The sequence below is a fragment of the Sceloporus occidentalis genome, unplaced genomic scaffold (assembly GCF_023333645.1).
Source record: "Sceloporus occidentalis isolate IW3139 unplaced genomic scaffold, rSceOcc1.0.p SCAF_1, whole genome shotgun sequence".
In the NCBI taxonomy this organism is placed as follows: domain Eukaryota; kingdom Metazoa; phylum Chordata; class Lepidosauria; order Squamata; family Phrynosomatidae; genus Sceloporus; species Sceloporus occidentalis.
The window spans coordinates 49,881,914-50,170,271 of record NW_028316981.1 but is presented as its reverse complement, the minus strand read 5'-3'; the positions used below and the strand labels follow the sequence as shown (position 1 = coordinate 50,170,271).

Genomic DNA, 288,358 nt, shown 5'->3' with positions numbered 1-288,358 from the left:
TAGTCATCATTTCCCTGTGTTAAGCCAACAACAGACTGTTCACTACAATTAAGTGCTAATAGCCTAAACCACCATTTCCAAAGACTTGGAATAGTTCCATTTTTGAACTACAAGTTCCAGGATTCCCTAGGGGAAAACAGAACCAACATCTCTGCAACTGGCCATCATCTTCCATCAACATGTTTCATGTTGGCAGCTTTTGAAAACAAAACAAGTACAATATGTACACCATCTGCTTTACCACCTGATAATGTTCTTGGCCTCTTATTAAGTACAATGTTTTCTCATGTTTATCAGTAATCCATCTGCCAAAATCTTACACTGTATGGCACCTCACAGGGTGTTAACTTTTCCACTGGTGATATCCATTTAATTCCATTACAGCTTTTCTGATCTTGAATTATTTCTTAGGTCTGAATTAACATCAGTGACTGCTGGCAATAATTTCAGGTGTTAATTCCATTGTACAGGTACTTCCAGTTCTTTAGCCTAAAGTCATTTTTCCAGGTGAGGTCTCAGACTAACAATCACTTTTATCACCTCTGGTTCCTTCCATTGGAAACATGAAAAGATATGTTTAGTTTTCATATAAACAACAAACACTTTCTTTCTATCTTCCCTCTACTTTCTGGGTTCTTTTAATTTCGTGCTGCTTTTCCTCACCGCTTCAGGAAATCTCAAACCCTTATAATCTTGCAGATCCTCCTCCCTCCCTCTTTCTACCTCTACCCACATAGTGGAACAAGAGAGAGAGGCAATATAGTATTTATGGCAGATTTAATTCTCCTCATAGATTCCTTTATCACTTGTGGGCTTTGGATTTTTCAAGGGTTTTTCTCTGTAGTTTGGCCTAATACCAAAGCCTCTGTATCTTTAGTTTGTATTACTTCCATGAATGTAAATGCCACCAGCCTTTCTTTCATGGCAACTTTTTTAAAACTTTCATTATTCGCATGAGTGCCATGTCATGGTCCAACGTTAATTGGTGCAACTTCTTGATTATTGAGCTAGCTGCTAAACTACTAGAACTCAGGTTCCACTATTACAGAGAAGTGCTACTCTCAAAAAACCTGTCTATTGATTTTGCTGTTGGGCAGAACCAATTTAATGAGCCCTTAAAACCTCTTGTGCTCAGAACCATGGAGGGCAATCTCTGCACTGAGCAGTATTGCAAATGCTATATAAATGAACACAGGGTCTTTCTGTTTTTTTTATATTCTTTTTGTTTCTTTTGTCTCTTTCTTCCTCTGACTTGCTGACTGAAAAACATGGATATGGCTAAATAGAAAAATACCAGTCTGATAAATCACTACATAAAATTAAAGGCAAAAGCTTGACAGAGGCCTTACAGTGCTGTGCCTTAGAGCAATTAACTTTTTTAATTAAAATTATCTCACATTTCAAGAGAGCCTCTGGAAAGGTCCAGATATGGGCATGTCAATAGAATCTTTTACCTGCCTACTCAATGGTAAGTCCTATTGAGCTTGGTGATGCTTTCTCCAAGGTAAGCAGGTATAAGATAGCAGCCCATGACTGACATTAAGGAAAAAGCTAGGGATCTTTTCAGTAGGGACGTGGTGGCTTAACAGTTAAGACACTGACTCTGACAATTGCAATTCAAAAGCATGTAGAAGTGCAAGTAGATAAATAGGTACCACTTCGATGGGAAGGTAACAATGTTGTGTGTGTTCATGCTGGCCACATAATTGCAGAGTTGTCTTTGACAACGCAGGGTCCCTCAGCTTAGTAATGATGAGCACTGCCCCCTAATGTTGGACACGACTTGACAATGGCTTAAGGAGACTATGTGTGAAAGGGATCTAGGAGTCCTAGTAGAACACAAGTTGAACACGAGTCAACAGTGTGATGCAGCAGCTGAAAAGGCCAATGCACTTTTAGCCTGCATCAATAGAACTATAGTGTCTAGATCAAGGGAAGTAATAGTGCCACTCTATTCTGCCTTGGTCAGGCCTCACCTGGAATATTGTGTCCAGTTCTGGGCACCAAAATTCAAAAAGGATGTTGGCAAATTGGAGCGTGTCCAAAGGAGGACCACCAAAATGGTGAAGGGCCTGGAAACCATGCCTTATGAGGAAAGAATTAGGGAGTTGAATGTGTTTAGCCTGGAGAAGAGACAGTTAGGAGGTGATAGATGGTCCTGTTTAAGTATTTGTAGGGGTGTCACATTGAGGATAGAGCAAACTTATTTTCTGCTGCTCCAGAGACTAGAACACGGAAAAATGGATGCAAGCTAAATGAAAAGAGATTCCACCTCAACCTTAGGAGGAATTTCCTGACAGTAAGAGCTGTTTGACAGTGGAACACACTTGCTCAGAGTGTGGTGGAGTCTCCCTCCTTGGAGGTCTTTAAGCAGAGGCTGGATGGCCATCTGTTGGGGATGCTTTGATTGTGAGTTCCTGCATGGCAGGGTTGGACTGGATGGCCCTTGTGGTCTCTTCCAACTCTATGATTCTATGAATCTTGTCAAAGGAGAAACCTTTACCTCTTTAAGAATCTTTTCTATATGAACTGCACAAAACAATTGTGAAAACAGTTGCCATCAAAATGCAATGTGGTTCCTAGGTTTGTTACTGGAAACAGGAATTAATTGTTGTTGTTGTTAGCTGCCTTCAAGTCAATTTTGACTCATGGTGATCCTGTGTATGAGACATCTCCAAGCCCCCCTAGCCTCCACTTCTCTACATAGGGTTTGTAGATCCAAGCCCATGACCTCCCTAATTGAGTCTATATATCTGGTGTGCGGTCTTCCTCTCTTTCTACATATCTCCACCTTTCCTATAATTATTTTTTCCCAATGATTCACACCTTCTTGTGGTTAAAGAATGACTGCCTCTATTTAATCATCTTGGCTTCTAGGGAGAGTTCAGGCTTGATCTGCTCTAGGACTCATTTGTTTGTCTTTTTGGATGTCCACAGTATCCTCAGCACTCTTCGCCAAATGAGGTGATATTCTTTCTATCTGCTTTCTTCACTGTCCAGTTCTTGCATCCATACATGTGATGGGGGATACAATGGCGTGGGCAATTCTAAGTTTACAATACACAGATCAACATGGAAATCATTCCTCCCAACCCAGGGTCACACGGTATATATATACCCACTCACCTCCATGCCAGCATTCTCTGAAGATGCCCACACAGATGCTGCCAAAATGTCAGAAACAAACTCTTCTAGAACATGACCACATAGCCTGAAAAACTCACAGAAACTATGGATGCTGGCCATGAAAACCTTCAACTTCACAATTCTAAGTTTCGTACTCAGTTACATACCTCTACACTTGTCTAGTTCTTTCATGGCTACCCTTCCCATTCCTAGTCTTCTTATTTCTTGACTGCAGTCTCCTTTCTGATCAATGTTTGAGCCAAGGTATGGGAAATCTTTAGAAGTACAAGTACGGGAATTAATAACAAGTACTTGTTTATTTGTAATGAGTTAATTCCAAGCTCTTCCCCTGACTATATGGAAAACAGCTATTGAAAACCTGCCAAAGTATAACAGCAGTTTATAGGAACACTTTAGTTGATGAAGTAGATGTGTTCCTGAGCATTAAATTTTTAGCAGAAAATTAAACAAGCAGAAATAACTTGGAAAGAATAGAGATAGGTGCCTATGCCACTGAGATTATGGGCCATTATCTGGGCAAAACAGCTGAGGGATAGTCTTCACTCCAGGTAATCAAAGGGTTAATGATATAATGGTGTATGTTGCATTTATTGGCATAAGAGTCACAGAGATGATGACAATGGACAATTGCCTAGGGGAATGAATGGCCAGCTGAGCAGAAGCACAAATCTTCAAGATCCTCCTCAGTAGAGGTTGTAAAAGCCTCAACAGAGGTTGTCACCAGGAGACAGAGAGAGGGACAAAGGGATGCTTTGAAAGTGGGGGCTTCTGTCCCACCTCAAGGGAGCTGTTTGAGACTGGACAAAAGTCTTGGTGGAGCAGTGGTTAAATACCTGTACTGCAGCCTCAAGGTTGTGAACTTCAAGATCCACTCAGCCTTTCATCCTTCTGTAGGTCACTAAAATGACTACCCAGCTTATTGGGGCAATTAGTTTACACAATGTAAACCATGTAGGGAGTGCTTAGTTCACTGATAAGTTATATAGAAATGTACTTGCTATTGCTAAAAGCACCCAGAGTCCTAGATACTAACTACCTTCATGAATATCTAGGACTCCGAATCCCATTGGTATCATGAGTAGATTAGGGAAATGTGTAGCTAGCCACAACATATACTTAGTAAAGGGATTCCACAGGCAGCTGCTTTTACCTTAACTGTGGTAGGCAGACACACACACCTGCATTAGGCCTCCTGCCACCCCACAGCCTTTCTGGATCTGGCACAGCCACTATACATGGAAGACAACCTTTTGTATCAGCACGCTGGGTGACACCCCTCTCTGAGGTGGCACCCAGTATGATCCACTCCCCATATCCCATAGTGATGCTCTTGGTTCCACTCTTTGATCAGCCACATCTCCACCAATCTGTGCATCCTGCATACTCCTCAGCATCCCTCCTCTCCTCTCCTCTCCTCTCCTCTCCTCTCCTCTTCTCTCCTTTTGGAGGCCTCTCCTTCCTTGTGGTTCACCAGCAAGCCAGCACCCTCTCATCTTCATCCCCAGTGAAGCAAAGGAAAATGCTATAAGTGCTGTTTGATCCTGAGCCCTTACGTACTAAAATACATACCTGCCCCTCCCTTAAAACTAGCTAAAACTAGCTGGAAGAAGTTTAAGTAGGGGGTGCCTTTTAGGGCCTGACAATACAGAGCATTGTTACATTTTCAGTCTTTTTACTGAGAGCTTCAGTTTTGTATTCTTATGCTATTATAATGATATTTGTATTCATATGGTATTCACATGGTCACAGTATTATTTCCTCAGTACGGCACAGGTTCTTTATGCTGTTCATTATCCCATTGAATTGCTTGGATGGATTTTTCTTTATATTTTTGTGGAGTCATTTGTGCCTACAGTATTACGTCTCTGCTGCTCCTGTTTTGAGCATTGTGTATCCATAAAGAATTCAATTTGTTTCTTTGACTCCATAGTAATTTTCCACTGTAGACTGAGGTCCTTATTGTTGGTTCAGCTGTACACACAGAGGTGCAATTTCAATCTCAAATTAACAACTGCTGTTTAAAAATAACAATAGACCCATTTAAAACAATCAAACTTCTAAACATAAGCTGTAGGTTGATCCTTGTGGGCCTTACTTATTAGCATATTTCTTGATGGGAAGAATTTTTACCCGGGCTAAAATTCATACTCTAGATCGATCCTTCTTTCCTCCTTCCTTCCTTTTGCTTTGCGCTCCACATCTGTTATTGTGGGACACAATTTGCTAAAAAGTGTGACACATTTCTCAGATGATGGTTTGCAGCCAGGCAACATCAGACTATGGTAAAGAGTGTAAAAGTTACTAATGCAAAAGAATGCATGAACCAGGAAAGACTGAAGCAGTATGCTTTTGCCTCAGTCTACTGGGAAAAGCAAGATTCCAGTTTTTCCTCTCTTCTCTCTCCTGCTGAATTAATGCAGTGCAAGCTACTTTTGCACTTTGAACTCAGCATGCAGCATTTTAAGTAAGTTGAGGCCAAAGGTCAAAGTGGGTGGAGGAGAGAACAAGGACATGACAGATTAATTGCAGTAGTTGGAGAGTACAGTGTGAGATCATCCCTAGAGTGCCAATATGTAACCTTCAAATTTGTGGAGTAAATTTATAGGCTAAATTTGTCTGTTTTGGTACTTTAATGTGATTTACAAAATATCTTGGTTCTTCAGCAACTGACTGGCTGCTAAGGACGGGACCTTTATGGATGAGTGTTATACTTTTAAATTCATTATTAGTTTAATTAGTTGATTATTTTTTTCTGACGCAAAGCATGAAAGCTTCTTCAGAAATTCAGTGTCCTCTGCCTACAAAGTGCCCTGTGGCCTCACAATGGATGGATACATATTGGATTCGAAAGGAAGCATCTTTTTTTGCGTTTATAACTTGTTTAATATGTATTTTATTATTATAACATTAATATTTGTAGCTGCAGTTTAATTATGTTGTGACCTGCCTTGAGTCCTAGTTCTGGGAGAAAGGTGAGAGATATGCCAAATAAGTGTCTTATTTATATTTTTTGTGGGTTTTTCGGGCTATGTGGCCATGTTCTAGCAGAGTTTCTTTCTGACGTCTTATTTGCTTTCTCGTGCATGGACCCCAATAATAGCGCTTTTGAAACAAAATATTAAAGTGCTACCTGGGAAAATGAATAATTTCCTAGGGAAAAAAATGAGCATATTGGAATGAAATAGTGTGTGTGTTGCTGTCGTTGTTATCCATACATAATGTGGAACTGAGTAGAAACCAAAATAATGAGCTACTTCAGGCAATTCACCAAACCATGGTTTAGTAGAGCCATGAGAATAATATGGGTAGTGGGCTACATATAGCTCCAAGTTTATGTTTGCTTCCCTTCAACCCCTTGGAACATCCTGCTGGGCCACTCACCCCAATTTGCTTTTCTAAAAAATGAGAATTGCCACTTCTGGTGTATGTGTGGAGGTGTGTGTGTGTGTGTGTGTGTGTGTTAAATGGAAGTGCATTTCCCCCCAAACCTTTTGATCAGTTCTGGGTTCAAGGGGCCAGCAGGTCCTTGAGCCAGAAAGAATACCCACACTGGAGTTTCAGAGCTTGTCCATCCCTGCTTCAAAAGATCAGAAATTTGCTTAGCTCTTCCCTCTCCTCTTCTTACTGTCCTTAGCATCTGTCCTCCATATCAGACCTGAAAACCTACTTCAAGCTATTTCTTTATCCAAGTAGGCAAATATCTTGTAGCAAGGCCACATCTGCTGATCCTAACACTTTCCCTTCTCTAAACCTTAAGTATGGATGTCTGAAAGCAAGGTTTTGTGTACTACATGCACATCATTGGAACTTCTGATCACATAGAGCTCTTGTTTTCATAAAATGGTGCTCATGCATAAATGCCCCTTTCCAAGAGTCCAGGCTCAAAATGGAATGGGACCAGGAGATATCTGGGCAAAGAAAGGCTGGCATAATCCTGCTCAGCCTCCTGCGTTTGCCCTCATGGAGATCTAAACTGGTGAACAAGTCAAGTGTGGCAAGCACTTCCATGATTCAGAAATCTACAACTCAAAATCCAAAAACTACATGGACACTATTAGTGCTAGCTGTTTGATTGTGAAATGTGTTGATTTTTTTTGGGATTAACAACTGGAAGTGGACTGGGGTGGGAACCATGTAGGCCTTCATATCTTGCTAATCTGCAACTCCCAGCATCCTCCATCATTTGGTATGCTGGCTGGGGATACAGGAAGTTGTAGTCCAATAAAATCTGAGGAGCTGCCATGTTCTCATTCCCAATAAATCATAATTTGACCTAAAAAAAATCATGGGCAGAAACATCCCGTGAGTACATGAAGAAATTTCTCTGACCAGTAGTTTCTTTCTTGGTCATCTTGTGAAGCACAACAATTCCACCATGTAGCTCAGGGATTAATCAAAAAGTAAAGCCAATGTCCAGCCTGGTCTTTTCACCCAGCCTATTTGCACACCTAGCCAGTGCCAGGAACAAATATCAAAGCGAAGCTTGTTCAGAAACAGAGCATTCTTAGAACAACACCTAAAGCACACAGCTCACAGCATGATGATCATTTAATGAGCAATTAACAAATACTGTACACTAAGAAGATGGCATAATGAGCAGAGCAGAATGCAATTAGTACCACATTTCACACCAACCACAGTAGTATCACTGGATGAAGGGGACTAGGTTTGAAATTTGTGGATGCAAGAGAGTTAACTGGTCAGTGTTGTAAAAATGTGTTTTCTGCTCTTGAACTCTCTTTTTGTTGCAGTGCAAAAAAAAAAAGATAACCACAAATAGCCACTATCTGTTCATTCTGTTAGAAGTGGAAGAGAACAGGTCAAGTGCCAAAGGGAAGACACATGTACACCCTGTGATGCAGGAAAGTATCTTTTCTCATAGCATCTGCTGCTTTGAACTGCAGTACCAACTTCTAAATTATTACAAAATGGTTATTTTTAAAATTTGGTTAAATATCAGAAAGTTTTCAGCATAGTTTAGTTACAGTAGTGTGGCTGCCTCAACCAGTACATAGGAGATATTTTGAGGGTGATATGTTGTTTTAAACTGTATGCTTTTAAAGTGATTTTATCTTTTTAAAATTGTATTCTATTTTTAAACATATAATATTTTAATATTGTAATAGTTTAATACAATTTTAATTGACAATTTTGTAAGTTTTTAATTGTACTGTGCTTTTTAGACTGTAAGCCGCTTTGGGTCCTTATCTTGGGACAAAAGCAGGAGGAGGAGGAGGAGGAGGAGAATTTTAGAAGGGTTGCTAAAGGACCTAGCAAGGCGTTAGCTTTTAAAACTTGTTATTGTTGTATTTTTATTGCCAGGGCAGGGGGCAGAGGCACTTGTGGGATTTCCTCCTTCCTGTGCTAGAATGTGAGCTGGGCTAGGGTGCCATGTACTTTCATTTGGATGGGTGGTATAGAGGTGCAGTTTGCTGTTCCCTGCAAGGCAGCAGAATGTCTTGATCTGGCCTGTATTAGGTCTTCACACACACAAATCCAGCCACGAATATATGGGAATTGTAGAACAGAGATGGACAAAAATGTGGCACTCCAGTATTGTTGGGCTACAATTGCCATCAGCCTTGACCAGCCTAGCCAGTGATGAGGAATGCTGGTCATTGCAATACAGCCTTTGCTGTAGAAGATCCCATAGGGTGGTGAAAGAATGATACATCACCTCTCTTCCCAGCAGGTACTCCCTGTGGAGGCATCAGAAATGGTGTTACATGAAATGTAATGTAGTCTGGTCCCCAGCACGTCTTACCAGAAACAATGAGTGCTTCATGAGCACTTAATGACATTCTCACTATCTGTGGATCACAACTGTTATGTGTAAAGCGAGTGATGGATCATTCCCACTGCAGACAGAATAAGTGCATGCAATTTTAACCATTCAGCTTTTAATGGCTGGTAAATAAAAGTTGAATTCATTGATATCAAGGCAAATTCTTCTGAAAGTCCCTACATGGCATAAAAGCAAAATTCAACCAACTGGGTATAAACATGTGATATCTCAATATTATTACAATTTGGTGTTGGCTTTACAGTGACATTATTTACAAATGAAAGGTGGGTCATCGAGGCAATTTCCAGGGCAGGAGAGTATATTTGTTTTTAAGAAGTCAGAAAACAGCGGTTCTAGTTTCCTTTCATGGCATAGGGAAAAACATGTTTTGCCTTGTCTTATAATCTGTAAGCAAATTAGTCTGGGGAAAAATAATTAAGGGACAAGGCTTTATACCCCCACGCTTTCCTATGCCCTATGCAAAATAAAATAAAATAAGGAAGTGCTAGGCTAGAACAGGCTGCAAAACATGTTTTGCTTTTAAAATCCAGCCATAGGAATATTTATAAATTGTTACAAAAACACCTAAACTATCCAGAAAGGAAAAACACGTATGCCCCTTTCTCCCAAAACACCGGATATTTGCCATTTTCATAGCAAAAACATGTTTTTCATTGGCTAGTTTTCCTCAATTTTCTGCTTAAAGATTACAGAAGATATTTTTCCCTGCATTGCAGTTATATTATATAGGCAACTTGGACATTATTAATTCTATAGTATATCAGTTCCTTGTAGGTAGATAAAGTCTTCACAGCCGATGATATGGAAGCTGTTTCTTTTGCCTTGTTGATATTTTCATAGGAGGAAAAGAATTTCTTGGTTGGCATACTGAACACATAGTAAAGCTATAGACACAGTGCCAACAGAGATAGAACTGACTAGTTAAAAATCAATTCAGCTATTAATTAAATTGGAAATTTTCAAACTTTTTTCATTCAATTGTTTAACTTGAGTGGGACAAGCTGAACACGTGTCAACAGTGCGATACAGCAGCTAAAACAACCAACACAAGTCAAGGCTGAATCAATGGGAATATAGTGTCTGTTGTTCCTGACTTATGGCAACTCTAAGGCGACCCTATCGCAGAGTTTTTGTGACAAGTTTCTTCAGAGGTAGTTTCCCACTGTCATCCCCTGAGGCTGAGAGAATGTGACTTGCCCAAGCTCACCTAGTGGGTTTACATGGTTGAACCAGGATTTGAACCCTGGTCTCCAGAACCGTAGTCCAGTGCTCAAACCACTACACCATGCTGGCTCATGTATAGCGTCTCGATCGAGAGAATTAAAAGACATAGTCATGTTAGTGCGGAGAATCAATGATCAAAGGATATTGTAGCATTTTTGAGACTAACTGAAAGAAAACTGGTAGCATGAGCTTTCATAGACTTCAGTCTACTTCCTCAGATAATAATAATAATAATAATAATAATAATAGCTTTATTTATATACCGCCCTTCTGCAAAATCAGGGCGGTGTACAACATTTCACAAACACAATACAATAAAACACACTATAAATTATACATTCAATTAAAATAACAATAAAACAGCTCCAACCAGCTTACCATTGCTGATGAAAAGAAGAGGGTGGGGTTATTCGGGGCGCACATCAGGGGTATGCCTGCTTGAATAAAAAAGTCTTCAGCCCCTTTTTAAACTGGGCCAGGGAGGTGGCCGAGCGGAGCTCAATGGGCAGAGAGTTCCAGAGGTTGGGGGCCGAGGTGGTAAAGGACCTCCTAGAAGTGGAAACTAATCTGGCCCCTGGAACCCTTAACAGTTGCTTCCCAGATGTTCTGAGTGTGCGGGGCGGATTGTATGGAGAGAGGCGGTCCTCAAGGTACCCTGGGCCCAAGCCATTTAGGGCTTTATAGGTAATTACCAACACCTTATCTTCTCAAGACTAAACATACCCACCTGCATGCAGACTGAAGTCTATGAAAGCTTATGCTACTAACTTCTGTTCTTTTTTTCATTTAAATTCAGGGAAGTAATAGAACTACTCTATTCTGCTTTGGTGAGACCTCATTTGGAATATTGTGTCCAGTTCTAGGCACCACAGTTCAAAAATGATGCTGGCAAGCTGAGTGTGTCCAAAATGATGAAAGATCTGGAAACTTGGCCTATGAGTAGCAGCTAAGGGAGGTGGGTATGTTTAATCTTGAGAAGATAAGGTTACGAGGTAATATGACAGTCACGTTTAAATATTAGGAAGTATGTCATATTATTTTAAAAAGAGAGAGAGAGAAATTGACTGTGCTGAGTATGGGCTGAGTGCATTCAAAATTTTTAGAAAATTTGCTAAGATCAAGTGTTATCACACACCTCCATGCTCAGACTGGAGGCATTGCATCCTGATCTTAGCCATCCTGACCCTGACTTGTCCTTCTCCCATCCTTCGCAATGAATGGTTAATGAATGAAGGACGAATTGGGGTTGGGATGGCTAAGATCAGGATATGATGCCTCTGATATGAGCACAGAGATGTGCGATAACACCTGGTGGCGCAGTGGTTAAATGCCTGTACTGCAGCCATTCACTCAAAACCACAAGGTTGCGAGTTCAAGACCAGCAAAAGGGCCCAAGCTCAACTCAGGCTTGCATCCTTCCGAGGTCGCTAAAATGAGTACCCAGACTGTTGGGGGGCAAATTAGCTTACTTGCTAATTAGCTTACTTGCTGTTCACTGCTATGATCTTTGGAATAGCGGTATATAAATAAAACAAATTATTATTATTATTATTATTATTATTATCTTCGCAATTTTTTCAAAAATTTCCTCATGCGCTCACAGGCTGGCTGATTTGCCGGTGTGATAATCTCCATTTGTCAGGAGGTTTTGGTAACTGAAGTATACCTGCATCCATATGATGTACTCCCTGTCCTAGCCTATTCCTCACAAAATTCCAGATCTAGCTGGAGCTTTCAAAACGTAGGGTATTCTCTTCTAGAAGTTTCTGATACAGACAGAGATAAATTCCCACATCTGTATTTATTGTCTTGGGCTGCATCTACGCTGCAGAATTGATGCAGTGTGACACTGGTTTAACTGTTATGGCTTAATGTTATGCAATTCTGGGATTTGTAGTTGAGTGAGATATTTAGCCTTTTCTGTCAAAACTCTCTGATGACACAACAAACTACAAATCTCAGGATTCCATAGGATAGAACCATGACAGTTAAAGTGGTGTCATTCATTCTGCAGTGTGGCAGCAGCCTTGATCCCACAGGTGCTCTGTCAAATGGAGAATGTGACCTTTTTCTTTGACCTTCCTTCCATCATTACATTTCCAGTTACCAAGTTAAACATTTTTTTCTGCACAGTGCCATATTCACAGTATGCCATTTTTTCTTTTCTTTCTTTTCCTTTCCTTATTTTTTATAGTGTTAATGTGATATAACACTTTACCCAGTGGCACTAGGACTCTTAAAATATATGTTTTTAAATAAATAAACATACCAGACCGGGGATGGGGGATATTGGTGAATGAGCACAGGAGGGAGATGTTGAGTTCATGGTAGGGGGTGACCAGAGGGAAAGGAAACCCTGCACATACTCTGGCCCCATTCCCAGTGGCTCATTTGCGCTGGATAGAACTGGGCAGATCCAGTTGCCCCCATACCAAATCTGCTTGAAAAGAAGTTTGTACTACCCTTTACTTCGACTGATGCAATTTGCCCCTCTGAAGTTCACATTTGCAGTACTGCTTTAAAATGAAGCCTCCTTTGTTGTCAATCAAATTCACTTCCGCTTTCGTTAAAGGTGACGTTTCCTACAGCCATTGGCCAACCGAATGGGTGCTTTCCCCCCTTCTTAAAAAAAAAAAAAAACTGGCAGCAGTGTGCGCATATTCTGTCAACTTGTCAAATTTAAAAACGTCCAGATGTGTGTGTGTGTTGTGTGTATTTGGGTCATTATCTGTACTGTTGCTGGCCGACTAGCATTGACTAGTATTGTATTATACTGTATTTTATTGTATATTGTGGTTGTATGATGATGTTTTTAATCTGTTATGTATTTTGTAGACCAGGGGTAGGCAACCTGCGGCCCACGGGACGGATGCGGCCCGGCGAGGCCTTGGGACCGGCCCCAGCCCGGTCCTGCCGCCGATTGGTGCTGGGGCCTTTGGCCTCTCGTGCGCAGGGGCAAGGGAGGCAATTGTCTATAGACGCCTCAGAAACATGCATTTATATTAACATTTTTTTTAAAATCAGCAAAAATTTTTGTGTGTCCTCTACTTTTTTAAAAAAAAGTGTCCACCATTTGAAAATGTTGCCCTACATTTGTCCCGGTTTATTTATTTATTTATTTATTTTTAAAAAATTATTTAATTATTTTTTTTTTGGCTTCGGCCCCCCAGTTGTCTCAGGGACAGCAACCCGGCCCCCGGCTCAAAAAGGTTGCCTACCCCTGTTGTAGACTGTATTGCTGATATCGATGGGATCCTGCCTTGATCCGCAGGAAGAGGCGGCAAATAGAAAAATTATTATTATTAGTAGTAGTAGTAGTAGTACAGATTATGGCAACCCTAAAACAACCCCATCCTGGGGTTTTCTTGGCAAGATTGGTTCTGAGGAGATTTGCCATTGCCTTTCCCCTGAGGTTGAGAGAGTGTGACTCCCCCAAAGTCATGGGTTTCCACAGCCTTCCCTCTGAATGGCAGCCTCTAGCTTCCCCTTTGCTTCCAGCCCAATATTTCCTCCTCTTTGGAACCCCTTCCCTACCCTTCCCTTCAAGCCCAATGCCATCTCCGAAGCCCTTGCCTCCCCACCTCCGATGCCAGCCTCTTCCCATCACAATAATAATAATAATAATAATACCTTACTTCAGAATGCCATCTCTGCATCCTCTTTCTTTGCTTTCCTACCGATTGCCATGCCAGAATGCCTGACATACACATACACATATGTAGCAAAAGTATTCACATATTGTATCAATTTGCCAAATTGGAAACACAAGCATTCACATATTCTGTCTCACACACACACACACAAATAATTTTAAAAAATGCCACTAGCAAAGTGACCTGCTGTGTCGGCAGCAAGCAAACAAAAGGGAAATGTAGCACAAGCAGACACATTCTATCAATATGTATCCACCTGTAGAACAAGCATTCGCATAATCTGTTAAAAATAAAATTACAAAAAGAGAGAGAGAGTAAAAGCTGCCTGCGAGAGGGAACGCATGCTCCGCTTTCTGCCCTCCCTCTGACCTGAATCCCTCCCCTGAACTTGACCCGATCATGACTGGGGCCAAGTTCCCATTTGCCGGCAGCAGGGAAGAAACAGGTTTTCCTAAAAGTCACGGGAAATAATCCACTTTCAGAAAAACCACTCCAAGGGGGATTTGCCCTGGATCGAGTATGAAAGACCCTAATTCTGATGCGTTTAAACCGGTGCCAATGGGAACTTCTGACTTTTGATCCGAGTTACAATTTGGTTCAAAAAGCAGTCTGAATGGCCCCTAAGTTAACCACACCTCATGCAGGACAAAAAGAATGGCTTAAATCTGGTATATTTAAAGCATGATTGTATGCAAGAGCAGAAACAACAGGGAATAAAATCCAGAAATGGAGTAGCCCAATATTTGCTAAAACTAATGGCCTTTCTGGAAGAGCCCAGAATATACAGCTTCATTCTGGTAAGGTTTCCAGTGCAAGTATTTAACTTTTAAGTTTAAAAGTCAATTCAACAGAAACACAATAGTTAGATTTCTCCTCTCTAACAAAAATGTGGTTAAATTGTATTTTTAAGCTTGTCATCTGTTAGCTATGGCCCTGTACAGACTGGCCTGAAAGGCCGGCATGGGGGTAGAGTTGGGGCATCGCATCCTCATGACGCATGCCTGACACAACACCCCATGATGGCGCACCTCTGGCACTGTGTCCATATGGCGCAATGTCAAAGAAGCACCATATAGCTGTGCTGCTGCAGCTATGGCACCCTTCTGAGGGTGCAAAAAGGAGCCTCTTTTTGCGGCTCCTTTTTGCATCCTCAAAAGGCCAGATTGGAGCCACAGCAATCTCACACTATGGCCCCAATCCAGCTAGGAAAGGGGCTGTCTGTACAGCCCCTATGTGCATTAACCCTTTCCTGCTGTCTTTGGGGTCAATGGAAAAATGGTTTGTTACATGCCAACTAAAGATGAAAAGGATAAATTTTCTGAAATGGAAACGGTTAACCAGCCAATGGCTATCTGATTTTTGATTGGATAGTTGATGTTTTTAATTGTTGCCTGCTTATTTGAACCAATTCTATTTTATATTACTGCCTATTGTTTTATACGTATTTTGTAGATTGAATGCCATTGGCAGGTTTTATTTTTATTGCTTTGATCATTTGTATGTATAGCACTGTGTACACTTACAGCGCTATAGAAATAAACTATAATAATAATAATAATAATAATAATAATAATAATAATAAGGTAGTGGGAACTCATGTTTCTTCACATAAATGAAACAAAATGGCTGGTTAATGTAGGCAACTTTAATTAACCTACCAAGAAACCTACTGCTGTGTTGACACAACACAACAAAAACACTTTGAATCCCATTTGGAAGAAAAGTGAGATATATTGTAATTCTTATAAATGAATACATGAGCCAGACACCTTGAATGGAATTAAAACAGGCCACAACATGTAGTCATAACAAATATTATACTATATGTAGGTGAGGAAGAGAGACCCATGTCAGCAGTGTGGACCCAGCTATTTTGGAAGTTTGGTTGATGTGCTTGGCTCCAGGTCTGAGACCGAACCAGTGACTACCAGATTAAGGGAGAATGGACGGGGCAATATCAAAACACTGGTTCTCACTGCCCAAATCTGTAAACCAGCCCTTCCCCAGGACCTTTCCTTCCTCAAATGCCCATATTCTCAACCACCTTTCTGAGCTCTGAGCAACCCTCACTCACCTTATTTCTTGCCAGTCTTGACATAGTACTTACAGCCCCAGTGTTAGCAAATACACAGTGTAGATATATACAAAGGCATTTTACCATTAACCCACCTGACCCCCATCTCACATGAGTAATCCTCAAGGACAGCAAAAAACATGCCACAATGACAAAAAAGGGTTCCTTTGCATCTCCCAAAGGCTGACCAGCAAATGTCCAGGAATGCACAAATAATAGTGATATGTGAGAGGTTACTTGAACACCAGTTACAAAATAAGCCCAACAGAGCAATGCAAGCCAATATATAGCTTTTGAAGATCTCACAAGAGAGGAACCTCTAGCATGATCTCCAAATCTCACCAAACTAATATATCTTTGCAAGTGCAGAGGAAGTCTGAAAATGACTAGACTTTGCAATCACCAGACACCACCATCAACCCATCTAGGCAGAGGAACTAACAGGGCTGGTGTCACTCTAGTGCATTAACTCATGCTGGCACACACCCTGCCAGGCCAATGGTCCCACAGGAATAGATTGGGCCTCTGTAGAAGAGAAAGGCCAGCCTCCTTGCCACCTACAGCTGGTGGACGGGGGGTTCCCAAAAGAACTGTCTATGGCCCAGGCCATTCCTGTCTACCTGCCATGTTTGCAAATCCCAAAGGAGGTTGAGATGCCATTCGAAGAAGGGAGAGGCCTCCAGGAGTTCAGGTGTCCAAGTTTGCAAGAGAGGAGGCTGACTGGGACACGTGTATCTCCATGGGGGATACACACATGTGTGCTTACTCTTTTGATGTCTCAGCTGGCATCTGAAATGCTGGTAGGTAACTGACCCATGTAGGCAAAAGGTCCAGCCATGCAGTGGCAGGGAGTCAGTATAGACTTTTTGAGTGCACTGCTGGAGGCCTTGCTAAGGAAAGCTTGGACACTTGGGCTCTTCTGCAGCTCAGAGGTGCCAGGTCAATAGTCTGTCATGAGCAGTTAATTGAGACGCTGAGGAGGAGAGGCCAGATTCCTTGCCACAAATGGAAATGTGGACTGGGACACCCAAAGGGATCATCCATGTCCCAGGCTATTCCACTCTGCCCATCTTGTTTGCAACACCCAAAGGATTCCTGGAACCATCCAGTGGTGGAAGCAGGCTCCAGGAGTTTGCCATGGTATACTACCTGTCCCAGCCAGCTTCCTTAACCCTCTCGGCTGGTGGACTGGGTCCTTCTCAGGACCTTCAGTTTCTGGGAATCCCAGTCTACCGTCTGAGAGGCATGGCAGTACACACTACAAGGCGGTCCCTTCCCACAAGCGCACCAGGTGATACCTGCTTCTGAAGTGTTACCTGGTGAGATCTGAATCCCTCACACTACTCTAGAAATGCCTCTGCATCTAGGTGAGCAGGCACAGAGTATCAACAAGGCTCACTGAAATGAGACCCAACTTGTTGCCCAGGGGGGCAACCTATCAAGCATTGTTGTTACCTTTAAATATCAAAACAAGAATAGCATCTAGTTCCAAAATCTTTAGAGGGAAGAACAGCTGAATGTAGCCCCAAGTCTGATCAGCTGCAAAAATTCAAGAGTTGAGATATGGATGCAAGAACAACAAAATAAAAGCTTTGAGTTTCAAGCATTGCTCTGTTTACTAGATTAACTACCAACAGATGTTTAGCATTTTTTCCATAAAATTAAATGGATTGAATATAAATATTCTACTGGAGCATGAAGTAAGCTTTTTTAATAACCCAGGTGACTCAGAAAGAGAGAAATTGGGTAGAAGCTAATTAGGTTGGAGCCAGAAGTACTCCTACACTGTTACTCTCAAAGCAAAGATAAATACAGCTGTTGTGATTACAATGATGGAAAGCAGATTTTGATACAGGTACAGTCAACTGTAGAATTACAGAAAAGGAAACAAAAATCTGCAGTCAGTGAGAGACAGTTTCCCATGGCAGAGATTTCAGTGACAGTATTTCAAAAGTCAGTCCTGCTGATACAGCTAGAGCTTGAGAGAGTCACTGTTGAGGAATTAGCCCCCAGGATTCCTCAGCCAGCTGCAAAGGGATTCTGGGAGCTGCAGTAAAAAAAAAAAAAAAAAAAAAGGGGGGGGGGCATTTTTCTTAGTTTTGGATATAATGTGGCCTTTCCCATCTCCAGATGTTTTGGATGAAAGTTCTCACTGTTTCCAGATAGCACCTGGTTGGCACCTGGTTAGAGAAAGGCTGGTGTAGCATTTCCAAATGCACTGTACTGTTGTAATAGAATTGTGAAATCATACAGTCATAGCTTTGAAAGGACCACAGGGCTATCTCATCCAGTCCCCTGCCATGCAAGGGTCCATGATTATAGCACTCCTGCAAGATGATCATTCAAACTTTGTTTAAAGACCCCAAAAGAAGGAGTCTCCACTGTACAATAATGCTGAAAGAAAGTCAGCATTATCAAGCCATGATAATTGGGAGAAGGAAGAAACTGGACCTAAATCCACCATTACGCAAGTGGATTTCTGCCCCACAGAAGAAATTCTGTCTGCAGGACCCCACATGTCCTCTAGTCCTGTTCTGCCAATCCTCTGGACCAGATCTGATGCACATGTAGGGCATAGAGGTATGGGAGATTTTAAACCATCAGCAGTGTCTTTTTCACTAGAAGAAGGGCATCATCACATACAACCCTGAAGTCTATTATGAATTACTTGCCTAATAGGATCAGAGAGTGAATTCATGGGCAATGTAAGATTCATATTGTATTCTTTTAGCTGCTATACCATGCTCTCAGGTTGTGGAAAGTTTAACAGACAATCCCCTTGTATGTTTCCCTACAGCAAATCCGTGCATGCATAAGATTTAAAGTTATCTATTTATTCATTCATATATTCTATACTAGCAACAAAAATTACAAGTCAGAGCTTCCTGCTTTTCCAAGAGAAAGTACAATGAAACCCCACATTGTATCCATGGACATTATATGTTGTATCCTAAACACAGGGTTAGGGTTTCCTGTGGCTCAGAAATTAGGAGAGCAGCCCATATGCCACCCTGCCAGTATGCATGCTGCCAATGGGTGAGGTAGGAGCAAAAAGATGGTTGTGTAATTTCTGAGTCATTCCAGCCCTAAATTTGTCAATGCCTACCTCTGAGGCTGAGATAGTATGACTTGCTCAAGGTCAACCACTCGGTTTTCATGGCTGAAAGGGAATTTGGACCCTTTTTTCTCAGAATCCTAACTTAACAGTCACACCACTACACCAAGCAAAAAGCTAGAACTCATTTTTAAAAAAACTCCTGCAGGTGGTCTGAGGCATAGGGTGGTTATTCTCCATGGTGACTGCCTTTTGGACTGAAATTATCAGTGTATTGTTTTGCCTTACAAAAATAACTGAACATTAACAAATATCACACACCATTTCTGCAATTTGGAATCCAAAAGGGATAAGCAGCACTAGTAGGAATCATGTGGTCTCCCATTTATTATTGAACTACAACTTCCAGCATTATTGATGGGTGCCTATCCTGGCCTGGGCTGATGTAACTTGCAGTCCAACAATATCTGGAGGACCGCAAGATTCCCAGGTCTGCCTTCCAGTTACAAAGGCCCTTATCACACAGAGGGGTTTGCAGCTCTGATCCAAAGCCACTGTGGGTCCAACCATGTGAATTCACATTAAAACGTGATGTATTATCACACGTGATTGCTTTCTATGGGGGGTCGTTTTGAGGCGGATCCACAGTCAATCCAAAGTGACTCCTGATTTTTGTGAATTCGGTAACAAGCGAATTCACAAAAATTGTTTCCAAGCTCACTTTGATTTCAATCTGAATTGGTCTGGTGTGGAATGCAACTTTGCTTCCATCCTGGTATACCCCCCAAACCTCCAAGGTCCCACATTTCCCATGATGCTGCACTGCAATTTTGCTCCATTTGCTTCCAGTATTTTCAAGAATGGAGGCTGCATAATATTTCTATAATAATAATAATAATAATAATAATAATAGTTATTAGTTTGCTGAGGCACCAGAGCTCTCTGGCAGAGAAGGCTCAATGTCTCACGACACTACAGTTCCCAGAATTCCATAGCACTAAGCCAGAACAGTTAAAGTGGAGTCAAACCAGATTATTTCCCCAGTGCAGATGCAACCTGAGAAAAGGCAACTCTTACAAAGGGAAGGAGAGTGGATTGGATTCAGGTAGGTGGTATTTTAGGGAGCATGGTGAATAAGGAAAACCGGATCATTTCTGCACTCCTCCAAAATGGGTCTCCTTCAGATCCAAATGATTTACTTCCAAGTAAACCTGCAGCTTCTACACTGATTATTTTGCAGTGCAAGTAATTTATTATTATTATTATTATTATTATTATTATTATGGAATTATTATTATTATTATTATTATTATTATTTCTTTCACTGAATAATAATAATAATAATAATAATAATAATAATAATAATATTGCCGGTGATACATTCGGATGAAGCTGAGGGCATGTAGGGATAGGTGAGGCTAGCATTCACATGAAACTGGAACCAGGAAGTGGCCCCCTTCTTCACCTCGGAAGTGCAAAGGTTCACAATGCATTCAGACCCCCACTGAGCATGCGCAAGGGTCCCAATTCACATAGGTGAATCTGCATGGTTTGTACTGGTGTGGTAATTTAATGTGCACTTGCTCTGCTTTGATTCAGGAATGACCACAATTTTGTTCTTCATGTGTGATAATTCATCATGTGATTTGACTTGGATTCAAATTGACTCTGCTTCCCCTTCACTTCGAATTGGCTCTGGATTGGAGTTCCAGTTTCACATGTGATAAGGGCCAAAGAGAAAAGGGGCTACATGGAATGATTAGTCCCCACTGAATACATGATATCTGCCTAATTGTTAATTTCTAACATTCCCATTAATTTAATGGGTCTACTCTTGTTGTTGTGTGCCTTCAAGTCATCTCATGTTGTAATGCTGATTTTATGTGTTGTACTCCCGCCTCCATCCATGGGGAGAGGTGGGAAATATAAATAAAGATTTTATTATGTATTTATTATCTATAACTTATGGTGAAAACCTAAGGCAACCCTAGATAGTGGTTTGAGTGTTGGACTAGGACTCTGAAGACCAGGGTTCAATTCCTAATTTGGCCATGAAACCCACTGGGTGACTTTGGGCAATTCACAAACTCTCAGCCTCATAGGATGGCAATGGCAAACCTCCTCTGACTAAATCTTGCCAAGAAAACCTCATGATAGGATCTCAGTAAGTCGGAAATAACTTGAAGGCACACAACAACCACAAATAAATTCAGGAGAAAAACAGGAGAAAAATCTGGGACTGTTCATTCAGTTTGGAGGTACCCCACGTTTCAAATTTTGCACTGGAGGAAAAGCTTATTGAAAGTCTGAGCCCAAGTTGCAAGTCTGTAGCAAAAGGAAGTTGCTTGAGGTTAGGTCCTGTCTATGAAAAGTGTCCTTTGGGCAACTCTGCTGGAGCACCTATGAATAACTGCAACTGTTCCAAACACTATCCAGTAGGTGGCGCTTGTGCACATTAATCATGTTCTGTTCATTCCTTCATGGTATGCTAAACACCAAGGTCCCCAAATCCAGATAAAGAATTTATGCATTTTCAGTAGGAGGCCTAAATGCTCTAAAGGCACAGGATCTTATCTGATCTTGGAAGGTAAGCAGGATCATCCCTGGCCAGTACTTGCATGGGAAGACATCAATGAATGCCAGTGCTGTAGGCTTTATTTCAGAGGAAGGAACTAGCAAGACCACCTCTAGGTATTCCTAGCCCAAGAAAACCCTATGAAATTCATATTGTTATCATAAGTCAACAGGCAACTTGAAGCCACACACACAGAGAAAAGAACCCCATGGTTGATTTTTTTAAACCCTAAATTATTTCTGTCCCGAGTATGAAGAACTTTCTGAACGTTGATCAATTTTCAATTAAACATAACTAAAACAAAAAATTTCACCCAATACTGCCCCAATATAAGGATGGACAAATCTATCAGTTTGAGAGTCCCCCTATTTCATATTTTTCTCTCTCTTAAATTCATTCCATCTCATTTCCCCTTACATCCAGTTTTTTGATGCAAAGACCAGCATTGCTGCTGTTCTTGTTGTGTGCCTTGAAGTCATCTCTGTCTTATGGGCAATGGCCATCCTACAGCCAATTTATCACAGGGTTTTCTTGGCAAGATTTGCTCGGAGGAGATTTGCTTTTACCTTCCTCTGAGGCCGAGAAAGTGTGACTTGCTCAAGGGTACCCAATGGGTTTCTGTGGCTGAGCAGGAATTTGAACCCTGATATCCAGAGTCGTAGTCCAGCTCTTGAACCATACTGTCACATTTTTACTGTGATACCCTCCCACCCTGAACATCCATTCTTTGGCTGATGGAGAGCAGAGGAGAATCAGGGAAGCATCTGGCTATATCCCAGGTGCAGAACAACGGCATCATCTCCTGAGCCCCTGGTGGATTTTGGCAAAAGATGTTATCAGCTTGTGCTGGCTACAGATCATAGCCAAATCCTTCTCCAAGCCTCAGCTATTGGCCATTCAGAGGAATTATTCCTGCAAAACCATGAGTCCTGGGGGTGGCGAGTAGGGAGCCATAGCAGAGCTCCACCTTTGGAACTCTTGGCAATGTGGGCAATGTAAAATCTCAGACATGGTGACCAGGCATCTTTTCCAGATCATGTCCTACATTTCAACCTTCTGTCCCACACAAATTCCAAAATGTCATTTTGAGCATGACTAAGAAGCATGAATTTATAATTATATGAGTGTTTTTATCTTTTGTTTGGTCAAGGTCAAGGTCTACATTTATCTTGAACGCCCCACATTTTGTAGTACCTTTTCCTCCTTTGCAATTAGAACATCTGGTCACCTTGATATCAGATAATCTCTCTTTTCCCATCGCCAATCAAAATATCAATTTAAATTTGTATCTTTATCCTCATCAGACTCTGAAGTTTATCACATGGAAGGCTAAGTGCACAAATCTCATGCAGAAATGGGATTTAAATCCTGCAGGAGCATTTTCAGACACATTGGGGGCACTAAGCATCAATCCGACTTTAACCCACACAGAAAGTGGACAAAATCAGTCACTTTTTACTTTGGGGAAAATCTTGAAAGTAAAAAGCAGCCAATTTTGTCCACTTTCTGTGCGTGTTAATGTCGAATTAATGGTCAGTGCCCCTGACGTTTTCTGAAAACAATACCGCTTTTGTGGGATTTTCCAAATTTAAATCCCATTTTTGCATGGAATAAACTCCATGTGATAAACTCTTCTCGTGCAATGTGACATCTTTAAACATGCCTTCTTAAAAATGTAAGAACAGCATTGGACTGCCAAAGCAGAGATGGAAGAGAATTCATTTAGTCTGCATCTTTAAAATATCACTTCCTAGATTAATTTGTGGACAGAACATAGTCATCCTTCTCACTGCACATGTTTTCTGAATATCATGGCATGTTTTGTGGCACAAAAATCTTCTAAATGGGTTAGGGGAAATTGTATACAAAAAGTATATAATAAGGAACATTGTAAACAAAATGGGTATTTTGGAAAAAAAATTTGTGTGGTTTAAAGAAAGGGAAACTGTGCACAATGGGCTTATGATGGAACCAGGTTTTGAAAAATGTACCTTTTGAGACTCCTGCTTACCAGAATTGATAAACCAGCATACCAATGGCTAGGGGACTCTGGGAATTGTAGTCTAAAGAAGTAGCGATTCCAAATTCTGGCAATGGCATAGACTAATGCATGTGAAACTGATACACATCACAGGATGTTTCATCCATCCTTAACAAGAATACAAAGCCATGTCAAATATTCCCTAAACAGCATAAGGAAAAGTAGAAAGAACTCCCCTTTTGGGAAAGTGGTGGAAGCTAGCAAACTAATCTCTGTGCTTCTTTTCTTGCCTCATTTGTTTCCTGAGTGTCCATTATGCTGAAATTACAGCTGTCCTCAAGACTTGGGAGATAGGTTCACTATGCAGCAGGGAAGAAACTTTTAAAACATGAACAGCTAGAATAGGATAATTTAAATCTCCCAGTCAGGGCTACCCATGCCTAGCATCTTAATGGCTTTAGCAAAAAGGCATGAGCTAAGTGGTAAAACAGATAAAAGGAAAGCACTGTATGCACTAGCCTAAGCTAGCGAGAGAGAGAGCATTAAGAGCGTCTTCCCTTCCTGTTGTGGCTAATCCACAGCTTTTGCTCCATTTGAATTGTGCACAATGAATGAACACTGAAAATGTAATCAACTATTTTGGACCTTTGGAACAAATGATATCACTGAAATCTCAATCTCATTGTACTACTAGCAAGTCCAACCTTTTATAAAAATCTATAAACATTATATTTCTGCAAAACTGAGAATAATAAATGCATGTTTTGCATTTCCCCAAATATGTGGTGGTCCAAACCCTTGGGCTTCTATCACTCATCTTACCCCTTCACCCCTCAAGGGCCTCATTCCCACTATCTTTAAAACTGGATTGCACTTTGGTTTGAATTGGTTCAAACAACCCTGGTTCTCACTTAAATCAGTTCGCTGAAGCGATTCAGCAAGGGGGCCATGCACCAGACCCATTTAACCCGTTTCATTTTGACGCTGATTTTTTTCTGCGTCTTTTTCACCAAATTGATTCAACACAAGTATGAACCACAAGTGGGTCAGAATCAATTCAAATTTGCCCTTTGGCCGGCTGGGACAAAATCATTTTGAATCAATTAATTCTTAAGTGCAAACCACAAGTGGGTTATTTTAATGACAGAAAATGTGATTGGGGCAAATGTAGTAGGAACCACGCTCCAATGTCAAATCGATCCATTGATTCGGATCACACACCGATTTATCTGTAAGTGGGAATGAGGCCAAGATCTCTCCCTGGATCTGGTACTTGGCTCTGATCCCTATCTGGATGAGTGGATGTTGTTCAGTGGGTTCACCATGGTAAATGGAACCATACTCTCTATCAAAACTCAACAGGAACATCCAGGCACAGTTTTAAAAAAGAATAAACAATTAATTAATACACAATTAGATAACACATCCAGAGCTTCAATTGTATATTCCTATATGGCAGAGGGTTGGACTGGTTGGTCCTTGTGGGCTCTTCCAACTCTGTGATTCTATGATTCGATCCAGTGTGGTGCACTGGTTTTAGTGATGGACTAGGAATCTGGAGAACAGGATTCAAATAACTGCTCAGCCATGGAAAGTCACTGGGTGGCCTTGGGCAAGTCACTGTCTCTCAGCCTCAGAGGAAGCTAAGGCGAACTCCTTCTGAACAAATCTTGCCAAGAAAGCCCTGTGATAGATTTGCCTTAGGGTCACCATAAGTTGGACTTGAAGGCACACAATAACAACAACAGTGGCTCTATTCACTCCTGAACTATTTAATCATTCACAATTCCCCCAAACACAATTCATTTCTTCCCTGATAACTGTTCTATCTCTAACTGTTCTATCTCTATTACAGTTTTTTCCATATCTCTGTACCCTGAAGGTGACAGATCCCATCTGATCTTGGAAGCTAAGCAGCTTCAGTCCTCAAAGATGTGACTATATTAGTCTGGAAAACCTGTATGCAAAGGGATCTTGTAGGACCTTTGGGACCAACCAGGTTCAGTCCTCATTGGTACTTGGATGGGAGACTACCAAGGAATATCAAGCGTGGTAGGCTATATTTCAGAAGAAGGTACTGGCAAAAACACTTCTGAGTATTCTTTGTCTAAGAAAACCCTAAGAAATTCATAGTGTCGCCATATGTCTCTCTGCTTAGCTGCCTTCTGTCAGTGACACACCTCCATTCTCCCCTTTAGGTCCCTGCACAGCATTCCCCCAGCTGTGATTGGCTGGCACCAACCAGGTTTGCCCTGCTCCTCCCTTCACTTAAATACATTAGAGTCTGGGCAGCCATTTTGAGTGGAGAGTGTGCTTGTTGCTGAGGGGGTGGAGCTTCTGTGAGTCACATCTGTGAGTCACTAGGGGGAAGAGCTAGCAAACTAGCTCTATATAACTCCTCCCAGAGCCTTCCAGAGCAGTTCCTGCCACAGAGAGGAGAAGGAGAGAAGTAGCTGGGCGGGCATTTTGAGTGGTGAGTGTTTGAATTTTTTAAAAATGCTTAGGAGAGTGTGCTTGTTGCTGAGGGGTGGAGCTTCTGTGAGTCACATCTGTGAGTCATTAGGGGCGGAGCTAGCAGGCTACCTCTATATAACTCCTCCCTGAGCCGCGCACCATTAGGGCGCACAAATTTTTTTTCATCCAAGGAGAACTACAGCAGAGGCTGAGTTGATTGAGCTCACTGCCAAGAGATTGGTGAAAAGACCAGCTCATCAGGGGCTTTAACATTGGTGTTTACTGGAGGATTTTTTTTAGGAGGAAGCCCACACTCCTGTTCCAGTGATTACTTAAGACTTCTCAGTGTGGACACTGACGGAACTGCGGCAGTCACCTGCAACACTTGTGGGATGTTTGCCTTCTTGCCTACAGATGTGGAGAACTTCACATGCACCAAGTGCAAGTTGGTAGCACTCTTGGAGGAGAAAGTCCAGCAGCTGGAGTCTAGAGTAGGTACACTTCAGCACATTAGGGAGCAAGACGATTTCCTGGACACAACAGAACTAATGATCTTGGACGAGTACCACACAGAGGAAATTGCTGGGGCAGAGGAGGTCACTTCTCATACACAGGAGGCAGACAGCTGGAGGAATATCACACAGAGAAGTAGACCAAGAAGGGATTGTTCTGGGAGCTTGCAGCTAGAGAATCGATTTGAAACTCTTTCCCTTATCAAGGAGGACGAGGAAGAGCAGCATGGACAGACTTCAGGAACAGAGCAGAGGAGCCTGAGAGTTCCACCAGAGGGAACAGTCGCTGCTAAGCCTCAGAGGAGGCATATGGTCATAGTGGGGGACTCCTTGCTGAGGGGTACAGAAGCAGTGATTTGTAGGCCTGACAAGATGTCTCGAGAGGTGTGTTGTCTCCCTGGGACAAAGATCCATGATGTGATAGACAGGCTGACAAGACTGGTCAAAACTACTGACCAATACCCCTTCCTTTTGGTCCATGTGGGAACCAATGATATTGCAAGACACAGCCTTCAAAACATCAAAAGGGATTACAAGGCTCTTGGTAGGAAGCTGAAAGAAATGGATGCAAAAGTTGTCATCTTGTCTCTTCTGCCAATTGAAGGGCATGGTCGAGGAAGGGAGAGGAAAATAGCAGATGTAAACAACTGGCTCCGCAGACGGTACCGCCAAGAATGATTTGGGTTCTTTGATCATGGGCTGTGGTTCCATGAGGAGAGACTTCTGGCAACAGATGGGTTGCATCTCACACCAGTTGGAAGAAATGTTTTTGCCAACAGTCTCAAGAATTTGCTCAGGAAGGCTTTAAGCTGAGTTCCGTGGGGGAGGGAGGCAATATTATGGAAGGCAAAAGGGATGGAGAAAACAGTCAAACTGATATAGAGGAAACAAGACAAATAGTGCAAGGACCCAACAGTGGGAGGCAAAAAAAACAAAAAAAAACCTTGCACAGGCAGCAAGTAAATGGAACCCGTGGTCTGCGATGTCTCTACACTAATGCACAGAGCATGGGAAATAAGCAAGATGAACTCGAACTCCTAGTACAACAAAGCAAATATCATATAACAGGCATCACTGAAACCTGGTGGGATGAGTCTCATAACTGGAATGTAGAAATAGAGGGGTATAACCTTTTTAAGAGAAATAGGTCAAACTGGAAAGGAGGAGGAATAGCACTATATGTTAGAGATATTTACACCAGTGAAGAGATCCAGGACATCAATACTGGCAGCCAGGGGGAGTGCATCGGGATAAAAATTAAAGGGGAGGGTAACAACAAGAATGTTATGGGGGGAGTCTACTACAGACCCCCCCTCCCAGTCAGATGGAGGAATTTGATGACGCCTTTCTAGAAGAGATGACTACACACTCAGAAAGGAGAGATCTAGTAGTGATGGGTGACTTCAACTATCCTGATATTTGTTGGAAGTCAAACTCAAGCCAAATCCTCAAGGTCTAGCAAATTCCTCACTTGCCTCAAAGATAATTTCATTGTCCAAAAGGTGGAAGACGCAACAAGGGGATCAGCTATTTTAGATCTGATTCCAACCAACAAGGATGACTTGGTTAATTGGGTGCAAGTGGTGGGATCATTAGATGGAAGTGACCATGTTCTCCTGGAGTTTATTATACAGTGGAAAGGAGAAGCCAGGCATAGTCAGACATGCATTCTAGACTTGAAGAAAGCCGATTTTAGTAAACTTAAAGAAATACTGGGGGTGATCCCATGGTCAGCAATACTAAAAGAGAAGGGAGTTCAGGACGGATGGGAGTTTCTCAAAAGGAAAATACTGAAGGCACAATTTCACACAGTTCCAGTGAGAAAGAAAAATGGGAGGTGTCTCAAGAAACCAGGATGGATGACTAAGGAACTTTCAACTGAGCTAAGTTTTAAATGGAACATGTACAAGAAATGGAAAAATGGGGAAATCACAAAAGGGGAATTCAAACAAACAGCTAGCCTGTGTAGAGGTAAAGTCAGAAAAGCTAAATCACAGAATGAACTCAGGCTTGCTAGAGAGGTTAAGAACAATAAAAAGGGCTTTTTTGGATATGTCCATAGCAAAAGGAAGAAGAAAGAAATGGTAGGGCCACTGCATGGAGAGGATGGCAAACTGCTAACAGAGAAAAGGCAGAATTACTCAACACCTTCTTTGCCTCCTTCTCAGAAAAGGAAAAGGGTGCTCAACCTGAGGATAATGGAGCAGAGGACAGAACAGGGGGATTTCAGAACAGAATAAGCAAAGGGATAGTACAGGGATACTTTGTTAATCTAAATGAATATAAGTCTCCAGGACCAGATTAACTACATCCAAGGGTATTAAAAGATCTGACAAATGTAATATCGGAGCCAGTGGCAATAATCTTTGAGAACTCCTGGAGAACAGGAGAAGTCCCAGGAGACTGGAGGAGGGCAAACGTTGTCCACATCTTCAAAAAGGGGAAAAAGGAGGATCCCGACAATTATCGTCCAGTTAGTCTGACATCTATACCAGGAAAGATTCTAGAGCAGATCATTAAAAAGAGAGTCTGTGAACATCTAGATGGCAATTCCATAATCACAAAAAGTCAACATGGGTTTCAGAGAAAGAAGTCTTGCACAAACCTGATCTCTTTCTTTGATAAAATTACCAGCTTGGTAGATGAAGGGAATGCTGTGGATATAGTATATCTTGATTTCAGTAAGGCCTTTGACAAGGTTTCCCATGACATTCTTGCAAACAAGCTTGTAAAATATGGGCTAGACAAGGTAACTGTTACATGGATTTGTAATTGGTTGACTGGTCAAAACCAAAGGGTGCTCAACAATGGCTCCTTTTCATCCTGGAGAGAAGTGACCAGTGGGGTCCCACAGGGCTCTGTCCTGGGCCCAGTGCTGTTCAACATCTTTATCAATGACTTGGACGACAGAATTGGGAGCATATTTATCAAATTTGCAGATGACACGAAATTAGGAAGAATAGCTAATACCCCTGAGGACAGGATCAAAATTCAAAATTACCTGAATAGATTAGAAAGCTGGGCCAAAGCTAACAAAATGAATTTCATCACGGAGAAATGTAAGGTACTGCACTTAGGGCGGAAAAATAAAATGCACAAATATAGGATTGGGGACACCTGGCTGAATGAAACTACGTGTGAAAGGGATCTAGGAGTCCAAGTAGACCACAAGTTGAACATGAGTCAACAGTGTGATGCGGCAGCTAAAAAGGCCAATGCAATTTTAGGCTGCATCAATAAAAGTATAGTGTCTAGATCAAGAGAAGTAATAGTGCCACTGTATTCTGCTTTGGTCAGGCCCCACCTGGAATATTGTGTCCAGTTCTGGGCGCCACAATTCCAAAAGGACATTGAGAAACGGGAGCATGTCCAAAGGAGGGCGATTAAAATGGTGAAGGGTCTGGACACCATGTCCTGTGAGGAACGACTTAGGGAGCTGGGGATGTTTAGCCTGGAGAAGAGAAGGTTAAGATGTGCAATGACCTTTGGTCAAAAGCAATAAAGTTTTGATTTGATTTGAAGGTTAAGAGGTGATATGATAGCCCTCCTTAAATACTTGAAGGGATGCCATATTGAGGAGGGAGCAAGCTTGTTTTCTGCTGCTCCAGAGGACAGGACCCGGAACAATGGATGCAAGCTACAGGAAAAGAGATTCTACCTCAACATTAGGGGGAACTTCCTGACAGTAAGGGCTGTTCAACAGTGGAACACACTCCCTCGGAGTGTAGTGGAATCTCCCACCTTGGAGGTCTTTAAGCAGAGGCTGGATGGCCATCTGTTGGAGATGCTTTGATGGAGGGTTCCTGCATGGCAGGGGGTTGGACTGGATGGCTCTTGTGGTCTCTTCCAACTCTACAATTCTAGGATTCTATGAGTCTAAACTGAAATTAATATTTTAAAATATAATTTAAAAAAAACATCTTTTCCAGCGAACTGACACCAGTGTGGTGCAAGACATCGTTAGACATGATGCTTGGCTTCTTCAAACTTCTAGCAGTTCCTGGAAGCCACTAACTTTGACCAAGATGTTTTACTTCTAACTCTGGATGTATACAGATGAATTATCCTTCTTCAACAACATGAAATACAACAGACATGTATTCCATGTTGTTGAAAAATGATAATTCCTTCAGTGTGGGTGAATGAGGGTGAATTCAGCCTTCAACTATTTAGCTGTTTTCCTGGATGCACAGCAACAGGCATCTGCAGGGACTTCCAACCACCCTCCAGAGGTCCTTACAGAAGATGTTGTTGTACTGCACCCAACTATAGGAAAATAGTTGGATGCTGATCTGCTTTTCCCCCTGATCTCCATTGACCAGGAAATGGCTGTTTTCATGGGGAGCTGCTGAGAGCATGTGAGTTGCGGAAGGCGGATTTTGGTCATTCCAAATTCAACAGAGAATTCCAAACTCTGCAGTGACCAAAGAAGTGAGTTTCAATGGCATAAGTCCAACTTACTGTACATCATTGTGATTCACCAGTGTGATACTAACCGTTGTGCTGGTCCCTGACTCATGTGGAAGAAGGGTTTGCAGAACAACCACATCAGATAGTTTAAGAAGCAATGATTATGACATAAATGTAAAAAACAGAAAAGGGAGTGGAGAATATTTATTTATTTTATAATGATTGCACATGTTCCAATGCATTTTCCCCAACAAAATACTCTATAGAAGTGTTGGTCTTCAATGCTTCCCATCCCCCGCCATTGTGCTCTAATGGTGGAAATTGTAGTCCAACAGGAAGACTGTTCCATGTTTTAGAAAGAGTTTTCAGCCAAGTCCCTGCCATGCTAGTGAGATCCCTGCATTGTGCAGACTTCCTTCCACTCTTTCACCCAACCTAACCCACCACTCTGCCACAGCCTATCCTAATGAGAACTATGTTGCCAACTTTTCTCACCAAGTGGTGGGGATGAAAGTGTGCCACATGGTGTAGAGCATAATAATAATATAATTCTGTGTGGCAAAGGTTGGACTGGATGGCCTTTGTGGTCTCTTCCAACTCTATGATTCTATGGATACTGAGATGCAAGTTAACCTCACTAAGTATAAATGACCATAATTTATTAGATTCAATTAATTATATAAATTGGTACATGAAAAAGAAGTTGGTGGGGGCACTCTAAGTCTTTCACTCCTTCAAGCCACCAGTAATTACAGATTAGATTTGTCATTTCGTCTTCTGGGAAATGTGAACACTCAAAAAAATTAAATGGCCTTTCTCAACACAGCTTGATTAAATTGCTTCTCCTTCTAGTGTCCACAGTACCTCTGGCTTTCAATAAGAACATCAGAGGTTTTCAAAATAATGGGACAAAGAACAGGTGCAGCCATACAAATGGGGTTCATGAAATGTTCAAGAGGCAAATGTAATCTCAGAGCCACTCACAATAATATTTGAGAACTCCTGGAGAACAGGAGAAGTTCCATCAGACTGGAGAAGGGCAAACATTATCCCCATCTTCAAAAAGGGGGGAAAAGAGGATCCCAACCACTGTCATTCAGTTAGTCTGACATCAGTACTAGGAAAGATTCTAGAGCAGCTCATTAAACAGAAAGTTTGTGAACATTTAGAAGGCAATGTCACAATCATTAAAAGTCAGACTAATCTGATCTCATATATATATATATACACAGTGTGTGTGTGTGTGTGTGTGTGTGTGTGTGTATACACCATCTTGGTAGATGAAGGTGATGTGGTAGATGTAGCATATCTTGATTTCAGTAAGGCTTTTGACCCCCATGGTATTCTTGCAAACAAGATAGTAAAATGTGGGCTAGACAATATAACTGTTAAGTGGATTAGTAATTGGCTGACTGACCAAACCCAAAGTGTGCTCAGCAATGGGTCCTCTTTATCCTGGAGAAAAGTGACCAGTGGAGTGCCACAGAGTTCTGTCCTGGGCCCAGGGCTATTCAACATCTTTATGAATGACTTGGATGAAAGAATAAAGGGCATGCTTATCAAAGTTGCAGTTGACCCCAAATTAGGAGGAATAGCTAATATCCCAGAGGACAGGATCAAAATTCAAAATGACCTTGATATATTAGAAAGCTGGCCCAAGGCTAACAAAATGAATTTCATCACGGAGAAATGTAAGGTACTGCACTTAGGGCGAAAAAATAAAATGCACAAATATAGGATTGGGGACACCTGGCTGAATGAAACTACATGTGAAAGGGATCTAGGAGTCCATGTAGACCACAAGTTGAACATGAGTCAACAGAGTGATGCGGCAGCTGAAAAAGGCCAATAGGATTCTAGGCTGCATCAACGGAAGTATAGTGTCTAGAATGATCAAGGGAAGTAATAGTGCCACTCTACTCTGCTTTGGTCAGGCCCCTCCTGGAATACTGTGTCCAGTTCTGGGCATCCCAATTCAAAAAGGATGTTGACAAGCTGGAGCATGTCCAGAGGAGGGCAACAAAAATGATGAAGAGTCTGGAAAGCATGCCATATGAGGAAAGACTTAAGGAGCTGGGTATGTATAGCCTGGAGAGGAGATAGTTAAGAGGTGATATGATAGTCCTGTTTAAGTATTTGGTGTCATATTTAGGATGGAGCAAGCTTGTTTCTGCTGCTCCTGAAAATAGGACCCAGAGCAATGGATGCAAGCTACAGAAGAAGAGATTCCACCTTAACATTAGGAGGAATGTTCTGACAGTGAGAGCTGCTAGACAGTGGAACACGCTCTCTTGGAGTGTGGTGGAGTCTCCTTCTTTGGAGGTTTTTAAAAAGAAGCTGGATGGCCATCTGTTGGGAATGCTTTGATTTTGAGTTCTTGTATGGCAGGGGATTGGGCTGGATGGCCTTTGGGGTATCTTCCAACTCTATAAGGCTATGATTCTGCCATCAGAACTTAAAAGCCTGAGGCTAAAGATGAGATCTGCTGGATCAGTCCAAGGGTTTGTCTTACCCAGCATCCTGTTTTTGAGCATTTCCAGGAAACTACAAACAAGGGCTGAAGGCTACAGGCCTTGCCTACTCCCCTTCCCCCAAACTAGTTTTCATTTTTCCTGAACACAGAAGTACCATTAAGGAAACAGAGGACCATTCGTCCGCTGATTTGACTTACAGCAGTATCTTTCATCTGTCTTGAATGGATAGTCAGTCATTGGAAGAGGGAAATCTTCACGTTTTATGAGTGAGATAACATCGTCTTTGTGCATTTTCTTGACATGATTGATTCTTCCTCCCTTTTTCTGCACTTTGTTGGAGATCAATAGTATTCTTTTTGAGATACATTGACCACACTAGGATGCAGCATTCCAGTATCAGTTGGCATAAGACATTTTAGGTAACCTCTTTATGCTCCTGGCTATTCTGTCCTTTGCCTAATCATCCTTAGCATAGTATTTTCTTTCTTGTCTGACATACTGTGTTGATATTTCCATTGTATCACAATGCTACTTTGTCTTTCCTAGTGGGTTACACCCATTAAAGTTCCTGAATCAGATCTTGGAAAAGGTTTTTTTTTAACTACAGTTTTCCCCAAAATCCGGCTACCATGGCCAATCATGTTGGTTGGGGGATTCTGGGGTTGCATCTACGGTGCAGAAATAATCCAGTCTGACACCAGTTTAACTGCCATGGTCAATGCTATGGAATTCTGGGAACTGTAGTTAGTTGTGGCACCAGAGCGCTCTAACAGAGAAGGCTAAATAGTTCACCAAACTACAAACCCCAGAATTGAGTAGCATTGAGCCATGGCAGTTAAAGTGGTGTTAAGCTCGCTTATTTCTGCAGTGCGGATGCAGCCTGGGAACTGTAACCTAATAAAGGAACATTTGCGAGATCTGATATGAAGCTGGGATTTGTGCCTCTGTAGTGTAGATAAAGATCTGATTTTTGCCTCTTTTATTAATGGTTTATTGCTGTTAACTGCAGTCAAGTTGACTTATGGTGATTCTATGAATGAGAGACATCCAAGCCCTACTATCAACAGCCCTGCTCAGGTCTTGCAGACTCAGGGTCATGGCTTCCTTGACAGAGTCTATCCATTTATTGATGTAATCTCACCTCAATCTTTGGGAGAGGTGGGAAATATAAATAAACTGTATTATTATTATTATTATTATTATTATTATTATTATTATTATTATCTGGATGGTGTACATCCTCTTTGACAGTCCATGCTATCCATAGAACTCTTCTCTATGACTACATCTTAAATGAGTTGATTCTGTTCCTATCCACTTTCTTCCCTGTCCTGCTTTCACAGACATACATACAAATAGAAAATAATATGGTGTCATCTGCATATCTTCAATTGTTGATGGTCTTTTCTCCAGTTTTCACACCTCCTTCCTCTGAGTCTAATTCTCCGTTACATATGAAATAATCAGATCATCAGCAAAAGCCTATCTGACATAGGAGACCCTACCAGTAGCACTGCTGCCATCAGCATAGCATTTTGCCTCACAGGAGCACACAGTCCCACCACTGCAGAAAGGTAGTGCCATTGGTGCAACCATAAGAACTCAATTCCTTTATTCCTTCCTTTATCTACATGGAAGTCTTAGCACATACACATACTAAAAACTATTCAACATTTTGAAATACATGTACAATGGGCCTACCATATCAGCAGGGTAGCCATCCACAGACTTAAGCATCTGCTTATCACCTTGCCCCCATTATTGTCAATGGTACCATGTGTGCACAGCCATGCCAAGGTGGCTGCAGACAAATTGCCGCCCATTGACAATAATGGGGTTTGAGCATGCAAGTTTTTTTCTCACCTGTGGGAGCCAGAACTGAACCCCCACAGATGGGAAGGGCATTTCCTATCCTTTGTTCAAGTCCTGTAACTTTCCTAGCCATTATTCAAACCCTCAAGAGTACAACTTTGTCACCAAATTCTAGTGCTGCATCACCTGTAATTTTCTTTCTGAAGTTGGAACCCTGGAGCCCTTCAAATGTTGAACTCTGACTCTCAGCATTCCTTTCTCTTTGCTAGCAGTCAGAATTGCTGGAACTTGCAGTCCAACAGCATCTAGAGGGCTCCAGAATATCTATCCTGACTGAAGACACAGCAGATCTAACATTATGAAACTAGGACATTCTGAAATGGGAAAACTTCATGCTGTCCCACTGGCTTCAATATACAAATATTTCCATTTTCAGTGACTCATAGGCCACTTATGAACAGCTCAGTCCCTGAAGGCAAATACATCACTATAGAAAAGAAGAAAAAGTATAAATATGAATAAAATTTGTATCTCTTAATCTGCAGTTATAGAAGCACATTTAAGAAATAATTAGTGTAATTTAAATGACAGTGCAATATATCTTGTTTCACAGTGAGAAAAATGATGTCCTGGTGTCCCTGGTATCTGCTTGGTCTGCTATCCTGGTGCCAACTGTTAGTGGGTAACTTCAATATCTGTTTCAACTGTAGTTCTTATAGTGAGCCTGATTGTGAAGCAAACTGTTTAGATAGGCAAGAGGTTTATATCTGAGGAGTCCATTCAGGGGAGTCAAACCAGAGGTAGGCTAGTGGAGATGGTGAAGTTCTGACTTCTGTTCCAAGGTAGAGGTGACCAGCAGAGGTTGTCCTAAACTGAAAGAACTGCTTCAATTCAGCCAGTAAGTTTCTTCCTTTGTGCAAAGGGATATGTATTCTGACCTATAAAACAGTTGACTGAGATATCACATGACAAGTTTAGAGAATAAGAACAACTCGAATTAAGTTGATATGCAAAAAGAGAACATTTATTTTTGTTGTTGTTGATGTTAATTTATATCCTAGTTCCCCCTCCCCCGTAATCAGTTTCAAAGTGGCTTACAATTTATTAAAAACAGTACAGATTCAGAACTAAAAAAAAACACTTAAGTAAAAAACCATAAATATAGAAGTTATCTTAAAATAATTAATTTGTACAATCAAAACCATTAACATGGTTAATGCAGTTTAAAATATATATAAAAATGAACAAAACAGGACAGCCCATCAGAGTCAATCTGTAAAAGCCCGATAGAATGAGAATGTTTTTACTTGCTGGTAGAAGGAGAGCAGGAATAGGGCCATCCTAGCCTCACTAGGGAGGTTATCACATGGGCTTTTATCTCTTTGTTTTCCTAATGGGATAAACATGTGTTTACCATATATGCTCATCTGTAAGTCAAAAAAATTATGCCCAAAAACTGACCCCAAAATCCCAGGTCAACTTATTTACAGGTAGGTATGGTAATGTGATAGCAGCTCTTTCAGATTTCCCCATGCGGTTGGCAGAGCAGTTTATTTCTCTCATGTGCCAAGCAGAAAGAGTCCTGAGTGATTGGTTGCTTTTAAGCAAACAGAATCCCTCTCCCACCCACTGTCTGAGGAGCAAAGGATGAAATGAAAGCTGAAACATTGAAGCAAAAAAACTCAGAGTCTGTCTTGCCACATGCACACATACACACACTGACGGAGCCTCCAAGTTTTACCCTTGACCTATCCACTGATCATGGCAAAATCCATAATTTTGCCCCCAAAACTTGCCCTCAGTTTATACATGAGGTCAACTTATAGTCAAATATATATGGTAATTTGAAAGATGGGTCTTACCGCATTCTCCCTTCTGCAGCCCATCTGCAGCCCATCTGCAACCCAGGCTTTTCAAGCACAGGAAAAACCATGGGATAAGCCTGGGTTACATACAGGCTGCAGACACACTGCAGATGGGAGAATGCAATAAGACACATCTTTGAAGTTAAACATGTGTTTATCCTATTGGGAAAATGACAGGATAAAGCCCATGTGATAATCTCCTAGGTAATAAGTTTCAAAGTCTGGGAAGAGACACCAAGAAGACACACAGACACACACCCCTTTATCCCCATCAAATGATCTGAGAAGATAGTGGAAAAGAGAAAAGATCCTCTTCTAAAAATTGTAGAGCTTTAAAACGCTCTGATGTGGTGCCAGTGTTTATCGGACAGAGTTGCCCTTCATCCCACACAAAATTTATTAATCTGTTTACCCTGCAACTGCTTATCAATGACTGGGTAATTTAATTAATTAAATGCCCTACACTCCCACTACCGTCAAGAGCAATTAGAAATTAGCTGATATTCTTGGAATACCTCACACCCTTTCTCCCATGCATATATAATGTGATTTAAGCTAATGATTAGCCCAGTGAAGGCCAATAGTTTTGAAGGGCTAGCTGAACCATAACAAAATTTGGCTGAATGATATGATGGCATTAGTATGCTATCAGTGATAGTGATATCAGATTCTAGTGAAAACTATATTCAGTATTCAGGTTGAAAGATATCAAAAACAGTAATTTGAGTAGAAGTGTCATTTCGTGACCATGGTGACACATAACCGTATGATGTTGTAAAATATGATGTTATTTTGAAAGAACAATCAAGTATGACTTATAAAATGACATGAAATGCATTTATGTTTCATATATAGCCTGTATACCCATTTCAGAGTGAGAGAGATGATAAGGTTGGTGTGGCATAAGAGACAGAAAACTAATTCTCATGGCAGATGTTGGTATCCAGCATGAAATATGACTGGCCCAAGGTTTGGTTTGAGGAGTAGGTGGGCAGTATCCTATTTTGAACAAGAATTTGGGGTCACTAATAAAGGTAGATGAAAAAATGAAGCTAAGCCTGCTGGAGATTATACAGAGACAACCTCAAGATCTGAGTCACGTGATTCTGCTAATATGAAATCCCTGTTATTTATTTCATTTGTTTATTTCCCACCTTCCCCCAATATGGAACCAAAGGTAGGTTACAGCCTTATTAAAAGAAGGCCAACAGAATGTTGCTTGCTTCAAGCATGCAGCCACTGATCCTATCTGTGTGCTATGTTGTCTTTTGCACCAATACCTCCCTAGATGAGAGATACTGGGTATCTGAACTTCCAAATGTTTTGGACTACAATTCCCAGAATCCCTGACAATTGATCATACTGACAGAGGTTTCTGGGAGTTGGACTGCAGAACATTTGAAATATTAAAGGTTGAGAAACACTACTTCAGATGATCCAAGTAAACTTTAACTATGACCAGGTAATCCTTTTGGTCTGTCCACATGGACAAAGCAAACTTTACAACCCAATCCTATCAATGTTTATTCAGAAATAAACCCCAAAGAACAGGATATATCATCAAATAAATGTGTCTTGTGCATGGGGTTTCTGCCTCAAAAATTGTTGTGAAATGGGACCAGATTTCCAGAAAGGAGGAATGTCATTACTGGTTCCAGTGACGTCATACGTGCCAAGGGGACACCAACTGCTTTTAAAAAGTCAGAAGCACAAATGGTACATTAAGCAAGCAGATGGAGAGGGAAGAAAGATGGATGTACTGGAACAAATGGCATCACCAGAGCCACTTTGGAAGCAATGTGAGATGTTGGAAAAGCCATTGGTTGGTTTGTCAGAACACAGGAAGGAAAGGGATGGGTGCTGGTACCAATGACATCATCAGCACCAACAGATTGAGCATTGTTGGGAATTTATTTGAGGTGTTAGACAGGTCACTTGGAGGACAAGGAACATATTCTGAGAATACTTTCCCCTCAGAATGGAAACAAAATGTAACTATACCCCAAGGAAAACAAAAGAGCCAAGTAACCATTTTAGCATGTCTGATGTATCTTAAATTGAATTTCGCTTAAAGATTTGCATGCCAACTTAATATCATAATAGGCATTTATTCAATTAATATTATACATTCCACTTAACTGTAAAGGGTTAAATCCAGTGCTCATTTCAAATAGAATAGACCCACTGTAATAAATGGAACTGAAGTAAGTGAAGCAGTCAGTGTGGCGTTGTGGTTTGAGCATTGGACTATGTCTCTGGACATCAGGATTTGAATCTCCCTCAGCCATCAAACCCCACAGGATTATCTTGAGGAAGTCACACTATCTCAGCCTCAGAGGGAAATAAAGGCAAACCTCCTCTGAACAAATCTCACCAAGAAAACCCTGTGGTGGGTTCACCTTAGTGTTGTCCTAAGAAATGACTTGAAGGCAAGTAGAGACTAACAGGTCTCATGTTCTTGCTCATCTCTTTGCTCTCTAGTGACATGGAAATGGCCATGTTGGGGAGGCAGCACTGCTTACAAGGTGATTTTTTAAAGGGGGATTTTAATCATTCTGTGGTTAGAACAGAATTCTAACCACTACAACACCCCATGAAGTGAGTTGTGAGTGCCTAACTTCAAATTATGCCATCACAATTCATTAAAAGAATGCTAGCTTCTATACCAAACTACAGATTACCACAGTTCATGCAAAGCCAAGATCGATAGACAGACAGGGGTGTGTGTTTGTAAGAGACAATGCACAATAACCAAAAGTAACCATTTTCAGCAGCATTTTCAGTATTGTGTCCCTCTTCAGCCACTTTTTATTTGAACTGCCTGAGAACAGTTTTTTCACTGACTTTGTCCTATTTTGCTCAGTCTCTCTCCTCCCCTTCCCTCCTGATTCAGTTTGCCCTCAATGGTTTCAAAATATAGCCAATACTTGATTAGCTATGTAGTATAATTATAAGAGAGCCAGTATGATGTAGTGGTTTGAGTGTTGCACTACGACTCTGGAGAGCAAAGCTCTGGTGCCACAACAAACTCCATTTTCCAGAATTCCATTGCACTGAGTTATAGTGGTGTCACATTGGAATATTTCTGCAGTGCGGATGCAGTCATTGTTTCATTTCATGGGAAGAGGGACATGAACTAAACTAAATCTATCTTCTTCTTTTATTAGCATCCAGATTAACTGCTGGAAAAACAAGTGGAGCATTTATGACAAATGGGGAGTATACAGAAAGACTCATTCGGCCTTTCCAGATAGGAATGCCGTGCAATTTATCGCCTCCCATTCTATCTCTTATGGCACTCCAGTGGTTAACAGGAGCTCTCTTTGTTCAGGGGTTGCCAAGGAAACTGTTCCTGTACTTCAGGAAGCAGGGAGAGCCATTTCCTGTTTTCAAGAAGACTTAAGGACTGTTTTTCTCCAATCAGAAATCAGAATCGTGAACCGGAAATGGAGAACACAGCTGCCAAGGGCATATGTAGGACTGTTGTTGTTGTTGTTTTAAAAAACTTTTGTCATAAGTAAACACAGAGTTTACAACATCTCAGCTGAGATCTACATGATACGTGGGTTGCAGAGTTAAGGAAAGGATGTTTGTGGATGAAGGTGTCTCCAAGAAAGAACAGTAGATAGGACCAGAACAAAACTGAATGTAGTGAGGAAGCAAGGGTCTTGCATCTTCCATAGATGTAACTTACCCACAATGTATCACATCCAGTATCATCAGTATAATAGGTTTGCACATAGACTTTATGATCTAGAACTCAAAACAACATTCTGGTATCTACTTTTCCCTCTTTCTTTCTCCCTTTCTCTTCACTGCTTCTCCAATTATTTCATTATTGCATTCTAATTTTCATCCTATTTTCTTCCCAGCATTTCCAGATTTCAAATCATTCAAATCATTTATCCCTCTTTTGTCATTACTTCTTCCACATTTTCTTAATGACATGATAATAAACCAAGAGACCTGATGGTATTACCTGTTAGAGTTTAAAATTTAGACATAAGAAATAGAAGGGGAGATATCTGCAGCCATTCTATATGTCCCAGAGCTTTTCCTTACATTGCTAATCTATCTCCAGGTAGAAATTTAAGGATGTATATACTATGCTGTAACTGTGGCGAAGTGCAGGGAAAATAGTGGTAATACTGGGCCCATAAATCTGCAAATATTTGAAACACTGCTTTCATTTTTAAACAAAAGCAAGTTTTTAGTTGCAAAAGTATGGGCAACAGCGTGCTAAAATCTTAAAAGGCAAATTAGTAGTTGAATAGACTCCAGTGCCCGACATCCTTCTTGCCCTTCACATGTTCAGCTGTTTCTGAATAAGTTATGCAAAACAGCAAATGCTGAAAAATAAATTATGGACTTCATCCCACGTCATCAGATATAGTGAAATGAGGATAACAGGTGAGTGCAGAAGTTCACTAAAATGGCAAGCAGGTAGAAATGATTAGGTGAGAATGATTAGAAAATCAAATGCCAGTTACGTATGTTAAACGGCAAGACAGCTGAGAAATTTTGAGTTCCCTTGTGCTCAAGTGTGTTCACTTTAAAGTCACTGTTTTCAATAAGACAAATCAGATGCTTAAGACTGAACATCAAGTTACTTGAGAAGTTTTAAGTTCTGGTAGTCATTTATTACAGTTTACATAAATATTTGTATTACCATTCTTTCCAAAGGGCATGTGTCTTTTTTACAGGTATAAAGGAAGAATTTCGTATCTTTAACTCATAATTTTTGTAAATAATTTTAAGATGGAATGATCACCTTTAATATCCATCTATTTAAGAAATTAGAAGCTAGTCTGTTCCAATTCACAGTAATACTTTTCAAAGAAGCAGAATACCTTTAAAATAAGCAAACCTGGTTCCCATCCATATTGCAGAACACACAGATTTAAACTGTGTAATTGTTGCTAATCTCAACTGAGTACTTCCATCTTAAATTGTGTGTGATTCTTATTGCAAGAAAGAAGATTTACAGGTCCCAATTCAGTTTAGTTTTTATTCACTTCTGATTGAAACTAATGGAATAAATTAGATATGGGGCTGTCTCACAGCTTAATGCATTGCATAGGAAACAATCCTATGTTCATTTTCTACCTAGTTGGACAGCTACACAATTTTGTGAAAGCTCCCCCAGACTAGCAGAAAATAGGGTATACCACCAGTGTAACAGCTATGCTGATGGACTACCCAGATATTCTGCCACAACACTGTAACTGTTCTCATATGGCAGAACACCTAAAGCAAGGCAGAGTCAAGGGCAATATGAGGTCCAATACACTTAGGAGTTTATCAGACTCAAAGTTTTGGACCCTCAATTGTGCTAAGGAAGTGCAAAGAACGTTGCGAAATGACTGTTTCGCGTGAAGTCTTACCACATTGCTTGCTTTTCCATCATTCCCCCGTAACGTTATGTTAGCGCTACAATTGCGCAAAAGTTGCAATTTGCGTGATGCGAAACCATGCATAGAGGAACTTTTTACTACACCAGCACCTTCCTTTTGTCTTTCACATTTCGCATCAACATATTTGCGCATGCCCTTTGGAGGCTTTGGTGGCATCGTAACCTTTGTGCTTCCAGGGGAGTGAGAGGTCCCCCCCCCATCTCTAGGGTCCTATTTAGCGGAGGGGAGGGGGAGAAGGAAAGAGCCGAAGGAAAAAGGGGAATCTGGATGCAACAGGTGACAGAAGGCTAAAGGGCAAATCAGGGTGGCTTTTGGACTGCAAATGCAGTATTTTTTCCCCATTATTTTTATTATTAAATATATACACCCTTGTCTTTATTTGTATTTATTTTTTCATTATTTTTATTATTAAATATATACAAAATGAGTGCATGTTTTGTTGTGTTTTTTGCTGAGGAGTGTGTGTGTGTGTGTGTGTGTGTGTGTGTGTGTGTATTTGCCCTTTGCAACAGTATCCCTTTGCTGGAAGTCAGCTAATAAAAGTGAAAGGGAACAATAAAAGGGCACTTTTTTCCTTTGAGAATCCATGCTAAAATGTGAATGTTACAATCGAATGTTACATTTGTTGCTTTTGTCAATTAGGCAATTGGCAAAATGATACATGCTTTTGCAAGGAATTCAGGGACAGCTCTGAATTGCTTTTAAAAGTCATAAAATAATGCATGACAATCGCATCCTTTTCTGGCATTTATGGTGATAAATTTATTATTATTATTATTATTATTATTATTATTATTATTACATGTGCAAGAGGCATTCTGGGGTGGCAAGGAGTGGGGGATACAGGATGCATTATTTTTATTATTAAATATATACACCTCTGTCTTTATTTTTATTTTTCCCATTATTTTTATTATTAAATATATACACCCCTGTCTTGATTTTTATTTATTTTTTCAAATAAATAACCTCGCAGCTTGGAGGTTCCCTTTTTCTCTCAGTGCTGCCGCTCTTTGGATGACCCTTTGGGGTCCCTGACATTTGCAGCCTCCTCGGTGTTCATGCAGGGCAGAGGAATGGGGCTGGAATGGATGATCCTTAGGGGCCCCTTAAATTTGCAGCCTCCTCGGTGTTCATGCAGGGCAGAGGAATGGGGCTGGAATGGATGATCCTTAGGGGCCCCTTAAAATTCTAGCCTCCTTGGTGTTCTTGCAGGGCAGAGGAATGGGGCTGGAATGGATGACCTTTAGGAGAACCCTTAAATTTCTAGCCTCCTTGGTGTTCATGCAAGGCAGATGAATGGGGCTGGAATGGATGATCCTTAGGGGCTTCTTAAATTTGCAGCCTCCTCGGTGTTCATGCAGGAAAGAGCGCCCCCCCCCCCCCCCGGGGTTGTCCTGAAAAAGGAAGGCCACCGGAAGGGAATGGGGTGAAAAAGCAGCCCAGCATCATGGGAACTTTGCAATCAGTAACCTTTGCATTGCATTGCGCTGCTGCCTACCACACCAAACCATTTTGCAACACTTTCGCAAGGATAACGGGAGACAAAGGCCTGACTTCCCTTTTTTCCTGTAATGCCCAAAAAGGGGAGGAATGATGCTAAAACTACGGGAGCATTGCGCAACAGGCTCCCATAGAAATAAATGGCATCTGGAAGAACATCGCGCTTTCACATTATTGCGTAACGTTGGTGGTGCTAACATTGCGTGATAGGCAGGAAGAATCGCCAAAAACTCACATCTGATAAACTCCCTACTCATATTCTGTCTTGCTTCAGACCATGGCATCATCCTTACTAACAGGACAGCTTTGCACTAATCCTGAACCTGGGTTAGAGAATGTTCCTTTTCTGGATTTAAATCAGATGGAGGGGGGATTAAAATAGCACTCCTGCAACAACCAGGCCATCCACATCATCATGAGTTTTGATAACTCATGCATCCACAGAAAGACCAACATTCAGATGATAGGGTACACGGGCATCCCAATGACTAGAACTTGAAAAGGGTACATTTTGGATTTCATTCAGAATTCTCTGAGCTGGGGGATTCTGGAGTTTTACTCCCAAAAGGTGCCTTTTACAAGATCTGATTGTGTACTACAGAAGACAATAAAGGTTTCCCTCTTCCCTTCTAGTCTGAGTGAGTATAGGATACAATGACCATTATACCACTGTAACAGGCCATATCTCTGCCTTTACTATTAATTTGTACAAAACTTACCATGCTTCTCATTACCAACTACAGCTAGATGGGACCATGGAGTTTTCACCATAACTGGCAAAAAGAAATTTGATATACTCGAGTTTAAACTGGAAGACAAATGGTACATTTATAATTCTTTATCATCAAATACAGGATTGGTGAAGGGAGCCAAAGTATCTGTGCAGCTCTGACATTGATTGTTAAGTGGTTTATTGAGAAGTGAATTACACTGATTAAATCTTGAAGCCATGGTTTAAACCCAGTCAAATATATATTCATTTAGTAGAAGCCACACCATAGCTAACATTCAGGTATTAATCTAGGAATAATGTAGACATTCTAAAGGTGTGCTTGGGATTTGAAGAAATCCCAGATCTAGAACTGAATCAGACTGTGTATGACAGAATCAGATTTCTAAATTGAAGTGGAACACCTCTGAAGTAGATTGAATCCAAAGCTAAACAGGCCTGGAAAATTATTCTGGTGATGGGATTGGGAAGCCACATAAGAGTTCAGTTTGATGCAATCCATTTTACCACATTAGACTTCTAATGTTTCATTGCATGGGAGAGATCATACCTCAGTGCGGAATACCACACATTTTACACACCAAAGGTCTTAGATTCAGCGTTTGGCATCCCAGGGATCCAGAAATAAGTAATATAAAAGAACATGCAGTGCAGACCAGCTTTGTCTGTGTACTGAAATTGCTGCTTGGACGTTCCTGCTTCACAGTGCTGGATAACACTTGATCAAGGGTCTGTGGTCTTGCTTACTGAGTGTGAACTCAATAACTGGATGGAATAGAAAGTCAGCTCTTTTCCAGTGAAATCAGTAAATCAAATGTACTTCATTTTTATCTGGACTGTGACTTTTGATTTTAAACAACAATGTGTATTCTGGTGCTTGTTTTTTAATTAAAAACATTTTCCTTTAAATATTTAAAGGAACTGACATCAGACAACTCATATCTACCATAGAGGTGTGTAGGTTTCCAGTTAATGGGCCTACTACTTGGGATGGCCACTCATGCACTGCCAGTAAAAAGAAAACGAATCATCAGAAAAGAGAGAGAGAGATGAGGATGTAAACATGTACATACTTTTTATAGACCAATTTCTGTGTATAGAAGCAAATGTAGAAATAATTAGTACATTTGTAATAATAACACAATTATCTCACCAGTCTTGGGAAACCAGTAAACAGGGAGCCTTGTGGGTCTGTTCAGTCCTTTATCCAAATGGTAGCTGTGGATGAGCTATTGTTAAGCCTCCGTTCTTCCTTCTTCCTGCTTTTTATGTTTAACAGATACATTCCAGCAGTCCTGATCCATAGAATCATAGAACTATCAAGGTCCATCTAATCCAAACCCCTGCCATGCAGGATTACACAGTCAAAGCACCCATGATGAAAGATGGCCATCCAGTCTCTTTTTAAAAACCTCCAAAAAAGGAGACTCTGCCACTCTCTGAAGGAGCATATTCCACTCTCAAACAGTTCTTTCTGTCAGGAAGTTCTTCCTAATGTCAAGGTGGAATCTCTTTTCTTGTAGTTTGAATCCATAGCTGTGGGTCCTATTCTCTGGAGCTGCAGAAAACCAACTTGCTCCATTCGCACTATGACATCTTTTCAAGTATTATACATGTCAATCATATCACCTCTTAACCCTCTCTTCTCCAGGCTAAACATACCCAGCTCCCTAAGTCTCTTCACCATTTTGGTAGCCCTCCTCTAGACACGCTCCAGAACTGGACACAGTATTCCACATGAGGCCTGACCAAAGCAGAATACAGTGGCACTATTTCCCTTGATCTAGACACTATACTTGTAGTGATGCAGCAGCAGGAGAGCTCCAATTAATTCTCTGTCATCCCATGTCTTCAGATGCTTTTATAATGTTCCAGTTTCTCTTTCTTCCTCCCACTTTCCCCCTTTTGTCTTCAACTTACTTCCGTTGCTGGAAACAATTCAAAATGGAGAAGTAGTTTGCACTCAATTGACTCAGCAAGAGGAGAGGTAAGGAGGAGGTGTAATCTTGCCCTTCCTAGTAGGTTCAGGCAAAAGCAAACTTCTAGCTTGTATGTTCTTCTTGAGTAATAACTTTCGCTGTCTTAACCATATTCTGATGTTGCTTGGCCACATGTATCCCTTTTCTTGGCTGCATCTACATACAGTTTCACACCACTTTAACTGCCATGGCTCAATGCTATGGAATTCTGAGACTTGTAGTTTGGTGAACTATTTAGCCTTCGTCACAAAGCTATGGTGCCACAACAAACTACAAATCCCAGGATTCCATAGGCTGGAGCCATGACTGTTAAAGCGATGTCAAACTACATTCTGCAGTGTGGCAGCAGCCTGTGAAATGTTGTAGGCTATGTTAATATGGATTTTAACTTGATACTCCTCCAGTTAGAAATCTTTTTTAAAAAAGGACACATCCCATCCTAAACTCACAGCTAAACTGACCTTTAAAGATCACACTAAACCCCACAATGGATTCATTGCCCCTCTAACATGGAACCAACCAACTATCACTGATAGCAATATTTTAAATAACAGGGCTGCTAGGAAGGTATATTCTCTAAGAACTGTGAATTTAAACTCTGCATAATGTTCAAAACAAGAGCAGTAATGTATAGTGATAATATGAATTTCAGACATTCACAGTCAATAGGAAAGACATGTTAAACTACAGTTTGGAAAGATCCATGCAATAACATCATCATCATCATCATCAACAACAACAACAACAACAACATTATTTATTGTGCCCTTTTTGCCAAAGGGTGGAACACCACACATATATAATAAAAGACAAAACAATAAAACAAACACTTTGTTGTTATGTGAGTTCAGGTTGTTTCCAACTTATGGTGACCCTAAGATCAAGCTATCATGGTGTTTCCTTGGCAAGTTTCTTCAGAAGGGGTTTGCCATTGCCTGTGAGGCTGAAAAAGTGTGACTTGCCTAATGTCTCCCAGTGGGTTTCCATGGCTGAGCCTCAGTTCGAACCCTAGTCTCCCAGAATTGTAGTCCAGCATTCAAACCACTACTCCAGCTGGCTCCCCAAAACAAACACTATCATATATTAAAGGTAAAATCTTCACCATCCTACCAGTTGTGTACTACAATTGTTTCTCTTTGTTAAGTAGAAAATTATAGCCATTCTGTGTATACTATACAAAGCAAGTTACTTGCTTCTGTGGACAAAGATAATAAAATTAAATCAGTGGAGTATTTTATGCAATGAATGTTACAGTGTTGGCTTTCTTAAACAAACGGAGGCTCTTATGATATTTTTGCAGCCTCTGGCTCTAGTTATGATAATCTTTCCTGTATGGGATTTCTTATCCCCAGTCTAACTGCAGCCAAGTTTCTTTTATTGGACACCTGCTATAAAAACAAACCTGGGGATATGAAGAGCCACATTACTATGTAACAACCTATAAAATCCCCTCTGCTCAGGGCATTAACAAATTCCCTTTGCATGGATACTTGAAAAAATAATAACAATAAAAGAGAATATGGCTCCTAAATTAATTAAAAAGCATGGACAAACGAAATCTCATAACCAGCCTAATGAAGTGCTTGAACATCAGCAAAATATTTCAGTGTGACAGAATTGCCCAGGACTAAGCAATGGATGAACAGTTACCCAGTAAATATAGTTGGGCCAGTGGACCAGTTCAGAATTTTATAGTGTTGCTTGTTTTAATTGCTTCATGATAAGATTTAGAAATCTATCAACTGTAATCACTTGTAAAATTCTGCTTCTTGAAACCTCATGAATACAGGGTTCCCACAGCAGGACCAAGTGCAGATTTAAGAGGGCAATATAGGGAGAATTCACACTTAGTTTTTTGTACCAAGATCTGGATCTCTGCAGTGATGCAACACCAGATAGGTGTTCCTACTACATTTTCTGTTTCCCATTCTCTCCATGGTATTTTAACCCTGTTGCCATTCACATTTGCCACCATTTTGGTTTAAAATGGAGGTGCCTCCATTTCCAGGAACAATGCAGTGCGAATCAAATCAATTAGATAGTTTACTCAAAACCAGACTGGAATAACAATGCGGGGGTGGGAAGAGGTTTAATTTTCTCCCCCAGGCAATAACTCCAGTTCCATTCAAGGCCCATTCATGTTGCCACTGCTGATGCCTCTCGCTTTCTTTCTTTCTGTTTAGTTTGATCCTTAGCAAATATCTCCCACATGGGAGAGAAGGGTGGAAAGTAGATTTGGTATGGAAGATGCAGAATGCTTTGGGCTTACGGTATGTTACTCAGATTTCTTCCCCTTAGCCCAAAGCTTGGAAAGGTTAATGTTTTGATGATATCTCATAGGAGCCATTCAGACTACGTTATAAACTGGTTTGCAAATCGGTTTAAAAGGGGGTCGTTCACACTTGTGCCATTTTTTCCCTGACCCAAATTCTGGATGTGTATGTGTGGCACAAATCCCCCTTAACCCAGTTCTTATGGAACCAGAAATTTCAGCATGTCTTTTCAAAAGAACTGGTCTTTTTTGCCATCCACCAATGCTGTCAATTCTATTTGAAGCACAGGAAGGAAGGGAGGGGTTAATGTGCAGGGGAGGAATCAAGCGCACCCCTTTGCCCTCTCTCTCTCTGCCAGCCAAATCCAAAGCCATAGCCAGGGGATTCTCCTGGAAACATCATTAGATAGACAGTGTACTTAAAAAAAAAATTAACAGCTTATGCACATCTTTACTATTGCATGGCCACAGTAGACAGCACCTTTAAATACTGGTGTCACTGGTATGACAAATGTGTGCATAATTTGATTGGCATATTTTTTCAAAAATCCTATCAGTGGGGCTGGGAGTTAGGTATTGTTTTTTCATCTTTTCCAAGAAATAAAACCACAACAGATTCTGCTCCTAAGTTGGTGCGAAGCTCTCACACATATATTATCTTGCAATTATACCCTACTTTTAAACTCGCATGGGTTTCTTGGCTGAGAGAGTGTGACTACCCCCAGGCTAACCTATCCAAGGGTTTCTTGCCCAGGGTTGTTCTGAGGGGCTTGCTATTGTCATCCTCCGAGGCTGACCGGGGGAGGAGGGAGTCACCCAAACAGTGTGACATAAATGCGCATCATTTGATTGACAGTTTAAAAAAACCCAAAAGACAATCGCAATTTTACTCTATTTTAAATTGATACAAATGGTAATATGAACTTCAACAGGGTTAAATTGCCACAGAGATATTTTATTGGAGTGAATGTAATGGGTACTTTGATTTGATACTGCATCATCACATCACCCCAGATCTACTTGGCACAATAACGCTAGTGTGAATGCAGCCCTAGAATCCCTAATCTTTGGCCTTATTGGCTTTGGGAATCTGGGACCTGTAATGCCCAAAAAAGAACCTCCCAAAGCTCTGCCCTCCCACACATATACTCACAATTCCTGTGCTGCTGCCACACATTTTTGAAACTTAGGGTATATCCACACTGCAGAAATAAAACAGATTGACACCACTTTAACTGTCATGTCTTAATGCTATGAAATTCTGGGATTTATAGTTTTGTGAGATATTTTAGTCTCCCCTGGCAGAGAGCTCTGCACCACCACAAATTACAAATCCCAGAATTCCATAGCATTGAGCCATGAAGTTTAAAGTATGTTGCTTTATTTCTACAGTGTGGAACCAGCCTAAGAAGACTTTTGACAGAGCCAGCCTAATACATTTTGGACTGAGAAAAAGAACATTTCACATACAAAAGCCAACTGGGCTGGGAGTGGCACACTATTGCCCACCACACCTGACTAGTTTAGGGGGTACCAGCAAACCCACATGGAACACACTGTCACACTTCTACCTTTTTCTGCCAGAGGTGATCAACTCACTCTGGCACTGGGAGCAAGGGGAATCACTGCCAAAGATGAAATGCCCAAAGTCCTACATGGCATGTCCAAACCTTGGTTGTATTTGTCTTGGATTTGGGTGAATGTATCCAAACATAGCTAGTAGATATCTAATTCTTCTGAATGTCATGTTGTTGTTGCTGTGTGCCTTCAAGTCATTTCTGACTTACGGCAACCCTAACGTGAATCTATCATGGGGTTTTCTTGACAAGGTTTTTTTCAAAGGAAGTTTGCCATTGCCTTCCCCTGAGGCTGAGAGAGTGTGACTTGCCCAAGGTCACCCAATGTGTTTCGTGGCTGAGCTGGGAATTGAACTCTGGTCCCCAGAGTCGTAGTCCAACATTCAAACCACTATGCAATGTTGCCTCTCTTCTGAATGTCATATGGTGGGCTTTCCCCCTTTTTCAATTAACACTGCCCTTTGATACATTCACACAAATGTGTGCAGGTTCTTAATTAAAACAATCTCAGATTACCACAAAAGGTATATGGGCATAGTTGCAGGCTTACTAGGGTTTAGGTTAAGGCCACTGAGATACAAAGGGGTAGGAGCTTTCCATTTAAACTGCAGATTGCTGGGTGAATGAATCTCAAAGCAATTGCAATGGAGTGAAAGAACATCTGATAGTTCAAAGTGCCCAAAAGCCCTTCAGCCACACAATTATAGAACTTCAGTTCCACTTGAAATTACAATTTAGAAAGATACATTTAGAATCCTTTGCATGAGAATCCTAGCATCTAACTAAATTGCATACCCCCATATTCCATACGATGGAACCATAGCAGTTAAAGTGGAATCATAGTGCTATAACTGTGCACAGTGACAGGGCTCCATGTCTTCAGGGAAATCTGCACTGATTAACTAGTACAGATTTTGAGGAAGAATGAATGAACTGAATGGTGATTGCTTTTGCTGGGCCTACATTACTTTACAAAGAAAGAGGTAGTACAAATTAAACAAAGCTCTTCATTAAACAAAATGGAGAAAAATTGATACCTAACAACAGGCTTGTATATTTCTGTTACACCTAGAACTCTTTGGTGACAAGGTGTGATATAAATAAATAGCTATTGGCATGAACATTATTTATGATTTATTGTTGTGTGCCTTCAAAGTCATTTCTGACTTACAGCAACCGTAAGGCAAACCTATCATGGGGTTTTCTTGGAAAGATTTGTTCAGAGTGGTTTGCTTTTGCCCTCCTCTGAGACTGATAGAGTGTGACTTGCCTAAGGTCACCCAGTGAGTTTCATGGCTGAGCAGGAACCAAATCTGGGTCTCTGTAGTCCCACGCTCAAATCACAATGCCAACTTGGCTCTATATTATTCTTTTAGAAGCCTCTATTTCTGCCCAGAGGCAGACTGTCAAAGCAGGCTTCCTTTCCAAAGAGACCAGTGGGAACCTTGTGTCCATCTGGGCAATGTCCCATCTTACTGGGCCATCAATTGGCTAGCCTTCTGAAAACAAGGAAAAATATCATAAATGGGGAAGATGGTGGCTCTCCATATGAGTCAAGGGGCTCATATTTGCAAATATGTGCAATCTATTAATTTCTATTCACTTTATTTATTTATTTTAAAGCACAGGATAAACTATCTCACACAGAGCGCATTTCAGTACTCTTAACATATACATTCAATGAATTCATTTCAGGGTTAAGCTATTTTTTCCGACTGACTTTCTTTCCTTCCTTTCCTTGATGACAGCGTTGTGGTTTGTTGAGGGCAGAGCAGGGATTCACGCAGCTGTTTTTACTACAGATGGAGTCCCCTGGAGGGGAAAATTTTTTCACAATCTCTCCCATGGAAGAATAATGCTTTTTGTTTAGCAATTAAAAAAATAATAGAATGGAAAGAAGCAGGGTGTTTACTTGTTGTTTTTTTAAGTGTATTTTTAAAAATGGAAACAACCAGATACTTTGGGTCACTTCTGGTTTAATTTGGAAGGAGGTTGTTGCATCCCCATCACACAGGTTGTGAGGCTGGAAAAATGGTTCCTGGACCCCCAAAACTTGTCCATTTCTGGTTTTCAGGGGTTGCATACCTGACATCAAAAGTACCCAAGTCATTTTTTTCTTTGTCGTTTGTGGGCATATCAGAATATTGTGAACTGAGGCTTCACAAAAGCAAGTCAATTGTCAAAGCCATATGTCAGTTAAGATTTTGCACTCAAGTTACCAATAGGGGAAACACACACACACACACAAATAATAGTGCTGTGTTTTATATATATATCATGTCAGACAGTTGCATTAGGAAGAACTGTCAAGCCATAACAGCCCACCGGTGCCACAAAGGACCACTGAATAAAACTCATAATTTTTGAATAGTAAAGCTTGGATGGATTCCGTATCTAAGCTTTAAACATATAACATATGGGGTTCAATTATCTTTGCCCCAGCTAAATGGTTTTATCTTCATCTCTTGTCTTCTTTTTTATTGCTTCACCTTTTCCTGTACCCTTGGTGTGTTTTCCATAAAAAGCTGTTAATCAGGATTATAATGAAACCAGAGTAATGAATAGTTTTATGTGATGTCTCTTTTTGCCTCCACACTGTAAATGGGATAGGAATGAGCATCTTTGTTCCATGTTTTAGACTGAAATAAACATGAAATATTGCCGCAAGAAACAAGGCTGCTGTGCATTTTTACCTTGCTGATGAAATCTTATTTGTTACTGATTCTTATAGTGGAGCACGTAATCCACCAAACACAAATAATTTCCAGGCACATAAAATATTTACAGGATTTCTCTGAACATCTAACAGCGCTACATAAACTCTGTTGTTCTCGGATATTGTGATCAAGGACTTTTTCCTCTCTCCAAATCCGCCTGCTGAATATTCAGCAGTTCAGTAAAACAAGTTAAGGCGCTACTGACTCTTGGACCCAGCATCCTGCTCTGAGCTATTTATAAACACAATGGCCAATTGGATGAATATTCTGGAGCTGTGGATGACTCCAGGCTCATGCCTAGCAATGAGGATACCTGGAACTGGACCCACAGTCAATCCGGTCTCCATAAAACAAGATAAATAGTTCCTTCTGCACAATTAATGCAATTTGAGACTGCTTTGCCTGTCATGGCTCCATCCTATGGGATCCTGGGATTTCAAATTTGTTGCACCAGAGCTCTCTGGCAGAGATTTATCCCAGTTAAAATTGTGTCAAACTGCATTAATCCTGCAGTGTAGATGCAATAGAATATCAGCATCTTCCAGATGTACTGGACAACAATGTCCATCACCCACAATGGCTGTGTACCTAAGGATGATGGAAGTTGTGAGCTCATGGTTCTGCAATCTTTTGAAGGGTATCAGGTTAGGGAAGGCTGTCTCATGCTCTATATGTAGCTGCAGTTCTAAAATACTTGTCATTCTGTTTCCCAAAAGGGCTTTATTCCATCCTGCTCTGATACTTTAGGCTGCAGCTCTAAACACTCTTACTAGGGAGTGGTCTCATAGGCTTCATTGGGTCTTAGATTTGATATTGTAAGCACTTGAGTAAGGGCATAGTACCCCCGTTTGAATGCTTTCAAGCTGATCTGAGGTAAACTAGTCAATGTTTGTCTTGAAATGGGCTTTGAGGCACAGTCTCACCTCTGCAATAAACAATTTTGTTTAAAAGGTGTTCAGGTGAAAATTTATAATTTCATCACTTTTGGGTCCTTGGTCTCATTCCCACTACCTTTTAAATCGGATTGTGAATCAGTTTCACCTGGTTCAAATGACCCTGGTTCCCACTTAATCCAAATCGGTGAAGCGATTCCAAGAGGGGGCCCATGTGCTAGACCCATTTAATCCGCGTCATTTTGACACTGATTTTTCCCGCTTCTTTTTCAATAAATAGAATCTGCACAAATGAGAACCACATGTGGATCAGAATCGATTTAAATTTCCCCTTCAGCCAGCTGGAACCAAATCATTTTGAATTGATTCATTCATGAATGGGAACCACAAGTGGATTATTTTAGAGGGAAAAAATGCGATCAGGGCAAATGTAGTGGGAACCATGCTCCACTGTGAAATCGATCCATCGATTTGGATCGCACACCGATTTATTTGTAAGTGAGAATGGGACCCAGGTCTGCCAATCATTTTAAAAGGTGTCATTTTTAGCCAATCCTTTTATGTGAATATGCATCATGCATTACTTCTGTCTCAATATTTCATTCTTTTTGTACTCGGCTGACTTCGTTCTCCAGGCTAAATCATGAGTGTGTAGCAACAACTACCTGTTTATATGGTTTTAAGGCTACCGAATCCATGAGGCAGGGTCAATGTAAGTTCTGCTCTGGAGCAACAACAAACTTCAATTCCCAGAATTCCATAGCATGGAGCCAGAGCAGTTAAAGCGGTGTCAAATTGGTTTATGTCTGCAGTGTGGATGCAACTTAACAAGGGATTGTTTGGAGAATTTGTATTATCTTAGCTGGAAAATGTGAAAGTTTCTCTCATTCTTCAAAAATCATGGCATATAGAACTAATGGCTAGCAAGTGTGCCTCCTCCTCACATCCTTTTCTGTGAACAGGATCACTGCTATGTTCAGCTGCATCAGTAGAAAAGGCACTTGTTTGGTTTAGTCCCAAACTCTTTCTCCTCCAGTGATAACCATCCCCTCGAAGTGCATTCTCTCTAGTGTTTTGACCTTGCTTATCATCATGGTATTATTAGTCTTAATAATCCATTTTGGGGGGAATGAGAACTGAAATTGGAAGTTAGTCAGTTCCCCAAGCAAGACAATTGGGTAAGACTAGACTGTGGACTTAATGGAGGGGGGTGGTTTAGATGGTGACATGCATTATTTCATTTAAAATAAGGGACGCAGCAGGCAATACAATTCAGACACCACAGACAGCTTTTGTCTCACCACAAACCTGAGATTTGTTAGTGACATCTGAGGACCTAAGTTGTGCTACTCAAATGTTATCTTGTTGGACAATGTGTAAGAGCATGCTGATAAGGGTGTAAGTGGAGTTGCGCATGCAGACCATTGTGCTTGTGGTAGTCCATTAACATGCACAGACTGGTGTGTGATTGTACACTGTATGTAATTGCCTTTGCACACTGCATATTTCAGTTATACCATGGTTTGTCGAACCAAGCATATTGACCACTTATTTACATACATTGCACTATGTTGGTGTTCAGTACAAGGGTTGTGAAACATAACTCTGCTGACAGATATTTATGCTATTCTGAAGCAATATATAGGCTCTCAGTCTAAGAGTAAACCCCACTGAATTGAGTGGGTGATGTCCTAACCACAAAGGAGGACATGGCACTGTAAAATGTAGGACATTCAAGAAAAATGGAGAACATTACATAAAAACACTCATAAGAAATCTAAAAACATGCTTCTCAAGCTCAAAACGGAGGACATTCTGGAATTCCTCCTGAACAGAAGGTTGGATATGTAGGATATGTCCTGGAAAAGGAGGACAGGCTCACTCCATTTCCAAGCTGCTAATCATTCAAATATCTCAAGATGGCTGCCAGGTTGCCCCTCAGTCCTCTCCTCTCCAGCTAAAACAAGCCCAGCTCCCTCACAGGTCTGTTTCCATCTTCTGCTACACTGCAGAATTAATGCAGTTTGACACTGCTTTAACTATCATGGCTAAATCCTTGTGGAATCCTGGGATTTTGTAGCTTGGTGGGGCACTGGAGCTCTTTGACAGAGAACATGAAATAGCTGTGTTGTTGTTGTATGCCTCCCAGTCATTCCTGACTTACAGCGACCCCAAGGATGCTATCATAGAAGTTTGGGGAGGCAAGATTTGTTCAGAGGAGGTTTGCCACTGCCTTCCCCTGAGGAGGCTGAGAGAGTGTGACTTGCCCAAGGTCACTTAATGGGTTTCATAGCCAAGCTCGGAATTGAACCTTGGCCTTCTTCAAGTCACAGTCCAACGCTCCAACCACTATGCCACCTTGTCTCTCCGAACTATGTCACAAAACTATAAATCCCAGAATCTCATTGCAATGATCTGGGGCAGTTAAAGTCCATTCTTCACAGTGCAGATGCTGCTGCTTTGGTTACCCTTGCTCTGTCTGGAGAGATCCTCCTTGAAGGGTAGTTCCCCAAACTGGAGAGGCATAGAGCAAAAGGGGGCAACCCTTGCCTAGCCTCAGCTTGCCTTTCTCGAAAATGGCCGTACTCCACAGTCCTGGACATCCAAAGGTGATCGATGAGGCTGGAGGAGGAGAGGAAGAGGAGGGCGGAAAGAAGAGGGGAAGGGAGGAGGAAAAGAAGAGGCATTGGGAGAGAAGAAGGGGAAGGGAGGGGAAAGGGGGACTGAGCCTTAAAAAAAGGGGGGGGGATTTAAAAGGCTTCGCCGCCTCCTTCTTCCCCGGCTGAGGCTGGATCGGACCGCAGGACCAGCTGCTCCCCGAAGGAGTCCCATCATCCCCAGGAGGAGGAGTGCCAGGATTTCAGGTAAAGCAAAACATATCGGCAGCCGAAAATGTGGGGGATGGAGGGGTGGGTCTCCCTGGTGGATGCTTCTGGAAGGCTCCCCTGACCATCCGCCACCCAGCCCTTCCTTCCCTGGCTGCATCCACGCTGGAGGAATAACCCGGTTTGGCACCGCTTTACATTGCCTTGGCTCAAGGCTCCGTTCTGGGCCCCACAACAAACTCCAACTCCCAGAATTCCATAGCAGCCTTGAGCCAGAGAGAAATTGAAAGCGATGCCAAACTGGGTTATTCCTCCAGTGTGGTGGTGGCTGCATCCACACTGGAGCAATAACCCGGATCGACACCGCTACCTCTGCCGTGGCTCCATGCGACTCCTACTCCCACTACTCCCACCAATCCCTGCATTTCCCCTTCCCCCCCGCGCCCCCTCCTCCTCCTCCTCCTCCTCCTCCCTGTCCTGGGGCTCTCTTGGCAAGAAGGTTTCTTCGGGGGAGGTTTGCCCTGGCCTCCTTCCCTGAGGAGGCTGAGAGTCAGGGACTTGGCCAGTCCATCTCGCAAAGGACGATGCCCCCAAAGCCAAACCAGCAGCTGCGGCGCAGGGGTCCGAGTGCTGGACTCCGGCTCTGGGGACCGAATGCCCGCTCCGTGGCCTCGGGCGAGTCACACTCTCTCAGCCTCAGAGGAGGGCGACAGGAGGAGAGCAGTGGCTACGTTTTGCGTTCCCTTGGAGAGCATGATCTTCTTCTAGCCCATCTCCAGAGCTTTGGCTTGTCTCTCGTGTGTGTAGAGTCAGTGTGGCCCCGTAATGGTTTGGGTGTTAGACTCTGGAGACAACCCCCCTGGGGTTTAGGCAAGTCACACTCTCTCAGCCTGAGGGGAAGGCACTGGGAAAAGCCCTTCTGAACCAGTCTTGACAAGAAAACCCCATGACAGATAGGGCCGCCTTAGGGTCGCCGTAAGCCTGGGGAACAGGGTTTGAATCCCCGCTCGGCCAAGGAAACCCACTGGGCGTGTGGAGGAAGTAGTCACACTCTCTCGGCCTCAAGGAAAGCCCCATGAGAGGGTCGCCACAAGTCTGGGGGGGGCAGGGTTCGAATCTCCGCTCGGTCCCCCACCTGGGGACTAACCTTTAGCAAGTCGCACTCTCTCAGCCTCAGGAAGGCAGAGAGCGAGCAGAAAGCCCTGAGGCAAAGTGGAGAGGGCTCTTTAAGTGCCTCTGTTTGGGCCCCCGCCCCGCCGCTCCGCTTTCCCACCCTCCTGCCTCCCCCGGAGAGCCAAAGGGCTTCCTCTCTCTGCAGCAGGGAAGGGAAGGGAAGGGAGGGCAATGCCTGGGAGGAGAAAGAGGCGGGAAGCCGGGCGCCCCAGGAGGCAGCAGCTCCCTGCTCGGCCCCTGGGCCCCGAGGCCAGCTGAGAGGCAGGCAGGGAAGAAGGAGAGCCCCCGGCCCAGAGCAGAAAGGGACCTCCATGCCCTGGCCGGGACTTTAGCCTCCGGAGAAGATGGTCTGAAGGGGTTTCTCCGGGGCTTCGGAAGATGAGCCACGCAGGTAGGGCACCAGCAGCAGCAGCAGGAGGAGGAGGAGGAGATGGGGGAAGGGGTGCCGAGCAGGAGGGCCTCTTTTTCTCCGCCGGGGCTGCAGGCAAGTGCCTTCCTCTGCTGCTCTGAGGAGGGATCAGGGCCTTGGAGGAGAGGAGAGGAGAGGAGAGGAGAGGAGGAAGGCACTAGTCTCCGCAGCCCAGACTCCCCCGACTCCCTTCTGCCTTTACTCTTGTCTTGGAACTACTGACTGGTCCTTATCAATGTCTTCTTGAGTCCCCCGTCGGTCGCCTCGGGAGTTTGGATGGGGAATGACTCTCCTGAGGTCGGGGTCGTTGCCTTGTGGATCCAGAAGCCGAAGCAGCTTTCCTTTTGCCCCTGTCATGGGAAGGAGGAGGAGGAGGAGGAGGGGGCCCTGGGGCGGGACTCGGGGGCGCAGGGGGGCTCCTCCAGGTCGTTCCCGTCTTTCTGGGGGTTTCATGGCAAGATTGGCCCACAGCCGGGCCTTTGCCTTCGCCTTCCTCTGAGGGGCTGAGAGAGTGTGACTCGCCCAAGGGCGGCCCCCCAGGGGGGCTCCAGGCGCGTCTCTTCAATTTCTGCAGCTTCGGGGAGTCTTTTCCCCCCGGAGCACTTCCTTCCTTCCTTCCTTCCTTCCTTCTCTGGAGGCAGAGAGGGCTTCGCCCCCCATTATTTGTGGGCCTTGACGACTTCCCAGGGCGACGCTAGAGCCAGCCGCGGGGCGGAGAGGGCGGCGGAGCAGGGTTCGAATCCCCCGCTCCTCAGCCAGGAGTCACACTCTCTCGGCCTCAGGAGAAAGGAATGGCGCACCTCCTCTGAGCACCTCTTGCCCCGTGATAGGGGCTTTCGTGGCAGGATTCTTGAGAGGGGATGAAGGGGGAGAATTGTCTTCCTTCTCTCCCTCTCTCTTTCTCAGGCTCCCTTTTGGATCCCCTCCTTTCCGCCTCCCGTCCCTTCCTTCCCTTCCTGGAAGTGAGGCTGGGAGTGAGGAGGGGGTCCTTGCCGGCTTTTCTGCTTTTTAGGGCTAGCGGTGGCCCTGGGGGTCAGAGGGGCTGGAGGCTGCCCCCTTCTTCCCCTCTCCCGCCTCCTGTCCCCGAGGAAGAGCTTTCTCTCGCCCGACTGGGGGGGGGGGGCACCAGGCGTCGTCCTCCTTTTCCAGGACCCGTCCTACATGGCCCCCTTCTGTCCGGGAGGAAGAGTGCCCCCATGCCCTCCATTCCGAGCAGGGCTAAGGAGCACGCCTTGACATTTCTGTGAGCGCTTTGAGCTTTTATGTTTCTGTCCGGCAGGAACTCCAAAAGGTCCTCCATTTTGGCACATGACTGAGGGAAGCAAGCATTTATATTTCTATGAATGTTTTGAGCTTTTATTATTGAAAAACAAGGATCTTGTCCCATTGAAGGCACCGGATCTGGTCTGATCTTGGATGCTAAACAGGATCAGCCTCGTTAGGACTTGGATGGGAGAATGCCAAGTGCTGTAGTATTTCAGAGGAGGGAACTGGCAAAAACACCTCTAGTATTCCTTGCCTCAGCCTTGGGAAATGCATGGGGTTCTCCGAAGTCAGCTGGCAACTTGAAGCCACACACACACACACACACACACGCAGAAGAGGGAGTTGCTTTTTATATAGCTTCCCAAAGTCACACCAAGAAGGTCCCCTTTTAAAAGGGGGTAACAGTACTGCATGTGACCACTACCACACTTTCTCTCTGTGTCTCTGTTTCTTTCTGTTTGCAAAATGCATGCCTGTGTGGCATTCCAAAAATAGTCTTACAGCAATTTCCGTCACATTCCTTCATCACGTCTGAAGGAGTGGGTCCTGTCCTACTACTTTACTGGCAGAACTGCCGTGGGATGTAGTGGTGCCAGGGCTCATGGGATCATTGTGCCTGAATGTTTTAACATCCACCACCACCACCAGTAGCTTCTAATGGCAACTGGTTGACTTCATTGGGACCCTGAGTCTGCTCTAGCTTATAGAACAACTTGTAGATGCTGGATGTGTTTTAAGGACAAGATTCAGCCCCTGTAAGGTTTGGACTGACTGGTGTGGATTAATCACCTCAGTGACATGGATGCACCATCTGTTACTGCAGTCCTGACAGTGGCTGTGGGTAGGCACAGAATGTATTGTTGTGAGCGATCCCTGTCGTAATACAAAGAAAAGGACCATTGGAAAGGCAGTGAAGACTCATGAGGTTGGCAAAAGACTTGCTCCCAGTGGAGGTGAAATCTGCCTGAAGTGGCTTGTTTATATTGATCAAGATTGCTCTTTGCATTTGTGGATTCTTTCATAGAATCATAGAGTTGGAAGAGACCACCAGGGCCATCCAGTCCAACCCCCTGCCATGCAGGAAATCTAAATCAAAGAATCCCCGATAGATGACCATCTGTGCCCCTGTTTAAAGACCTCTAAGGAAGGAGACTCCACTGCACTCCGAGGGAGTTTGTTCCACTCTCGAACAGCCCTTACTGTCAGGAAGTTCCTCCTAATGTTGATGTGGAATCTCTTTTCCTGTAACTTGCATCCATTGCTCTGGGTCCTAGGCGTTTATCAGACGGGGTCTGATCTGGGGCATCTGCGGATGGGGCGATTCGAAATCACATAATGAGAATGTATTTTCATTTGTGTGTGTGTGTGTGTGTGTACATATATGTGAGTGTGTGTGTCTGTATATATACATATGTGTGAGTGTGTGTGTCTGTATATATGTGTGTCTCTGTGTGTGTGTGCATATATGAGATAGATGAGGAGATTGACAGGAGGATGGATGTAGATGTGCATGAAATGGATGGGGGCTCTGACATGGAGGATTCCTTTGCATTTGGCTGCCAGAGAAATGTGTGTGTGAGAGAGAGAGGGAGAGAGAGAGAGAGGCAGGGAGGGAGAAAGCGCTGCTGGCCAGGCTGCCCTGCCAAAGTTGCAGCGGGGAAGAGGAGGGAAGCAGAGAGAGAGCTCCAATGGAGCGATGATTGCTCCCCAGCCCCGGTTGCCCTGAAAGCGAAAAGAGCCACCGGAAGAAAATGGGGCAAATTGCAGCAGGGCATCATGGGAGATTTGCAACCCGGGGGTCTTGCGATGGTGGTCAGGAGCACAAGCAAATTGGGATTCCACACCGGACCAATTCGCAGTGAGATCGAACAGAGCCCCAATGCGAATCGCATCAATCCACTTATTTGGTGCACTCGCCAAAACGCGTCAAAATGAGGAGCCATTCCCCATTCAGTTCAGAAGTCCCGTGGAAGGGGCTCACATTTAAAGCTACTAGGTATGAAAATACATTCTCGTTATCACGTGAATGCAAATGGCCCAATCCGCAGATGCCCCAGATCTGAGCTGCAAAGACCCCGTCTGATAAACGCCCTAGTCTCTGGAGCAGCAGAAAACAAGCTAGATCCTTCCTCAATGTGATGCCCCATCAAATATTTAAACAGGGCTATCATATCACCTCTTAACCTTCTCTTCTTCAGGCTAAACATCCTCAGCTCCCTAAGTCATTCCATATAGGACATGGTTTCCAGACCCTTCACCATTTTAGTCGCCGTCCTTTGGACACGCTCCAGTTTCTCAACATCCTTTTTAAATTGTGGTGCCCAGAACTGGACACAGTATTCCAGGTGGGGCCTGACCAGAGCAGAATAGAATGGCACTATTACTTTCTTGGAGGAATGTCATGAGGGAGTGCCTCAAAATCTACTACACATCACCAAGTGGGTAGGAGACTGTCTCACCAGAATTATACTGCAGAGTTCCTGGTGGCAGTGCTCATAACTGTGAGTTATAAAGTTATTGTAGCTGCTGTTTAAGTCTTCCTGATGAAAGTGGAACTAAAGTGATACTTGTAGGATTCTAAGTAATGATGTTTGTCCTCCAAAAGAGAAATACTGTAATTGGCTAGAGATGTCATGCTCCAAGGCAGTGTCTTCCAGAATTTCTTAACCTTTGCCATAATGGAGAAGGTATGCCTTAAGGTGAGAGGCAATCAAGGAGATTCTGTGCATAAAAGAAAGGGTTGCAGAACACATGTAAATGGGGAATGGAGGAAGATTACTCGCTCCCATGACATGAGCTAGTTAGAATCAGATGGGATTACTGCATATGAGTGCCTCTGTTCACAAGGCACATAAAAGACTTCTGCCTTTGCTTACCTGAAAGTCTGACGGCACCAGAGCTTGGAGAATTTATTCTTACCACCAGCACCTTCCCTGGTTGGTAGATGCTGAGTATTGTTTCCCAGTTCTGGACTGTATTTAGAGTTCTTTGGGGACTGGAGCTGCTTGCTTAGATTGTTAAGTGGGCCTGGAAACAGAGAGCGCACCATTTCCTTGGTGCAACAGCTCCACTGCTGCTGATCTATTTGTGTGTTCAGCTCAAAGTGCTGGTTATGACTTATGAAGCTTAGGTCCAAGTAATCTGAAATATCATATTCTCCTATATGAGCTTACCTGTAGTTTGAGATATTCTAGGGATACATTTCTGTCTGTCCCATCGTCCACACAAGTACACTTTGTGGGAACAAGGGAGGTGGTCTACTTGGTAGCTGCTCCCAGGCTCTGGAATTCTTCTCCTAGAGAAGTTAGATGGGCACTCTCTTTAATATCCTTCACCATGGCAGGTGAAGACTTTTCTTGTTTTAGTATGCCTTTGAGAATTGAATAATAGGAAATGGGCCTTTATCATGTCCTACATTGTCTGTTTGTTTTTTTCTTTTTAATTGTCATGGTTCTAACTACATAATTCTATTGATAGTTTGATGATATGTTTTAACTTTTGTATTTTGTGTATTTTTAGTTGTACAGATCTGTTTTAATTTTAGTAAATTGTAAGCCTGCCCTGAGTCCTGAATAAGGAGAAAGGTGGGGTAAAGGTGCTGGTGCTCCTAGTCTCCCCACTAAAAGCTTTGTTGATCCTTGCCCTGGTTTTGTGTGTTCGCACAAACACATACACACACACCACCCAAAATCATTCCTGTCTTCACTGGAACTTTTAAATAATACAGGAATGGAGGCAGCTGAGACAACAATTACTTGCATAAATGAAAGTCAGGATAGCCTATAGTATGCACTATATTAGTGCATACACTCTCTACTTGCTGCATCCCAGCAGCAAATGGTGAAGTAAGGTATGCAACATCTATATACATATGAACTAAAATTTGCTTGATGGTCAAGGCACTCAGTGGCTGTCAAAAAAAAAAAAAATCCCACCAAATACATACATGTTTATGCAGCCCCAACACTCCTAGTGAGCCAGATTTGGGCACCAACTCCAAAGGTCAGGATTTGATTTTTCAGTACATACTGGAAAAAGCCACTCTTCTGATTCCTTGATGTTCTGGGAAGGATGCAGGGACGGATGCATGACAGTATAGATCAGAAGGAAGCCCATTGTTTAAATAGAATTGCAGCCTCAGAAATGTTTAAGAAGATAAAGGATAAAGCAGGATATTGACAAGCAAGAGCATGCATGCTTAGGTTGGAGAAGACTAAGAGAGAAACATTTTTAAGTATTTGAAGGGATGGCATGTAGAAGATGGAGTGGGATTGTTTTCTGTTGCTCCAGAGACTGAGAGACTAGAACATAAACCAATGAATTCAAATTACAAGCAAAAAGATTCCACCTAAATATCAGGAAGAAGTTCACTGTAAGAAAATTTTTGTGGGTTTTTCGGGCTATGTGACCACGTTCTAGAAGATTTTCTTCCTGACGTTTCACCAGCATCTGTGGCTGGCATCTTCAGAGAATGCTTGCCTGGAAAAAATTGGTTATATATATACTGTGTGAGCCTGGGATGCTGGCAAAACGTCAGGAAGAAACTCTTCTAGAACATGGCCACATAGCCCAAAAAACCCACAACAAACTATGGATGCTGGCCGTGAAAGTCACCAACTTAACTGTAAGAGCTACTCAACCATGGGACATACTGCCTTGGAGCTTGGTGGACTCTCCTTTGAAAGCCTTTAAACAGAAACTCAATAGAAATCTTGCAGGAGTGCTTTAGTTTTGTGTATTCATGCAGACAAAGGGTTGAACTAGATAGCTCTTGTGGTTCGTTCCAACTCTGTGTTGTTCTATCCAACTTCCAAAGAAATGCTCTCCCTTTTCAGTCTAGCATCTTCTCTTAAATAAAAATATCCTGAGCAACATAGGAGATTTACAAATCAATATACTTTTCAGTTACATTTATTTTGTTGAAAGAATTAGTAGATTTTAATGCTAATTCTCCTGATGGAAATAAATGTTGTGAACAGGATCATGACTGTGGTAGATATAACCCTTTGACTTCAATCTAACTACACCCACCATTTCTTAAAAATGAGGTATTGAAGGGATAATTTCAAACAGTTCCAGTGAGGAAGAAAAGTGGCAGTGTCTAAAAAAATTAGGATGGTTTCATCTACAAGAAATTGAAAAAGGGGGAAATCGCCAAAGAAAAGTTCAACCAAATAGTTTATGTAGGGAGAAAGTCAAAACAGCTAAAGCACAAAATGAGCTCAGGTTTGCTAGGAAGGTTAAAAGCAATAAAAAGTACTGTGCTAGTTACATTCATAGCAAAAGAAGAAAACAAGGAAATGGTAGGGCCACTGCATGGAGAAGAGGGCAAAAGAATTCAAGTCTCTCCAGATGAACTACACCCAAAGGTATTAAAAGAACTGGCAGAAGTAATCTCAGAGACGCTGGCAATAATCTTGGAGAATAGGAGACTGGAGGATGGCAAATGTTGTCCATGTCTTCAAAAAAAGAAAAAAAGATGATCCAAATAATTACTGCCCATTCAGTCTGATATCAATACTAGGAAAAATTCTAGAGCAGATAATTAAACAGACAGTCTGTAAGCACCAAGAAAGGAATGCATGGGTTTCTCAAAAACAAGTCATGCAAGACTAACCTTATCTGGGGTTTTTTTAATCAAGTTACAAGATTGGTAGAGGAGGGAATGCTGTGGATGTAGCGTATCTTGATTTCAGTAAGGCCTGTGATAAGGTCCCCCATGATTTCCTTGCAAAAAAAGTTAGTAACATGTGGGCTTAGGTGGATTAGTAATTGGCTGACTGACCGAACCCAAATGGTACCCAACAGTGGTTCCTCCTCATCTTAGAGATAAGGGACTAGCAGGGGTGCCAAAGGGTTCTTTCCTGTCAACATCTTTATCAATGACTTGGAGGAAGGAATGGAAGGCATGCTTATCAGATTTGCAGATGACCCTAAATTGGGAAGGCTAGTTAATACCACAGAGGACAGGATCAGAATTCAAAATGACCTTTACAGATTAGAAATCTGGGCTGAAAGTAACAAGATGAATTTCAACAGGGAGAAATATAGGAAACTATACTTGGACAATAAAAATGAAATGCAGATATAGGATGGATGATACCTGGCTTGATGGGAGTACATGTGAAAAGCATCTAGAAGTCTTAGTGGATCAGAAGCTGAACATGAGTCAGCAATGTGATGCGGCAGCTAAGAAAGGTAATGCAATTCTAGACAGCAGCAATAGGAGTATAATGTCTAGATTGTGGGAAGTGATAGTACCACTCTATTTTGTTTTGGTCATACCTCACCTGGAATACTGTGTCCAGTTGTGGGCATCACAATTTAAGAAGTATGTTGAAGGTTGGAGCATGTCCAGAGGAGGGTGACCAAAATAGTGAAAGGTCTGCAAAGTGTGCACGATAAGGAGTGGCTTTGAGAGCTGAGAATGTTTACCTTGGATAGGAGAAGTTAACAACAACAACAACAACATTTATTTATATTTTCCGCCACTCCCTGCAGATCGAGGCGGGATTACAACGGATAACATTGAACAATACAGTTACAAAATGTCAATAAAAGCACATAAAAATACATGCACAGTCATTAAAATAGCCAAATCGTCATCTGTTTCTGTACTATTGAATCAAGTGTGGAAGATTCTTTAAGATCAGTTATAGAAGATCAGATGGGTAGGCCCACCGGAAGAGATCCATCTTAAGTGCCTTCTCGAAGGCATCTAAGGTGGTGATAAGCACGGATCTCTTCCGGTAAGTTGCTCTAAAGTGTAGGGGTCGCGGCTGTGAACATTTTATGGGGTTGTGATTAGTCTGGTCTTTGTATATTCCAGTATTTACTTCCCCAATGTTCTGAGAGTGCGGGGCGGATTGTGTAGGGAGAGGTATTTCCTTAAGTAACTTGGGCCCAAGCCATGTAGGGCGTTAAAGGTAATGACCAACACTTTGTATTGGGCCCAGAAGCTGATAGGCAGCCAGTGTAATGATTTTAATATTGGAGTAATATGGTCAGATCTAGATGTACCTGTGACCAATTTGGCTGCAGCATTTTGGATCAGTTTAAGCTTGCGAACTTGGTACAAAGGTAGCCCCATGTAGAACGCACTGCAGAAATCTAAATGAGAGGTTACCAGTGCAAGTACCACTGTTTCAAGGTCCCCCTGGGCCAGGTACGGGCGTGGTTGGTGTAACAACCGAAGTTGGTACCAAGCGCTCCTGGCCACCACCTCCACCTGAGATGACATGACCTTTTGACTGGGTAAGATTTTTTTCCAAACCTTTGTGAATGTGTTTTCCTGAGGGGGTGTGGATTCTGTGAGTAACTGGGATGCGGCTAGCAACCTAGCTTTTATAAATCTTGCCAGAGGCTTACAAGCTCAGTCCTTTCCAGGGAGAAGAGGGAGAGAGGTGTCTGGGCAGCCATTTTGACTGGGTGAGTTCACCCCCCCCCCCCCCCGAAATCTTTGTGAGTGTATTTTCTTGATGGAGTGGAACTCATAGAGTTGGAACAGAGCACAGGGTCATCCAATCCAACCCCCTGCCATGCAAGAACTCTTAATCAAAGCATGGCCATCCAGCCTCTGTTTAAAGACCTCCAAAGAAAGAGACTGGACCATTCTCCAAGGGAGCTCTTACTGTCAGGAAGTTCCTCCTAATGTTTAGATGGAATCTCTTTTCCTGTAGCTAAATGTTCAGCTCCAAATGACTAAGGAGCACAGCTTAAAAATGTGTGACACCACCAGGAGGGCTGGTCTAGAAATGATTGGAAGGTCCTGTAAAGGAGAAAGTGCTTTGCTGGGAGTGATGCTTCTGAAAGATGTGAGTTTTGCATCTCTTGCAATTCACCATACTTTCCTCTTAACTGTAATATGGTGCTCAACACCCAGAGAAAAAAGAAGACTGTGGAATCAGTGACATCCTGAAATTATTTACTATTTTATCTTGGGATGCTCTCGATGACAGCTCTGATGGTTTGTAACATCTACTGAACTACTCTGGCAGGAATTATTTCCTTGTAAATCATGCCAGCCCATCAGTTTTTACAATCTCAGTAACATATGGCAATCAGGTCACAAAGCATATGTTCCAGATTTATCTAAATTCTAGAAAATGTTAATATGGCTTATCTGCACAGCCCTATTAAAGTGTGGTTTATTGGCTGGTTAAGATAGCCTAAGGAGCAGAAATTAGCATGTGTAGACTTCATCCTAGTGGAGTATGTCTGAAATGAGCTCAAATAAATGATGATAAAAAATCTTTCCCCCTTTTCTCTTCCTCTTTATTATATTCAGTATTGTCCATTGATCTCCAGACAGTTGTTTTCAGTTCTACTGAGGCTGCTGAGAGATGGTGACATAGAAGAACATTCATTACATTCATTTTACAGTTCTGTGAGAAGTACACAGTTCAGTACAGTGGTGGTCTTTGGGCAATATAACCTCGGTGGAGAAGGGATGAGATCTTGCTTACCACTTCCACTGCTGCCCATTCTTAGGGCCTAAGTTACAGTAGACCCAAAAAGCAGCAGTAGCAAGGAGGAGGAAGAGGAGATTCCAAGGGTCATCAGTATCTCCACACAATAAGTTCGTTTGTATGGGCCCATACCCTCCAACATCACGACCTTGAATCCTGTTTTGGGAGAAAGGTGGGATATAAGTTCAGTAAATAAATAATATACATTTCACAAGGTGAAGACAGGGACACATGTGGTCAAGCAACATCAGAGTGTGATCAAGTTGGCAAACGTTGATAAGGAAGAATACAGAATCTGCAGAAGTTTACTTTTGCCTGAGTCTCCTCTCTCTCCTGCCAAGTTAATTGAATGAAATTTGCATCTTTTGCATTTTGAACCCATTTTTCATTACTGTATATACTCGACTATAAGTCGACCTCACGTACAAGTCGAGGGCAGGTTTTGGGGCCAAAATTATGGATTGTAACATGACCCGTGGATAAGTTGAGGGTAAAACTTAGCAAAATGTAACAAAGAATGTAAAGGATGAAGCAAAGGAAAACATTGTTAACTTTTTTAAAATTTGCAGGCATAACTGTTTGTGTTTACCCTAAAGGCTGGATCAGTGGTACGCAACCTTTTTGAGCCAGGGGCCGGGTTGGTGTCCCCCAGACAACGGGGGAGCAAAAAAATAAATAATTAAATAATATAGGACAACATTTTCAAATGTAGGACACATTTTTTAAAATGGAGGACATGCAAAAAAAATTGATGATTTTTTAAAAATGTTAATCTAAATGCATGTTTCTTAGGCATGATCAAAATGGAGGACATTTGGGCATTATTCCTAGACAGATCACAGAAATGGACTTTCCCTTTCTGGCCAACCCCTCCACCCCCCATTCCAAACAGCACATTTCAGCATTGAACATGGCTTTACTTAACATGGCAATCTCTTGCATATTTCAGAGGCTTATTGCATAACCAAACTATTTGGGTTTCACACCGAACATGGGTTCACATGGCTATGCATATTGAACATGTCAAGGTGGTTTCACAGTTCTTGCAACAAGTGCACACTTGCACACTTCTCAGAAGTGTGTACTTGGTCAAGGGACTTTGGTTTTTCTTCACTGTGCTTGGGTTTGTAAAAATCGCAGCAATTTACATTGGCCTTGCCTCAGAGGCTTTCTGATATCAATATCACCATTAAAGAACCAAAAACACACAGAAAAGGCACTTTGGAAAGTCACACTCTCTTGGCTTCAGAAACAGTGCGTGCATGCCTCTCAAGCTGACTCTCATCATCATCATCATAACACTATCACTGTCAAAACAAGGGAAACTTGTTAGCATTAAAAGCACCCAAAACACACTTTGGAAGGTGACACTCTCTTGGCTTAAGAAACAGTGCCTGCATGCCTCTCAAGCTGACTCATATCATCATCATCATCATCATCACCATCATCACACTATCATTGTCAAACCAAGGGAGGCTTGTTAGCATTAAAAGCACCCAAAATAAAAATTTAAAAAACCTTGAGGCCTTTGGCCACTCACCACCTCTTCCTTCCTCCTCTTCCTCCTCCTCCTTCTGCTCCCCCCTCCTCCTCTTCCTCCTTTCTTCTCCTCCTCCCCCTCCTCCTCTTCCTCCTCCCCCCTCCTCCATGCGCTGCGCGGTCTGGGGGCGGGGCGGAGGAAGCAAAGGAGAAGGAGGTGGGTGGCACGGGCCCGCACGAGGAGGTGGGGACTATTTCTGTTTCTTCATTGTCTAGGTTGAAATTGTGTAGATTTTCCTTGGTCATTATTTTTGTTTTCTTTATGTTCAACAGTAAACCTGTCTTTGCACTTTTTTCCTTGTGCTTTCTCAGTAATTTTTACAGGTCTGTGAGGTTTTCTGCTAGTGCTATGGTGTCATCTACGTATTTTAGATTGTTAGCATTTCTTCCTCCTATTTTCACTTCTGTGTCTAAACTTGCTTTTCGTATATGTTGGTATATGTTCTGCATACAAGTTGAACAGATAGGTTGAAAGGAATGTCTGTCCCCTTTGCCAATTGGGAACCATTCTCTTTCTCTGTGTTCTGTTCTGATAGTAGCCTCTTGTCCTGAGATCATATTCCTCATCAGGAGTATCATATGAGTTGGCACTCACATGTCTTTAAGGGTGTTTCACAGTCTTTCATGATCTGTGCTGTTAAAGGCTTTGCTATAGTCTATAAAGTACATGCTGATTTTCTTCTGGAATTCCTTGGTGCAGTCCATTCGCCATCATTTATTTGCAATATGATGGTATTGTACGAGGTATATACCACATAATTAAGCTGATGGTGATATTAAGGCAAGTAATTAAGCTAAAAACACACAATTACTGATTAGAGCTTGAAAGTACCTTTTTCCGGACTAGCTTCGAGAATCCCACAGCCACCAGAATTGCTGGAGACATAGTCCAAAATAGTAACATTTCCAAGTTCTGGTGCTTTTCCCTTTTGTTTTCTCTCCATCTCTCCCTCTGTTGCCTTTCTGTACTCTCCCTAGCACAAAATGATGGCATTCTCAGAGATTTCTTCAGTATAGGCTTTATTCCAGGCATATCCACAAATTGATGAATTGTTATTTAGAGAACTAATAGGAATGTCGATTAATTCAGTATTAGTGTTTTATTGATCGTATTTTGAATTATTGTATCATTTTTACTGATGTAATCCTGCCTCGATCCTTGGGAGAGCCGGGAAATATAAATAAACTTTACTATTATTATGATTATGATTATTATGATGATTATTTCTAATTTTGCAAAGGTGAAGATGAGTGTAAGAGCTGTATATAAAAACAATACTCATTACATGAAACAACAGTACAAGTCTTTCATTTGTGATCAGCTACAAGATAGAAAAATTCTATCAATTCCTACCTTGGTTCTCTAGACATCAGGTTTTGCAGTTACCACTGATGTGCAGTGGTAGCTCTTCCTCCTACCTAGAGAACCCAGTGGTACATTTCAATTAGAGAAATTCTGGCAAACAGATGCCCAGAATGTTTATTTGCATAAACCACTCCAAATATGGGGAAAGCTGTTGGCTAGGGTAGAAAGAAGGGTGTGTGTGTGTGTACACATACCCACACTTAAAATTTAGATATATACAGGGACTTAACTTGTGCTTTTACTACATATACATGCACTTTGCGGTTAGAGCCTCTTCCAAGGGATATGTAGGTCTCAACTAAATCTAAACACACTACAAGTTATACACCCAGATGCTATTGTGGCTGTTATGTACCTTCAAATCACCTCCAGCTTATAATGTCTCCATGCTAGGGTTTTGTTAGCAGGACTGGTTCAGAGGACGTTTGCCATTGCATTCCTCTGAGGCTGAGAGAGTATGATTTACGCAAGGTCACCCACTTGGTTTCCATGGCTGAGCGAAGATTTGAATCCTGATCTCCTGGAGCCCTAGTCCAACACTCAAACCACTACACCATGCACTACACCTTTCCAGCTACTCACCCAGATAGAAGGAGTAAATTGAGATGTGCAAATTGGTACTAGAAAGATCTCACCATTGTTTTTTTGCAGTTGGCTTATGGGAATTGCCATCCAAAATGGTGGAGGATACCAGGGCAGCCTGCTTATGCATTAAATTACATTTCAGTACCTGATGATGTGTTGGGAATTACTGTATTTTACAGTTTCTGTTTTAAAGAAGGGATTAGTCACAGAATTTTGTCCCTGGGGCTGGAGATGAGACATCAGTCATTCTGCATTTTACTGCCCCACTATAGCATTATCAGACAGAGGATAAGGACAGGATAAGGATGGGAGTGAAGCATGATGCACGTGTCTTTATGGCGCGATCGCATGAAAATTATCAAACACATTGCATTTATCCTGTAATTATCCAGTCAGTGAAGTGGCATTGTCCTGTCACTTTGGTATTAACTGGATAATCCGTTAATGAGAAATGGAGGTAAATGACGGGACAATTCCACCTCATTAATGGGATTAATGACGGGATCAGCATGACGTTGCCTGTTAATATTTACGTTATTGTACCATAAGATGGGAGCATTGTGCTTCGCTCCTATCGTTGCCCTCTGCGTGATGATCTCCACTGTGGTGTATCCTTTACCTGCTTAATCTGTTACTTGTGAACCTTGTTAATATTTTCAGTACACTGATAACATACAAGGCCTTTCTGAACAGACAGAACAGGAGAACATCCATGCATCCACCTGGCATTTATCACATTTTCCAGCTTTCTTTCCTTTTCTTCTTAAAAAAAATTTGTTTGTCTCTTGCCTGAAAGATCACTGCATGAGAAATGCTTTCAGTCTTTGAAATCACAACTGAATGGGCTTTCTGAAAAGGGATGTTGCCCCGCTGGAACCCTGTCTCACCCAGAGGGAACTGGACAAGCAGAGGAAGAGGCAGAGACTGACAAGGAAACCTCAAACAATAAGGGGAGGAGAAACACATGGATTTGTCTGATCACAGTTTTCCTCAGGCACAGGGTGTCTTTCTGCAGTCTCCTCTCCCCCTGTGGTTTACTGACACAGGTCTTGAAATCAATAGGGTTGTTTACAGCTTGAGAATCCTGCACACTTTTCATGATTTCTTTTGCTCTTCACAAATCCAGGGTGAAAAGTTGGAGCTTGGATGTTACTTGTAATTCATTCCTTTGTCCAATACAAAGAAATATAACTAAGTCATACTGTGATAGTAACATAACAAAGAATAACTTCATTCCATTTGTGGAGTAACGGTAACTTTTAGTTACTTTTGAAGTTACAGAGTTGTGGCTTCACTAAACTGTGGAAGAGAGAACATCACATTGAAATTATCTTTAGTTATTTAGGAAACCTAGATGTATATTTAGAAAAAAATAGTACATTTTTCATACATAACTTTAATTCTGTTTGCTCATCTTTCTTTCTTTCTTTCTTTCTTTCTTTCTTTCTTTCTTTTTTTTTTTTTAAAGCTAGTCTTAGTGGGACTTTGTAAAGATTCAACCCATTTCTCTGCACAAACTTTGGTGGAAGTAGGGTTGCCATAGGTCCGGACCTCCAAAACGGGACAAATGTAGGACAAATTTTTCAAATGTAGGACACAATTTTTTGTGCCCTACATTTGAATAGGAGCCCCGGACCTGGGCCCCGCCCTCGCTGCTATGGCGACGGGGGCGGGGCTAAGGCGGGGAGGGAATACTCCTTCCAGGGAGGCTTGCCCTCCCGGCCTGGGCCCCGCCCTCGCTGCTATGGTGATGGGGGCGGGGCTAAGGCGGGGAGGGAATACTCCTTCCAGGGAGGCTTGCCCTCCCGGCCTGGGCCCCGCCCTCGCTGCTGTGGCAATGGGGATGGGGCTAAGGCGGGGAGGGAATACTCCCCTCAGCCCGGGGGCGGGTGAAATCCCAGGGGCGGGGCCAAACCGGGGACCGTGCGGCCCCGCCCCAAACTGGGAAAGTCCTGCCCACCAGCGGGATATGGCAACCCTAGGTGGAAGGAACCTGGCTCTTAACAAATCCAGTCTACATCCTGGGGGAAAAGAGCTAAACTTCCTGGGAAATTTCTCCTAAACAAATACTTTTAAAAAGTAACTTTCCAAACTTTGTGGAACCCTTTGTTTGTTTGTTTGTTTGTTTGTGAATTTATTTTATTTTAGTGAATTTATATTCCATCCTTCTCCCAAGATGGGATTCAAACCTCTCTGCAGATGCAGATATGTACTAAAAGTCCAGTTGTCTCCACAGTGATATTGAGATTCTTTATCCCAGGGAAGATTTGGCTTAATTAAAATAAATAAATTGTTCTCTTGTATATGCACATATCAAGCCATCTGCACTGGAAAAATATGAGGAGGTGATTTCTGAAAGTGTGGTCCATTGCAAGATACAGCAGTAAAACACCTTCTAACAGGGTTCAGATGAGAGGCATAGAAATGTCAAATAATGCCAGTAAGAAGCAGCATGAAGTTGCCTGTATATGGTTCCCTTAAGACTTCCCTGTTTCATACCATCTGGCTCAGACTTCCAACAAAATCCTTGTAGCAAGCAGTGCATTCCCTTTTGTGTCATAAAGAGGAATCAAAAGCATTCACCTTAGTTTGAGACTTTAGCCCTCTCCCCTTTTACTGGTGACCTCCTTCTATCCTACCCTGTTTGATCAGTGCCTGTTTTTTCCTCATTCACTTTGGGTCTGGACAGTACTGGATACAGATGTTGTTTTTGAATGAGGCCACAAATGTCCCTGACAAATTTATGATGGCCATATTTATTCAGAACCTGGGGAGGTATGTTTTAAAAGTGTATATGTGGATGTACCTTCAAATCACTGGTCAACTTATGGCAACCCCATGAATTTCATAGGGTTTTCTTAGGCAAAGATTACTCACTCAGAGGTGGTTTTACCAGTTCCTTGCTTTGAAATATAGGTGACAGCTCCTGGTATTTGTCAACAGTCTCCCAGGCATTTATTAAGCATCTAAGATTAGACATGATCTGGTCCCTTTAGGGTATGTATGGAACATATAAAAAGTAATCAATTACAATTCCAGGCTCCCCAATAATTGTTGTTATGATTACACTTTAAAATTAGTTTTTCCCTCCTCTCTCTGTCTTTGATTACTGAGATCTTTCCCCCACAATATATGTCAATAATGCTCACCCCCCACCACCCTAGAGGGGAATTGCCATTCAATAGCTTGATCAAGACATGAGACTCACCCCACGTACTCCACCTCTTGGGTTGCTTCTGTTAATTGTTGTTTGTATTGTGTTATAGTTAATTGTTTGTGCTTTTGGGCAATGAGATGTATATTTCTTAAACTGGAGCCTTATGAGTCCCCTTCCTCCACCCTCATTCTTAAAAAGGCCTGGGTTTGAAGGGCACTGAATACTATGCATGTGATAAACTGTGAAGTATCTTCTAAGCATTTCTTAATTTAAGTATTTAAAACATGGACAAAATTAAGATTGTCTATCTCAGTGTAAAAGGACTTAGATCCCTCCAAACGTAGGCAGGTTAATATTTACTTGAAAAAACTTAAACCAAGCATTGTTTTTTCCCCAAGAAACACATAGAAAAGACACAGGAAACATTCTATCACAATCTCCCTTTGACTCACAATATACAAATGGAAATTCTAACAAATCCAGAGGGGTTACGATATTGTTTGATAAAACATGTCCTTTTCAGGTTGACAATGTAATCTAGGACCCTTTGGCTTGTTCCTTAATACTGAAAGGTATCCCAGCCAATGAAAACTTCACATGGGACACATTTTGCTCCCCAGACAATGACTTTGGGCCTGAAGAGACAGGCTGAAATAAAGCTGCCTTGGGTCACTTTGGAGGTATGCTTTTTAAATGATGCATGCATCCTAAGAGACCAGAAGCTGCACCAAAGCCATGCTCCAGTCCCAAGGTCTGGAGCACAGCTTTGGTGCAACGTCTGGTCTCTTAAAATGCATACAGTATGTCATTTAAACAGCATACCTCCAAGCAGCTTTATTTTGGCCTGTTTGGCTTTCTGGCTTCTTCCCTACAAACCTTAGGGAAGATTGCAGAGGGCAATATCACTACTGAGGTGATGCAAACGTAGTCCTAGATTACACACTAGACAAATCACATCCCCCACCCCCCATCCATAAAGATGAAAAAGAAAACATCACCAGTATCTGATCTCTTAACTAGACATGGATTTATAGACCCCTGGAGAGCTCTACATCCATCCTGTAGAGCAGTGGTTCCCAACCTGTGGGTCGGGACCCCTTTGGGGGTCGAATGACCCTTTCATGTGGGTTGCCTAAGACCATTGGAAAACACCTATTTAATTACAGTTATGAAGTAGAAACGAAAATAATTTCATGGTTTTGGGTCACCACAACATGAGGAACCGTATTAAAGGGTCACGGCATTAGGAAGGTTGGGAACCACTGCTGTAGAGACTACACTTTTTATTCAAACACACACACTACACCTATTCTAGAATAGACTACTTCATCATTCTAACATTATCCCTACCTAACATTGCTGATGTACAGGTAGAGTCTACCATTTATTCAGACCATACTGCCACAATATTAACCTAGCAGCTTGGACCTGATCTACCAAAAACGTATATCTGGAGATTCAATCCATATCTCTTCATAAATGAATATTTTAAAAAACAGATTCAAGATGAATTTACAATTTTACCTTGAAAACAGATCATGTGAGACATCAGAGGCCTTGTTATGGGATACCCTGAAGGTGGTCCTCAGAGGCTTATTAATTAAGGAAGGGGCTACACAAAAGAGATTTAAGGGAGCTAAGATGGAAAGCCCCTTCTAAGAGATAGAAAAGCTATCATTAGCTCATAAAAAAAAATCACTCACTTCACAGGAATTCATTCAACTCCAGAGGAAAAAAGTGGAGCTGGCAGCTCTTGACAATAGAAAGATTCAAACTGCCTTACATTACACTAAATCTTACTGTTATGAATTTACAACAAAAATTCTCGACTCCTTGCTAGAGTTGTCAAATGTAAGGTAGGGAGGAAAACCATATCCACTCTCACTTCCCCTGAAAGTGAAAGCTCATGACAAAATTATGAAAGAATGTCAAAACTTTTATTCTATACTCTGTACCTCTGAGCTGCAACAAAATTTGGATATGGACCTATTTATACAATCTCTAAATCAGAAGAAGCTCAAAAATTCTCATAAACCACAGTTAACCAAACCTATTCACCCAGATGAACTCAAAAAGACAATCTCTAAGCTGAAACAGAACAGGAGTTCCAGCCCACATGGCTTCTCATGTGAATTTTACAAATTGTTATTTGACCAAACACTTCATAACAAAGACACCCAGCAGCTCATACACTGAAATTATAACCCAGTACACATATGGATGCTACGTAAATCTAAAGAATGGAAGGCTTTAAATCTTTCCATTCTTGGCAGGATTGCATTAGTCAAGATCCCTCAACTCTTTTCCCAGTTTCAAACAACCCCATTGACTTCTCCCCCATCTAGATTCAAGATATAGCAAAAATTAATTGATCAACTTATTTTCAATAAAAAGAGACCTAGATTTCCCAGATCTGCTAGACACATCGCTACCAACCAGTGGTCTGGTAGTCCCAGATATTGCACTATATTTCCAGGCTTTCCAACTCAGCCAAACTATTCAATTAATTAAGGACTACAGTGCTACCAGATGGGTACATCTAGAAGTTTATACAGTGGTCCCTTGGCTTAAGTGGGGGTTCCTTTCCAGACCCCCCCTCATGTAAGCTGAAAAACATGTAAGCTGAAGTCCCATTCAATTGAATGGGGCTCGTGCTCACGGTGCGGGAAAGAGCATGCGCCACGGGCACACGTGCCATTCATTCTTCCATCACATGGCTTCTGCATAAGCAGGAAGCCACATATGGGGCACCCACCTATGGCGCACTGTAATATGAATTCCACTGAATTTACTTGCCTCTACACCAAAACTTCAAAACATAAACTTGGTAGGTTGTCTAATTCATTTTTATCTAGCTCCCTACTCATCTGGCATAAATGGATACACATACTAGCTCTGGACCCTTCTCTCATTAAGCCCCCTTTTTGCATCCTCTTTCTCACTTAGATGATCAATTCTCACTAATAAAGTTATTGGACTCTACTGCACCTTAGACTTGATTTTTGGTAGATTACCAAAGCCCACCACCACCATAAAAACTTCCCTGCAACAAACTAACATTACCTGGCTTCAAGTACACCAAATTGCTTCCTTTGCATCACACCTAGCCTTGGCAGGTGAATCTCCATGTCTGCTCTCCTTTTTTGAAAATTTTTGTTTGAACTCTGCATCTCATACTAAAGAGATGGTGTGTTCTCCAGAACACACGTATGGGAAAGGCCAATATATGCACTCATTTTGGCAAGGAGAATTGAAAACCACAATTTCAAACACAGCATGGGCTCAAATTTGGTCTTCACCCCCATACAAATCCCATTCAGCATCTGTGAGGGAGAATACTTTGACAATCATCCATACATGGTATCTCACATCTATAACATTATCTAAAATGGTTTAAACACTCTCTCCGGATTGCTGGAGGGGTTGTAAAACTAGAGGCTCTTATATGCATTTGTGGATTGAATGTCCTAAAGTGAGAAAATTTTGGGATGCAGTTCTTTATCAAATTCCATGTATCACTGATGAAACTATAAATTTCTGTCCAATTTTTCTTTTGCTTTCTGTATTTGTTAAAAGTACAGTGGTCCCTTGCCTTACGCAGGGGGTATGTTCTGGACCCTGCCATGTAAGGCAAGTTCCACTTATGCTCAAGTCCCATTGAGGATAATGGGGCTTGTGCACGTGGCACCGCGACGCACATGCCATTCAGGAAATGGCGCGGGGCTTTCAGCATAAATTGGAAGCCACAAAAAAGGCACCCGCATATGACGCAGGTGCACTGTAATTCTAACTAGAAACATAGAAAACTGATATTTTTCTTACTACTGCTGCCAGATTAGAAGTAGCCAAATGTTGGAAGTCAGGTGATCTCTCCATTGAGAACTGGTGGTCTAGAATTTAGGGTATGTGGTTGATGGAGAAACTGTCTGCTATGACGAGGTTTTGCTTTGGCCACAAAAATATTGACACATTTCAAGAAGAGTGGATGATCTTTATTGACTATGTTAATCATCACTCCCACCAGATCCAACCTCCTGCTTAACAGATGGACAAGCCAGACTCTTGCTGAGAACTAATTTTTTTATTCTGATGCAGAATAATTATTCATCAGATACATACTCTTGGCCCTTGTAGTTAGTTGTTGTTGTTGTCATTGGCATGTTACAGACCGCGTGAAAATGGCGGTCTGCTGGCACCTCAGGTTGCTGTGTCCGGGAACCACAGCAGTCAAACCGCGCGGTTCCCGGATGCAACAAAAAGAAGCTGCAAAAGCAGCTTCTTTTTGCACCCCGGAAGTGGCGCCACAAGTGGCCAATGACGCACTTGCGACTTCACATCTGTTGCGGGACGTGCGGATGCTATGCGTCTGTGATGTCAAGATGGCGCCGCCCGTGTAGAACGGGCACCGCCATTTTATACGTGCCGAGCACATACTAGGGTTAGGGGTGTCCGGAAAGGACGGCCCTTTCTAACTCTAGTACGTGCTCGGCACGTACTTTATGCCTGTCCGGAACGGGCCTCTGTTCTACAGATTTTGTGTTTTATTGTAAAAACTGAGTAAAAATTTAATTAGAAAAAAATTACTTTTTCCTTCCCCATTTCTCAAAAGAAACTGAAATAGTTACTTTAAAAAAATCTGCATGCAATTAGCCTCTGTCATGAGATGCAAAATATCTCTTTTGGTTTACTTTGCTATCACCTCTGCACTCATGCCAGGGCAAGAGTCAATATAGACCCACCTGCTGAACTGTACAATATTGTTTCTTTACTATTTAGTAATAATGTACCTCTAGAACTAGAAAAGTAATTTTTATAAATTACAGCTGCACTCCAAGAGGACTACATCAAAATGCACTACATTAGCTCCAAGTAAGCATGGCCAGTGTTGATGGAAGTTGTCATTCAAAAGCTGTGCAGGGCCATGGGTCTTCACTCTCCATTTAACTCTTTAAGGTGTACTTTTCAAAGTTTTTTAAAAATTGTGAAGTTGCTATCAACTTCACAATTTTTAAAAAACTTTGAAAAGTACACCTTAAAGAGTTAAATGGAGAGTGAAGACCCATGGCCCTGCACAGCTTTTGAGTGACAACAAGTGAAATTGTATTTCATATAATGGAGTGTCTGATATTAAGTGATTTAATCCGACTTGCTCAAAATAAATTGGAACTGGAATAGGCACACCGAGTTGTAATTTGGGCTCAGAGGCAGGGGAAAGTCCTCTGTATATCTCATACCAGAAGAAAGTAAACGTGTTGTGATAGCCTGAAGTGGGGTGTGGTAAAGAAAATTGCTCTGCCTTCTTCTTCTGTAACTAAAACAGAGCCAATAGCTGTCAAGAGCATCAATCATAAAGTTTTTTTGTGAGCCCTAGCAGGGATTTTAAAACAAAAGAAAGCTGCTTGCCAAGGAGACTTGCCCTTTATAGCATTGCTCTTGGAAAAAGCTAAACCACTGAAGGAATTATTTGGGGAGAGTGAACTTATGTTGACACCAATTGTAGCCCTTTTTCCTCTGCCTTGAATACAATCTTGCTGCTTCATGGCCATTGGAAGGAGCATGATCTAGCTGAAGTCAAGCAGTTTTAAGTTCCATTCACCTCAGTGAAAGATCTCTACTGAACTCCTCTTGCTGAAATGAATATAATTGCAAGCTAGACTTGACCGTGCTCACATTGAATTGATCTGGATGACAGAATATCTTGGGATAAATTCACTCCTATAATCTGTTCAAGAAGCAACAATTGTCTCCAGGTTTCTTGAAGGCTGTTACATAGTTGATGGTGTAGAGTTACTTCAGCAGTCAAAACTCACAGCAACAGGAGGAAATAGCAGGGAAGCAATCATTCAGCTTTTATAGCGCTATAGACAACTCTTCTGTGTCTTTGCTCACTCTTGACTGTGGATGTTGAGCCCCAGTTTGGACATGCACAGTTTAAAAAAAAAGAAAGAAAGAAACAGTATTATAAAAATCTTAAACTATAAGGAACATGTTTTCCACTCACCCATAGGCACTCAGAAGGAGAAGTGGCCAAGGACCCTAGTATGAACCAAAAGTGTAGAACCATACAATCCCTTTGAGATTTGTTGTGATATATCCAGGATCTATTTTGTTTTTGGTTCTTTTTAACCACCTTCTGAGTGGGAATAAAATGTTGGTGTTGGGGATATCCACTGAATAGTAAAGGACAACAAAAACATCATCTGGCTATTTAAAAAAAAACATCCTGAGAATGACAGCAACAAATCCACAGACCAACAGCCATATTTTCTCCATCTGAAAGAGCCTATTGGAAACAACATGCTAACACTAAGAGCTATTCAATAGTAGAACAAATTGCCCGGGGAGGTGGTGAAGTCTGGATATCCATCTGTCAGGGACTGTGTATTTGGGTCCTGCATTGCAGATCTGGCACTGAGAAGGGGATTGGATTAGATAACTTCCAAGGCACCTTCCAACTTGAACTAAAGAGATTTGTACAACATAAAACATTTGTTGACTAAAGGTGACTTTTTGAAAAAAGAGTACTGTCAACAGAGTTCATCTCATAGTTTGTTTGTTTTTTGGTCTAACAATATAAACAGGGTCTCAGAATTATTTTGCATGTTGAGGGGTAAGTCTTACTCCACATAAAATAACACATGACCACACATTAATTAAATGAAAGAAGTAGGTCACAACTTTTATTGATTACAGCTGTTGGTAGGGTTGCCACAGTCACGGGTCCAGATCCAGGAATCAGCCAGCCAACCTGTTGATCGATAATCCTGACCTGTTGAACAGATGCCAGAACCATGGGGATGACAGAAAAGGACCCACATGGGCAGATGACCAATGTGGTCCCCCACCAGAGGGTGCAGGAAAGGAATCCACCCAAGAGCTGGGCAAGACCCATTCCACTCTACATACACAGACACTGAGAAAAGATGTCTCAGATCCAGGACCCATGCTAGCTGCCCCTCACAAAGGTGTGACAAAATAACAAATGACAGAAACGTACTTGGCAACATGCCTATAAGCTAAGTAAACAAGAAAGCAGCATAATAGAGGGTGGATGGGTGGAATGGCACTCAGAAGGAAACTGCTTAGCATATCTGAGAGCAGACCAACATATACCTTCCCACACTCGAGTGGAGTTACACTGACATTTGGGTCACTCTAGCTGGGCCCACGAGCCAATGAAGGCAAACATTTGTTTAAGCTCACTTCCTGGCAGTTTTTGGTTCCCCACAGGGCTACACCAAATGCAAGAAAGAGCCAATGAACTGCCATGTCAGGAAGGCCTGTTGGCACTCCACTCCTATCTCAGCCCACAAACCTGCTGCACTGTAACTTGTGCAGCCTCCTAATCTTATATAGCAGGGATGGGCAACTGTACAAGGCTAGGAGGTCACATTAGCCACCCAGAAGATTTTGGAGGGCCACCCAACAAGAAATCCATTTATATTTTGCCTGCCTCTAGGAAGCGTGGGAGGGGGGTGCTGTGCAATGTTTTTTGCTCCCATTGGCCATTTTAGGCCTGGGAGATGCCTTTTTAGCAAGAGGAACTAAATGGAAGTGACCTCCACTTCACTTCCTGTTTCAACTTTTCCACACTGATTGTAACTCACCAATATAAACTATGCAGCTATCATATATATCTAGTCTATTGGGGCTGTTATCACTGGCATATTTCTCTTGTTTTGCTTGTTTTGCTTCCTTGGGTTTGCAAAAATATAGGCAGATAAAGGGTTTGTGAAAGGCTTGGTGCATCAAAATAAATGGCTGGGGAATTGTATTCATCTTCAGTGGGATCACAAGTAAAGGACATAAGAATGTTCATACTGCATCAGATCACAGGTCTATCTGGTCCAGCATCTTGCTTCCCACAACAGTCAACAAAATGGGTTTAGTGTGGAAAGCCCACAAGCAGAACAATGGGGCAAGACCCCTCTTCCACTTTAGCTCTACATTAATCTAAATTGATGCAGTTAAAGATATAATTTCATAATGCAAATGACAAGAAACGAAATCCCACCTAAAAAGGAAGAACTGCTTAATGGCGGTATGGACTGCCTTGGAGGGTGGTGGACTCTCCTCCTTTGGAGGTCTTTAAACGGAGGTTGGATGGCCATTTTTCAGGAGTGTTTTAGATGTGTATTTCTGCAGGGCAGGGTGTTGAATTAGATGGCCCTTTCAGCCCCTTCCAACTCTATGATTCTATGATGTATCTTGTGTCTCCCTGTTTTAAACAGACCTTGGGAGTAATTACTTACAAATGGTGACCTACCTGAAATTCCTCCTGCCTGCCTGCCTGCCTGCCTGCCTGCATAATGAAAGCACAACTATGGGCCAGAACAGACCAGCAGTAAGCGCCTGCTTGGGGGCAGCGTGGGGACATGGCATTTAGATGATGGCGGGGAGCATGGCAGTGCTCCAGTGGGGTGGCATTTAGATGCTGCACATCGCAGGAGTCCCACAAAGCTGCAGTGGCAGCAGAAAGGGCACCCTTTTTGCCAACTCAAAAAAGAGCGGCATTTTGCTGCTCCTTTTTGAGCCGGCAAATAGCCGAATCAGGGCTATTTTGCCTTTTGCTGTCTCTCTTTAGTGCTATCTGTTTTGGCCCTAAGTAAGATTCATGATTTCTTTTATGATGCTACTTCACCTGGTTTTGATTACAGTTCTATAGCTAATCTGCATTGCAGAAATAATGCAGTTTGACACCACATTAAGGGCCATTTCTCAATGATATGGAATCCTAGTGTTTGAAGTTCATTGTTGACCACAATTCTCTGACAGAGAAGGCTAAACAGCTCACAAAACTACAAATCCCAGAATTCCCTAGCACTACAGAATAGACTATAGTCATAATGCTCTATGACCTCATTATAGGTGTGTTCTGTATCACAGTTCAGTGGCTTGTTCCAATCTGATTTTTTTTAAAAGTGACAAAGTGTAACCACTTAGTGACTTTCAAATAATGAAAAAGGAAACATGACAGTACTAGATTTGGTAACTAACTGTATTTGATGTCTTGTTGTTGTTGTGTGCCTTCAAGTTATTTCAAACTTATGGTAACCCAAAGGTGAACATATCACGGGGTTTTCTTGTCAAGTTTCTTCAGAGGGCAGTATGCCATTGCCAGTTTGGTGCCTTAATTCTAACCGATTACTCTGGATTTAAATGGCATATTAAGAACATAAAATTTCTTGAAACAGTGAAGAAACTTGCTAATATAACATTTTCTGTTCTTTCTTTCTTTAGATCATACAAAGCCACCACTAGCACCAAAACCAAAGATCCTCAGTCATCTTGCTTCCATAGCTGTCTCCAAACTTCCTCCATCACTGTCAAAGACTGGCACACTTCACAACTCAAACTCTATGTCTAGGGGTCCAAAACCACCCATTGCTCCCAAGCCAAAAATCTCTGCTGACATTGATCCTGCAATTATACAGAGATCCAGTGTTTATGCCAACAATACGCTTAACAAATATACCAATGGAAAACTAGAGGGAAATTTCTATGAAGGAAATCCGTGTGACAGTACAGAATATCCTAAATCAGAAGTCAATAATGAATATATTGTAATTCCTGAAGCTAAATTGGCTGATAAAGATTATAATGACTTTGGACATGAGCAGGAGGAGACAGCAGAGAATGAGATCTTACCTACTCCTGAATTAGCAGGTGAAGAAGAAGATAACTGCATTGACAACAGTGAGATCTGTGAGATTGAAATAAATATATCAGACAACAATGACAATGAACTAGTGGGAGATAACTCACCCAAACCAACCAAAATCCAAGCTTTTGACATCTCTGAAGCTTCTGAAGAGGAAAAGGAAGATGCATCAAAGGATGAGTGTGAAAATGTGGACAGGGAGAGTCATCCCAAAGAAGCCACAATGAATTGTGCAGATGAGGGTGATGAAACACTCAGAGAACTGGATCTCATAAAGGGCAATAATGACTATAATATGGACAATATGATTTTGAATGGAGAAGAGGCTTTGAAGGACACTATATGTGAAGATATTATTTTAAGGCATGTAGAGGACCCGGGGTCGACCTCAGAAGATCTGACCTTAATTGGTGAAGATCAAGAAGAGGAAAATCCACCTCAGATGCTAGAAGAGGAGCAGCCCAATGCTGATGCAAACATGGGCCCTACAGGTAACAATGAGCAATCAACACTCAGTACTGAGGAGGAGCTTGTAGAGGATGTTTGTACATCTGATGATAATCCTGCTCATGATTCTGAAGAGGCACATACTGGATTGGAATCAAATGGATCTGATCCTGATGAAATTTTGGGAGAGAACACAAATGAAGTGAGTGCCAAAACAGAGGAGGAAATAGGCTCAGATGCTGAATGTGAAACAAGCATAAAACAAGAAGAAAATGCATATGGTGACTACCAAACCACTGAGACAAAGGATACAGAGGATGCATCTGGGACTGTATGTGGTGCAAAGGAAGAAACTGAAGGACAAAAGGAAGTGATAGACACAGAGACCATGGATGATAACTGTCAAATCATTCCCTTTGAAAAAGAATGCAATGAGGATGTTCCCAACTCTCCTGAAGCACAGTTAGGTGAAGAGTTGCCATCTGAAGAAAACAGTGTATCTAACCATAACCAGCCCTTTAATGTTCAGGATTGTAATGGGCTTGATTGTTACTCAGATCAGGCAGGAGCATCTAAGACAGATGTTTTCCCCGGAGATGACAGCTTAAACAAATATACTTTGGAAGACATACAGCCAGATAACCACATTCTTGAAGCTGATCAAAGTAATCATGAAGAAACTGCCCCAAATAGACTTGTTGAAATATCAGCTGAAGATACCTGGTATTCCACAGGAAAGATAAACCAGTGCTATCACAGCAAAACTGAAATGAATACATGTAGTGAATATGTGATTGAGGAAGTGCCAGTGGTTCCTAAAGTAGTTATTGTTCCTGAAAATGATGAAGAAATATCCTGTGATTCTTTAGATGACCCATATGTGTTAGGAGACAGTTTGCCTTCAGCAAATGAAACCTTTTGTGCAGGAAAACAAGGGCAGGAGGCTAGTGTCCAAGACAATTCAAGTGATTTCAGAGAGGGATCAGGTACTGACATTGAAAATCACTTGCTCTCTCTTGATCGGAAGAGTGTTACTAGAACAAGGTCTCTTTCTGGAAAAATGCCTGGCTATGTACCAGAGACAGTTCCAGAAGAAACAGGCCCAGATAATGAACCTACAGCCACAACCACCATCATAACTGAAAATGCAGGGCACAGTTTCTGTTTACCAGAAGGAAAATCCATGGAATTGAACAGGGCATTACCTGCAAAACCAAGGCATTTTATTTTATATCCTCGATCTTATTCAGTAGAAGGAAGAGATATCTCTGTCTCTGTATATGGAGAAACTGACAATTCTATATTGGATTACAACAGAATAAACAGGACGGAAGACCTCTCTTTGCCATGTGTGATTGGTTCTTCAGGTAGCTTTTCCCAGAGAAATCACCTTCCATCCAGTGGGGTCTCCACCCCATCCTCTGTTGTTGATATTCCACCTCCTTTTGAATTGGCTTGTATCACCAAAAAGCCCATCACAAAAAGTTCACCTTCACTTTTGATAGAGACTGAATGTCCAGATAAGCACTGCAAGAAAAAGAAGTCTTCTTTTAAAAAGTTTCTCACCTTAAAGTTCAAGAAGAAGACAGAAAATAAAGTCCATGTGGATGTTCATATTTCTTCTTCAAGGTCCTCCTCAGAGTCTAGTTATCATGGACCTTCAAGAGTCATGGAATTGGATAGAAGGAGTCTGAGTAGTTCTCCTCAGCCAATATCACGTACTGGAAAGCTGAGGGCTTCTGAGTCGCCAACTGTTCTCTTCTACAAGGATGGCAAAAGAAAAGGAACACCCAAAACCTTTAGTAGAAGTGTGTCAAGGGTGGAATCTTTTGAGGACCGTTCAAGGCCCCCTTTCATGCCTCTTCCTTTAACTAAGCCTAGGTCTATTTCATTTCCTAATGCTGATACTTCGGACTATGAAAATATCCCAGCAATGAACTCCGATTATGAAAATATACAAATTCCCCCACGAAGGCCCACCAGGGCAGGAACCTTTACTGAATTTTTTGAAGATCCTAGCAGGGCATTATCTGCAGCAAATGAGAATGATGGTTATGTGGATATGAGCAGTTTTACAGCCTTTGAAAACAATAAACAGCAACCTACCAACCAGGAAACAGAAAGGTATTGTAACACTTATTTATGTAAGGCCTGTTAGCCTTGACCGGAGAAGCTAGACATCCTGTCTGTTAGGTCTTGTAGGCATATGCTCAACTTTGCTTTGCTTAGCTCACTTTTTCAGGAAATTCTTTCTACAAAGTGTTTGGAAGGGGACAAGATTTTTAAAAGGAGTATGTGGAGGCGGGGCAGAGATAGTGGGAGAAAAGACTGTTCTGTGCTTCAAGTCATTTCCAACTTACTGCAACTCTAAGACAAATCTATCATGAGATTATCTTGGCAAGATGTGTTCAGAGGAGGTTTGTCGTTGCCTTGCTCTGAGGTTGAGAGTGTGTGGCCATCTAGTGGCTTTCCATGGCTGAGTGAGGATTCAAATCCTGGTCTTCAGACTCCTAGACAAACACTCAAACCACTACACCATAGACAAATTTAAATATATTTTAATCCAGGGTAAGTAAGGTCTGACCTATGCACTGCATGTGTCTCCAGGGTCACTTTTGTAACTCCTCTCGGCAGCCCATTGGGTTGAAATCCCTTCCATTTTTTTCCAGAAATCTTTTTTTGTTTGTTTGTTCCAAAATGCCTTCAGAGGTGCTATAGCGAGTGTGGAGGGTATTTCCACGACTTTTGGACCCCCTCCCCCCGGTCAAACAAAATATTTACGTTTTTGCAACATTGTTCAAAAATGTTTTTGTCCCAAACTGCCCTCTAGGGAGTGTTGGGGGGGGGGGCATTTCCACCACATCTTGGGTCCACTGTGGGCCAATTTTGGCCCAAGAGAATGTTTTTTAAAAAACAGGGTAGTGACGAGGAAGTGATATTTCTTCACTTCTTGTTTGTTTTTAGAAAATGGCCTCTCCTGTGCCTAAAATATATCAGGAAGGCCCCTAAACATTGTGAAAATGCCTCTTGTCCCCTGGAGTCTTGTGGTGGCATTTTATTAAAAAATTGTGGGCACGACCAGACGGTATAACCCTCTAAGATCTCTTTGGGAGCTATTGCAGCCCCCTCCCTGTCCCCAGTTGTCCACTTCTCTTTTAATCATATGTGTATTAATTAAAACATGCATGGACCATGCTTGCTTATTTATATCTTGGCACACAACTACTGTGTTTTTATTTGATTAGAAGCTGTCATTTCAGTGGGCTTCATAGCTCTTTCATGCATGCTGCAATGAAATGAATGAAAGCTCTCCAGGGCAGGATCAGCCTCTTAGTTGCCACCTTGCATATAACACTTCCTGCTTTTATGCCCTTGTTCTTGTCTGTTTCTCTAGGGGTCATGGGCAGTTTTCTTTGCCCGCAAGTAAAATAATAAATCCATAGTATAGACTTTCCCCCAAATGCAGCCATTATGAACTGTGTAAAAAGTTCATTACTGGTATCAAAGCCCTAATAATTGATCTTTAAGAGAGCTTCTGAATGAATGGCAAAATGTGTTAGAAGCTCTGTGCTTTGGGACACTAATGCAGTTGTGTTCTTTTTGATAATTTGAGAAGCGAGCGAGAGAAGCACACCTGGATCTAACATTTAATTACAGCAATGCCATTCAATTCAATTAATACTTTGTTTTGCCATGACATTCCTTTTTAGCAATTCTCTGATTAAAAGTTTGTAATGGGGGGTGCGGAGAGCACTAGCAACTTCAAAACACGTCTTTGCCTATGTGGCTGAAAAAATTGTGTACCTATTATGGACTATCCAACTTCACTGTTGTCTTTATACTGTTTAATTAATTATATAGCTAGACAACCACACACACTGTTAAAACATTTTGAATTGAGTTTTCACCCCAATCCCTGCTTGTACATTGTTTATTTCTCATTTGACACTTTAGTTAGCAGAATATTGTTTGCAGCTGAACTGAAATGCTTCAGGACACAGAAACAATAAAGGAAGATATAAAGAACTTATAATTACACAAAGTATATTAGCGTATGTGCATGCCTCTGTTAACAAAGCTTGACAGTGGAGCTTTTCTTTAGAAAGTCCTTTGTGGCTTTTCTTTTTCTTGTATAGCTGAGAGATTTTTTTAAGCAGCATTGGCACCAGGAGGATGGTGAAAATCTGCAGAAATACAGAATTTTGGTGTGGTATTGCAGCAGTGTGTCTACAGTAAATGATGCAAAAAAGCTTGAGCGGAGAAAGAATGGGATTTTCTAGCCAATTTTACTATAGCTGTTTCTGCCTGCCTGCAACATGCAAGGTGAACAGTAGCTAACACCAGAAGCCTTCATTGAGTATGTGTGAAAAACAAAGCAAAGCAAAGCAAAGGTGAGAGCAGATAGGCCTGCCTCATCAGCTCCCCACAGTGTGTTTAAAAAGCATAGATGTAGAACTTGGACCATCAAAACAGAAATTCCAAGAAAAATGGAGTATGATGAAAAAAATAGTAATTCCTGATGCATTTTGGAAGTAGCCATAGTCTTTAGAAGTTCAAAATGTTTTGGTTTACTTATGCAAAGTTTACATGACATGGATATTTTATTTCATTTGTGCATGTTAGTTTTCAGTACAGTTTGCCTGCAACGTGTTGAACTGCTCTTCATTTTTGTGATGTAGATTCCTAGTCTTTTCATGTTATGTCTGTACTTTGTACTAAAGAAGTAAGGCCTAGGAACACATCTACTTCGTTAATTCAGGTATATCTGTAATGCTTGAATCTGGGCCCACACTGGTTCAGGAGCTAAATGTAGACCCAGAATTTTGGCATACATTTGATGTATGGGGTTTTTTTTATCACAGAAATATTAGTAGAAATTACACTAGTTAGATACTGTTGTTAGCTAATTCATTGTTCTGTTTTTAAAACTCGTGTTATGTGTTCCATTTAGGGAAATCAGAGCTTGGAAAAGTTATTTTTGGACCAGGAATTCCATAATCTCCCAGAAAGCAACTCTGTATATTGGATGGAGGATTTGGTGACTACTGGAACTAGAATTAATTTTTCCAAGCTATATGGCAAGCCAATAGATAGCAGTATAAAGTCATAGACTTATACAAATCCATAAGGACATGTTTTAAAACATAAAGTATTTTTGTGTAAGCCCTCTTTTTTCAGTGGTTGTACCTTTACTGAGAAAAAAATGAGGTTTCTCAGTATAGTGATTGGTTATTTGTTGTTGTCAAAAGCAAGTGAAATAAATCTCACGTCAAGATGTTCTTCATGGATAAAAGCTAAAAATATTAAAACTACGCACATTGCTGTGACTTAGACACATTTATTAACTTCCCGTGGAAGTGTGGGGCTGCCAGGGGAAAGCCAATCAAAACTGCTCCAGGAAGTTTCAGCATGATATTCAAGGTTGCTTACTCTGGATGCCAACTCTAGGCTATTGGTGGGGGGAGGGAAACAGCCTGTTTTTAAACTTTTAAAATGCACATGGAAAAAATTCAGCTTTGTAGTAAGAAAAGACAAGAAGCAGATTTACTATACAGTTCAGAAAAAAGCCTACTGTCTGTAAGATATCATAGTCAGCATGGCCAGGCCTTCCCAGAATAGTACCTGGCGATGTATTGATTCCCCCATATACACATATATGTGATGATTTTGCCCACCATTATTGTATTACTGTATTATTGTTTTTAGATTTTATTGTTTGTAATTTTAATTGTTAGAACTGTTTAATCCTTTTTTAAGGGGGGAGATTGTATATATTGCTGTATATACAGTGTTAATGTTGTACGCCGCTTTGATTGTTATAACAAAAAGCGGGATATAAATAAAAGTTTTATTCTTATTTATTGTATTCTTTGTTCCTTAAATTTGCATAAATGCAGCTAGCATGCACGTAAATCTCCCTTTTGATAGGATACATAAAGCTAGTCTCTAGTCCTTGTGCTTTGCCCAAAATTCTCTGTCCTTGTACAGCTTTCAAGCCACAGGAGATACTCCTGCTGGTTCTTACCAGAGGGATGGGGAGCAGGGCAGTATGCAGATCTGACTGCCCTAGGCTCTCAGGAGAAGGAAAAGATGGGTCACTACATTTGACAGAGCATCCTTAGTTCCTTTCCCCTCCAACCAAGCTGAGACCAGTTGCTTCTTTGCGGTGTCAATCATCTCCCCGCTCCTCCCTTCGCCACTGGCCTCTCCAAGGCATGATAGCTTCCAGGCAGTGGCAGTACCTGGAACTTTGCATGTGGAGCTAGACACATGTGTACGGTCGAAACTTGTGTGTATGTTAAAGAAGGGTCTTTTTCATCCAGATATCCCCTGGCAATGATATATCATCAAGGGATATCTTGCACTGGTTACTTTGTGGGAAAGGGGGAGTGATGGTTACTGGTCTATACACATTGGAATTGCTGAGGCTACTGTTATGGCTGTGGAATAGACAGTCAGCCCTCGGTATCTGCTGGGGTCCAAGCTTCCCACCCCACCCTGTGGATACCAAAATCCATGGTGCTCAAGTCCCATTATACACAATGGGGTAGTAAAATGGTGTCCCTTATATAAAATGGCAAAAGAGAAGGCTCAAGATCTTGTGAAATTAAAAATGGTTGCATCCCAAAATTGATTTTGGAGGAGGAAAGAAACAAGGATGTTCTGTAAAATGTAGTGCACCCATCTTTTCCTTCCCATGAGAATTTATATATAAATATTTTTTTAAATTTTTTATTGATTAAAATTACACAAAAAAATAATAATACAAGGACAAGACAACAAATATTGCACATCATTAAAATCTTACACAACACACATACATACTTACATACATATCTATACACAATAAACACGACATCCAAACAGAAACTTCCTCCGCTGTAGAAACTGTTAAATCTTAACTAAAAAAAGATAATTATACATACTATTTTTCATTCTATAACTCACTAACCCAAGAAGTTTACTTATAAATTAAAACCACCTTCCTGTCATATCTTTTCTAGATTCAAAAACTAAATATACACTACATCAGGATTCTACAATATATTACTGTATCCACCTATCCAGACTTATCTAAAAGGACGCAACCCTCCTCCATTATATCTTTTACATATCTAACATACCGTTCAACATTTAAACCTAACTTTTAATGTCTATCCCCATGTTAAATTAGCTTTTATCTTCGTTTGCCTTCTTAAATCTATATATTCCCTCCTCTTTTCCTTAATATCTTATCTCCACGTTAACCTGAGTATGACGTCTACATACATACCTATGATTATATACTTATCTACACTTATATAAGTACATACATACACTTACAATTATACATACTCAATATACATACTTAACCTTGGTTAGCCTTTCTCCCTTTAATCAGAATAAATCTTAATCATTAAATAAAATGCATCTGCTTGAGTTACTTTCTTCTCTTACATAGAGAATCCGTGTTTCCCATTCCTTATAAAAATTCATTAATGTATCTTATTTCATCATGGTGGATAATTTGTCCATTTCATACAACTCAAACATTTTTATCTTCCATTCTTCTACAGATGGGATCTCTTCGGATTTCCAATATTTAGCATATACCATCCTGGCCGCAGTTATTGCCAAAAATAGCACCTTACCATTTTTCTTTTCTATATCAGCATCACCTATTATATTCAGAAGATACATCAAAGGGTCTGGACGTGTATCAAATTTGAATATTTTTTTCATTTCCCCATGAATCGCTTTCCAAAATAAATTTGCCTTTTCACATGTCCACCAACTATGCATATAGGTGCCCAATTCCTTCTGACATTTCCAGCATGTTCCTTTCATTCCCTTATACATTTTGGAGGTTTTATATGGTGTCAAATACCATCTGAAAAGAGATTTATAACAGTTCTCCTTAATTTCAATATTATTTGTGAATTTGATCCTTTTTCTCCATGTTTTTTCCCACTGTTCTAACATGATATTACATTTTAAATCCTTTGCCCAATTTATCATGTAATCCTTTACCACCTCATCCTCCAACTCAAATTTCAAAATTAAATTATAGAATTTTGAAATCCTTTTAATTTTTGTATCCTCTTTAACGATTTTTTCTAATTCAGGGATTGCAGAAGCTATACCTAACGTACTTTGATCCATTCTGTATCTTTCCCTTAACTGTCTGTACGAAAACCAATTGACCTTGAAACCGGCATTGTCAATCTCCTCTTCTGATTTAACCATTTGTTTACCTTGCTCGGATTTAATTATATCACTATACCTAATCCATTTAGTCTCACTATACACTTCCCTTTTTAAAAAAGCTTCAGCGGGTGATGACCATAATGGAATCTTTGGGCACCATTTGGCTTTGTATTTACCCCAAATCCGAAAAAGAGTTTTTCTAATATAGTGATTACTAAATTCTTTATCCACCTTAACTTTATCATAAAACAAATAAGCGTGGAAGCCGAATTTCAATCCATAACTTTCCACCATCAAATTCCTATTATCGTCCAATTTAAGCCAATCCGTTAACCAATCCAGAGCACATGCGTAAAAATACCACTTGAAGTTGGGAAGGCTCAATCCGCCATTTTCTATCTTATCCTGCATAATTTTAAATTTTAATCTGGGTTTTTTTATTCTGCCAAATAAATTTCTTTAAATCCTTATTCCAATCGTTAAAAATAGTGTCCTTTGTAATAATAGGGATATTTTTTTTCTTTTTCTTTTTTTATAATAATATTTATTTCAGTTTTTCCATACCATATGAGAAAAGATTTTCACTTTTGAGCTTAATACAGATTATGTTTTTTCTATAGATTTATACATCCTATAAGTTTTTTTTTCTTATTGCTTCAAAGTGTATCAAACAAACAAACAAACAAACAAACAAACAAAAGCCAGTATACATAGTTGTATTATACCTTACATACCCAAGGGGATTTTATATCTATTCTTTGAGGTTCATTGTCATATCAACTTACACCTTCTTATATACCAATATTACTGCAAGGTAACTAACTTCTAACTTCTAAGTTTTGGTTTCCTTTATACTCCAACTTTTTATCAGTTTTCCCCATTTCTTTTCATAATTTTGATTTGTTTCTCCTGCAATATACATAGACATTCTATCCATTTCCTTTAGCTCATATACTTTTGTTTTCCATTCTGCTATGTTGGGTATTGTTTTTTTCTTTCCAATGTCTTGCAAAGACTATATGCGCAGCCGTCACCAAATAAAGTAATGTACTGGTCTGATTTCTGTTTAATTTTATATTCAACATTTCTGTTATGTTTAATAAGAAAAATTCTGGGCTTAGGGGTATTGTTATCTTGTTTACCTCCTGTATTTCCTTATGTATTTGCTTCCAGAAGTTTTTGATTTTCTCACATTGCCACCATACATGGTACATTGTTCCAACTTTCTCTCTGCATTTCCAGCACAGTCCGTCCACACTTTTTCTCATTTTTGCTAATCTAGAAGGGGTTAAATACCATCTATAGAATATTTTAAAATAATTTTCTTTCAAAATATTTCCTTTTGTGAATTTTTGAGTCATCTTCCATGATTTCTGCCATATATCTAACGGTATCGGTTTCCCTATGTTCTTCATCCAGGTTATCATTACTTCTTTTACCGTTTCTTCCATTTGGTCAAAATCTAGAAGCATGTTATAGATCTTTCTGATTGTTCCTTTTTCTTTTCCCATTATAATTTTATCAAATTCTGTTTTTCCTATTTCTATTCCTTTATTTTTTATATCTTTAATTGTTATTATCTTTAGTTGTATGTATTGTAACCAGTTAATTTTCTTTCCCTCTGATTCTAAGACTTCTTTGTTTTTTAATTCCATCTTTCCTCTCATGTTGGTTATGCAATCTTCATATTTTATCCATTTGTGGTTTCCTGGGTGCTCTACTTTGTGAAAAGCTTCTTGTGGTGAGGTCCATAGTGGAAGTTTATTATAGAAAAGTTCCTTATATTTTTTCCAGATTTTTAATATTGCCTTTCTGGTAATATGCATGTTAAACTTTCTGTCTGTTTGATCATATACAAGAGATGCGTGCCAACCTATTTTCATATCTGTTGCTTCTAATTCCAGTTGTTTTTTATTTTCAAGAGTTATTCAATCTTTGGCCCATAAAAGGGCGCAGGCGTTATAGTATAATTCAAGATTGGGTAAACCTAATCCTCCCATTTCTTTTTTCCCTTGCATCACTTTTGTTTTAATTCTGGGTTTTTTCCCACGCCATATGAATTTCGCTATATCCTTATTCCATTGTATAAAGTGTGATTTGTTAGTTATGATTGGGAGTGTCTGAAATAGGAATAACATTTTGGGTAACACGTTCATCTGTATTACCGCTATTCTTACCAGGAGAGACAAGAACTTATTAGTCCAGTTATTCAGTTCTATTTTAACTTTTCCCCAGACCGCTTCATAATTATTTTTGTACAGGTCACTGTTGGTATTAGTAATTGTTATTCCCAAGTATTTAATTTTATCTATTATTTTAAATTCAGTTATTGTTTTTAATCTTGTAATTTCTTTTGAATTTAGATTTTTAGTTATTATTCCACTTTTATTCTTGTTTGTTTTTATTCCTGCCTCATTTCCAAATTCTTCCAGGATTTCTTCTACCCTCTTTATACTTTTCATTGGATCATCTAAAAAAATCACCAAGTCGTCTGCGTATGCTCTCAGATGATATTGGTGATTTTTTGTTTTTGGTGCTTTGATCTTTCCTTCTTCTTTTATCTTTTTAGTTAAAATTTCTGTTATCATAATAAATAGTAACGGGGAGAGGGGGCATCCCTGACGAGTCCCTTTTGTGATTGCACAACTGTTTGTTTTTTCCCCGTTGACAATTATAATAATAGGGATATTTTGAAACAAAAAAATCAGTTTAGGAAGCACGGCCATCTTTATTGCAGCTATCCTACCTAACCAAGAAAGTTGTAGATGTTGCCAACTATTCAAATCTGCTTGGATTTCCTTCCATACTTTTATGTAGTTGTTCTGAAATAACTCAGTATTTTTTGCTGTTAAAATTATTCCCAAATATTTCACCTTCTTCTTCTTTTGAAATCCTGTACTTTCCATTATCTTCTTAATATCCTTGTCTGCAATATTCATAGTTAACATCATCGTCTTTGTCTGATTAATTCTATATCCCGATACCTTACCGTAGTCCAGAATTTATATATAAATATCAATATTTTTAAAACAACTGCCATAGTCTCATCTCCAAATTGCTTTGTAACTCAGGTCCAAAACACACTGCAGAAATAATCCAGTTTGAGACCACTTCAACTGCTTGGCTTAAAGCTAGGCAATTCTGAGAACTGTAGTTTGTGAGATATTTAGTCTTCTGTCAGAGCGGTCTGGTGCTACAATAAACTGTAATTACCAGGATTCCCTACCATTGAGCCAGGGCAGTTAAAGCAATCTTGAACTGGATTATTTTTCCAGTGTATTTTGGACTTTAGTTAAGCATTATTATCCCCTAATTTGTAGGTGGTTGGGGTGGGAGATTGAGGTTGTCCACTACTGGCATGGCAATGAAATCGTAGGGCAGGAGATGTTTGAACTAGGGGCTTAGAATCATGGAATCATAGAGTTGGAAGAGACCACAAGGGCCATCCAGTCCAACCCCCTGCCATGCAGGAAATCACAATCAAAGCATCCCCAACAGATGGCCATCCAGCCTCTGCTTAAAGACTTCCAAGGAGGGAGACTCCACTGCACTCTGAGGGAGTGTGTTCCACTGTTGAACAGCCCTTACTGTCAGGAAGTTCCTCCTAATGTTGAGGTAGAATCTCTTTTCCTGCAGTTTGCATCCATTGTTCCAGGTCTCTGGAGCAGCAGAAAACAAGCTTGCTCCCTCCTCAACATGAAATCCTTTCAAATATTTAAACAGGGCTATCATATCACCTCTTAACCTTCTTTTCTCCAGGCTAAACATCCCCAGCTCCATAAGTCGTTCCTCATAGGACATGGTTTCCAGACCCTTCACCATTTTAGTTGCCCTCTTTTGGACATGCTCCAGTTTCTCAGTGTCCTTTTTGAATTGTGGTGCCCAGAACTGGACACAGTGTTCCAGGTGGGGCCTGGCCAAAGCAGAATACAGTGACACTATTACTTCTCGTGATCTAGACACTATACTTTTATTGATGCAATCTAAAATTGCATTGGCCTTTTTAGCTGTCGCATTGCACTATTGACTCATGTTCAACTTGTGGTCTACTTAGACTCCTAGATCCCTTTCACATGTAGTCTCATTCAGCCATGTGTCCTCCATCCTATATCTGTGCATTTCATTTTTCTGCCCTAAGTGCTTCCTAATTTGCTGTTCTTAGCCACTACAGTGCTACACCAGTTGTCATCCTCATTATGACAAATCCTCTGTATTAGATTTCAATGAACAAAATTTGGAAAATGCTATCCAATTGTAATAACATTTGGAGACTTTTAAATCTTGATACTCTGTATCTGCACAGGCTTATTACAGTAAGACTGGCCAGAGTGAAAATTCTGTTTTTCCCTCACTTCTCTAATTTGATGTTCATGTCTATATGTGCTATATTTTCTGCAGTACATTTTAATGAGTTTCAGTCAAATTTATAGAGAATGAACCCAATAAAGAAAATACGTTAGATCTAATATTACCTTACAATTACTGTTGTGTGGCTTAGTTACCAGAACATTGCCCCCTGAAGGACAGTTACTATTCTCCCCTACCAATTTAGCTGAGTAACATTAATAAGTAATAGTACAATTTGGTAATGCAACATAGAAACGCTGTTAACATTGTTCATTCATTGAAATGTAGTCAATCATGTCCTTTGGAGGAAAAAAAAAGAGTTATCTGTGGTACTGAATTATGGACCATATGATATTTCAATTTCTTTTTTGTTTTGGGGTATACCTGTAACTTTCATATTGCTTTGAGGGCATCCCCATAAACAGAAGCAGGAAATGCCAATGGAAGGAAGGAAGCCACTTAGGATTGCTGGGCTGAAAACTAGAGAATCCTGTTGTCCGTTTTGTGGCTGTTGCTTTTTATGCAACACCTGCTAAAACTCCCTCTTTTACACAACCATTAAATGGGGAGGAATATTGGGAGTTGTAATCCAACAATATCTGGAAATCCACATGATTCCCTGCCCTGCTTCATATGGTCCTTCATTTTTTGGGATATGTCTTTTGTATGTGACTCAGGGGCTCTTCAGACCAGCCATTAAGGTCAGCCTGGGAGTGGTTGGAGCATAACGTCCACATGATGCATACCCCAACTGCGCACCACTCCATACAGCATGTGGCATCATGGTGCTGCTCTGGTGCTGCATTCACACAACGCATCACCAAAGGAATGCCGTATAGCCTCAGCGTTGCAGTTATCACACCTTTACAGGGTGCAAAAATGAGCTGCTTTTTGCGTCTCCTTTTTGCGCCCTGCAAAGGCCAGATCAGGGCTGTGGCATGCCTCAGTTATTAATTGTAAAACTTTCTAAATCAACCCATTCAGAACATCTTAATAAGTATTTATTAATGCTAAACTGAACATTTGTTTTAATTTGGAGGGCAGGCAAAATAGGAGTTTCAGGGGCTTAAAATCAAATGTTCTTTACAAGCTGACAGTGTGCGTGCGTGTGTGTGTGTGTGTGTGTGTGTGTGTTCACTGAAATTAAAGTTTTCATCCATTCCTGTTATTCAGTGCTTTTTTCTGAAAGTTTAGAAAAATTTTTGGACTACAACACCCAAAGCCTCCAGCCAGCATAAGGATTATAATCAAAAATAGTTTTCGAGGTTTAACAGTTCTTCCTTTTATTGCCTTTTATTAGGCCTTTGATTGTAGTCCCAGACATCTGCAGTTCACTTTTAGAACACAGTAACGGGTTACAAATGGCCGTCAAGGGGCTGTTTTCCTGCCGCCGCCATTCGCTGCGTAGGGAACCTCCAGTGGCCAGACCGTGAGGCTTCCCCGCGTAGCAAAAAAGGAGTGCCGAAATGGTGCTCCTTTTCGAAATGCGGAAGTGGCGCCGCGAGGGGCGGAGCGCGCCCTCACTGTGTCACCTCCGCTGCGATACGTCTGGACGCACAGCATCGAAGACATCAAAATGGCGGCGCCCATGTGGATGGGCGCCACCATAAAGTCCGCACTCTGCACGTACTGGCAGGAAGGGCCGTCAGGAAGGTAAGAACCTTCCTAACCCTAATACAGCCCTTCCTAACCCTAGTAGGTGCGGAGCGCAGACTTTATGGCGGTTTATAACCCGCCAATGATTCCTCAAATTTGTTGTTGTTGTGTGCCTTCAAATCATTTCCAATTTAAGGCAATTTTAAGGTGATTTCTTGGCAAGATTTGTTAGAGAGGGTTTGCCTTTGCCTCCCTCTGAGGCTAAGAGTGTGTGACTCACCCAACTTCTATGGCCAAGTAGGGATTCAAACCATGCTCTCCAATACTAAAACCACTATACCATGCTGGATCAAAGTCTTAATACAGTAATCATGTACTGTACATAGTACTCAATTAGCTAATCAGATTAGATCAATTCAGAAGGAGAGCAGTCCTCCTAACTTCATACTGAACAGGCTACAATTTATAACCATACCGGTATTCAGATACCTCAGCCTCAGCTAAGGATAGTGTGTCTCTTCTGAATGAATGCCTGGAGGAGGTAATGGACTGGATGAGGAAAAATAAACTGGGCTGAATCCAGACAAGACAGAGGTGTTTACTGTCAAGAGTCCTACCCTGGCTTTGGAAGTGTATCAACCAGTCCTGGATGGGGTTACACTCCCCCTGAAAGACTGTGTTTGCATGACGTGTCTTTTCAACTGATGTTGTGTTTTTAAACTGATGTTCTACAATGCTCAGCACATTGGGCTACCTCTGTACCAAGTTTGGAAACTTCAGTTATTTCAAAACACGGCAGGTAGATTAGTTGCTGAGACATCAAGGAGTGATCATATTACACTAATATTAAATTCATTCCACTGGCTGCCAATTAATTTCCAGGAAAGGTACAAAGTGTTTGTGGTTACCTTTAAAGCCCTACATGGTTTGTGTCCAGGTTACTTACAGGATTGCCTACTCCTGTATAAACCTCCCCATACATTCAGGTCCTGAGGGGGTCATTTTCTCCGGTCAGCCAGGACTAGGTTGGCAATTGTCAGCCAGAGGACATTTTCTTCAGCTTCCCCTAAACTGTGGAACGATCTTCCGGAAGAGATTCAACAACTGAATACGCTGTTTGAATTTAAAACAGCATTAAAACGGGTCTCCTCCACCAGGCCTATACAGATTATTTTTAAATTGTAAATTTTAAATATGAATTTAAATGTGGATTGTTTTAATATGTATTGCTTTTAAATTGATGATGTGTCTTTTAAACTGATGTTGTATTTTTTAACTGATGTTTTGTTTTAAACTGATGTTGTGTATTGCTTTGTTGTTCCCCACTTTGATCCATGAGGAGAGGTGGGTAAGGAATCAATGATGTTATTGTTGTTATTATTCAGATTTGCTTACAGGAACAATATCATGGCAATATTACAAAAGCTGTTCAGGGAGAGAACTTGAATCATTGTGTTCATTCTTAACACATGCCAAGAATGGAAACTTATTTACAGACAGCACTTGCTGCTGGATTTACATGTAGCTCCAGATGAAATTTCAGGCCTCAGATTATGAGTGACCTTTAAATTTAATTGTTTTTAAACTAAACTTGCAATTTCACATAATATAATAATAACCATTTTATTAACTATATCAAAATCATCATCATCATTAAAAATCTAGTCCTTCCTTCAGTGTGGAACCTCCACACTTTTAAAAAATTGCCCCAGGGGTTTGTGGTAGTTTTGCAGAATGACACAAACATTTTATTGAGATGATATTTCACCTACCTTTCAGCTTTGCATTAATAATTATGCCCTTTAAAGTGCTGCAGTATGATCGTGTTTAGTGCATTAGTGTGGATTCACTTTCATCATAGCTTATTTGCATTACAGAAAGAAGAAAGAAAGTATTTTGACTCTGCGGTTCAGAGCTCTTAGAAAAATTGAATCACCTTCTTGTCAAATGATGCCTTTCACACTCTGCTGTGGGCTAGAACTATCTAAAGAGATAGTTGTAACAGCTGGGTAGATTATAGTTTTGTCACATCTGCTGTCTCTTATGGATGAGCTTTGTAAATCTTTAATAGATCCCACCAGAGGTAGGCATTGAAAATATGTATGTATATATGAGTTTGTTTAAATATTTATATGCCTCCTTTCTGCCACAGAAGTCCAAGTGAGTTAACAGTGAGTGAAAATTAACACATAAAAAAGAAGAATCTTTTATTGATTAAGAGAGTGAGTGCCTGGATCATAAGTCCTCCTATGTTTGCTAACCACATACTGTGTTCATGCTTTGTAATATTGGATGATGGGTTATACTATACACGTGGTGATGCTGGGTGAAGAGATTGTTTATCTTTCATGATGCTGGCTAATGATCAGGTGTGAGGAAAGGAAAAATGTGCTTTGAACTGTCATGATCAATTCAGTAGGAATACTTAGTATGGAGAGGAAGGGAGGCAACAGGAATGTTTTGGTTAGGACCTGAATTGCTATGTGCTTTTGGTATCCTTTGTAACTGGGATTGTTTCAGTCTTGTTATGTTGCAAACAACTTTGGTTTTCTGAATAAAGCTTTCTGACTTTGCTGAAGCTTGTGTTCCTGAAGTGAAGTGAGCCAGTGCATGACAGTGAGTAACTGACATAACCAAAATGGTGGTGATCAGCTGTGTCTCCAGGTCTTAGACATTGCTGTTGATAGGGCTGTTCCAACTGTCATTCAGTGATGCTTTGTAGGGTCCATTTACCAATCACTAAAAAGAAAAGAAAAGAGGAAATGAAATAGCAAAAAAGGAGGACAAGACTGACATAAAACGTATGTGTGCTGATTTATATCAAGTAATGCAAATTCAGAAATAATGGCTATAATATCAGTGGGAATGTTATACATATCACTTAATGGGAAAGATTGGGACCAGATTGCACATGCCTGATCAATCTGGTGTCCTAGCACTAACTACTGGTGGGCTGTTTCAAAGCCCCTGTTGTTTCAGAGCCCCGGTTCCCACGCTTCTGCATCTTGGATTGGACACAGCTTAGAGAATTGTTTAAAATAGATGAATGTTCTCAGATGGCTCTTCAGAGGACCATCCTATGTCAAGTTAGGTGTCATATCCTTCCCATGTGTGGTGTCCAGAAATCACACACAGGTAGTACCAGATCTGTCTGAGTCCTTGGGTCCTTTCATGCAACACAGTTATAGCACTATGATTCCATTTTAATTACCATGAAAATGTCCCACTGATTCTTGAGATTTGTAGTATCCTGAAATACTTGATCTCTCTGTCTGGGAATTCTACCTTTCCAAACAACAAATCTCAGGATTCTATAGGATGCAGATGTGTCAATTAAAGTAGAAGCATATTGCTATAATTCTGAAGTGCGACTTGTGGAACAGGACATTTTCTTATGTAGCTTCTGGCTTTTTGCAGCAGCAGTTAGGCCTTGTCCATTGCCCTTGGAAACCACACTTCCTTGTTTGTAGCATTATCTATCATTGGTCCTTGTAGTAAGGAAGGACAGCAACACCATCCTTAAACCTGCTTGTCCATTCCCGCCCCCCCTTTAAAAATCAGTCAGTACTCTGTGCCACTGATCGGGTTTTTTTAGGCTGTTCTTCTCTCCTTTATGATCCCCACTTTAACTACTGTTTTCCTGTAAACCTCGGGGTAACCTAGATGGAGCCTCTTTCTCCTGTTCCAGTGATACCATTTTTGTCTATAGTGGCAAAAACATTCACAGCCTGAATAATGGGGATTCTGCTGTTGGGCAGAGGAGAGCCTTGGGTAGTTTTTACAAGGCACAACATACACAGCTTATGATTTCTCAAACAGCCAATAGAGTTGGTGGCTTTTACTATACAATTGTCAGCACAATTGGTCTCTGAGCAAGGGGAAAAAAATAATAGAGAAAGTGAGGTTCTGTAATTATTCCAAGGAACAATGTCCATGTTTTTGTGGGTTTTTGGGGATATGTGGCCATGTTCTGGAAGAGTTTGTTCCTGATGTTTCACTGGTGTCTTCAGATGCTGGCGAAACATCAGGAATAAACTCTTCAACACAGCCACATAGCCCAAAAAACCCACTAAAAACTATGGATGTTGGCTGTGAAAGCTTTCGACTTCACAATGTCCACATTAATACTCAATAATTGTGCTTAAAAGTTAACTGAAGCAACTGAGTTAAAGAAGTATAAAGCGGGCACCAATTTCATTCAGTATGAAAGGCTTTGCAATCACAATAAATGTACAAAATATGGAACACCCTCCCTGTGAAAAGCAAAACCAACATTTCATGAGTGTTTCTCCTCCCAATTTTTAGCGTAAATCTTTTTTACTATCCAGAGGTGTAGACAATATAGTTTGTTGCAGAATGAATTGCAGGAACTCATGTAACCTCTCTACTTCCTTCTAATACAACAAGAATGTTTGTGCCAGGCACATATTGTAGGTGTGATTTTTAAGCTTTTGTGAAAATGTTAATTCACCTCTCTCTCCCCTTTTACTCTTGCCTTTCCCTTTGTATTCCAGATGTTGGTATTGTCCAGTTCTGTCTGCAGATCTGTCTCGCTGTTATCTTTGTAATAATTATTTGACTGGTGTTTCTGTTGTTGTTGTATTGCTATTTTATTACTTGTTTATTTTTATAAGTGAGAGTTCAACTGAGTCATGTGGTAGAATTGAAATGAAGAATAGAATAGAGCTTCAACAATAGTTAGCTATGGTGCCACTGCCATTGTATTGGAGAAATCTTCCACCATTGTCACCCCTCATGGCTGCTGCCCAGTAGCTGTTTGATACATTTCATTTATCTCTTCAGCAAAAGCATGTCTGATGTGGGAGACCTTATCAACAGCATTGCTATTGTCAGCATAGCCTCTTGCCTTGCAGAAGCATGCAATCCCACCACCATGGAAAGGTAGCACAGTAGTTGGAAAATGATAGTGAAACATAATTGCAGTAACAGCTTGTCTAGTGTTGATTTTACATGCATTTCTGAAACTTTTAAGGGCCTTTGCATTTTTAATTAAACACTTCCTCGTTACAGATTCAATTCAATTTATTCCTTTCAAATGTGTGGAATAATTGCCTAGTGTGGAACCAATTGCCTCCTTCTCTGGATGTTTTCAAAAAGAAGCTGGACATCTGTCTGTTGAGGATGTTTTAGCTATTCAGATCTTGCCAAGAGAGTCTCTGTGATAGATTTGCTATGATTTGAAGGTGCAACAGCACTAGCATAGCTGTTTCTTTATCGTCACCACTGACATCTGAGCACCTTTGATCAGAGAACTTTTTGTATACAACTGTACTCCTACAAGATGTCTGGTTTTGATTATTATACCCTTGATTATAATGGTGTACCTGAGTGACAGAAGGTGTTCATCAGCCTGCAGAATTAAGCCTGTATTGCCCATAATGAGAAGAACAATAGGAAGATAGCACATTCCAATTCACCAACTCCTGTTCTATTCTGTAGAAATGTGCTAGCTTCTAGATATGCTGTTGATTTGTATTGCAGAGATTTACTGGATGAGGCATGGAGCATTACCATTTGGAGTCAGCCCGTGAATCTTATTTTCTTTGCTACTTAATGATACATAGTGCCTATATCCCATAGCATTAAAAATGCAATTGCTTTTGGTTGTTGTAGTTGCAGTTGTTACAAATCTAATTCAATAGTTTATGGTCTGTTGTTCCATACGACACATTTATTTATAGCATACAGTACACTTTTAATTATCCAGCAAGATCTGTGCTTTCATGGGACCCATGGGGGCTTAATGTAAAGCCCCTTAATATTGGCTTTTCACTGGCATGCAACAATTAATTTTATCGTAATGGACCAATTAGAGTTAATGGATGGGGGAATGTATTTAAGAGGCACAGTCTGTTTTGCCAGGACCCCCTCTTAAAGAGCTAATAAAAGGACCCTTCCACTTGGGTAATTGGTTGGATTAATTAGATGGTATATCTTGAAAGGCCTAAAGTAAGCACAGTTAGACCTATCACCACCAAACACCTTTCAGTGATCTGTCAGCCACAAGGAAAACTTTATCAGTTTTGACCAAGACAATCACCAGGGGCATCTTCTCTTTTTTCTCTATAAATGGAGCATCAACCAAGTAGAGTACACAGTAGAGATAGTTCTTCTTTCTTAACATTTATGTAATTCGCTTGCTTCAAAAGGGATTGTCAGATGTAGGAGGTGTTTTGATCCAAAGAGTACTTTGCTAGCTTTTTTGAATCACCCTTTTAACATTCAGTGGGTTATATCATTTCCATATGCTCGACCTCTCCCTGTTTATCAGTGACAGCTCCTATTTCTTGATAAAACATTGTCCCCTTTTTGTTCTTCTTTAACCGAGGCATTTTAGAAGTAATACTTTTGTGTCCTAACACACACCCAATCTGGGCTTTTAGATGCTCAGTGTAGACAATGGACATGTGCAATTGCAGCAAAGAACGGGGGGCTCATCTACACCAGCCAGAATAGTCTGGGCTGCTCCTGGAGTATTCTGACTCCAGAGTTGCCCTGGATCTCTTGTTACCTCTGTACTCTGCCGCTACACCAAACAGCTGTCTACCCACAGGTCCTGCTGTGCTGCTTGGTGCTGCCACTACTAGCACAGGTTCTGAAGTCAGAAATCTGGTCTGAAACAGGATTGTAATAGTTCATTTTTAAAAATTTAAGACTTCAGGTTTAATTTTTATGTAATATGTAGGTGTGGTCTGCTGTAGTGGGTGTTGCTGAACTGCAACTCTCAGCATTCCTTACAAATAGTTATGGTAGTTAGGTCTGCTAGAATAAGCAACCCAACATCTGGAGAACTGAATGATACTCACCTCTAATCCTTTCAGCAAGTTACATTTTGCAAGCTGTCTTTTGTGACCAATTTTCTAAGCACTAATAAAGAGTTTTTCTTTTCTTTCTAATGCACATACTTTCTGATGATGGACAGTTTAATAAAACTTGATAGGACCTTAATGTGTGCAGATGCATTTGCACTCTATTCAGTTTTTCTTTTTTTAAAAAAAAAAAACTTGTGGCACAATCTGAGTGTCAGCATTGTATAATGCAGTAGCTTCCAGCTTCAACTCATGAATCTTTTTGAATGAGAAAATGGACACCCAGTAGCAATTCCATTAAAAGTGCCCTGCTTTGGGAGAGTAGTGATACTATAGTCACATGAGCCTTATTTCAAGGTATATGGGCATAAGATTCTCAAAACTGCAGTGAATGAGTGGCAATATCTATTAGTGTGCTATAGCAGCTAAGCAATTATGGGCTGGTTTTCAAATAATGAGAAGAATCGACCTCATTTAGAGGATTGTATCCACTTGTAGGCAGTGCAGTTTTAAAAGGGTGCAAAAGTACTTTTCACTGAGTTAATTTACCAAGGTGAAGAGGAGAGGAGGGTGGAATCTTGACTTTCCAGTAGGCTTAGGCAAAAACAAACTGCTGCAGTTTCTCCTAGCTTGTGTATTCTTCCTCGTTTTTCCCATCTTGACCACAGTCTAATGTCACTTGGGCACACATGTCCTGGTTTTCAGCTGTGAACAATTGGAGGGTATGTAATTAGAACACTCTCTGCTGTTCCAAAAAGAGGTCTTTCACTGTTCTATAATCTGTGAGCTATACATACAGTAGGCTTGCCATAACAGCTGGCTAGGAATCTGCAGATTTGACTACCTGCATATTCTCATGCCCAATATTATTGACAGGAAGCACATGCATATGGATGCACTGACATGGATATGTGCGCATCACTGCCCACTGAATAATATGTGGCTTCATTGTCTGTGTTTTTCCCATCTGTGGGCAGTGTGGAAACTGAACCTCTGCAGGTGAAAAGGGCCCACTGTTTTTGGAAAGGCCAGGAGCTGAATCAGATTTGGCTTAAGAAGGTGGAAATGCTTTTCCTCGAGATCAAAGCGGTTCACATCAAGTAAAACTATGACAAACATCATAATACAGTATAAAAACAGTTAAAACATTCAATTACAATCATAAACTGTATAAACTGTAGAGATTCTTGACACAAGTTTAATAATTGGGTTTTGTGAAACAAATAAGGTCAGAATAATCATTTGTCTTTAAAAGAGAAATGAGAAGAGAAGGCATCAAAGATAGGAAAGACACATGGCAAAACTGGAATCCTGTTGGGTAGTTGCAAATACATAACTTTAACCTACCGTTGCATATTCACAATTGCTATGTATTTACAATCCCTACACAGTTCCTAGTTTAGTTAGGGGCTATGTAGGGACAGTGAAACCCTACTTGCCACTAAGCAGCTGCTGAGATGGGTGGGGGTTTATTCCCCTGTTGATTTGGAAACAGCTGCCTAATCTCCCCGCCCACCCCTTGTGTGAACAATCTGATGTGAGGGAGATTTGCAACAGGGATCCTTTTCGTGCCTGTTGTTCCAGAGATTGCTCATAAGGTGGGGTGGAAATCTTACCAGTTGCTTCTTGATTAACAAGGCCCCTTTTGATCCCAGTGGTTGCTTATAGGTAAGAGGTCTGGTACAAAAAGAAAGGGAAGAACATGCTGAATCTTTAATATGTACCATATCCTCCAACATTTCAGAGATGCAAACTGGAATACATGTGGCCAGGTGACATCAAAGTGTGGTCAAGATGGCAAAACTTATTAATGAGGAACAACACATAAGCTAGGAGATGCTGCAATAGTTTGCTTTTGCCTGAACCTACTGGGAAAGACAGTAATTCCCCCTTTTCTCCCACCCCTACTCAGTTAATTGAGTACAGACTATTTTCGTACATTGAACTCATTTTGCTACAGTTGATGTAAGCAGAGCACAAAGGTGGAAAGAAGAGAGAGAAACTGGCATTGTAAAAGTAACTGAAAAAGTGAGACAACAAAGGATTAGTGGGTTAACTGGGCCTGTCTCCGTCAAACTGGGATGATTGGAAGGTGTGATGTACCAGATACTAATCTAATGTGAAATTGCCCAGATTCACATAATCTATATATCATTCAATCAACCAGTGGCCTCTGACTGATTGACTGTCAAAATCTGTCATTATTTAGTTCAAGTTATAATTCCCCAAGCATAAACAAAATTGAAAATAGCTGAAATCCATTAGTGACAATAGTGCTATAAGGGTCTTCAGAAAATTACCTTTGCAGCTTTGTCTTTGCTGGAATGTTTCCCAGCAGCTGCAGAATTTTTTAAAAAAATCTCTTGCTATAAAATTGTTGTTCCATCTTCTGACAACTAGTAAGACATTGCTTGAAGCTTCTAGGATGTGTTGAGAAGATTGCAGGGATGTCTATTAATAAGAAGACCATTGAAAACTGACTACACCAAAGTGCTGTTTGAGACTTGTGTAAGGTGATTGCTTTCCAAGCTGGCATCTTTTCTCTTATTCTCCTGATAATAAAGTGAAGGCTCTCATCAACTCTTCCTTTAGTAATCAGTGTTATTTGTTCCTTTGTTCTGTGAAATATACGTTGTGAAATGACAGAGCCTCCGCTAGGGTGATTTCATGGCTTTATATCTTCTTGATTATACGTCAGATTATACTTCCACCCTCACCGTGCTACAGACCCCAATGGAGACAAAGAATAGAACTGTAGCATTTTCAGTAATGGCTTTCTCACCTTGTGGAATTGCCTCCTAAGGAACATCTTCCAGTTCCTTTAAAAACAAAGTAATAGCACGCAAGGTGGAGGGCCCAACCAGATGTAATCCCTCTTCTAGGGTATCACCCAGTAATGGCCCCACCACTGCACCCACCTCCAGTGACACCACTGCCCTGCCTCATATGCATCCATCCATTAAAAAAAGATCAGTATGTCTGCACAGTCCTTTTGCACAGAATCCCAGCTTACTGTTGTATATACACATGGTCATAGCCTAGTTTTGAGGGTGGGTCTACACCAGTCAGAATACTCAGGGTTTCTTCCACAATATTCTAGCCCTGGAGCTGCCCTGAATTTCCCCCCAAAATGAGGGGCCCAGCATCAATCACATGGTTGGGTAACTTTTTGTGACTTCAGAAGGAACAACTCACACCAGCGGCAGTAGTGCTGGACGACATAGTGGGACATGTGTGTAAACAGCTACCCAGCATTGTTCCAGAGTGCTCTTAGAAAAATGTCAGTTCTTTAAATGCAGGCAGGGATGGGCCAGATTTGATGCAGAATTGGTCTCACATTGTAAAGACAGTCCACAGTCAAATTAGGGCTTTAACCCTGTGTCATTAAGACATGTTACAATGAGGGCAAAGGTAAGCTGGTTCATTTGGCCTGTGTAGACATGCCCTGAGTGATCTGCATGAAGATGCTGACAGTTCTGGAAGACAGAACTTTCTTTCTTTCTTTCTTTCTTTCTTTCTTTCTTTCTTTCTTTCTTTCTCATTTATTTCTATATAATTAATTTAGATCCCACCTTTCTCCCAGTATGGTACCCAGGTGGCGTACAACACTTTAAAAACACAATACAATTAAAAAGCACTTAATACAAAATTTTTAAATACAATTAAACTTAACAAGTTTAAAACACAAGTTTAAAACACAAGACAAAACAACACTTAAAAGATATTGAAAACATAATAAAATAAAAACCTCCTCATTAAAAACTCTGTTGTCACCAAATGCATTCTTAAATAAAAACCGGTGTCCACCTGCCAGATTGCAGGGAGGAGGCCAGCTGGAACTCCCTTGGAAAGGAGTTCCATATATTCAGCTTGCTTGTTTCACCTCATATTGTGAGCTACATAGTAATGCAAATGTTGCCAGGGATTTGTTGCCAGGAAAAAAGTTTACATTGGCACTAAAACAAAACATTTGTACTAACTGGACATTAACTTTGCAGAAAAGGGGTAGCATCTCACCAAACAGACAAGCCATAAATACTACCCAGTAGTTTACAAATTGTTGAAAGCATCTTCTCTTGTTACATTTGGAGCTCGAAAACTAAGGGACAGGTGTCATAAAAGAGAATGTCCATGTTTTTTCCCAGAAGAATCATGCACTTTAAAAAAAAGGGTCTAATGACTTCAAACAACTGATAAATCAATAAAAATTGAAATAAAAATCTTTTTTTAAAAAATTACTAGACATTGTATAGGTGATTTACAGAGTAGAAGTTCATACCAAGATCACAAAACAGGAGAGTGGGCGTACATACCAAATAATAAAGCAAAGTGGCCATCTTGGGGCCAAATGCAGAGGGAACAGTAGTAGTAGTAGTAGTAGTAGTAGTAATAATAATAATTTATATTCCACTTAATCTCGAGGAATCCAAGTGGATTACAGCAGTAAAACGAGATACAATTAAAAGAAAAAAGCATTACAAATTCCAAGATCCCCATCCTTTCCTCCAGTAGGCCAGCCATGACAGCAGTGAGCAAGTCAAATATGTGCTTTGATATCCAGGAGCAGAGCACAAGGGCCAAACATTGGAGACTTCCCAGGGTTGACAAGTGTGTTGAGGATAGGGGCCACTTTCTGGGCCTCTAGCAGAGCATGTGTGATGTGACTTCACTTCCCCTTTCATCCCTAAATTGGCTGTTTAGGGAGATGGTATGTAAATCTATCCAAACTGGTACATTTTGGGATAGTTTGGCAGTTAAAATATTTAAAAATGATGGGGATGGAGGGATTTGGTGGTCTCCTGAGTGGCTTTGATGGCACAGAAAGGGGTTTGGGACCATACACAGTCCATGGACTACACTTTCTCTCCTCAAAGTTTGAGAATAAAGACTGTTCAAGGGGGAGAAGCTAAGCAACGACTAAGTTGCATATAGAGCAGGTTAGGAGATCCACCTCTGCCTCTCTGACAGATAGCTCTTGTTGCACCCATTCCTCTTCCAGTCAGAAGTGTCAAGGAGAGAGGCAGAGGTGGATCTCCTAACCTTCTCTACATGCAAGTAGGGAGATAAGGCAGAGAAAGTGATGTGATGTTTGGTCCCCATCTTTCCATGGTTTTGTGGAAACCACTTTGGCTGGGCTTGAAGGAAGATCCCATGAGGGAGGGGTGATGGGGCTTTCAGTGAGGGGTGTACATGCAGTTCCTTGGGCCCTTGGTATCTTCAGGGATTTGGTTCCAAGATCCTCCATGGATACCAAAAGCCATGGGTGCTTAAGTCACATTATATACAATGGCATAGTGAAATGGTGTCCCTTATAGAAAATGGCAAAATCAAAGTTTGTTTTGTGGATTTATTTTTTATTTTTTGGGGAGGGAAGATATTTTCAAGCCTTGGATGGATAAATCTTTACTTTTATGCTTACTCTTACTTTTTTAAAATGTTCTTAAACGACAGTAATTTCATACATAATCAGGCTGTTTTTAAACACAGCATTTCCTGTGCATACATGTGTGTGTCTCTGTATGTGTGTGTATTAGCAAGCCTTTCATGTAACTCCCTATTGCAGTGGCACCAGGCAAAGGGAGGTTACAATGCAGTGGTCCCCAAACTGTGCTCTTTAAGGGATTTTGGACTTCAGCTCCCAGAATCCCAGACTATTGGCCAACATGGCTGAGGCTTCTGGGAGCTGAAGTCCAACATTTCTTAAAGGGCACAGTTTGGGGACCACTTCATTGCAACCTCCCTTTGCCTGGTGCCTTCCAGATAATTTGTGCTACATCTCCCACCAATCCTATCCAGCATAAGTGATGGGAGTTGTAGTACAAAATATCTAGAGGGCACCCTGTTTGGAAGGAGAGGAGGCTCTTGTTGAAATTCTGTACATGCAGTATCTTTATGTGTGTTTTGTAGGCTTGCAGAAAGACAGTAGCTTATTGAGTCCATGGCTGGCTTCCCCTTTATAAGGCATATGAAATAAAAAGAAATGCAAGTACATGCCATTAATACTACTCCACTCTGTCTGGCTTTGTAGCCTTGTGACACTTTCTCAAGATCATATGTGTTTCTAGTATTCAGTGAGATGCTTCTCCATGTCCCTCCCCCCACATCCCAGTTGAAATTTGGTGGGAAGTGGAACTAGATAAATCTTCTAAGGTTGCTGCCCTTGTCTAGTGTGTATATTTGAACAGAAGCCATCAGGACAAATGGGTCTTTGGAAGAAGTCTTGAGTGCAAAAACTAAAGGCATGGGGAAAGGGAGAACCAAGAGAGATTTTTAAAAATTGCTGTAATACTTGCAGACATGTTCTTACATCCCTCACAGACTTCTGCAAAGGTAGTATCTACTATTGCTTGGGGAATGACTTTTAAGAGTAATTAGTTTTAGTAATGGTGAAGCCATACATATTTCCCTGGGGAGGGAGTTTGCAAGGCTAGGAAAGCTTGTGCTAAATGTTGCAGGCCTGCAAAATAACTTGTGTTTTAACCATGGTTACATGATGCCAGCTGGGGATTCTAGGAGTTTCAGTATAAAAAGGGTAATTTCTCCAAACTTTGGACCAAAAGTAACATTTACAGCTTACACAAGTGTTTCCAAAGTCAGCCGTGTTTGCTATCGTGCATTGTCAATATGAAAACTATAAAGGGCACAGTAGACTTTTAATAGTTTTTTTTGTGGGTTTTTCGGGCTGTGTGGCCATGTTCTAGGAGATTTTCTTCCTGAAGTTTTGCCAGGATCTGTGGCTGGCATCTTCAGAGAAGATGCCGGCCATGAAAGCCTCCGACTTCACAGACTTTTAATAAACTATAATATATTATTAGCCACCAATTGTACCTCCTAGTGCAGCAACATTCTGGGTGTGGTGCATCCTAGCTTCATCCATTGCTGGTTCATTGCCAGATCATCTCTAGGGAGGAAGTGTTCCCTGTTTACAGAAAATGCATGACAGGGGCCAACAAAGCCAGCATTCCTACAGGGTGTGATGGTTGAAAACCCTGTTAAATGTTTTGATTGAGCTGTGAGCAGATTGCTGAAGTTCCCAGGAACAGACTCATTGGGGATTTGTTTTTCAAACCTTTACTTAATATTTTTTAAAAACACACACAAACACACAAATGTTTTCTTCTTGTTCTTAGTCATCAAAATATTTGCGTTATGATCTGGAAAGATGGGTTTGGGATGGAACTTTGAGACAAGTATGACCAGCCCTCCATATCCATGGATTCTGCATTGACAGATACAACCAACCATGATTCTAGAATATTCACACATCAAAAAAAGAAAGAAAGAAAGAAAGAAAGAAAGAAAGAAAGAAAGAAAGAAAGAAAAGAAAATCCAAAGAGGCAACCTTGATTTTGCTGTTGTATTTTAAGTGACACCATTTTACTATGCCATTGCATATAATGGAACTTGGGCAGCTACAGATTTTGGTATCCCTGGGGGGTCCTGGAACCAGTCCCTAGTGCATACCATGGGATTTAGAGCAGAGAAGTGATGGGTGGGGAAACACTTAAGCACCACCTCAAAGCAACCTCTGTATTCCATATACCTCCTGTGCATTGCCATAAGCCTCTGCTAACTGTTTAGAAATGCGAGATCTTGTTAGATTGCTAGATTTCTAAACTGTGATCTTAAACATGGTGCTTAAAATACTACTGGGGAACCTGTAATTTGGGGAGGGTTGCATCCTGTAGCTCTCTGTAGGGCAAATGACATCAAGGCATGGAGCCACATCTCCTGGTTTGTTTGAAGTGCATCTTGAATTTTTTTCAGCTGTGTCTTTCCTAAGGGGCAGGCTTCACCCACTCATTGCTTCTCCCAACTGGAGAGCTGCAGGATAAATATTTTACCAGATGGTGGGGCTTGATTGAGAGTTGTTTTTGCAAGTCCCACATCTTCCTCAATGTGGGAGAATATTGGGTGGGTAAACCAGCTTCCCCACGTGGGTCACTCATGACATCACTGATCCTCCATCCCCTCAGATGGGGAAATGCCAGCAGTTTGCATGTCAGTGGGGTGGTGAATCTGTCTGGAATCTAGTGTGAACGTGAAATTAGCTTTCCACAATGTTGAGCCTGTTTTAGGGACTGTGTATAGCTAATTCAAGTGTTAGACTAAATCCAGAGCAGATGCACAACCCTAGCAACATGGAAGCTACCAGTCAACACTGGGAATGGTGTCATTACTTCTGAGCTTGGTCAATGAGACCCAGTTAGCCTGTTCTTCTTTGAGTGCCTGTAGTACAAACACGGCTGTTCTAAAGTTTACATTGCTTTGCCTCTGCTCTCTGAGGAATGGTAGTTCTGCATATTGCCAATGTAAAAGCTGAAGAAGATACCCAGAAAAGGACCACCATGAACAAAACCAGGAACATTTGCCTCATTTCCTCCTTTTAAAGAGACATTTATTATTATTTGTTTGTTTGTTTTATATTCTGCCTTCCTCCTTATGTGGGACCCAAGGCAGGGATCTAGCCATGAGGGTAGAGATTTCATATTAATCTGTGAAACATTAGGATTTGGTGAGTTGTTGCTTGGCTTACATTTTCAAAGTTGTATGGAGAGAGATCTGGTAGCATCTTTGAGACTACTGTAACTGAAAGAAAGAAGTTGGAAGCATGGGCTTTCAGAGAGTTAGTCCACTTCCTCAGATGCATTTGGTGGCATGGAAAGCCAGGGCCAGACCTATATATGCCATTGGTGTGTGTGAGAATGTGAATTAAAATTCAAAATCCTTCATTTATGGAAATGAAATGACAAGTCCCGTTTTAACTATGGTTGTTTGTGAACAAACGCATTGGGGACTAGCCTTTGTGAGTGGAAATGAAGTGGCAAGTCCAGTTTGGCATTGAAAACTAGCCTGTAGGTGAAGAGAATAGATGAGTGTAGGATGCCCCCATGAGGATGGGGTCAGATAGTGTTGAAATGTGTGTAGTGTGCCAGGAAGCCATTACAGTCGGCCCTTCTTATACAAGGATTTTTTATACACAGATTCAAGCATACATGGTTTGAAAATGTTCCAAAAAAGTATACATTTCAAATATCAAACCTTGATTTTTCCATTTTTTATAAGGGACACCATTTTGGATGCCATTATATTTAATGGGACTTGAGCATCCACGGATTTTGTTATACACGGGGGATCTTGGAACCAAACCCAGTGTATAACAAGGGTCCACTGTATCTTTGTTCTATCCATTGCTGATGGACTGTAGTCTGTAGATCAGGGGTAGGCAACCTTTTTGAGCCAGGGGCCAGGTTGCTATCCCTCAGACAACTGGGGGGCCAGAGGCAAAAAATAAATAATTAAATAATTTAAAATAAATAAATAAACTGGGAATGTAGGACAAAATTTTCAAATGGAGGATACTTTTTTTAAAAAATGGAGGACACGCGAAAAAAATTGTTGATTTTTAAAAAAATGTTAATATAAATGCATGTTTCTGAGGCTTCTATAGACAATTGCCCCCTCGCGCGAGAGGCCAAAGGCCCCAGCAGCAATCGGCGGCAGGACCGGGCTGGGGCCGGTCCCAAGGCCTCGCCGGGCAGGATTTAGCCCGCGGGCCGTAGGTTGCTTACCCCTGCTGTAGATGAACTCCAATTATGCTGTTTCTATTTCTAATCTACCTTTGTAGTTCTTTTGTGCAAGGAACACTGTTCTTGTTAGAATTATTCTGTTAAATTGGTTTAGCAGCAGCAGCAGCAACACAGCAAGAAGTATGTACTCCACAGGTATTTGGTTAAAATAACTAGATCTGAGCTTCTAGTATTATTATTATTATTATTAACCTTTATTTATAAAGCGCTGTAAATTTACACAGCGCTGTACATGCAATCTTTTTAGTAAGCAGACCTTGACTACCAGAACGGAGGGCCCTGGTGGGAAGGTGAGGAGAAAGAAGGTCTGATAAGTAAAGAGGGGTCAGTCCATGGAGGGCTTTAAATGTCGACAGCAGGAGCTTATACTGAATGCTACATCTAGTTTCTACAAAATAACTAATCAGTAGAGAAAACTATATTTGGTAGAAGAGTCCCTAGAGTTGACTTTCATGTGTTTAAATAAGAAGAAAAAAAATCTTTAGTAGCATAACCTGGTTTCTGTATCCATGTTTAGTGGGAGAAGAGAGAGGAAGAGGACAAAGAATAAAGGGAAATAAACTTTATTGACCCTTAGAAAAGGGAGGGATATGGGAAGTGACCTCTTCACAACCAACAATGACCAAATGACCATAGAGATATACATCAATGTCCCTGCTAGAAGAAATCCCCCTTCTCAACGAAAGAAAACATAGATCTACAAAACAAGCATTGATGCTAATACTGCAACAGTTCTGAGGTCTGAGATGGAATGACCAGGGAGATTGAAAGTTACTGCCACCATTTTTTGTGTATCCCCATTCCTGATTCATTATTGATGTCTGATAAATCAGGCATTAGGAATGGGAATACACAAAAACCGGTGGCTGAACATTTCAGTTATCAGACTTCACCAGTTTTGCAATGCAAGTCACTATCAGTTGAAATGTATGTAGAAAAATGCATATTCCTACAAAAAGGTAGAAAACATTGTGAACAAGAATATGTACATTAGGAAAAGTAGAAGCACACATATTAGGGTACTTGGAAATGTGTACATTATAGAACATTGCATTTTCAGAAGTGTGTACATTTTTAAAAAGAATTTGTAAACTGATGTGGAAACAAGATGGCATGAACTTTTGCTTGAAAAATGTAAATGTTATGTTGTGAGAGCATATATCACAAATCTACATCCAGTTGGCTGAGATAAGATTCTTCTGTGCCTTATAAAGTTTAACTAGTGCTGACATTTGTCAAATATATTAACTTTCAGGCCATACCAGTTCAGTCCTTAGTTTTGGCTGATATTTCATCATTATATTATGATTACATTTGCTTGTTTGCCACAAAGCCAAAATGCTCTGCAGCCTCTTCACAATGGCTATTGCAGTTTCTAACCACCATTCATTTTGGCTCAGGTTGGCGTACTTTGGGATTGTTCAAAATTAAAGCATCAGTGCTGTAGCAGGTAACTAGCCATGTGTTTATGTGCATTTTGGGGTAGTGTGAGAGAATAAACATTTACTCCATGGTATTTTTTTATATTGATTGGCAGGTATGTATTTAAGTTTTTTACTCTAAGTCTCTACCTTCAAGTCTCAAGTCAAGTCCAAAGTTCTTGCAAGATGCTTTCAAGTCAAGTTTCAAGTTGAGCCACAAGCCTGGGACTTAAGGCGGGGGGGGGGGGGGGAGATGGTGGTATGTGCAGGGGTGGAGTTTGAATAATTAGACAACCAAGAAGGTGTGCACAAAGTTGGAGGATAGGAGCAGGAGGATAGGCTGGGTCCTTCCATAGTTCTTTTTTCCTTAGAGCAGCAGCAGACAAGGCATTCACCCAGAGCTTAGGATGCATTTATTTCTCTGAGGGGAAATGCACAGCCAATATGTTAGGCAAATGGCTGCTTGAGGTCTACTCGGCAGCCTGTCACTGCTGCATATCGGATGAGCCTGAAAAACTAGCTATAGTAGGATCATCCTTCTGCCTCAAGCAGGTCATGTCTAATACATTTGTTGTCCTTTTCCTCTCTGAGAAACAACAGCGCCCTGAGCTCTGGTGGCAAGTCTTTGTTGCTGCTTCTGGGAAAAAAAGAACTTTAGAAGTATCCAGGAGGATCCATCGTTCTATTTGCAGTGAAGACAGGCTACTGAGTAGACTTCAATGCCTGCTTCCAAACCCAGGAACATCAAGTCAGTAACTAAAAATAAAAAAAAGTCAAGGCCAAGTTGAGTCATTGAAAGGAGCTGAGTCTGACCTGAGTCAAAGTCAATCAGCTTGAGTCTACATCACTGTTGACTGGTGTGGTGAGACATTAGTTTCTCCTTTTCTATAATACCTCCTTCCTTCTTTTCCAAGCTGAAGAGAGGCAGGCAGCAGATGAGATCTCTACAATGGCTGTCTGAATAGACTTCTACACAAAGAAGCAAGTTGTGAGGGTTTCTTTAGCGACAGCTAGGTTGTTTGATTTTCTCTTGTCCTATCTTTGATAGATTTCTAGAAGCAATAATTGTTCCAATTTGGCAGGGATGGTCCCAATTAATTCTCTGTAGTTCTATTTTTCCAGCTCCTTCTAAAATGTCCCAGTTTCTCTTTCCTCCTCCCATTTCCCCCCTTTGTCTTCAGCTTATTCCAGTTGCTCCAAACTGAGTTCAAAGTGCAAATGTCAGGGTTTTCCCCCCACACACAATTAACTTAACTATGGGGGAGGGAGGGAAGAAGAGAGGGCAGTCTTGCCCTTCCTATTAAGCTCACACAAAAGCAAATTGCTACAGCCCCTCCTACCTTGTGTATTCTTCCTCATTAATAACTTTTGCCATTTTGATTACACTCTGATGCTGGTTGACATCATGTGTCCCAGGTTTTATCTGTGAAATGTTGGAAGGTATGCAGCGAATAGATATTTTCTTCTTTTTACTTAGCCACATGCATTTGGAGTAATTGATCTTACTTACCGTAGTACTGATCTTACATAGTACTCACCACATTAGCCCACTGCATTTTGCTAAGCATATATATCAGACTTTCTAGCATAACTTTCCAAATGTTTTTGATCACAACTGATGCAACCCCCACCCAGAATGATCAATGTTAAGGGGATGCAATGTTTCCATTCTAAAACATCCAACCAGCCAAACTTCCCCACCACCGCTTATAGTGGTGTACATACAGCAGCACAGAGCTGGTGTTTGCAAGTATGTTTTTTGGTTTCATGTTGTAAATGCTCTATACAGCTGACAGAGATGGTGGTGTTTGTAATGAATCTTTCCTATTTTGACAGTGAGCTGCCACTGAGTTTCCTAAAATTTCTCTCTTCCTGAAGAAGAGACTACATGCTCTGAATGTATCACGAAATGTGAGGTCATGAGGAGTCTATTAGAGAGCCATTTATCAGTGAGCAGCATCTGCCCATGAGTGCTGGTAGCAAGCAGAAGACAAACAAGATGGGCATCCCTTGACAGATGATAAGACATGTTATAACTATAAAGGCTCAGCAAACACTTGTTATTTGGAACAAGTGAAGCCAGCCTGTGTAATGCTTTCCAGTATTTTATTTAATTTTATTGCTGAGTTGCAGGGAACACTTTAACACCAAACTAGAAATCACAGGATTTGGTGGGATGCACCCATGATGGTTAAAATAGTATCAGACTGCTGTAATTGTGCAGTGTGGATGCACCGCTGATTTATTTAGAAACTTTGGCCCCAATCCAATTAAAGTCAGATATGATGAAATTCCACTGAAAGCACTGAGACTTGAGCTAACCACATACTCATCAACTGTCTTGATTTGGCAAGGACAGTCCTACTTAATTCTCTGTCATCCCACTTTTCCAGCTACTTTTAAAATGCCCTAGTTTCTCCCTCCTCCTCCTCCCACTTTCCTCATTTGTCCTCAGTTTGCTCCAGTTGCAACAGAGTTCAAAGTGCAAAAGCAATTTGAAATAAATTAGCAAAGAGGAGAGGAGAAGAGGGGCAGAGTCTTGCCCTTCCCTTTAGGCATACATCTCTGAAAGCTGTGTCTAGGAATTGCAGATTTAATCTCAATTAATGTAGGCTGTATCTGCACTTCAGAAATAATCCAGGTTGACATCACTTTAACTGTCATGGTTCAGTACAATGGAATTCTGTTTGTTGTGGCACCAGAGTTCTCTGACAGAGAAGATTGAAGGTTTCACAAAACTATAGTTCCTAGAATTCCATAGCACTGAGTCATGGCAGCTAAAGTGGTTTCAAACTGGATCATTTCTACAGTGTGGATACATCCATGGTTGTCATATTTTCTGCACCTAATTCTTCAGGCATAAGAATTACTTTAACTCTCTAATTTTCAAATCTTGCATGAGCTGTCATTTTTCTTTAACCTTTAGGACTGGGTCCCCAAAGATGAAAACAATTTGTAAAAGGTAGTTTTGTTGAGAAGACAGGAAAATATTCCAGCTCTGACGGATTGCCTTCAGATTTGTTCAGTCATTGTTGAAATCCTGCAAATTCCAGTTTAGTAAATTTGGCCCTGCTTACTTGTTTTTTAAGAGCAAAATCCTCCCTTGCATATTCATTATTGTATTTATTAGCCAAAGCTTATTGAATAATTAAAGATAAATCTAAATAATGTGTTAATTAATAAAGCTACTGATGCAGTGAAAATAATTCAGCGATCTGTAAAGCTTAGCACATTGTGAACATTTAACCATAAAATGTAAAAATAAAATAAAATAATGAAGTGGCATAGAGGGGGAAAAAGTTGGTGAACTATCCATGAATGATACTAATTGATGTTAATTGAATGGCACTAATTTCACTTACACATCATCTTCCAATCTAGTGGACTGGCATTTAGAAGTACTCATCCATTTTGCAGTGTAAAATCCAAATTTTATGGGGCATCTGTCTCACTGGAAAATGATAAAAGAAAGAGAGGTGACAGGAGACATCCCAGTCATTCCTATCATCCAAGGCATTTCAAAAGATGTTTGGGCCTTTTGGAATTTCAGCCTACGTGTTACTTTGTTCACAATCAAGACACAGAAGCCAAACACAGATTCCTGAATTTCTTTAGATAAATCCTCCTTATCCTGCAAAGGGAAGCATCAGGACAAGGATATACAGTGGGCCATTGGTATCCACTAGGGTTTGGTTCAACGACCGCCCCCCCCCCCCCATGGATACCAAAATCCATGGATGCTCAAGTCCCATTATATATTATAGTATAGTAAAGTTGTGTCTTTTATATAAAATGGCAAAATCAAGGTTTGCATTTTGGAATTTTATGGGAGGGGCGGTGGTATTTCAAGCTGTGGATGGTTGAATCTGTGGGTGCATAATCCATGGATATGGTGGGCCAGCTGCAATATCCACTGTGGGATGAAGTATCCTTCCTGAATTTCAGGTCACATCTCAATATTTGTCAGGAGTGCTTATTTTTATATTGACATGTTGGTGATACTTTTACTGTTGTGAGATACTGTTGTGATACTTTTACTGTTTTACTGCCTCTAATACTTAGCAGTCTGTGACCACTATACTGTAGAGCAAACACTATCATTCGGCTCTTTTGAGGCTTTCCCTTCATTGTGGTCCCCACCACTGGACATTTGAAAATCTTGGATTTTGCCTAGCCTTACCTGTATCTCTTATATGTGAGGTGGAGTGGTTGACATTTTAGATTTATAAGCAAAAGCTTTTAGAGCATTTTAGAACTTTGAGGGAGAACATGATAAATAGTTATATTGGTCTGTGTGCTAGGTATGCATGCCATAGGTACAAATCCTTTGGCTGAGGAAAGCAAGCATTTGTATTCAGTAGGGATGTAAAGATGTAAGAAATATTCTCATGCACACACCCAAAAAGGTATCCTAACACTGACTGGTAATTTTTTAAATTGTCATTTTTTGCATTTTGATTTTTTTTCTGCCCCCCCCCATTGCACAATTGCTTATTATTATTATTATTATTATTATTATTATTATTATTATTAAGCTTTATTTATATAGCACTGTGAATTTACACAGTGCTATACATACAATATTTTTAGTTAGATGGTTCCCTGCCCTCAGGCTTACAATCCAAAAAGACACAACACAAAATGAGAAGGGAAAGGTGTGGGGATTAGTATTCAGAGCTTTGAAAATGCTACTTTTTTTTTTAACCAGAGTTCCCAGAATACCACAGCCAACATGGCCAATACATTCCAAGTTCTTTTCATACCATTTTCCAAGCTCTATTTGAACTGTTGTTTGCCATTTGTTGATGATAATTAATTTTGTGTTTCTCAAAAAGTAATCATGGCAAGAACTCTTAAAGTGCCCTGTCATGTATATAATTTAGTCTTGAACAGACTAAAGAGCTGGTCTTTGACTCATGTGGAGAAGATTGACTTGAAAGCCAATCAGAAATAGTTCAGCAAACTTCAACTTCAATCCCTTTTGGAACAGTAGTTCCACAGATTTATCAGAGATTCTCACCTAATACAGAATCTGCATCTAAATGTAAGTCAGTTCTGGTTATTAATTACAGACGTGTTTGAATAAAAAATATTTTCATTGTAGACTTTTGAACAGGGGAAGTCCAGAAATAATTTAATTTGGTTCAAGTTTTGATAAAAATTGCCCAGATATTTAAAAAATTTCATCATACCTCTGTCAGAAAGAGTTTCAGATGGAGGCCGGTGGGGGGGGGGGTTGGGGGACTTTTAATAAGGCAAAAAGTAAAAGTACCAGATCACTGATAGGTAAAGTGTGATTCTCTCCATACTGACATGGCTCTACCTATTGAATTTGGCCAGTGCAGATAGCTGGAAATTTCATTTGCTTCATAAAACATAGCAAAGTTAGCAAATTTCTTCATAAATGGGGTACACAGAATTTGGGAATTGAAAAAAATCAGATATGGAAGAAAATGAAACTGAACAGATGTTTTTGATCCTTAAGCACAAATGGAGTTGTTTTATCTGCTATTGGGCATTTTTGAAGAGCAAAATAAGTTCCGATAGACAAAGTGAAGCACAATCAATCAGGAGTCTTTTGTGCCAAATACTCAGCAGAACCAGATCACCCCTCTTTTCCAGAGAAATTTTCTGTAATCTTAGAGAATGTGTGATGTTCTAGAGCTCTTCTATCAACAGCCATGGTTTGGATCACAAACTGAAAGGTGACATTTAGAAGTAATCAATGCTCATTGCTCATTACAAGTTGCTGTGCCAACTTGTTAGTATTATCAGTGCTTGTGTTTGGGGAAGTTCAGAAAAGTGCTTTAATGTAGCACTGATGCTCTTACTTCTAGACATAGGCATATTGGTAGCACTTGGAGGAGTGGTGTTTATTGCCTCTTCCTCCTCTTTCTCCTTGTTTAACTTGTATCTGAGTTTTCCATCCTCTTCCCACATGTTCTGTTTTTATTTTATTAGGATGGTCCACCCTCGAAGGCTGATGGAACCCAAAAGGCTCCAAGAAGCCCTAGAGGGGTTTATGGTTGGATCTGACAGTGACTCTGTTGATGCCCTGACTAACATCTGGGATAACAACCTTTCCAGGGCTATACACAGTATCGCTCCCAAGCATCCTTTCCGGCCCGCTTCTAATAAAAAACCCTGGTATACAGAAGATCTCCGGGAAATAAAGCGGGCCGCACAACGACTAGAGCACAGCTGGCGGAGACACCAGCGCTTGTCCGACAAGACACTCCATCAGGCTCTTTTGAAGTCCTATGGAGTGGCAATAGGCGCAGCAAAGAATTCATTCTATGCTGCTCGTATTGCGTCTGCAGAGTCACATCCAGCAGAGCTGTTCAGGGTGGTCAGGGAGTTGACTCAGCTTCCACCCACCCTGAACCCTATTTTAGAACCAACTAAGGCCTGCTGTGATGATTTTAACAACTTCTTTGCAGATAAAATCTCTTGGATAAGGGCTGATCTCAACGTGGGCATTTCAACAGGAACAACAGCAGAGGTGTCCAGAGTGTCCGTGGACTCTATTAAACTGGATCATTTTGAGTTTGTTAATACCGATGAAATGGACAAGTTTCTTGGAAGCGTTAGGAAGACGACATGCTCTCTCGATCCCTGTCCTTCTTGGCTGACTGCCCAGGGTGGTGATGCCATAATTTTATTATTACAACGCACAATCAATGCATCCTTCAGGGAGGGAAAATTTCCATCTAGTTTAAAACTAGCAACAGTCAAACCGTTGCTCAAAAAACCCTCCCTGGACCCCCTGGTAAGGAACAACTACAGACCGGTCTCATTGCCATTTTTAGGTAAGGTGATCGAGAGAGCGGTCACTTTCCAACTCCAAGCAGTTTTGGATGAAACCGATTATCTGGACCCATTTCAAACTGGCTTCAGAGCGGGATATGGAGTTGAGACTGCCATGGTCGACTTAGTCGATGATCTCCGTCTGGGCATCGACAGGGGAAGTGTGACCTTGTTGGTGCTTTTGGACATCTCAGCAGCTTTCGATACCATTGAGCACGGTATCCTTCTGGAGCGCTTGAGGGAGCTGGGCATCGAGGGCACTGCACACCAGTGGTTCCGTTCCTACCTCTTGGGCAGATTCCAGATGGTGCAGTTGGGGGACACTTGCTCCTCTAAGAGGAATTAACATCTGGTGTCCCTTAGGGAGCTATTTTGTCCCCCACTTTGTTTAATATTTACATGAAACCCCTGGGAAAGATCATCCGGAGATATGGGGCACGGTGTTATCAGTATGCCAACAACACCCAAATATGTTTCTCTGTGCCTCCGACTGCTGCAATGTCTAAGGATGGCATCTCTCCTCTGAATGCCTGCCTGAAGTCAGTAATGGGCTGGATGAGGGAAAACAAACTCAGCCTGAATCCAGAGAAAACGGAAGTACTGGTGATAGGTTCCCCAGGCCTGGGGAAGGAAATTTGTCCACCTGTCCTGAATGGGGTCACACTTCCCCTGAAGGACGAAGTTTGCAGTTTAGGAGTATTTCTGGACTCAGCCCTGCAATTGACATCTCAAGTAGATGTGACGGTCAGAAGTGCTTGCTATCAACTTTGGTTGATACGCCAACTGCGACCCTACCTGGGCCACAGGGACCTTGAAACTGTGGTACATACTCTGGTAACCTCTCGCTTAGATTTCTGTAATGCGCTCTACATGGGGCTACCCTTGTACCAAACTCAGAAGCTTCAGTTAGTACAAAACATGGCAGCCAGACTGGTCACCGGCGCATCCAGGTTTGACCATATAACACCTATTCTGAAAAATCTTCACTGGCTGCCCATTCACTTCCGAGCGCAATACAAGGTGTTGGTTATTACCTATTAAGCCCTACATGGCTTGGGCCCCAGTTACTTGAGGGTCTGCATCTCACCATATAATCCGCCCCGCACACTCAGAACATCCGGGAAGAATCTGTTGGAAACTCCATCTTCCAAATATGTTTCCACATCCCAGATGACCTTTTCAGTGGTGACCCCACGGATCTGGAATAGTCTTCCCGAGGAGCTCCATCTTATGACCCCCCCCCCTAGAAACATTTAAAAAGAGGCTCAAAACCTTCCTCTTTTGTCAAGCCTCCCCCCCCCCCCCAAGAAATGAAGTTGAGTGTTCTTGATTCCATCAGTTCTCTGCCTTACCCTGTGAATGAATGTGTTCTGTATAATTGTATTACTGGATTTTATCTATTTTTATGTGTAATAGTTTTAATAGTCTGTAAACCGTTTTGATCTACGGAAAAATGGTATACAAATAAAATTTATTATTATTATTATTTATTTGTGGGCAAACTATCCATGATAAACTATGGTTTGTGCCTGTGATATATACCAGAACAGGAAATGCATTTCCACCTGTGGTTTCCAATTCTGATTTCAAAGCTAAATGAAACCCATCATTTATTGCTCATTTGGGAATCTATGGTTTGCCAGAAAATGAATGTTAGGGAGGGAATTGGAGCCTGTGCAGAAAAGAAGGGGAAGATGGCAGCCTGCAAACCTGAATAAAGCCAAGTTTGGTTTAGGGTTACATGTGGGCTAGGCCAGTGTCTCTCTGATATGCAAATAACAGCTTCCATTACTCTATATTGCCAAACAGCTAATTATGGTGTAAACACTTACAAGGAGTGCTTTTTTGTAGCTATTGTCTCCTTGTACTGTTGCAGTCAATTTAAGGTTAGCTTGTCCCAGAAGGCTCATTGCTTCCTGCAGTGTGCTGGCTAACTCTTGGAGAGATTGCCAGAAATCACTGGAAGAGCAATAGATAATATACTCACAATCTGCTCTCATTCAGCCATATCATTGCTACAAGCAAGCAAATTAGTTGAAGATTAGGCAGTCTGTGGAGATATTGTCAGCTATGTGTCTTTCTTTTTCTCCCCATCCTCCCAAATATATTTTTACTGCCACACTCATTTCTCCCACCCCACACTGACTTTTTGCTGCTGCATTAAAGTTTATTGCTTGCAGTAAGTTTTACTTAGCAATGATTTTAATGATCTAAGGAAGAATATCATTTAGCTGAATTAAGAAACACAACTCCCCTTTTTGCATAGGCTTTCAACATTTTATGAGTCTGTAATGGTTAATTTTATAGAAAATCTTAGCCTTGTTGCAGCGGTAGTTTAAGATAATGACTTTGAAGTGGCCACATTTTATGTACACTTAACGAATATGCTGCATAAGTTGCTGGAAAGGCTGGGAAACAGGAGTGCTCATACAGCATATTAAATGTGCATGATCAGGAGCTGTGTTTATTTAATGGTGTTTGCCAGAACTTCTCAGAGGCATCTAAAGCATTTTCCCTGTGTCATGTTCCAAAAAAATATCCTCCTTGGTGAGTACTGGAAAGTGCTTATTTCTGATAGGAGCCCAGGTAGCGCAGTGGTAAAATGCTGGTACTGTAGCCACAACGTTGTGAGTTCAATCCTACAGAAGGGCTCCAAGTTCCACTGAGTCTTCCATTCTTTCGTAGGTCGGTAAAATGAGTACCTAGCTTGTTGGGGGCAATTGGCTTGCACATTGTAAATCGTGTAGGGAGTGCTAGTTCACTGATAAGCGGTATAGAAATGTACTTGCTATTGCTATTGCTGTCCAGTCTAAGGATAGGTTGCACTGAAATGTTACTGTGAAAAAGTGATGCACCAAAGCTCAGGAGGAGGTTGCTGAAGCCAGAACACATTGGTCAAATCATTCTTGGAAAGTGGTCACTACAAGTGCATCCTGTGTGACAAGGAAGAAACTAATGCATACCCTCTACGCATTTGGCAGGGACAGCCATAATTCATCTTCTGTCACCCCATTTTCCAGCTGCTTTTAAAATGTCCCAGTTTCTGTCTCATATTCTTACTTTCTTTCTTTGTCCTCAGCTTACTTCAGTGTCTGCAAACTGAGTTCAAAGTACAAAAGTAGTTTGCACTCAGCTTAGCATGGGAACAGGAGAGGAGGGGAAAGAATTTTGTAGTGTCTCCCAGCTTGTGTGTTTTTCTTTATTAATGACTGTTGCCATCTTAACCACACTCTGATGTTGCTTGGCCACATGTGTCCCAGTTTGCATTGGTGAAATGTTAATAATAATAATAATAATAATAATAATAAGAGTTTATTTATATCTTCCCGCCTCTCCCAATTGGATTGAGGTGGGATCACAACAGAGTTTTAAAAATACAGTTAAAACATTACAATATTATTATCACACAAGTTAAAACCACAGTTAAAAACATAAAATCAACAATCATGGGGTCAGATGCTCTCGTTCCATACAGAAACAGTCTGTAATTCATAGAAGGTCAGGTGGGTTATGCACGTCAAAAAAACTCTGTCTTAACTGCCTTCCTGAAAGTTTCCAGGGATGTAGCAAGGTGGATCTCCTCTGGGAGTCCATTCCATAGTGTGGGGGCAGCTATACTAAATGCTTTTTGGGAAGTAGAAACATATTTAGATGCTGGTATCTCTAACAATTTCTTCCCATTTGTTCTAAGAGTGCGGGGCAGATTGTATAGGCAGATGGGTTCTTGTAAGTAATTCGGGCCCAAGTCATGTAGGGCTTTAAAGGTAATTGGAAGCCAGTGTAGATCTTTCAGAATAGGTGTTATGTGGTCAAATCTCAAGGATCCAGTGAACAACCCGGCTGCCGCATTTTGCACTAATTGGAGCTTCCGAACTTGATGCAAGTTAGATGGTATGTGCATGTCACTGCTCTTACATGGCAGGAGGGTGGGAAAGTGAGTCTGCAGAGTTAAAAATAGATTTTTATGTTATTTAAATTATTGATTAAATATTTGTTTATTGCTTCTCAGTTTGTTAGCATCCCCATGGTACTACACGGCACATAACTGTGATAATAACACCCCAAAGTTAATCTTTGGGGAGTTTTTCTGTGCTGATATTAAGTTTATGAAGTCATAGCAAAATGTCACGTTTTAGAACAAAGGAAGAACCATGCTGGATCAGACCAAAGGACTGTTTAGTCTGCACTTGTTCACATAGTAGCCCATCAATTAACCTCTGGGAACCTCTTAGCAGGACATGGCTGCAGTTGAGACTTCTTTCTCATGCCTCTGACTTTAGCAGTGACATATCACCATCTTATAATCATTGATGGCCCCATCTTCATTTTATTTACTTTTTGAATGTATACCCCACATTTCCCCTGAAATATAATCAGTTGGTTTCTCTAATCTAAAAGTGGATTGGAAATAGCCAAATTGGCAGACAACACTGCATTCTGTAGTAGAAAATTCGATTATGCACTCTGTAAAAATGTCCTTCTCTGTCCTGAATCTTGAGCCATTCAGCTACAGTAACACTAAAACTGGGAATGACCCCCATATCCATGGGGATACCCACAATTTTACTTACATGCCTCCAAAAAGTATGGTCTTTCTAGGCAGCTGGAGGTTCTCCAGTGCAACTCTATGGTCAACCCGCCCTGAATCCCATTGTGGAGAAAGGCGGGATATAAATCCTGGAAATAAACAAACGAACTCTTGCCAGAAACATAAGGTTTGCTATTGTCTGCAATTTTCTCTATCCTCATGAAGTCTGGGAACATACCTCTATGAATACGGGGTTATACTGTACTGTAAGAGCTTCTGCTTTCTCCACAGTTTTTTATACATATATCACATTTCCCCTAACTTATTTTTAGTCACCTTTTATTCTCCGTTACCTTGTTTATGTTGGCTTTTCTTTTTCTGAACCTTTTCCAAGTCTATTAGGTTGGAACCTTTGCTTGGACTATGGGCCATCAGTGTTTCTATTTTTTACATTCTTATTACAAAATAAAACCAATAAAAATATCAGGAATTTTAGAACACTCTGTTTGCAGAGCGCAGGGCTGTCTCTTCACTCTTAGGGGCATACTTATTGTATGTTCCGGTTGTAATTCTGGCAGTGGTTTGCATTGCTAGGCAAACTTGTCAGCACCAAAAATGTGGCAACAGAGATGGGAAATCCTTTCAAGTTTTGTCTTTCATTGACAAAAGTCAGTGGTGAAAGGGAGGTATTTCCACAGCCAGCATCACTTGCTGCTGTTTGGATGCTGATCCTGGTGTGGAAAAAGCACGAATATGTTTTCGTTCTGCAATCATGTACTGTCCCAGCCAGCGGTAAGGAAAGAAAGAAGCCCTTTCCCCTGACTATCTCCACATTGTAGTGAATGGCATTTTTACCTAGGGACATAAAATAAATTGGTTGGGTTTGCTGAGATGGGGTTGAGATGGAGTATACCTGCTAGGAAATTAGTACTTTTCCAAGGCTTTTTATATGCTGGGTAAAGGATGAATACAAAACCAAGAACACATTTTAAGAATGCTGACAAACAGGCTTAGTCAGTGATTAAAATATGAAAATATGCATAAAATGGATACTTCAGAAAAATGCATTAAAATATCTGTGCACTGAAAAATATTAGATAAAAATACATATGATTTTTCCATGCAAGAAGTGGGAGAAAGGTCTCACAGCTTGATATAGACCTAGGGCAGGATGAAAATTCAAGTGCAGTTCTGGGAAATGCAGTAGAAATGAGACTGCTTTAAATTTTTAAAAAGCTGATTGCAGTTGCATTTTAAAGATGCTGAATGAACTTTTAATTGACAAATGTAGGGAAAAGTAGACAGTGCACTTAAGGAAGGGGATATGGTGACAAAAATTAATGTAAAATCCTTGTGTGATTTACCATCAAGTCCATCTGTTTGCATTGCAAAAGCTGGGAAATCGCAAGCTTAGCACATGAAATTAAAAACTATGCTGACTGCTGTTTTTCAGTGTGTCTGTATGCTTTTACTGTTGAGGCCCATACTAGATAAGATTCTCTGTAATATTCTCTATTATTCAGCTAATAACCAAGCTGAATGTGTCAGCTTTTAGGCAGTAGTTCTGGTTCCCATTGGTTCAGATGAGTACAGAATGGCATAGCAAGCTGCCAGAGAAAAGATGTTGTCACTGATATTGTGGCCCAGCAATATTGTGGAGAGTTTCTAAGGCACAGAATTGAGATGATGCATACTTTGTGTTATCATGTCTGCATTACACAGATCTTCCTTTAGGGCTATCTACCTGTCTTGGGGCCTATTCAACAATACTTTGCAGTTTGATAAGGGAAGAGATGAGCTCCCTGGTGTAGATCTGGAAGAAAGAAAAAGTTGCTACTTCACTGACGTGTCTATCACCTCAGCTAAGAATCTGAAAGATGTTTCCCAGGACACCAGAATCATTTTACATAGCTTTCATTTTGAAAGACCAAGTGGTCTTTTGACAAAATTGCTGCAAACACTTCTCACAAAGGCCATACTTTTTTCAGCCCTCCTTGAAATGCCCCTGAAATTAAACTCCTAAGGGTGTCCTTTCAATTCTCAGTTTTAACCTGCCTTCGCATCAATGACACTGACCTTTGAAGAGAGTTTTGGCTAGTATGATATTGTGCCATAAGGGACTCTTCAAATGCTTTCATACAGGAGATTATTCCCCACCACTTAGACAGTTTTGTCATATGCCAACTTTTATATACACCCATATCTATAAAATAAAGTAGGAATATATAGAAACTCAGTTGACATATGGTGACAATGTAGAAGTACTGCTGTTGGGGAATAGTCTACTATGTGAAGGCACAGAAAAGACTGTTTATAGTTAAAAAAATTGTGTCATCAGGACTTTAGAAATTTGTTTATACCTTCCAACTATAGTGATTTGGCAGGAATGGTCCTGATTAATCATCTGCCATTCCACTTTTTCAGCTGCTTTTAAAATATTCAATTTCTCTCTCCTCCTCCTACTTTCTCTCTTTGTTGTCAGTTTACTTTTGTTGCTGTAAATAGTACAAATATAGTTTGCATTCAATTAATTCATCAGGTAGAAAGGTGGGGAGGGGTGAAATCTTATCTTTCTCTGTAGGCTCAGGCAAAAGCAAACTGCTGCAGCCTCTCCTAGCTTGTTTGTTCTTCCTCTTTAATAACTTTTGCCAACTTGACAACACTTTGATGTTGCTTGGCTGCACATGTTACAATTTTCACCTGTGAAATGTTTAACGGTATGTTTTTATTTTGTTTTGTTTTGTTTTATTTATAGCTCACCTTTCTCTTGACATGGGACTTTAGGTAGTTTATAACATAGGGCAACTAGCCAAGTCACTGATAAGGGATGATGGCAATTGCTAACAACATCTAGAAGACCATAGTTTCTCTGACCTGCTGCTTAAAATAAGTCTCTTTGAAGCCAAAAGATATCTCTGCCTGTGTGCACTCCACCCATAAATGAAATCCCATGCTACAGAAAGGCATTTCTGCAAGGGTTACTACTGTACCATTCATTAATAGCACCATTCATAACAATTAGTGCTGTAATATACTGAGGCATTCTTATCAAATTAGAATATGTTTCTACATAAGTGTAATGTGGCCATTTATCATAGAAGGAGAAGCCTAATTCTGCATCTGTTAGGACAAACTGTTATAAATTGCAAAAAAAGGCAGTTTCCTAGAGGGAGAGGCAAAGCTGTTACAGAGACTCTCAATCTGTTCCTAGTTCTGTTTTTCTGTTCTGCCGGTGGTGCCACTATCACTTGTGCTGAGCAAGAGGCTCACATCTCTGCTATGCCACTTTGCAGCCTCCTGGGCACTTTCTAGTGACGAAAGATAACAGAACAATGGTAACATCCTTTTACTACCATTTGTGGTCATTATTACATTTTTCGCAGAGATAGCATGTACTTAGAAAATTTTCAACAAGTTCAGCAAGAAATATACAATACTGCATGATGGGGGGGGGAGTCTGAATGTTAAGCAAAAAAAGAGACCAAAAAAAGAGGAGAGATGAGAAACTGCAGCCTTTTAAAAAATAATCTAAATGAGAATTTATTAAGAGATAGAATGAAGTCTGAAAGAAGACACATGGGGCTTCGCTGTGCCACTGAATGACTGGCTCCACACCAAAAAAACAGAATGCAAATAGTGTGAGACTGGTAAAATCAGAATTTAGACTACTCTTGTTATCTTATCTCAAACACTAATTGTTGCTGTTTGCCTTAAGTTGTTTCTGACTTATGACAACCCTAAGGCCTTCTCTGGGGCTGAGCGAGTGTGACCTGTCCAACATCACTCAGTGAGTTTTCATGACTGAGTGGGGAATAGAACTTTGATCTTCAGAGTCATAGTCCAGTCCTCAAACCTTACACCACACTGGCTCTACAAGCACTAGTAAGAATGGGCAAATCTGTCAGTTTCATTTCCCTTGCACTGAGATTTTGAAAATCTCAATTTTGTTCTCTGCTAAATATGAGGAAATTTGCAAATGTTAGTAAATGCTTCAAAAACAAACTGAATAAAATTCTCTCCAGCTTAACTAAATAAATTCAGTAGGCAAGGGTTCTCACTGCATGAAAAAGATTACATTTTATCTGCCTGTCTGTCAGCTCTTCCACACTGCAAAAATAAAGCAGTTTGACACCACTTTAATGATCTTGCTACCATCCTGTCGAATCCTGGGATTTGTAGTTTGGTGAGGTATTCAGCCTGGTCTGTTAGAGAGGTCTGGTGCTTCACCTAACTACAAATCCCAGTATTATGTAGGATAGAGTTTGGTGTCAAACTACCTTATTTCTTCAGTATAGATACTCCCATGTAGGTGCTTCCAAAGATCTGTCAGTTCTTCCCAAAAGAAGAACTGTCTTTAAAAAAACAATTCACAGGAAAAATGAGAGCAACATTAATTCAATCAGAACGTGGTACATTTTATTTTTTTTAAAAAAATCTCAAATTCTTTTCATCTCATAGTTAATTCTTTCTTAAATTCTTACAAAACTCCCAGACTTTAAAACCTCATCCATCCATAAGTACTAAGTATCACAGGAGTGTGAAACTGACAAGATAAGCTGAGAAAAATTGAAATCCCCTGCGGCTAATATTTAATTGTTTAGCCCTCCCTCCATGATAACTGTCATCCTTCGGCCTGTGAGGGAGTGAACAGGCAGGCCCAGTTCCACCAGGGCTAGCCTGAAGAAGAAGAAGAGCCCTCCCTCCAGTCCATCTGCCTTGGTCCAGGCCTCAGATGGAGGGAAGAACCACTGGACCGCATCCCCTTTCCCACCACTATTCCCTTCTCCTTTTATGTCATGTCTTTTAGATTGTAAGCCTGAGGGCAGGGAAACGTCTAATTAAAAAGAATAATTGTAAGCCACTCTGATAGCCATTAGGGCTGAAGGACAGGGTATAAATACCATAAATAAATAGGCTTGCCTGCTTGTTTCTATTAAAAGATGTACATTAAAGATAAGAGTTGCTTTATCAGAATAACAATCGCATAAGTGAGCATTGTGAGGGTAATTGCAGAAAAGGATTTTTGGATTACAGCTCTCGCACTCTGTTACCATTGGCCAAGTTGGCTGGGGCATCTGGAAACTGAAGTCCTAAAATGTCAAGAGCCAATGATGGTCTTTCTGTGGTCAGGCTCAATGCTATGGAATTCTGAGAATTGTAGTTTTGGGAGACTTTTAGCCCTCTCTGTCAGAGAGCTCTTTTGCCACAACTCACTACAATTCCCAGAATTCCATAGCTTTGAACCATGACAATTAAAATGGTGTGGCACTGGATTATTTATGCAGTGCAGATGCAGCCTTAGATCCTTGCACTTTATCCAAACCTCTAATTGTGTTGAATGTCATTCCTGCCTTAACTGAACAAAGTCCTATTCATTCACACATTTAAGGAAAGTGCAGAGGAAAAGAAGATATTTCTAACAGATGAAATTGGGCATGCAGGAGGAGAGTTGGCACTAGTTCCATTGTCCTTGAACACAATTCCCAATGCCTGCCCCACAGATCCTTGGAAATTTCTCTGCTTTCCTCTGTTCTCCTCCACTGCTTTCTGCTGACTTCTGCTTTGCTCTACCAACCTTTCCTCTGGGTACACATTCTCCATGTACTAAAATAATGATTTTGTACAGTTGGCCTAGATGAGATGAGAAGGAGCAGTGAACAACATCAACACAACAACGAGGGAAAGAGCCCTGCGTGTGAAGGATTGCATGTATCCCAGGAAGGCTATAAAAGCAGTCACTAGCTTTCAGGATATAAAGTTATTGCCAACAGTTCAGAGCAAGGTTAGAAATGCCACAGCCCTCTTTCCTTTAGTGTGTCAAATGTAAAGCCTAGGAAAGACTACAATTCCCAGAATCCCCCACCATGGCTAGGAAGTTATGGAAATTGTGATTCAGTTGTTAAAAGCTATTGCCAAATCAAGCATTACACACTTTGTTTTTTTATTTTTGTTAAAGCATGTTTGTCATCATCATCATTCATTATTATTAATTAACAATGTACAAGAGAGCCAACATGGTGGAGTTGTTTGAATGCTGGACTACAACTCTAGAGACCAGGATTCGATTCTCCACTTGGCCATGAAACCTGCTGGGTGACCTTGGGCAAGTCACATACCCTCAGGGTAAGGCAATGGCAAACTTCATCTGAACAAATCATGCCAAGAAAACTCCATGATAGGTTCATTTTAAGGTTGTCATAAGTCAGAAGCACACAACAAAAAATAATAATCAATGTACAGGGTGTTTTCCATGTAAAATGATAACAACAAAAAACAGCCAGCCCTGCCAACGTGTACAATCTAAAATATATACATGCGCACACACAGAAGAAAATTATTAGTTCCAGTTAGTGCACCTCTATCAAATCAATGGAACCTCGGTTGATCAACACCAGAATCTCCACACCACTTTGGATAGGTCACTTTTTTCTCCAGTGACTTCTCTGTTGGTTTGCTGCTATTGTTTTAATCCTTTACAAGTACTAAACTTTATGTTTTTCTGATCTCTCCATGGACCGAATAACCTGTGTGTTTAAAAGACCCATAAAATTAGATGAAGATTCCCCCAGTTTACATTTCTGTGAATGATTATGCAAACACAACAAAACCAGCTGGTCTCTGCAGACTGCCTGTCAAAAACGAAAGAGCAGGCTGCAGATTCCAGCTAATAATACTGTTTCCTGCATCAGAGATGGAGGAAGTGGGTGGAGGGGGAAAGAGGTCTGCTCTGTTCCTTTCGGATGATTAGCCAGGTTTTACACTGTTTCAACAGGCTAAGTACCCACATTATAAACATAGAATCATAGAGTTGAATTCTATGAAACTATGGTCATAATGTGCTTTCTGTGGTTACTAGTGTGATGAGCAGAGCATCTCAGGGCCAGCCCAAGATATTTTGCTACTTCAGGCAGAGCAGTAACTGATACAATTACAGTAACTGAGATAGAGCTAGCTCTGGGGCTAGTGTTAGATTTGAGGAAGTCCTTTGACTCACCTCATCCCACCTTACCAAATGGCAGTAGATACCATCAGCTTCTATTTTACATAGACATTTTTTCTTGGGCCGCTGGGGATGGCATCCTGCTAGTGACATATGGGTATGAAAATGTAGCTTATGCCTTTTGCATTCTATCAGAAATTCTTCTTTCTGACAGCTGTTAAGCACTGGTAGAGACTGTTCCTCCTGTTCCTGGTAAGGAGTGGAGAGGAAGAGAGAAGGGAGAGACAATCCAGATGATGAAGATGCTACTGTCTTGAGCTCCCAGGAGAACGAAAAGGAGGATACCCTCCATCTCTGAACATACCTTTGTGTGTGCCACTCCTCAGCTGAGACTAGTTGCTTCTCTATCATCTGAATTGCCTCATTCTTCCCTTACCTCTCAATGGGAAAAACAGTAATGGTTCCTTTGAGGGTTTGACAACTACTGGGGCTGGGGGAGAAAAACTGCAGATGCAGTGTTACACTCTGTCAGCCCAGGTTTGGCCTAGGACTCCAGCATAAGCTTCCACATCATCATCATGAATTGATTATTAGCCTTATCACCATCTAACTTTGCTATCAGCATTTGAATTTGCTTCCTCTAATAACTCAGATGGTGTTTCAATTGCTAAAGCTACCAAACATATAGTAGCAGCTGTCTTTGGATGATGAGTTTTCGGGCAAGATACAAAGTGTTGGTTTTAACATTTAAAGCCCTACTTGGCTTGGGTCCTGACTTATTGCGGAAACGCCTTCCCCCATATCATCCTCCCCGCACTCTTCGTTCTGCTGGGAAGAATCTGTTTCAACCAAAGAGGACTAGACTCTCGGCAGTGACCCAGCGTTCATTTTCAGCAGCTGCTCCTAGACTCTGGAAGACCTCCCGGAGAAGATTCATCAGATTACCACCTTGGAAACCTTTAAGAAGGCTATTAAGATGGATCTCTTCTGGCAGACCTTTCCATACTAGACCACCACCATTTACCTGCCTCCCCCTCCTCCACTTTTTCTCCTCTTTTGTCCATCCTCATTTCCATCCTATCTGGATCCGCTATAAACTTCCTACAAATTTCACACTTATTTTAACTGTTATTTTATACTATTGTTTTAATGTCCTTCTGGTTTAAGCTCCTTTTAGTATTAATATGGCGCATTACATAGTGCTGAAAAGCGGCGCTCTGCCTGTGCTGTCATTAGCTGCGCTGAGAAGCCCCAGCGGCCAAACCGCGAGGCTTCCCAGCGCAGCTAAAAAGAAGCGCCAAAATGGGGCTTCTTCTTGCGTCACGGAAATGATGTGACGAGGTGCCAATGGTGCACTCAACGCGTCATTCTCACAACGCTACATGCGGACGCTAAGCGTCCGGCACGTAAAAATGGCCACACCCGTGTGTATAGGGCGCGGCCATTTTTACGCCCCTGTCACGTGCTAGGGGTGAGGCCAGTATGGACGTTAGGTCCTCGGCCAACCCCTAGCACATGACGGGGGCACCGCAAAGGCCCGTGTGGAACAGGCCTATGTTTTTATACTGGGGGGAGGGATAGTTTTTTAAAAAGAATTTTTAACTGTATCTTGTTTTATTGTTGTAATCTGCTTGGATTCCAAGTGATTAAGCGGAATATAAATAATAATAACAATAATAATTATGATAAGCATTTATTGTTGTTAGCTACTCTCGAGTTGACTCTGACTCAAGGTGACCCTGTGGATTGGATACCTCCAAGAAAAAAGTTGGAATTAAAAAACAAACAAACCCTGAAGGCATCCTAGGTAAGGTACAAGGGAGGAAGGGTGGGATTAAGGAAGAGGATGAGAAGGCAGCATAATGGGGGCAGCAGCCTCAGTGGCCAAATGAAAGAATTGTGGTAGTGGCTACTCCAAAATCATTGTGTTGCTGTTTAGTTTTGGGGTACATGACTGCAGCGTCAAAGGGTTGGGGTGATAATGTCCATAGTCAAAATACATCCATAGCGCACCAGGTAAGAAAAGCCTTATGTATTTCTGAGAGCCTGGCTAGAGGACTAAATAGTCCAAAAAAAAAAAAAGCTTTCATGAACTCTGCCTCTGAGTTTGTTCTGACTTAGGTGTGAACACTGACAATTTTTGTGGTTTTTTTTTTCTTTTTTGTTAACATACATCTGTTTGTGGCTATTCCCTTTAGTACTGTTCTCTACCAATGTGGGTGAAATTGTATTTCTAGCATTTGCATTCTCTAGCTTTTGCCTCTGCAAGTTTGTTCAGTGAAACCTGGCAATGAAATACAGTTGTTGAAATACATGGTACGTTTTTCCATGTTTGAAAGACCATACTTTGTAGCATTTAAAAAAGCTTGATGGAATGAATGAGTACAGAGCACCAAAATTAAGCTTTGCTTGACATAACTATACTAATGCAGACACTACTTCCAAAGATACATTGTATAGCTAAAATATAATTTATCATCATTACATCTAAATGAGGAAGCAGTTAGTTTCTGTCCCACTGGAGCTCATTAAGTGATCAACAGGGATTGTAGTAGCAACAACAGAGTAATCTTTTGAAGTTCTTCAAAAGATGATACTGTAAACTCATAATTCTCTAATTTACCACAAAAACCACTTCAGTGAATTTCCTTTTTTAAAAAATGGGAAATCCTAGACAGCCTTCCAACTCTGTTTTGATTTCTGGCAGGGCAAAGAAAATTCATGAGACTCATGAAATCAGCCTCTTTTGAGACTATGGTCTGGTACAAACTGGTCTTTCTGACGCCCTCGTCATGTGCTAGAGTTGCCTGGGGAAGCGGAGCGCCCACATGCCCCACAACCCTCGTACGTAACGAGGGCATAACAATGGCGGTGCCCTGAATACAAGGGCGCCGTCTTTTTTACGTAAGCGCTGCTCAGCATCCATATGGCTCTGCGCTGCGCTTATGTAATGAGTGCACCAGTGGCTTGAGAAGAACCTGCTTTTTACGGGTTCTTTTCCCACCAGTGGGAAGGCACACGGTTTGACGGCTGCGGCTTCCCTCTGGCAGAAAAACAGGTGCCAGGAAGTCTGTACCGTGCCATAATTACTCAGACTATGGGCTGAAGACTACGTTTTTAATACTACACTGAAACACCATGTATAGGAAAACCAGCACACATCTAACAGGGTTTCTGCCCTTGATATGCTAGTTTTCTACAGCAGTGATAAGTAAAAATATCTTCCCATTTTGTATTTGATATAAATTTTCCAAATCCACAGCACACATACACATATACTATAGGTCAGTTTTACTGCTCCTGAACACTGGTTTATATCAAGCTATCATTACTCAACACGTAATCAAGTGGAAGACTTCCTAACAGGTGTGTTTGTAGAAAAGTCAGATTTGAAGGGACACAGAAAGTGACTGGTTCATTCTGGCTAAAACACCCTCTTAACTGGAGAAGTGTCTCTAGAGTTTGGAAGTAATGAGTTACAAATACTGAGCAGTGCTTTTTGGAGTAATGAGGTTTGTGTAATAATAACAATAACCTGAGGCCTTATTGCATGAAAAAATACAGTAAAGCCAAAAGTGGATTGGCAGAGTTGCAGCTTTCTTCCTGCCTCTATGCATGCTGTCAAAGCACTTCTCTTCCAGAGGGAGATGGTAATAGAAGCATACCTTTTGACATACTGGAAAAATCTGTTTGGCAAGAGGCATGCTTTTACTGCCATGTCCCTCAGGAAGTAGAATGGAAGTGCTACAACAGCATGAGGAGAGGCAAGGAGAAAATTGCAACTCTATTTGATCTATTTTGGTTTTCTTTTCTCCAGCAATAAGGCTTTTAAGGAGTGGGAACAAAGTAGACAATGTAGACAATGTAGGTGGATTGTGTTTGGTCTAAGGAGCAAATAACAATTTCTGTTTATTTTCAAATTACTTTTTAGGGCATTTGGGGACTTTTAAGACGTATTTTGAGCATATTTTTCCAAATAATAATAATAATAATAATATTTATTTATATCCCGCCTCTCTACAAAATGCAATCGAGGCAGCTTCATTCCATTATCTGTTACAAGGTGGTGTCTGTATGTGTATGTGTATGTCTGTGTGTGTGTGTTGCATCAATCAAACAAACAAGTAACACTTTATAATTAGGTACCCAGAAAAATACAGTGTTAATGGTAGTAAACTGAGGTATTTTGAGGCATTGTAACAAACTACATTATGGATTATTTAAAAATATAACTTTCAAAATTCCGTCAATGCCTGATTACTTTTAGTTACTGTACCTCTTCAGGCAAACTGAATCCTTGGCCTCTTTCACAAGTTTTGCTGCCTGTCTAGAGAAAATTTTTGTTTAAGATTGTTGTATTGTAAAGAATAATAGCTTTCCAACCTGGAGAAGTGATTACCCACCATAAATAATCATGGGTGAAGATGAATGCTTTCAAAGAAGGATGTATTTGTAATCATATCCTTTGCGTGCCCTGAATATCTACGTCAGGCAATATCATATCTCATTCTAGGCCCATTCAGAGAGATGGTCTTACTAAATCACTTGTCATTTTAAAAATGTATTGACAGAATTAATGTGATATATGTATCATTTATTATAACCTTAGGAAACTGTAGAATACTAGATTTCCTTTCTTCCTAGAAAACTTTTTGACTTGTTATAATGTTATGTTTTTCTGACTGGTGGGAAAATTATTTAATCTTTATTGTCATTGCTTTTGAGATTTCATTTCTTTTTCTTGTTTTCCCAACATATTTGGATTTTGCCCCATTGTACTAAAAGGTCCTAGGCATTGCTTGCTATACAATCTGAATTTCAGCCCAAATAGTAATAGTCCCATGTTAAGGACACCCCAAGACATAGAAACATAGGAAGTTGCCTTATACAAAGTAAGACCATTATTCCATCTGGCTTGATATTGTCTACAACATTAGTTTTCAGACAGCCTGTTGTGAGGGGCTAGCAATACTTTTCTTTCAGTGGGATCAGTATCGTGTTTGTACCTATATTAGCTACAACTTTTTTTACGGTCTGGAAATTTGCAATGAACCTGTAGCCAGCAGCTAACCTTCTGCAACCTGATCTCCTGTAACATATCTGTGGGAAACTAGGTTTAGGAAGGCTAGTTTAGTGTTTCAACACCACAGATGAAGAACCTCTGTTCCAGAGCCAGAGACAGCTCATGCAGGTATTCTAGACTATAGCAAGCTTCTTTTGTTCACATGTCCAATCAAGGCTTGGAAGAAGGAGATACCTTAAAACCTGAGAAACTATGAGCTCTGGATCACTTTGGAGGTATGCTGTTTAAATGATGCATGAGTCCTGAGAGACCAGAAGCCACGCCAAAGCCATGCTTAGGACTGGCGTGCAGCTTCAGCACTGCTTTTGGCCTCTTGGGACGCATGCATCATTTAAACAGCATACCTCCAAAGTGACCCAGAGCAGCTTTATTTTGGCCTGTCTATATGATATTAATAATATTTACTTTTTTATATCCCGTTGAATCTCTAAGAATCCAAGCGGATTACAACAGTAAAACAAAATACAGTTAAAAGAGAATACAGTAAAAATTCCAAGATCCCCATCCCCCCCCCCATCATAAAAACATAATTAAATGCTAAAAGGAGATTAAACCAAGAAAAGAAGTTAAAAACATTAATATACAATAACAATTAAAATGAAATAAGTGTTTCAAGCGAGGTCTGGGTAAAATAAAGATAAAGATGGGGATAACAGGAGAAAAAGGAAGGGGTGGCAGGTAAGCGAGGATATTTTGGTCTGGAAAGGCCTGCTGGAAGAGATCCGTCTTAAAAGCCTTCTTAAAGGTTTCCAAGGTGGTAATCTGACGGATCTCGTCCGGCAGATCGTTTCAGAGTCTAGGAGCAGCTGCTGAAAAGGATCACTGGGTCACTGCCAAGAGACTAGTCCTCTTTGGTTGAAGCAGATTCTTCCCAGCAGAACAAAGAATGCAGGGAGGATGATATGGGAGAAGGTGTTCCCACAAGAAGTCAGGACCCAAGCCATATATGGCTTTAAAAGTTAAAACCAACACTGTATCTTGCCCAGAAGCTAATAGGCAGCCAGTGAAGGGATTTTAAAACTGGTGTGATATAGGTGTTCCAGTAACCTGGCTGCCATATTCTGTACCAATTGAAGTTTCTGGACTTGACACAAAGTAGCCCCATGTAGAGTGTGTTACAAAAGTCCTACGACATGAATTTGAGCTCTGGTTTGCCCTACGACATGAATTTAAGCTCTGGTTTGCAGTTCAGAAAACTGTTGCATGGTACTGAGCACAGTTCCATGCAACAGTTTTCTGAACTGCAAAACAAAGCTCAAATTCATGTCATAGTTTCTTTTATATTTTGCATAGTATGTTGCAGCCTGAGAAGCTGTTGCATGGGGGCTGGTGCTCCCATGAGAGTGATGTAGAATGAAAGTAAATTCACTGTACAGTCACAATGTGAAAATATCCACAATGTGAAATGTATTTGGGCTTGAAAAGCATCTAGCTAATTTTTTAAAAATGTTATTCCAAGCAGGTCCTAAACTAATTGTACAATACCTCAGGTAACACAGCACATAACAATTGTTAATAACGTCTTTTGCCCATGATATCATAATGACTTTAAAATGAACAGTAACTGCTTAGGGAAAGATACCTGTGGCACATTTTCACTGAAAGCACAAAAGACAACTATGTAAATGCAGGCCATTTTGATTCCCCTAAGCACTGCAATAGACAACTCATCACCTTTATCTTTCTTATTGCCCCTGCTATTAGCGACTTCTAGCCTTTAATTCAGAAAATAGCTCCAAGTTGAAGAACAGGTAAACTGGCTTCTTATGTGGAAGAGATGTACTCATTGCTTATAGCTGATCGATCACTTGGTTCCCAGATGTTTGACTCTAAGCCATAAAGCTTGGATGTCACTTCTTCCAAGGTTCTGATAAAATATCTGCCCCAAAAAAGGCTCCCCTTTCCCCAAAGACACAAGATTTTGGAATCATGTTGCGGCAATCTAATTACTGTATATACTCATGTTCAAGTTTAGAAATTTAGGTCAAAAATTGACCCCAAAAACTTATCCATGGGTCAATGTAAGTATTGTATTTTAACTTTTATTTAAAAGAATGAACTATGCCCTGGTGAAAGGCAAAAGTATAATCTATCCTAGAAGTACCAATCCCCTCTACTTTCTCATCCATCCAGCCTTAAGAGGAAGCACAAAGAGCTATGTCTGCTGGAATTTTGTAAGTTGTTTGACATGATTTTGCTTTGCTTCATCCTTTAGGTCCTTTGCTATATACCCCTAAGTTTTACCCTCGATGCATCCATGGGTCATATCAAAATCCATAATTTTGGCCCCAAAACTTGCCCTCGACTTATACATGAGGTCAACTTATAGTCGAGTATATACGGTATATAAAAATGAAATTCATCCATGCCAGAGCAGAATAGCTTCTTGTACAGGAACCAACATAGCTAGCCAGATTTTTGTCATTTATATCCCATATCTGTAGAAAGATGTTTTCAGTAGTCTGACAAACATGTAACCTGTTTCTCTGTTGACTTTCTGTATTTGCTCTACATGTAGTCACAGTTGTTTATTTTCCTCTTCTAGCTCCTCTTCCATAATTTTCCATTTTGGAGCATGTTTTGATTTCAGAAAGTCCTAGGTTCAGTTCCTGCCATTTCTAGTTAGAAACGTCTTTAGTCACCATGTGATGTGCTAAAATCATTTAATGTGTGAAAAGTACTATAGGAATTGTGATGGTGGTCGTTATGTGTCTTCAAGTCAACTCCAACCCATGGTGGCCCTATCTTAGAATTTTCTTAGCAAGCTATGTCCAGACTCAGAGTGGGTTTACCCTTGCCTTCCTCTGAGGCTGAGAATGTGTGACTTGCCCAGGGTCACCGAGTAAATTTCCATGGCTGAATGGGGATTTGAACCCTGTTCTCTCAGATTCCTGTTCCAACACTCAAAACACTACACCGCACTGGCATTCTGGGAAAACTTGTAAATAAAGATTGGACTACACTACCAAAATGGCGGTGACAGGGGGATCAAGAAGAAATGTGAGAGACTGAAAATTTGACTGGGCCGGTATCAGGAGATAAATCCTCACTTATTTCATGTTTGTTGGTGAACAAAAGTAAAGGTTTTTTCCCCCTGCTGCATTTTGTGCATTTTATTTTTTTGTAATCTGTGACTTTCTCTCTTTCTTTCTCTCTCTCAAAAAAAAAACACACACACACACACACACACACAGAGAGAGAGTATATCTAGGAGAGAACATTTTAACATGTGATACAGTATTTTTTTTAATATATTTATACTATTTTGCAGTGCTTTCTATGCAATATAGTACATTTTAGACACCCAACCCCTTCCCCCCATTGCTATTATTGACAAATGCTCTCCTGTAGGAGCAAAATTTGGTCTAGTGGTCTGAGCATTAGACTATGATTCTGGAGACCAGGGCTTGAGTTCCCAGTTGGCCTTAAAAAAACCCACTGGGGGGCCTTGGGCAAGTCACACTCTCTCAGCCTCAGGGGAAGGTAATGGCAAACCTCCTCTGAACAAATCTTGCCAAGAAAACTCCATGATAGTTTCTCCGTAGCATTGCCATATATTGGAAATAACTTGAAGGCACACAACAACAACAACGACAATGACAACAACAAGGAGCAAAACAACAACAAAACCTCCTTGTGGCTGACAGTGTCTCAACATGTGACACTTTTTTCTTGTTGAGGATGAGAGAAATTGTGAACATTCTTTACATGTGTAAATAGATTCCACTTGGCTTATGTACCAATTTGTATTAGCTTCAAATGAACAAGTAGCCTCCTTATAATCAGTGAAATTCTTCTAATCTTGTTCTGGAGAATTAAGTAGTTATTTTTCTGCATGTAAGAATAATGAGAATTTCAGGGAAATTCAGCACCTTTTCTTACTAAGAATATGAGGATTTCAGTACACTTTTAACCACTTTTTGAGGAAAACTGTTTGCAAAAACTATATGTGTTTTTTCTTCATAGAAAACATACTTTTTGCCACAAAGACTTGTTTTGAACAAAGAACAGTGTATTTGGGGGGGGGGGGGGGGAGGAATTATCATGAATGTTGAACCACTCTTTTAATTGAAGATCTGGAAATGAAGAAACATTCTTTTTAATCCTGCTAGAGATATAACTACCTTGTATTTGCAGATATCTGCATACTCTGTTTGCATCTATTTTGCTCAAATGCATGGAAAATCCAAACTGAATTGTTTTCAGCCAGTGTGGTCAAATGTCAGACTTGGAATATCTGGGTTAATTCTTACTCTACTGTGGAAGTCACTCGGAGACTTTCAGTCTAGCTTGTGAGGACAAAGAAGAGAGGAAATGCTTTACATGCATAAGGTATAATACTAGGAATGAGTGATAGAGTTAATTGTTTTCTTTTCTCCTTACCATTGCTTTTTCCTTGTCCATGGCATCTTTTTAGATTGTAAGCCTAAAGACAGGAACTGCCTTATTATTTCTCTGTGAATTCTTCTGTTTGAAGAGCAAGGTACAAATTAGTGGTGGGAATTGTTTAAAAGTTGTTGGACTGTTAGATGTTGTTGGATTGCAACTCTCATGAGGCCTGGCCAGTATAGACAATGGTAAAGAATGCTGGGAGATGTAGTTTGGCAGCTTCTGGAAGGCCCTGCCTTAGCTACCCCTAATATAAATATATTAAACAGGAGTCTTGGTTTAAATACTTGTTAAAAAGTAAAAGGATAAAGAGAGAATCCTGCCCAAGACCCAGAGCATCTACTATTAGTCAGTAGGAGTACATTGAAAAATATTTGATTATGGTCTGGAACAGACCAGCAAGTTAAGCTGCCTTCCAGAAGCCGACTGGAAGCCAACCAGCAAATCACATGGGGGCGGCTTCAGGATGTTCTGGGGGCATGGTGCTTACATGCTGCATGCTGCTGGAGCATCCAGAAGCCACCCTGGGGTTTCAGCCAGGCCTCTTAAGGTATTTTTTACTGGCCCAAATAGGAGCGGATCTTTTCCACTCCTATCTGGCCCACCTCTAGGGCGGATAGGGGCTGTTGCATGTGGTTGCCGCAGCCCCAGAGCAAACAGCTCCAGAGCAGCCCCAATCTGCCTTTTTCCTTTGTTAAACACACTATACATTTATTTTATTCTCTTATTTTTTATTTACTAGGTTTGTATTCTGCCTGTTTCCCAAAAACAACACTGACAGTGCTTACATTAAAAATAAATACAAATACAATTAAAATACAAGTTCATCCTCTAAACAAAATTTAAAACACACCAATGAAAATAAGGAAAATAAAAACAAAATACATCACCCTTCCTCTTGTTAATGCCACTTTCCTAAGCAGCCAGTCAGTTGCCAAAAGCCTGCCTGTATGTCAAGGTGTTTGCTGGTCCAGAGAAGGACATCAGAGAGGGACCCAGGCTAGTTTTCTTTAGAAAAGGATTCCATAGCCTTTTTCACATTGTTTCTATGATAAAAATGATTTGACCCTATTAAACACCACATTTAACTTTTTGTAGAAAAGAAGTGCAAATATGATTACTAACAATGATAATAATAAAGCAAGAATCATTTATACTAAATCAATTTCCTAGGGTAGACATAACCATTGCATATTTACAGAAATAAATATCTGTATCTGTGTGTGCAGCCTTGTGCAAGAGTAAACCTAGAATAGAATAGAAGTTTATTGTTAAAAGCTAAAAGCCATCACAATATAAAATACATCCAAACAGTAAATACAAAAATAGTATAAAAAAACCCAAGGCACAAAAACCACAAATAAAACAACCGGGTAATATTACTAAAAGAGATCCATCAACAAAAAACAATAATACATCATAAATGATAAAATAATAAAAACATAAAACTAGAATGGTTCTAGCCGTCATTCCGATCAAGAAAACTGATTCTAATCTTGCTAGCAGCTAAACCAAATTTTGCTACCATAGAAGTAACAAATACATTGTTGCTGGCCAAAAGGGCACAAATCTGCTGAGAGCAAGATCTATCGGAAAGGGATTTTAAAATACATTCAAGGAACCTCTGTCTAAGAGTAAACCTAGGGTTTATGTAGCTTCATTCCCTTTGCCATTCATTGCTGGCACCCTTTCCTGTTTGTGACCCATGATAGCATATTTCTGTAGAATTATTAAAGGGGTGGCAAAGGAATTAGTGAGTTCTCAAATGGCTGATAATGACTTGACTAGATTCAGGAGTATCATGATGAGGATGAATAAGACGGTCTGCAGAACAAGTCTCCCAGACCTGTATTGCAAAATATAGGTCCATAATTCAGAGCCTGCTGCATGCATTTTGTTGTTCATGTTACATGAGAGTGTGCAAAGGATAACTTTGTCCTTCTGTTAACAGTGCCTACACAGAACCTTACAAAGTGTGCCCCATCTCTGTGATTCCCATTGAAGATGTCACATCAGATGAAGAACAGAAAAGCTCTGGAGATGACGACAGTAATCAGGGGGATTCCAGTCTCATCCACAAGGTAAAAGGCAGAAAGATTTTAATGTGGAACAGACCAAGAAACAAATTACATAGATTTTGGGTAGTATGTTGGGCAATTTTTGTGATACAATATGCTAAAGCTGAACTGTGACTGTGCTGATAGCAACTGTCAGCCCCTGAGGCAAAGCTGGACACCTGAGATATGCCATCTGCCCTGCAAAACACCATGGATACCAACTGAAGGGCCACTTCCTTCTCTTCTCAGAAAAGATATTTCAGTGGAAAGGAAAGGCCAAGAGAAACAGACAGATACATTAACAGCAGGAGAAGGGGGATAGATAACTCCTTGTTTGGACTCTTTAGCCTTCCTAATAGTTCAAATACACACCTTTTTCTCTTCCTCTCCACTGTATAGCTAAAATATCTGCTTCTGCTAAACAGAGAGGAGGAAACAATAAGTGAGAGTTTCCAGCTATTGCACATGCTTACATGGAGGTGTTATTACGCAGCACTAAGGAAAACAATCATAATTATAATGCCCTTTTCACCAAACAACAAGAACATAACAACATGACCTCAGTTCAACATGACCTCAGTTAGAGTCTAGGGGACGAAGCAGACCAGCAACCTGGAGCAGCCACTGGCTACTCCAGCCTTGATCAGCCCCCAGTCATCCCAGGACCACAGCAACTGGATGCCACAGTCCCAAAGCTGGCCACTGCCGCAGTCCTAAACAGGCCACCAGCAAGGAGGGGCTTTTCAGCACTCCTTTTCTGTCTGGCTTTGGGCCACCATAGACAGCCTCAGAATGGCTTCTGGTCGCATTGGGGATGTGCACTGTCTGCATGCCATGCCTCCGAAGCAGCCAGAAGCCACACTTTTTGGCCTGTCTGTTTTGGGCCAATGTTAATTTAATTAAGTATTTGTGCCTAGGAACCTACTGCAAAGGTTCTCATGGAAGATTACAAAACACTAAAATTTAAATTAAAGAAATAAAAATAGTAATCTGAGCCCTAGTATCAATATTTGAGACTCTCCCCTAGATACCCACAACAGATGGGGTGGCACTGTTCAGTAGAAGCCAGGAAATGGTGGTGGCTGCTCCCAGAAGTGAGTATATAAAAGAAAGGAGCAAGTTTGAAAGGGAGTTGATGCTTAGTGTGCCCTGAGGGGTGAAGAGCCATTGAGGCTAGGTTAGGCTGCTGTGAGGAACAGTTAGAAAGGGAAGAAGAGTGTCCTTAATTAAATTGTTGTAGTGTCCTGTGGGAGACATAGTATTTGGTGACTAGTGGAGTCACAGGCAACCAGAAGGGTTATAAGATGCAAATGGTTAATAAAGGTTCAGTGAGAACTTAGTGTGTAAGGAAACATATAGAAAGCTATAAAGAAACAATTACAAAGACAAGCTAAAAAAACTGTTAAACTTTGTAACTGATGAAGTATTTATACACAGTATCCATTGTGAACACCATCCACTAAAAGCGATACTGTATTCAGCCTGACTTTCAAATAAAATTCTTACATTGTTTCAACAAGCCGCTGTCTGAAGTGATTTTAGAACACATTGAAAACACTTCCAACATTGAGAAAAGTCTCTTAGGTTTGGGACACATTGGATAGTGGGTGTGTAGCTGTCAAAGTATAGTTAGTGCCAAGCTGGGGGAAAAATTTGAAACCCAGAGTGCTGGCATCTAAAGAGAGTTATAGTGCAGGAGACACTTAAGAGAGTCCTGAGTTCGAGTCTCACAGTGAAGAATTGGTGGGATAGTGGTCATTACCTTCACATAATTGGTGGTAGCATTGGGATCAAAAAGGCCCATTGGGCTGCCAAGCTAGTAAAGAAGTTGGGTGGGTGAGTCTCACCTTCGTAGTACTCCTCAAAGTACTATCACTTTTTCACAGAGGAATCCTTAGCACAAGACAAAATAGTTATAAAATACAGATAGCACGAGCAAATTTCAATGTGTAGTCACTAAGAAGAATTGGCAGACAGGTAGGTTTGGATTCCAAAAATAGTACAAGGGATTTGGGAGTGAGCTAATCTTGTGAAAACAGTATTTGGGTTGGCCCACTAGAGAGTTATTTTTTATTTTTTTTAAAAAGATGTTTTGCTTTTTGATCTATGGTTTCCATCTCTCAGGGGAAAACCAGCTCGAATAAAAGCATGAGATTACCTAGTAGATAAGATCTATGGTTTTATCTGGAAAGTTTAAAAAAATCAAACCTTATTTGTAAAGATCTTAAACAGTTTCTAGCAAATGGCAAAGATCTGTTAGAAAACAAACGATTCCTAACGTCTCTGTTTCACTTAATGTAGATTCTCCATTCTACTGTCTATGTGTATACACTCTTGAATAAGATTTAGTTTAAAATGCATTCAGTACATGTACTGAAATAGCAATGACATAATTTAGTCACAGGTAGACAATTTTAGGTCCTGTTGATGTCAGAGAGAGATTTCTGAAGATGTTGCTTGTTACCTGGTTGTGGTACAAGCACACTTGCTGAAATCCCACACACCCCATTAAAAGTACAGGAAAGACATGCAGTTTTCAGTCTGGCAAGCCTATACAGATTGTATTTTTAACATTTGTAATACATAAAAGGCCAGATGAAATGTACATGGTCATAGCTATTGTGCTCTCCTAGGCGTGACCTCTATAAAGAGATGGCCTTTGGATCTTACCAGCTATCTTAGAAGGCTTTTTCATTCTTATCCATACATGATAATGCCTATGGGATATCTCCTAGACATTTCTGTTGCATGAATATCTCATCTTATCTCATCTCTGCTTTGCTGAATTAACACCTCTAGCTGATCTGAAATAAAGAAGACATATAACACATAATGGTGCCACCCCTTCCCAGTACCACCATTTTATTGTGTCTTTGGGGAATTAGCAAATATTATCTCTATGCCAGTGTTTCCCCCTCCTTATAAGACAAACAGCATTTTAGTGGGAGCAATTTCAAGTTTAAACATGGTGCAATGGAAAGAGTTGAGGAAGGGTCCCTCCTCTAATGTCATGACTCCAATTGAACTGGCTGTTCTCTGCAACTGACTTTCATTAGTTCAAAAGACAGAGATAGAGAAGAGGGGATGATGGTTAGGAGAATCAACTATGGATCTCTCTCATAACATGTAGTTTGGCTTACAGTATGTTCTGTTATCCCAGAGGTTCCCACAGTATATTTCTTAAAAATTAGATCTATTGGCTGTGCTCACTTGGGCTATTGGTGCATTTGAATCCATTTTAAAAAACTGACAGATGGTGCTGGGCTAGAGAACTCCTAGCTAAAGATGTTGTCATTATTTTAACCTCTCTAATACTCCTTAGAGAAGAGGGTGTCCTTCACATAAGTAAAATTTCCTCTCTATTTTACCTTGGTAAAATCACCTAAGAGGCATATCGGAGGTGTCATTCCCACGGATGACTTCCCTCTTGGTTCCATTGATTGAAGGTGACTTTGTTTTCTTCTAGCTTTGTTCAGCGACAACAAATACTTACTGGAAGAAAACGTCAGATCAAGGCACAAAAATTGCTTCCTTTCGTTTTCCCTGAAATTCTCATTAACTTACAATTATAGTCAGGGATAAGATGTGTGCTTTACAGGAAAATTGCCTCCTCGTTTCAGGAGCCAAACAGCCCTGCAGATGTAGTACTAGGGACCAGCTAGCTCCTCAGTGTTTTAAGTCAAAAGCACAAAGCAGCCCCAACCCAGCAGCAAATATCTAAGCTTCATTTTGGCAAACGTGCAGAGTTCTTGTCCTCTCTTGTTCTACTTTCTAACCAGTCTTTTTGTGTGGCACTATGTGTGAGGCCTCTGTTACTGCCCATAAAGGCCTGCCAAGGGTGATTTCTCTGTTATAAAGCTTGGATGTATCCACCATGTGGATTGGGAGGGGAGCCCTTGTGCTGTTTGTGGAAATTTGCAGTTCACAACACTAGAGCCATGTGCAGCTATTTCCTAATGTAATAGCAGGGGAGGAGATTAATTGTGAAGGCAGCAGCATAATGGCATATTTATTTATATATTTTATTTGTTACATTTATATCTTGCCTTTCTTCTGAGAAGTTCAGGGAGTTCATTTTTTATCCATGTGACAACCCCATGTGGCAGGAAAGAAAGTGGGCCAAGGCCACCCAGTGAGCTTCAAAGTACAGGGATCTGAACCTGTGCCTTCCAAGTCCCACTCCAACACTGTAACAACTCTACAAGGCTTGTAAATAGATCCTAAGGTTGGCTTTTAGAATTGCTTGATAATGATTCAGAGAGGGAGCACTGTGCCTTCAAATTTGGGAGTGAGTCAAAGCAGCTGTGGCTTCAGCTTCTGACTAGGCTTGCCAGAGTGAAAACACTGGAGACAGTTGCTATTTGATTGTGAGCAAAAGGGGATCTTAGCAGGTGTTCCTTGTCATGCAGCTTGGTAGCTTGCTGAAATTTCATCTTGTACACAACTATGCCTCTGGCAACCAGGGTCCAAAACACACTGCAGAAACAATCCAGTTTGAGACTGCTTTAATTGCCCTGGCTCAATGCTAAGGCATTCTGGGAATTGTAGTTTTGTGAGACATTTAGCCTTCTCTGTCAGAGAGCTCTGGTGCCACAACAAACTACAGTTCCTAGAATCCCATAGCATTGAGCCATGGCAGTTAAAGTAGTGTCAAGCTGGATTATTTCTCCCATGTGTTTTGGACCCTGGTCTCCAGAGTCATAGCTGTGTACAAGACGAAAATTCAGCAAGCTACCAAGTTGCCTCATTTTTACAATGAATGGTATACAAAATGGCTGCCTGCTACGGTTGCCAGGTTAAAATAGAAGAGGGCCTCTCTCCCTTCAGTAGTTATGTAGAAGAAATGATTTCAGCTTGTTACCTGGTTGTGTGACAAGCTACACCTGCTGAAATGCCCTCTACTACACAACCACTGAACGTAAAGGAGCATCTTCTAGTTTATAACCTGGCATCTCGATTAGAAAAAAATAGAGACATATGTTTGAAGATGCCACTGAAAATAAAACATGGAAAGCAGAAAGATTTTGCAGTAAAAGATTAAACTGGATTAATGTGCTATCAGCAATAATACTAATGTTTACAAAGAAAAAAACTCAGGATACAGATGTTTAAAGGTCATAACAGAAGCAATTAAGTGTGAATTTGGATTTATAGAAAGTCATTTGCAGCTGCCATTTTCTCTATATGCAGTCTTGTCTGCCATTTACTCTGGATGTAGAAGAAATAAAAAAGTAACATCCATTATACTTAACTGCTGCCTAGGGTTTCAGTACAAAAGTTAATGTGATATGTGGAACTCAGAAGAGCACACATCCTCCCTCATATGTCTACTCAGCTTGGTTTTTCTCCAAGGGGAAGGAAGACACATTATATTAAGGGTAAAAAAAAAGGAAGGGGGGAGTAAGATGCAGTAAATCAGTGTTTGCCTATTGTTGATACTGCACACACACACACACAAATGGTTTCAGAGGGATAACTATAACCTACTTTTTTCACATTGAGGGATCCTATGAAAGCATTTTAGACGTTGGAGAGTTCATAAAACATTCACATTTCATTTAGGGTTTATTTATAAAGTGGCCCAAGTCCTGTAAATAAACTTAGAAAACAATGAGCTTTGTTAATTCAAGACCTTGCAGCAAAGCTGGTTTATTCCATGTTCAGGTCAATGCCTGAACCTTCAACTCTGCCAATTCATTAGACTCACTGGAATTGAGCAAGGTCAGGCTTGCATCCTTCCGAGGTCACTAAAATGAGTACCCAGACTGTTGGGGGCAAATTAGCTTACTTGCTAATTAGCTTACTTGCTGTTAACCGCTATGATCTTTGGAATAGCGGTATATAAATAAAACAAATTATTATTATTATTATTACTTTTCAGACTACATTTCCCAGAATGTACTTTGTCAAGATGGCCAGTAGCCATTCTGAAAATTCTAATCAGAAAAAAGTAACTTTTTCCAAGCTGGGTTATACTCAGTGGTATAGTGGCTACTTTCCATGCAGATCCCAGGTCAGTACCTCACAAAGAAAATGTAAGAAATTGCCAGACTTGGACAACCCCATCCTTAGGCCAAACAGGGAACATTACAGTGGGCCTTTGGTATCCTCTGTGGTTTGGTTCCCCCGCATGGATACCAAAATCTGTGGATGTTCAAGTCCCATTAAATGCAATGGATAATAAAATGGTGTCCCTTATGGAAAATGACAAAATCAAGGATTTTTTTTAAATTTATATATTTTTTGAATATTTTCAAGCCATGGGTGCTTGAATCCATTGATAAAGAATCCATGGATACAGAGGGCCAACTATACTTATAAGATAAATGAACATACATTAGGCCATTGTTATCCACTGGGGTTCAGTTCCAGGACACCACCCCCACTCCACCCAGTGAATACCAAAATCCATGGATGCTCACGTCCCATGAAATACAGTGGTATAACAATACAGCGTCCCTTACATAAAACAGCAAAATCTAGGTTTGGTCTTTTAGAAGTCATATATTTTTGAATATTTTCAATGGATGGTTGAATCAGTGGATAATGAATCTGTGGATATGACAGGCTTACTGTAATGAGTTGGGGCTTGTCTACACCAGTAAAAAATGTGGCACTGGCCCCAAAGCCACTGCTGGTAATTCTGACGATGTATGGCTACTTCCCTTTACCCGATTTTGCTCTGAACTAAACAAAATCAGGGGAAATTCCTGTTTCTCAGAAATTCTATTTCCCCAAAACCCTGAAGTAACCTTCCCTGAACAGTGCCTGTTGTTGGAGCTGCTGCTGCTGCTGCTTCCTCATGGGCAGGGTAAAGCCTGCCCAGTGCACTGCTGCTTCTGCTGAGGTCAGAAATGGCTGCCAGGATGATCATATGTCTGTGTGGCCATTTTTCACCTTAGCAGAAGCAGAAGCATGCTGGGCCGGCCCTACATAGAGCTCCTGTTTGTGAGGAAGCAGTGGCAGCAATTTCAAAGACAGGGTGGCCCAGTAGGGCCAATACAGTGTTGACCTGTGCACGCAACAACATGGCAGTGCACCAGATTCAGTGAAGTGTGTATGTGGTTGCCTTCATGGTTGGTCCAGGGCATAAAGCTCCAGACTGGTCCCAAATTAAGTAGCTGGTGTAAATACACCTTTGGTGAAACCACCTCAGACTGACTAGATTATTGCACTACATTCTTAAAGCCTTGCTATTCCATTTTAGCTGTTCTGGCTGTCTCCTGTTGCATTCTGGGATTTGCAGTTTAGGGAGGGTCATTTAGAGTACTCAGCCAGAGAGGTCTTACACCTCACTGAATTACAAACTCCAGAATGTAACAGGAGACAACCAGAGCAGTTAAAGTGGAATAGCAAAGCTTTAAGAGCGTAGTGCGATAATCTAGTGAGTGGCGATAGGGTTCTAGCTTCTTTATTGGAAAAAGGAGGTAACTACAGATAAGTAGTTTTTGGTAATATGAAGAGATGTGAGAACAAAAAAAAAAGATTTTTTGTTTGTTGTATACATGTGGGGAGGGGGGGTGTTAATATTTTACTTGCTTTCTATAGGCTGTTTTTTCCTAGGGAAAAAAACTGGAAAAAGTAACTAGGAAATACTTCCTTTTAAACCGAGGAATAAAATAAAAGACAGTTTTCCCACATATTTTCTCCTCCCAAATCTATGTAAGAGGAAGACTTTTATGTAAGAACTGTCAAGGAACCCTATAAGCACTTTTTTGACTGAGGAAAAGCAATTTCTATCATAGGCTTTTGTGGATTCCACTACACTTCATTAGGTGGATTCCAAGAAAACTTATTCATTGGTGCTACAGGATTCCTTCATATCTTCTTATCCTGAACCAGATTAACATAGCTACATCTTTGAATAGTACTGCTATATAAGACTACATACAATATCAGATCTTTAGAGCTCAGTTTGATTTCCTTTCCCTAGTTCTTTTTTAGGAAAGTGTATGTTATGTCTGCTTGATGCTATGGAGAATTAGCAGAGACAAAATAATCTCTTCTGTTTTACTAACGTTGACGGTTGATTCTGTTTGTATGGGGCTTTTTTGCCTGCTCTTCAAATAGCCAAAACCAAAGAGTTTCCTTATTATTCAGGTGTTCCTGACAGCTCCACTTGTAACAGACAAACAAAAATTTAACAGTAAAGTTAAATTGGTAATTATATTATGAACAAATTCAGTTTTTGTTATTCCAAGACACAATAGTTTTATGCCAAATCAAGTTATATGTAATGCATTTTATAATCCTAAAGCAACAAAGGGACTTTCACTCTACAAAAGGTGTTGATAGTATATATATATATATATTAAAAATTTCTGTTGTTGTTTTTTTCCAGGAAAAAAATGAGGACAGACTCTTTTCCCTTATACCAGTGGTTCTCAACCTGTGGGTTGCAACCACTTTGGGGGTCAAATGGCCCTTTCACAGAGGTCGCCTAAGACCATAGGAAAACAGTAGCAAAATTACAGTTATGAAGTAGCAATGAAAATAATTTTATGGTTGGGGGTCACTACAACATGAGGAACTGTATTAAATGGTCGTAGCATTAGGAAGGTTGAGAACCACTGCCCTATACCTTCAAAATGTCCAAAGGTTTTGCATCTCTGATTTTTAAATAGTTACTTCCATGCTCTTCGTTTTAAATGGAGCATGTATAAGAAATGGAAAAAGGGGGAAATCACGAAAAAGGAATTCAAAGAAAAAGCAGGCATGTGTAGGGGTCAAGTCAGAAAAGCTAAAGCACAGAATGAACTCAGATTTGCTAGAGAGGTTAAGAACAACAAAAAGGGCTTTTTTGGATATGTCCGCAGCAAAAGGAAGAAGAAGGAAATGGTAGGGCCACTGTGTCAAGAAGATGGCAAAATGTTAACAGGGGGCAGAGAAAAGGCAGAATTACTCAACACCTTCTTTGCCTCAGTCTTCTCAGAAAAGGGAAAGGGTGCTCAACCTGAGGATAATGGAGCAAAGGACAGAACAGGGGAATTTCAGCACAGAATGAGATAGTAGAGGAATACCTTGTTAATCTAAATGAATTTAAGTCTCCAGGACCAGATGAACTACATCCAAGGGTATTAAAAGAACTGGCAAATGTAATATCAGAGCCATTGGCAATAATCTTTGAAAACTCCTGGAGAACAGGAGAAGTCCCAGCAGACTGGAGGAGGGCAAACGTTGTCCCCATCTTCAAAAAGGGGAAAAAAGAGGATCCCAACAATTATCATCCAGTTAGTCTGACATCAATATCAAGAAAGATTCTAGAGCAGATCATTAAACAGAGAGTCTGTGAACATCTAGAAGGCAATGCCATAATAACAAAAAGTCAACATGGGTTTCAGAGAAAGAAGTCATGCCAGACAAATCTGATCTCTTTCTTTGATAAAATTACCAGCTTGGTAGATGAAGGGAATGCTGTGGATATAGTATATCTTGATTTCAGTAAGGCCTTTGACAAGGTTTCCCATGACATTCTTGCAAACAAGCTTGTAAAATGTGGACTAGACAAGGTAACTGTTACATGGATTTGTAACTGGTTGACCAGCCGAAGCCAAAGGGTGGGTTTTTTTTTTCTCGAATGTGTGTGTGTGAACAATGGCTCCTTTTCATCCTGGAGAGAAGTGACCAGTGGGGTCCCACAGGGCTCTGTCCTGGGCCTAGTGCTATTCAACATCTTTATCAATGACCTGGATGACAGAATTGAGAGCATACTTATCAAATTTGCAGATGACACCAAATTAGGAGGAACAGCTAATACTCCAGAGGACAGGATCAAAATTCAAAATGACCTGAATAGACTAGAAAGCTGGGCCAAAGCTAAAAAAATGAAATTCAACACGGAGAAATGTAAGGTATTGCACTTAGGGTAGAAAAATAAAATGCACAAATATAGGATTGGGGACACCTGGCTGAATGAAACTACGTGTGAAAGGATCTAGGAGTCCAAGTAGACCACAAGTTGAACATGAGTCAACAGTGTGATGCGGCAGCTAAAAAGGCCAATGCAATTTTAGGCTGCATCAATAAAAGTATAGTGTCTAGATCAAGAGAAGTAATAGTGCCACTGTATTCTGCTTTGGTCAGGCCCCACCTGGAATATTGTGTCCAGTTCTGGGCACCACAATTCAGAAAGGACATTGAGAAAGTGGAGTGTGTCCAAAGGAGGGCGACTAAAATGGTGAAGGGTCTGGAAACCATGTCCTATGAGGAATGACTTAGGGAGCTGGGGATGTTTAGCCTGGAGAAAACAAGGTTAAGAGGTGATATGACAACCCTGTTTAAATATTTGAAGGGATGTCATGTTGAGGAGGGAGCAAGCTTGTTTTCTGCTGCTCCAGAGAACAGAACCCGGAACAATGGATGCAAGCTACAGGAAAAGAGATTCCACCTCAACATTAGGAGGAACTTCCTGACAGTAAGGGCTGTTCGACAGTGGAACACACTCCCTCGGAGGGTGATAGTCTCCTTCCTTGGAGGTCTTTAAACAGAGGCTGGATGGCCATCTGTCGGGAATGCTTTGATTTGGATTTCCTGCATGGCAGGGGGTTGGACTGGATGGCCCTTGTGGTCTCTTCCAACTCTATAATTCTATGATTCTATGATTCTAATATCTGTCTGTCTCTGTGACAAGTACTCCAAAAATGAATGTAGATACAACTTTATATTAAGTTCCAAAAATCGCTAGAATGTGTTGTTGTGCAATAAAAGACAGACAGTGCCTTATCTCACATGTTGGCTTCAAATCTGGAAAAGCTATTACAATGTAAGAACTGAGTGCCAAATGTTTTAAAAATAAAACCTAAAATAGTGTTCCTAGTGACATTGCTGTCCCCCTTGGTAGTAGGCCCTTTTCTCTAAGAAGAAAACTCCCAACATTTCAGAAAACTAGAGTATTTGGGTGTAACAACAGCTGAATAATCACTGATTCTTCAGAATTTCATGTCCTTGATATTTAGGTCATCTCTGGGATTGAGACACCATTCCCCGCCTTAGAGAGGTGCCAGAAATGGCAACAACAGAGCAGGGTGAACAATCACAGTGTGCAAAACAGACCTGTCTGCATAAAAAGGAAATAGCAGGCTAGGCCTTAGAGACTTTGCAAAGAGCCAGGCAGCAACAGGCTCACTGTTGCAGCATGTCAAATTGTCTTCGCCATTCCTTATCTTTCTACTGGGTGGGATTGGTTTCCAGGCTCCATTAATCATTCTGTTTTGCAAACCTTTAACCTCGGTATAATGGAGCAGGCACTCACACTTTAAAAAAAAAAAAACACCCCACCTCAAACATAGTCTGTATTTGGGGAAGTTACTTTGTGTTCCTTTGAAGAAGGGACAGACAACACATCCTCCCCCTTCTTCAGTAGAATATGCAAAATTAAACAGATTTCCTCAGTTATGGTGTGCAGAAGACAAGAGTCCCTGTTTCCTGCCTTCTCCCCTGCATTTTCAACTACAGTAGAACACATTCTAGGTATTACACACTCATTGGGTATTGGAACTTCATCCATTGTTAAACACACATCAACCACCAATGTTTGGGATAAAATAGGCCACAACCATTATTGATTGGAGCTGCAAATAGGTTTGGCATCACCATGAGTCTAGATCTAGGCATCAACTGACCTGTCTGCTGGTCAATGAACTGCTGTTAACCAAGACCTCTCTTTGGGAAAAAATCTCAGAGAACAGATATGGGCATATGCCATTGCGTGGTTCCTAATGGGACCCTTATTACCAATCCCAGTTCACATGAAGCCCCTTTTCCTGACCAGCTAGATCCGAGTGCTGTGCCAAACCACTCAAAAGATCTGATAAGATAGTAAAGTGACTGTGACTCTGAAGAAGTGGGTTTATATTTTTAAAGGCTCATGCTACAATAGAAACCAGCTAGTCTCAAACCTGCTGCTACATTCTTTCTTCCCCACTTCCTCCTTTTTGTAAAATGTTAACATTATGATTATCAATTTTTTATTATTATTATTATTATTATTATTGTTATTATTATTTCTTACCTGCCTCTCCCAATGGATTGAGGCAAGGAACAACAACAAACTAATATATAATATACAACATTAGTTTAAAAGCACATATCAGTTAAAAACAAACAACATCAGTTTAAAATAACAAATAAGATAAATGCATATTAAAACAATCCATATTTTAAAATTCATAAGTTAAAATTCATTGTTTAAAAATCATCTGGAGTGACCTGCCCAAAGAGACTGGTCTTTAATGTTATTTTAAATTCAGACAGCATATTCAACTGTTAGATCTCTTCCAAAAGGTCATTCCACAGTCTCAGGGTGGCTGAAGAAAAAGTCCTCTGGGTGACACTTTCCAACCTCTTCTTGGCTGACTGAAGTAAATGTCTGCCAGAGGACCTGAGTGTACAGGGCAGATTATATGGAAGGAGGTGATCCCATATGTAACCCAAATCATGTAGGGCTTTAAAGGTGATAACCAACATTTTGTGCCTTGCCTAGAAACTAATTGGCAGCCAGTGGAGATATTTTAATATTGATGGGATACAGTAACCAATCCGACTGTTGTAAAGGGAAGGTGGGGATGAGGTTCCTGAAAAGATAGAAGAGGGAGTGCTGAGAGGCTTGCTTTTATAGCCCAGCCTCTGACCAGAAGGAAAACTTTCCCTTGCTGCCTCTGGTCCCACACTCCAGTCAACCACGCAACACGGCTTCCCTGAAACCCACACAAACTGCTCTGGCTCCTGGGAAGAGAACCATCTATGCTGAGAGAAGAAATTATGCCTGTTAAGCTACAGTTCATGAGCCCATCTGCAAAGAGCATTTCCCAATAGGCCTGGAGACCATTGCTGACTTTTCTGTGATGATTACTCTCTTCCTGATACGGTTACACCAGCCTATACATATCAGTGGGTGGGTAGGCTGTTGGGGGTCTGGTTTTATATGAATAGAAAATTCATGCTCCTAAGTGCTGAGACTTGTGTAGCCAAAACAGCACCATCTGTGTCCAGGAAGGAGGCATTAGCAGTTGGAGGGGGGGGGGCCGTTTTGAGAAGTACAGAAGGTACAGAAACAGAAAATTGGGAAGAGATAAAGAATGGGATGAAGATTTCTTGAAAAGGGCTTGATTCAGCAGAGGTCATGGCAGACTATGGTTCAAACTGGGGAAGTGGCACTTTGTCTTGTGGTGGAAAGCTGAAGCCCTCCACTGCTGGGCCCATGGGCTGCCAGTGGTCGTAGGCAAGATAGACTTGCCTGGAAAAGGAGAATTTTGCTACCTGTCTTGTTTGAAAGCACTGATATTATACTGTAGATCCTACTCTACATAAACATATGGCTAGATGTAGTATTTATTAGTATTAGATTAGTCATCATTGTGTCACTTATACGTAAAGCAACAAATGGAAATTTTATTATCTGTTATTATCTTATCGCTTACTCTGCACCTATCATCACCTAACATAAATTAATATAATGTTTGTGTGTGTAGAGTAGGATCTATATTTTTAAAGAGGGCAGCAGGACAAAGAGAAATTTTCACCCTTGCAGTGTAAGGCTGTATCTGCACTGCAGAAGTAATGCAGTTTGACACTGCTTTAACTGCCATGGCTCACTGCTATTGAATTCTGAGTTTTGTGGTTTTGTAGGATATTTAGCCTTTTCTGTCAGAGAGCTCTGGTACTACAACAATGTACAAATCCCAGGATTCAATAGTACTGAGCCATGGCAGTTAAAACAGTGTCAAACTGCATTATTTCTGCAGTGTAGATGCAGCCAGCTGCGCCTGTATGGCTAAATTGGGTGCAGGGATGACTTCTGAAAATTCCTATATGCAGTGTGTTATTATTCATTCTGGGGCTCAACAGACTGTCCAAAAAGGGCGGGCTGGAGGTACCCGTTTCTTCTCCCAAGGGAGGCTGGAGCAGCCAAATGGTGTGGCCTCCCTCTGCCCCAAAAAGAACCTGGAAAAACCGGGTTCTTCTTGGGATGCTGCGCAGATGTCACGAATGCGCCATTGGTGCACTGTGGCACATCAGTGATGCAAGCGCGGCACCGTGACATGTGGATAAGGTGCCACACTTGCATCATGGAAACGCCCCCTGTGTGGATGGTGTGGTCCAATAATGGTGCCGCCATCACGTACTAGGTCGAGGGAGCATGCAGTTTCTGCATGCTCTCGAGCCCTAGAATTGGCTCTGTGACGGCACTTCCCACCCAGGCCTCTGTTACTCAGCCCTTCGGCAGGCAAGTGGTACAGTATCAATAAGATACATGTATTTCATATAAAGGAGCAAGTTGCTGTTTTAGCCATGCTGTCTGTGCCTTTTCCTGCTTTATCTGTTTGGTGCCACCTAAGCATACAAAGATGAAGACAAAAGGAAGGAAAAACTGGCCATGAGAAGAATGTCACGAAGGAACACTTTACATTTCCCAGCACTAGCTGTTCTTAGGGCATAATTTCCACTCCTTTTTGTCTGATGCTTTGATTCCTACTGACTTCAGGCAAGTGACCTTTACTTTTGCTAAAAGATTTAGACACCGCTAAGAACGCAAGCCCACATTTGTCTGCTTATATGTTGGTCCCTCTGAATTCAGTGAGGCCAACTTCCTGGTACTTTGGAATAATAAATAAATACATAAATAAATAAATGATTTATTTATAGCCCGCCCAATCACAAGTAATCCGAGTGGGTTACAGCAATAAAAATACATAAATATAAAATACATAAAAATAAAAATACACTCCTCTTCTTAAGGCTAGCCCTGATAGAAATGGGCCTACCTGTTTACTCCCTCCCAGGCCAGATGATGACAGTTGCCATGGAGGGAGGGCTCTTCTTCTTAAGGCTAGCCTTGATGGATAGGAGTGTACCTTTACACACTTATCCTTGAATGCTTCTGATTCTCTCTAAGTACAAATGGAAATTAGATTAGGAGGGCAAATTTGTCCACAGTGGAGCTAATCAATTACCTGTAGCTAGGTCATGCCATCAAAGTAGAATATTTGTAACATTACTATGTTTAAAGTGTACAGTGTTGTTTAGAATGGGCACCACACATGTACACACACACAAATTACAAAAGGCAAGCCTTGATTTGCCAACTTATATTAGGAACACCATTTTACTGTGCCACTGTATTTAATGGGTCTTGAGCATCCATTTGATATTTGATATTCATGCAGGGTCCTGGAACCAAACCCCACTTGATACCAAGGGCTCACTGTACCATAGTATCTGATAACACTTCTCACTTGCTATTCAAGAATAAGCAGGAGAAGAAAAGTAGGGGGTTGTAAAGAGGATTTTGCTGATTATGAATACAAATGGAAATGGTTTTATTCTCCATCAATACAGAAAAAATATATCAATCTGTTTGTGGGGATATCCCAAGGGATCCATAAAACAGGTGGAGAAGTGCCCCATTTTAAAATTGAAAGCAAGCCTTTAAACTGAACATGTTTCCTTTTCAGTAAAACCATATAGTTATAAAGACTTGATTGGGATCAATGCTATCCCATAGTGTAACATATATAACCCTACAAGAATGGTATGGGGTGAGTGGGTGCTGATTGACTCTCCAGTTTTTAAAAAGATAAAACATATTAGGTCATATTATCATCAACACATGTATAGTATAACAGAAGTGCAACAATTACTTAAATGTGACAGTACAATAAATAGGAATTGTGAATTACCTATAACAGCAAAAACAACAACAACAAAAAAACTCATAGACCTTCCTGCCAAAGCATATGCTACTTAAGTAGCTTACACACCCATCACTATTTTCCACAAAAATGGACAGCAGAATAATTACAGAAGGCCATACATATTTCTTAAGACATTGCTTTTCTTTTTCAGGGTTCAGTGTGAAATGCTCAAGCAAACAATACTTTGTTCCCTGAATATATGTTTCAGCCAAAAATTGGGGACTTCTTGGTGGTCTTCTGAGGAGGGTGTTATTAATATGTTTTAAGTGCTTTGGTGGCTTTTGATTTTAAGATGCCTCTGTCTAACAGGGCCTGAACAGACTGGCGAAAAACACCAACATTGGGGCAGAGAGCAGGGCAAGGTGATTGCATGCCATGTGCCCTGACACCACCCCCATGCCAGTCTGACGCTGCATGCACCCTTGGCGGGAGACACCATGGTGCTCCCTTGGCACAGCACCAAAAAGCTGCGGTGCCAGCAGCTATGGCACCCTTTCCATGGCGCAAAAAGAAGCCACTTTTTGCGGCTTCTTTTTGTGCCATGGACCTGCCAGGTTGGAGGCATGGTGTGCAGTTAACGCGTTCCAAATCTGGCAGGAAAGGGGGCGTGTGTAAAGCCCATGAGTTGGTTTTATGTCCTACAATAATATGGAATGTTATTTTCTACAGAGAGGAGCAATCTGGTCTAGATATTGTAATTACTACTTCTTCCTCTTTTTTTTGAAGAGTAAGTTGTTGAGAGATTTGGTAGCTTTTATGTTTGTATTGCACATTCTGTTGGTTGTTGTGGTCAGGCACTTGTTCAGAGTGCAATAGTATTTGAGAGTGCCTTTCCTTGTGCCAACAAAGCTTGTGTCAAACATTCTGAGAATATATTTTCTAGTGTTGATGACTGGTGCCCATCAACCTGTAGATCATACATCTGTCAGTGTGCAAAATTTTAAACAATTGTTTTAAGTATTTTACCGACAGCACCGCAACATAATTTATTTTGGGGCTGTTTTTCCTTTAATATATGTACTCAACAGGGCTTGTGACTTGTAACTGCCTTGAATCCCATTGTGAAGTAATTGAAATAGTTCAAGATTTTCCATATCCTGACTCAGTTGTCAATCAAAATAGAAATTGCTGTCAAGAAATCAGAACTACAGTTGGACTTGGAAGGGCAGCTGTAAAGGAACTAGACAAGATCCTGAAATTTCAAGATATATCATTGAATACTAAAATTAGGATTCTTCATGCCATTCTATTTCCAGTTGCTATATATGGTTGTGAAAGATGGACAGTGAAGAAAGCAGTAATAGGAAGAAAATCAACTCATTTGAAATGTGCTGATGGAGAAGGGTTCTACAGATACAGATATAGATATAGACACAGATGGGTTCTACAGATAACATGGACTACTAAAAAGACAAATAAATGTATGTTAGAGCAAATCAAGCCTGAACTGTCCCTCAAAGCCAAGATTACTAAACTGAGACTTCCAACTCTATTATTCTATGATTCTGTGACTGTTGTATTTTGGATGCATCATGGGAACACATGACTCACTAGAAAAAACAATATAACTTGGTGAGGTAGAAAGCAGAAGGAAAAGAGGAAAACCACTTTACAAGTGGTTTGACTCAATCAAAGAAACCACAGCTCTGAGGTTGCAAGATCGGAACAGGTTGACAGGTTGACATGGAGGTCTCTCATTCATAGAGACACCATAAGTTAAAATTGACTTGACAGAAGATAACAACAAAATGTTTCAAGCCCTTCTCTGTCTGCCTATTCATCATGTGAGAATAGGATGTTGTAATAACAACATTGCGCAGGGCTACTGCAAACGGAGTGCTAAAGATAAAAGTACATTTTGAAAAAATCTGGGAAAGCCCTTAGATTCTAAGGAAAATAAGGCTATAAAAAGCAATCAGGCTTGACTAGGCAACAAGCCAGAGCTTTCTGTCAGAGCCATTGCTTCCTTCACTGAAGCTCAGACTTAACAGCAGGATTGGAGCCTCTGCTGATACTGGAAAAACAGAAGCCTAAAAAGGAAGCATGTAAAATTCTCACTGCTGGGCTAACAAGTAGCTAGCAAAGGTCTCTAAAATGAAATGGCAACTGTTCATATTTCATACTCCGCTTGGGCACAGTGTTAGGAACCTGATACTTGAAGGATCTCCACTCCCTACATCTCCCTGTTCCCAGAAGTCTGTCTCCGGACACTGTCGTCAATCTCGGAGTTCATTTCCTGGTTAAACAAACAGCAATTAAACAACACAAGACTGGGGCAACGCCTAGAGACACTGTCTCAGAACTTGCTCTAGACGGGCCATGTGACACCAGGGGTCCCAGTGTTTTGACTTTTGTCTCAAGACAAATTAATCATTAATGGAATGACCAACTGTGACAAACTGTATACAAGAAAGGAGAGTGAGCCTTGGTCACTGGTGAAATATGCTCTGCATCTTGGCAGATCTGAGCCAAGCCCATCAGTGGAGGACGTGCAGAGCTGCTGGTGTTGCTGCCCCTTGAATTTCATCACCTCTTAGCACCACCAATTAAAGAACTTCCTTTGTACAGACGTTAGTGTGTGTGTATGTACATGTGTATGCATATACGTAATTGTTGTTGTTGTTAACCACCTTCAAGTTGATCTTAACCCATGGCAACCCAATGGATGAGACATCTCCAAGACTTTCTGTCCTCCACTGCTCTGTCTCTAAATTCATACCCATCCATCTAGTATCCTTCCACCTTTTTTTAGCAAATTCATATATGCATGTGTGCATATGAAGGTTGATGCTGTTGAAGGCAGTAGGAAAAAAGAAAGACCACATTAGAGGTGGAATGGTGTAGTCAAGGAAGCCACTCAATTTGCAAAATCTGAACAGGGCTGCTAATAAAAGGGTCTTGGTCCTCATAGGGTCATGCTAAGTCCAAAGGCGATTGGACAGTACATAACAATGACAATAAAACATTTTGGTCCTTTTGTTTATATCCTGTTTCATGTGTGATTTTTTTTTGGTGTTTGGGCAGCAGTCATAGCACTGACAACATTTTTAATCTATGGGCATGGGAACCTTTATGTCTCATAACACATAACCAAAAAATGTGTTGGGTAACTGAAAACACATTTTTCCATGATAAAACTCTCCCAATACATATGCAATGGTAAATATCAAGAACACAGTATTTACTGACATCTTAACAATAATTCTTCAGGTTTTAAGAGGTCAGTAGGAATACAGTGGGTAACTGCTGTGGTTTGGTTCCAGGACTGATGCCTTTGGAGTGGATATCAAACTCCAAGTGGATACCAAAATCAGTAGATGCTCAAGTCCCATTATATACAATGTTTGCTTTTTGGAATGTATACATTTTAAAAATATATATCCAATATTTAAATATGTTTGTGGGGGAGAATATTTTCAAACCATGGATGGTGTAATTCATAGAATCAGATTTTTTGGATAAGAAGGAGGGCCAACTTTATATGCTACTGTTGTGCCCCTTTTCTGGTTGCCTGTTCCTGGTAAATAAGAGCTGAAACAGACAGCCCTAAAGGGCTGCTTGATGCTGCCCCTTTGATCACTTGATGCCCTAATCCGACTTTTTTTGGTACAAAAAGAAGTAGCAAAATGCTGCTCCTTTTTGCGCCATAGAAGGCAGGCAGAAAAATAATAATTTGAGAAGAAATGGGACCTCTTTAATAGGATCTGTTCCAAAATTGAGGTGATGCTGTACTTATTACACGACAGAGTAGATATGTTTAGCCATTTACAGAAAAAATGTTTAGATGGATATTTTTTTTCAGGGTGGGAATTGTGGACATTTTGGGGGCCAGGAAAATTGTCCTGGAGAGTCATGTGCTAGCAGTAACCCATTGTTATTGAGAATGCTTCTGAGATGACTGAGAAAATTCAGCTAGTGAAGAATGTAGCAATGAGATTTTTAATTGAGACAAGCTGTTTTCTTTTCTCATTACCTTCAGTAACCTTGGGGCCTAATTTCGACCTATAGGAAACTGTGCGAGACTTAAGGTTTGCTTGCTGAAAAATAACTGTTCCAAAATGAATCTACTCATTTCTGAAGACCAACAGCAGTAGCTTTCTTTGAATACCCACTGAGTCTGAGGCTGGCTCCAAATTAGTAGGACCTTCTTGGCACTCCACACACCCACTCTTTGCTAGTTGTGGAATACTCCCTCTGAAGAAGTGTATGTAGCCACCCACATTGTTGGCTGTTTTTAATATTTTGGTGGTAGAATTGCTTAGGGGTATTCACACTGTGAAAACAATCATGGGTGAATCCGGGTTAAACACCCATTGTCCACATGCATCCTGAATGTACCTGATTCAGTTTTGCAGGGGGGAGGGCTGCCAAAAACCCACTTAATCCGGAATAATCAATATTGAGGTTTTTGCCGAGTTTTTAAAAGTGATCCACATTGTCGGTAGCATAAATAACTGATGCAAATAGACCCAGGATAAAATACTGCATACTAAACAAGGGGTTCTGAATGTATTCACAACATCAGCTCCACCTTTATTCAAATGCTTGCATGTGTGAACAATTGAACTTACAGAGATACACATCTATGCAGTTCCATAGTGTGATTAACAAACCCAGAATGCATGAGTGAGATTATTTACATCGTTGCACTCAAAAAAATGACCTGTGAATTTTGTCTGTTGTATGCTTTCAAGTTGGTTTTGACTTACAGCGACCATGAGATGAATTATGACTGTGTTTTCTTGGCAAGATCTGTTATAGTACAATTGCATACAGAAGAGTTCAGTAACCAAAGGTGCTCAGATGCTAGTGTTAATGGTAAAGGAACAGCTTTGTTGCTACTGTCATGCGCCTTCAAATCATGTGTGACTTATGACAACCCTAATGCAAAGCTATCACTTGGACTTTCTTGGCAAGATTTGAACAGAAGGGGTTTGCCTTGGCCTTCCTCTCAGACTGAGAAACTGTGACTTGCCCAAGGCCACCCAGTGAATTTCCATGGCTGAGCAGGGATTTGAATCCTGGTCTCCCAGAGTCTTAATCCAACACTTGAATCACTACACAATAGTGGCTCAATTTTCTACTATTTATTGTTGTGTGCCTTCAAGTTGTTTCCAGGTTATGGTGACTGTAAGATAACCCTATCATGGACTTTTTCTGGGGCAGAATATGTGACTCACTTAAGGTTACCCAGTGGGTTCCTGTGACTGAATGGGAAAGCAAAGCATGATTTCTAGAGTTGTAGTCCAATGTTTAAACCACACCATGCTGTAGATTGCATTATAATCTTTTTTACATTTGTACATAGCCTAGAGATTTTATGTTATGAACTGAATACTAAATATCCATAACAACAATAACAACCACCATAGTAGTAATATCTTGATAGCTTTTAACCACTAGATCCAAACAGTATAAAGGCTAAGAGCACTTACTGCTTCTTTACTTCTTCTATTGTTGACTTTTGTATTTTTCCCATGTTGTTTTGAACAGAAAGAAGGACCATCCAGAGCTCACCTCATTGCCCATGAACTTGTGTCTTCAGAGAAAGTGTGAGTCCATCAACTAAAATCTGGTTTGCTCTTACTTTGTGAACTTGACCACATTTCACATTGATTCTTTCAGTTCTTGCTGCCTGGCAGTTTAATAAAACTGTGTCTCTTTTTTTCCCCCCAGATATGTGGAGATGCTCCAGTTGTTATGTAAGGTAAGTAAATCATTTTAATTGCAGAGGCCTAATTGCCCTCTTACTTAGCTATAATTTAGAAGACAGAAAAGGCACTGAAAAGGCTGAGGTGAATAATAACAGGACTGGCTTGTTGTACAGAAATGTTCACCGAGCCGTTGCAAAGAAATCTGTCTTTTGATGAAAACTCTCCTCCTCTGTATGTGGCTAGACGTCTTGAGCTCCTCAGCAGTAAGAATGTGTTGTTAGCCGATAGAAGTTGCATGGGATGTGGTGAGTTGAGTTGAGGCTGAATATGAAAAAAATCTATTTGAAAGCAGTTTCATTTGTAGCAAAGGAATAAAGGAGTGTGGCTACCACTGTACTCAGTAAAAGGCGGTTGAGCCATAGGATGGCTTCAGCAAATCATCCCCATATCTCAGTTTAGAAATGTTTTGTATGATGGGATGATGGGCTTGGCTCACTTCTGGCACTATCACTTCATCTTGGAAATTGGTATTTCATAGAGGTCTGCAATAGAGCCAAAAGCATGTATCAACCCCACACAGAAGACATTTTCTCATACACACACACACACACACACAGAGTATTTTCAGCAAAGGAAAGAACATGTCTGAATCATTTTGTGTGTGAAAAATCAAGTGAAAATATTAAAAAGTCAGCTTACTATTAACTATTAAATCAGTTAAATAATTACTGTTGCAACCCTAAGCATGCATACCGTATTTCTGAATATGAGGGACCTACTACAGAATAAGCATGTTTAAGATTATAGTGTTCATAAAAAAGAGCAGGTTTCTCACTGGATATTGTATTCTGTAGCTATTTAATGAAGAATGGTGAGGAAAACAATTATTCTTGACTAAATAAATATGATCAAATTCTACATTATTGAATAAATACAGGTATACCTCAGTTAATGAAGTAGGTGTGTTCCTGAGCTTAATTTTTTTAACTGAAAATGTGATACTAGAGACAGAAATAACATGGAAAGAATAGGGATAGGTTCCTACGTCACAGAAAAGAGGAGCCGTTCAACATGTTTCAGCAAACTCACCCCACCAAAAAACAAACAAACACTGAACAACATATATACATGAAATGAAACAACCAGGTCATATAAGTCTCACAAAAGCATTTTGGAAATTAATGGGGAGACCATTTGACACACACACACCCCATACGCATCCAGGGATGATTCCCTAATACTTTCTTTCACCATCTTCCATTTTTCTTATGACTTCCATTTTGGTGGCCAGACTATTCTTTCTTAGCTTGCTGGGTAGGTGGAGAGTCAGGATTATCTCCCCTTTTCTCGGTTTTTCTATTTACCTATAATCAGTAAGGGATTCTGGAAGCAGTTGGTATTACCTGTTGTAGGCAGGCATACACTGCTGCAGCAATGATTGGCTACAGTAGAATGCCATTCTTTCCCAGCTCAAGTTTTGTTGCATTGTTTACTTCAGACATGCTACTTTCTTTCTCTAGCCTTCCTTCATCATCCTACCAATACTGATGCTGTTTAAAGCATCTAGGTAGATATAGGACAAGAAGAAGAAAGGGAGCTGTAAAAAGGAGCTTCGTTTTCAGAGACTTGGACCCTATACAGACTGGCACAAAACGCCATGCTGGGACCGATTTTAGGGCTCAGTAGGGCTGGGCGTCCATAAGTGCCCAACCCTACTAGCGGCACCCATGTGCCATCTTGCTGTTGCCTCACCTACACAGGGCATGCAATGATGACATGCAGACATCCGCTTGTCCAAACAGTTAGCGCAGCACCAATGAGGGGCAAAAATGGATGTCATGGAGCCACCCATCTGTATCCCACCTTGGTTAGCAAATATGTCTGTAATCTAAATCACGTTACCTGGTGCATTAGATATGGTGAATGATAGTTGTATGCACAGTGATGGCTATAGTTGTTGTGTGCCTTCAAGTCATTTATGACTTACATCTACTCTAAGGTGAACCTATCATGAGGTTTTCTTAGCAAGATTTCTTCACAGGGGGTTTGCCTTTGCCTTCCTCTGAGGCTGAGAGAGTATGACTTGCCAAAGGTCACCCAGCAGGTTTCATGGTCAAGCTGGAAATCAAACCTTGTTCTCTGGTTTCATAGTCCAACCTTTAAACCATTACACCACACTGGTTCCTATGGAACTCTGTACCCAGGGAAATTCCTGTGATGAACTCTGACTGCAATCAAAGCAGGGGCTTTTTTTGACACTGGACTTATGTTTGTGTATATCACTAACAGTAAGCTAATCATAAGATTGCTAGTGTGGTGTAGTAGTTTGAGGATTGGTTGTGTGTCCATGTAATTACCTTAAAGCAGGGGTGGGAATTGTGTAGCCCTTCAGATATTTTTGAATTGCAACTTCCAGCAACTGTAGCCAGCATACCCAAGTAGTAAGGAATGCTATGAGCTGTAGTCCAACAACACCTGTCTCCTCTAAAGAAATTAATGATGTCAGGAATGGTACCTATTGGCTAAGAAATGGTGTTCAGATCTTGCACCCTGGATTCTCTCAACTCATTATCTTATCCTCTGTTCTTTGCAAAGAGGCTCCACCTGTTATAGTTTTATTCCTCCTGGTGGAAGGTTTGAGTCTGGGCAGGCTTTTTTCACTGTTTCTCATGAGATTTCCCAGAGTCCCTATCTGATATAGTACTGATGAGAAAATATAATATAACTCATAACATTTGAAGCAGAAAAGAGCATGGCTGGAAGTTAGAGATGTTACTCCTTGCCTTGTGTCAGGGAGGCTAGTAAGAGTGAACTGTTTGCTTTTCTTACTATGAATTTCTTGCAAACTTTTCACTAATGTAATAAAGGGGATAGCACTTTTGATAGGCTTTATGCCTCCTTTGACAGTGCTATCAAACTCATAATGCTCCTAGATATATAAAGGTCCACTTTTACATTGATTGAGGTGCTAATGTCAACAAAAAGTAAGAGCAGTTCCGGATTCAGAATCCATCTCTGAATTGGATTGAGAAGGTGGCTGGTCCTGCTGTTCTCATTTCATAGTAGCTCTGTTTGTTGCCAGTGAAAGTTCCCATTGGAGGTGAACAGAAAAATCTGTTTCTGCCCCCCCCCCCCCGCTTTCCTTAAGCTGACCTTTGTACACTTATCGTATATACTCGACTATAAATCGACCTCAGATATAAGTCAATGACAGATTTTGGGGCCAAAATTATGGCTTTTGATATGACCCGTGGATAAGTCGAGGGTAAAATTTAGGGGCATGTAACAGTGGATGTAAAGAATGAAGCAAAGGGAAACAATGCCAAACAACATACAAAATTCCAGCAGACATCACTGTTTGTGCTCACACTAAAGATTGGATGGATGAAAGAATAGAGGGGAATCAGTGCTTCCAGGACAGATTAAGCTCTTGCCTTTCATCAGAGGCTGGTTCTTTTTTTTCCTTTTTTGGTAAGAGTTAGAGTATGGCACTGACATTAACCCGTGGATACATCGACTCTAGACTTATACATGAAGCCTTGAAGCTGGCTGAATAAGGAGCAGCAAAGATCCAGTCCTTTTTCGGCCAGCAAAAAGCTGACTTTTCTCACCCTGCAGCGACTTGAAGCCAGTTGGTTACAAGCCATTCTGGTAGCATGCAGCATATAAATGCCATGCCACCAAAACATCTTGAAGCCGCCCATGTCTAAACAGCTGGGCAGCTTCAAGATATCTTGGAGGCTTGTGGCATCTGTTTTGGCCCTCACTTAACATTTAAAATCCATTTGCAAAAGTTCAGAAACTCTCCTGTATGGGAATTGGATTGTTAATTGCAGATTTATCAGTGTTCTCCAAATGGAAAGCAGTTACACCACCTCATGAAATGAATTGTACCACCTCATGAAAAACTGTGGTCCATTGGCTAGTTCTTGGAAGGATCTGCTTCCACACCTATTTGCTGTGAAACTATAGACTTGGCTGGAAAGTACAATATGATTAAAATCAAGTGTGTGATTCTTTGTTTGTCTCCAAAATGTTAATTCTTCTATGTTTCCCATAAGCAAACAAGTATTACTTATTTTTCCTATAGCTGTTTAATTCTACATGTACGGATGTGGGGGGAATTGATTGTTTTGTGTTGTTCTAACCTAGGTAGCATCCACTTCTTTACAGTTGACCTGCTTGGGAGTGCTGTTTGATCTCAGGGTTATTCATCCTGTGGTCAGACCTCAGATATGAAATGCAAGGTGTAATCTTAATTTAGCTCTGATTGGCACTTAATACTTTTTAATGTTGTTGGGTGTTGTTGTTTTTAATTATCCCTGCTCCTGTGCCTTAAGGGCAACCTGAGGTGCAGGATTTTAAGAATGAAATTTCTTCTTGATGATTTCTGCGACTTACACAGTTTGGTCATGCACTTGGGCAGAGTCATGATTGGAAAATTATAGAGGTAAAAGCTCAAGAGTTAGTCCAGTTTTGGCTTTTGGCTTTAATGTACCTCTAGGCTATGTGACTCATTATTTCTCAATTTCTTTAGTGTGAGTAGATGTGTCAGGATTGTGTATGGTGGCCTTGCAACAGCAAAACTGATGTATTCCCTCCCAATGTAGCATTCTGGGGGGAAATGCTATTTTTAAGTGTGTTGTGTCTTCAGTTACATCTTAGGAGAGAGAACAAAAGTGCACCACACCCTGGCTGAGAAGAAGAAAACCTCTTTTATTTTCTTAAAGCCTCAAGAGCACCTTTTCCTTTCTGACACCTTCCTCTCTCTCCAAAGCAGATCGCCACCCCATTCACCAGAACAGAATCAGTTTGGCCTTTCAGCAAAGACCTTAATAGTTTGATTGATTGCCAAAATGATGGCATTTCCATACACCCACTCTGCTATTCAACTGAAAGAGTGGAAACATTGTGTGAGCTCAAACTTTATTATCAGCTTGTGTGTTCAAAAATAAAAAGTGTGATGGTAATCTAGAAGTTTAACTGCTACTTACTAACTTTTGATTATGGTGTTTAATTAAGAATATCAACAAACTGCATGACACATGAATAGGGCAAAATTGTTATTTAGAAGAGCACAGTAGGGACAGGTTTATGTATACAGTGATCATCATTAGATAACTACAGCATCAAATACTTACTTATACAAGGGCCAACACAGAACTCCAAATACAGAAAAAAGATACTGGATGCCACTTTAGAGTCAAAACTTTTCATTTGACACATTGACCTACAAATCCTCATCAAGCATTGAGCAGTGAAGTGGTGTGAAATCAACTGAAATGTAATGGTACAAATACTTATGTGAGCATTACAGAAAACAATAGGATGCATTGGACTATTCCCCAGGAACCATTTTCACACAAAACACTAAAGAAATTACCTTTCAAGGTCCCATGTGCCTTGTATGGTTGTTCTCAATCTAGAATCAAAAAGGGGCAAGGCATTTATTATAATTCTCCTCCATGTAGGTTTGGCAGTTGCATTACAGAATAACTTAAGCCCCATTTATTAAAATGCCTTCAAGGAAGACATAACAGCAGCTCAGTGCATCTAAGAAAAGAGCAAAATAACTAGTGAACTTAGATTTTTAAGCAAATTTACCATATATACTCATGTGTAAGTTGAAAAATTTATGTGAAAAACCTAACCCTCAAAAAGCTGCATTGATTTATACAGGGATCAATGCAGTATCTCTGTTTGCCTCACTGGCATTTCTGACGCTTTGTAATGCCTGCTCAAAAAAATAGCACCAGCAGTGGCTCTTTTGGGTCTTCCTTTCTGTGACAGAGAAAGCAAACAGAGTGGGTGTTTCAGGGTCCCAAGGCACACATTAAGCTCCCAGAGTTCAGTGTTTTAGCCCTCTCTGGGACAGCCAGGAGGAAGCAATGGTCTCCCCTCTCTTTCTCTTTGGCAGCTTCTCTTCAGGCTTCCATGGAAAGTGCAAAGGGGGTGATTGTTCTTTTCAGGCTGTCTTGGCACAGACTAAACTCTTGAGAGTCCTAAAGTTTAATCCTGGCTGGGAGAGCCTGAAAGAAGCAACAGCCTCTCCCTCTTATCTGTTTCATTAGTGGCTTCTTTTGGGGTGAGTTTTTGGGTGGCAAAGAGGAGCCAGAGAAGCAGACAAAAGATGAGGAACCAGCTGTTCCTTCAGCCACAGAGGAGGGATGCCATGAAGCAGGGTCTGATGAAACAGCATGGTGGTGAGTAAGAGTGGGATAGTTCCTTACCTGCCCTCACTTGCCTGCAGCCAGCCAGCTTATCTCTTCAGAGAAGGGGGTGGGAGGAAAGAAGGAGAAGACAAGTGGAGTGATGGCAGACAACTGAGTATAGTTAGTTGGCTGTCCTTCCAGGTACAGTCTACAGTAAAAGACGCACTGACACACACCCCAATCTGCTGAGCCCAAAGTTGAACCCTCAACTTGTCCCTGGGTCGTATCAAAACCAATAATTCTGACACACACACACCCAAACCTGCCCTCAGCTTATGCATCAGATCGATTTCTACAAAAGTGCATATGAATGTAGAGAGATCTTGTAGCTTCTTTGAGACTAACTGAAAGAAAGAAGCTGGCAGCATGAGCTTTCATAGACTTAAGTCTACATCCTCTGATATATTTGGTGGAGTGGAAAGTCAGAGGCAGACCTATATATGCTATTAGTGTGTGAGAATGTCAATTCAAATTAAAAATCCTTTGTGTATGGATACGAAGTGGCAAGTCCAGTTTTAACAATGGTTGTTGGTGAACAAAGGCAGGGGAACCTATAGCTTATTATACGTGAGCAAAATAAATGAGTGTGGAAAACTGATTTTTGAAGATGGGGACGTTTGCCCTCCTTCAGTCTGCTGGGACTTCTCCTGTTCTTTTATGACTATTTATCCTCTGGACACAGGGACTGGCCTGTTTGCTCGATGTAGCATGCTGAAGAGCATTACTGAATCCACTCAAATTCTACCTAAAATCTGTCAACAAATATGGAAGACAAAAGAATGGCCTACAGGTTGTAGCTGCTCAATATACATTCCAGACCCCAAGAAAAGGGATACCAGGGATTGCAGTAGCCACTGGACCATTGCATTAATCTCCCATGCAAGAAACATGATGCTCAAAATTCTACAATAATGGCTTTTACCATATATGGAGTGAGAAATGCCAGATGCCCAAGCTAGGATCAAAATAAAAAGAGGCATAAGGGATCATATTGCAAACATACATTGAATAAAGCAGCACACCACATGATTTCAGAAGAAAATCAGCTTGTGCTTTATAGAGTATAGCTAAGATATAATTTAATATCAAACTCAGGATTGTCTGTGACATTGTATTTCTGATTTCTATGTATGGCTGTGGACAGTGGACAGTGACAAAAGCTGTTAAAAAGAGAATAATTTCATTTGAAATCTGGAGGCAAGTTATGTGGATACCATGGACTGCCAAAAAGACAAATCAATGAATCCAAGATCAAATCATGCCTGAACTATCCCTGAAAGCCAAGATGGCTAAAGAGAGACTATCATGTTTTGGACATACCATGGGAAGACATGACTTGCTAGAAAAGACATTAAAGCTTGGCTAGGTAGAAGGCAGGAGGAAAGGAGGAAGAGTCAGTCAAGGAAACGACAGCCCTGAGTTAGCAAAACCAGAGGAAGGTGACAGGTTAACTTGGAGGTCTCTCACTCATAGGATAATTCCATAGGGTTTTCTTAGGCAAGGAATACAGTTTGCCCTACACATTTGTGGCTTTGGATTTTATTATTTACAGATATGATTAACATATTCACTCTAGGAATCTCTGATCCACCAGCTTGACTCTATTGTCAACATCTGCCAAAAGTCACACTGGAGGACTAAAAGATTCTGAAAAAGACCACTTTCTCTAGGCATTTGTAAGTTCTCCAGTGCAATTTCATGGTCAATGTCTGGCAGATCTTGACCATAGAATTGCTCTGGAAGACCTAGAGATTCTTAGGTGTTGTCTCAGGTTAAAAAAAATAGTGTTTTTGTTTTATTTATCTTTTGAAGGTTTTTTGCTTTCACAGGGGTCCTGTGCCCCTAACCCCGGTAAATGTGGAGGGTTCACTGTACTCAGAAGTAGTTTTGCCAGTTCCTTTTTCTGAAATTTAGTCTATAGCACTTAGTATTCATTGACAGTCTCTCATCCAAGTACTAACTAGGGTCGATCCTGCTTAGCTTCCAAGATCAAATAGGATCTGGTGTTTTTAGAGTATTTAGGCCGGGGCAACAACAGTAGAGGTGCTAAATTAGTTCTATACTAAAGCTAAACTTTTAAAAGCTGAAGCCTTCCAAGTTAGCTTTCCTGGAAGAATATAGTCACAGAAATTCTTCTTTATTGCCTGCTGGATTGGATGTTGAAGAAAATATCTGATGCCTGACTACCTCGTGTATACTCTTGTATAAGTCGACCTCATGTATAAATCGAGGGCAGGTTTTGGGGGCAAAAATCATGGGTTTTGATATGACCCATGGATAAGTTGAACGTCAAACTCAGGGGCATGTAACAAAAGCTCTAAACGGAGGGGGAGGAAAAACCACTTCACTCCCTCCTTTTCCCTCTCTGGACCTCTCCCAAGGGTCACAGTCTGGGCATGCAAAATGTGGACACAAAGCTCCAATTTCCCGCCCTTCCCCACAACCTTCCCCGAGGCTGATGTCTTGCAAAGAAAGGGGACACAGACCTCCAATTTCCCTCCCTTCCCCATAACTTTCCCCAAGGCTACTGGCTTGCAAAAAGGGGACATAGACCTCCAATTTCCCTCCTCTCCCCACTCCCTCCCTTCTCCACAGCTTTCCCAAGGCTCATGGAGAAGTATTACCGTATTGACCCATATATACATCTACCTAGGATTTCTGGGCTTAAATTTTTCGACTTATAGACGAGTATATACGGTAGGTTGCTGAAACCAAAGCTGTGACTGTATATTTATTTACTATTGTAAACAATCTTTTTTAAAGCTGATCACTGTGTTCTCTCTGCTGTTGTTAAGAGATGTGATTATATGATCATATTTTAAATGAAAGGGTCCATTGTACACAGAACATTACCATTATTGGTGTCTTATGTGCAATGATGGCACAATTGTTCTATTGATTCCCCTGTCCAAAAAGAAGCCCAGTTGCCACATTTGCTCAGGATATATGTCCTAACCAAAATTCACAGACTGCTCCATGATCAGAGAGTAAGACTTTCAGGAATAAGAATGGCTTTGGAAAATTATCTTGAATTGACTCAAGGATTCCAACTCTATGATTCTATGATTCTGTGATTAGGGGAACCATTTCCTATGATGACCCTATCTGCATACGACTCTGGCCATCCTCCACCAAAAGCTCCCAGAGCTGTGTGATGATTCAGGGAAGAGGATGTTCACTAGCAGAAACACCTGCTATGTTTTTCTCAGATGCCATTTCCAGAGTGTCCCTACATCATCACATAGTATTGTTCAAGGGTTTGGCGAGGGAGAAATGGTCCAGTTGGTAGTATAATATAAAGCAGTGGTATCAGGTTAAATTGCTTTGCCCACCTGCCCCAAGTGTTTGTTGTTGTTATCTGCCATTGAGTCAACTTTGACTCATGCCAACCCTGTGGGATGCATGCTGAGGAATTTTGTCCTTTTTAAATCCCTCTTCTATTGTCCAAAATCCAAACTAAGAATTCTCCATTAGGCACTTTTGGCCTATTGCCACTACAAGCCCCTCCAATTACCTGACATAATTATGGGCATTTTGCTAGTACATGAGTAAAACATTGTTATAAAGGGGATTACGCTTTAAACATGAAGACAGAAATGACTACGTTAGTACAAAGCTACATGCATAGATAACATAAAGAGATCTGAGCCAGTAATAATTAACTGAGAATGATTAGGAGAGGTAGTGAGAAATGAGCCAAAGCATATTTTCTTCTGCCTTGGAATTCTTGGACAGTGTTGAAAGTTTTGTCTGATTAATCAAGTGCTTGTTTTGCTAATGAAATCCTTCAGTAAATGGAAGAAGTCTACCTAAATGAAAAACTACTTTGATTGTGACAGTGCCCAAAGCACATGACAAAAGCTTGGTGGCATGTAACATCTGAGAATAATAGGCTGTTTTCAGTTGCACTGATTCATTTATTCTTCTGTTTTTTTTTCATTTCCCCCTAACCAGCAGGTGGGAAAATATTTTTTATGAGTCTTTACAGGAGGAACAGGAAGCCAAAAATGTCTCTTGAACCACATGGCATCCCTCTTTTAAAACACAGACAAATGTGTCCCAGTCCCAGTTGGCATGTGCTCAAGTATTTTGCAAATGGCCTACTAATGCAGTATTTCAAACATGCAGTGTAAATTTTGGCAGTGCTTAACATCAGTGTGTATGTGTGTTTGTGTGTACATCACTGAGTTCAGGATCCATGACCTAGATTCCATCCAAAAGTGGAAGGAGAGCTGACAAATTGTGTCTGCTGTATTAGAATTTACTTGAGCATCTCTCACTGTGGGGGGGGGGGGGACAAGAATGGGTAACAGAAGATTTAGTATCTCTGCTCTGTGCAGTCCAAGGCCATTACTTCTGCAGCCTGAGTTATGTTGTTTTTTCCATGTTGAGTTGCAGAAGACACTACTTGTAGAAAAAGGAACACATACCTCGTCATGGCATGTGCCCAGCTCAACTTTTAAACTACTTTCTTTCCTATGATCCATCATGGTCACTTAAAATATTTTATTTATGGAATCAGTGTATCAAATACATATGACAAGAGTAAGCCAGAAGTAGCTGTACGCACTTGTAGCAATTTATTCCCATAACAATTCAATAATGTTTGAGCAAACTCATTTCCCCACAACTATATTAGACTGATTCTTGGGTCTGGTTTTGAATGGGCATGGCTAATTGGTTCAGGTAATTTTAATCTGATATTGGGTTGGATCCATAACTAACCATATTTTGAATAGATCTATTGAACACAGAAGTAGTTGAGTTAGCTATGACTGACTTGTCACATTGACTTCAGTATGTGTGCCATAAATTTAGATCCAGCTCATATTGGTAATGTGTATTTGTTATACTGTTGCTTTTTATTATTCCAATGGAAGATAGCATCATCCAGTTGATTAAATAATCAAATTGTTTATGAAGGGACTGATGTTCCACTCACAAATAGACCGTTCCACATTTTTGTTATTGGTGTTCTTTCATTACAGCAATATTGAATATCTATTTTTATCCATTCTGATATGGATGGCATTTTATTTAGCCCATAAATATTTTTACCAATGTTATAGTTTTAGAAAGTCCCCATCCCTCGATTTAAATGTCTCCAAATAATTCATCAGAATAATTAAAATATTAATATATTTTAAAATCAGCTCAGTACACAGTGCCATAAACACCTTTTCAGTACTTCCCAATCACCAAATTCCACACATAAGAGCATGAACAATAAACTATGGGTTGCTGTTCCATGAATGAGATAGTGTAAGCCTCATTATTCCACTCTGCTCTGCCATAAGAGGAGATAGTAAATTCTGGCACAACTAGAGAGGATATTGGAAGCATTAAGTGTTGTAACAAGTTAGTCTTATACCTCAAACATGACTAACTATGAGCCAAAATAGACGACCCTAAAGGGGTAGCACGACGCCACCCTTTGAGCGCTAGATCAGGGCAGTGGCAACCGTACACTGCGGCCCCGATCCAGCTATTTGGCGGCTCAAAAAGAGGTGGCAAAATACCACTCCTTATTGAGCCAGCAAAAGGGTGCCCATTCAGCCGCCACTGCAGCATTGTCGCATGTGACGTATAAATGCTGCAATGCTGCCCACCATCTGGTCGGTCGGTCAAAGTGACGCCGGCTTGGAGGAATGTCAGGGCGTGCATCTTCTAAACACCATGCCCCCCTTGTTGCTCCCAATCCGGCGCTTACTGCCTGTCTGTTTGGGGCTGGTGTCAGTCTTACTAAAACAAGCCAGCTTCAAATCTTGGTTTATTAAATTGATTTTTTTAAGATTATGAACTTTAAATGTTGGTTTATTAGTGGTTTGTTTCATCTAATGAGCTCAAGGCTACTTCAAATAATAAAAAAATTGTGTCAAACGTAACTTTTATCCTGTTTTACATGTTTTGGAGCCCACAGGGAAGGAGGGAATATATATCAGACAGATCCAGATGGAGTAAGGGCCCAAACAAACAGGCCAAAATAAAGCTGCTTTGGGTCACTTTGGAGGTATGCTGCTTAAATGACACATGAATCTTAAGAGGCCAGAAGCTGCACTCCAGTTCTTAGGACTGGAGCATGGCTTTGGTATAGGTTCCAGCCTTTTAGGAAGCATGCATCATTTAAACAGCATACCTCCAAAGTGACCCAAAGCAGCTTTATTATTATTATTATTATTATTATTATTATTATTATTATTTTGCCCTGTCCACTACTCTGCATAGGTTCTGTAAATTCAGACCAATGACTCCCCAAATTGAGACTATCCATCTAGCATGTGGCCTTCCTTTCTTTTTACTTCATTATTATTATTATTATTATTATGCTTTATTTATATAGTGCTGTAGATTTGCACAGCGCTCTACATATAAACAATAAAATAGATAAGAATTAACCTGCCCATGGCGTACAATCTAAGAAATAATAGCATAATACATATAAATAATACATAACAATACAGGAAAGGGTTCAATAAAACAGGCAACAAATTAAAAACATCAAATAGATGGATCTGGGGGATATACGACACAGAAGAATAAAAAATGAAACCAAGACTGCAGGCTTCCTGAACCCGTCGAATAGAGATGTTGTCAACAGAAACAGAAAAGGAGTATTGGAGGGAGTGCTTAGGTGGAAAGACAAGTAGCTCCGTCTTGGACATGTTGAGCTTCAAACGCCGATGGCGCATCCACTGAGAGACAGCTGTATGAAAACTGTCTCTCAGTGGATGATAGACTTCCTACTATCATTCCCAGCATTATTGTCTTTTCTAATGAGCCATGCCTTCTCATTATGTGGCCAAAGTATAACAGCCTCAATTTGATCATCTTAGCTTCCAGAGAGGGTTCAGGCTTGATCTGTTCAAGGGCCTGTTCGTTTGTCTTTTTGGCTGTCCACAGTATTCTCAGAACTTTTCTCCAGCACCATATCTCAAATGAATTGGTTTTCTTTTTGTCTGTTTTCTTTACTCTCCAGATCTCACATCCATACATGGTCATGGGGAATACAATGGCTTGTACGATTTTAACTTTAGTGTTCAATTGTATATCTTTATTCTTTGGGATCTGTTCTGGTTCTTTCATAGCGGCCCTTCCTGTTCCTAGTATTCTGATTTCTTCACTCCAATTTCTGTTTTGATCAATGATTCATCCAAGGTATGGAAACGCTTTGGCTATTTCAGTTCCCTCATTGTCTAGGTTGAATTTGTGTAGATTCTCTGTGGTCATTAGTTTTGTTTTCAGCAGTAAGTGTTCAGCAGTAAGCATGCCTTTGTACTTTCTTCTTTTACATTCCTTGGCAATTGTTTAGAGTCTGCAATGTTTTCTGCTAGTTGTATGGTGTAATCCACATATCTTAAATTGTTGATATTCCTTCCTCCTATCATCTCTCCTCCTTTTGCTGAGTCTAAACCTGCTCTTCATATGATATTTTCTGCATACAAGTTGAACAAATAGGTTAATAAAATGCAGCCTTCCCTAACCTCTTTGCCAATTGAGAACCATTCTGTTTCTCCATATTTTGTTGTACATATTTTCTATATTCTGTTGTTCCTATGTACAGATTTCTTATCAGGGCTATCTGATGTAGTGGCATGTCTTTAAGGTATTCCATAGCCTTTCATGATCTATACAGTCAAAGGCTTTGCTGTAGTCTATAAAGCACATGCTGATTTCCCCTGGAATGCCTTGGTATGCTGCATTGACCATTATGTGTTTGCAATGTGGTCCCTAGTCTCTTTCCTGAACCCTGCTTGCACCTCTGGAATTTCTCTCTCCATGTATCATTGACACCTATGTGGCAAATGTTTGAGCATAATTTTGCTTGTGAGAGAAATCAGTGCTGTGGTCCTATAGTTGCTCCAGTCTTTTGTATCTCCTTTTTTATGGATGGGGATGTATATTCATTACAGTGCGCCCTTGGCTTACGCGGGGGATCCGTTCTTGACCCCCCGCGTAAGCCAAATGCCTCGCATGCTCAAGCCCCATTCAAGTGAATGGGGCTCGTGCATGCGGTGGCGCGGTGGTGTGGCAGCACATGCGCACCACGGGTGTGTGCCCCATTCATCCGAATGGGACACACCTCCCCTTGTGCCCCGCGCGCTCCCACGGGGCTTTGCACATATGCTCAAAGTTGTGTATAGTGTGCCCGCATATAACGCGAGTGTACTGTATTTCCAGTCTATCAGCCACTGTTTTGTTTTCTATATTTGTTTACTTAACAAATAATGATGATTCTGTCTGTGTGCATTGTAGCAGTTCAATTGGAATATTGTCTGTTCCTGGTAATTCATTTTTCCCAATTCCTCTTATTTCAGCTTCCACCTCATTTTTAGAATTTGGGGTTCATCTTCATATGGTTCTTCATTCCATGTGTCATTCATTTTTTCATCTCTTTTATATACCTCTTCTGTGTATTGCATCCAGTGTAGTACCATGGATAGTTCCCAGTCGATTTAGTTAGTTGGGCTGAAAAAAGTCTTAGCAAAGTATTGTAATCTGGTTTGAGATTTTAAAAAGGAAGATCTGCTTTCTTTAAAAGGAAGAGCCTCACTCCTTCTGGATAATACATAGATTTCTTATAGAACTAATTCTTACAGTTTAAGTCCACTGCTGCCTCTAATCGTCAGCAATAAAACTGGTTAATAGGAAGGCCATGTGCTGAGGTTCAAAGGCTACAGAACAGCCATGAAAACTTTGGCCTGAAGTGGGTGACCAAGTGTTTTTTATTTATTTGGTGCACTACTGTATTGTTTACATCCATCTTAAGTGGATCTTGAAGTGATGCTTGACTTCAGAAGCAGAGGATATATCAATCTCTAAATGATGCCTCTAGCATTTGTGAGAAAGTTGCAAAAGACTGATATATTCATTCCAGTGCCCACCACATGCACGGAACATATAAATGTGTGCAATGTTTAAGGACAAAAATATTGTCAAGCACTTGCACTTAAGAATGAGTCCTACAAGGAATTTAGAACATGAGATACTGACTCTCCAATTTCTCTGTTTTAAATCTTTCAGGAAATTTTATTGACTAAGAAAAAGTTTTGATTGGGAGACTGTTTTTTGAGATGATGAATGGGGAGGCTTTTCAGGTATTGTGATTGATTGGAGTTATTGAGATTGCAAAAGTACTTACCTTTGATTAATGGTTTCCAGCGCCTTTAGCACTTTAGGCAACAGCAGTTTTAAAAAAAAACAGATGCTTACAGCAATTACTATTAGGCTTTCATTTTTAGAAATTAATCATTGCAAATCTGACAATCTAGACTACTAGAAATGAATCATTCATCTCAGAATTAATTATATTAACACAACAATCAACACAATTAGAGATTAATTATATTTTCTGGAGTTTTATGAGAATGGAAAACTAGACTTTCATGTTACTCAGTGGTCATATTCAATTCTACCAAACGTTTTTTATTTGGGGCACTGCTGTATTGTTTACAAATGGTATGCTGTACAGTGAGCTATGGGTGAAAACAAATGAGAGAGGTTTATGACTCTGAACCTTAGATGGTGATCAACACACATATTAGAGTGAAGGCCCACATTATTTATAAACCCAAAATGTTACATAGGTGTCTACACTATAAAAGTTAAACCAGGGTGAGAATTGTGTCTTGTGGCTCTTCGGGCTGTCTTGTGTAACCCTTGTTGAGCTGCCCCCTGAAGCCCACCCATCCCAAAGTCCCCTTCAACCCCTGCTCCCCCAAAATTCAGGTAAACATGAGTTTTTCATTTGAGATAGCATTCCTTTGGGTCAGATTAAATCTGTTCGAGCTGTTGGCGTGGGTGCCTGAAACATCTCCCTTAAAATACAGCTGAAATGACCAAAAGTCACTTTCACTCCACTGAAATGTGATGGGTGGCTGTGGTCCATAGGAACCAAAAATGGTAGTGTGCAGCCTTCCAGACTCTGGAGCAGATTTAGCCCAGAATGGGTTTAATAAACAAATGCTAATCTCCAGTGTGACACTAGCTTAGTTGTTTTGGATTAAACTGTTGCACAAGTGGTAATGCAATGAGTTATGCACTGGAAAAAAATGCATTTTCTCCTCTGTTAGAAATTCATTTCTGCTAGCACAATGAACCTTGGATTCATGCAGTTGCACCACTGGAGTCAAGCCAAAGATGTTTTTATTATTTAGGAGCTAAACTATGGCTCCAGCATACAGTGTTCTAGCAATTCATTTGTGTGTTCCAGTACTTTTAGAATTATTAGGAGAATGTGTATGATCTCATGTACAGTAAATAATAGCTAAAACATTAAGCTAAAACAAACAGTAGTGGTTCCTTTTTATGAAGAACCTCAGTCATGTCAGCCTTGGCAAGTAAAACTGCTGTTTAAAACCTCCCTAGCCCAGTTCAAAAAGGGGCTGAAGACCTTTCTGTTTAAGCTCGCATTCCCGGATATAGGCCCCAACTAGCTTTCCCCCCCTCTACGTCAGAAGTGGCAAGCTGGCCAGAATTGTTTTAATTGTTTTTAATTCTATCTGTATCTGTTTGTGTATTTGTACTTGGTATTTTTAAGATGTTGTACACCGCCCTGATTATATAGAAGGGCGGTATATAAATAAAATTTTTATTTATTTATTTATTATTCCCAGCTTGCAAAAGTCGAGACATGCAAACTGAGAATTCTCTTTACTGCCTCTGATCTCCCAGATCTGCTGTGCAAAGTGAAAATGGTTAGCACTGTTAAAGTGCAGAAGAGTTTTATATAAACTTGCAGCTTCCAAGTCTTTAAACTGAAAAGCTAAATTGCAGAAACAGGCCCACCAACATAGTGCTTCTGCTCTTCTATTTTGGCTCTTATCTGAGAGTGGTGGAGCCAGCAACAGTGACTTGAGTCCTTTAGTGCCATCAGTGAGCTTATCTAAATGTTTGAGTGGGACATAGTTTTGCAACTCTTAGACCTGTCTCCAGTATCATATATTACATAGCCCATATCCCCAGCATCCTTTTTTTTTTTTTAGAGAGGGAGCATGTGATGAGGATTGTGTAATGTCTGTGGCATTGGGGGACATGTGATTATGCTAAAAAAAAAACATATAGGACAAGTGAAACCAGTTGGCAAGCATTTTCTACCCCCCCCCCCCACTAATTTGTCTATCTCCATGTGCTTTGAAAGTGAATAATGAAATCAGAAAATGTTCGCCATAAAAAGAAGTGGATGTGAAAACTCCAGCCTTTCACTCAATTCTAAAATCAGCCCAAGTAGAAGAGAATATATTTTTGGCAGAGGCTAGATAAATTATATCCATATAAGTCTCAAACATTTTATCTCCATTGCTGTTATGATGTGTTACTGTAAATATTAATAGATTCTCAAATGTTGTTGTTTAATATATATTTGTGTTGTGCTCAACACCTTACAGAAAAAAATAATACAATACAATACAAACAAAAACAGCAATGCAGTTACAAATATGTGCATTTTAAATATACAGTCACCCCTCCAAGTCCACGGACTTGAAAATCCACAGAGGGGCAACAACCATTAACCTTAATGGGGTGCATGCTCATGGTGCACGCCCTGCATGCATGTGCCCCATTCAAGCCTATGGGGCTTGAATATGCACACGATCTGGAACTCGTGTGTGTGTGTGTGTGTGTGTCCCCGGAACGGATCCTCTGCAAGTTCCAAGGGGCGACTGTAAATGCACCAATAAATTTGTAACACAATTTAAAGCCACCATGTAACGAAATATTAAAGTTGGTTGGAATAGAGTGTTTCAGTTTCTGTCTCAAAGGTCCAAAACACACTGCATAAATGATCCAGTTTGAGTCCACTTGAACTGTCCTGGTTCAATGCTAGGGAATTCTCAGAATTTGTGAGACATTTAGCCTTCTCTGTCAGAGAGCTCTGGTGCCACAATAAACTACAAGTCTCAGGATTCCCTAGCACTCAGCCAGTGCAGTCCAAGCAGTCCCAAACTGGATTATTTCTGCAGTGTGTTGTGGACCTTAGTAATGAAGATGAATGACATACGGGAAGAAGAAACATATGTTAACAAGCTTGAGGGATGCTGACAAGCTAGAGTGTGTCCAGAGAAGGGTGACTAAAATGGTGAAAGGTCTGGAAACCATGATCTGTTAGGAATAACTTAGGGAGCTGGGTATGTTTAGCCAGGAGAAGAGAAGGTTAAGAGGTGATATGATGGCTCTGTTGAAATATTTGAAAAGGTGTCATACTGAGAATGGAGCAAGTTTGTTTTCTGCAGCTCCAGAAAATAGAACCCGGAGCAATGGATTCAAACTACAGGAAAAGAGATTCCATCTCAACAATAGGAGGAACATCCTGACAGTAAGAGCTGTTTGACAGTGGAACACACTCTCTCAGAGAGTGGTAGAAACTCCTTCTTTGGATGTTTTTAAACAGTGGCTGGATGGCCATCTGTTGGGGATGCTTTGATTATGTGTTCCTGCATGGCAGGGAGTTGGACTAGATGGCCCTTGTGGTCTCTTCCAACTCTGTCATTCTGTGAATCAGGACAGTTAGACTGTATCTGTTAAACATAAAAAAACAGGAAAGGGGAAGAATGGAGGCCTAAAATAGTGCATCCACAGCTAGCATCTGGATGAAGAGCTGAATAGGGCCACAAGGCTCCCTAGTCACAGTTTTTCCAGTATGGTGAGATATTGTGTTTCTGTTATAAATGTACTAATTATTTCTAAATTTACTTCTATATCTAGAAATTGGTTTATAAAAAGTGTGTATATTTCTATATCCTCACCTCTTTCTCTCTTTTCTGGTGATGCATTTTCTTTTTACTGACAATGCATGAGTGGCCCTCACAAGTAGTAGGCCCATCACTCTATCTATTTAGCCCTGTATGGAGAAAACATTGTACCCAGAGCAGGCTTAGATTCAGAGGCAGGAGAAGTGAAGATTGCAGAAAAAAAACATCAACAATCTAAGATACACAGATGACACAATACTACTAGGAGACACAAAGACCTGGAGCAATTACTTATGAAGGTCAAGGAAGAAAGTGCCAAGGTTGAATTAATGCTGGACTCTAAAAAGAACAAAAGTAATGACCAAAGAAGAGCTTCAGAAATTCACCCTAGACAATGAGAAAATTGAAATAATCAACGATACATTGGATCAGATATTGATTAGAATGGAAACTACCAGCTATGAATTAGAAGAAGACTAGGACTGGGAAGAGCAGCTATGAAAGAACTGGACAAGATCGTAAAGTGTCTTTATAATAACAATTATAAACATTAAAGTGAGGATTGTCGAAGCCATGCATGTGAGATCTGGACAGTAAAAAAAGCAGATTGGAAGAAAACCACCTCATTTGAGATGTGGTACTGGAGAAGACTGCTGATGACAAGACAAATAAATGGATTGCCAATGCATTTTTAGGCTGCATCAATAAAAGTATAGTGTCTAGATCAAGAGAAGTAATAGTGCCACTGTATTCTGCTTTGGTCAGGCCCCACCTGGAATATTGTGTCCAGTTCTGGGCACCACAATTTAAAAAGGATGTTGAGAAACTGGAGCATGTCCAAAGGAGGGCAACTAAAATGGTGAAGGGTCTGGAAACCATGCCCTATGAGGAACGACTTAGGGAGCTGGGGATGTTTAACCTGGAGAAAAGAAGATTAAGCGGTGATATGATAGCCCTGTTTAAATATTTGAAGGGGTGTCACATTGAGGAGGGAGCAAAGTTGTTTTCTGATGCTCCAGAGACTAGGACCTGGAGCGATGGATGCAAGCTGCAGGAAAAGAGATTCCACCTCAACATTTGGAGGAACTTCCTGACAGTAAGGGCTGTTCGACAGTGCAACAGACTCCCTCGGAGTGTAGTGGAGTCTCCTTCTTTGGAGGTCTTTAAGCAGAGGCTGGATGGCCATCTGTCGGGGATGCTTTGATTTGGATTTCTTGCATGGCAGGGGGTTGAACTGGATGGCCCTTGTGGTCTCTTCCAACTCTATGATTCTATGGATTAAACTCTCCCAGGGAGCCAGAATTACTAAACTGAGGTTCTCGTACTTTGGCCACATAATGAAGAAAAATGAATCATTAGAAAAGATAATGATGCTAGGAAAGATGGAAGGCAGTAGAACAAGAGGAAAACCACATGCCAGGTGGATAGACTCAATCAGAGAAGTCATGGTCCTGAGCCTGCAGAACCGGAGCAGAGAGGTTGAGGACAGTGGGCCTTGGAGATGTCTCATTCTTAGAGTTGCCATGAGTTGAGGTTGGCTTGAGGGCAGGTAAAACAACAACAACTGGGAAAGTGTCCACTGAGAGAGCATCCAGAGCACTACAATAGAGATTAATGTCTCTTGTGTTTGGCTGCTTAACATTTTAAGATGATGGCAAAGAGAGTAAAATATGTGAGCAGATTTCAAAAGCCTGAGAAGATCTATATAGACAGACAGAAAGCCAACTATACTCAAAATTGTTTAAGGTGGAGCTCAATCTTTAAAAAAAAAGTCCCAGAAGTGAGGAGGGGAAAGTCCTGAGATACCCGGGGATGGGTAGATTTGGGGGTGGGGGGTGGGGGGGTGGGGAGGGAGCCCTGAAGAGGCCCCAAACATTGCCCTACTGCTGAATTTGCAATATCAGTGATAGCAAAAGCTCCCCCTTGCCTCTTTTTACTTCAGAACAAGGCTCCTGTACACTGCACACATTGTTTGCCAAAGCTCCTGGAAGTCACCCAGATGTTCTAGTAGCCAGGTTTGAAAAATGTGGACATTTTGTGCAAACTGCTCCCTTAGTGTTTTAAAAACTCAATATATTTTATCAGTGATCTGCCCAGTCTCACAGGGTATCAAGCAATAAATCAGACTAATCTGAGATGTTTTTTTAAAAAGATGATTCCCCCCCCCCCCCCCAATATCTGGTTCTCTTTGGTTGTTTGGATGACTTGAAATAGTAAAATACAGTGTTGATGTATACTGTTACTTATGTGTACTGTTGATGCATGGAGTGAGATAGAAGAAAATGTGGCAAATATTTGGCAGTTTATTTGCACCTTAAAATTGTAGCAGTAGAATGGTAGAATTCCCTACCATTGAGCTAGGGCAGAATGGTTATGCAGTGTAAGCTTCACTTTTACTTCATACTTGATAGCTGCTGTGGAAAGCAACTTTCTCAAAGCATCAATAATTTTTGAATTTGCTCACTGAAACCAGGAGTGTTTGATTTTCACATCTATCAAATACAATGTACGAAGAAGTCTCAAAGTGTAAAGTGTGGCATTCTTGGAAAAGATATATGACTATAGTAGTTTCTTTTTAGAGCTCTCTCTTCCTTTCACAGCATGTCTTGCTATACCATGCAAAGCATCTGGGAATGGTCACTTACAAAGTGTGTATTTCGTAGCATTTGCTGCTGTATCTATTAACTCTGCTGAATTTTTAGTTGTTAAAACAGCTGTTTTCTTCTTCACCCCTGAATCACTGACAAGATAACTTTTTAACTCACTCCTTATCTGTAGTTTGTAAAAACAAAATTTCCCACCTCAACTCTGGTCTGGATTTAAAATATATATTATAGTATCATGTTGAAAAGTTTGGTGAGGTTTTAGACAAATTTAAACCTGTTGTACAGTTGGCCCTTGGTATCTGCTCGGGTTTGGTTCCAGGACTCCGCCGTAGATATTAAAATCTATGGATGCTCAAGTCCCATTATATACAGTGGTGTAATAAAATGGTGTCCCTTATATAAAATGACAAACCAAGGCTTGCTTTTTGGAATTTATATTTTAAAAATATTTTCAAGCAGTGGATGCAAAATTTATGGATGTGGAGGGCTGAGTATACTAAGTTTGGCCCAGTAAATAAGCACTGGCTTGAGAATGAAACATAGTATAATAATCAAAGTCATAGATAGTTCAGCCATCTAGTCAAGTACTGCCTACTGTGACACGCTATGGCTCTCTGGGTTTTCCCCCCATTACCTACTGCTTGCTGTGAGTTGAACCTGGGACCTGGGACCTTCTGTATGCAAAGCTACAACCCTATAATTTAGGCTACAACCCTTAAAACACTTACCTAGGACTAACGTCTGCTGAAGTCAGCTTAGTTTATTTCTGTAAAGTATTGTACTGGTTATTGATTAATTATGTACAATGGATATCCCATTTTTCTATCAAGGAAGTTGGTCTCACTGCCTTGATAGATATACCAAGCTTGATACAGATTGAATACAGATTGAAAGAGGTAACTATAAAAGCAACAGCACTAAAGTAGATGAGAAACTGGAAGTTGGTATACTTTAAACTTGCCAAAAACTTTGCTTGGATTTAAAGTCAATACTACATTACTGAAGACAACACAACTACATTGAGGCTGTCATACTCTGGCCATGCCATGAGAAGCCATGACTCACGAGAAAAGACAGAAACATTAGGAAAGGTGGGAGACAGTAGAAAGAGAGGAAGGCCATGTTAAGGAAAATGCAACATGGGATATACAGTGAAAGAAATAAAACATGTATGTGAGAGTCAGGGTGACTCAGCAGAAGCAATTAGAAGCCACACAGGTGTAAAAAGTAATGTAATTAGCAAGTCCTAAATGCCAAGGACAGAAATGCAAAGTGGATAATTGAACACACCTGAGAATTGTTAAGTGGTCAAGGCTGAGATGATGAAATCATTAATTGTGGGTTGAAACAAGAGAACCAATGAGAGTGGATGTACACGCCCACTGGGTGGAAACTGACAAGAGTGGGTGGTATTATCCAATGACTATAATAATGGCTATGAATCCCAATGTATTTTGTGGGTAGTAGTAGTGGAGGAGTATTGTTGTATTGGATAGTTTTGGAGCTGTATATAGTAGAATAAAGTAGATCTTTTATATAAGACTACTGAGTTGTCTGATGTCTTGGGTGAAGATACAAGAGCCAGCAGGATCCTGAAGAAGTGGGAAGACTTCTGTGGAAGCAAGAGTGAGAAGGCTTGGAGAGTTTGTCAGGGTCTTCAGCCTATTCTCTGTAACTCTGCTGCTTTAGAGCAAAGCTTTAACCACTGGCCAAAACTGGTCAGCGCCGGTGCATAACAAGGTGGTGAGTTCGAGCCAGAGGTGAAGAGCTACAACTCCCATCATCCCTGACAGGCCACATGTCAGATGGTTAGACTAAATCAGGGTGGTCACAGATCTGAACCTGCAAGAGCTGAGCAAAGCAGTTGGAGATAGAAACCAACAGCATAAAAAGAAAAACAAGAGATCTCTTCCACAAGATTTGGGAGATCACAGGGAAATTTAAACCAAATGTGCAGATGTTCTACAATCAGAAGAGGAACATAATACATGATAGTGAAATAAAAAGATGTTGGAAGCAACACAGAGAAGAACTATATTAAAAATATGAAAGGTTAAATGACACACGGGAAGAAGAAACATATGAAGATGAACCCCAAAGTTTGGAAAGCAAAGTGTATACTGCACTCAAAATTACTGCGAAGGATAACTCACCAGGAACAGATGACATACTGATAGAACTGCTATAATCCACAGAGACACTGGCCTGTTACAGGCTGCCAAAATAAAGCTGCTTCGGGTCTCTTTGGAGGTATGCTATTTAAATGATGCATGGGTCCTAAGAGTCCAGAGGTCGTGCCAAAGCCACACTCCATTCCTAAGCACTGGAGTGCAGCTTTGGTGCAGCTTCCGGATTCTTAGGATGCATGCATCATTTAAATAGCATACCTCCAAAGAGACCCGAAGCAGCTTTATTTTGGCAGTCTGTAACAGGCCAGAATCAACTTTAGTTCCAACTACAATTTGCCAGCAAATATGGAAAACTGTATTAATCTGTTTAGTGAATTATACAAATGTATTTATCGTCTGTAGATTTTTAGTTGTGAGGAAGGAGTTATTTTAAAAAAATAAATATCTGGTTATGTAGTTGATTGTGGGGATGAGAAGATACTGTGTCCATCTAGTAAATTGCATTTTCTTGCATACCTATAGATATGGATGCCCATATCTCTTAACTGGCTTCCTAACTTCTAGAGATCAGGGCATGGTGCAATACAGGTGTGCATGTGTACATGGTAACAACATTTTAGAAAGCCATCCCCAACATCTCTCTGACCACCAAAAGAAGGGCAGTGTTTTACAAGAGAAACAGATCAAGATTGTAGGCATAGCCCCTGGGAATAAGATGATTTAGCTCACATGATAGGATTTCATTAATGAATATTAACCCTGTGAGCCATGTGAAGCTGTCAGAGCAATGGTAAGAAGCCTCCTTTCAGCAGCACTGGCAAATTTAAAGATTCAAAGGAGAGAAAAGGATTCAGCAATATTCAAAGGTATGTTGTTTAATAACACTGTCAAAAAAAGCCATGTGTTTAAGTTGCCACCTTTTTTTCTGGTGCTGCTTCTGGGTTTTAACATTAGCTGAATGGGGAAGTGGCTTAAGAGGTGCCATCAAGGGGCAATGCAACACTACCTCCCCAACCATGCTGACTAATGAAGCAAAAGAGTAGGTTGAACTTGCAAATTGGCTGGTGTAGGAGGAAATGTGCATGTACACATACAGGTTAAATCATGTGACATATGAAAACTGTAACAGAAAGGGCAAGAAGAAAGGTGCTTGTCCTGTAAATGTGATGCAGGAAACAGGGTATCATCTGTTCAGCTGGAATTGCCCTCCTGTCTAACTAACTGATGCCATTCACATGGCATATTTCTGGCATTTTCTAAAGATATCCCAGATTATCTTAGTCTCTTGCAAGAGTTAATGATGTGTCTCCCTCCAAACCAAACAGCAAAGCAAGGTCAGATCAGGACAGATCATCTCTTTTTTTGTAAAACTGAGAAGCCTTGTAACATCCACATCTGCTGCAGCATCAGCATGGAACCACTGGGAGCTTTCAAAACCCACACTTTCACGGGTATCTCTTTTGAGCCGGCTTTTCAATGAACAGCTCCCACTCTTCCTCTCTGTCACTCTGGCTTTCCTTCCCTTTCTTGTGCAATATAATCTCCAGACACTTCCATGGTTTATTGGGATGCAAAATAAAAATTGGGAAAGCACTAGATGTTTCTTAAGTGATTCCATATGGTCCCCTACACATGCAGAAGCCTAAAGTGTGCTTCCATTTCCCCCCAGTGTACACTTACTTTTGTAGACAATGTAAGATCCAGTTATTTTCCCCCCATAAAGATTAGATTGGCAGAAAACAAGAAATGTTGCTTGACTTTTAGTTTGGGCCAGAACAAGGAACACCCAGCTGCCTGGCTCAGACTCCTCTCTGAGCATATCCGTTCCAGGGAAATAAAGAGGAGAATTTATCCCCATGAACAGATCTGTAGGATGTTTGCCAGGCTCAATAGAAACCTTAGCTAGCTTACTGTAAGAAGGGTAAAGATCTCTTTGATAACCTGATGCAGAATACTAGCACAGAGTACCACACACATGGACAGGAGATGACACTGGTTTCCATACAATTTGCATGCATTGTGTTTGGGTGTAGATGCAGATTTAGACATTTCTGTAATCTAAATAGAAATACAATACATCTTGTGCCTAAATACCCTATATGCACCAAATCCCATACCACACAAACGGAGCAGGGTCAGATCTGGTTAGAAGGGAGACTACCGAGGGAATATGAGGTGCTGTAGGCTGTATTCAGAGGAGGGCAATGATAAACCACCACTGAGTGTACCTTGTTTAAGAAAACGCAGTGAAAAACATGGGGTTGTCATTAGTCAGCAGGTGGCTTGAAGGCACTAGGAAAGACTGACATTACATCTCAAACCAGTGGAAGATTCTCACAAGATGACTTGTGCTCCATCTCCTGTCCAGCCTGTGTGACTTTATGGTCCTGTCTTTATGGTCCTGTTTTTCCTTCTGATGCCTATTTATCTGTAGATCAGACTTGAACTAAGTATCTGTCCAAATAAAAAGGCTTCCTTCAAGCAGACACATACTTACTTTCAGAGTTCTTCTGCTTACAGTATACAATAAGTATATTGTTCTGTCCAAAGGAAACAAACGGTTTTTTGTTTTTTATTATAAGTAAACAACTATGTACAAGACATATCACAACAATAAAGCAAAAGAAAACAATTCATCTCACAACTTTGAATTATGTTTTGGGTCTCCTTCTTGGGTTCTGTTCAATGTAAGTCATCACTTTAAAGTCCAGTGCTGTCTTTGGGTAAATCTAGTCCAGAATGTCCGACCAAAAGTTCAGATGAGATGATGGTTGTCTTCTCTTGTGTCTGTCTTTACAAAGGCCTGTTACAGACTGCCAAAATAAAGCTGCTTCGGGTCTCTTTGGAGGTATGCTGTTTAAATGATGTATGCATCCTAAGAATCCAGAAGCTGCACCAAAGCTGCACTCCAGTCCTTAGGAATGAAGTGTGGCTTTGGCGTGAGCTCTGGACTCTTAGGACCCATGCATCATTTAAATAGCATACCTCCAAAGAGACCCGAAGCAGCTTTATTTTGGCAGTCTGTAACAGGCCAAAGTCAATGAGTGGGAACCATTTTCCTTTGAAACCATTTGCTTCTGATTTTGGTCGTCCTGCATAACTTGCCATTCTATCATACAGCTTTTCAAGTAACCATAGGTCCCATATCTTTTCCCACCACATATCTAAAGATACCTCCCCTGTTTTCCAACATCTGGCAATTTCTACACAGGCTGCTGTAATGAAGAGATCTATGAGGTTTTTATGTTTCAAATTTGAGTTTACGTCTACATCTATTGATAACAAAAGCATTTCTGGACATAATTTTACTTCTTGATTGGTACTCAGTGAAATTTGTTCAAGCACCAATTGCCAAAATGTGTTTATTTGGGGGCAGTCTAACCACATGTGTAGAAATGTGCCATTATCACTACAACCACACCAACATTTGGAAAAAAAAACACTGGAGTCAAATAAGACTTGTGTATAAATCCATGGATGCTCATGTTCTATTAAATGCAATGGAATAGTAAAATGATGTTCCTTATATAAAATAGCAAAAGGAAAGCTTTTTTTTCAAGCCTTGGATGGTTGAATCCGTAGATGAAGACTCTGTGGATATGGAGGGCCAACTGTAGGTTTCTTTGATTGGATAATGGTATACTGAAATAGGTTTATGTTGTGCAGAATAACAGCTGTTGCAGTTTGGATACTGTAGTGCCATTCTGAAATACCTGTGCTGTATAGGCTGGGGGTGCAAGACACAGTGCAGGACAAGAACTTGTTTTGATTGCTGAAGGATTAAAAGAGCAACTCCAAATGCTTGTGGACTAGTAGAAGCCAAAACCTTTGATTTATGATAAAAGTAATGATAATATTCAAAAAATACTGTGTTAGGCATCTTGGAGCACCTTTGAGACCGAGAGAAAGAGGTTTTTAGCATTGGCTTTGGACTGAATCTACAAAAGCATATGCTACAAACCTCTCCCTCTCATGAGAATTAATATTCTCATTGCCGCAGCAGCTGGAGGCCTTGGCACAGTCTTTCCATACCTTAAGCCCAGAAAAGTTACATTTTAGACTGCCTCTCTCCAAATCCCCCAACCAGCATGCTTGATGGGCTTCCTACTGGGGGATTCTGAAAGTTCTGCTAATAAAACTTTTCTACCTGTAGCCTTAAGTCTTCAACTTTCCTGCCTCTCTTCTCTACCTCTATGCTTTGTCTTTTAGGCACAGCCATAGCATTAAAAAAAATTACACTGGGACAAAATGAGTTTTAATACCTTAAATGTGAAATCGTGTCATACCAGAAATTTCAATTCTCTCAGTAATGAATTTGCTTAATTAGTTCCATGTGTGATCAGTGTCTTTAACAAAGTTATTAGTGGCAAAAAATATCTCTTTCCCACCTTCAGAAGACCACACTACACCCTTCCGTGGGATAGAAAAACTCCGTATAGTAGTTTATATTTCACCTGGGTCAGAAACAAAGATGTGAGTTTCACATAAGAAGCAGTCAGAAATTCCATAGAACACTTTCTGTTGTTTTGGATCTGATGGGAGTGGTGGTTAGGCTGGCCATTTAAGAGACAATATGCTCTTAATGCATTCTGCTTGAAAACAAAACAAGGACAGAGGGAAATTGGAGTTTTCCATGAGTTATTGTAGAGACAGAAACATGGAGATTATTTTAGCAGAAAGGTTTACTTTAGCAATAGCATTGTAAGAACTGGTTCAAGTAAAATATAGACAAAAGGTTAGACCTAGTACATTTTTCTTTTCTGCAGACACTGAGAAAATGCTTCTGTATTGGGACAGCGGTTCACCTAAAGGCCTGTCTGAGTCATCTGTAATCTGTTGACATGCAATCAATGGCATCACATGAGAGGGCTATACCACATCACAAAAATATTGTGTGAAAGTACCTGAATTAGATTGAAGAAAAAGAATCCAATAGGATGGAAAGAGAATAGAATCATGTCACACTACATGACAAGAGAAATGACAAGAATAAGGACAAGATTTTGCAGGACAGATTTTGAAGATGATAGAAATGAAAATCTGAGTAAGATTTGGTAACAGCTCACAGATAGTTTTCTGAATTGTGTATTCACAGGATTTCCATGAAGCTGCCTTAAAAGCACTAGGAAATGAGAATGACAGTGACCATGAGGAATCAAAACTCAAGGAGGGATTGAATGAGATCCAAGAAATTTACAATTTGCACCAAGAAATATTGGAAGAACTGGAAGAAAAGGTTCTCAACTGGTAAGTGATTAGGATGGATTTTATATGCTAGCATCTACAGTCTACTGTCCAGAAATCTTAAAGAACAATAGCCATCTATTCTCCCTCCTTCTTGATGAGGAACAATAAACCTATAACAATAAACATGAAATATGATAGTCAGCATTTATATTGTTCATGAAAATAGGTTTAATTTGTGAGTTGTTGAAGCATGTCAAACTTCAGAGGGAAGGGTGAGAGAATCAGAAATAGCAGATGTGGGATAATTTGCTGCTATAATGGTCTCATCTTCCAAAATTTAGCCTTTTTCCAAGGCTAGCCTTTACCCTAAACCATTAAGTTTTAGTATGATATTATTACATATCCAATTATGAATGTGCATTCATCATTATACACTTGATTCACTAGAATAACATTCCATGATTCTAGTTATGATCATACATTTATTCTACAACAGTTCCATTAAAAAGGGCAGCCTGTAAACTGGTTCAGATTCATGAGCCATCAGCAACTACTCCCTGGAAAGTTTCTAAAATGAAAGAAAGTTATAGTCAGTGGGCATATATATGAGCTCTTACTGGGGGAGGGGTGGATTCCTGGCCTGCTATGCCCGGTATAGATGGGCCCTTTGCGGCGCGCCCATGACATGCTAGGGTTGCTAGGGGTGGGGCATGTACATGCCCTACAACCCTAGCATGTCATGGGTGCACTGCAGCTGCATGGCACCATCCAGCTGGTGTGTGCAGTGATGATGTGCAAGCAGTGCAGCGTCCAAACGGGGCTGAGCCACTGATACATCATCGCACCATCGCTGGCGCTTTGGCGCAGCATAAGTACGCTGCAAAAAAGGAGCATTCATTGGGAGATGGAAAGAGCTTGACTCATGGTTGACTTACAAAGACATTCTGTTTAAGACTATAGATAATAGATTTGAAATGAAACCTATTGAAGCATTAAAACAATTAGATCCAAAGGTGCACTGGTATCTTTATTTAAGATTAAAGAAAGATTCAAAATTGATTTTAAAAACTCAAGATTTTGAAGAGGAAATCTCAGAATTCTCAAAAATTTTATTAGACACAGCCAACAAAAAGATAGCAAAACTATATAAATTCCTTAGAAATTTGGAACAGAAGAAAGAACCTGTCACAGATACAATGATAAAATGGGCATCTGATTAAGGGCTCACAATAGATATGGACAGCTGGAAATCAGCCTGTGAAAAAACAAAGAAATTCACAAAATCCCAAAGTCTTTGGGAAAATTTTTGGAAGATGGAGCATAGGTGGCATTTGACACCTAATAAAATAGCAAAAATGTACAAAACACGCCCAGGAACTTGTTGGAAGTGTGATAATGCACCCAAAACTTGGATTCATGTATGGTGGAAATGTCCAAAACTAAAACTTTACTGGAAAACCATACATAGAAAAATTGAACAGATGTTACAAATTAATTTTGAAATGTGTCCTGAAATGTATTTGTTAAACACGTTAGACAAACTTTCTACACAAACCAAGATCAAGCACAGTAGAATCTTACTATATTTAGTAACCGCCGCCAGAACTACATTAGCCCAATTTTGGAAATCTCATGAGACACCTGATCTTGAAATATGGTGGGAGAAAGTTCTTGAAATGAGGGAGATGGACATTTTAACCGGTTGTTTATCTCATAAAGACATTACAGGAATAGAAAAAGAGTGGGACCCAATATTGACAAAGTGCGGGTATAGACAATAAAGGATGCAGATTACGATATGACAAATGCATCTTAAGCAATTTTACATTTGATCAGACTTTAATTAGTAATATACTTCGAGGTAACAAGAAAACAGTGAACAAGGGAAAAAACAGAATTGTGACAACACAATGTACAGAGCTGAGAGTTGATTTCAAGGTAACTATGGAAGTATTTGTACAATTTTACAATGTATTCTCTGAAACATATATCTCTAACATGGTGAAATGGAAACTTGTTTTTTAGCTTTATGTAAATAAAATGTTTTTTTAAAATAATTTTTTTCAAAAAAAGGAGACGCTTCCGCGCGCTCCTTTCTTGCTGCGCAGCACCGTCGCACAATTTGGTTGCTGCAGCACTGCTGCAGAGCAAGGAGAAGCACCTCCCCGGTGCCTCTTTTTGGTGTTCTGTACCGTGCCTATATTAGGCGCTTTACAGACTGCCCAAAAGGGCGGTCTGCTGGCGCCCTCATTTGCTGCGCAGAGGAGCCTCAGCGGCCAAACTGTGCAACTCCTCCGTGCCGCAAAAAGAAGCCACAAAAAGCGGCTTCTTTTTGCAGCGCCATTATGATGCCGCAAAGCGCCATTGGCGCACTTGCGGCGTCATAATGGTGCTGAGACGTGCGGACGCTAAGCATCTGCTAAATCAAAATGGCGGCGCCCATGTAGAATGGGCGGCACCATTTTGTACGTGCTCGGCACGTACTAGGGTTAGGGGCGTCCGGAAAGGACGCCCATTCCTAACCCTAGTACATGCTGAGCACATACTTTTGGCGCATGCGGAATGTGCCTTAGATAACTTAAGAAGCACTGTTCTTAACATCCATAGAGGGAGAAACTACACTGGAAGAAAAGGTATATAAAAAAGGATAAACTGCTAAATTAAATTGAACCTGTTTACCTGACTTCAAGACAAATGCAGGCTATCCACTATATATTGTGGTGTGCTGGGTCTCTGACAATTCTCTTGTTTCTGTTGTTTTTGGCTGGCACCCAGAACAGAAGTTTGTCAAGCCATTGGTAAGCCATATTCAGATTAGTGTATTGCAAGGCTGGTGCAGCAGAAACAAGGACTACCCTTCATGGGCCTATTATCATTGCTGATATAATTAAGAGATTCAGGGCTGATGAGGGAAAATATTTGTATGAATTATGGCTGAGGGAGTTTCATTTTCTTTATCTGTTTATTCTTATGTGGCTTTAGGGAAGAGCATCAAAAAGTGGCTGATGTTTTCCTCTCCAGAGAATCTAGATTCCACCACCACACATCTTACATTATGCACTTTGATAGGACCCTGGTTTTGCTGGATGAAGCCCGTCTTAAATCTTCTCAGCTGGATACTGTCATTCGGGAGTTTGAGGTAAGGCCAGTCTGTTCTATCCTTACACTGACTCACAGTTTTGCTTCAGTGCTCTTTTCTTAACTTTCTTCCTCCTTGCCTCTCTGAAGTAGCCCTCTCTTCAAAGTTCAGATTGGAAATGAAGAGAGTGAATGACAAGTTAATTTAGGTGAGAGGTAAGTCTAGAGGACCATAAGTATGACCACACTTTGCAATGAACATATACAATGTACAGACAATGAGAAAAATGGAAGAGGAAAATGTGTTCTCAAGTTGTATCTGAGAGTATCTAGGTCTATGCATTGTTCTTCCTTCCATCTGGGGAAGGAGCTTGCCAATCAAGGGCAATCCATGTAGCTATCTCTGATTATTGACTGGAGATAATAGTAGTAGTTTTTGTCTCAGGCAGCCTGTCCTAGCCCTACAGGGCTTGACAGAGGGAAAGGGTGCCTTTATAGGGAGATTTTGACCCTCTGTAGGCTGGAATATTCTCTCTCCCCTATATATATATGTAAGAAAAATCAGCATCACCCATCCTTTTAAAAATATTTTTATTCATATATGACATTGAGGAGGGGGCAATGTCCTCATGTAGATGTAAAAAGGGCCCCAAGGGTAAAAAGTTTGAATACCACGTTTGTAAAGTTATAATCCTGGAGCACTATAGCTCTATAGGTGGAAGGAAGCTGTTGAGAATTAATATGAGCTACAAAATGGCACATTTGTGCACTCTGTAACTGTCTCATTTTGACAAGGAGAGTCTTGATTAATCCTCTCTCATCCCACTTTTTCAGCTGCTTTTAAAATGTCCCAATTTCTGTCCCCTCCTTCCACTTTTCCTCTCTGTCCATGGCTTACTTCTGTTGCTACTAACTGAGTTCAAAAGGCAAAGGTAGTTTACCCTCAGTTAAGTCAGTAGGGGAGAGAGGAGAGGAGGTGGTGGGATCTTGTCCTTCCCAGTAGGCTCAGGTGAAAGCAAACTGCTGCAGCTTCCCCTACCTCCTGTGTTCTTCCTCATTCCCTCTCTCTCATGTTGCTTGGCTACACATGTCCCAGTTTTCTTTTGTGAAACATTGGAGGATATGCAGTTGGTTTAAGAAAGCAGAAAGCATTTAAAGAGATAAAGTAAAAATTTAAGAGGTAATTTTAAAAAAAAATGTGTTAAGAGTGGCAGATTTGTCAAGAGGGAACTTTCATGGAATATGATTTTTTAAAAAAGACAAAAATCACCTAGAATTCTAAAACGTTCAGCCTGTGTAACATTTCAGGATAACAAGTGATTATTTTATGCTAATGTTTGTAATAGGCATGCAGTAACCACTACCTTACATAGAAAGTATTGCAGCAACATTACCTTGTATGTTATTCCAGCCTTTGGCTTGAATTTTGGGGGGGGGGGGGGCACTTAGTCTCAGTTGTAGCAATAAATGTTTGGATTTTTCTCTCCCCAAACTTTCTTTACTCTGCCAATCCAGAGGTTAGTGCCTGACCTGACCCTCCCTCCCTCCAGAAAGGTCCCATCTCTCTTTAAGCTTACGTTTAGCAGTTGAATGCACTCACCTCTCTTGGGAGCAATTCAGAACCTGGCCTCAATCCTGCTCATCTTGTCTAGACCATAAATCAGCCCAGCTCTTCTGACGATGCCTTTGGCATGTTTCAGATCAATGGCTCTTACTCTCCAGTTTTCCATCTTCCTTTGCAGTGCCGCAGGATACAGGGGCAGGATGTATTTCACAGGACCATCATGGCCCCTAATATTAAGTAAGAGATAAAAGTTACAGTGTTAATGCCTTAGCCTTAGCCTTATGTGTTGCCCCTCAGTTCAGCTACAATTGGAGTTAATGGGATTTTTATTTGAGCCATAAATCTGAGCTCAGAAATTTCCTGTATGCACCGAGGGTTTTTGTCTTGTTTTTAGCTATCCTCAGTTGTCTCACTCAGATATTAACCACTTTAAAGGAATTAGTTGAAAGAATGTAAATGCACCCTAAATCAGTTTGAGACTGACTCTGGTCAAACTAGGGGAGCAAACTAGGACAGCCAGCTCTTTTTTGATCACATTTTCTGTACTGCAAGTAGTTAAATTATGGCCCCATACAGACAGGCCAAAATAATGCTGCTTCGGGTCACTTTGGAGGTATGCTGTATAAATTATGCATGCGTACTACGAGTCCGGAAGCTGCGCCAAAGCTGTGCTCTAGTCCTTAGGACAGGATCATGGCTTTAGCATGGTTTCCGGACTCTTAGTATACATGCATCATTTAAATAGCATACCTCCAAAGTGACCTGAAGCAGCTTTATTTTGGCCTCTCTGTATGGGAACTTAAGTCAGAAACTCAACAGATACCTTTCCCTTTCCCTGCAACTCCATGAAAAGAAAAGTTGCATGAATTAGGTGTCTCGTCAGCCAAGGAGAGGCAGTGGTAAACAAGGAAGTAGTATGAAGGCTTACCTGCAAGTGTTTAAACTTTAATTTCAAGCCATGTTTACAGGAGAGCTTGAGAACTAGGAGGTTATATAACATCTTCATGGGGGGGGTGTTGTTGTTCATGATGATGATGATTCAAGTATAGTTTTGACTAGTTTTGTCATTTAATTCCAATTCTTTCCAAAAAATTGGCTCAAAGTGGCTTATAGAATAGGAGCTAAAATGCATCAAGGCAGAATCCAAGGAGGGGGAAGGGGGAAGAAAAATATGATACTACTACTACTAATAATAATAATCCAGAATGAGTGTTTGATGTCAGTATTGAATATTTGTCAGGGATAACTTACATAATTCCCCTCACTGTCTGCCTCATTCATTGTCCTCTGCAATCCCTTGCTAAGAGTGAAACCTAATAATAATTATTATTATTATTATTATTATTATTATTATTTATAACCTGCCTTTCCCTGTGTTGGATCAAGGTGGGTAACAGCATATAAAAAGAGAATATTTTTTTATTTTATTTTGTGTGAATAAATCAAAACACCAGAGAATAGTCCTGAAATGAATTGTTCATGTCTTACTCAATGGAGAATATCGTACAGGCCCCTGGAACAGGCCTTGTGCGTTACAAAGGGGTCCGGGATGGGGCTGGAACAAGTGGTGTCAAATGCACAAGGGAAGTTCCCGCTCCTTTCTGTTCCCTTCCATTCCATCCCCCATCCGTCCCACAGGAGGCAATTTTTGGGAACTGTTCAGCAAGCATTCTCAAAAATTGCCTCCTGGGGACGGATGGGGGACAGAATGGAAGGGAACAGAAAGGAACGGGGACTTCCCTGTGTGCGGTAAAATGCACCCCCTATTCGTTCGCACTCGTTCCCCACCCCTTTCGCTCCGTCCCCAATCCGGCCCGATGCGATAACTTCAATGTGTCAAATGGTCATGAAGACACTTTTTTTACTTTGTTAGCCCTATGATAAGTTTTCAAGCATGTGTCAAGTTCCTACAATGTACTCAGAGGTTATGTGACCAGGCTTAATGGACTGAAAATATGAAAAGCTGTCAGTCTTTTGATTTGCTTGCATTTTTCCAAAACCAGTAGGAATTTCCTCTATTGACCTAAGCATCTTTATGCACATTAGCTATTCACATTTTTCAAAAATAAGCATGGCTTTGTGTGTATTTTATTTTACGCTATTTGTGAGGTTTATGCTATAATCACAAATGTATGAATTTCCAAGATTCTTTTTCACCTCAAACAAAGAACAGCACTAATGGTCAAGTTCCTCTGGGAAAATTCTTGGCTTTGATATTTACCTTGAGATAACCATCCATTATGCTTATCATTCTGGCTCTCTGTGGTAGGATTCCTTCCATCTGACACCATTCAACAAAGTACAGTTTAGGAATGCACTAAAAATGTGCATTTATACATTTAACTTGAAATTGGTACTTTCATGGAGTCTAAACTCTGCTTTGATTATCAGCTTCCATCCCAAACATAAATCATCATATGACTGTTTTACATCAATTTGTAGGGTTGGTTTATTTTTTTTACCAGTTTCATGCTGAAAGCAGAATGTGTGAGAATTTTGCTTCATCAATTATTTAAAAACAAAAGCAAACTAATTCTTCTCATCTACACCTCCAGGATCAAACAGAAACAGATGCAATTTGTGATTAGATGTCCACATGTTTCTAGATTTGCACTGCATTCCCAAAAAGAAAACATGTGCACATAAATACTTTAGTGAATAAAGTATCCATTAATACATCCATTACACCATGAGTGGGTAACTGGAGGGCTAGGCCTCTCAGCCCTTCAGAAGACCTACATCCCCTCCACTGCACCTATTCCTGCAAAAGGCCAAATTTCTCCCCCCCCATCCCTCCAGGGGGGCACAGGGGCATGTTTTGAGATCTTCCTGGGCATGTAGAGGGCATTTAGAAGCATTTTGAGGCAAAAGGTTCCCCCTTAAAAAAAAAAACAAACTTTGCTTAAACCCTGATGTATCCAGGGGCCACCAAACATGGTGGAAATGCCCTCCACAGCCTTCAGAGGTCATTTTAGGGTATTTGGGAGCAAAAATAATTTTGTTTGTTGTTTTTTTTTACCTCTAAAGGGCCAGAAAAAGGCCCTGGGAGCATCATGCAATCTGTGGACTGCACTTTACCCACTCCTGCATTATACCATCCACTTCATAAACATGCACAAAATACATAGAGGGTTTTTTTTTTCCCATTGTAAAAATCCACAGAGAACTGAAGGAGTGTGGACTTGGAGGTGGGTAAAGAAGGAAGTACATGGAAATGGATCTGATAGGTCTGGTCATCCCTTTTAGAAATTACCATGTGCTAGTAGGCAGCGGTGGGAGGATATCCATGCTGCCACTGTGTCAACTTTTTCAAAATGTCTACTGCCAACATTGTGAAACTAGTCATATTATTGATTGTTTTCTGGTTATGGATGTCCAAGTTCTGACATTTACTCTCTTTCTCCCCTTTCTCTTGAGGACAGCAGTTTCGTGATGGCAATATCTTGAATGTGAAACATCAGCTCTTGAAAGTAGTGCAGCGCATATTCCAGTACCATGTGCTACTCACAGGTCAGCAAGACATGAAACTTCACACCTGCAAAACCAGAGAGTCTTTAGCTCTTTCGCTTTGTGCTCAGGCTATATCAGCTGTCTTGAATTGAATCTGGTCCCTCCCCTCCTTACACCACCACTGCTTTAAAGTGACTTTTGTTTTCTTCTATAAAAGATTTGTTGAGAGGAAGAAGAGAGAAAGTAATAGGTGTTGAGATGGATGGAGACAAAAACCAAGAAGAAGGGGAGATGTTTCATGGTGGTAGAGACAGAGCGGGACTGTGATCTGTTGGGTTTTTTTTAAGAAGGGCCTTATGTCACAGATTAAGCCAACATGGTATCATGGCTTCAGTGCCAGACTAGAACTGGGAGACCAGGGTTAAAGTTCCTGCTCAGCCATGGAAACCCACTAGAAACCCTTGGGCGAGTCACACTCTCTCAGCCTCAGAGGAAGGCAAAGGATAGCCCCCTCTGAACAAATCTTGCCAAGAAAACCCCATGATAATTTGCATTAGGGCTGCCATAAATAAAAGAACCTTAACAACAAATCTTGTAAAATATGGGTAAACGTAATTAGTTCTCAAACAGTGAAGACTGCATGTGGCATGTGACTCACAGCATTAGGTGAAGCAAAATAACAATTGGTGGGAAATCTGAAGTTTATAGCACAATTAGTACTTGGATTGGAGACTATCTGGGAATCCTGGGTGCTGTAGGCTTACAGCCAGCATGGTTAGTGGTCTGAGTGTTAAACTAGGACTCTGGAGACCAGGGGTCCAGTTCCCGCTCAACTGTGGAAACTCACTGGGTGATCTTGGCCAAATCACACTCCCTTAGCCATAGAGGAAGGCACTGGCAAACCACCTCTGAGCTAATCTTGCAAAACAAAAACAAAACAAAACAAAAACCCTCAAAACCCCAAATCCAACAAGAAACTCATGATGGGTTCCCATTGGGGTTGCCATAAGTCAGAGAATGATTTGAAGGCACACAACAACAAAACAACAACAACAACAACAACAACAACAACAACAACAACGCATTCCTTTTCAATTGTATATGGAAATGGAAAAAATGTGCAAATAATATAGGAGATATCACAAGGGACGGGAGGCTCTCAATTGTGAAAGAGAAGATAGTGAGGTCAATTTGAAAATTCATGCCATTACGTGATTACTTATCACACCTTAAATTCTATGTAATGGCCTCCCCGAACGCTACCCAGATTCTGTGCAAAGTAAGACATCACATCGGTGGGTTCCTAATTGCAAATTGGCACCCTTGCACATGCTCAGTGAAACTCCAGATGACTGGAGCATAGCATATTTAGGCGAGTGAGAGAGAGGAACCAAGGAACCCACAATTTACAAAAAAGGTTGGGGGGGTGGGGTGGGAAGAATGGTTGAAAGAACATGCTCTATTCACGTTAAAACAAGCATATATTCACTCTTGTCACATTAAACCATGAATACAATGGTTATCTAATAGCTCCCGGTCCATACCTCTTAATTAGCAGGCAGCAGCCCCCCCTCAGCAATGCTGAAGGACAAGCGGAAGCAAAATTGAAGCGGAATTGCAACAAGGCTTCATGGCAAACTCCCCCTTCTGGATGGGGGGGGGGAACAGGGCCAAAGGAGTCATGCACATCACACCAAACAATAGCGCACTGAGTGTGAAGTTGCCTAGGAGTAAGGGTTTGTGACTTCGCTAGTCACCGAATTTACTTAACTGTGGATTGACGTGTGATTGCGTTTGGAGTGCGTTCGCATGACTGCGTTCAGAATGACACTGGATTATACTTCCAATTTCAGTCATGTGATTCATGTGATAAACTCCATACTCAAGTTCCATTGAAGCAGGGAGTAGAACCACATTTTTTAAAAATAACATTTTAATACTGAAGTCTCAAATGTAGATACTTACAAAAGCTGAGAAAACTTTTGTAAGTATCAGATTCACAGAGTCTGGCAATTTAAAAAGTAATTATTATTTCCCTGTGATTTAAAAAAACCCATACTGTTCAGTTTTTATTCTTTTTATTTATTCTTTTGTTCTTTGTTAAAATTCCAAATTATATATCCTATTGGAAGTATTTACTATTACACAATTTTGCTCTGGAAAATATTAGATCCTCCAGAGAAAATAACTAAATCTCTCACTGAATTGACTTGTCTGGAGAATCAGCACTTCCTATGGGTCCACCAAATCCATGTTGTATGTTCCATGACCTTTGTCAGGAATGCATAAAGATGGAGGAGTAGATCTCAGGTTTACAAACTATTACCATAGCAACTCTTAAAAGACCTGAAAATTAAGATGCTAAATGAATCACAGAAAGAACTCCCACACTGTGAGAAAATTTGAATGAATCTGCTGATTCATAGACCATTTGGCACATGGATGCTTAAACACTGCAGCTTTTTATTTATCAGTTAAATGATTATCATGGTTTACTCTCATTGAGAACAGTCCTACCAAGAAAATAAATGCACAGCTTGAGGTTGGGGTGGGGAGTTGGACTATAGTTCTCAGAATCCCCAAGCAAGCATTAACTGATGGCCATGTTGACTGAAGGGCTGTACAGACCGCCCCTAAGTGGCAGCCTGCAGCTGCCCCTTTTAGAGCCAGATCGGGGTGATGGCAACCAATCTTGCCTTTCCACAGTGCAAAAAGGAACTGCAAAAAGCGGCTCCTTTCTCCACCATGGAAAGGGTGCCATAGCTGCCAGCACTGCAGATTTTTGGTGCTTCTTTGGTGCTCACTGCCTCATGTAGACGCGGCGCCAGAGGAGTGCTGTGACAACATGCACTGTGTACAGTGGCAGGTGGCATCACGCTGACCTGGGGGCAGAGTCAGGGAGTGTGTTGTGTAGGCGCCCTGCCCCGACTCTGCCCTCAGGCAAGCCAAAGATGCCGTTCTGTACAGCCTGCCAGTGTATGGGGGAGTTACAAGCCAGAAAAGTAACTTTGCCATCTCTGGGGAAATGGGAAGGGCTCAAAACTCAAGAGACATATTACATACAGCACTTCAAAAATATCATCTCTCATGTTATCCCTCTCTCAAAATATTTGAACTTGAGGTCATCCACTGAAGCTACATGGTGGGAAATAAAGAGAAATTCATCTTCATGCATCACAGAATTCCTCTGTGGAGTTTGCTTCCACAAATTAATTGCTAATTTAGGTGGCATTTAAAGAGGATTCAGTAAGTTGGAACTGTCACTCAAGATATCAGACAGTAACAGTACCAGATATTGTTATTGCTTTTGTTATTGTTATTAATATCCTGCCTTTTCCCCAGTTTGAGAGTCAAGGTTGCTTGTTGTTGGTGTGTACCTTGAAGTTATTTCCAGTTTATGCCAACCCTCAAGAGAAACTATCACAGGGTTTTCTGGGGGTGAGAGTGTGTGACTTGCCCAAGGTCATCTATAGATGCTTCCATGGCTGAATTGGGAACTGAACCCTGATCTCCAGAGTAGTAGTCCAGTGTTCAAAGCATCACACCACAATGGGTCTCTCAAGGTGGTTTACAGCAGATAAAAATTCACAAAATATAAACGTTAAAAAGTGATTAAACTATCAAAAAATTTAAAAACAGTTAAAAACATAAACCATATAAGCATTACAGCACATCAAAAATAGAAAATAGAAAATCCAGCACATTGTACAAGGAACATCCCATCCAAACAATCTGTCCACAAAGGCCTGTCAAAACAGAAATGTCTTTAGCTGTTTACAGACAGAGTAAAGAAAATGGAAGTCTTAAACTTTATGACAAGGGCTTTCCCAACTCTGGGTGCAACTACTGAGAAGACCCTCTCCCATGTTCCCATGAGATGTACTTGTGGGGGTGGTGGGACAGAGAGAAGGGCCACCCCAGCAGATCACAAAACATGGGCAGGTGCGTAAGGGAAATTGTGGTCCTGAACCCTATAACTGAAAACTAGCACTTGTGCCTGGAAGCAGATGGGCAGCCAATGGAGCTGTTGCAACAAAGGAATCATGCCATCTGTAAGCAATCTGACTGCAGCACTTTGTACTGTACCAGCTGAAGTTTTTGAACACTCTTCAAAGGCAGCCCCATGTAGAGCATGTTAAAGTAATCCAGCCAGAATGTTACTAAGGTATGTGCCGCCGTAGCTAAATCAGACTTCTCAATGATGGTATGAGTTCAGACATGGGCAATTACCATGATAGATATATATCCCCTCTACTTTTAGAGGCAGGGTGACTTTGTTATTGTTGTTGTTGTTAATATTTATTTATAGAACGCTGTTAAGTTTGCACAGCACTTTACATAGCAAAGGTCAAATAAAGTAAGGGGGGCGGGAGAATAAAAACCTGCCAAGTGGTGTACAATCAAATAACGACATTACATGATTACAATATCTCTAAAATAATTCTAAGCAGTATACAATAAAATCAAAGTAAGCAGTAGATTAATATCTGCTTTGTCTACCACTTACAAAGGAGTGATGAACCCATCAGCTTAGATGGCTTTAAAAGGAGATGAGACACATATGTGGAAAACAAAGCTATCAGTGACCACTGTAAGGCCTCATTCCCACTTACTGAAAGATCTTAATCTTGATCCGGCTCTGCTCTATTATGCCAAATCGATTCCAAAAGGTCCCTTGTCCACATATGAATGGGGACCTTTTGGAATCACTGTTTTTTGGCATGGACCTTTGTCCCCACCTGCTCCCTGGCCTGGCCTTGGCCTCTCCCCTGACCTCCGTGCTCCCTCCCCCCGGCCCACCTATAGCCCCTTCTGCACTTGCCTTGGCTCCTTCCCTGGTTGGATCTGAGGCTGAGAGAGTGTGACTTGCCCAAGGGATGTGGGTGGCTCAGAGGAGGAGGAGCCACCCTGGAGGGCAGAGATGGCACCCGCCACCAGCTCTCCTGGTCCCTCCCTCCATCCTTCCCCTGCCTATATCACCACCTAATGGAGAGGAGGAGGAGGAGGACAGAGGCAAGGCCGGGTGGCGGGAGTGTGGACTCCAGGGAATGGAGCAGGGGGGAGAGGAAGAGGAGGAGGGGGGGAGACTTTTTTAAAAAAACAACTAATCGCAAAATCACTAGAATGGCTTAGCAGCTACTTGTTTCTACAAGTAGTTGCTTTGTCAATCTAACGCTTTTGTGCTTAGTTTTATTTGATTTTTTTAAAAAGACCCAAAAAGGTGTTACGGGGGGGGGGGGGTGTAACATCTCTGGGGATGTACAACACACACACACACCTGCTATTTGTCCCTCCCCCTTTAAAAAAAGTGATTCTGATCTGGCGTTCCCACTGTTAGGAATCACATCAGAATCGATTTTTGCCAAAAGAACCACCAAAAAAGCCCAGTTTTTGGCATTTGCCCCACGTTTTTTTCTCTGGAATCAATCCAATGAGGATTGGGATTGATTTCCAGTGGGAACTAGGGGCACATACATCGAATCACGATTCGACGCTTTTCCCAGTGGGAACGACCCCTAATAGTAGCAATTTAGTACCAGCAGGATCAGATGGCTCTGAAAGCAAGTTGCTGGAGAATAGTAACAGGAAAGAGCTGTTGGCACACATGTCTTTGGATGCATCTACACTGCAGAATCAGTGCAGTTTGACAATGCTTTAACTGCCATGGCTCAATATTATCACAATACCAGAAGGAAGGCAAGAGACATATATAAAATTTAAAAATACTGTACTATGAAATCCTGGGATTTGTAGTTTGTTGTGCCACCAAAGCTAGAGAAGGCTAAATATCTCACCAAACTACAAATCCTAGCATTCCATAGCATTGAGCCATGGCAGTTAAAATGGTGTCAAACTGCATTATTTCTACAGTGTAGATGCATTATTTGTGGGCTTTCTGTGGATATCTGTTGGACCACTGAGGGAAACGAGGATGTTAAATTAGATACAACTTTGGTTTGATCTAGCAGGACTCATCTTGTATAAAGTGTTTGGGCTCTCCTCTCCTTTGTCAACACAGTTTTACACATGCCTCTGGCAAATAGATTCTTTCATCTTCAGTTTTCCCGAGTAGAAGCTGGTTGCTCCTGTATGAGAGTGGAATTATACACATTGTGTAATTAACCACATTGTCTTGCCTAAAACCACATTTTTCTAATAGAGAGGCAACTGTTCCTGAAAGGACTTTCACTGACCCCCTTCCTTCTTCCATCTCCCTTAAAAGAGCATCTCATCATATCTCATGATAGTGTTATCATTCCCAGCACTGTTGCTTTAATTTGTATTACTAACAAAGAATAATAAAATACATTGTAGGATAGATTTAGGATGACCTGCCAAAGCACTACAGCTGCAGTATTTCTGACTTCCCCTATACATTTGGGAGAAATTATTGCAGACCACAATGATTCATCAGGCAGGGATAAGCAATGGCCTGCCACCAGAGACAACTTTTGTGTCTAGCCTACGCAGATATTGCAAATTGTTGTTGCAAAAGTTCTTCCCTTTGTCCAAAAAGGTCCACAAATAACATTGTCCCTCCTCAGCCTCTATGTAGTTATATGAGTCACAGGTCATATTAGTTAATTCAGAGTAGGTGTAATCTTTTATCAAATTCCATATAGAGAACGATTAAACATGGCTATTCCCAGTTAAACATAGTTCTTTTGGGAATCACTTTATGTGTATCTGTATCTAATCCATCATTGTAGCTTTTCCTCTGAGTTTAACAAAACTACATTGTAATTAAAGAGAAGCCGGGGGAGCATTCCCATCTCTCAGGTAATTTGAAATTCTATAGTTAAAAATCATGTTCCTTTTTAATTTATTTTCTTTCTTTCTTTTTTTTACCATAAAACTGACTTCTTACTGATTGAATCAACTGTTTCAGCTCCACTATCTTAAATATGCAGGGAAAATATGGAAAGCCATGTTTTTTGTTCCTCTGCAATTATATAAAGGACTGTATCTATTTATGGCCGATGATGATGATTGATGAGCCAAAATTGGGACTCAAAACAACTTATAATTTAAAAAATGATGCAACTAAATACATAAAAAAGGTGGACATTAAAATAGGATTAAGCTATCAACATGATTTAAAACAATACATAAAAAGATATAATACTATTTAAGCTATAAAATACTTTAAAACAGTTTGGTCAAAAACAATACACCACCCTTGGCCCATTCCTCAAAAACTTTCTAATTTAAAAGCCTGTTGGAAAGTCCAGGGAGTTCTGCACTGGGAGAAAGGCAATAGAAGGAAGGAAGGAAGGAAGGAAGGAAGGAAGGAAGGAAGGAAGTTTTGCTCAGCAACAGAAGGAGAGTAGAGAGGGGCTAATCTGGTCTCCTTGGGAAGGAAGTCTTGGGGCAGCCACTAAGAAGATCCTCTCTTACATCCATGCCAACCCTGCTTTTCTATTGATTTAGGTCATCTAAGGAGGAATCTGTCTTTGTCCTTCTGTTGAAACTTGGTGCTACTGCTGCTGTCTTCTACGGCAAAGCTAGCAGGGATATGCATTAGGGTTGTCACTTTTGTTATAGCTCCTTGGCCGTCTAGCTCTGTTTAATGTTGTGTGCTTTCTGACTTATAGTGGCCCTAAGGCAAATCTATCGTGGGATCTCCTGGGCAAGATTTATTCAGAAGGGGTTTGTCTTTGCCTCCCTTGGAAGCTGAGACGGTATGACTTGCTCAAGTGGGTTTCCATGGCTGAGAAGGGATTCAGACCCTGATCTCCTAGAGTATTAGTTGTACATTCAAACCACTACACCCTACTGACTCCTGTACTTAGGGAGCTTCATGTTACCCTCTTCGACTGCAATCAAAGCAGGGGCATTTTTGATACTGAATTCTAATTGTTTTTGAAAGGTTTTAGAGCAGGGTGGGGAAGTGTGGTACTCCAGGAACTGTTAAATGTCCTCTCAGTGACAATAGGACTGAACTTTCCTTTTGCTGTTTAGATGATCATGTATAAGACTGATGAGTCTGTTTAAAAGAACTTATCTGGAACTTATTCCATATTTATTCTCTGATTATTCTCATACAGATTACTTGAATAACCTTTGCCCTGATTCTGCTGAATATGAAGACACTCAAGGTAATTTGAAATAAAAATAATAAGAAAAATATTTATTTTGCCAGATGAATAGTCAGTGGCTTGACTCTTCCAGAAAACAGTTTATGAATAAACAGCATCACTGTACTGAGATCTCAGCTTGCTTTAAGAATAAATTACATCTCTGTGTTGTTTTGGGCTGAAACTACTGATCAGAAACTTACTATTTTCCAAATTTTAAGTTCTTGTTGTTCTCAAAATATGAAATATTGGATATCCAGAATTAATAGTGTGTGCTGTGCCAAAATCTGATGGTTACCCAATACACTTCTTAGATCAGAAGAAGTGATACCATTTTGAATGTTAGGTTGTGACACTAATGAATATCTTGGCTATATCCTAATGGTCAGAAGCTGCCTGTTGAGTGGGCTCCAATTTAAATGGAATACAGGGCCTGTGATAAGGATTTTCCTATAAAAGATTTCATGTGGCTTGGCATCTCATTTGCACAGTTCTTCACAGGTATGCTGGCCCTCAGCCAGAGTCATATCTCATGATGTTTTGCTACTTGGGGAAGACCAAGACGCTTCATGTACAATAACAAATTGGACTGGTTGTTGGATCTTTTCTTGGTCATGATGACAAGGCAGTTCCCCCACTGTACCTAAAGGCAGTAGTGTAGTTGTAAGCAGACCACATGAGAACAGACATCTCTCTCTTCCAACATCTTTCTGCTTCCTTCCAGCATCTGCCATTATACTTCACTGACTGGTTTTGCCTAATGGTAGGGCCATCTTTAGTTACCCTGTTATCCTTTTCTAGGTGGGGGAGGAGTCCAGTTGAGGCTAAAGTGTTTGTGTATGTGGACTGACTGTGTATATTAACCAGTAATTGTACATTCACTTACCTGGGAATAGGACACATAAAATGCAATAGAACTAATTTACATTGCACAGCGACAACACAATTCCATTTATGTTTTTCTCAGAAGCAAGTCCCACTATGATTAGTGGGGCTTACAAATTAAGTGCATATAGAAATGCAAACTAATTATGCAATGATTTGCATATCTAGCTAGCTAGCTAACTATCTGATATAAATTTCTTTGGCTTCAGTGAGAATTATTCTCTCTATATGATTTGCAGCATAGGTGTATTACTGGGGGCTAAAGGTCTTAATCTGCAAGAGATGTCATTCTGGATCCATATTACAATCTGAAAAGGTTCCAAAATGTGTAGTTTCAACAGTAGGAAGCAACCACAATGTTCTGCGCGTTAAGTTGTTAAATAAACTGCTAGATTAGCTGAGGTTATCAACAAAATCTCTCATTACATGCAGGGACTAAGCCTGGGTGGTGCAGAGAATAAGCACTTTTTACTGCTCTAGCTGCAATCCTGTTATGAGAGAGAAAAAGAAAGGAATGAAGCTAAGATCACTCTTGTGGAGAACAAGGATGACGACACTGATTTGAAAATCTGTTTTACCTGTTACATGATTTTAAGCAGCTAATCACAAGCAGTATTGGAATAATTCAAAATACATTCAGTTGGTAGGCTGTGGTAAACTATGGTCTGAGCAAAGGAATGGCTAAAACTGCTGCTGTGGGAGGAGACTCCATCCTTCTTCAGACCATGAGCTGGCAATGATAGGAAGAGTGTGTTTTTCTGTGCGATTAAACTGTGACTCACGTCTGAAAGACAATTTTGTACTTCTTTGGTCTGAAACACACTGCATAAATAATCCAGTTTGAGACCACTTTAACTGGCCTGGCTCAGTGCTAGGGAATCCTAGGAATTGTTTTTTATTGTAGTACCAGAGCAGGCTCAAAGTCTCATAAAACTAAATCTATGGATTTCTGCTTCATTTAAAAATTCATTGTAGTGATTTCCAAAGGGGTGGCTCTGTAAATTCCCAGGGGAAGTAGATGCTAGTGCTGCTGGTAGGATTTAAAGATTCAGAACTGTGTGAGTACATGTCTGGTATATCACACACACACACACAAACACACTATATTGCCATGTTTATGTCACAGAAAATGCCCCAGTGTGGGTCATGGTATCAGTTCAGAAACATAGAAAATAGAAATCAGAATTAAAACAGAAACATTTATTTCATTATTCACAAAGTACACATTATGATCTTGGTATGTGAATTGGGAGAGGACATATATTATAGGTTTGTACTCCCCCCACAGCCTGAATATATAAACAGTGTGTGTGTGTATGCTGTTTAGTGGAGTCTCCTTCTTTGGAGGTCTTTAAGCAGAGGCAGGATGGCCATCTGTCAGGTATGCTTTGATTGAGATTTCCTGCATGGCAGGGGGCTGGACTGGATGGCCCTTGCGGTCTCTTCCAACTCTACAATTCTATGCAATAATGTGACTTAAATTAACATGAAAAAAATTGTTTCATCCTTTGTTACTCTAGCTCTGTGGCAGTAGGAACAGATACATTTTTCATTTTGGAGAAATGAAGCTGAGAGACAGTGACTTGCCCAAAGTGCCAAGACTCATGTAGATGAGCAGAAATTTGAATCCTCATCCACTGAAAAATGTTTAGTAATAAGCAGTTTAAATTGTTTCCCACCTCTAAGTCTTTTCTTTTGCATCCAGTTAAGGCTTTCTGTTTTGTTGCTCCCCACTATAGCTGCCCTGTTGATTGTCACTGAAGTTGCAGACCGAGCCAATGACAGCATGCACCAAGGGGTAAGTATTAACGTAATATATATTATATTTTATTTATATCTTGCCTTTCTTCCAGTATGAGACCCATGATGACTTACAAAAAGTTAAAACAAAAAACAGCTAAAATCTTTTTGTACAGAAGTAAAAAATGATTAAACAAACAATTCTATTCAAACCACAAAGTTAAAACAGTTTAAAATGTAAAGTTAAAACAGTTTAAAATATACATTTAAAACAATAATAAAAAAGATAAAAGCATAGCCTCTGTGCGTGCATGTGCCTACAAGTTACCTTGAATTTTTTCTTAATCAAAGTATACTAAGAGGTGGTTTGTCAGTTCCTTACTCTGAAATATAGCCTACAGCACGTGATATACAGTAGAGGTTTCCCATCCAAGTACTAACCAAAGCTGGCAACAGCACATACCATTAAAAGACCTTTCTGCCTCATGAATTCAAGAGGCAGAGGCCTGCCTAAATAAACATTATCTAATTATTTAGTTCCCAATTAATCCTCGTTTCTGTAAATATAAATTCAGTATTATTTTGATGTATTTTGCTAGGTCGGAAATAAATGATAAAATTTGTATAAACTAATCTCATAGGCTTCTGAAAGGAGTGAAGCATTCAAAATACAATATAAGCCTGAGTTTCTCAAAATACGTTAATTAACATGCTGAGAAATAGCATCCCTAAACTTCCAGATGGCCTTGCTGTCAGTGGTTGGGCATCTTTCCATTGGTTGCTGAGGAGCTCCACCATTATAAGAAGAGGCATGTGTGCTCCAAAAACCACAGTTCATTTTACCACTTGCCATGCTCCCTGAAGTGATGCCAGAGGAGGGCTTGCACCCCCTGGATCCATCAGTTTCCCCAAGAAACCCCAGGACAACACCCTTCAGCTATGCCAGTCTGGAGAGTGGCATCATTTGCTCTTTAAAGGAGCCATCCAGATTGTAAATCTGATTGGGGGATAGTATTCAGCACTTTGGATATTTGCTTTAAAGTTTAGACTAAACCCTGGAGCAAAATCACCCTGCCAGCACAATTGCAGTCTTGCACAGTAGGTAGTGAACACGACCTAATGTCAGGACCAGGAAGAAATGACACCACCCCCAACACACACACATACACTTTACTTTTTGCTGCCTCTGAAAGTCCAGCTTGATAACACTCATTGTCCTACATCCTGAAATGCAATTCTTGCAAGAACATATGAACAAGTAGTTCTCAAACTTTCATTCTCCAGGTGTTTTGTACTTAAACTCCCAGAAACCCCAGCCGACTTGGCCAGTGCTGGCCAGAACAGTAGGAGAATCAAAGTTTGAGCTCCACTGCTATAGACAGTCTTAGACTTCCATGCATTTCCAGTGCTCTTACAGATGTTCATGAAAGACACAAAAACACTTTTCAACTCTGACTTTTTGGCAGAAAAATGACAGGTTTCAAAATTTTCTGTAGAGCCACATGATAGGGGCTGGAATACTAATTTACCTGTTCCTACACGTGACTGCAGCTTTCCTGTAAGGGATTTTGTTATTCTTTTAAAAATGAAAGTATCTAGGAAGAGTAACATGGCAAGAGTCAGCAAGGCAGATTCATTCACCCAACAGCATCTGTTTAGTGGTTAGATATGGCTCACCTTTTTTCTGGCACAATTTAGGATTGTCATGGCTGTGTAGAGGAAATAAACTTTCACCTTTTAAAACTGAAAGCCATGTGCTTTATTCAGATGGAAACTTAAAGCAGCTGCTTAAAACAGAGCCAAGAATGTCCTGCACTTCCACACAGCTGGGACCCTCTGATTGTGGAATTTTTAATTCATGCCTCTGAAACATGTGCCAAAACTAAGTGCAGCCAGCATTTTCTTCCACTGTGCAGGTTTCAATAATATTTTCTGTGTGGAAAAAAAAAGACAGCAACTTCAAAGTCTGTAGGCACTTGCCCACTGCTGAAGGGAGAACATGATCTACAGGGAGATTTATTTCCACCTTTGTTGCTTCTTTTTTTTCTTTCTGATTCTGTTCTTATGCTGTTAGCACAGGGCTAGGCATCTGTGGCCCTGTAGATGTTGTTATCCTGTAGCTCCCATCAGCTCTAGCATGTCTTCCCAAAAGTAAATGGGAATCTGGAGGGACACAGATGCCCAACCCTGATGTAGCATGTGGCTGACACTCAGAAATGTCAGGAAAAGCAGACAGGGAAGAGTGTCACCTGTTTAACCTTTATATGGTAAATAGCAATAAAAGGCCCAACAGGTCAGCAGGAGAACTGGTAATGGTGCCAGTGAAAAGTGCTTCTGAGGAACCTCAGTCAATAAAGAGCTGAAGTCCACACTTCACTTTGTAAGCAGAAAATGAATAAATATTTGGAAAATTTTATCATTTAAACTCTATTTCTCCAACCTTGTACCCTCCAGATATGTTGAGCTATGGTCTCACCATCTTCCACAGGCTGGCCACTGTGTTGGAAAAGGAATAATGGGGTTTATATATTACCTCAAAAATGCACTTTTGTTTCTTAAACATAACTCTAGTCCCTTGTAATCTGTATTATTGGTCTCATAGAGGCATAATTGTACATGGGAGGGAGGAACACTACAGAATCTTCTAAAACTGGAAACTGTTCTCTGCTTGCCAGGAAAAATGTTCCAATTGAAACAAGCTCATTCTTGATGAGCTGTCCCTGGTGTTTATGTTCTGAAAAATAACACCAACATTATGATCCAGACAATCACACTGCTTGAGATGTGAAGTCCCAGAAGAGAATCAGTAAAATGTTTTTGTTTTGTTTTGGTTTTAAAAAAATACTTTTTAAAAAATACTCAAGAACATTAGAGGGTTACTAAAAAAAAGTATCCACCAAGGAATATTGGGTACTATGTGTTATATTTCAGAGGAAGGAACTGGCAAAACTACCTATGAGTATTCCTTGTCTGAGAAAACCCTATGAAATTCATGGGGTCACCATAAGTTAACAGGAAACCTGAAGACACATACACACGTAGCAACGATATGTCTCTTTCAGAAGCAAAGATTTAGCATATAATAAAACATCAGTAAGAAACAGATGTAATCAAAAAGATTGAATCTTAGATCTTTAGCATCACTTTCAATGGAATGAAAGTATATAAAAGGAAAATGTGTATCTTGCTGTGAAAGAACCCTGGTCCTGCAGCCTATCACTCACATTGCCCTTTTTCTCAGGATCCTCTCACTTAGGCTTCAAGGTGACAACTATAGTGGAAATGTGTGTGTTGATCAGTGGTCTAATGTGGTACAGCGTGACCACTTCTCATTTTCATTTCTTAAGTTTTAACAGTCAGACATAGAAGATAAAAACAGTAAAGATTTAGATAAACATGAACTCTTTGAAGCCTTCCTCATTCCCAGCTCCCAAAACCCTTTCAGAACTTATCAGTTCCTCTCTTCCTAAATGGGGTAGAATTCAGAGACACAGCTGTGTTAGCCTGGAATATCAGGATACAGAGGAATCTTGTAGCAACTTTGAGAATAACTGGGCAAAAGACATTGTAGCATAAGCTTTTGTAGACTAGGTGTGAGGAAGCATCTGAGGAAGTAGGCCTAGTCTATGAAAGTTTATGCTACCACTTCTTTCACACAGTTAATCTCTTCTTAACTGGGCTTCACTCTTTTTCTGAATGCCCTATCTATTTTACACACAAACGTCTAGGTTGTAGGTCCCTGTCCCTGTAGGTCCCCTTCAAAGCATTCCATGAACTGTGATTGACCGGTTCTATGTACGTTCTACACAGCTGACCATTTCCGACATGTTTTTAACTAATTACCTGTCTAACAGCAATAATCAAATATTACAATAATTAATACTGTACCTTAATTCAAAGAAAATGTGCATGTTGTTTAATTAAACTAACATTTTTTCTAACTAAATACCAGACAAAAGAAGGGATATATTTTATGTAGGAAATCATTATTAAAAGACTCTCTGTATAATCAGCCCTTAGTCTCCTCAGGGGTTATGTTCCAGACCTCCTCTTGCAGATGCCAAAAACTTGAAGTCCTGTTGGTTTTAATGGTGGTGTGGCCATGTGCATGCACTCCCATTGGGGTGAATGGGGTGGGGCTATCTGCGGATGCTCAGATCTACAAATGGCAAGCCTGTGCTTGGGGCGGACTGACTGTATTAAGGGATATTGTACACAGGGCTGCCATTTTGCTAGGCCAGGTTCCAATTAAAATATACTTTCTGTTGTGATTAATCTGTTTTACTAATTAATCAGTTAATTCAACCCTACTTATTGACAGTGAGCAAAACAATTCTATCCTTTTCCCTTTCAGTCCTCATTCATAGCTTGATCTTGTGTGTGTTCATTTCAAATTCTCTAGAGTAATGAAGCTTACAGCCTCAGTAGACTATCTGGCCAAGTGAAATTTTTCAGTGGATATCAAAACCAAAAACAGAGACACGAGGCCTAAGGTGTTCTAGCTGACTTAGAAGATTGTAGTGAACCTGTGAATGTAATGAGAGTAATTCATTAGAAACTCATCCCTTTTTTATCCAAGAGCCATCCAACACTGTCACTTTAATGGGAACAAAGGTCTCATTTTAGATACCATACAGTGGGAGATTACACAGCTTGCCTGTGCTCATTGATTGTGTCCAAGCTTTTAAATGCAGGTGGTGAACTAACAGGGTCAGACTCTGTTAATGAGCTCTCTGATCTCTGCAAAAGAAGCATAATTTCATTATCTATTTGTAACTTAACCTTACTAGCAAAGATCACCAGCTACACAGCCATTGCTACTGGATGTGAAAGACATGTATAATCCTATCAGTGGTAGTGTAACATTAAACGGAGATTTCTGTTCCCTTCATCACCTGAGCATCTGCAGCTGTGCAGCTGTAAGAAAGAGGAAGCAGACAAGGAAAACTATTTTTAATGTGTTAGGTAGATTGAATTAATAGCTTGAAGGATTTGGAAAAGTTACCATAGGATGATTTTTAAACTATCTATCTATCTATCTATCTATCTATCTATCTATCTAATTAGCAGTAGCAGCGGAATAATCTCCATTATCATTATGCAATGGGATCTTGTAGTATCTTTGAGCCTGTGTGAAAAAAGTTGTAGCATAGGCTATTGTAGACTTGGGAATGGAGCAGATGGGTCTGAAAGAGTGGCCTGAGCCTGCACCAATTGCAAGTGGGTCAGGACTGCCCTGGCTGCATGGTCCGTTCCCAAAGTGGGCCATGGCCACAGGACCTAACCTGCACCACCAGGAGCCACATTATCCCTGCTCTTTTTTACTCCAGTGCAGCTTCAGGCAGCTTTGGAGGTGTGCATTGTTTGAATGCCACGCCTCCAAAGCAGCCAGAAGCTGCTTCATTTGGCCCATCTGTTCCTGGCCAAGGTCTACTTCCTCAGATGCATACTGGTATTCCAGACTAATACGTTATTTCTGAATTCAGTCTATTATGGAGCTTCATGTATAATTTAACTAGGAGCAGAGGTTCTAAGCAATGTAAAATACCCAACTGAAATCAGTTACCGTATATACTTGTCTATAAGTCTAAAAAATTATGCCCCAAAATTGACCCCCAAATCCCAGGTCGGCTTACTTACAGTATGGTAATGTGATAGCAACTCTTTCAGATTTCCATATGCAGTTTCTTTCTGTACTGAGCCAAGCAGATAGAGTCCTTGGTGACTGATTGCTGTTTAACAGTCCCTCTTCCACACGAGAGCATCACTGTTTTGGGAGTGAAAGCTGAAACACTGAAGCCTTGTATTGATTGCTGCTTCCTTCTTGTCCCTCGCATACACACACTGAAGGAACCTCCAAGTTTTACACTCAATTTATCCATAGGTCATGTCAAAATCCATAATTTTGGCACCAAAACTTGCCCTTGTGCTATACATGATTTCAACTTTTAGTTGAATATATACAGTAATAATGCTATTAGAAATGCAAAATACTAAGACCATGCACAGTCTCAGCAGTTTTAGGGCTGAAGGACCTGAGATGCCATTCATGAATAGCATCTTAAAAAGTTATGTACTCTGCATGGTGGCTCCAGTCACAGTCAGTACTGTTGTGACTGTAGGGAAGCTTGTTTAAATCAGAGCTTGGAATCGTGTGGCCCTCCAGATGTTGAACTTCAACTCCCTGCAACATAGCCTCAACACAGTTAATGATGACCCCTTTTCTAAGCTGTCAGGCTCTGCTGTGGTCTTGACCCAGACCATTTCTCCTCTGTGTCTATTATTTAAATTTTTAAACCAGTCACACAATTGTTAATTGCATGAAAGATATCTTGTCTAATAGTTTGGCTTTTCATTGGTGCTGTCTCTGATCAGTCAGAAACCAGCCTGAGATCTCATCACAAGGAAGAGTGAAGATATCCCCATTGCCTCTTTCTCTCTTATTGATTTGCCATGACATTTTCAGAAAGAGTGAGGCATACACAGATTTGAGGAAGGTGGGAGTCCAAAACCAAGAAGTTTGGTTTGAATGTCTGTCAATCGGTCTAAAAGCTTTGATTGGTGAAGAGACTGTTAGTGTCTGTTGGATTTAAAATGAAATGTCATCATGTGGGAACCAAAATTTAAATACTACACCATATTTTTCTGGTCCTTATTATAGGAAAATTTGCAGAAGCTGGTACATATAGAACATAGTGTCAAAGGGCAGAGCAACCTTCTCCAACCAGGAAGGGTGAGTTCCAATTAGTTGTGTGTTGGATTAGGACATTATTCTCCCTTTTTTTCTGCATGGGAAGGCTCTGGTGGCTTTAAATGGTTGTATAATGAGGAAAATGTAGAAAATAAGACATTTTTTATTGCTTTCCTCAAAAGAGAGGAGGGGAAGGAAGCCTTGCCACAAAAATGTTGGCGTACCTAATATACATTTTAAACATGCCTGGACAATACATGAAAACATTTTCATAGCCTTATTGATGTAAATAGGAAAGCTTTTTTTTCTGTCCAGAACCATGTTTCTTTGAGGTAATCTTTTGTGGGTTGCATGCTGGCTTTCTAAATGACACTGGTGGCAGGTTAGAACTCATTTCCAATCTTTTTAAATAATGATATAATTGTCAAATTTTATCTTGCTTTTTAAACCTTTGGTGATGTGCTTGGAATTGTGTTTTAAAATATCACATTATTGTTCATTTCTCTAGGATTATTGTTTTATGAAATGTGGTGGGTAAATATTTTAATAAGTAAAAAACTACGATAACATTATTTGTTGTTTTCTTTTTTTGAGGGAAACCTTTGGTATTGCATGTTAGAATAAATGTGCAGAAACCACTTACTTTGGGTTTGTGTGGTTGTTTCCCCTGTGCAGCTACTCCTTTGTTTTCAGTGGTTTATGAGGTTTGTCAGGTGATTTACCACAGTGCCACTGCAGGCTTTATCTTAATCAACTCTTCCTCTTTTACTGCATGACAATTAAATCAGAACACAGCATAGTGGGAAACAGTATATGGAGTGAACATCTCAATTCATATTACAAACCATTAAATGTGAACAACAGCCTCCAAAGGCAAGATGCACTGATCTTTCTGTTTTCTTTCTCAGGTGTTTCTTAAAGAAGGAACATTGATGAAAGTGTCTGGGAAAAACAGGCACCCTCGACATTTGTTCTTGGTAAGGAGATTAAGAAGAGCAGGGCTGGTCTCTTTCATTAAGCAGTGGGAAAGAAACAAACAGGGATTGGTAACTCAAGTTTGCAGTCCTATGTAAATGTACTTGCTAGGCAGAATGTTGAAAGTAGTACAATTTAATTGCTGAATAAATGTACTTGGAATTGCATTGTTAGGCTACAGTTCTGTAATACTCTACTTGGAAGTAACTTCAAAGGAACATAGTAAGATTTTAGTAAACATAAATATACTCAGACTATTAATTATTTTATAGCTGTGATTCCACTACAGTGGTTGATCAGGACTGATTTCAGCAGAAGTTACAATACCTTCAGTTCCATATAGTTCTTTTTTTTTTATGTACAGCTTGATTCAATGCAGAATTAGGCATGACCTAGCTATTTATTTTAGTATGTTTAGACACACAATTGTGTTTAGGCATGTATAAATCTTTAAAAGGAAATCAAATGCAAAGGGATCGTGCAGCACTTTTGAGAGTAACTGAAAGACAGAAGTTGGTAGTTGGATGTGTCTAAATACATCTGAGGAAGTAGACTCCAGTCTATGAAAGCTCATGCTACAAACTTCAGTCTTTCACATACCGTATATACTCGACTATAAGTCGACCTCATGTACAAGTCGAGGGCAGGTTTGGGGGGCAAAATTATGGATTTTGATATGACCCTTGGATAAGTCAAGGGTAAAACGTAAGGGAAGGCAACAAAGGATCTAAATGATGGAGCAAAGGAAAACAATGCCAAAGAACCTACAAAATTCTGGCAGGCATAATGGTTTTGGCTCACACTAAAGGATGGATGGAAGAGAAAGCAGAGAGAGGTCAGTGCTTCCAGAACAGATTGCACTCTTGCCTTTCACAAGGGATGGTTCTCTTTTTAATAAGAGTTAAAGTATAGTATTTACATTGACCCATGGATAAGTCGACCTAGGTTTTTGGGGTCAATTTTTTGACTAAAATTTCTAGACTTATACATGAGTATATACAGTAGTCTCAAAGATGCTGAATATCCCTTTGCATATTAATTTTCCAGACTACCATGGCTATGTTTTTGAATTCTACCACCTTAAAAGGGAAGTTTCCATTTGGTGCCAGTTGAAGTGTCTCTCCTGGGCTAATGGCAACTCACATTATATGTCTGTGACTTTAATACAGATATTATAACCCTAGGGAAAGTTGAAAGGCCCTCCTTCCATCTTAATTGCTACCATCCTGACCTTGAAGGGAGAGAAGGAGATGCAGGCATAGTTTCACCATATCTAGGCCCAGAGAAAGATTAAAGATTAAAGGCCCTCCTTCCATCTTAACTGCAACCACCCTAGTGTTGGATGTACAGAGGAACTGGCAGTATCCGCTGGACTTGATCCCCTTCCCCTTTGTGTGATGGCTTTTTAGAATGTAAGCCTAAGGGCAGGGAACTATCAAATTAACAATCTGTAAACCGCTTTAAGAGCTTTGTGGCTGAAGAGAGGGGTATAAATACTTCAAATCAATGGTTCCCAAACTTTGGTCCTCCAGGTGTTTTGGACTTCATCTACCAGAAGCCCCAGCCAGCTTGGCCAACAGTCAGGAATTCCGTTTGAAGTACAAAACCTCTGGAGGACCAAAGTTTGGGAACCACTGCTCTAAATAAATAAAAATAAAAAAATACAGGGAGGAAGATTAGCCATCTCATTATTATTATTAATATTATTATTATTAACCTTTATTTATGAAGCGCTGTAAATTTACACAGCGCTGTACATGCAATCTTTTTAGTTAGACGGTTCCCCGCCCTCGGGCTTACAATCTAAAAAGACATGACACAAAAGGAGAAGGGAATGGTGGCGGGAAAGGGTAAGAGGTCCAGCAGTTCCCCTCTACCTCCGAGGCCTGGACCAAGGCAGATGGACTGGAGGGAGGGCTTGGATTCAAAATGGAAGGTTAATCTTCATCCAGGGAAAATACATACTCTCAAGTAGGATAATACATATACAATACATAGCAATACAGGAAATGGTTCAGTAAACAGGCAACAAAAGAACATCAGATAGTAAGCGACAATTATGCAATGCCTGGGAAGGCTTCTCTGAACAGGATGGTTTTCAACTCCATTTTGAAGCTAGTTAAAGAAGTGATGGCTCTTGCTTGTGGGGGAAGAAGGTTCCAGGAGTGAGGGGCAGCAAGTGAAAAGGGGCGAATCCGGGATGGGGCAGAGGAAATCCTGGGCTGAGACAGGAACCCTTGACTACCAGAACGGAGGGCCCTGGTGGAAAGGTGAGGAGAAAGAAGGTCTGATAAGTAAGGAGGGGCCAGTCCTTGGAGGGCTTTGAATGTCGACAGCAGGAGCTTATACTGAATGCGGAAAGGGAGAGAGAGCCAGTGAAGGGATGCCAACACAGGAGAGATGTGGTCAGAGCGGTGGGTGGAAGTGATAATGCATGCAGCTGAATGCTGGACAGAGATTAAAGGATGGAGGTGAGAAAGAGGAAGCCCAGCCAGGAGGACGTTACAGTAATCCAGTCGTGAGATCACTAGGGCATGGACCAGGATCTTGGCAGTAGAGGCAGAGAGATATGGTCGGATTTTGGCAATATTGTACAAAAAGAATCTACAAGCCTTGGCTGTGGTCTGGATCTGAGGGATACACGACAGAGAAGAGTCAAAGATAAAACCAAGACTGCGGGCTTGCTGGACTGGTTGAATAGAAATGTTGTCCACAGAGACAGAAAAGGAGTGTTGAAGGGTGGACTTAGGAGGAAAGACAAGAAGCTCCATCTTGGACATGTTGAGCTTCAAACGCCGATGGCGCATCCACTGCGAGACAGCTGTAAGGCAAAACGAGACTTGCTGTTCAAACCTTGGAGAAAGGTCAGGAGCAGAAAGATACAGCTGGGTGTCATCAGCATATAGATGGTAGGAAAAACCAAAAGAGCTTATGAGTTTTCCTAAGGACAGTGTGTAGAGAGAAAACAGAAGGGGACCCAGAACAGAGCCCTGGGGAACTCCAACAGATAAGGGAACAGGAGAAGAAGTCTGACCCCCTGCAACTACTGCAAAAGATCGGCCAGACAAGTAAGATGTAAACCAGTCGAGAACAGAGTCTGAGAACCCAAGGTCAGAGAGTATGTCAATTAGGAGACAGTGATCAACAGTGTCAAAGGCTGCAGACAAATTGAGAAGGATGAGAACAGAGTAAAGACTCTGGGTATTCTAGCCCATATAGTTTCCCTGTCTTTTCTGTGAGGGACATCTCCACAGGCCACCTCCCCTCCCTCTAAGAAAGTGGTCCCCAAACTGGCTCTTTAAAGGATTTTGGACTTCAACTACCAAGAGCCTCAGCCATGTTTGCCAGTCGTATGGGATTCTGGGAGCTGAAGTCCAAAATCCCTTAAAGAGCAGAGTTTGGGGACCACTGCTCTAAGCCTTGACCTTGAAGGCTACCCTGATGAGAATCCCTGCTATCTCTGATCACTGACATCGGGAATTTCCTTCTTCCACATGTGGAGAAAGGAGAGGAGGAACAAAGCTCTTCTCTGGCTAAAACACTGGGTGGAAAACCTCCAACTAGCACTTCAGGAACCCAGTGATTTCAGTGGGCATGGCCACACCTCTGTTCTCAAGTGCCTGGCCATGCCCACGGACAGATCATCCAGCCTGTAGAGGACATATGCACCTCCAGCTTAGTTCCCCATTGCTACCTTATGCTGAGCTTCTGATCCTAGACTCTCTGCACCTGTGGCTCTTACTAGAAGAAGAAATACCAGGCAACTTGAATGCAGCCTTGGATTCAGCCTTGGGTTTATTTTGGCTTTGACTTTGCAAAATTACCAAGCCTCAGCCCTAAAACCTGTTTTGTGCAGTATATGAAGTTCTATCTATACAGTAATTCCACTTCTTCCATGCACTGGCAATGTGAATTTCTCTCTCCATTCAATGAGAGAGGAAGACAGTGGCATTCACCTTGCTCCTACTGTGCCCTTGGCATCCAAGACTTCCAGGTATCAGGATATTCACATGTGGTGCTGTTCTTGGAAATTCTCATTCCCCTTCCTGTTCCTTTGATGAAGCAGTAGTGGAAAATATAAACATTGCCCAATTACAATTATGCTTTTCACAGTTTGTCCTTGCCATAAAAGTTGTGAAGATGGAGTCACTGTTGTAACTGAAACAAAGCATGCATTGAAATTTGAGTAAATTCACTCTGCAATGGCTATGAGGCAGCCATTTCTAAGGGAAACATGAGTTTAGGCTTCTGTTGAAAGTTCTGCTATTCAGAATAAAATTGTCTGTTCACTGCGGGGAGAGAAATAATAATAATCCCTTGGCAGCTGGGGATGTGAGGAAAACACTGTTTAATAGGCCCATGAATATACTGCCAGTGACAGTTTTTTCTGCTTCTCTACTAGAAATGAATGTCACGGTCAGGCATGTATATTGCCATAAAAAAGAATTTGGAGTTAAACTGAAAGGTAGCAATTTAGAACAAAGTTTTAAAATGCAAACAGCTTTTTACAGGTATGGACTGTGCAGTCCCGTGCCTATAAAATAAGGTTTCTTAAAAAAAAATGCTAGGCAAACAAAATGCCTGAAAAACCTGAGTGAGAAGACATTGTTTAGAACTGTTAACTGACATACAGGTCATCGCTAGCTCTAGTAGGAATATTGTGATCTGGATGGTAACCCTTAGTGTACAGGATAATTAAACTAATTTGTACCCCAGCAACAAAAGACCTATGAGCTATAGAATACCCAGAAAACATTCTATTGAGAGAAGAAGGCCACAATTTTATTGGTTATATCAGTAGTGTAACTTGATGATCCATGGGGCCAAATTTGCAATATTGGTTGACTCATCTGCCAACCAATATCCTGCCCATCTCATCTGCTCGGAGACTGTATCTCACTACGGTGTGAATTCCTCTACATTGGTCACTTAGAATAAGGCCAATATGCAAACCCCCACCAGCTGGGGTGAATAAGTCTACTATGTACCCCAACAATGGATCCAGCCCAAACATGTCACAGGATCAAAGTTGAGACAGAGTGCATCTACACTATAGAAATAATGCATTTTGACATCACTTTAACTGTCATGGCTCCATCCTACAGAATGTTGGGATTTGTATTTTTGTGAGGTACTAGCACACTTTGGCAGAGAAGACTAAAGACCTTGTAAAACTACAGATCCCCTCCATGTTTCCATATGCTACAGCATTTAAAGTGGGGGTCAAACTGCATTATTTCCAAAGTATATAGATACACCCACACCGAGAAATACATTGACAACAGCCAAGATCCTACATTGCCTAATTTATTACAAATACATACCTGTGGGGTGAAACAGGCCAACGGAGGGGGCACCCTTTCCAAAGGAGGATTGGAGCTGCGGTGAACACATACTACAGCTCCAATCTGCCTTTTCCTTGGCTGAAAAAGGAGTGGATCTTTTCTCTGTGTGGGTGCATCTACATACTTTGGAAATAATGCAGTTTGACCCCATTTTAAATGCTGTAGCATATGGAAACATGGAGGGGATCTGTAGTTTTACAAGGTCTTTAGCCCTCTATGCCAAAGTGTGCTGGTGCCTCACAAAACTGACAGATCAGGCCTGAGTAACTTTTGTCATTATTTCCCCTGGCAGTGGACCAGAATGAAGGTAGTGGCTTCCAATGTCCATCAACACAGACCCACACTACCTCAGAAGTCAGCCAAACTTTCTGATTTATTGGCTTTCTTGGAAGTTCCTGCTGAGCCAAAAAACTGCTGTTGCTTGGAGGAAAAGGAAGCTGCCAGCTATAGCATGGCTGCATATTCTGTGCTTGCAAGCCACAAATGGGGGATTCCTGGCAAGCAGAAATCAAGGGCTTGCATAGGAAGTGCATGCGTGTATTACATCGCTGAAATATGAGTACCACTTCTCCAGTACTATTGTTTAGAGTCTGACTGAAACACTCTGAAACAGTCAGTAGGGTTATTTAGGAGGAAGTATTCTGACTTAAGCAAGACTCATTTCCTTCCCCCCAGAATTGCTTAGGACTGCAGGAGAAAAGGTATTTGAGCATTCTCATGAGGCAGGAGGCCAGTTGTTTACAGAAAAGACAGCTGTTGTTTTGTATGGTTATTATTGTTATTTGAAATAATTTCAAAGCTAAATAAAGGGTTGCGTGAAGTTCTTACTATTATTTGAAATAATTTCAAAGCTAGACAAACTGATCAGTTTTTAGGTTGCCTTTAAAAGTGAAGGTGATGGTAAACATGTGAATAGGCTCTCTTTTCAGTGCCTCCAAAATGTTCTGAAGGTATGTACTCTGTGTTTGTGGCAGGAGATATAGCAAGTTCAATAACTTATTTTGGTGAATCTTTGTGAAAAGGGGATCAGGCATCTCTGTAAACAAAAATTGGGCTCAGGAAGCAGACAGATAGTCCCATGAAACAGAACAATCATTCTGGAAGGATACAGCAAATTCAACAATACTAGATAACCATGTGACTAACGTAACAATTTCAACACATCATCAGCCTCATCAATTAATGCAGAGTTTCTCAAATTGCCAGGTGCACCGTGAGGTGCTGCTATGGCATCTGGAACAGAACTCACAAACCTTTTGAAAAGGATAGGATAATGCACGTTTTTGCTGCCATGCAAAAGCTGTGTAGATTGATTGCCTGTTTTGTATTTAAGTCCTAGTCTTATTATTGGCAAAAAAAAAAAAGCAGAGTATAAATAGAGTGAGTGTGTGGTTTTAAATTGAGACTTTTATGGACAGGAAAGAATTCAAGCATATACTGTAACCATGTTAGTCTGTAGAATCAGTATGTAGAGAGATCCTCAGGAAGTAGACTTTAGTCTATGAAAGCTCATGCTGCCAACTTTCTTTCTTTCAGTTAGTCTCAAAGGTGTTACAAGATCTCTCTACATATGGATAGGAAAGTTTTCCCCTCCATGTTTCTATATTCATCCTTGAGAAAAGATGATGTATAAGTTAACCAAATAAATTTAAAATGTTGCAGAAATTATCTTGCGCTGGTAAAAGAGGTGTGTGTGTGTGTGTATGTTGTGTCTTCAAGTTGCCCGACAACTCAGCGATACTTAGCAGTGACTTTGCCAGTTGCTTCCTCTTAAATACAGCCTACAACACCTGATATTCATTGGCAGTCTCCCATTCAAGTACTAACCAGAGCTGACCCTGCTGAGCTGCCAAGATCAGATGAGATTTGGTACCTTTAGGGTACTGAGAATTAGCCACATCTATATTTGTATGCAGTCATGTTACAGATCAGATGGCACAGCTGACCATCTTGCATGCTGGTATTGTTGAACTTGATGTTTCCTGATAGTCTGAGGTCTTCTATGCTAAGGGCAAAAGTCTGGATGGACTCCTGCCCTCATCCCCGCCCTGCAGGGACATCAGGTAGATTGTCTATACTACCCAACTTCCTGGATCTGCCACTGCTGCTCTCTACATTGCTGTGTCCACCACTGCTGCCACTACTGTCACCAAACTCTATCTGGGCTAGTTCCTATCCTGAATGGTTTCCCTTTTTCTCCCTCAGTTGCACTAGCTCCACAGATGCACTCATTGCTCTGAGGCACACGAAGCACCCAGCAGGTAACCCAGGTGCCTTGTCTGACTTTAGCAAGCAGCTGCTGAGGGAGCAGGAGGGGAAGATTACATATGAAAAAAAATTGAAGGTTGCAGGGGTGGGGGCAAGGTGGCAGGAGCCGTTGCAACAAAAGCAGTGGGTCAAAAACTCTGGCATTTAAAAACTGCACAATAATAAAGGATACACTGAATCTGAGGTGGATACAGCTATGCATTGTGTGACTTTCTCACCCGAGATTTGGAAGGAGAACGGGTTTTTAATGGGTTTTTCAGCAGTATAGACAAGATTCATAGTGTGCCTGTTTCTGATCCCAGTTTCATTTGTGGTTGTTGATTCCTTGTTTCAGAGAAAATTGGACTAAGCTACTAAAAGTAGACAGCCAGCCACCACATTACCACTACACTATTCTGCTTTGCTGTCTGTATAGCACAGAAGAGTTAAATGAAAAGTAGCTGGGTTTATCATATTTAGAAAATTGCAACAGTTAGAACCATGTTTAATGGTAGCATGAAAGCTTTGCATTTTCAGTCAATAACATCTCCAGTTAAAAGGATACCTGGTAGTAGGTGATAGCAAAGGCACTGGATAAATCATTGCCACTCATTCAGTTTGACCTGGTATAAAATATTATCCTCCATTTTATGGTTTACAAAGAATAAACCCTAGTAAATGAAATAGTGTACAGTCATCCCTCCATATTTGCAGCTTTGATACGCTCATATCTAAGTTGAGAAATTTTAGTTAAAAAAAAAATGACCCCCCCCCCCCCCAAATCTGGGTCAATGCTGGTTTCCATTCTAGAGCAATTTAGGAGATTATCATACGGGGGGGGGGGGCATAATCCTGGCTAAATCCCGTGATCATGTGGAAGATTTTCGCATGACGTCGTGCTTATCCGGACTTCCCCTGAGAATAACCGGGCATTCTCCTGCAACAAACCATAGTGTAGTTGAAGCACGATTGCAAGAGTGTGAAAGTCAATCGCGCTTCATTAGTGCTATTGAAGAAGCAATTAGGGATACCCAGAATGCATTACAGTATAATAATATAAAGAGAAAAGTGGTGGGTGGTGGGTGGGTGGAGGGGTTAATCTCAATTGAGAGACCAGTTCTAGCAGTGGGCATTCTCAGGGAAAAGCAGCTTTCTTCTTTTTTCCATTACCCGCTAGAGTGTGGGAGTGGACTGTTGTTATGGAAAGGGGCAAGGGAGAAGGTATGTATATGCCTGTTTATTTATGAAATGTGTTTTCTCCAAAAGAACATGGGATCTCCATGAATGTGTTCTCCGTGAATGCAGGATCTCAAAAAGATATTGTCATTATCATCTTTCATTGTTACATGCCCCTAAATTTTACACTCAGTTTATCCACAGGTCATATCAAAATTCATAATTATAGCCCCAAAACCTGGTCATGAGGTCAACTTATTAATGAGTATATGGTACCTGAAAAAAAAAGGTACCATCTGCAGCATCATATAAAGTAGAAGGCAAGTAGACTACTCAGCTTTCTTTTTTATGGTGAAGATTCAGGAAACATGGAATAATGAATGAATGTGTTTTATTTGGTCAATGACCAGAAAAATTTAAAAAGATGCAAAGCAAAATACAAAGTGTAACAATAAACTTCAAGTGATACACAATAAAATAAAATAAAATGGACTAATATAAAAATACACTCTCCTGAGATCTGACCATATAACGCCCGTCTTAAAATCTCTTCACTGGCTGCCAATCCGTTTCCGGTCCCAATACAAAGTGTTGGTTATTACCTTTAAAGCCCTAAATGGCTTGGGCCCAGGTTACTTGAGGGAACGCCTCTCCCTGCATAATCCACCCCACACTCTCAGGAAAATTGGTACTCAGTCATCCAAGGTGAGATTGGCGACTACCCAGCAAAGGGCTTTTACGGCAGTAGCGCCTTCTCTTTGGAACGCCTTACCCGAAGAGATCCGCCTTAGTGGAACGGTGGAAGCCTTTAAAAAGGCATTAAAAACTTACCTCTTCCTACAAGCCTACCCTCCCAATTCCTTGAACAGTAATAACGTTTCCCTCCCCTTACTGTTTAATGATGTAGATATTTTTGCGATTTTAATAATGTGGAATGTTTTTAGCCAATATTTGTGGAATTAATGGGTATTGATGTGTATTTTTAATATGTCATTTGTTTTGTATTGTATTTACCTTTATACTGTACACCGCTTTGATCCTGGGAAAAGCAGTTTATAAATAAACAATTTATTATTATTTATTATTTTATACATTCCATAATTACATCATTTGTACAAGATTTTAAAAGATTTCAAAGCCCAGTACATAAGTACAACAGTGGATTTCAAAATGATTCAGTACAATAGACTGCTGTAAAGTAAAATAAATTAAAATAAAGTACAAAATTTGTATTTCCCCTGAAAAATTTTCTTTAAAACTTTAAAGTAATAATATTAAAATAAAATATGAACGTATTTAAGATAGGAATATATTTTTTATCTGGGTTTGTCTTGTTTTCATTGCAGCAACACAAAATTTAGCAGCTCTATACATAATATGAGGATTTAAGTCCTGAAGTAGGTATTTCACATAAAAATTACCTGGATACCCCAACCATTTTTCTACTAAAGGTGCAATATATATTGACCTGATATCCTCATAAAATTTACAACATAACAGGACATGTGAAATAGTTTCTACTTCTCCACATGGACAGGTGTGCTCAGTTAAGGAGACTTTGCTAAATCTGCCTTGGAATAGTGCAGGTGGGAGGATGTTAAATCTGGCTTTGAAAAAAGCAAAAACATGGAATAACATGGGATTACCATCATGATGACTACCTTAGTCAACACGGTGGACATCCTTCATAGGAAGCAAAAGTGCACTATGAACTGGCCAACATACTATAATGTCCGGAGGCCCCGTATAGTGGCTAACACACTGTAATGTCCAAAAACTATTCAAACAAGATGGCAGCTGGTCTAATACAAATTTGATACTACTAATACCATTGCAGTCTCACTCACATAGTTTTTTATGTAGTTATTCAAACCTGGCATGATTTTTTAGTTTCATTATATCCTCTACCCCCAGCAGGTTGAGCAATGCTAATTTCAATGTCATAGTGGCAAGTCCATGACTAGTGAGACTTCAGAAGTGATTATGTAGACACATTTCCTTAAATCTAAAGACAAAACAGATGGGAAATAACTATAATGGGCAATTAACAAACACAACCACCATTAATGTTTAATAAAACCAAGGGGTACTAATCATGACTGCCATAGCAACAGTGCACTAGGGTGGATTCCTTAATCATCACCAACCATAGAATGTCTTGAGGTTTGTGGAAATATTTCATATAAATAAAATAAGAGGATTTGTAGCCAAGAAGTACAGCAGTGCATGCTGGGAAGAGCCTGACAGTACCTCACATGAACTGATTTTTTGGTTGGTGGGGTGCCCTTCATTAGCTGTCTTTTTTGTGGCTCAGAATGACTTCAGACTATCTGGCTGCATTAACTGCAAAGAAACGGCACAACCTCCTCTATAATGAAGTGAACTCTGATTATTCAAAGGATGCAATGCAGCCTAATTCTCTATTATGTTTTCTGCACTGGAACCCAACTCATTTTAGAGACTAAATTGCTAGCTGCATGAACCAAGAGTATTTTTGTGTTCTTAGTAACAAACTGGACTTTTCCTGATGCTCTTGCTGTGGCATTGGTTTCTACTAATCCACATTTAAACTTTAAACACACACACATGTACACACACACACACATGCCATTGATATTCATTATGATAAATTATTCTTCAACAGCTGAGGTTTTTCCTTTCATAAACCCCTCCAATACTCAGCTTCCTAAAGTCTATAATGAATGTTTCTCTGTAGTTCTATTCAGCCCTTAATAAACTAGGATTTATAATGAGATGGTACCTGTGCAGGGAGTCACTGTGAGGTTGAGATTAGTGTTGGCATGGTGAATGATTTATGAAGCCATAAGCAAATGATATAAGCAAAATTTCCTCGAGAAGCTACTGTTGATCTTGTCATATGAAAAGTTTGTTGTTGAAAGTTTCTTTTTAAAGAAGGTATTTCTTCTTGAGCATCTATACTCTGTACTTCAGTAAGATCTCAGAGCTGATAGAATAATCTGTAGTTAGCAGGATGAATATGAGGCATGGAAAGAGACTAATGCACATGCTTGGATCATTCCAACTCTATAAGGGTGTGCTTTCCAATGTGGAAAAGAGGCAGAGTGCAGGTGTTAAGTGGGGTTTTAATATCACTTAAAAGGACTGCAGTTTTCTTCGGTTGGAAAAGTTGTTTGCCAGCCAGCCTTCCTAATATCCTGGCAAAGTGCTATCAGTCACAACAAACCAGAGCTTGGAAGATTTTCTTATTTGAATGGTGGCTTCCCAAGTTGCCTAGCTGGCATTCCCCCCCCCCCCCCCTTATTTCTATCAAGCTGGAAAAATCTGTTTGGCAAAAGGAACACTTTTACAACCCACTCCCACGATTTTACGACTCTCTCCCACACATTTACAACAGGAAGAGAACAAAAGTACTTCATGTGGAAACAGAAACAGTAACATTCTCCTTTGCTGTCTGCCAGGCTTGTTTGTAATGTGATAAAGCTGTTATTCTCATGTCATAGAGGAACACCACAACTCTATTTCTGTTTAAGTTGCCTTATTAAAGGAGTATCTCTCCCCCATTTTTGCCTATAGTGCTGTTGGCTTACAAAAATTACTGTGTTTAAAAAAGCCTCCTCCAGGGAGAGTCAGCATGGTGTAGTGAGTTGGGTGTTTGACTGTGACTCTAGGAGATGATGGTTTGAATTCCCACTCAACCATGGAGAGTCACTGGGTGACCATGGGAAAGTGACACTCTTTCAGCCTAAAAGGAGGGTAATAGCAAACCCCCTCTGAACAAATCCTGCCAAGAAAACCCCATGATAGGTTCAGAAATGACTTGTAGGCACACAGCAACATTTTTCACCCTGGTGCACAAACAGCTAGTGTTCCACATCAAAGGGTTTTGACAGCGTGATAAAATAGTTTATGCTACCGTATTGTGGTGGTTCTATATTTAAAAAAGATCTATAAAAAGCTGTTCGAACATGCAATACTGCTATCATTGTTCAGTTGGAAGGCTGGTTAACTGGTTATTGCTGTGTGCCTTCAAGTAATTTCTGACTTACAGCAATCCTGAGGTGACCCTATCACGAGATTTTCTCAGTAAGATATCTAGTGATTTGGGTTGTGGACTAGGACTCTTCACAAATCACACTCTCTCAGTTTCAGAGGAAACTACTGTATACATTTTCTTAATGTTAAAAAATATGACCTGGAAAAGGTGACTTGTTGGTTAGAGTATTCTGGGAGTTGTAGTCCAAAAAGTTTCCAAACTCTGCAAATAACATTTACAGAATGCCACATAGGCATGAGCATTGTGTGTGAAGTTGATGCAGTTGTGTATTCCACAGGAGCTGCTAGCTGAAGGAAGATTACCAAAATGTTGCACTTTTGAGTGCTAGGGGTATCACATTTTACTTCAACAGAATCATTTTCTGGAAGAATGATGGTTTGATCCCACATAGCCAAAAAGGATTGCCTCATTATATAAATATTATATATATAAACAATATATTACAATATCGACTGATAATCTGGAACTCACCTTAGTCTACCATCGCTTGACCCATTGGTGTCCTATATGCAAACACTTGATTAATTTCAGTTGGATTACAAGGTGGGCAGGCAGTGAAGCAATAACTTAGGAACTGCATCACATGCTCAATTCTGCCCAAATTCACCCAGCCTCCATTTTTCCATGTGGTCCTTATGGAATCTGGAAATCGGATCATGCTACACTAACAATCCAAGCTGCAATCCTTGTACTGGACCTAGAATTCCAGTGAGACTTTTAAAGGGTATTGCAAGTAATTGATTTTGTCTTTCTCTTCATACAGATGAATGATGTTCTGCTGTATACGTATCCCCAGAAGGATGGCAAATATCGCCTTAAGAACACTTTGGCTGTATCTGGCATGAGGGTAATGTCAGTTTTTCTCTCTTTTTTTAACACTATGTTTCATTCAGCTGGAAACCTTTTAGCTCTCTTTAGTTAGAAAGAAAGGAGGATGTTTTATCTCCATATTACCTTTCCTTGTTATAGGAATAAAATGGGAAATATAGGGTACCTCCAGATTTTTTTTTTTTGGGGGGGGGGATCTCAAGAAGTATCAAGACTCCAATTCTTTTTGTCCCTTCATATTAATGGGATTTGTATCCTGTTTATTCCCTATAAGTTCACATTTCTTTCTCTCCCTTCCCTCCCACCCTTTCAGTGATCATGTCACATCCAGTCAACATTTCAGAAACAGATTTTCACCAATTTCCACTGAGCCACATATTATTATTATTATTATTATTATTATTATTATTATTATGTGAGTTATAGTCAAAGTGCTATGGAGCTTTAGCAACATTACACTAGTTAAACATTAAGATGTTGTTTTAATGCTCTTCCCTCTCTTCCCTCTCTGTTGAATCTGTCCTGAAAATAATAGATATATTTACTTGCTTGTAGCCATCTTTATTGCTTTTGAGTAGAAACACATGGGCAAAGACAGATACATTTACTTTCAAAACAAACTGGGTTAATATAAACCAACCTGAAGAGTGGGAATGAAAAGCCTTTGGAGCTCTCAAATAAAACTTCAGAGTGAGAAAAATGTCATATGGATCTCCCAAATAAAATTAGTTGGTATACGAACAAAACCTGGGACTTCCATCCACCCAACTGGATGCATCCATATAAAAGCACAGGAATTTGAAACCAGTTTCAGAAGCAATGAGCAAGAATGTCAATGCACTTCTGAAGAGGCAGTTTGCAAAAGGGCTGGTAATAATAAGCAATGGAAATCAAAATCGGGTGTCCTATCCAGTCAGGATTCTCTGTGCTCAGAATTGCTATCAACACTGAAGCAGCAGCACTTGAAAGAAGCCCCTGACAACATCTCTGTACAGTGAGGCAATGTCCAATTGGACCTGGCAAAATCGGAAAGACTTCCCATTGTCCAATTTAAATTGATGCAAAAGGACAAGGCCCATAGTCACAGTTCATTTTCTCAAATGCAAGCACAATCCATCATAATGTTGTAAAGAAGAAAAACTGCCTGGCAGCCTTTGGCAGTTTAGGACAGAGCATTTAGAATCTCAGCTACAGGTCAATAATGCCTCACTAGAATACAAATCCCTGGATTCCATAGGGTCATAGAATCATAGAATCATAGAATTATAGAGTTGGAAGAGACCGCAAGGGCCATCCAGTCCAACTCCCTGCCATGCAGGAAATCCAAATCAAAACATCCCCGACAGATGGCCATCCAGCCTCTGTTTAAAGACCTGCAAGGAGGGAGATTCCACTACACTCTGAGGGAGTGTGTTCCACTGTTGAACAGCCCTTACTGTCAGGAAGTTATTCCTAATGTTGAAGTGGAATCTCTTTTGCTGTAGCTAGCATCCATTGCTTCGGGTCCTGTTCTCTGGAGCAGAAGAAAACAAGCTTGTTCCCTCTTCAATATGACAGATAAAGTGAATGTTGGATAAAGTGGACAGATAAAGTGGAATGGAACAATCACAGATAAAGTGGAATGCTAGTGCTATGATTGTATAGTTTGAATGGGCCCTTAGTTATTACCGTAGTTTAGGAGATTGTAAGGATTCTGTGGGTGTGATTTGTATTGATTTGTCAGGTGCCACTGTCAACTGGGTCCGTAGGGACTGGAAAATCTGCATTCAAGACTCCTGAACAGTAGTGGTTCCTCAACCATTGGAAGGAAAGTTCAAGTGGGATGCTTTTTCTGGCCTTGATATGTTTTAGCCTTTTTATCAGTAACTTATAGCCTTATCATATACATGGATGAAACAAAACTTGGGACAAGAACTAATACTTCAGAAATTAAGAATAAAACCCACAGTGTTTGATAAATTGTAAAAATGAATTAAAACTACACCATACCTTTTTGTCAGCCTTATGAACTGAATGTCAGTGACGAGAGTAATGATGTTGCCAAAATAATAATAATAACAACTACAATTCATAAAAACCACCTAAAAGTAATAATTACACTTCATTCATCAGTGGTTAGATCTGATGTAGCATACTTTGTCAAGTTTTTTTTTTATCATAGCACTTTCAGTTGGCTATAATCAGTGTACCCATATGTATTCCCCTGGCATGTACATGAACACACATGCACTTTCTAAGACACATGCTGGTAGACCATTTAAGCAGATTGATCCCAGTAAGTCTAATTCACACAGAATTATTTCTCTAGAAAACTTTATCAAACTGATACACAAATTTCATAATGTATGCAGGTACTGTTTGGGGAAGCAGTAAACATTAGATTATAATGGTGCAACATTACTAAGCAAATAAAATAGATAACTAAAGTAATAAAAGTCTGTCACTCCAAAGTAAGAGAAAATTAAGGAACTCACTCACTGCCAGAAAGGATGCTGTGAAGTTTCTAAGAACCCATGTGGACCACAAGAGAGTCCAGGGACAAATATTTCATCTCTTGACCCACAAAATTGCCTGCTCCTATTGGTGCTATGCAGAGTCAGGCTTCTGGGGAGAAAGAATTTAGAAACAAAGGAAGAAGAAGAAGAAAGGATTCAAAATGGTGTGTTGGAAAGCAAAAAGGAACATTGAGGCTATTGTCTGGCAGTGGAACTAGTAGACAGCTAGTGAGCTCTGCTTTCAAGGAGATCTTTAAGCAGAGGCTGGATAGCCATCTGTTTGGAATGCTCTAGGTATGGATTTCATGCACCAAGTAGAGGATGAGACTGGATAATCTACAAGCCCTCCTTTCCCCCAGTTCCATGGAGCTTTGACAAAGTGGGCTCTAGACCATAAAAGTGTATTTCACAGTCAGCAAATTGGTCCTCCTGTTGCTCCATTCCCCTTGTTACTTTTGGAAGACTAGAGTAAATTACTCTTGTGGAATGTGCACTACAGGTCTTCTTTACTTTGGCTCTTATGAAAACTGCCAGCTATGTAGTTGATCTTCCCCATGTGTTACCATGCCATGTAAGCAGCATCCATCTCCTTGGCAAGACCAACACTTTTATTTGTGTAAAGACTTAAGGAAGCCCAAGTATATTAATGGATATTTTGTTAACCTTCTCAGAAGTAAACTGCTGAAGCCACTATATAGCTATAGGTATATGAAAAGAAGGATGGACATGTCTATATGTTCTGGGAATTGATGGTTTCACTTCATAAAAATGTCTTTGTTCTTAGGTTAGCCGTCCAGTGACAGAAAAAGCCCAAAATGTCCTGAAGATTGAATATGGTGAAAATTGCCTAATCTTATCAGCAAGGTAGGTGATATCATACCCCTATTCATTTTTAAAATATTGAATTTCTAGACAGAGCAATTGCTCCCCAAGACCAAATTGGCATCTCACTATTTTTAAACTCCATTAATATCCATGGTGTTGTGACACATAATGGCCAAGTGTTTGACTATAAAGAAGGCATTCATTTTAAATGTATGGTCCAGAAGACATAACTATCTGAACACTTCTAATGAGCCCAAAGCACTTCAGAAGATCTCAGACACAGACAGAACAGCAGAAAATCTATTTCTAATAGACTCATGGTCTGTTTCTTGATCCTTTGTAACTTTTTCCTGTCACGCTTTGCCTGCTTCATTTCTTACAACTTCACTTGACAAGTCATGTCCCTGAGGTAACTGGAGGACTAATCAAAAACAGTAATTAGACAATTCTCTTCAGTGAGTTTAAAGACATTTTATAGTACTCAATTGACAGAGGAAAGATTAAAACATTACTGACAAAATAATGGGGTCTCATTTTACAAGGAACCGTCCTCATGAAATAACCACCATCACAAGCAAAAAGTACGTTGCCATTCAATGTTTGCTGGCAGCATGAATTGAATCTTGCTTGTGTGACTACATCTGAGCCAAATGAAGAAATGATAGGATTCTGGGAAAATTATATTCCTAGGGTTCTTTTATTACCTAACTACTATTAATCTTCCCCTCAATTAGAAATTAGCAGCCACAGCAACAAGATCTCCACAATTTGTCAATTGTCTCCTAGCTTTCATATTTTTACTGTAGTGTACATGCCAGTATACAGTATGAGTAGCTGCACTGTATCAATGGTAATTCCATGAATACACATAGACAACCACAAGAGTAGTCTAACTCCATTCCATACCTGTAATAGAGGTGGAGGAACAAAACTGGGCAATTCCACAGGATAGGTGAGGGTTGTGTTGTGCTTTCCTTGTAGAAAAAAATTGGGGTTCTGTTCCACAAACCCCAACTGCTACAAGCCTAGGATTATTCAGTTGGCCCTCCATATCCTTATTCACAGATTAAATCATCCATGGCTTGAAAATATTAAAATACATATATAAATTCGAAAAGCAAACCTTGATTTTGCCATAGGGGATGCCATTGAACCATGCCATTGTATTTAATGGCACTTGAGCATTCATGGATTTTGATATCCAAACCAAACCTTAGTGGATACCCATTATACATATGTGCTACTCAAGTGCTAGAGAAAATCCTCTAATGGAAGAATGATGGTGTGAGCCCTTGACCTTCCTAGGCTAGACTTATGAATAGATGAAGGCAAAACCAAGTCTCTTCCCTTCAGCCTAGAACATAATTCTGCAGTGTGCTTGCGACTGGAGAAGAAAACAGCTTGTTTTTCCTTTCCAGCATTTAACCCTGGATTTATTTGGAGTCAGAAAATAAAGGTGGCAGACTGTATTTACCTGTGCAAAGGACTCTGGGCTAAATAGGTGAGGAAATAAGTTGAGCCTCCCTTCTGTGGGATGGGTTTGGCGAAGGGACAATGAGCAGGTAAAGCATCTGCATTATTTGGATACTAAGGCCTGCACCCGCCCCTTTCCCCGCCGGATTGGGGCCTCAGTGGCCAGAGCGGTAGCTGCTGAGGCCCCGATCTGCTGCTTTCCAGGCCGCGGGGAAGTGGCAAAAGGCCCCTTCCCCGAGGCCTGGAAAGGGGTGTCCTTGGGGCGTCAAGCCCCAAGGACACCCCGCGGTGGCGGGGAGGAGGAGAAAGGGGCCGCTTGGCCCCTTTCTCCCTTGCCTCGCTGGGCGCAGCCATCTAAAGGCTGTGCCGGCGACGCAAGACCGGGAAGGAGCTCCGTTTCGTTTGGAGGTGGCGCGTTCGTGACGCCATCATGGCGGCCCCCATGTAGATGGGGCGCCGCCATCTTGTACGTCCTCAGGACGTATTAGCCTTGGGGGCGTCAAGAAGTGATGCCCCTTTTTAAACCTAGGACGTCCTGAGGACGTCCCTTATGGCGGTTTGTAACGCGCCTAAGTCAGCCTCCCCTGAATACAGGAGCACAGGGGGGCAAGGCGGCATCTTCTGCCTTTTTATTCCTTTCTCTCTGCTCTCCCATGACATAAAACACATTTCTATTCATGTTGTATGCCTTCAAATCATTCCCAACTTATAGCAATCCTAAGGTGCCAATATCATGCAATTTTCTTTGCATGATTTATTCAGAAGGGAGCTGCCTTTGCCTTCCTCCAAGGCTGAGAGACTGTGACATGCTTAAGGTCACCCAGCTTCTTTCCATGGCCGGGCGGGGATTTAAATCCTGGTCTCCAGAGCCATAGTACAAGATTCTAATCACCACATCAGCTGGCTCATTCCAGTTAAAGTGCTCTGCTTCAATGTGACTTCAGAGTGGATCTCTGTGTTACAAGAAACATATGATGAGTGCTACAAATCATAAGTCCACATGTGGCCCCCTCCTGTACATGTCTCCATTATCACATGCCCCTTTATTGTCCTCAAGTCATTACCCTGGCCCTCATCCAAATCAGTAGATGCTAGTGGGCAAGTAAACAACAGAAGTATTAAATTGAGTAACAGGTGGAAGAGCTGCATATGGGGCTTTTCACAGTTTGGCAGCATTGTGTTTCTTATAACATGTTTGATTTAAAACCCATCCTGCATCCCGAACACTGGACTAGTCTGTTTATTATTATTATTATTATTATTATTATTATTATTATTTATATAGCGCTGTAGATTTGAACAGTGCTGTACATAAAAACAACAAATATAAAAGAGTAAACCTGCCTATGGCGTACAATCTAAGAAATGATAGGATAATACAAATAAAACACATAGCAATACAGGAAATGGTTCAATAAAACAGGCAACGAAAAGAACATCAGATAGCAAGTGACAATCACGCAATGTCTGGGAACGCTTCTCTGAACAGGATGGTCTTCAACTCCATTTTGAAGCTGGTTAAAGAAGTGATGGCTCTTGCTCGCGAGGGAAGAAGGTTCCAGGAGTGAGGGGCAGCAAGTGAAAAGGGGCGAATCCTAGATGGGGCAGAGGAAATCCTGGGCTGGGACAGCCGACTTTGACTACCAGAACGGAGGGCCCTAGTGGGAAGGTGAGGAGAAAGAAGGTCTGATAAATAAGGGGGGCAGCCCATGGAGGGCTTTAAACGTTGCCAGCAGGAGCTTGTACTGAATACAGAAAGGGAGGGGGAGCCATCGAAGGGATGCCAACACAGGAGAGATGTGGTCAGAGCGGTGGGCGGATGTGATAATGCATGCAGCTGAATGCTGGACAGAAATTAAAGGACAGAGGTGAGAAAGAGGAAGCCCAGCCAGGAGGACGTTACAGTAATCAAGTCGTGAGATCACTAGGGCATGGACCAGGATCTTGGCAGAAGAGGCGGAGAGATATGGTCGAATTTTGGCAATGTTGTATAAAAAGAATCTACAAGCCATGGCTGTGGTCTGGATCTGAGGGATACACGGCAGAGAAGAATCAAAGATAAAACCAAGACTGCGGGCTTGCTGGACTGGTTGAATAGAAATATTGTCCACAGAGACAGAAAAGGAGTGTTGAAGGGTGGACTTAGGAGGAAAGACAAGAAGCTCCATCTTGGACATGTTGAGCTTCAAACGCCGATGGCGCATCCACTGTGAGACAGCTGTGAGACAAGATGAAACTTGCTGTTCAAGCCTTGGAGAAAGGTCAGGGGCGGAAAGATACAACTGGGTGTCGTTGGCGTACAGATGGTAGGAAAAACCAAAACAGCTGATGAGTTTTCCTAAGGACAGTGTGTAGAGAGAAAACAGAAGGGGACCCAGAACAGAACCCTGGGGAACTCCAACAGATAAGAGAACAGGAGAAGAAGTCTGACCTCCTGCAACTACTGCAAAAGATCTGCCAGACAAGTAAGATCTAAACCAGTCAAGAACAGAGTCTGAGAACCCAAGGTCAGAGAGTATGTCAACTAGGAGACAGTGATCAACGGTGTCAAAGGCTGCAGACAGATCAAGAAGGATGAGAACAGAGTAAAGGCCATTAGCCTTGGCCCGTAAAAGGTCATTCGAGATCTTAGTGAGAGCTGTCTCTGTGGAATGCCTTGGGCGGAAACCAGACTGAAAGGGATCAAGGATGGAGTTGGCTTCAAGAAACTCAAGACAGCGAGAATAAACAACCCGTTCCAAGACCTTAGAAAGAAAGGGAAGAAGAGAAATCGGACGATAGCTAGACAAAGAGGAGAGGTCAAGAGAAGGTTTTTTCAGAATTGGGGAAATGAGAGCATGTATAAAGTCCGAAGGGAAGGAGCCTGTAGAGAGAGAGAGAGATTGAAGATATGGAGAAGCGAGGGCAGAAGAGACAGAGCTATGGAAATTAGAAGATGAGTAGGAATTGGATCAAGAGAGCAAGTTGCAGGTTTGGAAGAGTTCAGAAGTGTAGAGAGTTCATCCAGAGAACCAGGAGGAAACAGAAAATTTTTTAGACGAGGGCTATAGAAGATTATGAGCAGAAGAAGAATCATGTTTGCTTGATCATCTCCCCTTTGTCTCACTTACTGTGATTTTATTCTGACACTACAAGGAATTAAATTCTGATAGGTTAAAAGAGTGCATGCTTACATTATAGAAAAAAACAAATCAGCAGCACTCCAGAAAATTCTTCTCATGAAGCAGAAATGAGTAGAAAGCAAACAGTGTGATGCAGCAGCTAAAAAGGCCAATGCAATTTTAGGCTGCATCAATAAAACTATAGGGTCTAGATCAAGAGAAGTAATAGTGCCACTCTATTCTTCTTTGGTCAGGCCCCACCTGGAATATTGTGTCCAGTTCTGGGCACCAAAATTCAAAAAGGACATTGAGAAACTGGATCGTGTCTAAAGGAGGGCGACTAAAATGGTGAAAGGTCTGGAAAACATGTCCTATGAGGAATGACTTAGGGAGCTGGGGATGTTTAGCCTGGAGAAGGTTAAGAGTTGATATGATAGCCCTGTTTAAATACTTGGTATCATACTGAGGAGGGAACAAGCTTGTTTTCTGCTGCTCCAGAGAACAGGAACCAGAACAATGGATGCAAGCTACAGGAAAAGAGATTCCACCTCAACATTAGGAGGAACGTCCTGACAGTAAGGGCTGTTCAACAGTGAAACACACTCCCTCGGAGTGTAGTGGAGTCTCCTTCCTTGGAGGTCTTTAAGCAGAGGCTAGATGGCCATCTGTCAGGGATGCTTAGATTGAGAGTTCCTGCATGGCAGAGAGTTGGACTGGATGGCCCTTGTGGTCTCTTCCAACTCTATGATTCTATGCAGCTGAAAATGACTGGCATCATTTTAGTAGAAAGGCCTTAGGAACTCACAGACCTAACACATTAGAAGCAGATTTTTTAAATTAAAAAAAAGAAAAGAAAAGAAAAATAGATTTCCTCCCTCCCTCCCTTCGCAAGTTGAAGAACACTGGAAAGTCAGCTGGTGGCTTATCTAGCACTTAGCATAGTCACCATCTCCACTTTGTTATTTAGCTCACTGACCACAGAATTAGCTCTTTTGCAGAATGTGAATGAGATGCTTTGTGCTTAGTCTTCCCATCAGACACAATATCACGACCAGGCACTTCTCTGTAATCACAGTCCTTTAGCTAGTGTAGCAAGAGGTCATTCGGTAAAATTATCTTCAGGCTGCTCTGACACTGAGCCCTTTAACTGGGTCCCTTCATGGCTTGTTCCTATGCTGCACTGATAGCTCCCCAGTGCCAGCTGCTGTGTGGTTGTTGTCTGTCCCTCTGCTTCCATTTAGGGTCTATATCCATCATCAAAAACAAAACAACAAACAGACTGTCCCAAAGAGGCCATGGCAAAGCTCTCTGTACTGCTATGCTGTAGTTTTGGAGGTAGCTATGCTGCAGTTTTGGAGGCTCTGGCACACAGATCCAGAGCTGTCCAGTCCCCATCCCTAAAAGCTGCATCCCTTTCTTCATATAGTTAGCTCTTTATACAGAAGAGAACACAAAGAGGCAGCCATGGGTATTGGTTGTTTGTTAATTTCCACTTTTATGAAATATAACAATTTCTGATACTTCCACCTACTTCTTATTGGAGCAGAAAGCAAGTGAAAGGGATTGTTGAAGACCAGGCTTTTGTTGGCATACAATCCTTGATCACCTTTTCTGGCTAAACTTCCATTAAAACACACCACCGGTTTGGGGGATCTTTCTGTCTTTTTTTTTCAAAACCAGTAGTTGAAATACATTCAAGTTTGTAGTAGGTTATCAATATTTTGTGCCATACATCATCTTAGCATTTACTCATGCAGAGTATTATGCAGCAGTTACTCATGTTGATTGGATGGTTTTTACTCACATATAAATCCAACTGATATTACTGACTGCCTAGGCCTTACTGACTGATACCAAGTCCTTCCATGTTTTTTATTCTCATTTGTTTTTCTTTTCTTTTTCTTTCCTACCTTTCATAGTTCAAAATTATGGCTATGCTTACACAACTGAGCACTATTAGTGAGAAGTTTTTATATAAATTCCATTTCCAAAATTTATGTTTATATTTACAGATTGTAGCTAGCATTAATTTCAAGTACAAGTTGGGTTGCCAAGCTTTTTATGGCAGGGCTCTACTATGTGACCAACTGAAATGCAGGAAGTGGAGGTTTTTTTAGCATATAGCTGCATGTTAGATAGGTGGGTATTTTCTCTGTTAAATATTTGTTTCTTAAGCAGTCAAAAAAGCCACAGAATTTGAGGCAGAAACAAGTTGGGTAACATTAATATGTGACAGTAGGGTTTTTCAGATCAAAACCATCTTGCAAATAGGGATAAAGAGGTAAAGAGAAAAGGAAGAATGTGGAAAATAAATAAGGCTGGACACCTTGGACAAAAGGTGAATATACAGTATCTTATCTCATTACATCTGTGCCTTTGGGACCTCTTTTGCCATCAGGGCCATTGAGCTTTATAGCAGCTGATGTTTTTCACAGTTAAGTGCTCGCTCATGGAGGTGTGGGGATTCAGTCTCAGTTAAGCATCATTGATCAGCTCTTGCTTTTCTCCCTCAAAAGATATACTAGTCTCAAATGCCTTTGTTTAGTACAGTGTGGTCTATACAGAGTGATCACCATAGAGATGCAGTCAGCCCAGCAATGATGCTAGTGCTAGCTTTCCGTAGAAACTAAGAGCTGTTATCTTTAGGACAAAGGCTTCACAGAAGTAAGAGATCCAAGAATTGCACACCACAGAAGAGCCATGGCCAAGCTTACCAGAATCCTTCATCATTTAGGTATTAGTTATTGTGTCCCTTGAACTCATTTCTGACGTGTGGCGAACCAAGGTGAACATGTTACAAGGTTTTCTGGGGCTGAGAGAGTGTGACTTGCCCAAGGTCACCTAGTGGGTTTCCATGACAGAGCAGGGAATCAAACCCTGATCTCCAGAGTCATCATCCATCACTCAAACCACTACACATTGCTGGCTCTCTCTCTCCTCATTTTGATACTTCATTTCAATTTAGCTTCATCATTTAGATCTTTGTCCAACTATAGAATTGTTGGGTTTTAGCATGGAGAAATTTAATTTTATTATCATTGTTATGGGTCTCATTCTGCTCAAATTTTGTCACCCAAAACAATTTACCTTATTAGAATTCTATAAAACTAATGCTGTGCAAACTCCTAGAGACTGTTTACAATCAATTCTAAATTCAAAGCATCTTAAATGGCCTGTTATACATATTGCTCATGGAAATTAGATAGAATTAGGAATGCTGCATAGGCAGGATCATGGGGAAAGTTCCTCTCCCTTATAGATATTCTTCATCCTAGTATGCTAAATGTTCCTTCATTCTTATCTACTCCTAAACAATTTCAAGGATATTCAATCCACAAGGTGTGACTCCTATTTCATTGAAATTCAAGTTACTGGAGCACCAGTATGATAAATCAAGCATTCAACAGAGTGGAGTTTTGTGATCTAAGCAAGAAATAACAACCAATTGATTCACAAGCAGAGGAGAAGGCGGGAGATTTCTCATTAGGTCTCTCTCTCTCTCTCTCTCTCTCTCTCTCTCTCTCTCTCTCTCTCTCTCTCGTGTGTGTGTGTGTGTGTGTGTTTTAAGCAAATGCAACTGGGTGGATCAGATGGGAATGGTTTGAATTGGAATTATGACACTGAGGAGGGAGAGTATTCCTATACCTATACATGATTCTGTTTTTACCCATCGGTTCCCACCACAACCATCACTTCCAGTAACTACAGTTTGCTTTTTATGGTATTCATTAGACAAATAGCAGCTTTAAGGGCTTGTTTGGATCAGTGGTCTCACAAACATACAGAAAAGTAGAACTTTCTCCTAAGTGTGGTCTGTTCTAGTTTCATAGTGCAACAGTGACCTCTAATGAGCAGTCTGCAAAAGATCTGAGTTTGTGTTTCATATTTTTCTATCCGGCTACATTTATAATTTCCCTGTTGAAAGGCATATTGACAGATTGCCATGAATTTAAAATTGCATCTAATCTCCAATCTAGTCATAAAGAAAGAGCAAGGCCTAACTGATGAAACTGCTGCATTTTTTCCTCCACAGCTCGTGTTCTGAAAGGGATGAGTGGTACAGCTGTATCAGCAGAAGCATCCCAGATGACTACAGGGCTCACAGTGCAGCTGGATTTCACAACAGTGTTGAAGTAAGAGCTGATCCTAGCTGGTTTTCTGACCTATTTGAATGGCTTTAAGAAAAGGAGTCCCCCATGGCAAGGCATTTAGATTTTTTTTTTCTCCATGTAAATTCTTCTGCCAAAGCTAGACAACAAAGGTCATCAGAACATGTGTGTTAAATATTCATACTGCTGAGGTTGCTGGCAGAATTCTCTATGATTCCCAAGGATTTTTTAAATCAGGCATTACAATATAGAAGACTCAGGTGCTATGCTGGAATGAGATCACATTATTGGGCCCTTTCTTTCTGGAAAACATTTATCAAGTAACTGTCTGCATTGCATTGCACTGATAGTTTAAGACTGATGTGTGGATGATATTATTGAGGGTAGACTATGTGAATCACCAGCAACCCTTATTGGCTGTACCTTAAATGTTTAATTTTAATTGTATTAGTTGTAACACACCAAGGAGCATATTGCACGCACATATAACCCAACTGAACCCTAATGGGATGCAAGCAGGATGCGGCAGGAATTATTACATGTAATTTGCTGCCAATTTTGCTGGCCAAGTACAGCCTGGCTGCATCCCGGCTCCCTGTCAGAAAGCTCCAGTTTGAAAAGCAGCCTCCAAAGCGTGTCTGGGAGCCGGGATACAGCTGGGCTGTACTTGGCTGGGGAAATTGGCGGTGAATTACATGCGATAATTCCTGCCTACATACCTCATCCCGGCTGTATCCATTAGGGTGCAGTCAAGTTAAATGTGTGTGCAATAAGCTCCCAAGACATTAAAATAACATCACACCATAAAGTGAGCACCAACATAAAACAATGAAACAAGCTTCTCTAAAACTTGTTAATATTATTGACTTGGAAGAGGTTTTGCAACTATTCAAAAATAAAATGTTCTACTATAATTGTACTGGAGACACAATTGTGTATTTCTGCATCCAGTATTTAAATATACTGTATATTTCTTCCTACACAGGTATCCTTTTCTCTAGGTATTTTATTTATATATTTGCTGAATTTGTGGATCTCTCCTTTGTCTGCTATTCACTTGAAGCAATATAAAAATCAAATAATAATATTTAAAAGCATTGTAAGATTACAGTAACAAAAAACCCATTCAGGTCAGTAAAATTAATAATAAGACATTAACATTATAGAGCAACATTTGATAACATTAAATGACTGGAACAGTATGATCTGTTATGCCCATCTGAAGAGATCTAACCTCCATCAAGGAGTTCCACATCATGGTACCATTACATAAAAAGTTGTGTGTTGAATCCCTACCATCCTATCAGTGAGACATAGAATGAGGTCTTTGACTATTATCATAAATTTACTTGAATACACACTATTGTGCATAGCAAACTGCCAAGAACATTTTCCCCTATATTTTTTAAAGAAACAAAACAGTGAAAAAGGTGTACATGCAGTAAAAATCTGGAATGAACGTCAAGTTTAGAAACTAATGAAATTAACTTGACCTCCATGTGTGTCTCTTTCTTGGTAGATAGATAGAAATGCTGTATATCCTAAAACATACCAAAGTGATCATTTGTACTGTTTTACATATGAATTCCTACCTAGGTATAATCTTTGTGCATGTGAACAATCACATACTCTTCTTTGTACGTGCAGCAAAATGAATGAGTCATGATTTATTCATGTCTATGTTATCTCTTTGTGGCTGTCTTATATAGACATGTTACTTCACAAGAAATCATAAAAAGTAAAGCAGATTTGCCTAAATGTGAACAATAAAACCCTGAGATTCTCTTTAAAAGAAAATTAATAACACATAAATTTTGATCATATAAATCAACATATACAGTGAATCTACCAAAAAAAACACCCATACATCCAAAATTAACTACTCCTACAAAGTGCACAAACAACAAAAAAGAAGAAGAAGCAGACATATGACTTCCAATTTACTAGCTGATGGCTGTAAATAGAAAATGATTCTACTTTTTCTAAGTACATATATTAAATATACTTATACATGTTATACCATTCTACTATTCTTCAAATCCTAACATTGCTATTTCCTTGTCAATGTTTTCTCATGAAACCAATTATGAATACCCACTCTTTTTAAAAACTATTCAAAGACTTTTCTCTAATCAAATTTATCTGTTGAGTCCAATATTTTCTCACTTTAGCACAAGTCCACCACATATGATAAAAGGTTGCCTCTTTTAGATTACACTCTCAACATATGTTAGTGGAACGTTTATACATCTTGGAAAGTCTCTTTGGTGTTAAATTTATATATCTTAGCAATTAAATGCTCCTCATCAGTACACAATTGTATTTGAAGTTCTGATTTTGTTACTTCCAGTGCACCTTAAACTCTCAGATATTTGTCTGTAAAAGTTCCACTAAAATTTATGTCCATCTGACTTCAATTCTTCACTTTTTTTCAGTTTGTAATGCCCCCTTTCGAACATTAAAAGATCTCAATAAGTTATCCATTTGTCTTTAAATACCAATTCTCTTCCGTATAAAGCATCAAGGGGAGAGATCCAAAAAGGCATTTTAGGACTTATTTTGTATTTCTTCCATTTACTTAGCAAAGATTTTCTGATATAGTGATTATCAAAATCAGCATTTACCTTATCATACCAGAGAAAACCATGACATCCAAACCTCAAATCAAACCTTTCCAACTGTGGTAATCACTTTTTCTCCAAATTTATTCAGTCCTTTAACTAAACTAAATAGAAAAATATAATCTTGCATTTGGGAACCCTCTCTGTTTTCCATCTTGTAAAATTTCAAATCCAACTCTAGGTCTCTTGTCAGATAAATTTTGAAATATCTTTCTGCTATTGTTTAAATGGTACATCACTAGTCAAAATTGGTAAATTTTGGTAAAAAAAACCAATATCTTTAGAAATTCATTTGTTTTTATAAGGTTTTTATATAAGTTTGGGTTGGCAAACAGAGATACACCCAATGACATCCAGCAGCCACTGCATAGCCAAGGGGAGTTTCTCTAGGAGATATCCAGTACTTACACTGGTGTATCTTCCAAACTTTTCTTCTTTTCTGAATATAATCCTACCCTAATTACCCCCTTTGAGCAATGCCAGGCTCCAAATTGCATATATAGAATCCAGCTTTGTGCAAAATGATTTCAATGCTGTAGCATTCAGTTGGAGCATGCAAAGTATCCTGGGAAATACCTTCATGTTTTTCAAGAATGTTCATAAGCTGAACTGTTACCATTTCACATTTTGAGAGGTGGGGACATTTGGATAGAATATTCTTATTCATGTAATAATAAAGGTAGAAAAGTGACAGTGTTGATACATTGTTTTAATTGCAGTTTGTTTTAACTAGAATTGTGAACTGCCTTGAGTCTCATATTGAGAGAAAGGCAGGATATAAAGAAAATAAGTATTTGTCAGATAGTTCTGGCAATGAGTGTTCCAGTTGGTCCAGGAATTACACCTTTGCTAATCCCAATATCCTTTGACCCCTTGTGAAAGTGGAAAAATTCCTCCCAAGATATCACTGTCTGTGTTTACATTGTTCAGAGACGCTGCTCTGGGTGGCATCATGTTTTCTGAAATGGTACTGTATTAGCAGACATACAGTGCTATAAAGCACACACAAACACAAATGTATGTGCAAAGTACTGCCTTGGAGGAAAATTATATTCCCCTCTGTGGCCACTGCAAGTGAGACCAAGAAACAAGAGCCCTCTGACTAGGTGGCACATGCACTGTGCGTATCTAACTGTTCAGACTATCATTGAATCCCATTAGACACACCCAACAGAAATGTATAGCTAATAAAAGATTCAAATTTTGTATTTTATTTTCAGCTGAGGGAAAGACTGGGAATATCTTTAGGAGAGAGGCCTCCAACCTTGGTACCTGTTTCACATGTCATGATGTGCATGAACTGTGGCTGTGACTTTAAGCTCACACTGAGGCGACATCATTGCCATGCTTGCGGAAAGGTAAATTTCTGTTAAAAACAAGGTGTTTTTCAGATTCCTTAGCAAGAGAATCGCTGACTGTTTCTATCAAACACATTTTTATTATGCAAAGGGATCTTTATAACAGTAAATGAGCTGGTTGCATGTTTGAATAGCAACAGAAATGCAAAACTTGTGCGTATGGTGATGAAGATGCAAGTTCAGTTCTAACAATGGTTGTTGCTTGGCAAAGGTAGGAGAAAAGATATTATCTAAAACCAAAGTGAGTAGGTAGCCATATGAATGGTGGTGGGAGTTATTGGAATGTAGTGCGATGCTGCTGGGAAACAAAAAGGAGATGCGATAAACTGGCCAGGAGAGCTCTCATGACACTGGGGTGTTTATTGTTATAGTATGTGTAATGTGCCAGGAAACCATTATCTCTGTTCACCCCACTGTAGATGGACTGAAGTTTGTGGATATACAGTATTCTAATTCTTTTTCCAATATTTCTTTGTAGTTATTTTGTTCAAGGACTAACAAGGCTAAGTCTTTGAATAGTTTTGTTATGACAAGGAAGGGAATTCAGTTTTCAGACAGCAAGACTTTCATAAGAACTTTACCTTCTGTTTCATCTAGATAAGGGCTAGCCTAAGATATCTTGCTGTCTCAGGTGAAGGACAAGGTGGTGTCCTTCTCTCTTACAGAGAAGCTGAGTAGGCTGCCAATTAAATCTCTGTTCAGTACTGGCAATAGGATTAACTTTCTCCTTGACACCTGGTGGCAGTGAGCCACATAGAGGATGAGGGCAGGCTTGTGGCCCACTCAGCTCAGCCTTTGAGCAGAAAAGAATGGCAAGAAGAATCATCAGGGTTGAAGGGCACCAGCAGCAATGGCTGCTACCCACTCCTGAGACAGTTGCCCATTCTGCCTAATGTAACACCAGTCCTGGTTAGCAGATACAGGGTGACTGCCCATCAGTCATCTGTATGGTGATTTAAAGAGGCCCACAAAGAGGCAAACCTCTGCCATAATGCTGGGGCTGTCTTACTGCCATCCATTTTGGAAGATGATGAGCTGGACGTCACTTCATTATACAGAATGACATGGTTGATGGCTCCTATGAAGGGTGTCAAGTAGGTATATTCAATAAACAGAATAAAAATGACTTAGATTGGGTCCACACAGGCCAGAATTCACAGAGTATTCTGACCCCAGAGTTTCCCCAATGTTCCCCTGTTGTCTGGGGCACTCTGTTGCAATAGTGGGCAGCTGTTTGCATGCATGCCCCGCTGTGCTACCACAGTGAATCACTCACTCTAAGATCAGAACAAGGTGTCCAGTGACAATCACATGGCTGGACCCCTCATTCTACCCTCAGAGCAACTCACCATGGCTCAGTGGGACATGTTGTAAACAACCACCTGGCATCACAATGGAGGGCTCTGGATCTTCTAGAAATGGGAGAAGGACATTTTATTTGGCCCACACAGACAGGGCTCTGGTTTGCTGCATAAATGAGTCATTTCAAGGCTTATCTTCTTTTTCATGTACCTTGTATTTGCTGAATTGCAAGCTGCATTGATTGATCAAGATTGGATATAGTCCTGTACTGGGAATGGACTGAAATAGTTACTTCCAGCTTTGCTTGTTATCTTACTGGCTCATTCTAAAATAGATTATGTGTACTTTATCTTGTTTTTGTAGATTATTTGCCGAAACTGTTCCAGAAATAAGTATCCTTTAAAGTACCTCAAAGACCGACTAGCAAAAGTTTGTAATGGCTGCTATGCAGAACTGAAAAGGAGAGGTGAGTCCTCTCCATCCCTAGATTTAAAGTGGGGGTGCACAGATTTTTCAGCTTCAGTGTCCTCCTCATATGGTGTCAGTCTGAAAGCAGGGACTGCCCTCAAGTGCATGTGCATACGAGCATATACACACATGCACATTCAGCTGGGCTGTGAAATGGATATGTTATCCAGTAGGTACATTGTATCCAACAGGATATGACAAAAAAATTTAATTATTGAATAGGGTTTTTGTTTGTTTTTTAAATGCAACATGAGCATCAAATCAACTTTGCTATACACTGATCAGATTAAATGGGCTTTCACATGTAGAGTTTAGAGAGCTAGTGTGGTGGTGTTAGTGTAGAAAGAATTCTTCCCTTGAACTAAGGGACCAGAGTTCAAATCCTTACTCAGGAATTAATCTTGCTGGGTGGTTTTAGGCTAGTCACAATTTCCTACCTTAGTGTACTTCCCAGAGCTACTGTGAAAATAAAATTAGGTAATTCATGATGTAAATCTAGTTCCTAGTCCCACCTAGAGTAAACCATTTGAATTTATTGTGTTATTATAAATTGGCACTTGTGTAAATCCAATTGATTTAGGTCTACTCTAGTTGCAGTTATCAGTTCAATTTAGGTCACTGTATGCTCCCCCAAATACTTTAGAAAATAGATCATAAATGCACACTTAAAAATAATGCAATGTTTTGAGGCGGAATTAGATACCTACATATAAATCAAGGACAGCCATTGTATCAATTAATATTTTCCTCTTTCGATTTCAATTATCACAGAACGCCCAATGAGCATGAGCTTCCCTACAAGTTCATCCAGACTGTCAGGCAGTGCCTTCTCTTCTGTCTTCCACAATATCCACTACTCATCTTTCAAAAGACAAAAGAAAATCCCTTCAGCTCTTTTGGAGGTAGGATCAAGGATGCCTGAAAAAAGGCAAGGAAGCTAAAAAGATGGGATATCTTGCTATAAAAACCAATTAATCATAATTTTCTGTATTGCAGAACTAGCATGGTCTGTACACAGTTTGTGTGATGCATATTTTACCAAAGTATATTCTTGATGACTCAACTGAGGTTGTCATATTTTGTCCTCATCATGAGACGGCATGAATCATTGGAAAAGACTGATGCTAGGAAAGATAGAGGGCAGTAAAAAGAGAGGGAGACCACAGATGGCAGATGTTTGGATTCAATCAGAGCCTGCAGGACCTGTGCAGAGCAGTGAAAGACTAGGGGTCTTGGAGATGTCTCATCTACAGGTTCTCTATGAGTTGAGGTCGACTCAAGGGCAGATAAAAACAACAAAAAATTCCTGTACTAAGGGGTGCCTTTGGGATTAAGTCCCTTTCTGACATGGAAGTTGGAGGAAAAGGGGGACAAAAATAGAGGTTTGCACATTCCAATGAAAAATATTTTAAAAGAATATATCAGTCTCTTCACCCATTTGGAACTATATTTTATTTTTCACTTGTCCAATGGTAATATTTCAAAAGAGAAATCTAGAAAAATGAAGCCTATTACTCCTATTTGACCACAAGAGGTCAGTATGTACCTGTCCAAATAATGTTGCCTACTGCAAAATAGCACTGAGCCTCAAGCTAAAGAGCACATTATATACATTGCTGTGTTGAAGTACAGTGTATTTTGGTATAAATATCTTTTAATTTTACAAGCAAACAGGAGCAGTGTTAGCTTGTATGGAAGTTTTGGGAATGAGCAACCAAAGACTGCTTTCGTTGAAAAGAGAACTACATATTTGGGAGAGACAAAAGATGGAGTCTCTTACTACTGACTACTTAAAAGAGAGGTGTCTAAGTGAAAGTAAAGTCAGTAGAGGCAAGGAAGCTACCCAGCAGAGAAGAATAAGAGTGAATACATTGGATGAACCATAACTATTTAGCTGTACCTTTACTGTCCCTTTGCAAGCGCACAGTCATTTTCTTTATTTCCAACAAATAAAAGCTAAATTGAACCAGTAGGAACTCTGTAGTTGTGAGATATGTCACCTATATATTGCTTATAATTTTAAAAATTGCAGAGAAATCCATCAATCCATTTAGAAACTGGAAAGGCATTCTAAGGGAGAAAAATAAAGGTTTTTCCCAAAACTAAAAATTATAAAAGTGTTGGTGAAAGTTTACGAAAGTCTTGGAGACAACATTTGAACAATAAATTTGGTAAGTAGCCAGACCCAGAGGGCAGATCAGGGCCCAATATAATTCTTATATTAGAATAATTTGGACATTTCTCCTACTAAGTGTACAAAGCATAGCTTAATTGTCTACTCAAAGCTGACTTGTCTACTCAAATGTTGAACTCTTGACTTGAACCTCTCTATTTTGGAACTGTCCAATTCCAACTCTTTCATACATTTCAAAAGTATATTAACTAGCAATAACAAATTTACTGTAGGCAAAAAGAATAAGGTCCAAGAAAGTCCAGAAATAAAAGTCAAGTACATCAAGTAGATTGGCTTCTATCCCCATATGTTTGCTATACAGATTTATTAACTCTAATTTCAATTCTCTTATATTTGATTGATCTCCTTGTTTTCCTATCTTATAGTCCATCTTTATTCTTTCCTAGTTTCTTGTTGAGTATATATATCTTATATATCTTATCCATCTATTATATATTTTGTATAATATTCTTCACTAGAATCAACACTCCTTCATTCTGCTTAATGTCCATCCATCTTTAGAGTGATCATATTTCCTTGTTTATATCGCCTTCCCTTGCTTCCAATCTGGACTCTCCTGCTCTTTCTGATCTTAACTATGATATAGTCCTATCTTCCCCTATTAGTTATCCTTGACTCATAAAATATTATATTTATCATATATTGTTATAACATTTTGAGTTTACATTTTGAAGCCAGAGTCAGTCAGTGCATTTCTATCAATTCTGATAAGAATTCTATTGTCTTAAGTATATAGTCTTTCTTAGGAACCTTGTACATGAGAGAGATAGAAAACAGAAATCTGTCTTGTCTAGCTAGATACAGTCAGGCAGAATATATGGCTTTATGAGCAAAAGCTTTGGATTACGCTTCTAGGTTGTATACAGGATCCATTTCATTTCAAAACGATATGTTTAATGTTATTTGTTTAGTAATTATCTCATACAATATGCATGCTTTTTTAGGAAATACATAAATATCAGGATGGAAAACTATGGCGGGATATAGACCGCCCAAAAAGGACGGTCTCCCGCCACCCTGGTTTGCTCCGTGGGGAAGCTGCAGCCTCCAGACCACGGGGCTTCCCCGCGGAGCAAAAAGAACCCTGAAAAAGCGGGTTCTTCTTGTGGCACATTTGCAGCATCATAATGACGGGATGTGCGGACACTAAGCATCCATCATGTCAAAATGGCGGCGCCCAGGTGTACTGGTTGCTGCCATTTTGACGCCCCCGTCACGTGCTAGGAGTGAAGCCAGTATAGGCGGTGCGCCCTCGGCCAACCCCTTGCATGTGATGGGGGTGCACTAAAGGCACGTCTGTAGAGGGCCTATATAAGCTATATAAAATTCATCTTGGTAAGCCAAAATGATTTAGATTCTTGGAGACTTCAGTCAATTATACTCTCTGAGCCTCAGAGGAAGGCAATAGCAAACCCCCTCTGAACTAATCTGGCCAAGAAAAATCCCATGTTGGGTTGCCTTAGGGTTGCCACAGGTGAGAAACAACAAGAAGAGCAACAAAGTATTCATGATGATTTAAATCAGTGTGCCCCATTCCAAAACATTTGTTCTTATGAGATGCTTGGTTCATATCTGCTCCAGGTGTCTGCTTCAGGAGAGGGTTCTTCTATCAGTGGCTATCTCAGCAGATGCAAGAGGGGGAAAAGGCATTGGAAGAAGCTGTGGTTTGTTATCAAAGGCAAAGTGCTCTACACCTATACAGCAAATGAGGTAAAGTCTGTTAGTTGAAAAGAGTTCTCTCAGGCTTCTGTAGGTTCTTGTATCACAAGACAGAAGTGGAAAGTGTGCTTGGCATACAAAAAAGTCTGGTACTAACCCTGTTTGTTTATTTAAATTGAAGTATTGTGTAATCATTACAATATGCCATTAACTTCCCTAGGATCATCAGAAGAGAAATCTCTAAAGTTGTTAGGAGTATACCTTTGTTTCTATTTCACTGGCATTGAGATCAGGCACAGAAATCCATCCTACCCATTCATATGTTCGTAAACAGCCAAAAAGACAAATAAATGGGTCCTTGAACAAATGAAGCCTGAACTCTTCCTGGAACCCAAGATGATCAAGTTTAGGTTCTGATACTTTGGTCACATCAGGATTAGGCATGAATCATTGGAAAAGACAATAATGCTAGGATCAGCTGACAGAGAGGAAGACTACACACCAGATAGATAAACTCAATCAGGGAGGTCATGGGCCTGAATCTACAAGTCCTAAGCAGAGCATTGGGGGATAGAGGGCTTGGAGATGTTTCATCCAGAGTGTCAACTTGAGGGTTGCTAACAGCAACAAATTCATATAGTGGAATCCTTTCTCTCTCTTCCAGAAAACTTAAATCCCTGCATATAGCCCTCCCACTAAAGTCCCATTTTCCCCTTCTGGACTGATTTCAGGATAAAGTCGCCACAGAGAGTATGCCTTTGCTGGGCTTCACAATTGCCCCAGAAAAGGATGACAGGAATACGGATGCAGTTTTCCACCTTTACCACAAGCAAACTCTGTTTTATAGCTTCCGAGCAGAGGATAACAATTCAGCACAGAGGTATTGGGTGTTAACCTGCCCATGATAACATACTAACCACTGGAAAAGTGCTTACAATGCTTCTCACTCCTCTAATGTGCTCCCCTGCTTTTAAAACTCTTTGAATGCTACTGAACAAATATAACAGCTTTTTGTATAAACCTTCCTTAGTATCACTCTGATGCAGAGAATGCAACAAGCATTAACACAGTAATAGAAGTTGCTTGGCCATGGCAAGATATCTGGGATGTTTTTGATTGCTCTGATGATTAGAGAGTTTTATGAGGGTGAATTTCTGATACGGAACAAGATTGGAGGCCCCATTCCCACTATAGATAAATTGGTGTGTGGATCTGAATCGGAGCATGGTTCCCACTACATTTGCCCTGATCGCATTTTTCCCTCCAAAATAATCCACTTGTGGTTCCCATTCATAAAAGAATCAATTCCGATCCACATGTGGTTCACACTTGCGCAGATTCGATGTATCGAAAAAGCAGCAGAAAAAAATCAACATCAAAAAGACACGGGTTAAATGGGTCTAGCACATGGGCCCCCTCGCGGAATTGCTTCAGCGATTTGTATTAAGTGGGAGCCAGGCTCATTTGAACCGGTTCAAACTGATTCACTATCTGATTTAAAAGGTAGTGGGAATGAGAGCTTAGTAACACTTTGCTGCATGGAAAGATCTGCTAATGTGCATTTTTGTGCTGTTTTGGTTCACTTAATACAGATATTATGTTAACATGAATTATTGAAAATAATTTTCCATTTTTCACCTGTGTGGCATATTAGATTTTTAAAATATATTGATAACCATGTAGTCAACCAGATGTTGTTGAACTACAAGTCTCAGCATTTCTCATCGTTGATGATTCTGGCTAGGGCCTTGGGATTCCCAACTTTGGCCTACATCTAATTGTTAATCTCAGCTAGAGTAAATACACTGTATTAATGGTAACTTAATAATTTAACACTTATGTAAGTTTCACTGAGTCTGTAGCTGGACTAACATTTGGACTGGTGTCAAAGGCATTTATACAAAAGAGGTCTGCAGGGTAGTTCTATATGTGTGTGTGCTGCAGCCTGAAATTTATTTACCAGTATATTTATCTTTATACACTTTGGTATCCACAGTAAAAGACAGTAATGCAAAATGGGGAGGACATTTGGTTTTCCAACCACAACAGAAATGATGAAAAGCTAGTGGTAAAAAAAAATGATTCACGTTCCTTCAAGTTTTTAAAAGACCCACAAAGTCTATATATGTTAATACTTTAATGTGGATATGGGTCTTATTAGAAATATTTTGTAAGACTTAATCCTTTCTTTCTTTCTTTCTTTCTTTCTTTCTTTCTTTCTTTCAAGATGGATTGAAGTCATGGAGGAAGCATCTGTATTATAGCATTATCCAAGCGGACTTTGAACACATTTATATTTGCAACAGCATTCTTCTGTTGGAAGAAACAATGTATATATCCTAATTTGGTTTAGACATAACTGGAGGAGACTTTGTACAAGACTTTTTTTTCTTTTGTCAACGTTATTTCTTGCAGGCGGAAACTTCAAAAAGGATTATTTATGGCTCCTTCTTTATCTCTGCAAGTTTATCCTTCATCATTTGTTGCTAGGATCAGTGCTCACATTTCCTCTCCTGAAATAAATGCTTTTAAAAGAGTACAGGTTGAGTCTCCCTTATCTGAAATGCATGGGACCAGAAGTGTTTTGGAATTTTTTCAGATTTTAGAATATTTGCATATACATAATGAGATATCTTGGAGCAGGAACCCAAGTCTAAACACAAAATTCATCTATGGTCCATATACACTTTATACACATAGCTTGATGGTAATTGTATACATGATATTTTAAATAATTTTGTCCATGAAACAAAGTTTGTGCACAACTAACCATCAGAAAGCAAAGGTTTCATTATCTGATCCAGCCATTTGGACAGTTTGGGATTTTGGAGTATTGCAGATTTTAGAATTCCAGATGAGGGATACTCAGCCTGTAACATCAATGTTTCTCTCTCTCTCTCTCTCAGTTGTGAAACCAGAACACAGTGCCCTAAATTTTATTTTAAAGCAGCTTCCTTTCTTCTTGCCTAAATAGATCTGGGCTGACATGCCTCTATTCTGTTTACATTGCTCAGGTGAAGCTATGCTATCCCTGTTTGAGATGCTGCCACAGAAAGTGTGTGAAAACAAAACAGTAATTAAGTGACAAGGATCCAGTACAGTAACTCATCACTAGCTTTTTTCATAAATAGTAGCAAGAGTATACTTTAGTAGCAAGAGTATACTTTATTACCAACTTCATTAATAACATTACAAAATCCAACCTATTTCTTATGCTTATGAAAACTACCCCTGTCTCTACTCCAAAGGATATTCATTATAAACATGTGCATAGTTTGGAACTGATTTGTGTAGTATTACAATGGTATTTTAATAGTTGAGGGATTTTTTTTTTACTTTGTAATTCTAATAACTAAAATATGTTTCTTAATCAAAAGCTGGTGCCGTCAGTACACAACTTCCTAGTCAGAAAAGCATTGAACTGTATTGGCTATGGACCACAAAAGCTAGGGTAAATGTCCTCCAGATGTTCTTCAAAGTTCTCCCAGGAGCCTTAAAATCTGCCATTTCTTTCAAGCAACTAATAACAGCCTGGGCAAATTTAAGTATGCTATAGCTATCATCACAATGGTTCCTCTTCCAAACCAAAGCATATAGGAAAGCTATCAGTCTATTTCTATGTCCCTCCCAGTGTACATGTCCTCATACATTGAATGGTTACTTGCAAGTCTTGTCTGTGGTTTGTTTTCACTCTGTATCTGGCTGCATCAGCAAGGGATTGTAATAAGACCAATCTAGAAGTCTAGTGAAATGTTGCAGGGCCAGTTCAAGAATTAAATAAAAGCCTTCACATTGGTTTAGAAAATTCCAGTAGTTTAAAAGCATAACTATATAAATTATGTTGCTCAACCCAGCATTTTGAGGTTTCAAGCCACTTATTAGTACCATTTGGCATGCACTGATTAAATCGGTGGGGATTTGTATAAATGTTGACTATGGTAGGCAGGTGGGACAGGAGCCACACCACTCAGTTTTCAGACCTAGAATGGTTGAAGTCATGATTCAAAGCAAATTCCCATTCCAACTTCTGATTTCCTCAGGTAAGTATCAGGCCTGAGAGGTGATTCAAAGCTCATTCACCATTCCTGCAGATCTCTAAGAGTGGCAACTTTTCACCAGATAAAAAAGTTGGGGTTACAGGGACTTTGGGAAGCCATCAAGATAAACTTTTTAGGGGGGGGGGGTCAGTTTTCCTACCCCTGGTTTTGACTTCAACAGTTGATTCAATGGGTCTACTCTGGCTGCGACCAAAACTGATTTTAAGCTTAGAACTCTATTAGCTTAATATGTACTGTTCTTTGTGGCATTTTTACAAGGCAAGTCCTCATCAGGTTTAATAAGACCCATTTTTAAATATAGTACAATTCTCCCAAAGGGTTGGAACTGTCTTGCCTGAAAATATTTTATACCCACTATGAATTTTTTTTATTCCACTAAAGCAGTGGCTTTAATGGTGAAATACTGTGCTAACAAAAATTGTGTCGGAGAACACATTCTTTACTCTTCATTAAACAACATAATCCATGTATATATTACAGTATCAATACTATTGTGCTCTCAACAGACCTATAGTGATAGGACTTGCAAGACCTTTAGGCATGGAAATCTGATGATGATTTGGACCTTATTAGCAATCCTTACAGCACCTGACTTCAGTAGCATGCATTACCTTTCAGTGAAACAGATTTTTTCCATTTATTTTTGCAATTATCTTTGAAAATGTCAAATGTACAGTAAAATAACCTTAGTATTTATATTGTGTGCCATGAACTGAACTGCTAATTAAAGTTCTGACTGGGTTAGATCTTTTCTTGTTTGCATAAAGATATTGAAATGAAATATTCAGTATGCTTCCTTTCAAGAATGTATATGGCTTAGGAAAAAATGTAAAAAGTCATACTTATTAAAAGGAAAAAACACAGGCTTTCCATTTAAGGAAGCCAAGGTGAGGTAAGGATCAAGATGAGAACATAACTTTCATATTATTTTACAAGTTTTAACATCCACTCATATTTCAGATTACAAATTTGGTCTTGCTAAAGTTACAGTAGAAGAAGACGGGAATAGGCAAAAACGCCCTGACAGGAAAAGAATATTAAATATCAAATGCAACAAATACTACAAAGTAATGAAGGCTACAGTCCTATAGCTACTTACCTGATAATAAGCCCCACTGAACTCAGCAGAATCTACTCAGCAGAATCCTGTGTAGACATGATTAGGATTGCACTGTAAACCAGATTTAAAACAGATCTGCACTACAAAATAAACAGTATTAGGATATTTTGGTGCTGGCGTTTAATTGTTCTTGTATTAAGTCTACAGAAGAACAAACTACTACTCAAATGTTGTAAAAATATAATTATTCATTTGTTTTAAGAAACATGAAAGAATAAAAAAAATACCGGGCCCATACAAGTTTGTTACTGTTTCTTCTTGGCATCTGCATCAATGTCATGTATGTTAATCCTGATCATATCAAAAAGCAGTTATTTTGCCATTAATTCCAAGCTCTCCAGAAAAGACTTCATTTAGAACCCAGGAAGAGACTGGAATAGTGATATAAATAGGGCAAATGGGAAAATACATTTGTTATTGATTTATATAAAACAAAAACTTACAATATTTCTGTTTTGCAACTTCAGATCTTGGTGGCCAAGAGCCCTCTCTGCATTTCCATCTGCCTGTTGAGGAAAAGATAACTTCCTAGCAGTTGCATGAAGTATTGACTGTATAGGTATAAAACACCAGTGTTCAAAGCAGTTGTATTATAAACATGATTGAAAGTGCTGGCTTTAACAAAACTCTCTGTGTGTGAGGTTTGAGCTCTGCACTTACCATAGAGTACAGAGAATGAAACTCCACACCATGGCTAAGTCTTATATTGAAAATATTTCCCTGCATTACAGCAGACTCATGGGCTTAAAAGATTCCAGTGGGAAACAGGTGGATGGAAATCCATTGCTGTGTCTCATCACAAAAGAAAAAAATCTAGAGGACGAGTGTGCAAAGAGTGGCCCTTCCGATGCTGAACTACAACTCCCTGCGCATTTTATCACTGTCTATGCTGGTTAATTAGTGTTGCCGGGATTTGTAATCCAACATCTGAAAGGCATCACTTTGCCCACTTGTGATTTAGAGGGGAAACTTACCATTTTGTTACTTGGAGAGTGGACCAAGGTGTTTCACAACGTGCGCTTAACACAGTGTATAGTAGGATGTCCTAATTACCTCCCAGCTGTTTGCTTAACTACTGTTAAGATATGGAAAGATATTATGAAAAGACAAGAAGAAAACATGGGACTTTTCAGTTAGTCTGGATGTGCCATTAGGTAGCAAGAGAATTTCAAGAGGCAGTTTAGTGGTTGCCTCATAGTGATATATCCCACGGCCACAGCTTGCCTAAATAAATAGTAAAACTATGCTAAAGCACATTTCATATTTTTACAGGAATCACACATCTAAGATAGTTGAGCTGTACCAGAAAGATGACTTGCTTTGAAAGCATCATTGATTTCCATCCTTAGGGGGTCCCCTTTAAAGTTCTCAACACAGCACATGCATGTGCCACAGGAAGCAGCATTTATGCTGATTTGACTTGAGCTTGCCAAACTAAGTATTGATTGTATTTTAAAATGTTTCATGCCATGTTTTTGATATATATCTATATCTATAAATGCTTGCATCCTCATGGTTTTGAGATATGACAAACTCAAAGGAAGCCTAGTGCCATCTTAAATACCAATAGATTTCTTATAACTGTTCATGGATTGGAGCTCACCTTATGTAAATACATGCTTAGCAAACAGGAATATTTGAGCCATGTGTACAGAAAAGAGTGAGCTCAAAATACCACAGAAAATGCAGAACATAAAAGATAAATCTAGAATAGTGCTGGTACTTATAAATTGGGACTTTTTCCCACTCCTGTTTGCAAACCTGGCTGTGGATGCAAAGTCTACTTATGGCAGTGGAAATCCACCATTGGATCCTGACCATATGAGACCATTGAGGCATTTAGTTCAGCATTTGTGAGCACTGAACACATGAGGGACCCAGCACTGCTAGTCCCACCATCCATACACCCACCCACACCGTTTCCAGCCTAAGCCTGATCAGTTGGGAGCTGGTTCTACCCAGTCTTTTCTCCACTTTCAGGAACAGAAGAGCTGGTTTTGAAATGAAGAAAAAAGGTGTCTTGGAAAGGAATGTTTTGCTTAGAAGGAGAAAATGGCCCTCAAACAGCCAAGAACCTTTTAGAGTATCAAGACCTTTAGGCCTGAAAGTCACATACCCCCTTCATGGATCTGTATGGAAAGGTGTTTGAAGTCTTTCTTGGGTGTAAAGATGCATTGGGACTCTCTTTACTAAATTCTCCTCCATTATTACATCTTGGATTGGTTTATTGTATAATATACAGTACTATTATTCTATAACATTATCTGGGATGAGCTACAATAAACCTTTTTGCAGTTCTTTAATGAATTATTCAGTTCCAGGCTTTTAAATAATTAAATAATAAAATCTTCAATTCTGTCCCCTTTGACTTCTTTTTCTCTCCTATCCAATTTTGTTTTTTATCCATTGTCTTCTTCAATGAGTCTGGTTACACAAGTTAAGGGGTTGGGAAGCATATAAATAAATAAAACTATCAAAATTCATGTCATACTACTCCCTTTTAAGTCTTTTATAAAAATCTACTCAGAAGTAAATCTTCCAGGTCTATGTCAACTTCAATAAAGTGATTTTTTCCATGGTAGCTAGGATAGGACTCCTCCATCCTTTGCACACTTCAGCAATTCATTTTTACAGCCAGGATTCATCCAATCAAAATGTTTGCAAATATGGCTTTATTTTATTAGCCTAACAATACAAAGTTAAGAGATGGCATCAAAGTCTTTCCATTTTTTTTATTTTTAAAATATTTTTTATTAAATGTACAAAAACATCCATATACAAATGACAACATATAAACATACGAACATATAAACACATACAGCGCTACTATTTTCTGTAAATCCCAAAGTCTGAACAAGAAGTGATACTGATATATGAATTTATTATAGATAGCTAATTAAACAATTTCAATTATTAGTGTTTGTGGCAATGATTTAATTTCCATTTTCTAATATCTAGCATTAACATTCCAAGTTCTGCAACCACGTGTTGATACACAGAGGAAGCAGTGTTAACATCACTTTCATAAAAATCCCCCCCCCTCCTCCTCCTCTGTAAGTAATGCATGGCATATCAATATAGCTAAACTGATATCGGGCACCTTTTATTTAATTTTCCTATGACTTCAAACCCCACAGTTTCACTATTAATTCATCTCTTGCATTTACTGACTAGGCTTTACTTTGGCTTTTCAAATATATTTTAAAAGTTCTGGGTATATTAAAATAGGGGAATACATTTACTCATTCAATTACAGCGGCACAAAGTAACAGTCAAACATACAAGTTCTCTAGAACTCTTTTTCAGACTTCCACATTTAGCTAGACCTGATAATTGGTGTAAAGGGAATTGGTATTTTCTCCCAAGGGATCAACGCAGCTATATATTACTGTTAGAGAAAGAACACCCATGCTATGCAGGGTTAATGTCACTGGTTGGCAGTACCATCACTAGGGTTGACCTCACATGGTGTGGTAATTCATGGCATCACCTGCCCCAACCTCCTCCCATACCACACCATACAGAAACCTTAGTAATGGTTTTTGTACTAGTTACTTGTAATTCCTACATTCCACTAAATGTAGAGGCAGTCGTGACATAAACTGGCAAATTTATATTATCAGCACAGCCTAAATGTATCTACGGACCCATACACAGGCCAAAATAAATCTGCTTTGGGTCACTTTGAAGGTATGCTGTTTAAATGATGCATGCATCCTAAGAGTCTGGAAGCCACGCCAAACTGGAGTGGAGTGTGGCTTTGGCGTGGCTTCCGGACTCTTAGGACACATGCATCATTTAAACAGTATACCTCCAAAGTGACCTGAAGCAGTTTTATTTTGGCCTGTCCGTACAGGGCCTACATTTACACAGTTTCATGTGGTTAAAGTGAAATTTTGGTTAAGATGTGATGTTTTATAAGAAAATTTAATAAGAATTTTTTAAAATCAAAATTTTAAAGCCTGAGGCCTCTCCTTTCTCCTCCCACTGAGCCTTACCCCACTCACACCATCCCTTCTGTGGAGCTTCAGTGTCTTAAGAGAAAGCTGGCCAACGCCACAGCCTGTTTCTGTCCAAAGGCAGATTTTGGGGGAGCAGCGGTGTTACCTCCCCTTGTAAAGTGTCACCTGGTGCCACTCAGACCTGTTGCACCCTCCCCCTCCAGTGATGTCCCTGCTGGTTGGTCTTGTATAGGTTCCAATGCCTCAGGAAGAACTGCCAAGTACAAGCACCAATACCAACACCACTGGAGATCTCAGGTAAACTTGGGCCACCCTTTGGGAGGTTAAGGTAGAGCACATGCTTTTCATTTAGGTCCTGGATAAAATTCCTGCTATATCCACACAGGGCAGGGACAACTGGAATGCTACAGAATCAAGGCCAGTCAGGGTCAACAGTGCTGGCTATGTGGACCAATGCTCTAACTTGTTACTAGCTTCCTATGTTTCTGTGCTGTTAACAGTGCAACCTTCTATCATAGTACAGTCAGCCCTCCATATCCACAGATTTTTTTATCCATGGATTCAAGCATCCACGGTTTGAAAATATTTTAAAAATATAGAAATACTCAAAAGCAAACCTTGATTTTGCCATGTGAAGAACACCATCCTACTGTGTCATTATATTTAATGGGACTTGAGTATCCACTCATTTTGGTATCCATGGGGGGTCCTGGAACCAAACCAGCAGATACCAAGGGCCCACTGTACTCAAGGGAAGCAAGCAACACTATCAGAAAAACAGAAACTTTTCTGTTTCTGCACAGAGCTAGAAAATGCATTAGTGACTAGAGATTACTACTCTTACAAGGGCACAATTCACAATATCATACTGGCTAAAGGGCAAGCTTATGGGCAAAAGAAGCACAATATACCTTCTTTTAGTTATCTGTGCGTCTCCTCTAGGTCACACAGCAACAGGGCCATCATTGTGTGCGCGCCACACCAGTTGACACCCAAACTGTTCCCTAAACATCTGTCTTTTGGCAGATACAGGGTGTGGAGTTCGCCTATGACTCTTAAAAATGCTCAGCATAAGAGATGGTGTGAGTGCAAGGCTCAGTGGGAGGAGAAAGGAGAGTCTGCATGTTTAAAAATAAATTTTACATTTTTAAATGTTTTTAAAAAAAATTTTAAAAAAATCATTCTTTTATAAAAAATTTAAAACAGAAAACTGTTTGGGAAGAGGAGGAGGGGTCAGGGCTTCCAGGCCTGGCGCCCCCCTTCAACAACTTTCCTGTCCCCCTCCTGGGAGTCCCCCCCACCCCCATTTGAGAAACACTGCCTTAGACTAACCATGTTTAATTGGTATAAGGCCACAAAAACCTTCATCTATTAACCTGTGTTAGCCCTCACAGGTGCCACAGGGGGCTTTCTGTTTGGATTGCAAGAGATTTAAGGCTGCATTCACGCTACAGAAATTATCCAGTTCAACATCACTTTAACTGCCACGACTTGGCCCTACAAAATACTGAGAACTGTAGTTTGTCATCACACCAGAGGTTTTTGGAAGGCCAAATATCTCACAAAACTACAAATCCCAGAATTCCATAGCATTGAGCCATGGCAGTTACAGTGGTGTCAAACCGCATTCATTCTGCAGTATAGATGCAGCCTAATGAAGCTACATTTCAGAAAACTTCACTTCTTTTTCAGTGCCTGCTAAAGTGCTTTTGCTAGAAAACAATCATGTGGCTGTGTATTGGAGCATTCTGGGAGGCTTACCCCCCCCCCCCCCCCCAATCCTGTTTCAAAACTCTTGCTTTCAGAGGGAGGGATAAAAAGAGCTTTCTCTCTCTTTCTCTAGATCCACTTTCTTCAGTCACAGCTCCCCATTAGCAGCAGGCCATGGATAGGGCCAAGCAGGCAGCTCTGGCTGCAGAAATAATCCTGTTTGACACCACTTTAACTGCTGTGGGTCACTGCTATGGAATTCTGTACTTTTGTGAGGCATTTACCCTTCTCTTTCACAAAAACAACCCCACAAACCACAGGATTCCATACCTATGGTATTTAATGTTTACATGGCCGTGGCTACATATGCACTGCAGAAATAATTCAGTGTTTGACACCACTTGAGCTGCCACAGCTCAAATGCTATGAAATACTGTGAACTATAGTTTTGTGAGACATTTAGCCTTCTCTGCCAGAGAGTTCTGGTGCCACAAAAAACTATAATTCCCACAGTTCCATAGCACGGCATAGCCCAGAGAAAGAAAGAAAGCCCTCCCTCCAGTCCATCTTCACAGGGAGAGAAGCAGGCCCAACTCCATGGGGCCTAGCCCAGAGTAAGGCTGTGAGCCCTCCTCCAGTTTGGTGCTCCCCAAACTGTGCTCTTCAAGAGAATTTGGACTTCAACTCCCAGAATCGCAGACTATTGGCCAACATGGATGAGGCTTCTGGGAGCTGAAGTCCAAAAGGTCTTAAGAAGGGGGGCACAGACTAGTTCGGGGACCACTGCTCCAGTCCATTTGCCTTGGTCGAGGCCTCAGAGGGAGAAGACCTGCTGGACTTGATCCCCTTCCCAATTGCCATTCCCTTCTCCTTTTGTGTCAACTCTTTTTAGATTGAAAGCCTGAGGGCAGGGAAATGACTAATTAATGAATTAATCTCTGTATATTGCCATGTAAATTTATGGCACTATATAAAGAGACATTAATAATAATATTGACCCATGGCAATTAAAGTGGTCCCAAACTGGACTATTAGTTCATCTGCCTTGGTCCAGGCCAAGGCCACTGTATTCCAGGCCAAGGCCACTGCTCTGGCCAGGCCCCACCTGGAATACTGTGTCCAGTTCTGGGCACCACAATTCAAAAAGGACATTGAGAAACTACAGTGTGTCCAAAGGAGGATGACTAAAATGGTGAAGGGCCTGGAAACCATGTCCTATGAGGAACAACTTAGGAAGCTGGGGATGTTTAGCCTGGAGAAGGGAAAGTTAAGTGGTGATATGATAGCCCTGTTTAAATACTTGAAGGGATGATGATGATAATAATAATAATAATAATAGGATTTATTTATATGCTGCCCAATCACTGGGAATCCGAGTGGTTTACAACAGAGGGGATAACAGATGGTTCCCTGCCCTCAGGCTTACAATCTAAAAGACACAACACAAAAGGAGAAGGGAATAGTGAAGTGGGGGAGGATCAGGTCCAGCATTCTTCTCTCCCTCTGAGGCCTGGACCAAGGCAGATGGACTGGAGGGAGGGCTCTTTTTGTTAATTGAGGCCAGGCCCAATCCTGCTGGGCTTGTCCTTTCACTCCCTGTCATATTGAGGAGGGAGCAAGCTTGTTTTCTGCTGCTCGAGACTAGGACCGGGAGCAATGGATGCAAGCTCCAGGAAAAGAGATTCCACCTCAACTAGGGTTGCCATAACCCGGCGGCCCCCGTGACATTCACGGTTTCGGGGGGCCCCTCCCGGTCACGGTCCGGTTTGGGCCCCCACCCGTGCCTTGTTCCCGGTTTGGGGGGTCCGCTCCGGCCATTGCTGCTGCCGCTAATGCGGCTGCTGCGGCGCCGACCCACCTCCTCCTCCTCCTCCGGCTCCGCCTTCCTCCTCTTCCTCGGCGGGCTGGCGGCAGAAGCGCCGCTGCCACTGCGCCCCCACTGGGAGGGCTTGCGCGCTGCCCAGGCCTCAGTAGGGGCCAGTGGCAGCGCGCGCGCCTTCCCCATTCCCTCCGCGCGCGCGCCTTCCCCATTCCCTCCGCGCGCGCGCTTGCCCCACTTCCCTTCCTCCCGCGCCAGGCATCCTAAGGAGGAGGAGGGGGGAGAGGAGGAGGAGGAGGAGGAGGAGGAAGGAGCTGGAGGAAGGGTGCCTGAAGGCCAGGGCAGAATTGGGCCACAGAAGGAGGAGGAGGAAGAAGAGGAAAGCTGAGTCAGTGGCCATTAGGTCTGCCTTGGTATTTTGGGGGTTTTAAATTATTTTTTAAAATATAAAATACTTATTTTATTTAATTTTTTTAATTTTTATTATTGCTTGTTTTTATTTAATTTTATTAATTTTTATTATTGCTTTTTATTTTTTATTTTATTAATTTTTATTATTGCTTGTTTTTATTTTTTATTTTATTAATTTTTATTATTGCTTGTTTTATTTTATTTCATTAATTTTTATTATTGCCTGTTTTATTTTATTTTATTAATTTTTATTATTGCTTGTTTTTATTTTATTTTATTAATTTTTATTACTGCTTGTTTTCATTTTATTTTATTAATTTTTATTACTGCTTGTTTTATTTTATTTCATTAATTTTTATTACTGCTTATTTTCATTTTATTTTATTAATTTTTATTACTGCTTGTTTTATTTTATTTCATTAATTTTTATTATTGCTTGTTTTATTTTATTTTATTAATTTTTATTATTGCTTGTTTTATTTTATTACATTAATTTTTATTATTGCTTGTTTTATTTTATTACATTAATTTTTATTATTGCTTGTTTTATTTTATTACATTAATTTTTATTATTGCTTGTTTTATTTTATTACATTAATTTTTATTATTGCTTGTTTTATTTTATTACATTAATTTTTATTATCAAATATATACACCCCTGCCTTGTTTTTTATTTATTTTTTCATTATTTTTTATTATTAAATATATGCAAGTGCATTTTTTGTGTATTTATGGTGCTTTGAATGCTAACAAGTCTGCCTTTCTTGGCCAATGATGATGATGATGATGATGATGATGATGATGATATCAACAAGCCTCTGAGGCACGGCCAATGTAACTTGCTGTGATTTTTACAAACTCATGCGCCCTGAGGAAAAACCACAGTCCCTTGCCCAAGTACACACTTCTGAGATGTACAGTTGAACCCGAGGGCAAGTCCATTTCTGCCATCTGTCTAAGAATAATGCCTAAATGTCCTCCATTTTGATCATGCCTAAAAACATGCATTTATATTAACATTTTTTTAAAAAAACCTCAATTTTTTGTGCGTCCTCCATTGTTATAAAATGTGTCCTACATTTGAAAATGTTGCCCTACATTTGTCCTACATTTGTCCCGGTTTGGAGGTCCTCACTTATGGCAACCCTAACCTCAACATTAGGAGGAAGAGGAAGAGGCCCCTCCCTCCTCAACTGTCATCTCGGCCTCAGAGGGAGCCATCAGGCAGACCAGCAACATCAGGGACTGCCTGAAGGAAGAGGCCCCTCCCTCCTCAACTGTCATCTCGGCCTCAGAGGGAGCCAGCAGGCAGACCCAGCAACATCTTGGACTGCCTGAAGGAAGAGGCCCCTCCCTCCTCAACTGTCATCTCGGCCTCAGAGGGAGCCAGCAGGCAGACCAGCAACATCAGGGACTGCCTGAAGGAAGAGGCCCCTCCCTCCTCAACTGTCATCTCGGCCTCAGAGGGAGCCAGCAGGCAGACCAGCAACATCGGGGACTGCCTGAAGGAAGAGGCCCCTCCCTCCTCAACTGTCATCTCGGCCTCAGAGGGAGCCAGCAGGCAGACCCAGCAACATCTTGGACTGCCTGAAGGAAGAGGCCCCTCCCTCCTCAACTGTCATCTCGGCCTCAGAGGGAGCCATCAGGCAGACCAGCAACATCTTGGACTGCCTGAAGGAAGAGGCCCCTCCCTCCTCAACTGTCATCTCGGCCTCAGAGGGAGCCATCAGGCAGACCAGCAACATCTTGGACTGCCTGAAGGAAGAGGCCCCTCCCTCCTCAACTGTCATCTCGGCCTCAGAGGGAGCCATCAGGCAGACCAGCAACATCAGGGACTGCCTGAAGGAAGAGGCCCCTCCCTCCTCAACTGTCATCTCAGAGGGAGCCATCAGGCAGACCCAGCAACATCAGGGACTGCCTGAAGGAAGAGGCCCCTCCCTCCTCAACTGTCATCTCGGCCTCAGAGGGAGCCAGCAGGCAGACCCAGCAACATCTTGGACTGCCTGAAGGAAGAGGCCCCTCCCTCCTCAACTGTCATCTCGGCCTCAGAGGGAGCCATCAGGCAGACCCAGCAACATCAAGGACTGCCTGAAGGAAGAGGCCCCTCCCTCCTCAACTGTCATCTCGGCCTCAGAGGGAGCCATCAGGCAGACCAGCAACATCTTGGACTGCCTGAAGGAAGAGGCCCCTCCCTCCTCAACTGTCATCTCGGCCTCAGAGGGAGCCATCAGGCAGACCAGCAACATCTTGGACTGCCTGAAGGAAGAGGCCCCTCCCTCCTCAACTGTCATCTCGGCCTCAGAGGGAGCCATCAGGCAGACCAGCAACATCGGGGACTGCCTGAAGGAAGAGGCCCCTCCCTCCTCAACTGTCATCTCGGCCTCAGAGGGAGCCAGCAGGCAGACCCAGCAACATCTTGGACTGCCTGAAGGAAGAGGCCCCTCCCTCCTCAACTGTCATCTCGGCCTCAGAGGGAGCCATCAGGCAGACCAGCAACATCTTGGACTGCCTGAAGGAAGAGGCCCCTCCCTCCTCAACTGTCATCTCGGCCTCAGAGGGAGCCATCAGGCAGACCAGCAACATCTTGGACTGCCTGAAGGAAGAGGCCCCTCCCTCCTCAACTGTCATCTCGGCCTCAGAGGGAGCCATCAGGCAGACCAGCAACATCTTGGACTGCCTGAAGGAAGAGGCCCCTCCCTCCTCAACTGTCATCTCGGCCTCAGAGGGAGCCATCAGGCAGACCAGCAACATCGGGGACTGCCTGAAGGAAGAGGCCCCTCCCTCCTCAACTGTCATCTCGGCCTCAGAGGGAGCCAGCAGGCAGACCCAGCAACATCTTGGACTGCCTGAAGGATGAGACTTCTCCCTCCTTTAACTGTATTTTTATTGTATTAACGATTTTACTGTACACCGCTATGATCATCGCGGAATAGCGGTCTATAAATAAAACATATTATTATTATTATTATTAGGATCTTCCTGAGAGTAAGGGCTGTCTGACAGTGGAACACATTCTGTCAGAGTGTAGTGGAGTCTCCTTCCTTGGGGGTCTTTAAGCAGAGGCTGGATGGCCATCTGTCAGGGATGCTTTGATTGTGATTTCCTGCATGGCAGAATGGGGTTTAATTGGATGGCCCTTGTGGTCTCTTCCAATTCTATGATTCTAGGACTCAGAGGGAGAGAATTGCTGGACATGATCCCCTTCCCCACAGTCATTCCCTTCTCCTTTTGTCTCTTGTCTTTTTAAGACTGTAAAGCCTGAGGCCGGGGAACTGTTTGAATAACAATCTGTAAGCGGGTCAGAGAGCCTTTAGGGCTGAAGAGCGGGATAGAAATACTGTAAATAGATAAATAAATTTCTACAGTGTGGATGCAGCCGCCCTCCCACCTCCTCCCCTCCATGTATACTGGTATAATTGATTATTCTAATGTTTTAAAACTTTTTATTATTGTTGTTATGTAGGGATTATATGTATTAAGGGAGGGAGGGATTATTTCGTATTTGTATAATTCTTATTTATTTATTGCTTTGTAAGCTGCCTTGATCCTGATAGAAAGGTGGGATCAAATAATAATAATAATAATAGGCACCATAAACTGAGGGGAGGAAAAGAAAGTACAGTAATATTATAATAACCATACATATAATAATTATATATACATATATAATTCCATAATTATATTTATAATTTTATAATTATTATTATGAATATATATAATTACTATATATATATATATATATATTACAATTATTATATAATATATATATATATATACACATATATATATAAATGCTAAGCAATATTATTTCCCTCCCTGAGGTTCATGGTGCCAACCGCCATTTTGTCAGTGGCGGTGGCCTTGCGCTATCCCCAACCCCCTCCAGCCCCCCTCCCCCTCCCCCTCGGGGCCAACCGCCGCTTAGGGCTGGAGCGCGCGCGAGCGCGAGACAAGGCGTGCGTTGGAAGCACCCCAGGTAGCCCCTCCCTCCCTCCCTCCCTGCAGCTGCAGCCCCGCCCCCTGAGGAGGAGGAGGCGGGGGGGCGAGGGGAAGCGATGGAGGGGGGGCCTGGTCCTGCGTGACGACGCTGGGAAGAGGAAGCGGGGGCACGCTCCTGGCGAACTCTGACCTTTCAACCGGAGGCCGCTCACCTCTCACCTCCCAACAAATAAACAAACAAACAAACTCTGGAGCCCCTCCGCCGACTGCGCCCCCCTTTTATTTTTTCCTCCTCCTCCTTCTCTTCAGAGCCGATTAACCCCTCCGTTGCCTCGCCCTCCAGGCCGCGACCTCCCTCCGGCGCCCACTCCTGAGGTAAGCCCCGTCTCTCTCGGCCCAGCGTTGAGGGCGTCCTGCGGGCGGCGGGAGGCACGAGCCCCTCGCTGTTTCCCTTCGGCTCCGGAGGCCGAGCTCCAACCGCCGCCGCCTCCTCCTCCGCGAGCGAGCGAGCGAGCGAGGAAGAAAGAAAGATGGAGTCTGAGTCGCGGGCGGAGGCAGTGGCTTGAACCCGACCCTTTTACCTTTGCCACCGGGAGGGCGGAGGGGAGGGGGCAGCGGAGGGTGTTTTGCATACGGGGCAGACAGACGCCGCCATCTTAGGACAGCCTCTCCTCTCCCCTTCAGCCAACCACTCCGCGGTGCCCGAACGCCGCTCTCCTGACACCCGCGGCTCCGGGCGGAGGAGGGCTGAGGAGGACGGAGCGCGGCGGGGCCGGAGGGGAGGGGAGGGAAGGGAGGAGGCAGGGCGGGGAGGAAATGGCGGCGCTGTCTGACTTGGCCGCCTGCCAGCGCCGCCATCTTGGCCCTCGCCGGCCGGCCCTCCCTTCTCTCGAGGGGCGGGGCGAAGCAGATGAAGGGCGGCCGCCTCGGCCAATCAGCGCCTCGGAACAGGGGGGCGGGGCCAGAGGGCTCTGGGAACCCTCTGCCCAAAAAACCGAAGGACGTTTGGCCTTTCCTGCCCAAGGAGTCAGGCAGTCACTGCTTGGAAACTCATATGTTCGTGTGTGTGTGTATGCAAGTGTATGGAGATACACTCATCCCTCCGCGTTTGCGGGCTTGATTACTCTGTTCTCTCCAGTGCAACTCTGGTCAACTTTAAAAGCTCCCCTGAAGGACCTAGAGAGAATACTAGGCCTTTATAGCTCCTCCAGCGCAGCCCTGCAGCCAGTGTCTGTCGGACGTTGACCACAGAGTTGCCCTGCAGATTCCTAGAGAGGGCCCTCTCAGGTGAAAATGGGGTGTTTTTGTTATTTGCGGTCTTTCCAGGTCTTGGGCCCCTAACCCTAGTGAATATGGAGGGACAAGTGTACTTAGCTACATACGTATATATATGTGTATGTATATGAATGTGTTGCAGACTTCTTTTCCCTAGAGAGACCCAGGAGGCATGATAGAAAAGGAAACATGGGCCTGTTACAGACAGGCCAAAATAAAGCTGCTTTGAGTCACTTTGGAGGTATGGTATTTCAATGATGCATGTGTCCTAAGAGTCCAAAAGCCGCACCAAAGCCACGATCCAGTCCTAAGGGCTGGAGTGCAGCTTTGGTGCAGCTTCCAGACTCTTAGGACTCATGCTTCATTGAAATACCATACCTCCAAAGTGACTCGAAGCAGCTTTATTTTGGCCTGTCTGTAACAGGCCATAGTTTATTTAATTGCAGCATCATCCCCAGGAGGAAATACACCCAAATAACAAAAACACCATTTTTTTAGCTGAGAGGACACCTCTAGGAATCTCTAGGTCCTCCAGGGCAACTCTGTGGTCAACGTCCAACAGAGACTGAGCATAGAATTGCACTGGAGGACCTACAAAGCCTAGTGGAGTATTCTCTCCAGGGATCTCTAGGTCTTACGGTGCAACTTTTAGGTAAAGTTGACCACAGTTGCACTGGAGGAGGACCTAGAGATTCCTAGAAAGAATATATTAAATCAGATCTGAATAATCAAATCCACAAATATCAAATTGCAAATATGGAGGGATAAGTGTACTTTGAACATAGAAAACTACAAATTACATTTCATTGGTTACATATGAATTTAAACATATACACCCCTTCACCCTTATTGGATGATCATTCATACCTCTGACCTCCATTTCTCTATCCCTTGTGATACCCATCAATCAAACTATTATCTATGTGTTTTTCTTTTCCTGGCTCCAACTGTCCTGTATTACATTCTTTTGTTTTGGGTAATAGCTTAAAGCAGGAACCACTTCAGGGCAACAGCCAAGGATTTGACATGACCTGATGTCCCTCATCCTGGCAACCCTTGCCCTCCATACATTTCAGTACTATTCAAGCATAGTAAAATTTCAATTTAAACCTACCCTCTATAAGTGTATAAGAGTATATGAATATACTTTTTTTTTTGGGGGGGGGGGTTGGACTGTGTGCCCATGATCTAGAAGAGTTTGTTCTTGATGTTTCACCAGCATCTGTGGCTGGCATCTTCAGAGAAGGTCCAAGATTTCTCTGAAGATGCCAGCCACAGATGCTGGTGTAACATCAGGAACAAACTCTTCTAGAATATGGCCACATAACCTAAAAAACCCACAAAAAACTATGGATGCTGGCCATGAAAGCCTTTGACTTCATATATGAATATACATTGAAATAGCAAGTACATTTCTGTACTGCATATCAGTGAACCAAACACTACCAAAGTGGTTTACAATGTGTAAGCCAATTGCCCCCAACAAGCTGGGTACTCGTTTTACTGATCTACAAAAGGACGCACAGATGCATACCAAATGCATCTGCAGAAGTAGACTGAAGTTTATGAAAGCTCATGCTGCCAATTTCCTTCTTTCAGTTAGTCTCAAAGGTGCTACAAGATCTCTCTACATACTGATTCTACAGACTAACATGGCTATATCTCTGAATTCTAACACATGTGGAATTCAAAGATATAGCCGTGTTCATCTATAGAATCAGTATGTAGAAAGAATAAGCTTTCATAGACTTAAGTCTACTTCCTCTGATGCATTTGGACACCAAATACATCTGAGAAAGTACAGTAGACTTAGGTCTAGGAAAGCATGCTACCAAAATCTTTCTTTCATTAGGCTCAAAAGTGCTACAAGATCATTTTACATACCGATACATACACACACACACAGAGTAGAGTCTTGGTTATCCGAGATTCACTTATCCGACATTCTGGATTATCTGAGTCTCCCTCCAGACACGCCCCCAAACATGGTGGCCGCAACGGGCAAGGAGGCAGGGAAAGTGAAGCCGGGAAGGAAAGGCTTCAGCACAGGCACAGGGGTGGAAAGGCCTGGGAAGGAGAGGCCTGGGCCCAAGCTGAGGCCTCTCCCTTTCGGCTTCACTTTTCAAGGTTGGATAATCCTCTGGATTATCCGACATTTTTAGTTACCTGACTATCGGCCCGCCCGATTATGTCAGATAACCAAGACCCTACTTTATGGGAGTGTACGTGTGTGGCATATACACAAAGTGTTGGACTTTGACTCTGGAGACCGGGATTCAAATCTCAGTTTGGCCATGAAACCCATTGGATGACCTTTGACAAGTTACACTCTCTCAGCCTCAGGAAGTCATTGGCAAACTCCCTCTGTACAAATCTTCCCTGCCCAAAAACCCATGATAGAGTTGCCTTAGGTTTCCCTTAAGCTGTAAAATTAGAAATGACTGGAAGGCACACAACAACAAGTGTGTGTGTGTGTGTGTGTGTGTGTGTGTGTATGGTTACGACTAGACATTCATGTCAAAGGGAAACATTTATCTTTACGTGTGTGTGTGTGTGTGTGTGTGTGTGTTATGTGAGAGGCAGCATGGTATAGTGGTTTGAGCGTTGGACTGTTACTCTGGAGACCAGAGTTTGAATGCTGGCTAGGCCATTTAAATTTACTGGGTGTCCTTGATCAAATCACGCTGTCTCAGCTTCTGAAGAAACCTGCCAAGAAAATCCAATTGAAGACACACAACAATAAGTGTGTGTGTGTATATACATATACACACATAAACATACGGATACACACACAAACACACACACACACACACATATATATATACACACACACACACACTTGTCCCTCGGCTTTCACAGTCTTGCCATTTGCATCCCTTGGTCTTTCACAAACGGCAAGTGCTAAGGGACAAAATGGTGCATGCCCATGGCACATGGCCATGTGCAGGAACACATGGCTATTCAAGCCAATGGGGCTTGAATATTTGCAATTTTTCATTTTTGTGCGGGAGGTTCCAGAACGGATCCTCTGTGAAAACGGACAGGCAACTGTGTGTGTGTGTTTCTATATGAATTCCAAAAAGCAAACCTTGACTTTTTGAAGTTGAAGGCTTTCATGGCCGGCATCCATAGTTTTTTTTAGGGTTTTACGGGCTATTTGTTCTAGAACCTTGACTTTGACATTCTATATAAAGACACCATTTTACTACTACATTGTATTTAATGGGACTTGAGCATGGGGGATCATGGAACCAAACCCTATTAGATACTGAGGACCCACATTATATATAATCTACGTGTTTATACATACACTTTGAATTCTTTGTTGTGTGCCACCAAGTAGTTTCTGACTTATGGTGACCCTAAAGCCATATCATAGCATTTTCTTGGCAAGATTTGTTCAAAGGAGGTTTGCCACTGTCTTCCTCTGAGGCTGAGAGAGTGTGACTTGCCCAGTGGGTTTCATGGCCAAACTGGGAATCGAATCCTGGTCTCCAAAGTCATAATTCCAACATAATTCCAAAAGTGGTGCTAGTGTTTTCCATGGTCTGGCCCCACAGTAATTTGCAGTTTGACAATTCAATAGAAAGGAATAAGTCTCTTACATTCCAAAGCTGGCTTTATGCTTATCCAAGTTTTTGTTCTTGGATACAGCTTTTGTGTACCAAAGATTAAATATCGATCAGAATGGAGACTGCAGTCAATAAATCAGAAGAAGACTAGGAGTGGGAATGGTAACTATGAAAGAACTAGAAAAAAGTCCTGAAGTATAAAGGTATACAGCTGAACACTAAAGTTAAAATCGTTCAAACCATTGTATTCCCTATTACCATGTATGGATGTGAGAGCTGGACGTTGAAGAAAGCAGAAAGGAAGAAAATTCAGAGCTTCTTGTCTTTCCTCCTAAGCCCACCCTTCAACACTCCTTTTCTGTCTCTGTGGACAACATTTCTATTCAACCAGTCCAGCAAGCCCGCAGTCTTGGTTTTATCTTTGACTCTTCTCTGTCGTGTATCCCTCAGATCCAGACCACAGCCATGGCTTGTAGATTCTTTTTGTACAATATTGCCAAAATCCGACCATATCTCTCCGCCTCTACTGCCAAGATCTTGGTCCATGCCCTAGTGATCTCACGACTTGATTACTGTAACGTCCTCCTGGCTGGGCTTCCTCTTTCTCACCTCCGTCCTTTAATTTCTGTCCAGCATTCAGCTGCATACATTATCACATCCACCCACTGCTCTGACCATGTCTCTCCTGTGTTGGCATCCCTTCACTGGCTCCCTCTCCCTTTCCGCATTCAGTATAAGCTCCTGCTCACGTTTAAAGCCCTCCATGGACTGGCCCCTCCTTACTTATCAGACCTTATTTCTCCTCACCTTCCCACCAGGGCCCTCCGTTCTGGTAGTCAAGGTCTGCTGTCTCAGCCCAGGATTTCCTCTGCCCCATCCCGGATTCGCCCCTTTTAACTTGCTGCCCCTCACTCCTGGAACCTTCTTCCCCTGCGAGCAAAAGCCATCACTTCTTTAACCAGCTTCAAAACGGAGTTGAAGACCATCCTGTTCAGGGAAGCGTTCCCAGGCATTGCATAACTGTCACTTGCTATTTGATGTTCTTTTGTTGCCTGTTTTATTGAATCATTTCCTGTATTGCCATGTACTTTATATGTATTATGCTACTACAGAGGTCCCATCCCCACCACCACTCCCTTCTCCTTTTGTGTCGTGTCTTGTTAGATTGTAAGCCTGAGGGCAGGTAACCATCCAATTAAAAAGATTGTACAGTCGGTCCTTCTTATACACGGATTTTTTATACACGGATTTAAGCATACACGGTTTGAAAATGTTCCAAAAAAGTATAAATTTACCTTGATGTTCCATTTTTTATTAGGGACACCATTTTGCTATGTCATTATACTTAATGGGACTTGAGCATACACGGATTTTGTTATACACGGGGGATCTTGGAACCAAACCCCAGCGTATAACAAGGATCCACTGTATGTACAGCACTGTGTAAATTTACAGCGCGTTATAAATAAAGGTTAATAATAATAATAATAATAAAATTTGAGAAGTGGTGCTGGAGAAGAATGCTGAGGATTACATGGACAGCCAAAAAGACAATTGGGTCCTAGAACAGATCAAGCCAGAAATCTCACTGGAAGCCAAGATGATCAAATTGAGGCTGCCGTACTTTGGCCACATCACGAGAAGGCAGGATTTAGTAGAAAAGACAATAATGCTAGGAAAGGTAGAGGGTAGTAGAAAGAGAGGAAGGCCGCATGGCAGATTAATGGACTTAGTCAGAGAAACCAAAGGCCTGAGCCTGCAGGATCTGAGCAGGGAGGCAGAGGATAGAGGGATTTGGCAGTGTCTCATTCTCAAGGTCACCATGAGTCAGGAGTGACTCAGACAGCTAACAACAACAAACATTTTCAAGAGCCAGAGCAGATGTTGTTAGCAAAAGAAGGTGAAATGACATTGGCAACACTACTCATGCTTTGCACACACATTCATGATCTCACATGGCTCTGTGGAATGAGGAGAACTGGCTGAAGGCAGGTGCAGGGCAAACATTGCCCCCCAAAGTGGGGAGATTTCTTGCTTCTTTCTCAACCTTGATTCTTGAAGTATATGTCCTCACTTGGTGAGCCTTTGCCCATTTAAGTGTTTAAGCTGCTTTATTGAAAGGTGTTGGGAGAAGAGAAAGAGTAAGCAAACGAAACCAAACCTGGGCTTCAGCAGCCAATGCGGCAGCTACAGTTGCTCACGGTAGCTGGTATCTTGATTGGCAAGTACTCTTCCTCTTTCCTGTGCTCCTGGCCACACACACACACACACACACTTGGGGGCCTAAGTAAGTAGCATGAATTGAACCATTATAAACCCTGACAGTGGCTCTCAATTTGTGGCCCTCCAAATAGTTTGAACGATGGTTCTCATAATCCCAAATCATTGGGCATGGAGTCTCCTGCTCTATAATGTAGGTTCCTGATGATATGTCATTGCTCTCAAGGATGAATGGAAGGGTGGAATAAGAGTTTATTGGAAATATTTGGCAACATACTTGTGGTTCACTTATCCTTCCTCCTGCACTAGCTCCCACTGAGCAAAAAGAACCAGTAATTATTCCCTTCACTCACTTGTCTAGGCTTTCTTTCTGGATAATGAGACAGTAGGAGTTGGATTCAGGTTCTCTAAAGGAATGGCTATTCCCAGGCTTGCTCTGTTCAGTTAGCTGGTTATAATGCTCTTAGTTGCAGGAAGAAATGTTAGCAAGAAGGGAAGGTGGTTTTTTGAGGATGTGGTTGCTTCAGTCAGTTGTTTATTCACCCTTTTGGTCTCTATGGGCAGTAGTAGGAAAGATTTGGCCTAATTTGTTGCAACAAGTGCTACCTTGCTTGTTTATAGTGTGGAGAGCCCCAGAGGACCTCTGAACTGCATCATTAAGGATGTGTGAGAAAGCACCACTTACTCTTTAAGCCTGCTCTTTTCAGAAGAAAAAAAGACAGGCTGACTGAGCATGAGGAGCTGGCAACTGCTTGTGCCAAGTTGCTCCCTCTCTCCCTTTCTTTGGGCCAAGAAAGTGTAAGCAAAAAAAGCCCAGGGTATTCTCTCTCTCAGTACCAACCATTGCACCATCTGATGTTGCTTACTAGTGAAAAGGAAGTAGCAACTGCATACCACCACCTGGTCTCTTGGATTTTGGGAGAAGGGGGCAAATAGAAGTGCTCCTACCATTGTCAAAGACAGTACAGTTGTCCCTCCATATTCGATAGGGTTAGGGGAACAAGACCCCCGTGAATATGGAAAAACCGCAAATAACAAAGGCACTGTTTTTACCTGAGAGGTCACCTCTCTAGGAATCTCTAGGTCCTCCAGTGCAACTCTGTGGTCAATGCCCAACATACACTGACCATAGAATGGCACTGGAGGAGCTACAAATAGTCTTTCAATGCAACTTTTAGTTAAAGTTGACCACAGAGTTGCACTGGAGGACTTAGACAGTCCTAGAGAGAACATATTAATGAAATCCGTGAATAATCAAATCCACAAATATCAAAGCCACAAATATGGAGAGATGACTGTATAGCAAAATGGACAGGGGCTTAAATTTCCCAGAGGGCTGCTCTAGAGTGGCGATGAAAATTGCTGTGCCTCAGCAGTAATTGGTCATGATCTCAATGCTTTGACAGTTGCTTACTGGTGTCAAGCTGTTATAGATAATTCTCAATTTAATAATAAAAACATGGGAACTCTTAGGAACCTGGGGCCTTCTCTCACAAAGCCACAGGTCCAGGACAAAACCAGGAAATCAGCTAAGGACCCAGAATGCTGAAAATTCAATTTATTTTCCAGTTGTCGACAAAGGAAACATGATCTCAGCGGAATCCATGTTCCAAAAACCCCGAGACCCTGAACAGGACAAAATGGCCTAATTTTATAGTCGATTACACAAAGGAGCTGGCACTGTATGTGGTGAATTAAGTACAGTAGCATCCCTAAGACTGATGTGAGGGAGGGGAGGAAACTGGCTTGCCCTCCCTCCCAGCGCTCAAACTGGTGCAGCTTCCCTGCCACCTGGAAAGGCCTTCAGGGTCCGGCATGGCTGCACTTGTTCCAGACCCTAAAGGCAAACCTTCCACCCAGAAAGGCCTTCAGGGTCCAATGTTGCTGCAGCCATGCTGGGCTTTGAAGGCAAACTGGGTTAGGATCTTCATTCAGGAATGTTTTCCAGAACACTTTGGAATGCAGAAGGGTAAAGTAGCTGATCTTTAGCAGGCAAGTTGGTTTGGAAAGATTCCTTGAGGTAGAATGTTAGGCAAATGTTGCCACTGTGTTTGCCATAGGAACATACATTGTATGTGTCATGGTGGTATCTTAAAATACAGAGTTCTGCTTTCTGCCTGACTCAGTGCAATGGAAGGAATTATAATGTACTTTTGTAATATAAGTGAAATCCTAAAACTTTTCATTTCAAATGTTCTTTATTAGTTTTACATAAATCATATATACATTCCATTATTCCATACAAATACATATCCATATTTAACATATACATCTATTTTTAATTCTTCTCCATATGTCTCCATATTTCTTTACTTCCTTAGCTCTAAAGGTTTTATTGGATTATTTTTATATTTTCTTCATATCTTGTTTCAAAATATCTGTACAACAAGGAAAAATAAAACTCGAAATCCTAAAACTTTTCTAGGCATGATTAAGGTCATGACTTATAAAACCCTACTTAGGAATCATCTCTATGATTCTTTAACCAGTTTCAAAACTGAGTTGAAGACCATCCTGTTCAGAGAAGTGTTCCCAGGCATTGCGTGACTATTATTTGTTATTTGACTTTTTAATTTGTTGCCTGCTTTACTTTATTGAACCCTTTCCTGTATTGTTATGTTTTATTTATACGTAGTATGCTATTATTTCTTAGATTGCACGCCATGGGCAAGTTTACTTTATCTATATTATTGTTTGTATGTACAGCACTGTATAAATCTACATAAATAAAGCATAATCATAATAATAACAATAATAATAAAGCGATGACTCGGGCTTGTGGGGGAAGGAGATTCCAGGAATGAGGGGCAGCAAGTGAAAAGGGATGAATCCGGGACGGGGCAGTGAAAATCCTAGGCTGAGACAGCAGATCTTGACTACTAGAACGGAGGGCACAAGTGGGAAGGTGAGGAGAAAGAAGGCTTGATAAATAAGGAGGGGCCAGCCCATGCAGGGCTTTAAAAGCCATAAGTAGGAAACAAGGAATCACGCAGCCATACACTCTCTGTCTCAGAGGAAGGCAATAGCAAACCTCCTCTGAAGCAATCCTGCCAAGAAGACACCATGAAAACCCCTAGAAAGATATGGGACATGACAAAATAGAAGCTAAAAACACTCATATAAATCTAAATTCATGCTTCTAGCCATGCTCAAAAAGAGAGGGCCTTTTGAAATTCCTCCTGGACAGAAGTATGAAATGGAGGGCATATTCTGGAAAAAGGAGGATGTCTGGTAACCCTGGCTCGAAATGGAGGATGTTATGGAATTCTTCCTGATAAGAAAGAGGTGGAAATGTCCTGGAAAAGGAGGATGGCTGGTCACCCTGACCGAGTCCTTCCTCTTACCTTCCAGTGAGTACAACCCCAGGGTTGCAAAATCCTTCCTTTAGAGGGCGGGTTAGGGAAGCCAGGCCCTTTTTCTCCTCCTGTCGGGGTCCACTGGATGACCTTGGGCAAGTCACAGTCTCTCAGCCTCAGGAAGGCAGTGACAATCCTCTGAACAAACATTTCCAAGAAAACCTCATGATTAGTTCATCTTAAGGTTGCCATAACTTGGAAACGATTGGAAGGCACATAATAGCAAAAGTTTCCAGAATCCTATAGCAGAAAATATCATAAGGAAAACAGCTAGAATCAGGAGAAGAAGGGGTGAAGATAGGAGGAAAGAATATTAACAACCTATGGTATGTGAATGATACCATCATAATGGCAGAAGACATCACAGACTTTGAACGGTTACTAAGGAAAGTCACAAGGAAAACAAAAATAATGACCAGAGAAGAAATACATAAATTCAATCTATACATTGAAGAAATTGAAATAGCTAAAGAATTTCTCTACCTAGGATCAAATATTGATCAGAATGGTGACTGCAGTCAAGAAATGCAGATATGGGAAGGGCAGCTATGAAAGAACTAGAAAAGCCATTGCAGAGTAAAGATATATAACTGAGCACAAAAGTTAGAATCATCCATGCCATGGTATTCCCCATCATCATGTATGGATATGAGAGCAGAACAGTAAAGGAAGCAGACAGAAGGAAAATCAACTCATTTGCAATGTAATGCTGAAGAAGAGTGCTTAAGATACTGTGGACAGCCAAAAAGACAAACAAATGGGGTTGGGAACAGATAAAGCCAGAGATCTCCTTAGAAGCCAAAATGATTAAATTAAGGCTGACGTACTTTGACCATATAATGAAAAGACATGGATCACTGGAAAAGATAGTGCTAGGAAAGGTAGAGCGTAGAAGAAAGAGGGGAGGACCGTATGCCAGATGGATGGACTAATCTGGGAGACACAGGCCTGGACTTGCACAAACTAAACAGAAAAGTGGAAAATTGGGGTTCTTGGAGGTCTCATCCACAGGGTCATCATGAGCTGAGGCCAACAACAACAAACCCTATGAAACTAATGGAGTCACCATAAGTTGACATGCAGTTTGAAGGTGTGTGTCTGCACATACATGCACATTTATTTGGGTTACTTGTTAATATAGAGCAGTGATGGTGAACCTTTTAGAGACCGAGTGCCCAAACTGCAACCCAAAACCCACTTACTTATTGCAAAGTGCCGTGTCCCTCTGGCTTTCTATTAACAAACTTTGGCAAACTTTGTGCTGGAGTGATGGCACATGTGCCCACAGAGAGGGCTCTCAGTGCCACCTCTGGCACGCATGCCATAGGTTTGCCATCACTGATATAGAGCCTCTATATCATTTGGACTTTTCCTTCAAACTCTTTGATTCTGTCTCATTGTGGCTGTTAAGAATTTGTCCTAGTTCAAAACTGCTTCTGTGGTAATTGATTAGGCTATCACTATGGCTACAGACCAGAAAATGAATTTTACATTTTACAGAAACTAAACAGGCCTGAAACACACGGCCAAATTGCATTGATTCCAGCTGCATTCGGGGCAGAGCATTCAGATGACATACATCCCAAATGTGGCCGGACATTGCTGACGCCATATCATCCAAGAAGTACCGGGCCAAGAAGGAGCTGATGGGATCTGCTCCTTCCGGTGGGCCGGTTCAGGACTGAGATAGTGGCCCAGATTGGGGCTGCATGCATGTGGTTGTTGTGGCCATGGTGGGGCCGCATGCTACTCTTTCAGGCCTGTCTGTTTTGGACCTTGGTGCAGAATATATTAGTGTACATCACACATTTCTTTGGTGACTTTGTAGAAGAAGGTCACTTGGAGGGCTGCCTTGGAGAGTTGTATTCTCTGCTTCATTGGAAAGTGCAGAGGTTGGATGGCCACTTTGAGAAATGGGTTTATATTGGGTTTCTACCCTGGCAGATGTTTAACTAGATGACCACTGGGATCCCTTCCAGCTGTATGGATCTATGATTTAAACGACAGCCACTCGTATCCCAGAGTCCTGAAGCTTTAAGAAAACTAACCCTACATCATATGAAAACCAGAAAAATCCTATTTTTTGGATTCTGCTCACTCCAGTGACAACTCTTAAGTTACAGAGCTGAATGCAGTCTTGTTTTCTTCAGATTTTTCTCTAGCACACAAAGTGAAAACAGTTGCTGTAAGCTCCCCTGGAGGGAGCCCCTAATTCCAAGAAGTAAGTCAACCTTACAGAGAAACAATTCTT

At 40.8% G+C, this 288,358-nt stretch overlaps 2 protein-coding genes across 7 annotated transcripts in view; both read left to right on the top strand.

The window, feature by feature from the left end:
* Positions 1–58,318: 58,318 nt before the first annotated feature.
* On the top strand, positions 58,319–264,117 carry FGD5 (FYVE, RhoGEF and PH domain containing 5). Of its 3 annotated transcripts, none has more exons than XM_089520869.1 (21): positions 58,319–58,516; positions 84,156–87,147; positions 146,693–146,822; positions 167,984–168,042; positions 168,167–168,197; positions 196,876–197,027; positions 199,950–200,106; positions 205,035–205,119; positions 213,108–213,158; positions 215,762–215,820; positions 222,424–222,495; positions 223,362–223,430; positions 236,996–237,079; positions 240,340–240,419; positions 248,988–249,087; positions 252,905–253,042; positions 254,708–254,810; positions 255,584–255,714; positions 258,588–258,716; positions 259,397–259,545; positions 260,893–264,117. In XM_089520869.1, exons 1-21 carry the CDS (start codon positions 58,504–58,506, stop codon positions 260,927–260,929), a joined length of 4,821 nt encoding a protein of 1,606 aa, XP_089376995.1. In that variant the 5' UTR covers positions 58,319–58,503; the 3' UTR covers positions 260,930–264,117. The 3 variants fall into 3 exon arrangements, with proteins under 3 accessions (XP_089376995.1, XP_089376985.1, XP_089377005.1); XM_089520859.1 differs by having other exon boundaries at positions 205,032–205,119; XM_089520879.1 differs by lacking the exon at positions 259,397–259,545 and having other exon boundaries at positions 205,032–205,119.
* An 11,758-nt stretch (positions 264,118–275,875) lies between these two features.
* The window catches only part of NR2C2 (nuclear receptor subfamily 2 group C member 2), a 72,522-nt gene continuing 60,039 nt past the window's right edge, over positions 275,876–288,358 (top strand). For 3 of the 4 annotated variants that reach the window (XM_089520810.1, XM_089520829.1, XM_089520838.1), the window contains exon 1: positions 275,976–276,059. The gene's annotated coding sequence lies outside the window, so the exon portion shown is untranslated. Of the gene's footprint in view, positions 276,060–288,358 lie in introns of all 4 variants that reach the window. The other variant, XM_089520847.1, reaches the window with a different exon arrangement.

Coding starts and splice junctions, on each gene's coding strand:
- FGD5 (XM_089520859.1), top strand. Junction 146,823..167,983: donor ATTCCAGTCTCATCCACAAG/GTAAAAGGCAGA, acceptor TGTTTTGAACAG/AAAGAAGGACCATCCAGAGC. Junction 215,821..222,423: donor ATGACAGCATGCACCAAGGG/GTAAGTATTAAC, acceptor TCCTTATTATAG/GAAAATTTGCAGAAGCTGGT.